This window comes from Neoarius graeffei, chromosome 20 (genome assembly GCF_027579695.1).
Source record: "Neoarius graeffei isolate fNeoGra1 chromosome 20, fNeoGra1.pri, whole genome shotgun sequence".
Taxonomy (NCBI): Eukaryota; Metazoa; Chordata; class Actinopteri; order Siluriformes; family Ariidae; genus Neoarius; species Neoarius graeffei.
In genome coordinates, this window is record NC_083588.1 from 8,103,131 (window position 1) to 8,361,863 (window position 258,733).

The window sequence follows — 258,733 nt, forward strand, 5'->3', positions numbered from 1 at the left end:
CCAAATATTGAAATATTGTGTGTCCATTAGGTTTAAAGGGCTGATGACACGAACATGACTCTATGCAATTTCTTAAATAAACTATACAACATGGCAAACATGTTAGATTTCTGTTATAATTACGTGAAAAGAAGCTGTTGTTATGCAAATATCCAACTTTTAATTGCACAGCACAAGAAAACTGGGTCCGTGGCTTGCGGCCATGTTGTGACGTCAGCAGAAGAACATGCTGCGGTTCACTGGCTGTTCTACTCTGGTTCTACTCAATGGAAATGGCGCATGAAAACACCGGTGAACTCTCTAGTGCTAGCTCTTCCTCTTCTGGGAGTCTAGAATTGTGTTGATCTCTTCCGAATAGAATCTATGATAGCCTACCCTCTTTACCCTTTGCCTCTCGTTGCTAGGCGGCAGTTACATGAAAGCCGCAACCTTTCATAAGCAAATACATGACTGATATCACGCAGACTTTATGATTACATTTATGATTATCATGTAGAATCTATAGCTGTACATACCTTTATCTTATGTCATTTCACAGCACATGTTCTGACAGGAGGACTGTCTTTGGATCCGGCATAGCTACTAGTAGACCCCCTCCGGAATACTGGCACTGTTGCCAGATTGGGAGGTTTCCTGCCCAGTTGGGCGGTTTCAAGTGCATTTTGGTGGGTTTTGAACATATTTTGGGCTGGAAAACTTCAGCAGTTTATGGCAACAGATACTGCTGATGTTTTCCAGCCCAAAATATGTTCAAAACCCACCAAAATGCACTTGAAACCGCCCAACTGGGAGGGAAACCTCCCAATCTGGCAACACTGTGTAGGCACTGCTGATGGTAGTAACACACGTTTGTGCTGAACTGCACACCCAAGAGATTCTTTTAAGCTGGGAAGGGTGTCAAAACAATCCAAATCGAAGTGTTCAGAGCACAGGACGGATGTTGGTGAGGGCTCCCACTTGTCACGAGTGCGCCTGACTTGCTTCACCCACTTCACATGCAGCTCGGGATCTCGGGAAACTTGAATAAACTTACCCCGTCCTTGTGGGTTTTGGAGCAAAAGCCGGCAACACAACGCAAAGGCATAATAACTATATATATAATAATGTATAATAATTAGTGCTGTCAAGCGATTAAAATATTTAATCGCGATTAATGTCGCGACTGTCATAGTTAACTCGCGATTAATCGCAATTTAATCGCACATTTTTGTCACATGAAAAACCATTGTAATTCTCTTATCAGCATAAAAAAGTGAATGGGCTTGCTCATCGTTCGAACTATGGGGGTACTAGGGGGATCCGAGATCCCCTGAAACAGACATGAGATCCCTTGAAAACATGACTTGGGAAATGTTGGGGGGTCTCTAAAATATTGTCAAAATGATGTTTATTGACATAGTAATCGTGTGTAATGGGAAGCATTTGCATATCCGAAGTGAGCGCGCGATGGAGAGCAGCGCTCTGAGACAAGCGCAAGCACACACATCCCCAGGGAATAAAGGGACCCCCCGAAAATATCAGCATAGTTCGAACACTGGTTGTACCAATGTTTTTTTTTTTTATTGCAAAGCATAACACGTCTTGTCACAGCTACTGCAAAGTGGGGCTGGAGCCGCCGATGGGAAAACGAAACTTAAGCCGAGCACCGTGGCTCTTCAGGGGAGGCCAGAGGACTCTGGCTGTGTGCGGCGTGGCATCATGTCACAGAGCGTTAATCTCACAATAAAAAAATTATCGCCGTTAAAATTGAGTCAAGTTAACGTGTTAATAACGCGACATTTTTGACAGCACTAATAATAATGTATAATAAAAATACTAATACTGATAAACTGAACACCTGTCGCATCAACAACAAACTGGTAAGTGAGGAGGAAGGTTCTTTCGCTGACATCATATAGCTCCTCCTCCTCCTTCGTCTCCTGGGTGCTGCAGCCCCATCAATTTGCCCAAATAGCCGCGTTTTTTATCATAACTTGTAAAATAGGCGCCTTCGTGAATTAATATATGGATCATTGGGAATTACTTTTAATGTTATAAAACATTGCCAAAGATGTCAAAAACGTGTCATCAGCACTTTAAAGCTGTGAGAGAGAGAGTTGAGCCGCATGAATCTGCGAGCTCCTCAAGATACCTCCGGTGAGGATGCTAATGCTAATGTTATGCTAACTTAGGGTGACCAGATTTCCCTAGTCTGAAACCGGGACACTTTTGCGCGTGATCATGCTCGTGCACGCACACCTTTTTTTTATGTAAACGTGACACTCAGAGAGGTGCTCTTATCATTTTGTTGAAGCTCACATTTATCAACATCTCACATGAAATAAAACAAACAGGCATTTTGTTATCTAGTAGCATAGTGGTATACAGATCAGTTAAATTATGGTCAGACAACAGATTTTGTAATGGCTGAGAATAGGCCAGGCTATGTCCATAGGCCAAATTTAAACTGATTTATTTCACCTGTTTGTGAGAACACCAAGAAGAATGCATATGCACATGTAGGCTATATCTCTAAAATTGTATGCACTATAGCATGAACTTAAAAAGTAGATATGTGACCTCAACATAGCCTAGGTCAGAATCAACCTTACTAACCATTCCCCACAACTGAATGAATAAAGCAAGAAGATGTGTACAAAAGTGAACACTTTAATGGAAGGTGCAACAAGCTGTTCAACACAGCAATATAGCCAAACTGTCAGAATGGTATGTTAAACAGAAACAAAAAAGAGACAAGTGATTTGAGAATATATACTACGGAAGCCGAGAGAGGCCCTTCATCTCATCTCATCTCATTATCTCTAGCCGCTTTATCCTTCTACAGGGTCGCAGGCAAGCTGGAGCCTATCCCAGCTGACTACGGGTGAAAGGCGGGGTACACCCTGGACAAGTCACCAGGTCATCACAGGGCTGACACATAGACACAGACAACCATTCACACTCACATTCACACCTACGGTCAATTTAGAGTCACCAGTTAACCTAACCTGCATGTCTTTGGACTGTGGGGGAAACCGGAACACCCGGAGGAAACCCACGCGGACACGGGGAGAACATGCAAACTCCGCACAGAAAGGCCCTCGCCGGCCCCGGGGCTCGAACCCAGGACCTTCTTGCTGTGAGGCGACAGCGCTAACCACTACACCACCGTGCCGCCCGAGGCCCTTCATATAATCCTTTTTTTTATTCACCTTGTTATCCCGAGATAACGACATAATTAATTCATGATCTCGAGAAAACAACACAACTAATTCAAGATCTCGAGAAAACAAAACCGTTATTCCGAGATCTCGAGAAAACAAAACAATTATTTCATGATCTCGAGTAAACAGCTGAGAAGTGGTTCATTCAGGTGCGCCAAGAGACTTGTGATATGCTGACTTTGGGGCTATTTCTCATTCTGTATAGACGCAACTTTGGTCATTAGAATGTCTGGAATAATCGATCACCTAATAAGGCAATATTTTGATCAGGGGTTGACACAGGGAGAGATTGCATTAAGTCTTTTAATAAGGGATAATTTCAAAATTAGTCCGCGGCACCTCCGCAGAAGACTGGCCCGGCTTCGTCTCTACCGACGGAGATACAGTGATCCAGCTGAGATCAAGAAATAATTGTTTTGTTTTCTCGAGATCACGGAATAACGGTTTTGTTTTCTCGAAATCTCGAAATAATGGTTTTGTTTTCTCGAGAGCTCGAATTAGTTGTGTTGTTTTCTCGAGATCCTGAATTAATTATGTCGTTATCTCGGGATAACAAGGTAAATAAAAAAAGATTATATGAAGGGCCTCTCGTGGCTTCCGTAAATATACACTCAAACAAAACAGCAATAAAGGAGGAGAGGGGGACAGCCCGAGGAAAGCCCCCACAGGAGCGCACATCATTTGCAACATAGGCTACCCAACTCAGTACAAGAACAAAACACTTATAGTGTGTGCAGTAGGCTTCATGCGCATTGTTCTGCACCTCTCAGAGGAAGGGGTAGGTGCCCTGTAAATCTCTGGAAAAGGTACATTTTCTTTTCGGCATAATTGCTGCGACATTACTGTTGCTAGCTGCTAGACAAAGAACATTCGCGCCAGTTAATGTTTATTTTATTGTTGCATGGCAACATGTTCTGTTGTCTGGAATAATGTGGCTAAATAAACACCCATGCCACAGGGCCAGGGGGCAGTAACCAGGAAAGTTTGCGATTCCTGTCAATTCCTCAAAATAGTAAATGCAGACATTTCTCCACTAATGATTCCCACGCTGCTCAGTCGCAAACGTCGTGAGTGGCAAAAACCGGGACATATCCATGTCCTGACAGACTTTTGTCAGGACTCGGGACACACAACCCCAAATCAGGACTGTCCCGGTAAAACCAGGATGTCTGGTCACCCTATGCTAACTGTCTAGCTCCATTTTGTCATGGAACACCATTCTTTTAAAACCAATCGGAGTTGTGACCCTGATTCTTGCTGTTTGATACCATGTAGAGACAGATTCCCCAGAGGAAAGGAAATTTTAAAATGAGATCTCTTCTCTTTCTCAATTTTTTCTCCTAGACAATAATGAGATCATAGTGATATTAAAATGAGATTACTGCTTTTGTCTCCTGCAGTGGCGCAAAAACGGGGTATGCTCTATATGCGGTGCATATGGGCGCTCTGTCGGGGGGGGGGGGCGCCAAAACAAGGGAGGGACAAAAAATTATCATGCTATGTTTTAAAACTACTCCTGTGTTTTAACTCTTGGCTATGCTCAAAATATTCTGCTTAAAATAGTAAAGAAACGTCCAACGTCCCTTTACTTTCCACAGCTTAGGCTACTCACAGTGGAAGGAGGGAGAGGGGAGGAGGAGAGAGGAGGAGGGATCAGCTCAACACAGTGAACACCTGGGAAAGAAAAATTATTTTAAATGTTGAAAAAGCAAAAAAGCTGCCAGTAAAAATAAAACTGTATTAAATATCAAACGTAAAAACACTGACGGTGTACGGCTGCCAGCAGCAAGAGGGATGTAGAGATCATGGTGTATGTTGAAGCAGAAGAAGTAAAAGCTCTTGGTCTTCACTGCTTAAATATATAACAGGGAAGGACATTTGTATAGAAGCACTCCTTATCGAAGGGGAAATTTCATTGATGTATCTACATGTGAAAACCTCCCATCTCTCAAACATCTCTAATCTGTGAGTTTCAAAAAATAATAATTTGGACCAAATTGTCTCGTCTTCTTCCGCTTATCTGGGGCCGGGTCGCGAAGGCAGCAGTCTGAGCATGGAAGCCCAAACTTCCCTTTCCCCAGACACCTCGGCCAGCTCCTCAGGAAGAACACCGAGGCGTTCCCAGGCCAGCCGAGAGACATAGTCCCTCCAGTGTGTCCTGGGTCTTCCCTGGGGCCTCCTCCCGGGGGGACATGCCCGGAACACCTCCCCAGGGAGGCGTCCAGGAGGCAAATATTGGACCAAATATTTGGACCAAATATTTGAACAATTAAACAGATGAAAACAGTTGTTCAGGGGTGAGCTTATGGATTATTACCTGTTTTCAGGTGAATTTATATGAAGCAATCACATGAGAATATCACCACATTTGGGAATGAATAAAACACAATAGAGTGTGCAGTGATAGAAAAATAATCAACGATGGGATGAATTGAAAAAAAAATTCAAAGAAATCCAGGATAAGATTCAGTTTTATTTAGAGATTTGCAAAAGTCTGCATTCCATTTTCTCTCAGAATTCATTCATTTCTTGATGTGAGAAATTATTCTGACACATTGTCCTACCAAAGTACAAATCACACAAAAGGACAAACATCAGAGCCATAAATTTAGTGTTTGTTTGTGAAACTTTGTTTATCATTGTAGGACTTTGAGCGGGTGGGTGGAGCACAGAAGTACGGCAGGCCAGAACTGAGTTTCAAAAAGCTCTTTATTTTCAGCTTTTCAGCTTTTTCAATCTCCCAGTCACGCATACATGCACACACATCAGTCGTCTGGTTGGGGAGAGAGCTCCCTTCCTCTGCTCTCTCTCTCGTTATATAGGGCGCGGTCACTGGGGAAGACACACAAACACAGGTTAACTGACATCAGGTGCAGTGATTCTGCCACTTACCTTCCCTGACTCCGCCTGCCTCTGGTCACAGACCGACGCTTGACCACGCCCCCGCTGCCACAATCATGTTTGGTATTTGGAGGAAACATGGCATGAACCCAGTAGAGGATTATAGACTTGAAACCCCCAAGAAAATTAGAAATGATAATTGCAGCTGTCTGTCTGTCTTTCAGTGTGTGTATTTGTTTTCCACACATCATTCTTATTCTGCCATCAGTGAGACCTCGTGATTTAATTCATTACTCAGCTTAAATATATTCAATGTCAAGTGACTGATAGATGTTGCCTTGTTTCTGTTCAAGTGGAGGACAAACCTAATATTAACACGAATAATTAAATGTCGTTCAATAAGATGAACTTTTTTTCATCAGTTAAAACTTTACTGAAAAGTGTTCATGTGATATTCATGATGTAGAAGGACTGAATGATGAAATCTTCAAAACTAATTAATATAAATATTGCTGCTCGGAAAGGTTTCACTGAAGTGGACGAGGTTTTTGGTGTCAGAAATGTTTTGGGTAAATGAATTGAATCATAAGAAGATAAAAAGTAAAAGTGTGACTGAGATGGTTTATTAGTTGCATTGAGAGGATGTCTCTAACGCGTCTCAAAGTTTTTGTCAGGGGAATCCACTATTCTGTGTCACTGTGTGTTTCTTGCGCAGTAATACACAGCTGTGTCTTCAGTCTGCAGATTCTGTCCTCGAATTGTTATTGTGTTAGTAGCAGTGTCTCTGGAGATGCTGAACTTATTTTTCAGTTTCTCACTGTAAACTGTACTCCCACCAGTATAGATGTATCCAATCCACTCCAGAGATTTTTCTGCAGGTTGTCGGATCCAAGCTGTACCATAGCTCGTAAGTGAGTATGAAACCTTGCAGTGGATGGAGAGACTCTGGCCTGGCTGGACTGTCATGGAAGCAGGCTGAGTCAGTTCCTCACCATGCACATCTGTGGAGGAAAACACATGGTGAGATCTCACACAATATACGCTGCACATTTATTGTTATTGTCGTAAATGAATGAATTTGATAAAGCACTCACAGGAAGCAGCTGCCAGCAGGAGCAGTAGAGATGGAGAGAACATGGTGTGTGTTGTTTGTACTGGGGTCTTCTCTGTTCTCCAAAGTTTAACAGAGACCATCACACCACATAAATAGAGTGACATCCAGCCCTGATGCTTGTATTTGCTTATCTGGTGATGATGGGAGGAGAACAGATTTCAAATTTATTTAAATCATGAGGAGGAGATTCATCTTATGGAGAATGTGGGGCTTTTTAAGAGAACAAATCTTTTCCATGACAGAAAGCTTTTTACCAACTTCCAATATTTATAAATCAATAATAGAGGGAATTATGCATATAGAGAAACTCACAACAAGGATTAAATACTAAATTTAGGGAGATGATTATTAACTGTGTTTGAGGACGTAAATTCCCCTCCTGCCCACTTCTGCATTTATTTTTATTTTATAATATTTTCTTACAAACTCTGTTGGTTCTTTTTGCCACAACATAAACACTTTAGTTTCTTAAACCATAGTGACATGAACAAGGACGAAGCAGAAAACGTGTCACGTAGCATCACATGAGCTCCCAATACACTGACATGTTCATGTTTCTGGTCTTTTGTGGCTCCCACAAGCTTCATATCTGACCACATGCTCCTCTGACTTTATTTGAGCTGATTCCCCTCCTGATGCACACCTCAAGATTGTACTTTTCTCACAACTATTTTTTTTTTCAAAATGAAACTAATTCCAGCCACATTGTTGGACATCAGTTCTCTCTCAGTCCTTTTAATCTCTCAGTCATTTTTTAACATCAACATGTTGGGCAGATGTTGTCGAAGTGGAGAAAGAGCGCCTCTCAGAGGACTTGAAGCAAAATGTTCATGCATTTCTCATGTCGCTGATCTTTCGAACCCCATTTCCAGAAAAGTTGGGATATTTTCCAAAATGCAATAAAAACAAAAACCTGACATTTCTTACATTGTTACATACTCACATTAGTGAGTTTTTATTTAATTGACAAAAGTACAAAGAAAAGATTTTTGATAGTTTTCCTGACCAACTTCATGATATTTTCTGAAGATGAACAAAGTTAGAATTTGATGCCTGCAACACACTCAAACTAGTTGGGACAGAAGCAAAATAAGACTAAAATGTTGATACGATATTCAAGTACTACTATTTTGGAAGATTCCACAATAAGCAGGTTAATTGGAGACATGTGACACGGACAGAGCTGCAGGAGGACCAAGTTCAGGCCCAACGCTCTGTGAAGCCTATAAGCAAACAAACTGCAATCCTTCTGAATTTTGTCTGTTTTCTTGCCACTCAGTTTTTTTGACCAGTTTCTGTGTCCTGTTTCACAGCAGAGTTTTCTTCCCTCATGTCCTTCATTCAATAAAAATACCAAAATTGTTTTCAAATCTTGTGCTTTCCATTTCATTCCAGTTGTGTTCTGTGCCATCAGATACACTGAATGAGTCGTTGATTCAAGTCTCTGATACCACAGTGCTGTTGAATTCTCAGTTCTGATTGGTCAGAAGGTGTTGATTAATTTTCTATAACAGCAGCTCTGGCAGTCGTCCTGGCTGCAAGGTTGATATCTGTATGGTGCTCCATATCAACGGATATAAAATGTGTGTGATTGACATGGTCAGGTTTTCTCTGATGAGATGTTTATTTAGCCTTCAGAAAGCAGCACGAGGCCCTGGTGCTGGCACAGCAAGGAGACCGACAGGCGTTCCGGCACCTCCTCACGTCGGCGGGGTCCACCACCTCCACTGCCGCAGGCCCTTCTCCCCTCACCCTCACTAAGATGGGCCCACATGACGACCCCAAGGCCTTCATCACGCTCTTCGAGCAGGCAGCAGAGGCCTCGGGCTGTCCGGTGGAACAGCGTGTGGCGCGCCTCCTCCCCCTGTTAACGGGCGAGGTGCAGATGGCCGTGCTACAGCTCCCCACCAACCGCCGGCTGGTCTACGTGGACCTTCGCTGGGCCGTCCTCCAGCGGGTGCGGCACACCCCTGAACAACAGCGTCAGTGCTTCCGCGCTCTGCATCTGGAGGAAGTCGGCCGGCCGTTCGCGTTTGGCCAGCAGCTCCAGGACGCCTGCTGGCGGTGGCTGAGGGCCGACAACCACGTCGCCGAGGGAATCCTCGACCTGGTGGTGCTGGAACAGTTCCTCTCCCGACTTCCAGAAAGAGCAGCAGAGTGGGTCCAGTGCCATCGCCCGGCGTCGCTGGATCAGGCCATCGAGCTGGCGGAGGACCATCTGGCGGCTGTTTCGATGGCAGGACAGCGTGTCTCCTCTTCTCCCCTCTCTTCTCTCTCTTTCCCCCCTTCTGTTTCTCGTCCTCACCCCATTCCCCCACCGCGGAGGCAGGGGCCAGCTCCACCCCAGCTGGCCCGCCGCACCCGCAGTGCCCTACCAATTCCTGCTTCCATGTCTGTGTCTCCCCCCCCTCAGGTGAATGAGCCCCAGAGCGCCGGTGCAGAGAGGAAGCCCGGGCCGGGTTGCTGGCGCTGCGGGGAGCCAGGCCACCTCCAACAGCAGTGCTCGGCAATGGAAGTGGGCATGGTGGTTCGGATCCCTGACGTGCCAGGAGCCGCCCTCGATCGGGCTGGAGCGTATCATATACCAGTGAGTATCCAAGGGGATACATATCAGGCTTTGGTGGACTCTGGCTGTAATCAGACCTCAATTCACCAAAGCCTGGTGCAAGATGAGGCATTGGGGGGAACACAATTGGTGAAGGTGTTGTGTGTGCACGGGGATGTTCACAGCTACCCTTTGGTGTCAGTCCACATTCTTTTTCGAGGGGAAAAATTTAGAGTAAAGGTGGCGGTTAATCCTCGCCTCACCCACTCGATAATTTTGGGGACTGATTGGCCGGGATTCGGGGAGTTAATGAGCCATCTAGTGAAGAGTGGGCCCTGCCATAGTTTAGCAGGGGGAGGTCCTGGTGTTGCTTTGGTGGGAGCAGCTGTCACAGAGCTGTCTACGTCATCTCCGCATCAGAGTGAGGAGCAGCAGGCTCCTCCTCCCTCTCTCGGGGAATCCCTGGCAGATTTCCCATTAGAGCAATTGCAAGACGACTCTCTGCGGCATGTGTTTGACCAAGTGAGAGTAATCGATGGTCAAACGCTCCAGCCAAACGCCACCCCGTCCTTCCCCTATTTTTCTATTATGAAGGATAGGTTATACAGAGTGACGCAGGACACTCAGACTAAAGAGCAAGTCACGCAGCTTTTGGTTCCAAAGAGCCACCGGGAATTGGTATTCCAGGTGGCTCACTTTAATCCCATGGCTGGACACTTAGGGCAGGATAAGACACTAGCCCAAATAATGGCCCAGTTCTATTGGCCAGGGATTCGCCATGATGTCCGTAGGTGGTGTACGGCGTGCCACGAATGCCAGTTAGTAAATCCAGCGGCCATTCCAAAAGCGCCTTTGCACCCTCTCCCATTAATCGAGACCCCGTTTGAAAGAATTGGGATGGATCTCGTCAGGCCATTAGATCGGTCAACACAAGGGTATCACTTTATTTTAGTTCTGGTGGACTATACAATGTGATACCCGGAAGCAGTGCCTCTGCGCAATATCTCAGCACGCAGTATTGCGGAAGCGCTCTTCCGCGTCATCTCCCAAGTTGGAATCCCGAAAGAGATTCTGACTGACCAAGGCACCTCGTTTATGTCACGCACACTGAACAAACTGTATGGGTTATTGGGTATTGAACCAATCCGCACCAGCGTTTATCACCCACAAATGGACGGTTTAGTTGAACAGTTCAATTGCACCCTCAAGAATATAATTTAAAAATTTGTAAGTAAGGATGCACGTAATTGGGATAAATGGCTCGAACCCTTGTTGTTTGCAATGCGAGAGGTCCCCCAAGCCTCCACAGGGTTCTCCCCATTTGAATTGTTATATGGGTGTAAGCCACGCAGCATTCTAGATGTGCTGTGAGAAAATTGGGAGGAGGGACCTTCACCCAGTAAAAATCAAATTCAATACATTATGGATCTGTGCGCAAAACTCCACACACTCACCCACCTAACCCAGGAGAATTTGCGGCAGGCCCAAGAACAGCAAACCCGGCTGTACGACAGGGGTATGCGCCTTAGGGAGTTCGCACCGGGAGATAAAGTTCTCGTACTGTTGCCCACATCAAGCTCCAAATTAATTGCCAAGTGGCAAGGACCCTTTGAGGTCACACGGCGAGTCAGGGATGTCGACTACGAGGTGAGGCGAACGGACAGGGGTGGGGCGCTACAGATTTACCACCTCAATCTGCTCAAACTCTAGAACGAGGAGATCCCCATGGCGTTGGTGTCGGTGGTTCCGGAGAAGGCGGAGCTGGGGCTGGAGGATCAAAAGGGAACATTGGCATCGCGTACCTCTCCGGTCCCCTGTGGAGACCACCTCTCCCTGACCCAACTCACAGAGGTCACCCAGTTGCAGACCGAGTTTTCGGACGTGTTCTCGCCCCTGCCCGGCCACACCGACCTCATAGAGCACCACATTGAGACACCCCCGGGGGTGGTAGTGCACAGCCGCCCTTACAGATTACCTGAACACAAGAAAAAAGTGGTTCGGGAAGAACTCGAGGCCATGCTCGAAATGGGCATCGTCGAGGAGTCGCACAGTGACTGGAGCAGCCCGGTGGTCTTGGTACCCAAGGCCAACAGGTCAGTCCGGTTCTGTGTAGACTATCGAAAAGTCAACGTGGTGTCTAAATTCGACGCATACCCAATGCCTCGTATTGATGAGTTGCTCGATCGACTAGGCACGGCTCGCTTTTACTCGACACTGGATTTGACAAAGGGTTATTGGCAGATCCCCTTGACTCCATTGTCCCGAGAAAAAACGGCCTTTTCTACACCGTTCGGCTTACACCAGTTTGTGCAGTTTGGGCTGTTTGGGGCGCCCGCTATGTTCCAGCGGCTTATGGATAGGGTCCTCCGCCCCCATGCCACCTACGCAGCTGCATACCTCGACGACATTATTATTTATAGCAATGACTGGCCGCGGCATTTACAACACCTGAGGGCCATCCTTAGGTCACTGAGGCGAGTGGGTCTCACAGCCAACCCGAAGAAGTGTGCGATTGGGTGGGTGGAAGTACGGTATCTGGGCTTCCACTTGGGCAATGGGCAGGTGCGTCCCCAAATCAATAAGACAGCAGTGATTGCAGCCTGCCTGAGGCCCAAGACCAAAAAGGGGGTGAGACAGTTCCTGGGGCTGGCTGGCTACTATCGTAGGTTTATACCTAATTATTCAGACGTCACCAGCCCGCTGACTGATCTCACTAAAAAGGGAGCACCAGATCCGGTCCAGTGGACGGAGCAATGCCAGCGGGCTTTCTCTGAGGTGAAGGCTGCACTGTGTGGGGGGCCACTGTTACACTCCCCTAACTTTTCTCTACCCTTTACGTTGCAGACGGACACGTCGGACAGAGGGCTGGGGGCCGTTCTGTCCCAGGAGGTGGAGTGGGAGGACCGCCCCATCCTGTACATAAGCAGGAAGCTGTCAGTGCGTGAGGGGCACTACAGCACCATCGAAAAGGAGTGCCTGGTGATTAAGTGGGCGGTCCTTGCCCTCCACTACTACCTCCTGGGGCGCTCTTTCACCCTCTGTTCGGACCACGCGCCCCTCCTGTGGCTCCACCGCATGAAGGATGCCAACGCGCGGATCACCCATTGGTATCTGGCACTCCAGCCCTTTAATTTCAAGGTGGTCCACAGGCCGGGGGCGCAGATGGTCGTGGCGGACTTCCTCTCCTGTCAAGGGGGGGGGAGTCGGCTGCAGGCCGGATGGCTGCCCGGCCTGAGTCGGGCAGTGGGGGTATGTGGCAGCGGGGGCGTGGTCAAGTGTCGGTCTGTGACCGGAGGGTGGAGTCAGGGAAGGTAAGTGGCAGAATCACTGCACCTGAAGTTAGTTAATCTGTGTTTGTGTGTCTTCCCCAGTGACCACGCCCTATATGAGGAGAGAGAGAGAGCAGAGGAGGGGGTCTCTCTCCCAGAACCAGACGATGTGTGTGTGTGTCTGGAAGAGAGAAAATATTGCGTCTGAAAAGAGCAATAAAAGAGTTTGTGGAACTTAATTCTGGCCTGCCGTCTTTCTGTGCTCCACCCACACGAACTGTTACACAGGGTTTATAGATACAGTCAGGAAGATGGTCGTCTCAGGAAGTGTTTGGGTGTGTTTTGTGCACTTTGGAAATCTTTTCAGTTGTGTTTAATATCTTTGTGTTAATTTATTTCTTTTTTTCATACCATGCCTGAAATCTATCTCGTCCCTTATTTCCTACACTTTCTTTCTGACTTTTTTAAATTTTGTTTCTTTTTTAATTCTTTATTTCAATCTTCCTTTTCTCTTCCAGTTTGCTCAGGTAAAGCCCTGACTTATGGGGCTTTTCCACTACCAACGCGGCTGAGTTGGGCTGAGTCGTGCGGTGCTGAGTTGGGCTGAGTCGAGCTGAGTGGGGCTGTTGCGGTTTCATTTCGACTACAACCGCACTGAACCATGCTGGCTGGAAGTGGGTGGACACATTGGGTGGAGTTAGCGAAAGTGGGTGGACGTCACGTGATGTCGTTAGGCGGCGCAAACAGTGACATCAGTGACCTTTTAAGCGGTAGTCTCATGACCCGGATAGTAAATAATAAACATGGAGGACATGGAGTCGTTAGTGTTGCTGGTCTTGGTGCTAGTTTTCTGATCTTCTTCTTCTTCTTCTTCTTTGTCATAATTCTTCTTCTTCCGGGTTTACGGTGTTTACAGATGGTGGTTAAAGATCCCAGCGTGCTCGCGGGGTGTGTGTGGGCATGTGAGGACACTCCTCCTCACCAGTCAGTGCACAGGGGAGTGTCTCCTCACGCCCCTAGCCCCACTCGGCTCGGTTGGGCTCACTTCAGCCTCACTCCAAAACCGTGCGAGTTTTGGGTGCTGAGTAAGGCTGAAGTGAGCTCAGTCATGCTGCTCTGAGGTAGTCGAAACGCGAGCCATGCTGGGCTGAAGTGAGCTGAAAAAGGGTAGTGGAAAAGGCCCAATACTGTCCCGGTCTCCCCTCTACAAATGTGAGATGAAAGGCTGCATCCAAAGTCGGCCTGAAGTAACCTTCCTGGCAGGTGCAGGCAGTTCAGGTTAATTCTGGGTAACTGAGTTCTCCTGCTTGGCTGCTCTCACTGTGCACCGCTGCTCCCTCTGCTGGCTGCTGGCAGTGTAGCATGACCTTTTCCAGTTCCAGGAACATCATCAACTTCAGAGAGGGAAGAGTAACTCAGCAACACTTCATAACTCCACCCTGTTGATGATTATTTTCAGCATGTTTACAAGTGTTTTATTCTTTCCTCAGACAGAATATTTAAGATTTGGGAGAAGAAAAAAAAATCATGTTCCTTATATCTTCTGAAGTAACCAGGACAGAAAAAAGACAAGCTTCCATACTCTGAAGGGGTTGATGTCCGGCTCTTAAACCTCATGTGTCCCTGTGCTTCTCTCGCGCCGTAATACACTGCAGTGTCTTCTGTCCTCATGCTGTTCATGTGCAGATTACACCTGCATCTGACTTGTCTCTGGAGATGATGAAATGGCCATTAACTGCACTGGAGTAATATTTGTTATTTCTACACTGTTTGATAGTTGCAACCCATTCCAGCCCTATTCCATTTCTAGGCACCTGTCTGATCCAAGCCATGTAACAGCTCCTAAAGTCAGTTTCTGAGACTGATCAGGTTTGATGATCACTGAATCAGACTTGATTGCTGTTTGAAAAACCAACTCAAGTTCAGTGACATTTAATTGTAGTTTATCTTGTATGTACTGTATATTCTTTGTATTATGTATTAGATGTACTGACTCCCAGTCACCATAACTTTCTGATTCTCAGACTTGGAATTGCAACATGGAGTGTTGAAGGTTAAAAAAAAAGTATATTTTTACTCATAATCCTCAGCATTTGTCTTCTTGTCACATTAACCATGACAGTAAATGTTATGATATCCTGCAGCCCCTTCATCCTGTCGACCAACAGAAAAACTGTCATTTTACACTTCCTTACATTATGCAAACTCAGTCCACACCTTTCCTTCAATAAAGCTGGACCATCAAAGAGCAGATCCGACCAGTACAGCTTCATCTGCAACCATGTGGCTACTTTATTCCCTGGTGCTGCTAGTCACTGTGTCCTGGAAGTCCACACATCTGTTGTAGTATCCATTGTTGTACTCTGTGTATTTGTTGTTGAGATATTTTTGAGAAATTAAATTACTGTTTATTTATTTATTTATTTATTGCAATTGCATTTGGTGTAATTGATTTTGCTCAATCAGGTCATGTGATTGTTCAGCCTGGACAAGCCTTGACCACTGGATGTAAAGTGTCTGGATATAGCTTGAATGTTAGCAGCTATTGTACAAACTGGATCCGACATGCTCCAGGGAAACAGATGCAGTGGACTGGATCCATTTGGAGCAGTGGAAGCACAGGGTGCACAAATTATTATCGATGCTTGAGGATATTGGAATTATGATCATGGAAAAATTCAACTTCTCTTCAAAGTCATGACAAAATGCTCTCACACTTTCTCACACATGATACACAAACTCTGATTTGTTGAGGTGATTATCGTTCCCTAATGAGACTACAGTATAACAAGTCCTTGTTCGTGATGTAATTATAATCATGTATATAATCTGCAGCGGGCGGCACGGTGGTGTAGTGGTTAGTGCTGTCGCCTCACAGCAAGAAGGTCCTGGGTTCGAGCCCCGGGTCCGGCGAGGGCCTTTCTGTGTGGAGTTTGCATGTTCTCCCCGTGTCCGCGTGGGTTTCCTCCGGGTGCTCCGGTTTCCCCCACAGTCCAAAGACATGCAGGTTAGGTTAACTGGTGACTCTAAATTGACCGTAGGTGTGAATGTGGGTGTGAATGGTTGTCTGTGTCTATGTGTCGGCCCTGTGATGACCTGGCGACTTGTCCAGGGTGTACCCCGCCTTTCGCCCGTAGTCAGCTGGGATAGGCTCCAGCTTGCCTGCGACCCTGTAGAAGGATAAAGCGGCTAGAGATAATGAGATGAGATGAGATCTTGTGGTCATTCTGTTATACTGTACACAGTATGAGGTGTTTTTGTACAGGGATGTTGTTGATTTGTCTCACTGTGGATAACGAGCGCAGTAATACACACCTGTGTCTTCAGTCTGCAAATTCTGTCCTCTCAGAGTCACCGTGCTGCTGGAGCCATCTTTAGAAATACTGAATTTGCTTTTAAGAGAATCTTTATGATAACTACTTCCACCTCCCCAAATGTGGTTTATCCATTCCAGGGTTTCCCCTGCAGGTTGTCGGATCCAAGCCGTGGCGTAGCTGTTGTCAGTAACAGAGTAGCCAGATATTTTACAGCTGAGGGTTAAAGAATCTCCTGGCTTTAACATCACTGAGGTGACCTGAGTGAGCTCTACTGCACAGTCCACATCTGAAAAAAAGAGACATCACAATTTCAGTCAGAAATGTCTGTACAGTATGTTATAACTGCAATAATTTACTGTGAGTTCATGATTGAAGTGAAACTCACAGGATGAAGCTGCCAGCAGCAGCAAAAATGGAAGGAACATCGTTGAACTAAAAGCAGTGCTAAATTATCCAGAGCCCACAGTGACCGAGGCTGATATTTCTCTATCTGTAGTTGGAAGGGGGGAAATTTTGCATCAACATTTGCATATTGTGATGCTGATCCATTCAAAACAGCCTGCTGGTTTCTGTCCTCGACAGGTTTTAATCATCAGAATGAAAAATGTTCTTTGGTGCTGAATTTGGTTTGTTTTTAAGAAATACTGAAAATAAGAATGATAATTATTTTCAATGCTTGAGGATATTGGGATCATGATCATGGAAAAATTCTACTTTTCTTCAAAGTCGTCACAAAATGCTCTCACACTTTCTCACACATGAAACACAATCTCTGATTTGTTGGGGTGATTATTGTTCTTTAATGATATAACAGTAGAACAAGTTCTTGTCAGTGATGTGATTATAATAGTGTGTATAAATGTGCAGCAGTGTGAGAGACGTAGCACTATTGTAACCCACATCAGATTACAGAGCTTGCTTTTGTGAGGCACTGCAATCCTCTGCCCCGCCAGCGGGTGACGCATGCGCTGTAAAGAAAATCTTCAGCCCGTATTCACTCTCTCTGGATCGAGACATTGCCCGGGAGCTCACAGTCATCCGACTGAGAACTACTGGTATGGAAATATCCTCTGAGGAATAGAAAATCATAAAATCTCGTACCAAATATTGAAATATTGTGTGTCCATTAGGTTTAAAGCCGTGAGAGAGAGAGAGTTGAGCCGCATGAATCTGCGAGCTCCTCAAGATACCTCCGGTAAGGATGCTAATGCTAATGTGATGCTAACTGTCTAGCTCCATTTTGTCATGGAACACCGTTCTTTTAAAACCAATCGGAATTGTGACCCTGATTCTTGCTGTTTGATACCATGTAGAGACAGATTCCCCAGAGCAAGGGCGTAACTTTGTATTCAAAGTTGGTGGGGACATTTCCAGGCACGATACTTCCCTTCAAGGGGGGTCAGGGGGCATGGTCCCCCTGGAGAAAATTTAGAAAGATCCCGTTTTAAGGCTTAATTTTGATGCATTTTGAGATGCGTACTATGGCCTCACTACTTTTATGAAAACCATTTCAGGGCAGGCTGTCAATGGGTATGCAGTGAAAGGCTGGAAACATGATGGACCAAACAAATGTAGAACTGGGGGGGGATCCTGCCCCAGAAAATTTTGTGAATCTTCACACATAAATAAAGCAATCTGATGCACTCTGATGGGTAAAAGGTGGTAAAATATACCTACCAAATACTCTCTTGCACACTGGTTGATTGAACATACTTTACATATGAACTATATACACATTACACATTATTACTAGATTCTGTGGAAGGACTTGCGTCCTGCAGTACAACTGCTATATGAAAAAATACACAATAAACAGTATCATCTTAAAACATTCATTGCCATCTTTTTATTGTTGATTCTAGTGTCACAAAAAAAAAACAATAGGGCCACCAACAATGCTCAGTCAAAACAGATACAAACTAAGGGGTAAGGGATAGCACATAAACAGGACTACTCAAAACTAAACCAGGACTATACACGAGCCAGGTCTAAACCAGAACTTCAATGTTTCAGCCAGGGCAAACACGGATCACATCAGGACTAAACCAAGGCTAAACCACAAACAAGAGCAAACTAAACTAGAGTTAATATAATAATAAACTAGATTATACCTGGACTAAACCAGGATTACACCTAGCAATAAGAAAGGAGAACTAAAGTCATTGAAATGCTATAATATTACGTTATAACGAGGCAATATGACATCATTACTTACATTTGATTGTTTTCGGAAAAATCTCCGGATATCAACTGGCATTTTTTCCGACATGACACCACCGCTAACCTGCCATCACCATTCAACACCACACGCGTTATGTAGAACTAGAATACCAATAGTTCTAGACGTTGCTACCAATGAGTCGTTGGTTGCTACACACATAGCAGAGAGCTGCCGCCAATCAGGTTACAGCTCTCAAAACAGCAGCTAAGCGGCGGCAACAGCGGGGCTTGTCATTCATGAGATAAAACAGGGGAAAACAGTCGCGCGTGTCTCTAAACGTTCGGAAAAGGCGTGAAATGTTGGTGGGGACTGTCCCCTGCCCTGTCAAAGTTGGTGGGGACATGTCCCCACCTGTCCTTATTAAAGTTACGCCTGTGCCCCAGAGGAAAGGAATTTTTAAAATGAGATCTCTTCTCTTTCTCAATTTTTTCTCCTAGGCAATAATGAGATCATAGTGATATTAAAATGAGATTATTGCTTTTGTCTCCTGCAGTGGCGCAAAAACGGGGTATGCTCTATATGCGGTGCATATGGGCGCTCCGCCAGGGGGGGCGCCAAAACAAGGGAGGGACAAAAAAATATCATGCCTGGCCCGTAGCCAGGGGGGAAGGGGTGATCGGAGGGTTCGTTCGATCCCCCCCCCCCCCGCGACACCTCCCCCCCGGACACACACGCCCCTCAAGATTACTCAAGATTTATTCATTTGTTCATGTCCGATGAATATACATTGATTCACATTTAAATTTACAATATCAAATCCAGACTAATCAAAAAAGAAAAGTAGACTAAGTGAGGACGAGTTAGAAAAACGGGTTCATTTCTCCTATGTTTATGTTTACACGTTTTGTTCAGACTGCTTTACACCCCAATCCAGTGGGTGGCGGTAATGCCCCCATTAGACCCCTTTCTCTGACGTCACCCGAAACCGGAAGTAAACAAACCCTGCGCCATATTGGAAGACCAACAAACTCGTGATTTGGGGGAAATAAAGGCAGCGCGCGGTATGTGAACCCACGAGGCACTTGGTTCATCAAAAACCTACAATGGTAAACTTTTGTGCTGTGTTTGGGTTCTAACAAAGCTGATGGGAAAGGTGAAAAGAAGTCTTTCTACAGAATACCAGCTGTGATTGAGACACAAGCAAACCAAGGAGCTTTCTGCCAGGAGACAGAGAGAGGATTTAGCTGCTTTATGCAGAGCGGATCTGAATACTTCAAGTCTATTTTGTTACTGGTAAGTCACTAGGCTAGAGTGTTGTAGAACATTTTTTTAAATGTTTACTGAATAAAAACATCTTTAATTTTATCAAATATACTCTACTCTATATTTCATTTCTTTCTTTTGTTTTAATTTTCCTCCCTCCATCCCTCTTTGGATTTTAAATATAGTTTTTCCCCATGTCCAAATAATTCAAATATATATATATATATATATATATATATATATATATATAAATAAATAAAAACAGATAAGTAGTAAATTAAAAATAAATTATGAAATTAAAAAAAATCCACTCTCCCTTGCCCCGAGTCTTATCATATGGGTCAAACCCATCAATCACAGCCAGTTTCTCCACATACCGTGCTCTTTCTGCAGCTGGTCATGTACTCACATAACCAGAATTATCAGCCATCGTATCACTTTACTCTCGCTCGTACTTTGTTTTATATTGTGAGTATGTATGTATGCATGTACTTGGTCTTCCAATATGGCGCCCTAGCACAATCTCGCGGTACGGTGACGTCACGCAGTGGCCCTCTATAAAAGAAGATAAAGACAGAAAACGCAAGAAATCTGCTGCTACTTTGTCCCAAAATATTGGCGCCATGTTCCAAAAAAGGGCCAAAATGGGTAAGGTGCTGAGTGCAGTACTTTGTTTTTCTTTTGTTTACAACAGTAGTGGTAGATAGATCTGTCAGAGTGATCAGTGGGGGTGGGGGGTAGCGTCAGCCCGTCCGTCAGTCTATGTGTGTCAGTGACACGCACACACAGAGATGAGTTAGGTGGCTCGATGGCTAGGTACTAGTAGCGTCGGACCTGGGGCTGCTTTTATTTTTTTTTCAGCTTGGGAAATCGGAGCTGTGGTGTGGTGTGAAGACAGTAAAATGCGAGACTTTAAGAGCACGTGTTTTTCAGTCGTCATGGTAACATGGCATCATGGTAACATGACGCCCTGTCATGGTAACATGACACCCTGTCAGTGGTTTGGCATTTGGATCAGAGTGAAAAGAAACGTGTGCACTAGCTGAAAAATGAAAATGTTCAGACCAGTGTGTGTGAAAACACCCACTGTTGCTGCATTTGGGCATTTTTAAATCAATTGTCCTTATAGGGCTGTGCGATATTATTTCAATCTCAGGATTACTTGAAACATTTATCTCAATTAGAAATTATTGTTGTTTTTTATGCTAAAGCATGGGCAGATCAGGAGTGTTCTGATGCCATAAACAACAACTGAAGTGAGCAACAGAGACAGACAACAACAGACAGACAATGAAGGAGAGCAACAACAGACAGACAGAGGAGGGGAGAGCAACAACAGACAGACAATGAAGGAGAGCAACAACAGAGACAGACAATGAAAGAGAGCAACAACAGACAACTGAGGTGAGCAACAGAGACAGACAATGAAGTCACAGCACAGTTGTAGGAAGATAACAATAATAAGTTAGACAACAGAGAACTTATAACGAATAAAAAAATGTCTAAATTAGAAGATTTGAAGTGTGCTCGTGTATTTGGTGGGTACGGGAGTAGGGGGCCAGATGAAGTCCACTTTTGGGGAAAAAAGATCCCCCCCCCCCCCCCCCCCCCCAATGCTGGCTACGGGCCTGCATGCTATGTTTGAAAACTACTCTTGTGCTTTTAACTCTTGGCTATGCTCAAAATAGTCTGCTTAAAATAGTAAAGAAACGTCCAACATCCCTTTACTTTCCACAGCTTAGGCTACTCACCGTGAGGGAGGAGAGGAGGGGGCGCTGCTGAGCGCTCCATACAGTAGCTGTCGCCCATAGACCGGGTGATTGTTTAAGGCAGGATGGAGAAAGCAAAAAAGTTATCAGGTGCCCAAGTTAGGAAGAGAAAGAAAGAAAAGGAGAAGGCATGTGAGGGGATGCGCCAAAAAATGTTGACATGGATGAAAGACAGTAGGCTAGGTGACAAGAACAGAGACAAGACAGAGTAGCGGAGGAAGAGAGAGAGGATACAGAGGAGACTGAGATGAACATGGAGATACCAACTGGTAGAGAGGAGGAGAGCCATGATGACATCAGGTGAACTGTATGGACTATGATGGAAACAGATCTTGTGTTCAGGGTCAGGGATTAGGCTATGAAGTTCACAGAAGACTAGATAGTGCTGCGCTGGCCTGGCTAGCTGAAATTGTATAGCGATTTAGCATATTTAAGCTGAGCCTGATGCACACAGGCTATGGGCAAGGATTTAGTACCCGTTTGTCAAATTGATTGAAATGTGGTGCCTGCGTGAATGCAATGATCGTTAATGTCGGTCGGACAAGCACCTGATTATGCAATCACCATTCATGGATAGCTAGCGAACTCTGGCTTGTGTAACAGAAAGTCAGATTAGTTCATTTCCATAATAAATTCAGATATGATAAATAGCATTTTTATCTTGGATTCACGAGTCCGACACCGTTGCAAGGTCATACTGTTTTCACACATTTGTGAATTCGGTGGACGTTTCTGTATCCACGCAAGGTCATAGCCTGGCTTCTGTAGAAGTCAGTGCTCCCTCTGCAGGGATATTGAGGACTGTTCTAAACACACATCTGAATCTCTGCAAGTTTTTATCTTAGAGACATATAACGGACACCATTAGAAACCTTGAAGCTTACATTGCAGACATGTTTTCAAATATAGCCTGTATTAAAAAAGATGGCTCTTTGTAAATAACAGATTTCTTATGATTAGGCTACTAATGGTAAGACTGCATCAGAAATGTGTAATTCATATGTCTGCAAGGAAACTAAGGCTGGTTGTCTGACATGGGCTAGGGGACAAGAACAGAGACGAGACAGAGTAGCGGAGGAAGAGAGAGAGGATACAGAGGAGACTGAGATGAACATGGAGATACCAACTGGTAGAGAGGAGGAGAGCCATGATGACATCAGGTGAACTGTAAAATGTGCATTTTTATATATATATATCGGTGTTTTCCCCAGAAAAAAATTTAAGCCCTAAATTGTGGCATGATAAAACACAGACAATTGAGCGCCAACAGCGCAAAGCGAAACTAGGGGGGTCCGGGGGCATGCCCCCCCAGAAAATTTTTTGAAAACAGATGCTCTCAGGTGCATTTTCAGGGTCTCTGAGAGGTTTTAGATCCATGATTATAGGATAGATTTTAAGTGCTTCAGTGATTTCTGACCTACATCGTATTAATGTATACACATTTGAAATTTCACCTGAAAGTTCAACATGCAGGTTAAACTGTTTAGTTATAGATTACTGAGGTATACGATAGATTTGAAAATCTACGGGGATCCCTTGCACTTAATTATCTATGATCAAGTAGTGTTGTAACAAAAATGTGCATGAAAATATGAACAGTGGTTTGCTCCATCTTATGCAATCCAATGAAGAGAATCGATCATCATAACCTCCTGTTGATCACAAAGGGATCTGAACCTCAGAACTGCCACCTTAAAATAAGTTGCTGTATTACTATAACTGTAATGTTTTAGAATGTTCCTGATGCAATTACCGTAATATATGTATAACTAAGATGCACTGAAAAGAAAAGTAAGGCAACTGCATATTATAAAGTTTAAATTTTGGCATTTTATTAAATGGACTAGATTAAGATTAAAACATATTTAAAGGAAAAGAAAACTTAATTCATACATTTAAGTTTGCAGAAAGATTATGTACTTATAAACACATTCCTGAAGAGATTGTGTTAATAAGTGTCAAATGTAGCATAATTTCGAATAATAACGATAAGCATATTTGGCAGTGTGATGTCAGTGTGAGCTTTTAACAAAAAAATAATCCGGAGCCTTCTTTTGTTAAATGGATCCCAGTGACATCACACTGCCAAAAATGCTTATGATGATTATTTGAAATTATGCTATATTTGACACATTTGGACAACTTCACTTCGTGAGAGTGTTTATAAGTACATGATCTTTCTGCAAACCCAAACTAATGAATTAAGTTTTCTGCTCCTTTAAAGCAGATTAATTCTCCTTGGCTTTTGCTTGGCCCAATGTTGGGCAGCCCTCTCATAGTCCATCTCGCTGTCATCCATGCTGATGTGGATCAAATTGTCCAGCGAGTCTTCTCCTAGCTTATTAAAATCAGTCGGCTTTGTCCGTCTCGTGGGGGACAACATCGGCAGCCAATGAGATCGCTTATAATGATTCGGAAACTTCTGGGATGTTTGACGTTTTCTTTCGATATTTCTATTGGACGGTTTGAACACGTGATCTTGACACAGCCAAGAGATTACAGTTTGTTTACATCATACCACGCGGACATATTACTGTGACAGAATCAACACAAACATTGGAAAAAAGAGCGCTTGTTTAACACAAATATCAATCAGTATGCAAATGGATATATTTGCTCTCCTATGTATCTAGTTACTTGTCGGTAGGAAATTTTAACGTATCGGTATAAATCTAAGCGTATCGGATTTTAACTAAAGCGACTAAGCGTATCGGCAGGCAGAGCAAGCGTATCGGGCCCGATACTAGCCTGGGCCCGCCCATCCTAAGCGTGACGCAACATGAGGGTCTGTTGCGAGCTTAGTCTGGCCAGGCAAGCTATCTACAGCTCTTCCAAGCTCCCAAAAAATCGGGAACCAATCAACTTTGAGCATCTCCAACGGCCCTGGGTAGAGGTGTGTTCAAGGCAGTGACGTAGTAGAACTGCGACCGGAAGCCATAGATTGTTTACAGAATCTATGCCGGAAGAAACATTACGAACATGGAGCAAGTTCTCATTGAAAACGGAGCAAAGAGCAGCCCTGGTGGTATTTATTGAAAGGAAGGACGTTTTCGCCTTGCTCCCGACCGGCTTCGGTAAGAGTTTAATCTACCAGTTAGCCCCGTCGCATCACATACGTCAGAGGAAAGAGTGATGTGATTGGTTTAAGCTTCGTCACAGCCTTTTCTGGCTTCGACCAGTAGCAAACTGAGGCATTTCAGGGAGGCGGGTCAACCATGGGCTCTGGGAAACGGTTGGGCTTAATATCTTGGCCAGACCAATAGCTCGTAGAGCTTTGCAGTCGCGTTAGCCAGACTAGCCCGATATGCTAAAACGCTTTGGGAAAACCCATGCAATCCAGTCTGCAGCGTTTCTACAAAAAAAAAAAATGCTCTGGTGAGTTAGTCCGTAGCACGTAGCAAAGTAACACAAAACAAAAAGCAAGTTGCTCTGTATCTGTTTTAGCCGGAGGTAATCCGTAGTTTGGACTCAAAGAGTCTCTACACAAAACGTGTGTCAGCTAAATAGCAACACAAAATCAAATTAGGCTACTCCTCTCTGGCATTCACTTAGCTTTAAACAGCCGCTGGAGTTGTGGAGCAGTCTCTATTGGCAGGGAACTGTCAGGAAACTCACGGCAGGATGAATCCAGGAACGACTAGCCAACTCGCAAAAGCTAGTCAGGCTCTCCCTCACTTGGCACTGTAACCTACAAAATGGCGCGTCTTTATATGCCACTATTAGAAGGGTCGATAGACACGAAACACTTCTTGTTACTAACTTAAACTTCACTGCAGGGTGCATGAACGTTGTTCACCCATCTAAATTCCCTCACTCTTTACGGAATCCAGAAGAAAATGCACATCCATCTCATCGTTCCCCGCACACTTCTCTCTCTTTCTACTTCCTGTTCACCTCTGACCCAACTCTTCTTCTGTGGTTGTCTTATCAATTGGCGATTGATGAAAAATAATTTTAAAAATAATAATCATTTGACATCCGTCATGTTGTCATTGTGGTCTCCTGAACACAAATCATCATGGAACATGAACTGAAACAGCTTGGTTTGTGAGATTATTGTAGCTCTGTGGATTGAGTGAAGTGAACAGATGTGATTGAGCAGTCAAATAACCACAGTTAGAGGGAGATTATATTCATCATTGACAAAAATGACAACAGTAAAGACTTGTCCAATAAAATGCTGTGTGAAAAATCTGTCTGGTTTTTGTACAGTTGCTTCCTCAGCTCCAGTCACTGTGGCTTGTCGGGCGCAGTAATAAACCGCAGTGTCCTCTGTCCTCAGACTCTTGGCCTCTAAGTACTGTGTGCTTGCTGGGACATCTTCTGTCATGGTGAACTGGTTCTTCACAGACTCTGCATATATTGCTTGATTATTGCCTGTGTTCATCCTCCCAATCCATTCCACAGCTTTCCCTGGTTTCTGTCATATACAGTGTATGTTGGAGCTCGTCATTGAATATCCACTTATTTTACTAGAGATCTTCACAGTTTCTCCAGGTCTCTTTACTCCAGCAGGAGACTGGTTCAATCTGATCTTAGCACTACAAAAACCTGCCAGATAAAACAATCAGAAATGATCATGAACGCATTCAATCATACACTCAGTGGGAAACATAGAAAGAAGTCTCAGAGACCTTGTGTTAACATAAGGATAGAAATGCACTGCTGAATGATGCTCAGCTCCATAATCAAACTCTGTGATGGCTGGAAGTTCTGGAATTCAGTTGGGTGATATGAGCTTTAGCTGAGCAACGAGCAGATTTTTATGCAGAGCAAATAAGAACAGGATGCATTTGCATCAGCATCCTTTGAACCAATAGAGTCAGGTCTATAATATGAAGCTCCACGGGCTGATTTTGCATGTGCCGAGGATGAGAGCGATGACACATTTTACAGTTTGTCAGTTCAGTTTAGTGTTTGTTTTTAATAATTGGTGAACATGTAAGTGACCTTCAAAGTTCTGTAAATTTAGTAATTTCCTTCACTTTAGAGATGGTTGTTAATTATTAACAAACATATTTTATCGAATTAATCAACATTTTTAGTGACTGTCGATATCAGTGTTTATAATATACATGTTGAAGGTGTAATTGCTGTTATTGAGATGATGTCTATGCTCCTAATTCTGAGAGATAATACTTGTGTATTTTCTCATTTCAAAAAAACAAACAAACAAACAAACAAAAAAACCTCGCAATTTCATGAGTTTAATCTCAGGAGAAGTGAGATACTGCCCTCTCTAGGTAGGTGCAGAAGCATTGACATTTATTTTCATTGTTCATGAAATATTCTGTAAAATGAAGAAATTAATAAAAAGGTTCAATATGACTAATCTTGAAAGAATATCATTTTAATGCGGTTCTTTGATCAAAATTATTTTTTGCATGTTTGAAATGGCACAAGTGATTAAAACTTCATTCCAGTGAAATTTATTGAAAGCATGGGGAGGAGCTTCATCTGATGGAGAATGTGTGGCTTTTAATGGAACACAAGCCTCTTTATCAAATACAATAATATTCAATCAAATATGAAAGGATCAGTGAAATAGGATTGATAAGGTTTGTATCTTCCCTTACAGAAAAAACATGTATTTCACATGTGATCACGTTACCACGTGTTACCATGTAGAGCACATTTGGAAAACATGTTACCACATGTGTAAAACATTCCCACATGTGATTCACATAAAATTGGGCCAAAACCACATGTTTCCCATGTGCAGATAACATGTTTCACATGTGAAGTTCATGTGGTTTTTCTGTAAGGGTTGTGGACATTCTGCTATACTGTACACTGTATGAGGTGTTTTTGTACAGGGATGTTGTTGATTTGTCTCACTGTGGTTGACGAGCGCAGTAATACACAGCTGTGTCTTCAGTCTGCATCTTCTGCCCTGTTAATGTTACTGTGCTGCTGGACGTGTCTCTGGAAACCTGAAACCTGCTTTTCAATTTCTCACTGTAGTAAGTGTTACCGTCACCACATACACATCCAATCCATTCCAGAGTTTTTCCTGCAGGTTGTCGTATCCAGTGTGTACAGTAGCTGCTATCAGTTAATGAATATCCAGACACTTTACAGGTCAGAGTCAGTGACTGACCAGGGGTTAATACTGTGGATCCGGTCTGGATCAGCTCAATACAGTGAACACCTGGGAAAGAAAAGTTATTTTAATATTGGAAAAAGAAAAAGCAATAAAAAATGTTTTAAATGTCAAATGTAAAAACACTTACAGTGTACGGCTGCCAGCAGCAGCAGCAGGAGGGATGTAGAGATCATGGTGTGTGTTGAAGCAGAAGAAGTAAAAGCTCTTGGTCTTCACTGCTTAAATATATAACAGGAAAGGACATTTGCATCGAGACACTCCTTATCTTAGATAGAGAGCTGAATAAAGAGATACCAATACATGCAGTATTCACAGTCTCATGATTACAGAGGAATTTCTTGAAGAATATACACCCCTCAGACAAAAGAGAAACATGGAGCTCGATGTGTATGATTCAGTGTCTGATGATGAAAAACAGTAGTTTCATGTTAAAAAAGAAAATGTTTGCTTTTACACTATCAAAGTTAAAGGTTTGCTGCCCCACCTGTTCCAATCTGAAAAATGTAAAATATGATTTTAATGACATACAGTGGAGTTCTCTTGTGTTTACACAGAACAGGGTCAATTCCTATACAGGCCTCATGTCAGTGTTTAATATCATCGCTTCAAATCAGTGCTGCAGATCGATATGGTGACTTTGGAAGACGTGCTAATATTTATTGCACCATTTCAGTCTGTTGAACCTGAACATGTTGGGTGGTTGTTGTGTAAATTGAGAAAGAGTGCCCCTCACAGGCCATAAAGCATCATGACATAACATTTTTAATTTCTGTTGAGGATAAATAAATCCAGGACAAGGAGAAAGATTGAGTAGATTTGACTGATTATGGAAAATATAAAAATAAGTTGCACTTCTGGCCAAATGTTGGTCCAAATGGACTTTTTTAAAATCCATCTATTTTTTATGCTTTCAACTTGTCTGTATTCATTGGATATTTCAGTATATACTGTGTGTATTACTGTCTATTCTGGATATTCAGAAAGGGTTTATGTCAAGTTTTAAATCAGAATGAACCTCACAAATATATGTGGAGTGGTCTGGCCAAGATCTGAGATGGGAACAACAGTCAGTGAGTGTAATTTCCTCACACAGTGAATGACACACATTTATCACATTGTTGGATCATTACATGCCACAGTGAAATGGACATGAGTTAAAACAATTCAGTTTCTAATCAGATTCTGGAGATGAAAATGTCTGCGATGTTCCTGCACCACAGTCAGAATGAAATCTTGAACTGCGAGAACTTTACTTGTAGTTGAGGTCCATGCAAAAGAGAAACAGTTCAGGAAAAGAAAGTCTGCAGTTATCAGAAATATCTATGTGAGACAATGTCCTAATCTGACCACGGGAAGTGTTTTCCCAGTCCAACAAACATTTATTCGAATATCACAAACTGGTTTAACTTAAATTTAGTTGAATGTCTTTGAGTTCAGATGCATGTTATTTAGCTCTCACTTGTGCAGGACTGGGACTGTACAGTATGTAGTAGTAGTAGTACTTTATTGTCACCATACAAGTACAGTGAGATGTTGTTTAGAAACAGCCCACAGATGCCCATAAAAGTAATACGTAAGTTAAGTAGTTCAGCAATATAGGTGCTGTACATCAATATTTAAAATATATATATAGAAAATATAAAAATCCACAATAAATATATACAATCAAATGTGCTGGTAAGGTTGGAAGTGATGATATAAAATTAAGATAAATAATAAATAGGTGCAGGGTTCAGGTATTCACTGACCAAGTTAGCAGCGCAGTAGAGGTAGATTAATGTTGGTATGGGACACATACCCATACACACACACAGTTGGTAAGATAAAAGTAGAGGTATAAATAGTAATAGTAATAAATAAGGTGCAAGTGAGTCATCATATTACATTACAAAACTGTGGCCACAGAATGCAATATAGCTACCCAGACCAATGCACAGGGTCCTATTCCATAGTCCCCACTGCACAGTCCAGGAAAGCAGGGGTCAGTATCAGTAATGTCCTAATACAGTGATCACACTATTGGACAGACAATGGTCACTATTGGACAGACACCCCCCCCTACCCCCACCCCCATCACACACACGCACACGCGCACACACAGCCTGCGGCTACAGGCACACACACGTCTTCCAGGTTTCCCAGCCTGGGGGGACCACTGGCATCTCACAGTTCAGCACGTCCTGAAGTAATGAGGGGGGGCAGGTGACGCATGGAGTTCAAAAGTCTGATGGCGGTGGGATAGAAACTGTTCTTCAGTCTTGTAGTGCGGCTGCGCAACGTCCTGAAGCGTCTGCCAGATGGCAGCATGGTGAAGAGCCTGTGACCGGGGTGTGTGTGATCCTTCAATATGTTTATTGCTCTGTTTGTGCAGCGTGTGTGATGAATCTCCTCAAGTATGGGGAGTTGGCTGCCAATGATCCTCTGTGCCGTTTTAATGATGCGCTGTAGCGTCTTCTTGTTGTCGGAGGTGCAGTTGGAGTACCATGATGTAATGCAGTATGTAATGACTGATTCAATGGTGCAGCGGTAGAAATTGATGAGCAGATTTTGTGGTAGTTGGGCCTTCTTCAGTGTCCGCAGGAAGTGCAGCCTTTGGGCCCCCTTTTTGGCTATTGCCGAGGTGTTGGTGGTCCATGACAGGTCCTGGCTGATGTGAACTCCCAGGAACCTAAAGCTCTGCACCACCTCCACTGACTCCCCTCCAATGCTGATGGATTGGTGGTGGTCACCCTGGCCACGCTGCCTGAAGTCCAAACTCACCTCCTTCATCTTGTTGGAGTTCAGGGCCATGTTGTTGTCTTGGCTCCAGTGTGCCAGGTGCTCCACCTCTTCCCTGTAGGCCGACTCGTTGTTGTTGGAGATCAGGCCAATCACGGTTGTGTCGTCAGCAAACTTCATGATTGTGTTCGTGCTGTGCTTAGGAACAGTCATGTGTGAAGAGGGAGTAGAGAAGGGGGCTGAGCACACATCCCTGCGGCACACCTGTGTTCAGGGTGATGGGTCTTGAGTGGAGTTTGCCCATGCACACAGACTGAGTTTTGTTACTGAGGAAGTCCAGTATCCATCTGCAGAGCTGGGGACTGAAGCCAAGGTTGTACAGCTTAATGGCCAGCTTGAGAGGGGGGATGGTGTTAAACGCTGAGCTGTAGTCAATGAATAGCATACGCACATAACTGTTTGGTTCCTCCAGGTGTGAGAGGGCAGTGTGAAGGAACAATGAAATGCTGTCCTCCGTTGATCTGTTGGTCCTGTATGCAAACTGATGTGGGTCGAGGAATGGGGGGGTGTTGGATTTGATGTAAGCTAGCACCAGTCGTTCAAAGCACTTCATCACAATGGGTGTGAGTGCTACTGGGCGATAGTCGTTCAGGGACTTGATGGCCGCCTGCTTGGGGACAGGAACAATGGTGCTGGTTTTGAAGCAGGTGGGGACTGCAGCTTGGTCCAGGGAGATGTTGAACAGGTTAGTGAGGACTGTGCTTAGTTGGCCTGCACAGTATTTTAGGACCTTTCCGGGAACTCTGTCTGGTCCTGGTGCTTTGCGAGGGTTAATGCTGCCGAGGGCCCGCCTAACCTCGTGTTCGCTTAGCACCAGTGCATGTGATGCAGTGTCCATAAGTTCAGTGGGGGGTTGGGGAATGGGTCCCTCATCAAACCGTGCAAAGAATTTGTTGAGGTCATCAGGGAGGGTTGGGTTGTGAGAGCTGGGCAGACAGGGGTTGGTGCTCTTGTAGTCAGTGTAGGATTTGATGCCCTGCCACATGCGTCTGGGGTCAGAGTCCACAAAGTGTTGCTCTATTTTTTCTTTATAGGAGCGCTTAGCTTCCCTGATGCCCCTCTTCAGGTTGGCCCTGGCTACTGTGTAGGCTGCCTGGTCACTGGAGTGAAAAGCCTTGTCTCTGATTGCCAGCAGGTTCTGGACTTGTCTGTTCATCCAGGGCTTGTGATTTAGAAAGGTGCGAATGGTCTTGTGGGTGGTGACATTGTCTACACAGAAGCTAATGTAGTCCAGAACAGAAGATGCATATGTATTTAGGTCTGATTGTCTATCCAAGGTAGAGATCGAATTAAAAAGTTCCCAGTCAGTGTCCTCAAAACAGTCTTGCAAGCATTCAGTAGCTCCTTCAGGCCAGACTCTGATGATCTGGCTAGTGGGCTTTGACCTGGCAATGAGAGGCTTATATGCAGGGGTCAAGAACAGAGGGATGTGGTCGCAGCGTCCGAGGTGGGGGGAGGGGGATGCTTTGTATGCGTTGGCAATGTTACAGTAAACAACGTCTAGTGTATTCTTTCCTCTGGTTGGAAAATCCACAAACTGATAGAAATTAGGCAAAACAGACTTCAATTTAGCATGGTTAAAGTCTCCAGCTATAATGAACACAGCGTCGGGGTGAGAGTTTTGCAAGTCGCTGATGCTGTCATAAAGTTTGCTCAGTGCCATCTTAGCGTTAGCTTGGGGAGGAATGTAAACAGTGAGGAGAAACACCGTGGTGAATTCTCTTGGGAGATGAAATGGTCTGCACTGCAGAGAAATAAACTCCAAGTCCAGAGAGCAATAATGTTCTATAATAATAACACAGGTGCAACAAGAGTTACTCACGTAAGTACACACACCTCCACCTTTGTCCTTGCCGGAGTTAGCAGTTTGGTCGGCCCGGTATACAGTCCAGCCGGCAATCTGAATAGCCGAGTCGGGGATGTTAGCGCTTAGCCATGTCTCCGTGAAGAGTAGGGCACAGCTGTTCCACTTCTGTGTCGAGATCCTGAGTCTCAACTCGTCCATCTTGCTGGTTAAGGACTGGGTGTTCGCGAGGACTAGGCTGGGGAGTGGAGGTTTGTGAGGGCAGTTCTTCAGCCTCATCTGGATGCCGCCTCTCTTACCCCGCTTCTTTCTCCTGTATCTCCTCCGACGATGGTGTGACTTGGCTCGGTTGTTTACCCACGCAGGCACAGTGGTTCTAAGTAGTTCTTCAGGGATATCCGTGGGTGGTGGAGGAATAAAGCCTTCCAGTCCAATATCGATGAGTTCTTCCGGACTGTAAACAGTGCATGCTCTCACTGATTGTAGACTGTTGCTAATCCTTACTAAAACAAGGTTAAAAACGATAAAATAAAATAAAAAGTTGCATCTGTTTTGAGAGCTCCGGGCCGCAGCAACTACAGTATCTGCACCACCATCTTGCATCTGCTATTCCACACTGCCCCCTAGTGGCCGAGAATGGAACTGGAACAGTCTGTGCCAGAATACAGTATTTCAGAGGTTTTATAGATTTATTTATTTTTTCTGTTCAATCAAGCGACCACATAAAGGTCGAAAAGATAATTTCTAAATGTTCACTCAGGTCTTTGTCCAATGTTCACGGAGTGATTTGACTAAACACACCCTGAAGTGAACTCAGCACAACCCTGGTTTTTGTCCAGCTGCACCAGTAATGTGAATGAGTGTGTCTCTCATGCGCAGTAATACACAGCTGTGTCCTGCGCCTGAAAATGTTGCCCCTTTAAAAACACTGCTGCTGGAGACGTCTGCAGAGAAACTGATGTTACTCTTGAGGGAGTCTTTTACAGAAGACTTGCTGCTACACACATATCCAATCCATTCCAGAGTCTTGGATGGTGTTTGTCAAATCCAGTGAGGACAGTAGCTGGAGATTGAAAACCCAGAGAATTTACAGGAGATGGTACTGTAAATGCCTCTCCAGGTCGTACAACTATATTATCAGACTGAGTAAATTCAACCGAATTCACACCTAGAAAGATTAATGGAATAAAATGTTTTATTTTGAACACAATCAATGATTTTTCAGATCCATAAGAGATGCACAATGAAACAGAAAGTAATTTCAGTGAGTGAGAACTGCACTTACAGGATGCAGCTGTCAGAAACAGCAGGAGAGAGATGGAGCTCATGGCATTTGGACTGGCAGCTGTACGGCGACTGCTCTTGAATCTCCACAGCTCACAGAGATTTTTTATTACCTCTCAGTTCCTGACTTGATGAGAAAAAGAGAGGAGACTGAGACTGACATGCATATTGTACAAATGAGGTTTTGTCTTGCACAGTTTGGAGTTTTCCCTCCTCCAAACACACCTGATCCAACTGATCGAGCATTTACAGATTCTCCAGCATCAGCACTTTGTAACGATCAGGATGTTTTTTAGCACCGTGATTTCTCAGTATTCAAGGGAGAGGCAACAGAGATTGGTGTGAGAATGACTGTTTATAGCTGTGATAACATAAGTGAGAACATTATTATTAAAAACAAACTGTGATTAAAAATGACACAAACTTTAAAAACTTGATTACAGTGGAAGAAAGGAAAAGTGTGACTGAGATGGTTTATTAGTTGCAATGAGAGGACATCTCTGATGTGTCCAAAAGTTTTTGGAGGGGGAATCTAATGTTCTGTGTCACTGCGAGTCTGAAGCAATTAAAAAAAAAAAGCCTCCTTGATAAACCTCACTGACAGTAACTTTTCATATAATATTGAAAACGCATTGGTGAATAAAAGACTTGAGGACGTGCTGTTACTGGAAATCAACTTTGAACAGTAACTCCTCTTCATGTCAGTTTACATCACATCAAAACAATGTAGATTATTTTCTGAAAACAGCACACCACTGTAATGTGTCTTAATGTGTGGCAGGACACAAACACATCAATTCACTGTTGCTTTATTTGAGCAAAACTGAAATCGTACTCAGAGTCCAGTTGGGGTTCTCCAACACGTCTGAGAAACAGAAAGGTTTCAGCATGAAACAATGTACTGGGAGAGTATTGTTTTTGCTGATACATTCTTTGTAAGTCCTGAGTGTTTTTGTACAGGGATGTTGTTGATTTGTCTCACTGTGTTTGACGAGCGCAGTAATACACAGCTGTGTCTTCAGTCTGCATGTTCTGCCGTGTTAATGTTACTGTGCTGCTAGACGTTGTGACATCCCGAGAGGCTGCGTCTTGGAGGGGCGCTATATTCCACGTAGATGGCTCCAACCATAAGCAGCTATAACGCCATCTGGTGGTGGAGTTGGGAACTTCACCCCTCAGCACACAACCCGGCAACACACCTGTGGCCAATGATGGCCTAATGAGCAAGAGGGCTTTGTGAGAGCTCAAAACTCTGTGAATGTGGAGCTGGAAGGAGAGAGGTTCATGGACTCTCATTGCTGAGTGGATCCTGCTGGGCGGAGTATTCATTGAAATGCTTATCTGGAATTCTTACCTGAGGGATTTTGTACTGAAATACTTACCTGTGTTATGAATGCCTGCTACTGGACTGCCACTGGGCTGAAGACCACAGGGATTGTTGACTGGACTCAAAGTAAGGTGGAAGATTTTGCTTGTTCTGGGAAAAGGATATTGGACTGAAGGGAAGCTACCTATAATTTTGTTATTCTAAAGCCAGAGACATTGTTTGAGTTTGACTTTTGGGAATCAATCCTCATTTGAGCATGGGAATTTGAGATACCTTTTCTGTTTAATCTCCTGGTATCACATTAAAAATCTTGATTTATTCTAACCTTTGTGTCCTGGCACTAACTGAAGGGTCCCACTGAGAGCCAGTCAACCTCTCGTGATATCACAACGTGTCTCTGGAAACCTGAAACTGGCTTTTCAATTTCTCACTGTAGTAAGTGTTACTGCGACCACATATCTGTCCGATCCACTCCAGAGTTTTTCCTGTAGGTTGTCGGATGCAGTTTGTATAGTAGCTGCTATCAGTTAATGAATATCTAGACACTTTACAGGTCAGTCAGTCGGTGCGTTTACATGCACATCCAAATCGAGCTACTGTCGGTAATCGAGCTAAGGGTCCCAGCAGGGGTGCCAGAGAAATCCAGTCCTACATGCACACAAGGAAATCGAGCTATTGTGTGAGGTACATTGTGCACGCGAGCCACAGGTGGCGCTACACGCCCCATCGTGTTGGTACACTTCCAGTTGTTGTCAGGAAGAAGAGCTATTCAAGAGTATAAACAAAGTTATCAGTTCTGTGTTCACAAGAAGAGTGTTTATGTATGAACAGAAGTGTTCCTAATAAAATGGCAACTCAGTTGAAGTTGATCTGTAATGGTGAACATATTAACTGTTAGCATGCTAATAACTTACCAACTAATTGGAAATGGGTGCGTACATGCCCAGACAAGTGTTCCTAATAAAGTGGCGGCTAAGGTGAAGTGTCATGCAGACCGAGGCTGTTGTGTTTCCCGCCTGTGGTCTCGTCACTCGTCACTTCCCGAAGGGGCAGTGCTGAAGTAAGTAGCTCGACTACGTAACTCAATAGGGTTTACATGCAGTAAGTAACTCGGCTACAATCGCATAATCTAGGTCACGTAGCTCGATTACGAGAAATCCAGTTCGGCTCGATTTCAGCCGAGCTAAGGTGTTTCCATGGCATTTAGAACTTTGATTTCAGTCGAGCTACGGCAGAAATTCTATTTTCTCTATGTGCATGTAAACGCACTGACTGACTGAAACAGCCTCAACACATGGACTGAAGTGAATTCTCAAAGAAGAAAACACAAACCAGCCTTAATCTTAACAAGAGCCCTGTAGATCATGAGTCATAAAAAGCCTCAGAGCCTTAATGATTCAACACCAGCTACAGTGCCTGCCAGAATTATTGGCACCCAGAAGAAAATGAGCAAAAATTATTTGCAGAAATTCCACAAGAGAAACTATCTATTTTTTCCAACAAAAACAATCCGCATTAAAGCCATTTTTAACTGAACTCATGTAGATATTTAACATTTTTAAATCAAAGTAATTCTTGAAAAACTTGTCTGATTTTCCAGGAAGTATGTTGTTGCCATTGTCTCCATGTCCTCAGGTAATGTATATAAAATTAGTTCATGGTGACAAAAAGGACTCATGCCATTAAAAATGCACAGTTAAACATGATTATGTCCAGATCAAAATGTATGAAATGACTGGAAATTTTGACCCATGAACACATGGTCGCCCACACATTGAACAGGATGGTGAGTGAGAAAATGTGACAAATGATGAAAACAGAGTTTGTTTCATGTTTTTGACATTAAGAATGAACAGGTGATCTGTGGTTGGTTTTAGATTTTTCATTTTTGGAGAAAGAAAGCACAGGTGGCAGTGTGGGTTGGAGAACAGATGCATCCTGTTCCTGTGACTGTAACCGTGATAGATGCTTTACTTATAATAATACACTGACCTACAGTTTAAATGACATATTACACTGTTAGTAAGTGTATAAATGCGATTTATATTTGATTTTTTTTTACATTTTGTATATTACATGTGTATGATCAAAATATATTCTGTTGCATTTTAGTTGCGTCTAATTTCTTTACTGCACAATACAATGGAATTCAACTCCATGGTCACCTTGTAGGAAACAAAGACTACTTTATCACTAATTTAAAACAATTGCAGGTCTACACAGATGAAGACTGAGTGAAGCAGAACGATGGACAAAATGTATCAGGAGAGTAAAAGTGTAATAAATTACGTGAATGGTCATTTACATGGAGGCCATTTGAAATGCAAATTTTCTTGCATAAAGTTTCGATTCACAGTTCCTAATCTCTTCTCTCTGCAGCTGTGACTATCAGAGCCTGAAGCAACACACAGGTGGAGCACGTGCATGTGATGTCACAGCCGATCCAGATTGTGACAGACGCCATCTTGTCGGTCAAACGCCATATTTCCCCCTTCTGGTTCTGCTTCTACTTCTACCTTTTCTTCTGGAAAACCCTACTATATACAATTCTACTACAACAGCTGCAGCTACAAGCTCTCCCTACCTGTGCACGTTTATGTTTTGTGTGTGTATTTTTGCGTGTTGTTCATCTGTATCAGACTTCAATATCCGTATAGACTTACTGGACATTGGTTTCCAGCAGAAAATGACGGTTTGTAGTGATTTCCATCACATGCACAACATTCCGGATGAGATAGCGAGACCAGCAGGGTCTCCGTGGATTGTTATCGGAAGCGAAGGAGGCGGCGTCGGGAGCGGAAGCAAAAGCGAGGCTGCAGGTAGAGCCGGCCTGTTGACTAAGCTCAGAAAACAGCCCCTCAAATCTCCACTACTAAGCCTTTACCTCTCCAACGCCAGATCCATGGTAAACAAGACGGACGATTTGGAATTACAGCTGGAATTACCTTATTCTATTCTATAATCGGCTGGTCAGTGCTATACTCAATACTTAAGTGACTTACCTGTCCAAGGAGGATTGTTATTTTCTTGTTTACAAGATGCCACATCTGAGTCGCTGACAAATCCTGAATTTCTGTAAAGATAACTGTCCAGAGATTTATAAGCACGCAGTGCTTCACCACTGAACAGCGAGGGAAAGTTAATGAGGTAATTATACACGTCTGGGTATTCCACCTCTGGCAGTTCAATATCCACTGACACGGTCATGAAAACTACGTCCGGTAAGCCATAAGGGTCACTAATCTGTAGATCGTTTATTTTAGACATATATCTAGTTATCTGTTCATTAGAAAAATGAGCCGTGAAGTCCGTTGGTTGAAATTGATCCATTCTGTACACGAGTGCAGCAGTATTCAGCTGTGTTTTTTACCGACAAGATGGCGGCTGTGTACTTTCCGGTCACGTGACTGCAAGATCTCTATACACACCAAAACGCACACGTGAAGAAGTGAGCTCAATCAAGCGTTCAAGTTTTCTGCTTTGTTAATCAAATTAGTTCAAGCTGTTCAGATTCAAGCCACAATGAGTTCATGATTAAATGTTACACAGGAATACACATGGGCAAGAATTCAACAAACAAGCTTTCACTAATAAAATATATGGACATAAAATATCAGGTGCTTGCTGATGGACTAAGGAAAGGTTAAATTGGGAATTGATCTAGACTCCATGGAAAGTCTTTCACTCTGTAAAGGCTGGAGAAACTCTGTTTTTGGTGATCCACATGTGGTTCTTTCAAACTGTACAGTGTGAAGTTTAGGCAACAAAGTGTAATATTTCACTCATCATGTGAGAGGCAGGTGATGTACAAAAGGCCAAGTGTACTTCACAATATGAAGTGTGTGTGTGTGCTGTCAGCTCTGGACTGGAGAGAATTGTCTACGTGTTAATGTCATTTTCATGTTGATATTTTGTCAGACTAGCAGTAGTAGAGTCATGGACTAATACTGATCATCTCAGGCGATTAATAACACACTGTCATGATTTTTTATTTTGAGTTTCAAAAGTCTGAACAAACTGAACGTTAAATATCTTCCTGGGACATGAGACACATGGAGTTGTTGGAAGTGAAAAAGAATTTTGCATGTCTTATTCTCAGGGATGTACATGTGGTCTGAATTTCATTTGATTCAATCATTTATTATATATATTTTGATTTGAAAGTTTGAGACATGTCTCCATCTTCTGGTGAAATAGTGAATAATTAATCTTGTGAACAAAAGATTTAACAAAAAATAAAAATAAAAAAAACACACGAGTACAAATGTAATTCAAATTAAGGAAAGGATTTGAATATATGTCCATCAAGACTCAGAGGGGAAAAAAGAAAAACAGCTGAAAAAAGCTCCAATTTCCATCATCAAGCAACAAGTTCATTTTTTTCCTTCTTTATTGTTTTATTCACTTGCATCTATCAACTTGGAGATTAAAAAGATTCAAACCAGTACAACAATACAGCAATAAAGCATGACATAATGTAAGGATTATGGCATCTAAAAGACGCCCGAAAGAGCTGATCATGTTGTCTTCACTTTGACCAGTCACTGAACATCCATAGATGAGAGAGATGACGAAGAGGATGATGAAGGCACAGGCCATGTTCCAGGTTTCCTCAGCCTGATCCAGTGTGCTAGTTTCAGACTTGTTCTCATCAAAGTATATCGTCTCTTCAATAAATTCTGGAAGAAGAAAGGATGTGGAGTTATTTTGTCACTGAAGGAGAACCGAGAAGTAAAGAGCTGCTTCATGTCTCAACTTCATGAAATTAAGGGCAAAGTTTGTGCTTTTGCTCTCAGATGAAGTAAATGCACTTATACTGATTCGGATTGGTCAGGAGGTGTTGAGTCATTTGAAATTTGACTCATAGATATCTGAGTAAACACCAAAGACAATAGAATTCTTCAACAGAACTGTTTATGAAACAGGATCGATCCCAGGACTACGCTAATAGATTCCAGAAATAAATAAATCACCTGTTTTGGAGATGCTGCGATTGATGGTGCCAGTGACATGCCTGACATGGCATGTGTACGTGGCTCCAGGTGCCCATTCAGCAGCCTGGACATTCAGGTGGCTTTTAATGCTGAATTTCCCATCAGGCCCTTTGGCAGAGCTGCTGGTGTTGTCCTCACGCTGTACGCTCACACTGTTCAGGAGCCAGGTGACGTGAATGGCTGACGGGCTGAAACCGTACACCAGACACACCAGCTCATCTCGACCCTGCAGCAGCTCCACAGAGGGAGGATGTTCGTTCACAGAGGCTGCAAGAAACATGCAAATAAATCAACAAAGAAAACAGCAAATCAACGAAACGAGCCGCTTCCACCAGAGACAGGACGTGACATGTTACTGGTCGTAGATGCTGTCTATCGTGCCGACGATTGGTTTTTCAGACGACTTGTGGCTGACCGCACAGGAAAAAACACCATCCTCCCTTTTGGATGCTGGTAATATCAGTGCGCTGTGCATGGAATAATCGCCCCACGCAGCGCGAACACCGACTGGACTGTTGGTGAAGCGAGACTCATCTTGCCGGATACCGTTCAGCTCACAGAGATATCAGCAGGGCGGAAGCCGTCGATCAAGCAGAGAAGAGTCGTGTTGTGAAATCCTGACAGGTTGTCGTCACTGGGAGTGACAATTCGGACCGTGGGACTTTTGAGGTCTGAGGCTACAAATGAAAAAGCAAACATCAACTCAGAATCGCAGAAGTTCTTTAACAGTGATTTGAAATACAGATTTATTGCGAGTTAATCAGAGTCGCATGATTGAATTCTCTGTTCTGATTGGTCAGATGTTCAAGTCCCAGGTTTATATTAATACAACCTTTCTATTCCATGATCATTACAAAAGTAACAGCTAATTCACAGGGACTTGGAGAGAATGCTTCACAAAACTGAAATAGTCAAGTTTCCTGTTCATGGAAGGAGACGCCAGTGTCAGTGCTTTGGAACAGCCAGAGGTAAAGCTGTTGCTTTAAGTTGAAGGATGGATGTTATACTGTTTTTCAGAGCTTTTCAGTCAAAAGCTGCAACTTCAAGAGAAAGTGAGAAGACGACCATTTATAGCTGTGGGTGAGAACTAACCTGTTATGCAACCATTCCACAATATTTAATTTCACTACAAATGGATAAAGTATCACGGTAGGTTTTTTTTTTTATGAATAAATTGTCATTGTTGGCAAATTGCTGTGATAAAAGAAGAATAAACATGACACTTTGAGACATGCTTTTATGATTTTCCTATCAGAGCACGCCTCCAAGTGTTATATTTTTGGAAAAAGCGGCACCGAAGCCCTCATCATGCTTTGGGAGTCTGATGTCAGGTGTGTGTGTGTGTGTGTGTGTGATAAATGAATGCAATGTGATATGGACTAAATCATATTTATGGCTGTTCACATTCATAAAAATAATGAATTTCAGAAACTGAGTCAATCACAGAAATGGTTTTCTTCTCTTTTCACAGAAAACTCAATAAAATGGTTCCTTAAAGGTCAGTGTTTGTGAGCACTTGCCTCTGGTTTTCGAGATGTTGTGTTGCTGTGCGTTCTTGGAACAGAGATGTTGCACCTCACAGGAAACAGTTGTGTCCTTTTTCCACTCTGCAGCCGGAACGCTGAGAACACTTTGGACGCTCTGTGTTCCATTGCTGTGCTCTTTAGGAGTTTGTGTGGTCGCATTCTGAGAGTAATTGTCCTTTCCTACTTTCCAAATAATGGAGAAGTCCTTGAGCCTGCGGCCCAACAGCAGACAGGTGACGGGGACCAAATCCTTGGCTCTCATATCACTGATGGAGGGACCCAACAGGTAAACCTGTGCCATCGGAGCAGAAGCTGGAGTCACTGGAGATAAAGACATGATATTAGTCTAGAGACGGACATCGACAAGATCTACATTTGGTATCAACATCATGAACTTTTTGGACACGTGGTCCTTTATTCGAATACCTGCACAGACACTGGTGCTCTTCTGAACAGGTTTGTGATCCTGATCGCTGACCTCACATGTAAATTCCCCTCCGTTATTCCACTCCTGCTGTGGAAGCGATATCTCGCTGGACACTTTCACACGCCCGTCTGCTTGCACCGTTACTTCACGGAGATCATTCAGCACAGATTTGGGGAGCCACTTGATCTTTGGATTAAGTCCAGTTCCAGAGCAAAGAAGTTTTTGTGTCTTCGATGCAGATTTATCCACAGTGGAAACAACTGAAAGTTCCACTGAAGGGTCACCTGGAGAGAGGATCAAACATTTGAGCACAAACTGGAAGGATTTCATTTCTGGCTCCACTGATTTGTTCCTGTAAATATTACCGATATTCAAACAGTAAAGACATTGAGGTTGAAATATTTCTCACCAAAAATGTTTCCTGTAGAATTGGACTCCCACTTATTGGTACTGCTTTGCTGAATCTGACAGGTGTAACGTTGGTCTTTGGATCGTGTTGTTTTGGAAACAGTGAAACGTGCAGTCAGAGTGTCCTGGCCTTTGGGCAGGTCCACATACTGAGCATCAGGGAGCTTGGCTTCGTTGGCCTGGAGGGTGACGGCGAGCTCACCAGAGGGCAGATCTCTTGCGGCACACACCAGCACCGCGCTGTCTCCCTTCTCTCCGTCTGTAAGAATCCTCCTGATCACCACTGTCGGAGTTTTCTGCACAGGTTCTGAGGAACATCAGGGAAAGGTTTGTCATTTCACATTTTCGATGAAATTAAAATATTTTAAGTGACTTTTCCAAAGTGGAACCAGTTGAGGATGATCCCCATGTATCTAAATTCATGTATCTACTCTTTTAATCACTAATGTACTGTATGTGAGGCAACCTGGACAATCCCGTCACACATCAAGTTGTAAAGTGTGGCCTTTTGTATCTTGCTTCTTGCAATATAAATGAACATAAAGATTAGAAATACAAGTTGAAATTATATCCATTATATCCTTACCTGTAGTATTGATTGTCTCCTCTACTTTGTTGAAACATGGATGTTTAGCGATGCATGTGATTTTCTGCACGGTTTTCCAGTCTGCTGTAGAGATGGTCAGATTGCTGACCGTCTTGCCCAGTCTCGTCTCTTCTGTGCTCGTCTTGTCCTTCTTTTCCTTTCTGTCTACAAGCCATGACACTTGGGTGTTGAACATAGTCTCAACAACACAGGAGACTGTTACTTCTGAATCTGTCAATACTGACACGAGATGAGGTTTCTCCAGACGTATCAGCGGTTTGGTTGTCGGATGAGCTGCAATATATCAGCGCAAGATTGTTCACTTCAACTTGAACATCATGGAAGGTTTTTATTTTGCATTTTCCTTCTGCGGAACTGACCTTTACACTTGCTCCATGTTTGTTTGAAGGTCTTGGAATTGTGTGTGTGGCCTGACAGGTGAACTCTGTCCCTTCGTTCCATTGCTCTGTATTAATGCTGAGTTCACGGAGTGCAGCAAACATCTTTTCTCCTTTGCTGGAAGCTTCGAATACTTTCAGATTTGATTTCTCTCGGAGCAGCTCCTTACCCTTGTACCACTCGACAGTCACATTTTTCGGACGAAAACCATCCAACCAACAAAGCAGACGAATGATGTCATCTGCTGTCGTGATGCTGATGGTGATGTTGGGCTCAGTCACAGGCTGACCTATAAACAGCGAGATACAAGCAATTCAAGTGCATGACGTTTATATTATTGATAGATTTAGTGATGAGTCAAACTTCCTCAAAGTTTCTTCTTCTTTTGTTGTGTTAAAACACTGGCACAACAACACTTCATCAGGAACTCAAACTGTGATATTGGACAATAAGCTTCATGATGATGATGATGTCATTAGAAATATGACTGCATCCCATACACCACAAGGAACTCTGTTTAAAAGCACCTGGCACAAATCAGAGAAGATGGCACTTCTGTTTGTTCTATGGATAAATAATTGAAAGTTATATTTTATTTTTCAGCACTTTTTAAAACTCCTGGCCCATCAGATCCTGGGTTTGGTGAGAGACAAGCGAGAAAAACATATTGAGCACAACGTGCCAGAGCCTCATTAGCGAATGAATATCAGCAGATTTACTGTCTGTTTCTGTTAAATCAAAAATATTTCATTTTCACTTCAATAATCTGACATTGCAAAAGAACAAAATCAAAACTTGGTAATTTTTTTTTGTTCTTGGAAATTTGCAACATCCTTTCTTTTAGTTTTCTGCCCCCAAAGTTACAGCAAAGCCAAACAACCTCATCACCAGAGTTAAAAGTTCGACCAGTGTTTATTTCATCTGCATGACTGATCATAATAAATCTCATCGACAGAGCAAGCGAGACGAGTTTGTGAGATTGGAAGTGAGGATTAGTTCATAAGGGTTTTTTTTCCCTTTTTCTTTTGACTCATTCTGTGTTTATTTGGTTGTTTGTGGGAGTTTTTTAAAAGCAGAACTCAATGGAACAACTAATGACAAATAATTCTTTGTTTACTATGAAGTGTCGGATTTATCACAGTAATCACTCTGTGTGTGTTTGATCTTGCTCTCCTCTTAGTTTTTTGCATGATTAATTTAAAGAACAACATCAGTATAATTCTTTGTGTGTTTGACAGTGTGTGGTGTTTTGTGGTGTGGTTAGAGGAGAGGAGAGCAGGACAGGCTTCAGCGAGCACAGCAACCAGTGGATGGAAGCAGCAGTGAGGCAACAAGCAGGCCAAAGATAAACGGCACAATCTTCCAAATGAAGAAGTGAAAATCATCTGTATCTCTGAGATGGGGGCGGCACGGTGGTGTAGTGGTTAGCGCTGTCGCCTCACAGCAAGAAGGTCCTGGGTTTGAGCCCCGTGGCCGGCGAGGGCCTTTCTGTGTGGAGTTTGCATGTTCTCCCCGTGTCCGTGTGGGTTTCCTCCGGGTGCTCCGGTTTCCCCCACAGTCCAAAGACATGCAGGTTAGGTTAACTGGTGACTCTAAATTGACCGTAGGTGTGAATGTGAGTGTGAATGGTTGTCTGTGTCTATGTGTCAGCCCTGTGATGACCTGGCGACTTGTCCAGGGTGTACCCCGCCTTTCGCCCGTCGTCAGCTGGGATAGGCTCCAGCTTGCCTGCGACCCTGTAGAAGGATAAAGCGGCTAGAGATAATGAGATGAGATGAGATCTCTGAGATGGAGTGAAACACACCTGCACAGGAAGAAGTGCAATGTTTGCATCCATTATTAGATCATTGACTTGCCGTGTTTTGCCTCTTATGTAAAGTGTTTTTTATTCTCTTCGTTTGCTCAGTGACATGAAAAAGCCTTTGTAAAAATGCACAAGACACTTTCGCTTCATAAAAGAATAAATCAGAGAACAAAACACTTTTACTCCATTTACAGAACAGAAACTGAATGAAATACGATTGCCAATGAAACAGTTTAGAAAAATGAAGCCGATTAAAATAAACACTCGACTGCAAGGCCAACAATGATTCAAATAAAGATGGAAAAAACAATGAGACTTTTAACTGCATATTTTTCAAAGACCTTTATTTGAGATTTGAGTAAAAGCATGAAAAAAGTCCAACATTTAAATGTCCAAAAGGTATTTACAGATATAAAATACGTGGAAAGTACTTGAGTAGGCAACAGCAGAAAGTATAACTCAGAACAGTATCATGAAGAAACAGAGAGAAAACCAAACTCGTTTCCGTTCGCAGTTTCTGTCTTCATTTCACCTGAAATCACAATTTTAATCTGATTAGATCACAAAAGTGCCATTTGTCATGTGGGACAGAAATATATTGTTTTTGTTCATTATGTAATGAAATCAAAGTATCCTGGATATTCATCTCTCTCTCTCTCTCTCTCTCTCTCTCTCTCATTAGAGTGAATTCAAATACTAGTATATTGGGACAGTTTCCACACCATTAATTTAAACAAAATCCCCAACACACGACACATTTCTGATATTTTCATAATGAGATGAGATGAGTTAATGTGTGTTTATAATATTCTAAAGAAGCTTCAGACATTTTTCCTTCATTCCCATTTTCATTCGACACTTTTATCCCCAGCAGACTGACTAAAAACATCAAGCCAACCATCCCATATTACAGGGACATGAACACAGCACAGTCTGGAAAATTATATAAATACAGGATATGAAGTAAAAAGATCTGCAGACTGTTTTTATTGATTTATTTGTCCCAGTCAACCTGAATTCACCCCGTTTGTTTCTTGGATCAGGTCTCACCTTGATAACAGTCACTCTGATGCTGTAGAAGAGGGTGATGAGGAAGAGGAACACAAACATCAAGGCAGTGTTTGCCATGCTGTCATCCTCCATATCTGTCTCATGGTAGAACATCTCGGTCAACATCAGGCCATCTATTAGTGTACACATACACACACATTTGTACATGATGAGAATAAGAACAGAAAGCACACAGATATCAGTTTACAGATGATGTACACCACAATTTACACACTCTATACAGTGTAAAGGATTAAAAGTGGACTCGACATACTGAAAATGAAGCATGGAATTTTCCAATGCCAGTCTCATGCAACATGTTTTCCAACATTACATCAGCTTCGGCTTTCATTAAATGGAAACGTTTACATTTAAAATGGCCGAAGTGGGTATATTTAATGTAATATCCTGACACTTATTTCATTTCATCCCACAGTGCTGTTGAATTCTCCACTCTGTTTGGTCAGATAATGTCGAATTGTTTCTATAACATCAGTTCTGGCTACAAGGTGCTTGTTCTAATATGTTATTTTTCTGTAGTAACATGCACATGAATGGATTTTTAAAAAAGGGTTTGGACATGTCGATATGGTCATATTTTCTGTCAGGAGACACTGACTGAATATTTATGGAAGGAGTCTTTGGCGTTCGTTTTCTTACATTCAGAAGTCAAGCTGTAATGTTCAGTTTTCTGACATGGGAATGTCTTTCGAACGGACGGCTTTGCACTTTGCAGTTTCTTGCTTTTGTGATAAGTCGCACTTTGAAGTCAGTTTTGTTGTTTTGGGATGTGCTTTACACATGATAACAAATACCCCACTGTCCACTTTATTAGGAACACCTGTACATTCCTGTAGTTATCTCAATCAGCCAATCATGTGGCAGCAGTGCAATGTATAAAATCCTGCAGATACAGGTCAAGAGCTTCAGTTAATGTTTGCATCAAACATCATAAAGGGGGAAAAGTGTGACGTCTGAGACTTTAATCGTGGCTTGGATGTTGGTACCAGAAGTTTGAGTTTTTCATAAACTCCTGATCTCCTGGGATTTTCACAGAAACAGCCTGTAGAGTTTACACAGAATGGTGCAAAAAACTAAAAACACTGAACGAGCGACAGATCTGTGGGTGGAAACGCCTCGCTGATGAGAGAGATCAGAGGAAAATGGACAGATTGGTTCAAGCTGCCAGGAAGAACATAGTAACTCAAATAGTCACTCTACAACCGTGGTGAGCAGAAAAGCATCTCAGAACACACAACCCATCAAACCTTGAGGTGAATGAGCGACAAGAGCAGAAGGCCACATCAGCTTCCACTCCTCTCAGCCAAGGAAAGGAATCTGAGGCCATCATGGACACAGACTAACCCTCTGTATGCATTGTGCTGCCTGCCACATGATTGGCTGATTAGATAACTGCATGAATGTGCAGGTGTACAGCTGTTCCTAATAAAGTGGACAGTGAAAGTATAACAGCAAATAACTGCATTTTATTTCTTGACTAGGTTACCGAGGTGTGTTTTAAAAAAAAAAAATCTTTCAATGGATTTCACATCTTTTGTAATTTATCTCATGATTGGGGAGAAAACTCGTGTTTCAGTGGTTCCTGATCAAAGTGGTGTCACTGTTCAAAATCAGCAAAAGGTTCTCGATCCAAAGTGCCTCCACAGGTTCTTGTTTGTGTTTCTCTCAAATTAAGATTGCGTATCTTGATTCGTCGATGTTTGAATGCATGGTATTATGAAAGCTACGCATGAAGGTTTGTTAATTGAAACTGGTGACCACCAACCTGTCAAGGAAAAGGGGAGAAAAAATTCTCCACATTATATGAAAGTCTGAGTGTCTTGGCTTGTTGCAGATAAAACAGCATTAAATTCAATTGTTGCAGCATTTTGATTTACGGCCTAATCGAGGATATATTTACGAATAGTCATCAACACAGAGCAACAGAAAAGCTTGACAAATATTACAGAAAGACACACACACACAAATTGTCACAGAAAACTGCAACATTCTCTCTGATATTTAACAGAATGAATAGTTTATGAATGGATTTGTCTTTCTTAAATTTTATGAAACTACTTGAAATGATATTTGATGGACGTTTAAAGTCCATATTAATTATTTGCTTCTTTTTAATTGGAAACTTGAGCATTTTGGAAGATCCTGTCCAATTTTAGGGAAAATGCAGTCCAACATGTCCCTTAACTAAAGACTGATGTGTTGAGAATATGATGAAGGAGGACTTTAAACCAGCTGTAACTAAAATGTCTTCAAACAAAGCCAGTCCAGGTGCAGCCATGGCATTATTTTACACAATCCACATTTAGGATATGGTCGGATCATGATGTCTTAAGTTAGTGTAATATAATAACATCATATTTCCGTACTGCACAGGGTACATGCTGAAGGATTTTTTTTATTGTCATTGTTTCAGTGTAATATTGCATCAGACATATTCCAAAGACCAAGGACACACAAGCATCAGACAGACTTCAGGACAATGACATTGTATTAATTAAAAAAATAGGACATGGAAGATGGGGCAAAAATAAACATAAAACAAGCATTAATAGCAGACAACACAGTTTCTAATACGTCTGGCAGGTCGGGGGAACATTCAGGTTGAGATTCACTAAGGTGGGTGGAGTCGCTTTGTTATTGATGGATCTGGATATGAGGCGCACAGAGTCCTCGATGGACTCGTGATAAACCCTGCAGCTGAACACAGCGCCACTCTCCCATTCTGTACTGCTGACAATCAGCTGGCTGTACACTGAAAACAGGTGGTCTCTCTCGAGAACCTGAGTGGTGTTGTGCTTATAGCCTTTCGCATCGTCCGCTTGATTATCATCAACAAGCCAAGACACATACACCTCCTTAGGGTAGAAGTCTTTTACATAGCAAGTCAGGGTCACCGATTTGCCTGGTCTCTCTGGTGGAGGGAGCAAGTAAACCTTGGGGCAGTGTTTTTCGCCTACAAACATGAAATCACAGTTAAGGTCAGTTTCAGTGTTCAGGAACATTGGTCATGCGTGAACTCAAATCAGAATTTGGACTCAATTTCAATATTATTAGAGATCACCTCTGAGAATGCGTTTCTGCTTCCTGAAAGAAATTCCTCAGAGATTTATCAGACAAATTAAGAGCAAGAGTAAATATAAGTAATAAAAGCATTTCCTACCACTCGTTCTTTGGTAGACGACTGATTTATACTGCTGGATGAACGCTGAATTTTCCACCTCGCAGGTGAAATTGGTGCCTTTGCTCCAGTCATCGAAACTGATCGAGGTGATGAGTCTGACCTTAGAATCCGTCGAGACTTTTTTGACAGAAGAGAGCTCCTCATCCTCATCATTAATCCATTTAATGCTCCTGAAACCCGAATCCAAGTCGGTCCTGCACTCGAGCTCGCCGGCGCGATCGAACAGTATGTCCCATGGAAGGTGGGATGATGCTCACCTCGGGCTGCTTTGGAACTGGAACTGACACTGTAAAGAAGATGTAGAATTTTTTTTTTCATGAAACAAGCAAGTATTTGAATAAAAAAACAAACAGTGAAGAGATTAATATATGGTACATTTTCAGATTCTACAAAGTTTTAATGCAGATTAAACAAAATAATCATAACTGATAAATAACTCAGTTTCCAATGACAGCATTTCACAAGTGCTTTGTAGTCTTTCCTTAAAAACAGTCTCTCATATTATGGTGTGAGAGTACCATCAAGCTCAAACCCCGTCACAGGAAGTTTTCATTTAGTTCAGTAAAACTGACTGCTTCTTTAGAAGAAATGAGTCATTCAGCTGTTTGGACAGGTTTCAAATTGGTAGGTAAAGGTCAAAGTAGGAGTAGAAGAATCGTATAACACGTACCATAATACAAGTTTAAATTATATCCATTATATCCTTACCTGTAGTATCGATCGTCTCCTCTACTTTGTTGAAACATGGATGTTTAGCGATGCATGTGATTTTCTGCACGGTTTTCCAGTCTGCTGTAGAGATGGTCAGATTGCTGACCGTCTTGCCCAGTCTCGTCTCTTCTGTGCTCGTCTTGTCCTTCTTTTCCTTTCCGTCTACAAGCCATGACACTTGGGTGTTGAACGTAGTCTCAACAACACAGGAGACTGTTACTTCTGAATCAGTCAATACTGACATGAGACGAGGTTTCTCCAGACGTATCAGCGGTTTGGATGTCGGATGAGCTGCAATACAGTATATCAGCGCAAGATTGTTCACTTCAACTTGAACATCATGGATGGTTTTTATTTTGCATTTTCCTTCTGCGGATCTGACCTTTACACTTGCTCCATGTTTGTTTGAAGGTCTTGGAATTGTGTGTGGCCTGACAGGTGAACTCTGTCCCTTCGTTCCATTGCTCTGTATTAATGCTGAGTTCACAGAGTGCAGCAAACATCTTTTCTCCTTTGCTGGAAGCTTCGAATACTTTCAGGGTCGATTTCTCTTGGAGCAGCTCCTTACCCTTGTACCACTCGCCATTCACTTTTTTCGGACGAAAACCATCCAACCAACAAAGCAGACGAACGATGTCGTCTGCTGTCGTGATGCTGATGGTGATGTTGGGCTCAGTCACAGGCTGAGCTATAAACAGCGAGATACAAGCAATTCAAGTGCATGACGTTTATATTATTGATATATTTAGTGATGAGTCAAACTTCCTCAAAGTTTCTTCTTCTTTTGTTGTGTATTAAAACACTGGCACAACAACACTTCATCAGGAACTCAAACTGTGATACTGGACAATAAACTTCATGATGATGATGTCATAAGAAATATGACTGCATCCCATACACCACAAGGAACTCTGTTTGAAAAGCACCTGGCACAAATCAGAGAAGATGGCACTTCTGTTTGTTCTATGGATAAATAATTGAAAGCTATATTATATTTTTAAGCACTTTTTAAAACTCCTGGCCCATCAGATCCTGGGTTTGGTGAGAGACGAGTGAGAAAAACATATTGAGCACAACGTGCCAGAGCCTCATTAGCGAATGAATATCAGCAGATTTACTGTCCGTTTCTGTTAAATCAAAAATATTTCATTTTCACTTCAATAATCTGACATTGCAAAAGAACAAAATCAAAACTTGTTTTTTTTTTTTGCTCTTGGAAATTCGCAACATCCTTTCTTTTAATTTTCTGCCCCCAAAGTTGCAGCAAAGCCAAACAACCTCATCACCAGAGTTAAAAGTTCGACCAGTGTTTATTTCATCTGCATGACTGCTCATAATAAATCTCATCGACAGAGCAAGCGAGACGAGTTTGTGAGATTGGAAGTGAGGATTAGTTCATCAGTGTTTTTTTTCCCTTTTTCTTTTGACTCATTCTGTGTTTATTTGGTTGTGTGTGGGAGTTTTTAAAAACACAACTCAATGGAACAACTCATGACAAATAACTGTGTTTAGTATGAAGTGTCGGATTTATCACAGTAATCACTCTGTGTGTGTTTGATCTCGCTCTCCTCTTAGTTTTTTGCATGATTAATTTAAAGAACAACATCAGTATAATTCTTTGTGTGTGTGTTTGACAGTGTGTGGTGTTTTGTGGTGTGGTTAGAGGAAGGAGAGCAGTACAGGCTTCAGCGAGCACAGCAACCAGTGGATGGAAGTACACTCTAAAAAATAAAGGTGCTTCAGTGGTTCTTCAAATCTCTGGATGGTTCCATGGAGAGTCAAAACTCTGTGATGAACCATTACATTATGCGAAAGGTTCTTCACATTGGAAATGGTTCTTCAGAGCCTGGCATTCTCTTACCATTTGCTGGTCAATGCACATAGGCTATGTTTACACAAATCTGTCTTCACTGCTCAAACACATGGTTTAAATGGTTCTTTAAAGAACTGTTGCATGAAGGGTTCTTTGAAGCTCTGAAAAAGGTTCTTCTATGGCATCGCCCTGAAGAACCGGTACTGGCCCCATTATTTTTTAGAGTGTAGCAGTGAGACAACAAGCAGGCCAAAGATAAATGGCACAATCTTCCAAATGAAGAAGTGAAAATCATCTGTATCTCTGAGATGGAGTGAAACACACCTGCACAGGAAGAAGTGCAATGTTTGCATCCATTAGTTAGATCATTGACTTGCCGTGTTTTGCCTCTTATGTAAAGAGTGTTTTTTATTCTCTTCGTTTGCTCAGTGACATGAAAAAGCCTTTGTAAAAATGCACAAGACAGTTTCGCTTCATAAAAGAATAAATCAGAGAACAAAACACTTTTACTCCATTTACAGAAAAGAAACTGAAGGAAATACGATTGCCAATGAAACAGTTTAGAAAAAGGTGGGAGTTGTTAGAAGCAGAGATGTAGGGGGGTGCTTGATCACACCTGCAAAAAACACACACAGGTCCATATGCAGCAGCAATGGGCACAGCAGGTTTTGCAGTTGAGGAATAGATTGTGTTGCCACAGTATATCAAGTCCACAAAAAGTGCATTTTTTTGACCAAATAATCTCTGAATGGATATCAGTGCTGTCAAATTCTTAATGTTAATACATATTCTATACGTGGAAACTTGGAATATTGAAATTTCCGGTTTCTCAGTAAAAGAAGCTGTGGATATATTTTTCTTATTAACTTCGAGAGGGATCAAACATTGTCAATCACCAAATTGCTGATTATTTTCCTATCACAGCACCCCTCATGTTTTCTTTCTGGCTAAACAAATGACATGGATGGATTCGAGCAGGGTTCAGGAGAAAACTCTGAACTGTACAGAGCACTGGATCTCTGGGACTGAGGCCGAGAACCCCTTCAATTAGAGTTTCCCAGTCTGTAAAATCGAATCGATCTCATAACTGTTGATGCCACAGCAAAGTTTTGCAAGGATTTTTGAGAGCATACTGTAGCAACAAGCATGCGAGAAGTCATAAGCTACAGGTGAAAAAAAGGGAACAGGCTTTGTTGAGCATTGGCAGAGAAAGAGCACACAGTGTACGTCAGCTTTGGAATTTAAAGTGTTTGACTGTGGATATGAAATATTCCGGTGCTGATTGAAAAAAATGGACAGACATTTTAGGAATAATAAACTTTTCGTCAGACACTTTAAATGGCCAAAGCAGACTGTCTCGGTGTGATTAGACATGCAACATCCTCTTTGAAAAGGACTCGAAGGAATTGAAACTGTTGTACCGTAGACATTTATTCTTGTCTAATTTACAGTCTAATTTCAAATCCTGTGCAGAGTTTTCTGAAAGAATAATGCTCACACTGAGACTGGAGTTAGATTACACATGGAGCTGAGAGAAATATTCACTAATTATTCTCAAGTCATCGCCATCTCTCTGGCCTTTGAGGCTGCTGGGAAAACAGTCAAAGTGTCGGATCTGAATTTTTGATCACTCGGATTGACTAACCACAAACTCTGATTGGTGCCAGGAGAGAAAAGAAACTTCAGTCTATCACGATTAAATGGTTGGTTTCAATTCTTCTTTTTAAATGATGGAGTTTTACAGGAACTTCACTTCAGTGCTCGCTAAAACCGTGTTGAAGATCATGCCTCGGAAGCAAGCAAACAGTAATAAATATATTTATTACTGTTTGCTTGCTTCCGAGGCATTATATATAATGTGTGTGTTTACTGACCATTTCATCAAATCCACTTCCCAGTATCAGTAATCCTGTAATCTAGACACAAACTGTTTTCTCTCGTCACTGGGGTGATACCATCAAGGGCTCGTCTTTTCTACCTTGAATATGTCCATTTTACCAAGGAAGATGCATGTCGAGTCCCTTTCATTAGTTTTCAGAGTAAAGCTTTAAATGTGCTGCACATCCAGGGGCTTTAAGGTCCAATTATGGACGTTACATTCTTTTAAAATGTGCACTATATTCACGTTTCCACGGAAAAGATACAGACTAAAGGGCTAAAAACTGCCCCCCGGTTCCACCCCAGTGACAAGGAAGGTTTAGTCCCAGTTTGTTTCTGGGAGTGTGTGTATGGGGCAGGTGTAGGTTTCTTAATCAAGTGGCCACCGATTGCAGATTTGGAAAAAAAAAAAAAAGGGTGTTTTCAGGTGTTTCTGTCTTACCTGTACCCAGAGGCGCATCTTGTCACCAGTCAAGGCAGACAGCTGCTTGGGGCCCCTGATCCACTAGGTGGCGAAAGAGAGTCGAGATTTGACACTTGCGTTTTGAAAAGTCATTGCGCGTATTAACCTGCAAATAGAAAATTGTGCCTGTCGTACACAAACCAGCTATTCTTCTAATTACGACGTCAAGAAGAAAATGAAGAGGAGCTATCCACCCAGGAATGGAAAAAGAAAAAAGAGGAAGAGGAGAGAAGAAAGCAAGACAGTGGTAAGTCAGTCGAAATAATAATGAATGATGTAGTGCTATAGAATGGTGCTAGTCTAGTTTCACTCGCGTTAGCATGGCCATACTTTTCTTTTGTTGATTTTAATGACTGTACTACAGTCACTGCCTGGTTTAATTTGACAGCAAAGTTAGTTAACTTCAGTTGGCTCTCCAACAGACCGCACGGTGTGCCATGCATGCCCATACACAAAGGCTAAAAGCCTTTAAAGTTTTTTGTTTTGTTTGTTTGTTTGTTTTAATATAATTGGCAATTACCTTGCACTGTCTGTTAAAATGAACAGAAACTTACAGTAACTTAAGAAATATAGAAAACGCTGCTCACAAATTGTTGTTTTTATGAAACATTTATGAAAATGCTGACATCTATTTGTAACTTTTTGTAACTTCACTTTTTGTAGCTTGTGAAATAAAAAAACATTACTGTTCACAATTTGTTGTTGATTTATTGAACTGCATGTGTTCGTAACTTCACAATTTGTAACTTGTGAAATAAAAAAACTATATTGCTTAGAATTTGTTGATGTTTTATTAAAATAAAGAGTTTGTCCGAGTGAATTTCTGTTGTGTGGTGTGGGGTGGGGTGGGATGGGGGGGATTTCTGCTTGGGGCCCCACCAGACCCTAGAATCGCCTCTGCCTGTACCTTTCTTTTGTAAGGTCTCTTTTTTGGAACCGACGCTATTTTCCACTTGGCACGTGAACTTCTTGCTCTGGTCCCAGTCGGCAGCCTTGACGCGCGCGTTGCTCACCGAGGTGAAGCCTCCGTTCGCGCGCACCGCCGGGTATTGCACGAAGTCAGTCAGCGCGCTCCCGCTCGCATCCGTCCATTTGAAGCTCAGTCCGTCGGCGGTGGCCAAATCGCGCGTGATGCAGCCCAGAGTGACGTAACCGTCCGGGGACGAGCCGCACTGCCACACGGGAAACAGGGACTTCGGCGCACTTGGCACTGCTGTAGATAGACAGATCAGATCGGGAGATAAACGGAGCCGCAACACGATATTTATTCTGCACCTGGAAGCTTCAAATGCAACCGATTTTATTCCCAAATCAACATTTATTTTCTCTCCTTCCCTTTTCAAAGTGGACTTTATTCTCCTTTCCAGTCAGAGAACACACAGACATTTTTATTGGCCTCCATTTTAAATTATTCATCATCTACAATTCATTCAGACTAATGATTAATAATTATTATACATTCGAATGTATAACAGCAATAATTATACTTATTTTACACACACACACACACACGGTAACGTGAAAAACTCGGTCTCACCGCTCGCGCAAACTCCGGCCGCAGTTTTCCACCTGAATGAGATTTTATTCGTTCATTTCAGATCGACGCTGTGCGCCGGAAAAAAGGTTCCGATCACTAAACCCGCCCTTTTCTTACGATTTAATTCGTTCTCGGAATAAACGAATTGTGCCGAATTTTCAAAACATGAGACAATTCAACAAAACTAATTCAATTAATTTCCTTCCATGAAAAAAAAAATTGTAAAACTCCGATATAATAATACAATTTAGTCTCTTAAAACAAATAGAAAGCATTTACTAAGAGTTCGACCGATTTATTTATTTATTTATTTATTTATAGAGAATTCTACACCATGAAGGTCGGCGACTTGAACCAACTGACTCATATAAGCAACAAAACACAAAGCAAAGGCTAAATACATTAGTAGTAGTAGTAGTAGTATCAGTAAACCCACTCGGATTATTTGTCAGGATTTTCTTCCACAGAATCTCTCTTTATGTTTTATTCTAATTCTACATTTCCGCTCCTTTGAAACAACGGACTCTTCTAAAGCAGAAAAGCGCAAAACAAAATAAATCCATCATTTCAAATCGTTCAGATTTTTCACACCAAATTATTTTATAAACGATGAGAAGAAGCGAAAACAAACACACAACGTGAAAGGGATTTTCTGTCTCTTCTTTCCCCACTTTTCCCTCCATTATTCCTCTCCACAAATCCGTCTAAAGCAGGAACTCATCACATTCATGCACACTTTATTAGACGGAGTAATAATCATTCACTGACTTTAAATACAATCGTCTCGCAAACTTATAACGAGAAAAAAAGCCCTAAAATATGATGCAAATAACCGACTTTTTAACGTCCCTTAACTTTCCCGCAGCTTTACATTTTAGACCATTAAATCTCGCTTTATGACACAGAAATAAAGCTGAAGGTCAAATCTCTGAATTACTGACCGCTTGTTCCGGTGCAGCTGAGTCTCTTCCCCAGTAATCAGAAGCCCAGTTCCACAGTGTTCAAGCTCACAGCCCACCTCAATCCACTCAACTCAACCAAACCAAACCAAACCAAACCAGGGACATTATCGCGCTCACTGACGCTTCAGACGCGCGTCATTAAAAATCAACCAAATAGAGAACTTTATTCAATGAAACGCTGAAAATATCCGACAGCTTATTTAAAAAAAATAAAAAAGTTTTTGTTTTAACCAGAAAAACCGCGATCTTGTAGGATATTAACAGCATTATCATGTTTACTAAAACTGACCTTGAAAACTCAAAACCTTGAAGTGAACATTTTTAAAGTTTGAAGAGAACTGAAGCGTTATTTTCTGCGTTTTCTCCAGAAGAGTAGTCCAGGCTCATGAGAAAACCTCACAGCGCACAGTCATTACCACCAGTCTACAGTCTGATCTTTTTTAAAGAAAAGAAAATAAGGGAAAAAAGTTTCATGTTGGTTTCACGGCACGAATAGATTAAGATGTGGCTCTTATAAGCACCTCTAAAAAATAAATGACCTTATTTACGCAAAAAAATTGTGGCAACAATTTCCACGTAATTTTCTTATGTAAATCTTACGTTTGTTTTCCAAATATCCTTTACTATAATATTTTATGTAAAGCTTACGAATGTTTTTTACATACATTTTTCTAGCTTTCTGAATGTAAATTGCATGACACCATGCAATTTACATAACAGCTGGTTTAATTAAGAAATTGTTGTGTGCATCACATTTTATCAAACATCACCTTTTATCAAAACATCACGCCCACAACTGGGCAAGTTACAAAGATTTATCTCTAGGATACCAGAAGTAACGGTGACCGTCGTTCCCTTTCCCCAGTAGTCAAAAGCGTTGTCACAGTGACACAAATCCACTCTGACATCGTTCAAAAACACCTGCTGTCCGATCTAACGATATATTACTGATCATGTCTCAAAGTCACTCACAAAAATCAGATCCGGAAAGTTGTAAAGTTTCTCAGCGTTAAAGATCCATCAGGTGTCATTTTATATTCAGAATTAAAACTTTACAGCACATTGCTGATCGATGCCGGGTTTATACGAGAAAAAAAAATAAACGCACATTAAAAAACATCCACGGACGTGCCATTTTCTTTATTTTCCCCAACAATCAGATAAATATTTCTCTTTTAAATGAAGTGCGACTTTTTCACAGGAACCCCATTTTCTCAGCAGTTTAATGAAACAATATACAACCCCGATTCCAAAAAAGTTGGGACAAAGTACAAATTGTAAATAAAAACGGAATGCAATAATTTACAAATCTCAAAAACTGATATTGTATTCACAATAGAACATAGACAACATATCAAATGTCGAAAGTGAAACATTTTGAAATTTCATGCCAAATATTGGCTCATTTGAAATTTCATGACAGCAACACATCTCAAAAAAGTTGGGACGGGGCAATAAGAGGCTGGAAAAGTTAAAGGTACAAAAAAGGAACAGCTGGAGGACCAAATTGCAACTCATTAGGTCAATTGGCAATAGGTCATTAACATGACTGGGTATAAAAAGAGCATCTTGGAGTGGCAGCAGCTCTCAGAAGTAAAGATGGGAAGAGGATCACCAATCCCCCTAATTCTGCGCCGACAAATAGTGGAGCAATATCAGAAAGGAGTTTGACAGTGTAAAATTGCAAAGAGTTTGAACATATCATCATCTACAGTGCATAATATCATTAAAAGATTCAGAGAATCTGGAAAAATCTCTGTGCATAAGGGTCAAGGCCGGAAAACCATACTGGGTGCCCGTGATCTTCGGGCCCTTAGACAGCACTGCATCACATACAGGCATGCTTCTGTATTGGAAATCACAAAATGGGCTCAGGAATATTTCCAGAGAACATTATCTGTGAACACAATTCACCGTGCCATCCGCTGTTGCCAGCTAAAACCAGTTCAAAGAAGAAGCCATATCTAAACATGATCCAGAAGGGCAGACGTCTTCTCTGGGCCAAGGCTCATTTAAAATGGACTGTGGCAAAGTGGAAAACAGTTCTGTGGTCAGACGAATCAAAATTTGAAGTTCTTTATGGAAATCAGGGACGCCGTGTCATTCGGACTAAAGAGGAGAAGGACGACCCAAGTTGTTATCAGCGCTCAGTTCAGAAGCCTGCATCTCTGATGATATGGGGTTGCATTAGTGAGTGTGGCATGGGCAGCTTACACATCTGGAAAGACACCATCAATGCTGAAAGGTATATCCAGGTTCTAGAGCAACATATGCTCTCATCCAGGCGGCGTCTCTTTCAGGAAAGACCTTGCATTTTCCAACATGACAATGCCAAACCACATACTGCATCAATCTGTAATTGATCATGGCTGCGTAGAAGAAGGGTCCGGGTACTGAACTGGCCAGCCTGCAGTCCAGATCTTTCACCCATAGAAAACATTTGGCGCGTCATAAAACAGAAGATATGACAAAAAAGACCTAAGACAGTTGAACAAGTAGAATCCTACATTAGACAAGAATGGGTTAACATTCCTATCCCTAAATTTGAGCAACTTGTCTCCTCAGTCCCCAGACGTTTACAGACTGTTGTAAAGAGAAAAGGGGATGTCTCACAGTGGTAAACATGGCCTTGTCCCAACTTTTTTGAGATGTGTTGTTGTCATGAAATTTAAAATCACCTAATTTTTCTCTTTAAATGATACATTTTCTCAGTTTAAACATTTGATATGTCATCTATGTTCTATTCTGAATAAAATATGGAATTTTGAAACTTCCTCATCATTGCATTCCATTTTTATTTACAATTTGTGCTTTGTCCCAACTTTTTTGGAATCGGGGTTGTAATTGTTCCAGTTTTTCTTGTAATATTGTTGGTGTTCGAGGAGGCGAATCGAAAGAGGTTTGGTTTGAATTTCTTACCTGAAGTCACAGTCACCGTCGTTCCCTTTCCCCAGTAATCAAAAGCAGCGGCACAGTGAGAAAGTTTAAGGCGCTACTCGGACAATATGGGGACCAAAAGTGGAGACTAATCTATTTTATAAAATGATGTAAATTTAAGGTGATATTAAACGTGTCTAACAAATGTAATCCTACCTGAAGTCACGGTCACTTGAGTTCCTTTTCCCGGTAGCTGTCACAGTGAGTAAAGAGGCTGCGTCTCTGTACAAAATTGCCCCGAGGCTCTGTTTTTGCAGAGCGGTCACTATTTTCTCCCTCTTTTTAAATTTTTTTTTATTTTTTTTTACGGACGACTCAGACAGCCTTTACCTTTTATGTTTGTATTCTTCTTTAAATCGATATTTGTTTCGAAATAAAAACAAGAACATTAAAACACTTACCTGAGGTCACAGTCACTTGAGTTCCTTTTCCCCAGTAGTCAAAGTAGTCATCACGTTGGTTAAAACCTCGGAGCAATCGAGCAAAAAACAATATCCGTGCCTGCAAGCCTCAAATGGATTTTTCTTTTCCACCAAGGAGTTTTTTCCCCTCTTTATCAGATAATACACATGTATTTGACTGTACTCTATTCGAGGAAATGGTATTGTTTATTTATTTAATTAATACGAACTAATGAACTTCCTTGAATCCTCTAATTCATATAAATTATTCATTCAGAATTATAATTGCAAAAATAAGTAAATCAAAATACTATTAATAAAATTAATGATTTTAATTAAATGTGTTTTGTTTTACAGCCACTAATTGTGATCCCTAGGCTTCTTATTCTTCTTCTATTTTAATAATGCAAGTGCCATTTCAGGAGAAACTTCATTCAAAATGTTTTGTAGGTCTTTTTGATATTCCACCGGCATCCATCTTTTTTTATCCCTCTATCCGTCTGTATTTTCCCCACAGACTTTGAATGGGAACATTTTCAAACTTGCTCGACATGTTCTGGGAAATGTTACAAAGCCCTTTTCTTCCCTCTATAACTCCTGCTTTCTATTTTTTATTCTTCACTTTTCCTCCCATTGGCTTCGGTTCATTTTTCAAAGCCAATTGTTCCTTGAGATTAAAAGCTAGGACCATCGAAGTTGATATATATCGTTAAGTTGTCATGACTTAAGTCAATACTGCATTACTTTTTCTCTGCTCCTCTTTGGTCCTTTCTTTTTCATCCCAATATCTTCCCATTAGAGACCAATGATTTTACTACTCCAGCATCTTTTCAGGGAGAGTGATGAAACTTGGTCTGTGGACTCAACTGCAAAAGTACAGTACTGAATCGCTTTTCGGTGACACCTGTCTCACCCTTCTATTATTTCTTTCATCCCTCCAGAGCAATCCAGTTGTAAGTCCTCCTTTACATTTTAAGGTAAACTTGCCAACTGGATGTAGATTCAACTGCTGAAATAAAGCACACTGTTACTCTGTGTATCTCTCTCCATAGCTTCATCAACGTTCCCATCTCGTGCTTAATTTCTTTGGGTCTAATGTCCACTCTCGTTTTCATTCAGTGCTAAGACTTATAAAACTCTGGGTCAGGGCCGGCTCTAGGTCTTCGGCTGCCCTAGGCGAGATTGAGTTTTGGCGCCCCCCCCAAGAAAAAAAAACCCTCTAATAACATCTAAATAACACTTTAATCTAATCACTCTATTCCATTACTATTAAAAAATGTACGGTGCATGGACAATAAACAAGAAGTCATTTTTATCTTTTTCATTATTGTTATTATTGTTATCATTATTCACATAAAGTGTCACAAAGTAAAATGACCACACAAATTCAATACATATCTCCATATAATGGGCAAAAACTCTTCCGCACCCTGTTCAAAGTGTAGTGCATGGAGAATAAACAAGAAATTATTTTTAGTTTCTTTTTTGCTATTAAAAGTTAAGTCATCTCTGAAGAATTAACAAATTAAATGAATAAAAAATTCTACAATTCTAAATTGTGCAAACTTAAGCACCCTGTTAGGACATCAATGGGCTGTATTTTCAAACAAAAGTGCTATTATGGGTACTTTGTTATTGAAGTAACATTACAATGGGACTCGTCTGGTCTTCCTAATGGCAAATTCCTTGATAATATCATCAAATGATATTTCTCTTGAGCAGGGGTGGTCCTGGGGGCAGGCCGACCGGGCAGCCGCCCGGGGCGGCATCACGGGGGAGGCGGCACGAGTGCGGGCGCGAAAAAAAAAGGGCGTGTGTGTGTGTGTGTGTGAACATTTTGGATGGGGTAGCCCAATAGACCCTTTTCACTGACGTCACCGGAAACAGGAAGTAAACAAACCCTGCGCCATATTGGAAGACCAACAAACTCGTGATTAGGGGGAAATAACGGCAGCGCGCGGAATTTAAACCCATGAGGCACTTGATTCATCATAAACCTACAATGGTAAACTTTTGTGCTGTGTTAGGGTGTTCCAACAAAGCTGATGGGAAAGGTGAAAAGAAGTCTTTCTACAGAATACCAGCTGTGATTGAGATACAAGCAAACCAAGGAGCTTTCTGCCAGGAGACAGCGAATAAGTGCATTACTGAGTGTCTCTGAGCAAAGGAGAGCCTGAACGTTGCAACCTCCCTATTGGCTGTTTATTGGTAAAAATGTATCAATTGTTGCCCTTCATCGCGGACTCGAGAGACGAGATCTGACGAGTTAGTTCGTTGGTAGCAGAACAAAATGTCTGGACACAAATCGGGTTTTCAGAAAAAGAAAGAAAATAAACGGAGGGTCGAAAATACAAAAAAGGAGGCAGAAAATGCAAAACGAGTTTTAAGGTAGGACAAATGGTTACTTTTCTGAGGCAGCCCGCCATGGTCAGGCTTATTAATTCTGTCAGGCTTATTTATTATAGCCCATTTAGTTAAAATAGTTGATATAAAATGTTTATAGTTATAGTTATGTGATGGTTGTCCTGATTTAGACTGGTGTTTGTTTGTTTTTTTTGGGGGGGGGGGGTTGCGCGATGTTGCACCCGGGTCCAGATTAGGGCAGAACTGGCCCTGGCTACATTTCAGGTGTAGTTTGTTTTATGAATGTATGTACTTGCATAGATGTGTACTTGGTCTTCCAATATGGCGCTTAACAAAATCTCGCGGCGCGGTGACGTCATGCGGTAGCCCTCGATACCAAAGTTGCGCAGGTGACGTCATCAGTGTGTGTGTGTGTGTGTGTGTGCCTAACTTGTCGTAGCCCCATAATATGCACAATCCCGCCAGCGGAACGTTGTACTAGTCATCAAAAAGACTTTACTACCATAGTACTACACTACTATGACTTTACACAGAGTCTTAAGTAATACATTACGACTTGATCATTGACATTCTGGTAACAGCAAATTTATAACGGGTCGTGTCCGCGACGTACAACACATGACGAGAAATGTTTAAACGACCATGTAAAGCTGTTAACATTCTGTTGGCTAATACAGAGCTCAACGCGGGGGGCGGCACGAACGCAAAAAAAAAAAAACGGTCCCCAAAAAAAAAGGTCCCCCAAAAAAACCCCCCGAAAAAAAAAAAAGACGGGCGGGGCGGGGCGGGGGGCGGGGGGTCCCCAGCAGGGGGTTTCGCCCGGGGAGTAAATCACTCTAGGATCGCCACTGCTCTTGAGATCTCTTGGTTGATGCTCATCAGAGCAAGCCCATTCAGACGTTCTTGATTCATTGTCGACCTTAAGTATCTTCAGCAGTTTTAATTTTGAAAAGCTTCTTTCAGCAGAAGCTACTGTCACAGGTAGTGTAACAGCAGAGGTAAGGAGCGCGTATTTCTACATCCCCAGCCGCATCAGAGGTGTTATAAAAAAGGTTTTCAACCTTTCATGAGCCAGGGCGCACTTTTTTCAATGAAAAAATCTCAAGGCACATCACCAATAGAAAATGTTGACTGAAACTAAAACGCTGTTGCCAATATTTACAATATACAGTCATTCTATAATTTTCCACAGTACACTTGGTGATCTCTCACGGCACACTAGTGTTCCGCAGTACTAGAGTTCGGCAGCACAGTGGTTGAAAACACTGTACACCACTGATGCACTTGGTAACATCTCCATTCAATAACTCCATCCCTCCTTTTTGGTGGGGTTTTGGTCGCTCTTGGCGCCCCTGGGCACACTTTGCGCTCTAGGGAATTGCCTAGGTCGCCTATTGAGGTATTTCACTCACGTGACCAAGTCATGTGATGCTGCCATTTTGGACGGCATGGCTCGAATCAGTTTGAATGTGAGGAAGGCGACAAACGAAAAACATAAAAGAAAAAGGAGCGAGATGCAGAAAACACCTTCACTATCCAGTGATGTAGGGCATTTACAGGGCGAGCAGAGGGAGAGGTATTTGCAAAAATTGAGGTTAGCAGGCTTAGAGAACGACGTTTACCTGCTTCCACCAGGATTGTTCACTGACGTACGGAAGTACACGAAGCCCTCGTCTTTACCTGACTTCGGCCCACATGATCTGTATACCTATGTCGTTAAAAACCCATCGCCATACACAGGTATTGATCTGAAAGCATATACGAGTTTGGATGCCGACAAATATTTTGTGTCAGGCTGGGTAACATGCGTACATCAGCGGGTCGTCCCTGGAGCCGGTGGTCACCATCTGATTACAGCTAAGGTTTGTTCACATTTTCATTTACTTTCGGTCCTCAGGATAAACAAAATGTTATTAAATGTCATTGAAATAACTTCTTAGTCTGAGACATGGCCTGTTATAAATTTGCTGTTACCAGGCAATGACCAAGAACTGTATTATTAGGGTCGGTGTAGTTGTAGCAGTGTATTAGCAACTAGCTGTTAGCACTAGCTAATTTCAACAACATCGTAGCTGGTATGTTACTGTAGCAATATTTACGTTCAGTCATTTGGATGACTGTTAAAACCTTTCAGTCTCAAGTTTTTCCTTTACTGGATTTACTAGTTTACTGAGCTAGCGCGCTCGGCCAAGCCGGGAGCCATCGCGCGCTCGCCGGCCAAGCCGGGAGCCATCGCGCGCTCGCCGGCCAAGCCGGGAGCCATCGCGCGCTAGCCGGACAAGCCGGGAGCCAGCGCGCGCTAGCTCAGTAAACTAGTAAATCCAGTAAAGGAAAAACTTGAGATTGAAAGGTTTTAACAGTCATCCAAATGACTGAACGTAAATATTGCTACAGTAACATACTAGCTACTGTTGTTGACATTAGCTAGCTTGCCGTCCAAAATGGTGGACACCAGGGCGTCACGTGACCCTGTGACGTCAGGTGAAATACCTCAATAGCAATCGCCGGCGCTGCTCTGGGTGATTGGGCCTTTGCTGCAGCCTCTCCGTTTCTCTTCAACGCACTTCCTCGCCATATTAGAGAAGAGAACAATTACAACAGATTTAAGACTTTAGTAAAGACATTTTTATTTAGAGTTGCTTATGAACATTGAATATTTATATTTTATGTATATAATTGCCATATTAGAGAACAATTACAACAGATTTAAGATTTTAGCAAAGACATTTTATTCAGAATTGCTTATGACCACTAAGTAATTATATTTTTTATAATCCATTATCAATCTTTGAATTATTTTCATTTACATATTCATATATAGCTGTATTATTGATTTTAAATATTTGTAATATCTTAAAGTTAGCAATTTATTGTAATTTGTAAGGCGCATTTGATCATATATACATATGCGCGGTATAAATAATAAAGATTATTATTATTATTATTCATTTCATTGGTCTTCAGTAACCACTTTATTCTTTTCAATTTATTCCGGCAACACGACAGGATGGGAGAATTCACCCTGGAAGGGAAAACACCCTGGATGGGACAACATCAGGTCACCATTCCTCACACAAATTATCACCAATGTTCATGTTCACCAGTGAAGCAGCAATGCCACATATTGCACCGCTGTGCCACCCAATTGTCGATGTCATTATGAAGCATATTACAGGCAGGAGGACACGCATGCTGGGGGAAAAAAAGAAAAACAAATTCCCCAGTAATTAACATACAGTGGTGCTTGACAGTTTGTGAACCCTTTAGAATTTTCTAAATTTCTGCATAAATATGACCAAAAACATCATCAGATTTTCACAGAAGTCCTACAAGTAGATAAAGAAAACCCAGTTAAACAAATGAGACAAAAATATTCATCTCATCTCATTATCTCTAGCCGCTTTATCCTTCTACAGGGTCGCAGGCAAGCTGGAGCCTATCCCAGCTGACTACGGGCGAAAGGCGGGGTACACCCTGGACAAGTCGCCAGGTCATCACAGGGCTGACACATAGACACAGACAACCATTCACACTCACATTCACACCTACGGTCAATTTAGAGTCACCAGTTAACCTAACCTGCATGTTTTTGGACTGTGGGGGAAACCGGAGCACCCGGAGGAAACCCACGCGGACACGGGGAGAACATGCAAACTCCACACAGAAAGGCCCTCGCCGGCCCCGGGGCTCGAACCCAGGACCTTCTTGCTGTGAGGCGACAGCGCTAACCACTACACCACCGTGCCGCCCGACAAAAATATTATACTTGGTCATTTATTAATTGAGGAAAATTATCCAATATTACATATCTGTGAGCGGCAAAAGTATGTGAACCTTTGCTTTCAGTATCTGGTGTGACCCCCTTGTGCAGCAATAACTGCAATTAAATGTTTCCGGTAACTGTTGATCAGTCCTGCACACCGGCTTGGAGGAATTTTAGCCCATTCCTCTGTACAGAACAGCTTCAACTCTGGGATGTTGGTGGGTTTCCTCACATGAACTGCTTGCTTCAGGTCCTTCCACAGCATTTCGACTGGATTAAGGTCAGGACTTTGACTTGGCCATTCCAAAACATTAACTTGATTCTTCTTTAACCATTCTTTGGTAGAACGACTTGTGTGCTTAGGGTCGTTGTCTTGCTGCATGACCCACCTTCTCTTGAGATTCAGTTCATGGACAGATGTCCTGACATTTTCCTTTCAAATTCGTTGGTATATTTCAGAATTCATTGTTCCATCAATGATGGCAAGCCGTCCTGGCCCAGATGCAACAAAACAGGCCCAAACCATGATACTACCACCACCATGTTTCACAGATGGGATAAGGTTCTTATGCTGGAATGCAGTGTTTTCCTTTCTGCAAACATAACACTTCTCATTTAAACCAAAAAGTTCTATTTTGGTCTCATCCGTCCACAAAACATTTTTTTCAATAGCCTTCTGCCTTGTCAAACACGTCCATAACATTCATGAGATCTATCAGTCAAGATTAAGGCCTCATGACAGTACTGAGACAGCACTTTTAAAGTGGTAAATGACCTACTACTGGCCTCTGATCACCAGTGCGTCATTTTACTCCCTTCGATCAACGAGAAAATGTTGTTGGAGTGAATGAAACAGCCCTCTCCTGGCTCAGGTCTTATTTCACTGATGATTATCAGGTTGTTGATTTAAATGGTGGCTTCTCCGTGCAGACTAAAGGAAAGTTTGGTGGACCAAGAGGTCCTGCATTAGGCCTACTGCTTGTTTCCTCAATACCGTATATGCTGCTTCTGGGTACAATTACTCAAACATTATATTAGCTTCCACTGTTATGCTGATGACACACAGCTATACATTTCAGCCAGGTGAGAGACGCCATATTAATAAAGTTAAGGAACGTACAACGGACATGACACATTACACACGACTCAGTCTTTCAGTCTTGGTTGAAAACCTTTTTGTTTATTCAGGCTTTTTGTTCAGAGCTTTTCTCTTGGGTAAAGGCACAGATCTGGAGAGTTCATGGGCTTTGTGTTTTGGGAGAATGGTTTGGTCCCCCTTGCTTTGTGGCAAGGTCCATTGTTCAAAGCACGATACAAAACAATTGAATAGAAAGCTATCATTAACCAATCTTAAGTAATTAAACCACAAAATAACAAACCACTGACAAACATTATTAATTTTTGCAAACCTGTGTGGGGGAAAAAAATGTCTCCCAGTGGCCTCATGTCCCCCTAAATGCAAGATTCTGCACGAAGCCCCTGTTGTATTCAGATCAGGATCTTTTGGCATTTTTTTTCCTCCAAAAATGTATTATTCTTGTCATTGTGACCATAAAGTGAGGGGGCAGGGCAGCAGGACACAGTTGCTATAATTTATAGTACTTTTCAGTTAGTGCATCGTGCAAATTTAAAGGCCACATCAGGAAACACCTGCATCATGGAGAGCAGAATGATGAATTTCCAGCAGTCTGCGTCATATTACACAAGTAACTCAGATACTTAACTGACCATTTTATCAGCGGGGTTTTGCCATTTATTCTGTAAAAGATTTCTGAAAAAGCCCCCCTCAAAACAATGTGAATGTTGTAAGCAGAAATACACAGCAAGAGTAATTTTTAATTAATTTACTGTATAAACCATTTTTTAAAACGATTAAATACTTTTAATAACTCGATAAGACACACAGTGTTGAACTATAGTTCGGCGTTCCAGTAATGCAGTCTGCAGTGGACTGACATCCCATCCAGGATGAATTTTCCTGCCACGAGGGCGATGGCTCCATGGTGTTGCTTGAATAAAAATATGACATAAGTATTAAATCAATTGTCGATAATTCATTTTACAGTTTATAATACACAGTAATTCTTACCACCTGATACAACATGAAAAGAACAACTGTAGATCCACTTTAGATCACAATATTTAGTCTTGGGGAACGCGCCTACTCAAAATTTTATGTCAGAAAGAAAGAATTATAATATTTTTAAGGCAGACTGTTTCAATAATCTTGTAAACTGACTGTTGGTAACAATATTCAAATCTTCTGGAATGCTATTTTCTTATAAAAATATTAGTTATTTGTATTTTAAACACGAAAAGAGACTGAAAACATGATCTGCACAGGCCGATGGGTTTTTGTAATGGCATGAAACACTGTGGCCCCCAGTATATCACCGTGATGCACTCCATTACAAAAAACACTCCCAGATGTTAACTAAGCAGTACAGAGAGTCAATGCCAGAATGTGAACTCAAAGAATTGAAATAATAAAGAAATGATTCTCATGTTTGTCCTTTTTTTTAAATAAATTAATTCATATGACATTTTTTGAAAATATTTTTCATCAAAATTCTCCAAGTTTAGCTAAATTCTTGGCATCCTAAATAATATTTTAATAAAAGGCAAATCAGACCTGAAGCAAATGTCTTTTTTAATCTCTTGTTGATCTTATTTACATTTTTTCATTCTTTGCTCCAAATGTTGCTCTCAGTGTCTTGAAAAAATGCAATCTTATTTAAAAATTCAAATTAAAGTCTATCGCGCAATATCTGTGTCTAACTATATGTATGTTTATATCTGTCTGTCTGGACGTATATTTATTGATCCTAATACTCTCATTACAGACTCGTATTATAATCGGCCTGTCAACTTTTATATGCATTTCACTTCGATGCAAATTTGCACTTCTGATTGGATCCCAAATGCATTTCTTGTTTTAATACTTGTACTTGTTCAATGCCAAAGTTGAATCTCAACTAATAATCAATATGATGTTGCAGCTCTGTAAAATCCATCCAACACGATGTGAAAAATCAAAGAGGTTTTCAGTCCAAAGACATATTGTCATCGCAACACACCAAACTCAGTGCATGTAATTCACTCAACATCACTGGAAATACAACAGGAATCATGTGTCAGATGGAGAACTTTTCGTCCACACACACTTGTGCGATGTCGGTGAATAAAAGGGGACTGCATCGATAAAAAAGCACCTGATAACTGCTAGAAAATATGAAAGCGTCGTGGGCCGTTTTGCAACGAGTGCAGGGGTGCTTGTGAAATTGATGGAGCGAATTCTGCTGAGTATGAGTGTATTCATGCTCCAAACCTGGTTGCCTCTGCCAGAAGGTTAAGACTTGAAGGATCAGTCTATGGTCAACAAGACTGCAGACAAAGAAGACATCAAGATGCAAACACATTGAAACAGAAATAGTTTCAGGAACACAGTGTTTCAGTCCACAGACAAGACTTGTAAATAATATTGTGCTTGAAACATTCTTTCTTTCATGGGCGGCACGGTGGTGTAGTGGTTAGCGCTGTCGCCTCACAGCAAGAAGGTCTGGGTTCGAGCCCCGTGGCTGGCGAGGGCCTTTATGTGTGGAGTTTGCATGTTCTCCCCGTGTCCGCATGGGTTTCCTCCGGGTGCCCCCACAGTCCAAAGACATGCAGGATAGGTTAACTGGTGACTCTAAATTGACCGTAGGTGTGAATGTGAGTGTGAATGGTTGTCTGTGTCGGCCCTGTGATGACCTGGCGACTTGTCCAGGGTGTACCCCGCCTTTCGCCCGTAGTCAGCTGGGATAGGCTCCAGCTTGCCTGCGACCCTGTAGAACAGGATAAAGCGGCTAGAGATAATGAGATGAGACATTCTTTCATTTAGCAAATTTCAAGCAATACTTGATGAGACACACTATCAAAGTATATAGATCGAGTTCGTTTCATTTATTCATTCATCTTCACGAACCACTTTTATGATAAAGTTACTTATAAAACTCCACAAAGTACACAGTTACTCATATTATAGGTGATCACTATTAATCACTTCTCTCAACACATTTTATGAGTCCACAGAAGTTCAGTCTCCGCAGCAGGTTTTTATAATGGCATAAAACACTGTGCTGCCACCCCATCACAGTGATACACCCTGGTACAAAAACATCTGTCTGTGTGAATACATTAACTGTGGCTTTCAATTCTAATTCATTCTTCTCATGCCAGAGTGATACAAATAAAAACTGCTACCTCCATTAATAAACCGCTTTAAAACATTATTAAAGCATTTTACCTTCATATAATTTGTTGCCTTTTTCACATTTTGCAATAAATAAAAAAAAAATAAATTTGTGCATCATTATGAAATTATTTAATGATGTTTAATATGTAGAGCCTCAACATTTTCAGTCTGTCTGGACTTTTAAATGACTGCATTTCTGTCGCCGTGTGTCAAAGTTCCTGCTGTACTGGACGTGTAAAAACCTTTAAACCTGACAGATACAGGAGAAATACATTTACTGACTTATTTAATGACTTTTTATGCGTTGGGAAATATTTTTGAGCTCTTCACATCCATGAAAGAAGAAAAACCCACAAAATTTACATGTAAATTATCACATTGGTGATTTTTAGAAATTACACATGATGCATTCCACAGTTTTTAATCACACGGAAGGGGTGTGTTTATTTATTTGCATGTGATTAACACCATTCACTTATTTTCACAGGTTTAATTTTGGACATGTGGGGTTTTATTTTTCATTTTCTCATGATCTCGTATTATTCACAGGAATTATCAGGTTTATTTAAGTTTACAGTAGAACATGTTGAAATGAGCTTTATGGGAGCACATGTTACTCGCACGTGAAAAGCACAAGATCACGTGTGAAATGCGATTTTTCCTGAAAGACTGATGCTCCTGATATTGGTGCAGGATCAGAGATGAAAATGCTTACGAAAATCTACCATGGTTTACTATGGTTTTACCATGGCTTTTATGTAGTAACCATGGTTATACTATGGTTTTTATGTAGTAACCATAATTCTACCATGGTATCTCATGGTTATTCTAAGTACTATGAACCAGCCATAGTATTACTATGGTTCATCCATGGTAGTAACCATGGTTCTACTATGGTATTTCATGGTGATTCTAAGTACTATGAACCAACCATAGTATTACTATGGTTTATCCATGGTAGTAACCATGGTTCTACTATGGTATTTCATGGTGATTTTAAGTACTATGAACCAACCATAGCATTACTGTGGTTTATCCATAGGACTGCAGTAGCTGTGGTAGCATCATAGTTGTATGTGTAATAGGTCATAATAACTATGAAATTAGTTTAAAAAGGGATAGTATGTTTTTTAAAAGGATGCACTAACTGTAGTATTACCATGCTTTTGTCCAACAGTCAATGCTGTAGAGAAGGATCTCGATTAACAGCCCAGATACATTAACATTTACTTAGAACCTAAAAATTTAAGTGAACATTGAGGTAAAATGCATATCGTACATCCTAAACAACAACAATAATAATACACTCTAAAAATACTGGGTCAAAAATAACTCAACTTTAACCCAACCACTGGGCTAATATTGCACGAACTCAACACTAGGTTATCTTAGCCCAAACAATTGGGTTGAAACGATAGGGTGCAATCAACCTAAGAGTTGGGTTGACGATTTAACATAAAGACTGGGTTATTTTAACTATACTGTTAGGCTAATGTTACATAATTGTTGGGTCAGTGTTTTTTCAACTCAACATTTAAATGAATAGTATTTTTTAGTGTACTTTAATATATTCCCATATTACTAAATTATAGTGACACTACATTGATGCAAAGTAGTATGTTTTAAAGCAATTTCCTGCATGTAATTTTAAACTAAAATGTAGGAAAAATTGTAAATGTAAGACCATAATAGTAATAATAATAAATTAGCCTACAACAAGAAGAATGTGTTTTTTTTACATGGCGCCTTTCAGGTCACCAAGATTTAAGATTAAAAAAAAATAAATATAGTTAAAGAAGTTGTATTGAGTGACAGACGAAACAGACCTGTTTTTTTTTTTTTTTAAGAGTTTTACTGCTGATTACATGAGAAAAGACATGGACCAATCCAGGAATGGAAATTCAGGGAACAATAGTCCACCCTGCCACAAGAAATACAAATACAAACAATACAAGTACAATACAATAAATACAATACAAAACAAAACTTTGTAGATAAAAGAAAACTTTAATCAGTTTCAATAATGTTCACTAAAGGGACGACATACTGTCTTCTGTTGATTTCTAAGAAAACACATTTTTTATATAGTGATGAAGCCGTAACAGCAATGGTTTCTTTTTTCTCACAGACCTCTACAATGAAATCAATACAGATTCTCAACTGTCTGTCTCTGCACAACACTTTTTGTTTCACTTCAAGAGGATAACCGAAAATCACGGGTATCTAATTACAAGTACATTTAGCTAGAGCACAACTACAGTGAATTTTCAGAAGGGCAAAATCCTGAATTTGAATGAAGCTTCCATTGCATAGCATCACTACTGAGTTAGTACGTTTCTTCATACGTGTGTATCCTGCTGTTGTATAAAGTGTTCCTAAAAACCTTTTAAAGAATCGTACAGGCTCTTTCTCAAGTAAAACATTAAAACTTCTTTCAACAGCTGCACATTGTCTTGGCAAGAGGGTTGTAAATGTAGGTGCACCAAATATATTAAAATCGCCTACAGTCAAATGCCTCTGGACTACTCTTTTCCCAAGCAGTTTACTACAGTAGTCAAACACAGTAGAATTTTTATCCTTGATGTAACTGGGAATGTTTCTAATGTCACGCCACAAAAGAAAAGTTCGGCATATCTGTCTAGGTACGCACTGGGTTCCATGGAAATATTGCATCAAATTATGATTATTGCCCTCAATTGTAAACGCAGATATGCACCATAGTGGGCCCCATAACTTCACACTCTCACATAAGTGAGTAAGCTGATGAACATTAAAGCTATGTTCCTTTCCATACAATAATTCCACCTGTAGAACAAATTTGTTTAACGCAATATCAGCCTTTTCCATGACCTGCCGATGGATGTCGTTCATTAAGAGTGTATACAGTGCATAAACCAGAAGTGCCCAGTGATTAAGATACTGTGTCGGCAATATACCATTCAGGGTAATCATAGAATAATAAAGAAGCCAACTTTTGAACTCGGAAGCTTTCCAAAATTTCATTTTGTCAAGTGACGAAGGTGTACGTGTAAGCTCTTTAGGGGGTTTCACAGTTAGCAATCGTCTGTTCAAGACATTTACTTTAGTGCCAACGTACCAGGGTTGAGTATGGTATGAGCTGTCAATCCATAAAGTAAGAAATTGCCGGACGATACCCAAAAGGACAGCATGCATATAATCTGGTATGAAACTAGTGATTAACAGTGGTAAGAAAAGAAGAGGGGACACACCTTTCACGCCATGAACAGGGCGGCCCTCCCGTGAGGCCTGAATTGCGTCATCTTCCCACATATTTAGTTGTCTCATATCTGCAGGTGGATCTAGATAGGGGTACGCATTTACATAGCCGTGACCTTTAGCTACTCTTTCACCAGGATGAAGACACCAGTCACAGCCATGCTTTCCATTAAATTGTGTACTGTGTTTCAGTAATGGCCTGGCTACAGAATCACAAGCACTAACAACAGCAAACACTCTGCTTTTACTAGTTACCTCACCATCAGTCCACTCAAAGCCACAATCCTTCAAACTTTCCATTTCATCTATGAACGGCTTAAGGAATGTGTTCATGACTGGCTTTGATTTGCCAAACCAAAGTGTAGACAATAGGACATGTTCTTTCCTAATAGTAGGTGGTAATTCATTTATTGTGAATTGGATTGGCCACAAGGAGCATTGGGAAGATTCAAAGATGGGCACACCATCACAATTCCATAGAAGTGATAGATCAAATTTCCCCATCATGCCATTTTGAATATAACTTTTCATGATGTCCCCATCAAATATATCACATATTTTGTCATCCCAAGTCCACGAAGTCTTGTCTATAAACGTCTGCACATTTTTTAATTGGTTCTCTAGTACATCTCTCAGTTGCCCTGCTAATGGTAGATAAATGAAGAATGACCCATTCCTAAGGTTCTGGGTTTTGTTGAAAGGATTTTGGCATTCTTGACACACATCAACTATGTTGTTCTCCTTACAAATGTACTCTTGACAAGATTCACAGTAGAAGTGGATCTCAAAACGATTGTTGATGGACACAAAACATTTGTCAAAAAGGAATTTTGTGGCAGAAAGAGTACCAGGTAACATAATATCGAGTAACATTAGGAAATCACTTAGACCTTCTCCACTTAATCTGGTGACGTAGAATGAAGACCAAGATCATCAGGATGGTTTGACCTTTGGTGACAGCACTCCCTGGATAAATTGGCTCATCACTTCCATGAAGATGGAAAGGTTCCTAAAATACAAAAAGCCATTTAACTCAATGGGAGTGCATCCCTAATGCCCATTAGGCCTAACACCAAGAACAAGGGAGTGAAATACCTACATACCTCTGTGCTTCTTTGGTACTGTATGTGAATGTCATTCTCGTCCGCATCATCATCTGAGAAGTCATTGATGTAATCCTAGGAAACATGAATCAAAACATGAATATTCATCTCATTATCTCTAGCCGCTTTATCCTGTTCTACAGGGTCGCAGGCAAGCTGGAGCTTATCCCAGCTGACTACGGGCGAAAGGCAGGGTACACCCTGGACAAGTCGCCAGGTCATCACAGGGCTGACACATAGACACAGACAACCATTCACACTCACATTCACACCTACGGTTAATTTAGAGTCACCAGTAAACCTAACCTGCATGTCTTTGGACTGTGGGGGAAACCGGAGCACCTGGAGGAAACCCACGCGGACACGGGAAGAACATGCAAACTCCGCACAGAAAGGCCCTTGCCGGCCACGGGGCTCGAACCCGGACCTTCTTGCTGTGAGGCGACAGCGCTAACCACTACACCACCGTGCCGCCCAACATGAATATTAAAAGTGCAATTTAAAAGTGCAACGCTACAAAGAATAGTAAGGGCTACATAAGAATGGTGACAGATGATTACAGGAAAAGTAATGTCATAAACTCAATTTGAAACAATACAGAAAAGAGAGAGAAGTGCTTTGTCCAGGGTGTCTGCAGGCTTGAACAAGTTCAATTTAAGACTTTTTAAGACCTTTTAAAGACCATAGCAGGTTAAATTTAAGACTTATGCCGCACAAAAAAATAAAGAAAATTGGGAGAGCCTGAATTACTTTCGAAATAACAAAATTTATTATCATTCACCAATGAACTCATTACATCCCTAGGGTGCGCTCTTGCATTAATGAGGAACTAAGTTGCAGTGGAGCCAAAGACATCCCGCAAATCACTTGATGAGGCATTTGATTCTGTACGGTTTGCGTGTTGTAGCGTTACAGTTCGCACGGAGTTAGCTGATACACCGTCTCGAGATGTGCTTGGACCTGACAACGGTGAACAAAATTGAGTGATGGCATGCGATTGTTGCAGACTTTTATGGGCAGCCTGGTGCTTCTCCGCTTTCGCATGCGATTCCGGTGCCTTTACACCCAGGGTGCTGAGTTTGAGTGTTCTTTTGCACAATGTGCAGTACGCCTCAAACGGATTGTTTGGTACACGTTTTAACCAGTCTACGAAATCATTGCGTTCAAGCCAGCAGTCGTTAAACTTGCATTTGCCCATTTTGCTACAAAACGTGACAATAGGGCTGTGCGATATGGGAAAAAATGAATATCCCGATACATTTTCTCCATTTCACGATATACGATATATATCTCGATATATTTAAATCTCCTCTAAAGGACCCCATGAAATCTAACTTTTACTCTTTACTGTTTTCACTACAATCCCTGCAGATTAAATAACATTCTTGGTTAACTTTACAGGTGGTTTTCAACAACACATTTTAAATTTTCATGTTGGTGATTAATCATAATTGAATTGAAATAAGACTATTTTTATTCAACAAAGATGTGGCACAAACTGCAAAAACAATCTTGAAAATTGCAACAAAGGGGCAACACAATACAGAGCTGCTCAGAGCTCAAACCAATAAAGTGCACGCTCAACACTGAGAAAGACATTTAGCCTAAATAAGAAAAGTGCTCTTTCATTAAATTATTTTTAAAAAATAGATCTCCAAGCTATTAACCTGACTACTGAGAACCACTGGAACATTCACAATAGAGAGAGAGATTGAGGGAGAGAAGAGAGAGATCTGCAAAACATCATTTTCCTCTTTGCACACTTTTGAACTGAATGTTTTCTGGCTCTGCCTCTCAGATGTGTATAATTCCGGTATTCCCTTCTCTGTAAAATGTCTGCGACCAGGCAACTCATATTTGTGATCGAATGTGTTTGGTAATTTTTGGAAGCCTGGTTTTTCCACTATACTAACTGGGATCATGTCTTCGGCAATGACGTTAGTGATTGCATCCGTTATAGCTCTCCATCTCTGACTCGTTTTCTCATATGGGGTGGCTTTGGAGAACGAGGCCGCTATGGTCATTTGTTTAGCTCGTGGGGGGTTTTAGCTTGTGGGCAAGTAGTTTGGAGTTTAAGAGACTCTTCATACTGTACCGGGTGAGTTTCAGGTGATGGAACATATTTGTAGTGCTGCTGCCTTTCGTGATGACAGTTTTTTTTGCACACTTTACAAACTGCCATTTGCTGTTCCACGTCCTCCTCGCGATATCCAAAAAATGCCAGATGACTGACCCCTTACTAGTTCTTTTAGGAACCAATTCGTCCACTTCCATTTTTAATTTGTCGCTGAAATTGACAGAGCTTACACGGTAGCCTACGCAACACCAGCAGAACCAGGAAATCTTCGCAGTGTTGCCAGATACTGCTGATGTTTTCCAGCTCAAAATATGTTCAAAACCCACTAAAATGCACTTAACACCGCCCAATCTGGCAACACAACCGAAACTAGAAAATCTTCCCGGAAGTTTCTTTCAGCACCGAGATGCCAACCAATCCCGGGTGACATCTAGGTGCTGAAAGGAACTTCCGGGAAGATTTTCTACGTGCAGAATAATTCTGCACGTAACCTAGGTCTTAAATTACCCAAATGAGATTTTAGACCAACAGTGCAAAATATCTCTGTATTTTAGACTTTTTTAGGCCTAAAATTGAAAATGTGTAATTTTAGACTTTTTTAGACTCCGTGGACACCCAGTTTGTCTACATACCTCACTAGGGTCTCCCTCAGGGTCACAAACCTTGTCGTCTTCAAGTTCAGAGGGGTAGTTGATGTCTCCCTGATACAACACATACAAATGGTGACAGATGATTAAAAGTAATGTCATAAACTTGTGTTTTTCTCCTTTATAATTAAGGTGACTGTCTACAATGCCTACATATTTAGTAAACATTAGCCATACCTCACTGATGGCGACTGTGATCAATATGAAACAATGCAGAATAGAGAGAGAAGTGCTTTGTCTACATACGGTACCTCACTAGGGTCTGTCTTGGAGTCTCGAGCTTCATCGTCTTCAAGTTCAGAGGGGTAGGGGATGTCTCCCTGATACAACACATAAAAATGTGACAGATGATAACAAGAAAAGTAATGTCATAAACTTGTGTTTTTCCCCTTTATAATTAATGCCTACATATTTAGTAAACATTAGCCATACCTCCCTGTTGGCAACTGTTATCAATTTGAAACAATGCAGAGTAGAGAAAAAAATATGATGGGAAGGCACTAGCCAACAAGCTAACAGTTAAAGTTACAACATTAGCCAAGCTTGCTTGCCAATTACCTAAAGCCTTACGTAAAACAGACAAAACATCAATACTTAGAGGTATATGCAATCTTCTTCGCGTGGTTTCTCTTGGACTCTTGACAACACACAACGTCAAACAAACAGCGTTTATGTGGACCCAATCGTAACATTTGACATTAAGGCACTAGCCCATTAGCTAACTAAAGTTATCATGGTGGAGACGGCTGTAGCCACGTTACCCAAAGTCTCAGAAGTGAAACAGACAAAAACACTAATACTTACAATTACATTCAATCTTCTTCGAGACGTTTCTCTTGGGATGTCGACATCAACATCACTCAAATATCTTTTGTATGGACCCAATCGCAGAGATGCCTACCCCAAATTTTGAATTTCAGTATTCTTGAAAACATTTTTCAGTATTTTGGAATGACTTTCAGTAACATTAATTTATGCGCATTTCCATTATAAGAGGTGCATATACCAATATGTTTAACATTTAAATTCTTAAAAAGTACTGTTTTGTGTGAATTGAATAAACAAAACACGAGCAGCCATCTCAATTGAATTTCCACTCAACAAATTTCTAGAGCATACAATATATCACATTTTTCTAAATACAATAGTGTTCCCTGTTTGCAGACATTACAGTTGACTACCAATCATTGGTATTGAACGTAACTCCTCAAAAGTATTATATGATATTGCCTGGCAAAATGTTCTACCTGTTAACGGATTCTAATAATTTTTTTTTTTAATTTCTTATTTCATGCCAAAGAGAGTCTGACATTAAGACAACAATGTCCCAATATATAAATACTTCAGCATAATGCTTCAGAAGAGACACTGAATAAAATGACATTTATAATTGTATTTAAAACAGTGGAATGATCAATTTTTTGCCACAATCCCAACAACACTAATCATAAAATTCTGTTTTTGATCATACTACATGTACATTTGTACTTGCAACACTGAAAAGACTTTGAATTAAAGAAGTACAGCCGGTGTTTGATATTTCAGTGAATAAAAATCAGACATGTAAAAAGAAACTGAATAAGTTTAACTCACATTTCATGGCACTAATCGGCAAGTTCAACTCCAAGCACAGGTCAGCCATCACCACTTCAGCATGTGTCACGTTCCGTGTCTTTTCATCCACAGATTTCGTAAAAAACTGCTGGATACCCCCAGATTTACTTTCCGCCTGACTCGCCATTTCAGCATACTCCATATGTTTTTTGTAGTTGACATGCCGCCTGCAGTCATTGCGACCACCATGAGTGATGTTAATGTCAGTTCTCCACAGTTTGCAGTGCGCGTATCCATTGCCCTTTTGACTGGGTGTAATGCATGGCCATTCTACCGTATATCGTGGGAGGAACACCTGAGACCTGTGAAAATAGCGCGAACAAATGTGCGGTATCTGCGCATGTCACACACAGCATGTGCGGTATCTGCACACATAGACATATAAACATAGACGCCGCATTGAGCTGGTGGCCCGTTGCTGGGATACGTCAGAGTGTCCGCCATATTGGATGTGGCAAAACTTCCCCGTAAACCAATGCAAGTAAATGGACTGAACTTCATAAAGCCCCTTTCTACAATAATATTTAATTCGATGCCTTTTATTCACCCATTAAGACACACACGTATATATTTGGGAAACAAACAGGCATCAAAACAACATATATAACTTTTAATGTGATGGTTATAAATAGTGTGCGAAATACCCTGTACACTGAAAACTAGCGACAGATACGTGATAGATAGCTCAGGTAAGCTAATCAGTCAGCATACCGTAGCAAGCTACCAAAACCTGAGGCCACAATAACCAACCTACAAGACTGAATATGATAAATGATGGAAATGGTGGAAAAACTGGAAATAGTGAATGAAAATAAAAATGTACTGTTTTATTTATTGATTCACCACACAGACCTACTCTCGTTGAATAAAGTGAGCTGAATGACCGCCAAACTGAGTTCGGCCCGGTTCTAACGTCATACCAAAACAAAATACGTCACTGATTCCTTCACATTCAGAAAGGTTAAAAACATTCATCATACGTTCAAAAACGTTCATCATAGTGTGGCACTGTATTATCTAATTCTCACTGCTTATAACTATACACCTACCCGGTGGAGATGAGCTGGGAAACTGAAGACTGAAGGAACAGTATTGAAAAGTATTTTTCCAGTCTCACCTGTGAAAAGGTAATCCCATGTGATCTCGTTTGAACGGTAAACCTGTTGGTACAATTAAATGCAGCACATCATGAATGAGGCATCTTTATTCTTGGCTACTGTCTAGATGCTATACCAGAGACGGTTGAAGACTCTCCACTTTGCCACATCCAATATGGCGGCGAGGATGACGTATGATTCTACGCAGAATGCGGCATCTATGTTTATATGTCTATGTCTGCGCATGTCACACACAGCATGTGCGGTATCTGCGCATGTCACACACAGCATGTGTGGTATCTGCGCATGTCACACACAGCATGTGTGGTTGTCGTAAAAATAAATAGCCGTGAATCGCGCATGGATTGAAAAAGTCGCTTGGACATTTAAAAACAACTGAACTGGAATTTTTTCAGACTTTATAATAATTCCATACAGAATAACACTGTTTGCCGTAACATTGTATTTACGTAACTTTTCCGTACAAAATACGGCCAATCCATACTAGTAGGCATCTCTGCAGTGGCAAACATGTACAGTTTATTTAGTTTTTTCGAGGAAAATACTTTAGGCATTGGGCCATTTGGTCAATTTGGCTGGCACGGGTTTAAGACCAAATGCTCTTAATCCAAAGGACTGGCCAAATAACCAAGAAGTCATGGTCAGATGGGGGAAGGACCTGTATCCAGCAAAAATCCTGGACATGTCAGGTAAGAAAAACATATATAGACAACTGGCAATTTCACCTATGATAAATAATCCAAAAACACACCAAAATGGTATCCAAAATGTGTAATTCAAAATGTTAGCCAACATCCAGTACAGCTACTGAGATGTACAAGGCCTTAGGACTGTATTATGATAACCTTATGCCCCTAGGCAGGCCACAGGTTGGTGTTGCTCATTTAAATATTTGTTTATTACTGATTTATAGCTGATTTAATAGTGTCTGTGTTGCTCAACCACATAAAATATTTGGTGTTGTGCCATATTGTATCTTGTAGCCTATCTTGTATATTGACAAACCAGTTTTGTTTTTATTCTCAAGAAAATGAGCAAACACTTGTAGCCAAACAAGAAGAACTCATAAATGCCTCAGGTGCCGAGGAGTGTGGCAGAGGGAGGCGGAGGAAAAAGCCAACTCAATATTCCTCGGAAGATGAAAAAGAACAGCCGAGGAGAAAAAAGGTACCTTACATTTGTCCTAACTCATCTCATCTCATTATCTCTAGCCGCTTTATCCTTCTACAGGGTCGCAGGCAAGCTGGAGCCTATCCCAGCTGACTACGGGCGAAAGGCGGGGTACACCCTGGACAAATCGCCAGGTCATCACAGGGCTGACACATAGACACAGACAACCAATCACACTCACATTCACACCTACGGTCAATTTAGAGTCACCAGTTAACCTAACCTGCATGTCTTTGGACTGTGGGGGAAACCGGAGCACCCGGAGGAAACCCACGCGGACACGGGGAGAACATGCAAACTCCACACAGAAAGGCCCTCGCCGGCCCCGGGGCTCGAACCCAGGACCTTCTTGCTGTGAGGCGACAGCGCTAACCACTACACCACCGTGCCGCCCTTTGTCCTAACTATAGACAATTTTTTTTTGCCCAGACTAATTCACTGGCCTAATGTTTTAAATAAATTCTCTAATCTATTAATTATCCATGTCTAAGACTGAAAAGAAAGGCCACGCTTCATCATGCCACTTGGAAAAATTACTCCACAAAAGGCAGCAGAGATTTAGTGTAAGTTCTTTCATTTGTCATCAAATTGATTGAAATGATCTGGACCATTGGTTTATTTAAACCACAACAAGGCTACAAGTTGCATAACTATGTAGGCCTATTCTCTAAAAGACTGTTATGACAAAAAAATCATGCAATTACATCATGTCTTTCCTTTTCAATCTATTTCAGGGTGAAGAACCCAGGAGAGAACAAGTTGCTGTAAGTAGCCTAATTCATCAAGCATGACATGAAAAGAAAGAAAGAAATCAGTGGGTCTTTGAATAGTAACAAATGGTATTACCTGAATAGGATGTCACAATGTTATTACATGGTTCCCCAGAGGGGGTTTGGCCAGGTATTGCAATGACCCCTATTGTTACTGTATGTGACACTTTGGGCCATGTTGCCATCTGTGATTGCGCCTGTTCTTTATTATTTTTAAGGGAAAGGACTGTTCAAAATGTAAACGCCTCGAACAGCGTGTCAGAGAACTGGAGGAAGATCGGCAGCGGTTAAGCCGGCAGCTGGATACATTTAATGGTAAGTTTGGACTTGATAAATTTATTGGCCAGATTTTGAAGCTTTTACTCTCTCTTTCTTCAAATAGTGTAGTAACTTAGTTTAGACACATCCGAAATCTAAGGCGGACTAAAATATTTGAAAATGTAGATGGTAATAGTGATTTCTTAGATCTGAGAAATATGCTGGCTGAGGTCTTGGCCAGCCATCGCCAGCCTTTGCCAGCCATCACCAGCCCCCAACCAGTCATCACCAGCCCCCAACCAGCCATCACCAGCTCCCAACCAGCCATCACCAGCTCCCAACCAGCCATCACCAGCTCCCAACCAGCCATCACCAGCCAACCAGTCAACCAAGAACAGGCAAATGATGATGTAAGTGAATTTTGTAAGAGTATCCATTTACCTCCCAAGCAATAGCCTTGAGCCAGCCATCCCTCAAATCAAATAGCCTGCTGTCAAGTCAAACAAGCCTGTTGTTAAAATGTCCAAATGTTGTGATCAGTAAATTTATAGTAGATCATGAAGTTAAGTTCAGAATTGTCAGCCAATGTTAACTGATGGGGGTGAGGAGGCTTCATATAGCCTATATAACAAGTTTGTGATTTTTCTTCTGAATTTCAAGGTTGTCATTGGAGGAACCCTCAGGGTCAACAAAATTAAATTGCAAAGATGCAACCACCAACTCCTGACCAAGCTGGTGTGCGACCTGCTAGGAGTTGTATTTTCAAAAAGAGAGATGGCCACCTCATCCCTGACTGGACAAAAGGGCAGTGCAAAGACGAAATAAAACTACCACTGGAGGCCACCGCGGTCAAAGCTATTTTTGGTAAGTTTAGCCATTTTGTGTGTCTAAGATATACAGTATATGCCATTTTTGCAAATTAACACCACTACTACTGCCATTATGTTTATGTTGTACCGCACCATTATCACAAAAGAAACTGACCTTTAGAATGTTGCCATGTCTTTTACTGTTTAATCACATATGGGATTATGTTTTTCACATTACTTTGCAGAATACACTCTGCAGAAATTTCCCAATGTGGAACTATCCGTCCTGAGGGGAGCCGTCAGGAATAAGTTAAACAACGTCAGCAAGCTGTTCAAGAAAACACAGTAAGTGTACTCAACAGTGAACACACACACACACACATCAGGAAGGTCACCACAGTCTTAGACTACGTCCACACGTAGCCGGGTATCTGCTAAATTGAAGATATTTTTCTACATTTTGGCCTGTCATCCACATGAAAACACATCAAAAACGAATATTTAAAAAAACTCCGGGCAAAGTGAAGATTTTTGAAAACTCCGTGTATGCCTTTTCATGTAGACAGAGATAACCGGAGTTTTGCGTTTTAGAACGTCACAATCTGCGCCAAAAAAATGACAACAAATCTGCCCTGACGTCAAACGTGCGACCTTTGTTTACTGCAGAAGCCAGATTGAGCATGGACAAAGAGTAATGGATCGGAGTAGTGCCTTGAAAGCGTTAATTATTGTGCAGGTGCTATTTACATGTTTAATTTTAGAAGCCCAACTACTGACAAGATTCCCAATCAACGTTTTCTTGCGTCTTTTGAAGTTTATACTCCAAAATTGTATTTAGAAGCAATTCTGTCTCCGAGTCTGTCCAGACGAACGAGCTTGGCGCCGTGTTTTATGTTTAGGCGGAAGTGACGCCAACAGAGGGCTATTCTGATGTGATTAGGGGGTAGGATTTGGGGAAATAATGCCATCTACAGGTTTGGAATGCTTATGAATGTGATTGAAAACGCAGATGTTCGGTTATGTGTGGAAGGGATTTTTTTCGAAGACGAGGTGGTGTGGATAAAACATTTTTATAAACGGAGGTGGGGAAAACATAGACGTCGCCAGACCCATTTTAGGGTAGCTCCAGCCACCCTATCTTATGGCAAAGCCACCCTATATTTTTTGCCCTTTTTTAAATTATTTATATTTTTATTTTTTTTTCCCAAAAAAAACAAAGGCAGTAAAGCACTGAACATGAGCCATCAACAACGCAAGTTAATCCGAACAATAGTTTCTGCTTGCTTATTTATTGTTTAATGCAATATTATTAATATCGTTATGATTCCTCCTCATTGGCTCTGTGGCAAGCGTCACGTCGAGTGGTAGGCTAGTAGGACTTAAAAAACTACGCGGGCATTCTGCAGCAGGCGCGGTGCGGGCTTCCATTGAGTTGGGTTTGCAGAGAGTCAGAATTCTATGCTTTCATTTGCAGACACACACGGTGAGATTGTAATTTGATGTCAGTGGTTTGCATTTGCTTAACTTTACCTAGGCTATATTGAGTCTTCTGTAGAATGTTTACATGATGATTTGTGAAGCACTTGCCCTCTTCAGTTTGCGCAGGAATGCATGACACCTACCATTGTTTTTTTTTCACATTTTTGTAGTTTAGCTGGTGAAGTTGCTTCAGCAAGCAATTAAATGATGAAAGCAATTTTAAAATAGAATAGAAATGGTGGGAAGTGTGTCCCCAAGGTGTGATGCTCTTGAAATAATGAATTGATTGACAGCCTTACTAGGTGCTCTGAAAAATGTTCGGCGCGCGCTGCGCGCGCACAATACCTTTTCTCCTCTGGGTGCTAAGCTACCCCTGTCTCTCAAACCTAGTGACGTCCCTGGGGGAAAATGTTCGGTTTTAAAAATACCCGGCTACGTGTGTACATGGCTACATAGCCTGTGTAGCTCATTGTATAATTAAAGGAGAATTCTGGCAAATTTTTAAATGTAAACAATCCATGCCCCATGAGAATGGCCAGGATAGGGCTTAACAAAAAAAAAAAAAAAAATCCTGCAATACAACTGCATGTTGAAATTGGCTGGAATTCTCCTTTTAGGCTAGCATTTCTTTTGACCCACTGACACTGCCGTAAAATAGAAATCCATATACATTAGTAGCCTATGGCAAACATTGTGTTATATCTTTTGCTAGCTAAATAAATAAATAAATAAATACGTATACATACATACATAAATCATTAATCTGTATGTGGCAGCGGGGGCGTGGTCAAGCACCGGTCTGTGACAGGAGGGCGGAGTTGGGGAAGGTAAGTGGCAGAATCGCTTCACCTGAGTGTCATTAACCTGTGTTTTGTGTGTTCTCCCCAGTAAACCGCCCTATTTAAGGAGGGAGAGCGAGAGCAGAGGGAGACCCGGACGAGACGCTGTGTGTGTGTCTCTCGCGCTATTTTGAAACAGTATTGTAACTCTGAAAAGTGTGGCAATAAAGCCGTTAGACAAACCTGATCTCTGTCCTGCCGTCCTCTGTGCTCCACCCACACGCGATTCTCGCTACAGTGGTGCCGAAACCCGGGACCGTGGAGCACCTGTCCTGCAGCCCCATGGAATCCTCCCCGTTCGCGGACTTGGTCCACGGCCCAGCAGAGCCAGCACCAGGCGCTCGTCACACTCCGGAAGGAGCAGGAGCGCCGCTTCGAAGCCCTGGTGCTGGCTCAACAGGAAGACCGTGAGGCGTTCCGGCGCCTCCTCGCGTTGGCGGGGTCCACCAGCGCCCCGGCCGCGGGCCCATCTCCCATCACCTTGACTAAGATGGGCCCGCAGGATGACCCCGAGGCGTTCATCGCATTATTCGAACAGGTCGCCGAAGCCTCGGGGTGGCCGATGGAACAGCGCGCGGCGCGCCTCCTCCCCCTCCTGACGGGAGAGGCACAGTTAGCCGCACTACAGCTCCCCGCCGACCACCGGCTGGCCTACGCCGACCTTCGCCGGGCTGTCCTCCAGCGCGTGGGGCGCACGCCGGAGCAGCAGCGCCAGCGCTTCTGCGCACTGCGAATGGAGGAAGTCGGCAGCCCGTTCGCGTTCGGCCAGCAGCTCCGGGACGCCTGCTGGCGGTGGCTGAGGGCCGAAGATCGCGACGCCGAGGGGATCATCGACCAGGTGGCGCTGGAGCAGTTCATCGCCCGCCTACCCGCCGGAACCGCGGAGTGGGTCCAGTGCCACCGCCCGGCGTCGCTGGATCAGGCCGTAGGACTGGCGGAGGATCATCTGGCGGCTGTCCCGGCGGCAGGACAACGGATGTCTTCTTCTCTCTCCTCTTCTCTCTCTCTCTCCCCCCTCCTCCCGTGTCCCGCCATGCCCCATTCCCCCACCACGGAGGCGGGGGCCGGCCCCACCCCAGCCGGCCCGCCGCACCCGTGGTGCCCTCCCGTTTCTCCCTTCTGTGTCTGTCTCTCCCCCCCCTCAGGTGAGTGACCCTCAATCCACAGCTGCAGAGGGGAGGCCCGGGCCGGTTTGCTGGCGCTGCGGGGAACCGGGCCACCTGCAGCAACAGTGTGCCGCGATGGAGGTGGGGGCGGTGGTGCGGATCCCTGACGCGCCAGAGGCTGCCCTCGATCAGGCCGGAGCATATCGCATACCGGTAAGTGTACAAGGGGCGACCTATCAGGCGTTGGTGGATTCGGGTTGCAACCAGACCTCGATCCGCCAAAGCCTGGTGCAAGACGAGGCATTGGGGGGAGCACAAGGGGTGAAGGTGTTGTGTGTGCACGGGGATGTTCACTGCTACCCGTTGGTGTCGGTCCACATACATTTCAGAGGGGACAAATCTATAGTGAAGGCGGCGGTTAATCCTCGCCTTACCCACTCTTTAATCTTGGGGACTGATTGGCCGGGATTCCGGGGGTTGATGGCACACCTAGTAAAGAGTGGGTCCTGCCGGTTAGCCGGGGGGGGTCCCGGTGTCGTTTTGGCTGGAGCTGCGGTCGCAGGGCCGTCTACGTCATCTTCGCGACAGAGTGAGGGGCCCCCGGCTCCTCCTCTTTCTATTGGGGAATCCCTCGCGGATTTCCCACTGGAACAATCGCGAGACGAAACTCTGCGACACGCGTTTGACCAAGTGAGAGTAATCGATGGTCAAACGCTCCAGCCGAATGCCACCCCGGCCTTCCCCTATTTTTCCATTTTAAAAGATAGGTTATACCGAGTGACGCAGGACACTCAGACGAAGGAGCGTGTCACCCAGTTGTTAATTCCAAAGAGCCGTCGGGAATTGGTATTCCAGGCGGCTCACTTTAATCCCATGGCGGGACACCTCGGGCAGGATAAAACACTCGCCCGGATAATGGCCCGATTCTATTGGCCGGGGATTCGCGGCGACGTCCGTAAATGGTGTACGGCGTGCCGCGAATGCCAGTTAGTAAATCCAGCGGCCATTCCAAAAGCGCCCTTGCGCCCCCTACCATTAATCGAGACCCCGTTTGAACGAATTGGGATGGATCTCGTCGGGCCTTTAGAGCGGTCAACACGAGGGTACTGCTTTATATTGGTTCTGGTGGACTATGCAACGCGATACCCGGAAGCGGTGCCTCTTCGCAATATCTCCGCACGTAGTATTGCAGAGGCCCTCTTCCACGTCATCTCCCGGGTCGGAATCCCGAAAGAGATTCTGACTGATCAAGGCACCTCGTTTATGTCACGAACACTGGCCGAACTGTATGGGCTACTGGGTATTAAGCCGATCCGCACCAGCGTGTATCACCCACAAAACACAGGTTAATGACACTCAGGTGAAGCGATTCTGCCACTTACCTTCCCCAACTCCGCCCTCCTGTCACAGACCGGTGCTTGACCACGCCCCCGCTGCCACACTGTATTATATCTCTTTCTCTGTGCCTCTCTCACACACCTAGGGCTGAAGCTGGATCCGATGGACCCTGATCCCTCAGACATTGATTTATTAGTGGAAAATAAAAACTTTAATTATATACAGATTGATTCTTCTGTTTTTATGCATTTTAGGCAGATGGAAGCATGAAGTCATTTAAGTGGGTTTTTTACGTTTGTGGATACAATTAGGCTATTTATTATTGTTTGCTGTGTGATTATTGTAGCCTACTTTTGAAACTTGAATAAGAAAACCATGGTTTAAAAAGCATGGTTTGGTTGAAAAAAAAAAAAAAACATGGTTTATAGCAAAGATTATACCATAGTGAAACCATGGTTAAATCATGGTTAAACCATAGTCATGAACCATGGTTTTCATGGTTACCCCCCAAAAAAACCATGAATAACTATAAACCATGGTAAAATCATGGTTAGTTTTCAAAGTAAAACCATGGTTAATTTTCGTACTCCGTCCTGAGCCACATGTACAGTTAGGGGACTCGGGGATGAGCCTCTTTAGTCTTTATCAGGCTTCCAGGAGGGTTTTTTTCTCCTCCCCCGATGTGAAACTGCTCGTGACTGGAGGTTTTTGTGCTTGTGTACATCACCGTGGTGGTAGTTACCACAACGATAAACTGCTGGACAAAAACCTCTGTCACAGCTGGACTTCGGGCTGCAGGGAATTCAGGAGAGTCAGGTTTAAATCCGGATGCACTTTTGGAAGACGAGCCTCAGATTATTTTTCATGATTATTATTATTATTTTCCGTTTCATGCAGTTATTTGGAACGAATTCTGAACATTTTTGGTTCATTTTCCTGAATCCGTCTGGGCAAAGCTTCGACTGAATGGAGGATTCATTCATTTATTCATTTGGGTTAGAGGATTTATCACAAGCTATTTGTAAGTACACGAGAATTTATTAATAAATATGAATTTATATTATATGACTGCCTCATCACGCAGGTTATGTTTTCACTTCCGTTTGTTTGTTTGCAACGTAACTCAAAAAGTAGTGAACGGTTTTTCATGAAATTTGGTGTCCAGTTATTACTACCACCGTTTTTAGTCCCACAATGAAAAGTATTAACCAGTTACAGAGGCAAACTATTTATAGGTTTATAATAATGTGTTGTTACAAATATATTTTAAAAAAAGTTACAATTGAAACAGATTCCGAAATAATAATAATAATAATAATAATAATAATAATAGGAAGAAAGCGGTTCTGGGAGTGGGATAAGACAGAAGAGATGGACTGTCGGTTCTGGACTGTGAGTTGCAGTGGGTTTGAAATGGATCTGGGTGATGAAGCAGCTTCTCTTCCAGCCATTTAAAAGGAAATCGGTGCAACATTTGCATGACAATAAACCCGTCAAGGAACAGAAGTCCTTTCATTCATTCCGCAGTGTGACTCCTGAACAGCAATGGACTGTGAAGTTGATCTCTGCAAAAGGTCTTTTTCCCCCTGAAACTAGAAATGCGCCTCGAACTTTAATCTACAAGGGAATTACGGTTCAATTCTGGATCTCCAGTGTGTGCTCGCCTGAATAATGTCCGACAACCCCAGTCATTACACAGGCTTTTTTCTTCCTTTCTCTCTAAAATGGAGCCTGTAATCTGGATAACGGAGCAGTTTGAGCATGCTGGGCTGATTTTATTTTATTTTTTCGATGTGGTGACACGAGCAGCTTTTTATCAGCACAAAGGAAGCTTCAGGCAGCGATTTTTCTCCACAAAAACCCGCCGTGTGAAAGCGGTCTTATCAACATCATATCAGCGGACATTATTAAAACCACAAGTGACGAATAACAAACGGAGGATTAGCAATAATTCAACTCCACAAAGAAACTCGCTCGAAGTAACAATAATGATTAGAGAGTAGCCATAAATCAGTGACTCAAAATGTGAGCTGTGAATATAATTATGAATAACCTGAGCTCGTGTACGTGTTTGTCAGCAGGCTAACGATTATCACACACAGGATTAGCATCAACTCGACTCCAGTGCTAGTGAGCTAATGTTGGACAGAAAACGCGAGATCATTTTTAACGAGCTGGAAGATAAACAATAACCCTAAATTAATGTTAAATGTCAGTTAACACTAATTTACCTAATTTAAGGCTGCTGTATAACAACATTTCCCCTCAGCTCACGGTAACTGCTGTACATTTTGTCAGCAGGCTAATATAGAGTGCTTCGAGGTCAGCGCGAACCCAGCGGCGGCCATATTGGAAGTCAAAGGTCGCTGTGTCAGTGCATTGTTGTTGTTCAGCGAAGCAAAAAGGGGTGACAATGCCGAATACGTGTGTCATTGTTGGCTGTAGTAACCGGGGGGAAAAGGGTGGCAAAAGCTTCCACAGACTCCCTAAAGTCGTGACTAACCAGGGAATTGCAGCACAGGAGAAAAGCGAGCGGAGGAGACGACAGTGGCTGGCTGCCATTAACCGATCAAATTTAGGACAACTTGACTGTATCCGGATTTGTTCGGATCACTTTGTGACAGGTAGGTTAAATTGTCTTGAATTTCATAGTTACTAAAATAAATGTGATACAAACTATTATCTTTTCTATGTACTTTCAGCAATGATTAATGGATATATTTGTCACATTAGGTAGCTTATGTCTACTGCAGTGCATTGTTGCATCAAATGGCATTTTAAGATCTAGGCCTGACATGTATGCATTGTGCGCATGCGCCTATATAGAACGTTGATGTTATGAATCAAATGCATGCACGTGCCTGTAAGCACGGGCGGAGGTGAAATGAGTTACAAGTTACACTCAGCTGTGTATATTGTCTTGTCCTTAAAATAAACCCGAATCGACGAAGCACCGGAGTCGTCCTCGTTTTATATACAAGCTGAGTCTTGCACATGGTGTCAGAAGTAACGCGAATCTACAATGGCAAAGTTTCATCCACCTGAAAGTTTGGATTTTACTCGACCGGAGCAGTGGCCAGAGTGGCGACAACAGTTTCAGAGGTACCGGCTAGCAACAAAGCTAAACGACGAAAGCGGTGCCGTGCAGGTGAGCACTTTGTTGTACACACTCGGCAGAGAGGCAGAACAAGTTTTTAACACCTTCGTCTTTGGTGAAGAGGAGGATGAGGATGATTATGACATGGTTTTGGACAAGTTAAACACGTATTTCATCCTGAAAGTCAATGTGATTCATGAGCGAGCCCGTTTCTACCTTAGAGGGCAGAGACAAGGGGAATCCGCAGAGGAATACATTCAGACACTGTATGAATTAGCAGAAACATGCCAGTTTGGGCCAGTTAAGATAGAAAACATTCGTGACAAGCTGGTAATAGGGATCCTCGACAAGGAGTTATCCGAGAAACTCCAACTGACAGTCGACCTAACGCTGGATATGGCGGTTGAAATGGTGCGGCAGTCCGAGCAAATCAAGGGGCAAGTTAGCCAGCAGGCTAAAATTAGCTCTTCAGAGGCTAGCTACCTGAGCGAAGTGGCGAGAAGGCAGGCTCGAGCTCCGAATCTCCGCTCCGGCGTGAGGGGAAGACAGCAGCCTGGAGCCAACCGAAATTTCCAACCGTCTGGGCAAAGAAAGAAGTGCTTCAGATGCGGTAAGGACCATCCTGCACAGTCTCAGTGTACAGCCAAAAATGCCAAATGTAGAAATTGCCACAAAATCGGGCATTTCGCTGCCGTATGTCGGTCAGCCAAGCTAAACGAGCTAGTAAACATCGGGGCAGAGTGCGAGGCAAGTGGGGGCAATGAACATTTTCTGGGTGAAATTAAAGCCTGTACCGTTGCCGATTCCACCACCCCATGGACTGTAAAGCTGCGAATTAATCACACACCAGTCACGTTCAAAATCGACACAGGGGCCGACGCCAGCGTAATATCCGAAGACACTTATCGCAGGTTGAAACACCCACCAGCATTAGCCAGCGACAACACGTCCCTCCAGAGCCTGGGAGGTAGACTGGATTGCCTTGGAGTGTTCAACACCACAGTGAAGTACTCAGGTCAGCTCTACAAATTCAGCATTCACGTAGTAAAAACACATGGCAGTGACTTGCTAGGGCGCAATGTGGCAGTGGCAATGGGGCTGGTCAAGAGGCTTAATGAGGTGCAGACCACGTATGACACAGAGCTGGGCTTATTGAATATAAAACCAGTGAAAATCCATCTGAAAGAAAATGCTGTTCCCTACAGTGTGAGCACTGCTAGGTGAGTGTCTGCTCCTCTGTTCCCCAAGGTCAAGGCTGAGCTGGAGAGAATGGTGCAGTGTGGCGTCATCGAGGAGGTCAAGGAGCCGACGGAGTGGTGTGCTCCCATGGTCCCGGTTCCGAAGAAGAACGGCGAGGTGAGAATCTGCGTCGACCTCAAACGCCTCAACACCGCGATAAAGAGGGAGAGGTATGTCCTGCCCACCATAGACGACATCCTGCCGAGGCTGGCAGACTCGCGTGTGTTCTCCCTGCTAGACGCCGCCAGTGGGTTTTGGCAGATCCCACTGGACCGAGACACGGCAATGCTCACTACATTCATCACACCTATGGGAAGATATTTCTTCAAGCGGCTCCCTTTCGGAATCTCCAGCGCCTCCGAGATATTCCAGAGGGAGATGTCGGTGCTGTTCCGCGACATGGAGGGCGTTGAGGTGTTCATGGACGACATCCTTGTCCATGGTGCTGACGAGGGCCAACACGAGGAGCGACTGCAGGCAGCCCTATGCATCCTGAGAGACGCAGGCCTGAAGCTCAACGAGGACAAGTGTTGCTTGCGCCAGAGACGGCTGACCTACCTGGGGCACTGCATCGATCAGGAGGGCATTCGACCTGATCCATCGAAGGTCAGTGCCATCACAGAGATGCCAGCACCAAGCGACGTGCCCGAGCTGCGGAGGTTCCTGGGTATGGTGCACTACCTGGGGAGGTACCTGCCGAGCCTGTCAGCGACAGTCAAGCCCCTCAACGACCTGCTGAAGAGCGACGCCACGTGGTCCTGGGACACACCCCAAGCCGAGGCCTTCAGCAAGGTAAAACAACTTGTTTCCACAGCACCCACACTGTCATTCTACGACATTAGCAAGCCAACAGTAGTCAGCGCAGATGCCAGCAGCTATGGGCTAGGCGCCGTACTGCTGCAGAGACATGATGATGGACTAAGACCAGTAGCATTCTGTTCTCGAACACTGACTGACTCTGAGACACGCTATGCGCAAATAGAGAAAGAGTGCCTGGCAGCCGTTTGGGCATGCGAGAGGTTCTCACAGTACCTGTATGGCTTAGAGAGTTTCACAGTGCACACAGATCACAAGCCATTAGTTCCACTGATTAACAACAAAGATCTCGACACAGTTCCTCTGTGATGCCAACGTTTACTCATGCGTCTGATGAAGTACAACCCCACAGCAGAATATGTACCTGGTAAAACACTGACTGTAGCAGACACACTTTCCAGACAACCGTTACCAGCAGTACAAAGTGAAGTGTCAGAACTAACCTGTGATGTGACAGCTTTTGAAGATGCAGCACACACCGCCTGGCCAGTATCCCCATCGAAACTGGAGCGGATCAAGCAGGAGACGAGCACAGACTACGAACTTCAGGTGGTCAGCAGCCTGGTGGCTCGAGGCTGGCCAGCCCATGTGAGTAGCGTTCCAGTCCAAGCCAAGGCCTACCACCAGTGGGGAAACAGCCTGTCTGTCTCAAAAGGACTGGTGCTGTATGGTGAGCACATAGTCATCCCGCACAGCCTGAGACATGACATTCTCAACCGTCTGCACGATGGGGACCAGGGCATCACCAAGTGCAAAGAGCGAGCACGCATGAGTGTGTGGTGGCCTGGTCTGGAGAGAGAGCTCCAGGACCTCGTGACGAAATGCCCAGAATGCCTGCAGACCAAACCGACCCAGAGGAAGGAGCCTCTGATCACGACTCAGCTGCCGTCCAGGCCATGGCAGAAGATCGCTGCAGATATCTGTGAGTACGACAAACAGAGCTATTTAATTGTCATTGACTATTTTTCTCGTTACCTGGAGATCGCCCACCTGCCAGACCTGAGCAGCCAGACCACCTGTGCCCGTCTGAAGAACATCTTCGCGCGGTGGGGGTGTCCAGATGAGCTCTACACAGACAACGGAGGACAGTTTGTGAGTAGAGAATTTAAGTCTTTTTCTGAAACATACGACTTTACACACCACACTTCCAGTCCTCACCACCCACAGTCCAACGGTGAGGCTGAGAGAGCCGTACAGACAGCCAAGAGGATTCTGCGGCAGCCTGACCTGTTCCTCGCTCTCATGAGCTACAGAGCAACACCCCTGCAAGCCACTGGCGCCAGCCCCGCACAGCTGATGCTGGGCCGCCAGATCAAAACAACTGTGCCCACTCTCGACACAGTCCTTTCACCCAAGTGGCCTGACTTCGAAGCGGTCAGGCAAGCCGACACTAGAGCCAAGGAGGGCTACAGGCGTGCGTTCAACAGGCGTCACGGCGCCCATGCACTTCCACCTCTCACCCCAGGGGCGAGCGTGGCAGTGAAACTGGACAATGAGTCTGGTTGGACAACAACCGGCACGGTCCACAGCATCCACCCTGCGCCTAGGTCCTACCTTGTGCAGACCGACAGGGGAGTCCTACGCCGCAACAGACGTCATCTACGCCAGACGTTCGACACCGCTCAGCAGCATAGTGGAGAGACTGTGCAGCTGAGCAATCAGCCAGGTGAGGCAGAGGGCACGCAGGCGTACCACACAGAGACTGTTCCTGAACAGCCTGTTCCTGCAGAAAACATCCCAACCCAAGTGACTTCCAAGGGCAGAGTCATTCGTCCACCTGCAAGACTGAAAGACTTTGTTTTAGGTTGACCATAGCTCGCCACGTGGAACAAAATAACCTCCAGCAGCTATGCAGGTTACTGGGTAGTCCACCCCATGACCTTAGGTTACCCGTGTGATGTGAAGAAAAAAAAAAAACAACTCACACACACACAAAAACATGCACACACAAACACACACAAACTTGTTGATCGTATGATATGTGATATCAAAAAAAAATGAAAGAAGAAAGAGATTGATGTCTATTGTATGTCGTAATGTCAAAAAAAAGGGGATTCTGTGTGTACCTACAGTAATGTTATATGTAAAGTTTAAGTGTATAGTATGTCCAGTGTGCCTTATGATAGGGTAACAAAGATTCAAAAACAATGAAATGCATAGCTTATATTTAAAGTGTTGAACTACTTAAGTTGTTTAAGATATACATGTTGCTTAAGGTGTGAAGTACATATGCTTGAAAGAGACCTGACAGCGTGCCTGGGTATAATAATTAATGGTCACTGTGTAGTCATTTTGTTCTATTTTTGTGTTGACCCAGCCATTGCAGTATTAACATATGGGATTGTGCCTTCGTCTCAAAAAGGGGAAGATGTCATATACATGTATGCATTGTGCGCATGCGCCTATATAGAACGTTGATGTTATGAATCAAATGCATGCGCGTGCCTGTAAGCACGGGGGGAGGTGAAATGAGTTACAAGTTACACTCAGCTGTGTATATTGTCTTGTCCTAAAAATAAACCCGAATCGACGAAGCACCGGAGTCGTCCTCGTTTTATATACAAGCCGAGTCTTGCACAAGGCCTAGTAATGTTTATGTACACATGCTTTAGTTCACAAAATGGACTTGGGTGAAACACTAGATAGTTCACAAGATCGATGTATGTCACATGCAGCAACAAGCTGGGGTCAGCTTTCCATTCCTTCTCACTAACAGTGTATGGATCTACATTCCCAATGAAACGTACCTTCTCAGCATAACGCTCCCGTGCCTGCTTATCCAAACTTTCACAGTAGTGCTCCATCACTTCAGATGTCTAAATTCTTAAAAAATCCAAGCTTCTAAGCCCTCTAACGCGGAAATGAATCGGTGAATGTGTACTCTATGATGTGCACTCTATGAGCGCTCTGGAGCGAGTGACTTCCAAGATGGCCGCGCAAACCGCAGTGTTACTATTTTTAGCATCATCTCGGAGCACTCTATTGCCTATTAAACAAACCTACACGGTAAAATTACCGACATCATGCCTTAATGCAAAATATAATAATTTCCAAAGATTAAACCAAATTAAAAATTAAGTTATGTGAAACATTCTTACAGTTGCACCGGATTCGTTTTACTTCAGACTTTTTCTGGTTGCTGTTCTGTCTCTACAAACACAGTGGAAAATTCCAGAAAATGAATCTTTCCGGTCCGCATCCCCAACCCAGCATGCTGGAGGTTTCCCCAGAGTTCACCCAAATTTGGGTCACAGTGACCCAGAGACCTGATCCAACAAGCTCAACCCAGCAAGTACAACAGGAAAAAAGTATGTTGGATGTTGGAATTGAAATTAAAACTGAATACAATTAATTATAAATAATCTTCGACCTTGATTGTACTCAAAAAATATAAACATCACATTAAATAATGTTTTACCTCATGAATTTGTATTTATTTATTTATTTACATTCATTCATTCATTCATTCATTCAAAGAAAGCCATTTCAAAAAAAGTTGAGAGTGTAAAACACTGACCACTTGATTATGTTGTCATTCATTCTTGCAGCACTTAAGAGATGTTTAGGGACTGAAGAGACCTAATGATGAAGCCTTGGAGGTCTTATTTTGTTTCATTCTAACAGTAAAGTGGTCTTAAAATATGCAACAGTCCAGGGATCATGTACTGTTGCATACTTCGTCATCATCATTCTGAAAGTCGCAACACTTTCTCTATTGGGGACAGGCACCCTCTCTGTCCACAGCCATGCCTTTGTCCTGTGTGCAGAATGTGGTTTTGCTTTGTCTTGTTGAAATCTCATCTCATCTCATTATCTCTAGCCGCTGTATCCTGTTCTACAGGGTCACAGGCAAGCTGGAGCCTATCCCAGCTGACTACGGGCGAAAGGCGGGGTACACCCTGGACAAGTCGCCAGGCCATCACAGGGCTGACACATAGACACAGACAACCATTCACACTCACATTCACACCTACGGTCAATTTAGAGTCACCAGTTAACCTAACCTGCATGTCTTTGGACTGTGGGGGAAACCGGAGCACCCGGAGGAAACCCACGCAGACACGGGGAGAACATGCAAACTCCGCACAGAAAGGCCCTCACCGGCCACGGGGCTCGAACCCGGACCTTCTTGCTGTGAGGCGACAGCGCTAACCACTACACCACCGTGCCACCCCTTGTTGAAATCTCCCTGGAAAATATGCCATCTTGAAGGCAGCATATGTTGCTCCAGAATCTCAATTTGTTTTTTCTGCATTAATGTTGTTACCTTTCCGAAGGGCACTGACACACCCTGGCTTTTGGACTTGTTGCTGCTAACAGTCTGGACAGTCCTTTTCATCTTTGGTCCAGAGCACACGACGTCCGTTTCTTCCGTAAAAGACCTGGAATACTGATCCATCTGACCACAGCACACATTTCCACTGTGTTATCGTCTATCCCAGATGCCTCTGAGCCCAGAGGAGTCAATGTTGGTTCTGGACACAGTTAACAAAAGACTTCCTTTTTGCACAGGAAGGTTTTAACTGGCATTTGTCGATGTAACTGTATTGTAGTGCTTGACAAAGTCATCCCAAGCCCATGTGGTGACAGATATCTGCGATAGATGAATGATGGTTGTTGGTGCAGTGCCGTCTGGGGGATCAAAGATCATGGTTGTTCAGATTAGGCATGTGCCCGAGATTCACCAGTGTGATGTCTTCGTAAAACACATTGTTGCTCATGTCTGTGGAGATGCTGAAGTGGGTTTTACAGGAAGCAACAATGTTTATCTTTCCACCACCTCATATGATCCCGATCCGCTACAAGCCTTTTTCCTGGAGACTGTCTTATCCAGCCTGTGCCATTGTGAGTCAGGTCATCTGACAGGACAACTTCACTGAGGCTCTCAGAAATTTAACCTCAGCAGATCAGACGAACGCAATGCACATCTGAAAAGAGAAGAGTGGCAAAGAAGTTATTCAACACACTTCAACTTAATCTGAAATATGGAGCATATAAAATGGTGAATAAAGTGTGGAGAGAACTGTGCACTCACAGGGCTCAGATTACATCAGAAGAAGAGGCTCGCTCTTGCTGCTCAGAAGAGAGCAGGTTTGTTGTATGTGCTGTGCTTTCAGGCTGTTTATACCTGTACGAGGTGTAGAGATTTGCATGCAGTCTTTGTAATGCCTTGCCAGTTATTAAAGCAGTGCATTATGGAATTTTCCTGCAGGAAGGAAAAACATTTTGCATTCTTGAAACCAACAAACAAAACTGATAGCTCACCATCTCTTCTGCAGAATATACAGGCACACTAACATGGCAAAATACATGTTTTGACAGATTTGGGGTTCAGTTTCTTGCTGATGGAATATTTATAGCTCATGAGGATGTGCTTGTGTCAGTTTTTGTACAGCTCTGGAGTCTGTTGTGTCAGTGTGACACTCATGCACAGTAATAAACAGCCATGTCTTCAGCTTTCAGACTCTTCATTTCTAGGTACAGCATGTTTTTATTGGTGTCTTTAGTGATGGAGAACTGGCCCTGCAGAGACTGAGCAAATATTGTGCCAGTGCCACCATCAATGCGCCCAATCCACTCCAGTCCTCATCTTGGTTTCTAACGGATCCAGTGCAACCAGCTCAGCGAGAGTCCAGATACAGTGCAGGACAGGGTGACCGACTCTCCAGGTTTCTTCATGACAGAAGCAGAGGAGGTCAAGGACTGTCCATAAGAATCTGAAAAGAAGTGAATTATGAATTAAAATGTGATACTGCTGAAAGAAACATGAGAGAAAATATTTAATTTTCCTTGCATCATGTGAAAATCTCTGAAGCATACATGAAATTAGCACAAATAAAAGGAAGTATGCTAAAATCATTTTCAGAGTTTGTCCCCACACAATTTTAAAGCATCGGAGTGTTATCAGAGAGCACACTGATAACCAGACAGACCACGAACATGGTATTTATACATGACTCAATTTGAAGAGGGAGTGTCCATGACCACTCTGGATGCAATAAATCAGTTACAAGATAAGGATGAATAAACTGATGTTAACACATTGGCTTCATGAAAGGTGTGAAGTGGTGTGTGTTTCTTTTTATTTCATGAAAAAAAAAAATTACGAATTCATTTTTGGGGCAGCACGGTGGTGTAGTGATTAGCGCTGTCGCCTCACAGCAAGAAGGTCCGGGTTCGAGCCCCTTGGCAGGCGAGGGCCTTTCTCTGTGAAGTTTGCATGTTCTCCCCGTGTCCGCGTGGGTTTCCTCCGGGTGCTCCGGTTTCCCCCACAGTCCAAAGACATGCAGGTTAGGTTAACTGGTGACTCTAAATTGACCGTAGGTGTGAATGTGAGTGTGAATGGTTGTCTGTGTCTATGTGTCAGCCCTGTGATGACCTGGCGACTTGTCCAGGGTGTACCCCACCTTTTGCCCATAGTCGGCTGGGATAGGCTCCAGCTTGCCTGCGACCCTGTAGAACAGGATAAAGCGGCTAGAGATAATGAGATGAGATTTTTGGATTGGATAAAAAGCGACACGTGCATGTGACTTGAAACTGGATAAAATTGTGTTGCTTCAGCAGAACTTCAAAACCATCTGAAACAATGAGATACTTATCCTTTTTAGAAAATGAAGTTGAGTATAAATTGTTAGCATAACTGAGGCCTGTTTTTCAGGAGACACAAAGGATAAATTACATCTTCACAAAACTCAGAGGAAAAACGTTCAGTGTGGATAATATTTCAGTGTTGCCCTCTAGAGCAGGCATCACCAAATGGCGGACCTCGGTCCGGATCCGGACCCAGTGATGGTTCTGTCCGGACCTGTGACCAATGGTAAATTCACGAGATTAAGTAATTTTCATGGAGCATTATTTTGGATGGTCGTGGCTATTGACAGCGGGCGCTGCTACTCCAGTTAATACGACAACAGCTTCACTCAGTTGAGCCAATAAAATCATTAGTTTACCCAGCACGCCACAGCAGAGCAACAAGCAGAGAGGAAGAGAGTTAAGTTCAGAGACAACCGACTGAGACAACATGGCTTGCTCCAAAAGGCGGCGGAAAGTAGACAAGGAAAATTGTTGTTTTAAAGATGAATGGACGGAGAAATATATGTTCATTCTTCCGGCGAGCAGTTCAAAACCAGTGTGCCTCATATGCTCCGAAAACGTGGCATTAATTAAAAGCGGCAATGTGAAGCGCCACTACGAAACAAAGCACAGCTCTTTTGAGCAAAGTCATCCCCTGAAGTCCGAGCTGAGGGCACGCAAAATAACCCAACTGCAAGCACAGTATGACAGGTCTACCCGACTCATCACACATACATTTACAGCCCAGCAACGTGCAAACGAATGTTCCTTAAAAGTAGCGTGGATTTTGGGGCAACATAAAAAAACATTTAGTGATGGGACAGTTGTGAAGGAGTGCTTAAACGCCGTTCCTGAGACATTGATCTGCTCACTGATCTGCAAGGAAATGCTGCATTAAGAGAGCATTTTGAGACAACTGACCCTGCTACTTTCTGGTTACAGACTGTTTCTGAGAGTGTGTTCCCTGGTCTAACCAAAGGAGCACTGCACACCTTGACTATGTTTGGATCGCCTTACAGCTGTGAGTCAGCTTTTTCCACTATGAACATTGTCAAAACCAAGTACCGTTCTAGGCTCAACAATGAACACCTGCATATCTGCATGAGAATGGCACTAACTCCATTCCAACCAAGATTTAAATTACCGGCAGGTCAGCCACATGCCCATTTTTCTCATTAAGAAAAGTAAAAGAAGAAGAATTAAAAGAGAAAAGTTCAAAGAAAAATGTTCTGTTTGCATTTCCCCCCCAAAAAGCCACTTGTTTTCTGAAAATGTGGACTTTTTTTTCTTGAAAAGTAGGCCCTCATTTTTTTAGGCTGGGACCTCCTTATTTTAAGAACAAAGAAGAGAAAATGTGAAGTCAATGCTCTGTTTGCACTTTTTAATGTTTTCTGAGTTGACTTTTTTACTTGAAGTGTAGGCCATCAAGTCTTCAGGTTGGGACCTCATTAATTTAAGAGAAAAAGGAGTTATTCCACTCTGTTTGCACTTTTTTATTTATTTTATTCTGAGGTTTCTGTTTTCTTTAATCTGAAATAAAGGCCTTGAATTTATTTTCCTGGGACTACTTTTATTTATGGTAAAAGAGATAGTTGTGCACTCAGTTCATTTCCTGCATTGGAAATTAACAATAAATATTGTTGAACCCATATGAAAATGTGGACATAGGGGAAGGCTATAAGACACAAGCTGGACTTCGGTTCGGACCTTCTACTTGGACAAAATTTAATAACTGGACATCAGTGACTTTTAATTGAATACCCCTGCTCTAGAGGCTTTGCATGTGTTTGACTGTTTTGATCAAGAAGAGTTCATTTTTTTTTTTTTTAACTGTCCCCATCCCCTCAGTTTTTGGACAGCCCACCCACTGAGGTGTACAGCTGTGTGTCTTTGCACAATAATAAACAGCCGTGTCTTCTGGCACCAGGCTGCTGATATCCAAGTAAAACACATTGCTGCTCGTGTCTCTGGAGATGCTGAAGCGAGTTTTAAAGGAAGCTCCAGAGTCTATGCTTCCACCACCCCATATGATCCCGATCCACTCCAAGCCTTTTCCTGGAGGCTGTCTGATCCAGCCTGTGTCGTAGCTAGTGAGGGCATAGCCAGAAACCTGACAGGACAATTTCACCGAGGCTCCGGGAGGTTTAACCTCAGCAGGAGACGAGGTCAGACTGATGCCATGCACATCTGAGAAGAGGAGAACAGTAACACAAACAGAAACGATTAAATACACTTCACTTCTTCAACTCAGACTGAAATATGGAGTGTATGAAAAAGGTGAGCAAGTTGTGGAGAGACATGTTTACTCACAGGACACAGAGGATATCAGAAGAAGAAGAGACCAGCTCATGATTCCTCTGCTGTACTCGAACAAACACAGAGGCTGCTGTGGATTTGCAGTGGATTTATATCTGTCTGATGTTTGTGGGGGATTTGCATGCGGCATGGGTTTTATATTTATTGGTTATTATGGCAAGCTTTTGACAGAACAGCTTTTCTTCAAACATTTTCATTCATAAAACTGTGTCGACCAAAAGATCCCAACTTCTTAAAAGGAACAAATGAACAAAAATGATCAAACAGATTGAATCTGAATATATTTTCAGTCTTGTGTTTGAAGAAAAGAATCATTTCGCAAAAATATTTGTGTTTCAGTTATATTTAGGAACTAATAAATTAAATAATTCTTGAAATTAATTTTTTTTCTGAATTAAACTCCTTTTATTACTTCATGTGTTTGTTTTTAATTTATTTTTTGAGGAAATATTTCCAGCTCATGAGGACGTGCATGGATAAGTGTCTGGAGTCTGTTGTCAGTGTGGCGATGAATCAGTTATCTGTTTGGTACTCCATATGAACAGAAGAAAAGATGTGTGCAATTGTTGACATGGTAAAGTTTTATTTGAGAAAATTTATTTCACATTCTTGGAAGGGGGGCGGCACGGTGGTGTAGTGGTTAGCGCTGTCGCCTCACAGCAAGAAGGTCCGGGTTCGAGCCCCGTGGCCGGCGAGGGCCTTTCTGTGCGGAGTTTGCATGTTCTCCCCGTGTCTGCGTGGGTTTCCTCCGGGTGCTCCGGTTTCCCCCACAGTCCAAAGACATGCAGGTTAGGTTAACTGGTGACTCTAAATTGACCGTAGGTGTGAATGTGAGTGTGAATGGTTGTCTGTGTCTATGTGTCAGCCCTGTGATGACCTGGCGACTTGTCTAGGGTGTACCCCGCCCTTTGCCCGTAGTCAGCTGGGATGGGCTCCAGCTTACCTGCGACCCTGTAGAACAGGATAAAGTGGCTAGAGATAATGAGATAAAATGAGATTCTTGGAAGGGGTCCCCATTGTCAGTATTTTGGAACAATCGGGGTAAATATGTCAAGTCTACAGAACGGAACGGTTTGTGTTTTCAGTCACATAAACTGCATCTTTGAAAGAGAGAGGGGAAGGGGAGGGAGCTGGGAAGGAACCAACTGTTGATATTTTGGATCACTATCTTGTGAGAAGATGAACCACCTGCCCACCAGCTGTCTCGCAGAAAGGCACAGGTTTTCGTCAAGAATTTGCTTGTACTTGACAGCTTCCATTTTCCCTTCAGTCCTTATCAATTGCCCAGTCCCCAGTGAATAGAAAACATCCCCGCAATGTTGCCACCACCCTACTTCACAGGAGACTTTTTTTTTTCCTAAAAGTGGGTTGTGGTTTGTTTTTGCCAAATATCGCACTTGGATTTTAGTCCAAAAAAGCCAGTTTTGGTCTCATTTAACCAGAGCACCTTTTGCTACATAGTATCAGAATCTTTGAGATGTATCTCTGCATCATGCAAACAAAAGTAAGGCACATTTTTAGAAAAAAAAAACAGCTTCTTTCTTAACACCCTGCCAAACAGGCCAACTTTGTGTAAAGCTTGTGAGATTGTTGGAACACGTACAGATGACCAGTCCCAGCCATAAAATCTTGTAACTCCTTCAAAGTTGCAGCTGACCTCTTGGTAGGTTCTTTGATCAATATCCTCCTGGCTCAGTCATCCAGTTTGGATGTACAGCCTGATCTCGACAAGATCATGGTGGTGTCATACACTTTCTACTTCTTAATGATGCTCTGAACCCGACTCAGAGGCATAGTGAAAGCCTTCAGTACCTTTTCTCGCTTTCTCTTATCTTGTACCTTCCTACAACTTTATCCCAGAGATCTTTTGAAAGTACTTTCCCCAACCATGGTGAATTCTTTACAGGACCATACACTACTAGCAGTTGAATATTCAAGAAGGATCTGGTTTTATACTGAAATCGTTAAAACCAATTGATGTCAATTGGGGCAATTAGCTTGGCTTTTGATCTCCAAGTTGGTGGTGTGCACTGGAGCAAGTTCAAAATTAAAACATTCCAAAGGGCTGATCACTGAACCACACCAGGAATTTCACTACTTAATTTTTAATAAGTGTCTAGAGTTTTTTAAAATTCTATTTTAACTTTGATGATGAGGGTTATAATGTGTACATACAGCTCAAAAAGTTAAACTGAACTGAGCTTAATTTCCAGGCTGTAATGTGACAAAAAGTAAAGATTTCTCCAGCGTAGGATGACTTATTATAGGCACTGGATATAGTTGGATGAAGGTCTCAGGAAGAGCTCAAGTGTATTTTGTGCACTTTGGAAAATGTTTCAGCTGCTTTCTTTTCATGGTATCTTATCTTTGTCTTTTTCTGGCCATGTTAAAGTCAATCTCGTACCTTCTTTCTACCACTTCCTATCTGTTCTTTTGTTTCTTTCCACGTCTTTATTCCGAGCCTCATTTTGTTTTGAGCAATTCCAGCGTTATGGACGTGACACTTGAACTCAAAATGGCAACAAATGACCCAGTGCATGTTTTATTGTCTCCCAGTATTTAAACAGGTGTTGCATATTTTAAGGCTGTACCATACTGGAGAAGTGATAGAACAAGAACAATTCCCATAGTACATCTAGGGCATGCCAGAAAATGCCAATAAAAGATGTGTTATGGATGTGACAGAAAAAGTATCACTTTTCTTGGGTGACTGTACATTTTTATCAAACTCTGTGAAATTGTAAACCTAATGTCGAAATGGAGATATCCATTTGATAGAGGGGTCCAAGGTGAATATTAAAAAAATCTTTGTTTAAAATATTTTGTATTTCATGCAGAGTTTCGGAAGGAAAAGTCAGCGTTATGGATGTGACGAAATTCCGTTATGGATGTGACGCGTCTGAAATAGACATGGCATATGTTTAGAAAATCAGCAATTTAACCACCATAACCCTTTGAAAAACTCTCTAAATATCAGCTAAAACTATCAAAGTTCTTAAATAATATTTAGGATGGCTATTGTTTTGCTGTTTTGTGGATTTTAGCATACATTTCTGTGGCTTGTGGCAATAATATAGAATTGTACATGATCAAAGTTGATTTTAGCTTGGGTTTTAGGCCCCGGTCACACCGCCCGAACTTTGCTAGAGCGTTCCTTGAACGGTAGGGAGGGGGGGCCGAATTTCGACAACGCTCGTCACCGCGCACAAAATGGGAAAAAAATCGAAAACACGGGCGTTGGCTTAGCGGTGCACCGCTGAAGCCGGCGTTGCTTTAGCGTTGGTTTAGCGGTGACGCGAGCGTTGGTATAGCGGCGTTCTGCGCATGCGGGCTTTGGCTCGGCGGGGGTATAAAGTTGGTTTAGCGGCATACCGCTAGTGACTACGGAGCGGAACGGATCGTTTTGATACAAGTTCTGATAGATTTTTGATAGAAGCTCCACCATCAGCTTGTCATACAGTCCATGTTCAGGCTTTCTCAGTATCCACTGTCTGACCCACACAACTCTGTCTCTCCTTCTTCTCTCTCTTCTCCTTTTTTTTCTATAGTTAAAATTCTTATTACTGTTCTGTTGTCTGTATAGCTTTTCCCCTTTTTTCACTGTTGTTTAGTTGATCTTATTATCATATTTTTATCTATAAAAGTGTTTGTTATTAATATTATTATTTATATTACTTTATACTTTTTTATTATCATTCATATTACTTTATTTTTTGTTTATTGTTTGCTGTCAGTCAGATTATTTCTATTTTCATTATGTTTTTGCTGTCTTTTCCTTAATGTTATTATTATTTGCTATTATATTATCTTTATCATTATTTAAAAATCATTTAATATTTACTATTAATATATACAACATTTTACTTTATAATTGTTAGCCATAGGTACTAGTCATACTTTTTGAAATCAAATTTTATAATCAAATTCCAGTCTAGTCTATACAATGCATTTTCATTGTCTACTAGTCTAGTCAATTTAAGTCAATTTATTATTATTATTATTATTATTATTATTATTATTTTATTATTGTGGTTGTTATTATTATTATTATTTTCACCATTTACATAGTACAGTGAGTCAATATTAAGTCAAATCATAACGTTGCCATTGCTGTTTTACGTGTTTTAATGGGACCACAATGGAAATAAGTGCTTGCGCTTTCTTGTGTAATCCTGATTTTAATGTATTTTGTACTTCATTTTATATTATGATCGAATAAAATCAAATCAAATCAAAAAATCTGTCAACAGCTTGTTGCAATCTGAGGAGGTTCTGATTGTGCTGCTGGACTAGTGCACCAATCATAGCAAGTCTCTCAGCATCCTTGGTGATACAGTTTTACTGTAACTTTGAGCAAATTCGATATAGATGAGGTCTGAACTCAACGGCAGCTCGATTCCAAATGAGCTCCTGGTCCATTTCTCCCCGTATTTATAGCTAAAGTCTGGTCCCGCTCCGACACCTCTATACCAACGCCAAACCAAAGTTCATCGCCGCCATGGATAGCTGCTTCAACGCCCGACACCGTTCCAGCAACCCCGTGTCCGCTCGTAAAATGCTTACAACCGCTCCACCGAAGTTTGTGCAACGTTTAATCGCCGCCCGGGCAACGCTGGCAAAGCAGCGGTGGTCCAGCGTTCAAGATTTCTGCGTTGGCCTAGCGGACCCAAGCGTCCACGAACTTGCGTCTAGCGGTGCCAAACTTTGACTGGGCGTTGGTGGAGCGGGGCTGAACTTTGCCGGGGCGGAAAATTGCTCCCTCCTCACCGCTCGCAATATTTTGTGCAGCTCAAAACTTTCGGAGCGGTAGCAGAGCCCCTCGAGAAACATCAGCGGTGGCCGAGCGTATACGGCGTTGCTTTAACGGGGGCCAACTTTTGTTAACGGTGGTGAACGGTTACGAGCGGTGATGAATTTTTTTCACCGCTCCAGGAACGCTCCAGCAAAGTTCGGGCGGTGTGACCGGGGTCTTACATTATAAGAAAGAAAGACTGACAGTGACATATTAGATTGGTTACAAATTGGTTCAACTTATTCACATCTGTAAAATACAGGCCTAGGTGATATCTCTGGGAGTGGTTTTGATGTATTACATGTTGCTTTATTTTTGCATGGTGAGGTTGACATTTACATGGAATTGCCCTTTTCCAGTTTGCTCTTCACTCATGGCAAATCCCTGACATGCCATACCAGTCTCATGTCCACAAATGCCCCTTTTCCACCAAAGCAGTTCCAGGGCTGGTTCGGGGCCAGTGCTTAGTTTGGAACCGGGTTTTCTGTTTCCACTGACAAAGAACTGGCTCTGGGGCCAGAAAAACCGGTTCCAGGCTAGCACCAACTCTCTGCTGGGCCAGAGGAAAGAACCGCTTACGTCAGCGGGGGGGCAGAGTTGTTAAGACCAACAACAATAACAAGACCGCGAAAGATCACCATTTTTAAGCAATGAGAAGCAGCAGCTGTACAAACGCGAAGTCAGCCATTATTATTATTATTATTGTTGCTGCTGCTGCTTCTTCCGTGTTGTTTTTGCTTCGATATTCGCGCCAAGGTTTATGCAAACGTACCGACGTAACTGACGTATACAGCGATGTAATGACGTGGCTTCCCTTAGGACCGCGAGCTATGGAAAAGCAAGCTGGTTCTCAGCTGGCTCGCAAGTTGAACGAGTTGTGAACCAGCACCAGCACTGGAACTGATTTGGTGGACAAGGGGTAAAAGAGGTGACAAAGCACTGCCTCCAGTGTTGGCCTTAAGTAACCTTCCTGGCAAGTGCAGGAAGTCCAGGTTAATCAGACTGGAGAGTTCTGGGTAACTGAGTTCTCCAGCTTGGCTGCTCTCACTGTGCACCGCTGCCCCCTCTGCTGGCTGCCGGCAGTGTAGCGCGACCTCTTCCAGTTACAGGACCTTCATCAACTTCAGAGATAAAACATATGATGTCATTATTCATTCAACAAAACATTGCGATTTGTGGCACATTCCTGTTGTACTGTTGTTCTGTTGTCGCCTGTCAGGGATGGAGTGGTGTTCAAGTGGTACTTCTCTAGACTTTATTTTCGGCTGTAATTTGCGAGACTGTTTGTTTTCCCCCTACTCATAAAGTCATTATAATTTTTGCTTGTATCTGTCTATGATCTTTGACTTAGTTCTGTTTTACAAAATATCAGCAAATCTTATTGAAACCACTGCAACCCTGATCAGGCAGGTACTGAAGATGACTGAATGTCCACTCATGCCTGTGGAAAAGAAAGATACCTCCTACTTGGGAAACTTGTTTGATGGGATCAGTCTGGATGCCACATGCCCTGTGAACATTACTGGAAAGATAATTAATTAATTAATTAATTAATTTTACTCCCATGTCTGTATTTGTATCTGTTTTGAATCAAGTAAATGTTTTGTTCCAAAGAATGTATTCTTTTTCGGACAGGAAAGTTTTTTTTCCTTGATATTTTCCCTGTAATTGAAGCCTCGGGGCAGTTGTTGATTTCTGATGGTAAGTTTTAACCAGTGTAGATATTTGGATGATACAGACATGAGAAAATGTTGACCACTGCTCTGATGGTTTTGTTCAAGTTTCTAAAATTTCAGTTCCGGTTCTTTCCCCAAAAGGTTTTGTGGTGTCCATGCACAGACAATTAGAAAGTAATGGATCATGACACATTCCTCATTCTGAAAAGAATGAACTCCACCCAGAATCATGACATCAGGCATTTTGCATCTTGAAAAGTTTTTTTTTTTTTTGAGTTGTGGACCTCCAGGTTTCAAAGACAAAGGCCCTACAACAGCAACTATTCTATATGGGAGTTGGTGGCTTTCTTGAGCTCACCCTTGACTCCAGTGGTTGTGGACTCAAATTTGTGAGAAAGGGTGATTGAAAATAAACAGTTCTTTTCAAGTCTGGCTTTTGACCCAAAGGGAAAAAAAAAGCTATGAAAATGATAACTAAAAGACAAAAGCCCAATAAGCAACTGTGTGTCCTGCCCTTCCATGGTGGAGTGGTTTACATCATGGTCTGCTGGGCTTGAAGGCTTTGGTTTTATATTTGCCTCAATTTAGCACAGGATTTAAGTACCGGTATACACAACTGAAAAGGGAACTTAAAAACATGATGTGGCTCAGTTAGATGAACTTTACCTCTGGGTTGAGAGGTTGCTGGTTCAAACCCCAGCCAGTTCTCCAAGATATGTGTGGAAAAGGTTGAGAAGAGAGTGGAAGAAGGTGCAAGTTGGTTAAAGGGTGTTGGCTGGGGGTAATATCTGAGCAGCTGCTCCCCCAGGGTCAGAAGAGAAAAACAGATGGGGTTATGGTGCTCAAAGAGAGGGGTTCGACTTAGGTTTTTCACAGCATGCCCTATATTTTGCAAAAACCTCACCTCACTTTTTTTCTTGATTTTTAAGCCTTTTCATTTTCAGCCATAGAGCTCTTGTACTCCTCCCATCAACCCCTACCACTCAGTCCATTCATTTATTTGGTCAACCCCCTGTGAGAACAATCCAGGTTCCAACCAGCAACCTCTAGTCTCACAAACATCACTTTTACCACAACACCACGAGGCACCTGCTGTTATAGACCCCTTCGCAGTAAATGTCATTCATATGTAAGCGGAAATTGCGTGCGCAGCCTGGACCCAAAAAAGACTCAGAAATGCCTAGTTGTTGTGTTGTCGGGTGTCAGAATCGTAGCAGTGATGGGGTTAAAATGTTCAGAATTCCAGGAGGATCTCACCCATTCCAAAAAAATCGCCAACGTCTATGACTACTGTACAAGCCATCAAATGTGTAGACTGGGATGAAAACACTATCAAAAATGCATGGGTTTGCAGCGCCCACTTCATCACAGGCAAGATCAGGCTATTTATTAAATCTCTCTTTTTTATTCTTTCTAGTCTTCGTTTATTGATGTAGCAAAATACTTTGGTAACGTTTGTCTGATTAGCTGGGTCATAGTTACACAATGTAATGATTATTGTTAGCATGTTAACGTAGCTTTGCATGCAATTTTGTTTGTAGGAGAGGTTTCGCTTGACTCAAGCAGTCCAGATTTTGTGCCATCATTATTTGTGTATGCCGAAAATCACAATTTTAAAGCAAGGATGGAAAGGTAAAATTGTGTGCCCTCACTCTAAATGCCAACTTATGTTGCTCTTACCTAGCTCCCGCCCCGTTCAGTTTCATTTCTGGTCCCTGCCTCTCGCTTTTTACGCAGCTCTGATTTCTCTTAGCTGCACTCTTTACACTATCATTCCTTTCATGCCATTACCTCCTGCAAATTGCTGTTTAGTGTTGGTATTTGCTGTTGTCGCTAAAGCCACATTGCCATCACATCACTGGCATAATTTGATTAAAACAAAATGAATATGAATGTCCCATTGTTAATTAAGTTGTACATGCCCGCACATAACATAATCATATGCGTCTAAAGACTTGCAGGCACGAAGTTTTTCGTGGGTGTACACTGAAGTCTTGTCAATAAGGTACGAGTATATATCTGGACATTGTATACCAGGGAACTTACTAACATCGTCCGTCCACTCTTTAATTAAATACAGATCCGGTAGGCGATGTCCACTTGTTAGAGTTAACTTATTTATGTAGCATTCTCGATCTTGTAACGACAATTGTTTGGCATAATCTGACAGCTCATAATGCCGGTCTATGGGCAGCGCCATTGTTTCTGAGTCCAGGCTGCGCGCGCATCCTGGCAATGGTCAGTTTGTTTACAAACATGCGAAGGGGTCTATAGTCTTTTAAAATTAGAACCGCAAAAATACTGCTCTATATTCCCATCTAGTGGACAAACAGAGACGAGTTTCCCCCCGCAAATATTTTAATTCAATTTGGGTCCAAATTCATCTGTTAATTCTCTGTTAATTTGTTGGTCTGGAGGCAGACTGTTTGGCATCTCTGATTCAAACAAAATTTGCTATTTGGGACAGATGAGGTTCAGCCTCCACCAAGTCTGTCCTTTTTCCTGTTGATCATTTATTACGAGTCTGGAGAAAGACACAAAAGAGACACACACAAACAGTTGTCAGGTTCTGAAATCTGAAGGTTCCTGTTAAAGCATGAGTCCATGTGGAACTCTTCTCAAGCAAAGTGTTGATAAATGTATATTGAAAGTCAAGAGGAGGTGAGGGTTGTGACGTTTCATGCATGAGCACAAATCCCCAAACTGATTCTGACTCTTGGCACAACACAGACTGAGTTTGTGTTCCAGGACAATTGATGACTCAGAGCAGCTCAGGAACATCAGATTGGGAAGGATTTCTTTCCTCCCTGATGCAGTCATCATTTTTCAACTTTCAATTTTAAAACAAGAAGACACAATTTGCTGCATTTTTCGCTGTTTTTCATTTTCAAATTCATTTTTAAGGTAAATGGCAATGTGAAGCTTTTGAGTGAAGATTGTTGATTCGAAAAACAAATGTTTCCAAAATGAAAAATACAAACCAGAATCTTTTTGGTGCCTTTGTGTTTTCAAATTAAAATGGTTGAAAGTTGAATGAAGTGAGAATCAAGGACTTTTTTTGTGACAAAAACTGTGTTTTACAGTCTGTAATGATTTTAGTTATTCATTTAGAAATTAAAATTAACACCCGAATACCTGTTACAATCATTTGCCATGATTAAAAAAAACATACAGCTCCAATTATTGTGATAATTACAGTCCTGTGATTCTGACTGGAAGAAAAATTCCAGTATTTTATAGTAACTGCAATGACATTCACAGGAAGCAGTAAACATCCTGTGAAACGTACTACAGTCATTGACTCGCTACTTCCTGCCAGCCAATGACTGAACATTTCACAGCGTCCTTTTTAGTGTTGAGCTCATGACTTTAATGTAAATCCCAGGAGAACATGTTTTCATATTTATTCCACTCTCTCAGTCCTTTGAAGCTCAGCATGGTGGGTAGATGTTGTGTGAATAGAGAAAGAGCGCCCCTCACAGGCCTTAAAGCTGAAAGAAAAACATCATCATGTTCAGACATTTCTAATGTGGCTGCAGGATAAATATACAGGAGACACTACAAGACTAAAGGTGGAGGAAACTTTCGAAATTTGAATGTTTGTCAAAAAAGGAAAATAATGTGCACCTCTACTTGTTAGAAACGGCTGCGTTATTTTTGTCTGGCTGTTCAATAGCTTATTGATGTCAGAGAATAGATCTATGGATGATTTACTTGACCTTCCTTTTTCCCCAGAATGCCTTTGGAGGAGAAACTAAAAGTCGGTGGACTAATGACATAGTTTTTGATCAAATACAAATTACACAAAAGGACAGACAACAGAACTGCACTTTTAGTGTTTTGTTGTAATAATTTACTCCACATTATTCTGATAATGCCATGGATGAGACCTCATGATACACTGCATTACTCACCATTAACAGTTTAACTGGCAAGCATTTGATAGATATTAGATATGAGCCTGTCGACTATTAATCGACTGTTTGTGTGATTTGTGGCTTCCACAAGCTTCATATCTGACCACATGCTCCTGTGACTTTATTAGAGCTGATTCTCCTCCTGATGCACACCTCAAGATTGTCCTTTTCTCAGCAATTCTGAGAGTAGTTCCAGCTGCATTGTTTCTACAGTATATGATTGACACAGAGACTTATGTCATAGATGCTCCACATGAATGGATTTTTTTAAAAAAAAAAGTGTTTTATTGTTGATATGGTGAAGTTTTGTGTGAGGAGTCATGATGGAGAGATCTGAATACATTATTTGGAATGAAGAGGTAGAAATACAGAAGGGAGGTTTCTTAAAGATAATCATCAGCAGAGTGAAGATCTTCTCAGTGAGACATATAAAGAAGTCTCAGGTACCTTGTGTTAACATGAGAACAAAGATGCAGTACCGAGTGACCCTCAGCCCCACCATCAAGCTCTTTGATTCAGTTTTGTGATGTGAGCTTTGGGTGAGCAAGAGGCTGATTTTTATCACAGTATAAATTTGCATCAACACCCTTCAACGAATAGATTTTATCCTTTCATGAATCCTTCTTCTGAACAAGCGAGTTGCTGCTTTCTACAGATTATTTTAATTCCAGCAGTTTGGAGTCGTGATGCTGGACAAAACCGGTCCATTTCCTTTTCTCTCTCGTCAGATTCTGTGCTGCTGAACAGACTCAGTGTTTATAAATTCAGGAAATTAACCATGGACCTGTAGTGTTCCTGCAGCTTCCATCTCAAACAGCAGCAGCCACTTTACAACAACTTCACTTGGAAATCATGTTGAAGAGGGAGCATCCATGACCACTGTGGAGGATTAAACCCAAAACCACAGGCTGCTGAATGAGTCACATGAGAAGGCAGTGTGTAGATTCACTTTATTTATTGAGCTCTGCTGCCTCCTTCAGCAGTTTCAGAAATTTCCCTGAAAACTCCGAGTACAGACTGTGTGTTAAACACAACACACTGCTGGAAACATGCTGGATTATTCCACAGACTCAACAGTTATTCCAAGTCTTTATTCAATATTCTGGACTAAATTCTCCATTAAATTGTTTATATGATGACTGTGTGTTTAAAATGATGTGGATGAAATGGATTTTAAATCCGTGTGTGTTTGTAGACACAGGAACATTTTCTGTCAAGCATTGTTTATGGATCATTTATGAAAGGAGTCTCCAGTGTCGACATTTTTGTAACATTCAGAGGAAAAAAGTGTGAATAAGTTTTCTGCACCTGGAAAGTGTTCACCATAGAGAAGTTTGCATTTACAGAATGGCTGTTTATATCAGGCAGTAAGGAACTAATCACAGAAACTTATCTTTTGAAAGCTTCACAACAATTAAATGTAATTATAAATGGATAAAGTGTATGATGTGTCATTCTTTAATCAATAAAGCATTGTAACTGTGAGCACACGGCTGTGGTGTAAGACACAACAGGATGAGCTTTTATAGAACAATAAGCAAATTGAATTTGGTAACATTACCCCATAAATCATAAAATCAAATTGGTCAAGATCCTTTGATTGTGTCTGAAGAAAGTTCAGCAATGTTTGAGATGATGGTTTTGTTGTAAAACTGCTTAAAATCGACGCTGCAAACTCATCATAAAAATAACTGAACTGAACCTATTAGGTGTCATTTGTGTGATTTATGTTTCTTAAGTTGAGTGGAAAAGTGTTGTCCTTGAGATCAGATTGTGATAATGGACACTTTTTTTCATTCAGAAGTTCTAGTAGGACTTTGTACAGGATGTTTTTGTACAGGGTTTTCATTTATCCATCTCACTGTGGTTCACGAGCGCAGTAATACACAGCTGTGTCTTCAGTCTGCATGTTCTGCCCTGTTAATGTTACTGTGCTGCTGGACGAGTCAATGGAAACCTGAAACCTGCTTTTCAGTTTCTCACTGTAGTAAGTGCTACCGCTCCCACAAATCTGTCCGATCCACTCCAGAGTTTTTCCTGCAGGTTGTCGGATCCAGTGTGTCCAGTAGCTGCAACCAGTTAATGAATATCCAGACACTTTACAGGTCAGAGTCAGTGACTGACCAGGGGTTAATACTGTGGATCCAGTCTGGATCAGCTCAACACAGTGAACACCTGGGAAAGAAAAGTTATTTTCATGGTGGAAAAGCAATAAAACAAACTGTATTAACTGTCAAATGTAAAAACACTTACAGTGGACGGCTGCCAGCAGCAGCAGCAGGAGGTATGTAGAGATCATGGTGTGTGTTGAAGCAGAAGTAAAAGCTCTTGGTCTTCACTGCTTAAATATATAACAGGGAAGGACATTTGCATGGAGACACTCCTTATCTTAGACAGAGAGCTAAATAAAGAGATATCAGTAGATGCAATATTCACAGTCTCATGATTACAGAGGAATTTCGAGAAGAATACAGTATACACTCCTCAGACAAAAGAGAAACATGGAGCTCGATGTGGATGATTCAGTGTCTGATGATGAAAAACAGTTGTTTCCTGTGAAAGAAGAAAATGTTTGCTTTTACACTATCAAATTTAAAGGTTCACTGCTCCACCTGTTCCATCTCATCTCATTATCTCTATCCGCTTTATCCTGTTCTACAGGGTCGCAGGCAAGCTGGAGCCTATCCCAGCTGACTACGGGCGAAAGGCGGGGTACACCCTGGACAAGTCGCCAGGTCATCACAGGGCTGACACATAGACACAGACAAATATTCACACCTACGGTCAATTTAGAGTCACCAGTTAACCTAACCTACATGTCTTTGGACTGTGAGGGAAACCGGAGCACCCGGAGGAAACCTATGCGGACACGGGGAGAACATGCAAACTCCACACAAAAAGGCCCTTGCCGGACACGGGGCTCGAACCTGGACCTTCTTGCTGTGAGGCGACAGTGCTAACCACTACACCACCATGCCGCCCCCAATCTCATCTCATCTCGTTATCTCTAGCCGCTTTATCCTATTCTACAGAGTCGCAGGCAAGCTGGAGCCTATCCCAGCTGACTACGGGCGAAAGGCAGGGTACACCCTGGACAAGTCGCCAGGTAATCACAGGCCTGACACAGACACAGACAACCATTCACACTCACATTCACACCTACGGTCAATTTAGAGTCACCAGTTAACCTAACCTGCATGTCTTTGGACTGTGAGGGAAAACGGAGCACCCGGAGGAAACCCATGCGGACACAGGGAGAACATGAAAACTCCGCCCAGAAAGGCCCTTGCCGGCCACAGGGCTCGAACCCGGACCTTCTTGCTGTGAGGCGACAGTACTAACCACTACACCACCATGCCGCCCCCAATCTGTAAAATGTAAAATATAATTTTAATGACATACAGTGGATATCTCTTGTGTTTGCACAGAACAGGGATAATTCCTATCCAGGCCTCTTGTCAGGCCTCTTGTCAGCTTCTGATTAACATTGCAGATCGAGATGGTGACTTTGGAAGACATGTGCTGATATTTATTGCACCGTTTCAGTCTGTTGAACCTGAAATGGTGCAATAAATATTGGGTGGGTGGATATTGTGTAAATAGAGAAAGAGCGCCCCTCACAGGCCATAAAGCATCATGAAATAATATTTTAAATTTCTGTTGAGGATGAAGAAATCCAGGACAAGGAGAAAGATTTTTTTCCCTCTCGATTACGTTCATTATGTCTTATATTAAATATAGTTAGTTTTTTTTTTCTTTTTTATCAGACATCTAATTTTTGGGTTTGTTTACCTGACATGTTTCGACGTACAACTTCCGTCTTCCTCAGAGTGTCACCGGATGTTAATTGGTGACGCATCTTTTATCAGCTGCTGTTTCTGAAGGCGTGGCCTTCCTGTCTGGTTTGACAGGTCGGTCACGCCTTATACTGTCTGTTCGTCCCCTGCAAGATGTGACTCCGGGTATGGGAGAGCATGTATGCTCCCTCATCCCGGTTGATGGTCCTCGGGCTTCGCTTACGGATCTCTATGGCCTCCCTGATCCAGCGCTGATGTTTATTATCTTCTGTGCGGATGACTCTGGCATTCCCCCAGTCCATAATGTGGTTTTCCCTTTTACAGTGATCTGTTATAGCTGACTTATAATTTTCCTGTTGTGCCTTTTCTTTTATTGTTCGGGTTTGTCTTGTAGCTGTCTCCTTTTCGCACTCTTTCTTATGTTCATGTTTTCTTGTGTTGAAACTCCTTCCTGTCTCCCCAATATAAGTTTTATTGCATAATTTACATGGAATCTCATATATGGTGTTGCATCTGTTGTCCGGATGTATTCTGTCTTTGGGATGCACCAGGATCTGACGGAGTGTTGTGTGTGGTTTGACAGGTGTGTTAACATTGTGTTTCCTCATTACTCTTTGAATGCGTTCAGTTATTCCCCTGATGTATGGTAATGTAACTACTCCCCTGTGTTCTTGTTTGTTAGTTTGTTTTTTCTCTTTCTTCTGTGTTTTGTTGTTCTTAACCTGTTCCGCCCCTTTGGATATTGCCCATTGTGGATATTGACATGCCTTCAGTGCGTGTTGTATATGTTGTTCCTCCTGTTCTTTGTCCTGTGGATCTGTAATTATTGCTGTGCGTTCATGTAATGTTCTAACTACGGATATTTTGTGCATTATGGGGTGTTCGGAAGTCCAGTTTAAATATTGGTCGGTATGTGTGGGTTTTCTGTGTACTTTTATTTTGATGTCCCCATCTTCTGTGTGTTGTATTTGTGCTGTCAAACCAGACAGGAAGGCCACGCCTTCAGAAACAGCAGCTGATAAAAGATGCGTCACCAATTAACATCCGGTGACACTCTGAGGAAGACGGAAGTTGTACGTCGAAACATGTCAGGTAAACAAACCCAAAAATTAGATGTCTGATAAAAAAGAAAAAAAAAACTAACTATATTTAATATAAGACATAATGAACGTAATCGAAAGATTAAGAATTAGTTACGGAGACGAAAGCATCAAGGAGTTTCGCCGCCTAGAGCGATTGACACGGAAACGGGCACGCTACAGGAATCACCTGAGATTCAATCTGCGCTGCCGGGATGAGGAAGTCGTACCGGCCAGCCTGAACATCAAGAACCCGATTCCAACCAGAAACGCGGAAAAGATGATCAGGAAAGTGCGGATGACTCTGGTAAAAGAACGGATACGGTGCACAACGGATAAACTAAATAATATCAACAGCGAACTACACAGAGAGACGGAAACTTTCAAACGCCGGTTTCCCCAAAACAAGGAAATGGAAATGGCAATACACGGACACTTGGCAGACATACACGAACAGGAATTCACAGAGACAAAAACCCGACAAATACGAAAACTGGACAAACTCATCGCACAGAAAAAGAAGGCAGAACCGGAGCACGCACACATCAACGACAAATGGATTCATAACATATCAAGGTACAAACTCTCACAAGCAGAACGCAGTATACTAGCAAAAGGACTCAACTACGCTGTCACACCGAACCATATACCACACGACGAATTCATTCTGGCAACTGAATTAGCATGTGAGAAAATACAGGATCACGGACAAAAAGCAGCACTAAGAAACGCAATAGCTGGTATTTTGAAAACGGCCAAACCACCACCCAGTAACATCACAAAACAGGAAGCCAAAGCCATGAGAACATTAGCTAAAAATAAAGATATCACAATCCTCCCAGTAGATAAAGGCAGAACAACAGTGATTATGGACACTGATGAATATGAACGAAAAATGAATGAATTACTCAGCGACAACGCATTTGAAATATTAAAAAAAGACCCAACAGAAGACAAGAAAAAGAAACTTAAAGCACTACTAAAACCACTACTCGATGAAAATAAAATAGATAAGCAGGATTACAATCATTTAGTACCCACAGCCAATGTCATCCCCAGGATTTACGGTACACCAAAAATACACAAACCAGGAACACCATTACGCCCCATAGTAGATAGCATTGGTTCAGTCACATACAACTTATTAAAAGCACTCACCGAAATAATTAAACCATTACTAGGACTCACAGACCAACACTGCAAAAACTCAAAACATCTGGCAGAAGAACTAAAAAACATCAAAATGCAGCAAGATGAAGTTTTCATTTCACATGATGTCATATCTCTTTTCACCAGAACACCCACGGAAGCCACCATACAGATAGTACAAGACAAATTAAAAACAGACAGGACGCTCAGGAAACGCACAAACCTCACCGTACAAGACATCACTCAGCTCCTTCAATTCATCGCCACATCCACATACTTTCAGTTCAGGAATACAATCTACAGACAGAAGGAAGGTTTTGCCATGGGAGACCCACTATCAGCCATCATGTGCGGCTTTTTCATGGAGGATCTGGAGCAGAAAGCACTCACTACAATACCAGCGGAATACAGACCAACACTCTGGAAACGGTATGTGGACGACATATTGGAAAAAGTAAAGAGGGGACACACTCAACAACTCACCGACCATCTCAACACCATAGACAATACCGGCAATATAAAATTCACACATGAAGAAGAAACGGAGCAGTCAATAGCATTTTTGGATTTAAAAATACAACACACAGAAGATGGGGACATCAAAATAAAAGTACACAGAAAACCCACACATACTGACCAATATTTAAACTGGACTTCCGAACACCCCATAATGCACAAAATATCCGTAGTTAGAACATTACATGAACGCACAGCAATAATTACAGATCCACAGGACAAAGAACAGGAGGAACAACATATACAACACGCACTGAAGGCATGTCAATATCCACAATGGGCAATATCCAAAGGGGCGGAACAGGTTAAGAACAACAAAACACAGAAGAAAGAGAAAAAACAAACTAACAAACAAGAACACAGGGGAGTAGTTACATTACCATACATCAGGGGAATAACTGAACGCATTCAAAGAGTAATGAGGAAACACAATGTTAACACACCTGTCAAACCACACACAACACTCCGTCAGATCCTGGTGCATCCCAAAGACAGAATACATCCGGACAACAGATGCAACACCATATATGAGATTCCATGTAAATTATGCAATAAAACTTATATTGGGGAGACAGGAAGGAGTTTCAACACAAGAAAACATGAACATAAGAAAGAGTGCGAAAAGGAGACAGCTACAAGACAAACCCGAACAATAAAAGAAAAGGCACAACAGGAAAATTATAAGTCAGCTATAACAGATCACTGTAAAAGGGAAAACCACATTATGGACTGGGGGAATGCCAGAGTCATCCGCACAGAAGATAATAAACATCAGCGCTGGATCAGGGAGGCCATAGAGATCCGTAAGCGAAGCCCGAGGACCATCAACCGGGATGAGGGAGCATACATGCTCTCCCATACCTGGAGTCACATCTTGCAGGGGACGAACAGACAGTATAAGGCGTGACCGACCTGTCAAACCAGACAGGAAGGCCACGCCTTCAGAAACAGCAGCTGATAAAAGATGCGTCACCAATTAACATCCGGTGACACTCTGAGGAAGACGGAAGTTGTACGTCGAAACATGTCAGGTAAACAAACCCAAAAATTAGATGTCTGATAAAAAAGAAAAAAAAAAAACTAACTAAGGAGAAAGATTGTGTAGATTTGATTGATTATGGAAAACATAAAAATAATTTGCACTTCTGGCCAAATGTTGGTCCAAATCGACCTTTTTTTTTAAAGCCATCATTTTTTTATGCTTTCAACTTGTCTGTAATCATTGGATATTTCAGTATATACTGTATGTAGGTTGTGACAAATTTCCAGAAAAGGTTTATGTCCAGTTTTCAATCAGAATGAACCTCACAAATATGTGGAGTGGTCTGGCCAAGATCTGAGATGGGAACAACAGTCAGTGAGTGTAATTTCCTCACCAGAGGTGATTCTGGAGTCTGTTGTGGCCCCAAGCAAAAATTTCCAGGGGGCCCTTCTGACCAGTGTTCATCACCAATATGTTATAAATAATCTGACACCAATGAAAAATATATGAAACCAAAGTTTTTTAAATTCCAAATGTGAAAATACAATGGCAAAGAACAATAAAAACAATAAAAAACAAAATAAATAAGCCCTCGAGCCCAGACTCTCAGGAGGGGCCCTGGGCCAGGGGGCCCCAAGCAGTTGCCTGCCTTGCCTGTTCACAAGCTGCGCGTCTGTTCCTCACACAGTGAATGTCACACATTCATCACAATGTTGGATCATTACATGCCACAGTGAAATGGACATGAGTCAAAACAGTTCAGTTTGTAATCAGATATCAAAATGTCTGTGATGTTCCTGCACCACAGTCAGAATGAAATCTTGAACTGTGAGAACTTTACTTGTGGTTGAGGTCCATGCAAAAGAGAAACAGTTCAGGAAAAGAAAGTCAGGAGTTATCAGAAATATCTACTGTATGTGAGACAATGTCCAAATCTGCTCATGGGAAGTGTTTTCCCAGTCCAACACACACTTATTCAATTATCACAAATTGCTTTAACTTAAATTTGGTTGAATGTCTTTGAGTTCAGTCGCATGTTATTTAGCTCTCACTTGTGCAGGACTGGGACTGTATGTGCTCAAATATACAGTATTTCAGAGGTTTTATAGATGTATTTATTTTTCTGTTCAGTCAAGCGACCACATAAAGGTCGAAAAGATGATTTCTAAATGTTCACTCAGGTCTTTGTCCAATGTTCATGGAGTGATTTGACTAAACACACCCTGAAGTAAACTCAGCACAGCACAACCCTGGTTTTTGTCCAGCTGTACCAGTAACATGAATGAGTGTGTCTCTCGTGTGCAGTAATACACAGCTGTGTCCTGCGTCTCAAAATGTTGCCCCTTTAAAAACACTGTGCTGCTGGAGACGTCTGCAGAGAAACTGATTTTGCTCTTGAGGGACTCTTTTACAAAAGAGCTGCTGCTACACACATATCCAGTCCATTCCAGAGTCTTGGATGGTGTTTGTCGAATCCAGTGAGGACAGTAGCTGGAGATTGAAAACCCAGAGAATTGATAGGAGATGGTAAACGCCTCTCCAGGTCATACAACTATATTATCAGACTGAGTAAATTCAACCGAATTCATACCTGTAAAGATCAACAGAAGAAAAGGCTTTATTTTGAACACAATCAATGCTTTTTCAGATCCATAAGAGATGCACAATGAAACAGAAAGTCATTTCAGTGAGTGAGAACTGCACTTACAGGACGCAGCTGCCAGAAACAGCAGAAGAGAGATGGAGCTCATGGTGTTTGGACTGGCAGCTGTACGGTGACTGCTCTTGAATCTCCACAGCTCACAGAGATTTTTATTACGCCTCAGTTCCTGACTTGATGAAAAAAAAGGAGGAGACTGAGACTGACATGCAGATTTTACAAATGAGGTTTTGTCTTGCACAGTTTGGAGTTTTCCCTCCTCCAAACACACCTGATCCAACTGATAGAACATTTACAGATTCTCCAGTGTCAGCACTCTGTAACGATCAGGATGTTTTCTAGCACCGTGATTTCTCAGTATTCAAGGGAGAGGCAACAGAGATTAGTGTGAGAATGACTGTTTATAGCTGCGATAACATAAGTGAGAACATTATTGTTATCAAAAATAAACTGTTATTAAAAATGACACAAACTTTCAAAACTTGATTACAGTGGAAGAAAGGAAAAAAGTGTGACTGAGATGGTTTATTAGTTGCATTGAAAGGACGTCTCTGATGTGTCCAAAAGCTTTTGGAGGGGGAATCCAATGTTCTGTGTCACTGTGAGTCTGAAGCAATAATAATAAAAAAAAGCCTCCTTGATAAACCTCACTGAGAGTAACTTTTCACATAATATTGAAAACGCATTGGTGAATAAAAGACTTGAGGACGTGCTGTTACTGGAAATCAACTTTGAACAGTTTGAAAAGTAACTCCTCTTCATGTCAGTTTGCATCACATCAAAACAATGTTGATTATTTTCTGAAAACAGCACACCACTGTAATGTGTCTTAATGTGTGGCAGGACACAAACACATCAATTCACTGTTGCTTTATTTGAGCAAAACTGAAATCATACTCAGAGTCCAGTCGGGGTTCTCCAACACGTCTGAGAAACAGAAAGGTTTCAACATGAAACACTGTACTGGGAGAGTATTGTTTTTGCTGATACATTCTTTTTAAGTTCTGGGTGTTTTTGTACAGGGATGTTGTTGATTTGTCTCACTGTGGTTCACGAGCGCAGTAATACACAGCTGTGTCTTCAGTCTGCAGATTCTGTCCTCGAATTGTTATTGTATTAGTAGCAGTGTCTCTGGAGATGCTGAACTTGTTTTTCAGTTTCTCAAGCTGTACCACCACCATAATAGATGATTCCAATCCACTCCAGAGTTTTTCCTGCAGGTTGTCGGATCCAAGCTGAACTATAGCTCGTAACTGAGTATGAAACCTTGCAGTGGATGGAGAGACTCTGGCCTGGCTGGACTGTCATGGAAGCAGGCTGAGTCAGTTCCTCACCATGCACATCTGTGGAGGAAAACACATAGTGAGATCTCACACAATATACGCTGCACATTTACTTTTATTGCAGTAAATGAATGAATTTGATAAAGCACTCACAGGAAGCAGCTGCCAGCAGGAGCAGTAGAGATGGAGAGAACATGGTGTGTGTTGTTTGTACTGTGGTCTTCTCCGTTCTCCAAAGTTTAACAGAGATCATCACAGCACATAAATAGAGTGATATCCAGCCCTGATGCTTGTATTTGCTTATCTGCTGATGATGGAAGGAGAACGGATTTAAAATTTATTTAAATCAGGAACAGGAGATTTATCTTATGGAGAATGTGTGGCGTTTTAATGGAACTAATCTTTTCCAGGACAGAAAGCTCTTTACAAACTTCCATTATTTATAAATCAATAACAGAGGGAATTATACATATAGAGAAACTCACAATATGTTTTAGGTACTACATTTTGGGCGATAATTATTATCTGTGTTTGAGGACATAAACTCCTATCCTGCCCACTTCTGCATTTATTTTTCTTTGCAATATTTTCTCGCAAACTCTGTTGGTTCTTTTCCCCACAATATAAACACATTCGTTCTTGAAACCACAGTGACGTGAACAAGGATGAAGCAGAAAACGTGTCACGCAGCATCACATGAGCTCCCACTACAGTGCCATGTTCATGTTTCTGGTCTTTTGTGGCTCCCACAAGCTTCATATCTGACCACATGCTCCTGTGACTTTATTAGAGCTGATACCCCTCCTGATGCACACCTCAAGTTTCAACTTTTCTTACAACTATTTCTTTTTTTCAAAATGAAACATTATTCCAGCCACATTGTTGGACATCAGTCCTCTCTCAGTCATTTTAATCTCTCAGTCATTTTAACCTCAACATGTTGGGCAGATGTTGTCAAAGCAGAGAAAGAGCGCCTCTCAGAGGACTTGAAGCAAAATGAAAAGCAGAATGTTCATGATGTTTATAATAAATGGCTCTGGGGTTCAATTTCCTGCTGAGGGAATATTTACAGCTCATGAGGATGTGCTTGTGTCAGTTTTTGTACAGCTCTTGAGTCTGTTGTGTCAGTGTGAGTCTCGTGCACAGTAATAAACAGCCGTGTCTTCTGGCACCAGACTGCTGATATCCAAGTAAAGCACATTGTTGCTTGTGTCTCTGGAGATGCTGAAGCGAGTTTTAAAGGAAGCTCCAGAGTCTATGCTTCCACCACTCCATATGATCCCAGTCCACTCCAAGCCTTTTCCTGGAGGCTGTCTGATCCAGCCTGTGCCATAGCTCGTGAGGGCATAGCCAGAAACCTGACAGGACAACTTCACTGAGGCTCCGGGAGGTTTAACCTCAGCAGGAGATGAGGTCAGACTGATGCCATGCACATCTGAGAAGAGGAGAACAGTAACACATACAGAAACAATTAAATACACTTAATTTCTTCAATTCAGACTGAAATATGGAGCGTATAAAAAAGGTGAGTAAGTTGTGGAGAGATGCGTTTACTTACAGGATACAGAGGATATCAGAAGAAGAAGAGACCAGCTCATGATTCGTCTGCTGTACTTGAACAAACACAGAGGCTGCTGTGGACTTGCAGTGGATTTATATCTGTCGGGGGGGTGGATTTGCATGCAGTTTGTGTTTGGCATTTCATGTTTATTATTGGCAGGCTTTTAACAGAACAGCTTTTCTTCAAACATTTTCATTCATAAAACTGTGTCAACCCAAAGATCCCAGCTTCTGAAAAGGAACAAATGAACAAATATGAATAAACAGATTTGATCTGAATATATTTTCAGTCTTGTGTTTGGATAAAGGAAGGAACCAACTGTTCATAGTTTGGATCATTGTCTTGTGAGATAATGAACGGACCTGCCCACTCGCTGTCTTGCAGAGGGGCACAGCTTTTCCTCAAGAACTTGCTTGTACTTGACAGCATCCATTTTCTCTTCAATCCTCATCAATTGCTCTGTCCCCACTAAAGAGAATGCACCCCCACAACATAACTTTGCCCCCACCATGCATCACAGTAGTCCCCCCCCCCACACACATGGTGGGCTGTGTTTTTTTTTTTGCCAAATAAAGCACTTGGATTTTCATCCAAGAAGGTCAATTTTGGCCTCATCTAACCATAGCACCTTTTGCTACATCACATCAGAATCTTTGAGGTGCATCTCTGCGTCACGCAAACAAAAGTGTGGCACTTTTTTCAGAAAAAAAAGCTTCTTTCTTGACACCCTGCCAAACAGGCCAGCTTTTTGCCAAGCTTGTGAGATTGTTGGAACATGTACAGTCTGAGCAGTCCCAGACATAAAGTCTTGTACCTTTTTCAAAGTTGCAGTTGGCCTCTTGATATCTTCTTTGATCAATAGCCTCCTGACTCAGTCAGCCAGTTTCAATAGACAACCTGATCTAGACAAGGTGTTGGTGGTGTCACACTTTCTACTTCTTAATGATGCTCTGAACCCAACACAGAGGGATAGTTAAAGCCTTCAGTACATTTTCCTCGCTTTCTCTTATCTTGTACCTTCCTACAACTTTATCCCAGAGGTCTTTTGAAAGTACTTTCCCAACTATTTTTTCATTTATTTCTTGATTTAGATGGGGCAATGCATATTAAATGAACACTGCATACATGAGATATGAACTGTCAATACACCAGAATTAGCAAAAATGCTAAATTCCATCTGTAGTCCCCAAACAAGAAACATAAAATGCTTAACAATACAAGTTCATAAAAAAACATCACAAAATCACAATAGACCAATAAATAAAAAAGCCAAAACCATATAAATGTGTACAATGTACAATCATGTACACACACGTGTATACATGACTGCACAGATATCGGTTATATAAACAGATGAATAAACTCCCGTGTGTGCAACATCCAGTTACATGCACAAGGGAGATCCCAGACTGAACATAATTCCAGATGCTCACAGGTTTGTTTGTCTAAGATGCAATCTGTAAGTTGTACTTTAAAAGCCCCAAAAGATGGACACTCTCTGATATTGATGGGTAGCTTATTCCATTCCAAACATCCCTGAACTGATAACACGTTTTGGGCAAATGTTGTGAGTCTAAATTGCTACTCACAGGTGAATTCTTTGCAGGACCATACACTACTTGCAGTTGAGTCTTCAAGAAAGAGCTGGTTTTAGACCGAAATCCTCAAAACCAATTGATGTCAGTTGGGGTAATTAGCCTAGGCTTTGATCTCCAAGTTGATGGGTTGCACTGGAGCAAGTTTATCATGAAACACTCCAAAGGGCTGATCACTGGACTACACCAGGAATTTCACTACTGAATTTTGAATACGTGTCCAGAATATTTTAAAACTCTATTTTAACTTTGATGATGAGGGTTATGTGTACATACAGCTCAAAAATTTAAACTGAATTTAGGTTCATTTTCAGGCTGTAAGGTGACAAAAAGTAAAGATTTCTCCAGCGAATGATGAATTTTTATAGGCACTGGATATAGTAGGATGAAGGTCTCAGGAAGAGCTTGAGTGTATTTTGTGCACTTTGGAAAATGCTTCAGTTGCTTTCTAGTCATGCTTTAAGTCAATCTAGTATCTTCTTTCTAACACTTTCTATCTGTTTTCTTTTGTTTCTTTTACATTTCTTTACTCCTAGTCTCATTTTTACAGTATTTCCAGTTTGCTCTTAGCAAAGCCCTGACACACCATACCAGTCTCCCCTCCACAAAGAGGTGATAAAGCAGTGCCTCCAGTGTTGGCCTGAAGTAACCTTCCTGGCAGGTGCAAGCAGTTCAGGTTAATCGGAGAATTCTGGGTAACTGAGTTCTCCAGCTTGGCTACTCTCACTGAGCACCGCTGCCCCCTCTGCTGGCTGCTGGCAGTGTAGCGCAGCGCAACCTCTTCCAGTTACAGGAACATCATCAACTTCAGAGAGGGAAGAGTAACTCAGTAACACTTCATAACTCCACCCTGTTGATGGTTATTTTCAGCATGTTTACAAGTGTTTCATTCTTTCCTCAGACAGAATATTTAATATTTGGGGGAAAATCATTTTCCTTATATCTTCTGAAGTGACCAGGACAGAAAAAGACCAACTCCCAAATAATGAAGAGGTTGATGTCCAGCTCTCAAACCTCATGTGTCCCTGTGCTTCTCTAGTGCCGTAATATACTGCAGTGTCTTCTGTCCTCACGCTGTTCATGTGCAGATACACCTGCATCTTACTGTTGTCTCTGGAGATGATGAAGTGGCCATTAACTGCACTGGAGTAATATTTTTTACTTTTACCTTGTGAGATAGTTGCAGCCCATTCCAGCCCTTTTCCATTTCCAGGTGCCTGTCTGATACAAGCCATGTAATCACTCCTAAAGTCAGTTTCTGAGACTGATCAGGTTTGATGATCACTGAATGAGACTTGACTGGTGTCTGAAAAAACAACTCAAGTTCAGTGATATTTAATTGCAATTTATCTTGTATGTACTGTGTATTCTTTGTGTTATGTATTAGATATACTGACTCCCAGTGACCATAGATTTCTGATTCTAAGATTTGTAATTGCAACATAATGTACACTGGAGTGTTGAAAGTAAAAAAAAAAAAAAAAAAGGAGATTAATACTCATGATCCTCAGAAAACGTGTCACGCAGCATCAGATGAGCTCCCAACACACTGCCATGTTCATGTTTCTGGTCTTTTGTGGCTCACACAAGCTTCATATCTGACCACATGCTCCTGTGACATATTAGAGCTGATTCCCCTCCTGGTGCACACCTCAAGATTGGACTTTTCAGACAACCTTTTTTTTTTTTTTCAAAATCAAACATGATTCCAGTCACATTGTTGGACATCACTCCTCTCTCAGTCCTTTTAATCTCTCAGTCATTTTAATCTCAACATGTTGGACAGATGTTATCGAAAGAGAGAAAGAGCGCCTCTCAGAGGACTTGAAGCAAAATGAAAAACAGAATGGGCATGATGATGTTTCTAAGCTGAGGGAATATTTACAGCTCATGAGGATGTGCTTGTGTAAGTTTTTGTACAGCTCTGGAGTCTGTGGTGTCAGTGTGAGTCTCGTGCACAGTAATAAACAGCCGTGTCTTCAGTTTTCAGACTCTTCACTTCAAGGTACAGGATGTTTTGATTGGTGTCTTAAGTGATGGAGAACTGGCCCTGCAGAGGCTGAGTGAATCCAGTGCCAGTGCCACCAACAATGTAGCCGATCCACTCCAGTCCTTGTCCTGGTTTCTGACGGATCCAGTGCATCCAGTGGCTGCCCATTGAGAATCCGGAGACAGTACAGGACAGAGTGACTGACTCTCCAGGTCTCTTCACCACAGAAGCAGAGGAGGTCAGGGACTGTCCATAAGAATCTGGAAGAGAAGAGTATAACTCGGTAATGTTATAATGTTTATCGGGACAAAATGGCTCTTTTTCCTTCCAATAAAAAATCTGAAAGTTACATGAAATGAGTCCAAATAAAATACAATATCCTAAAATCATCCTTCTCTGAGTTCTGCTTCAGCCAGATTTAAAGTGTATGGGAGTGTTATTTATCACACAGCTCACTGGAAACTAGAAGAGCCAAGAACATGCTGTTTATACCCAACTCTATTTGAATAGGGAGTGTCCATGAGCACTGTGGATGGATGAAACCCACAACCACAGGGAGCTCAGTGTAGAGATGAGTGGATGATTAAAAGGTTCTATGTGGAACCTGACAACAGAATTTTTCACTGTTGGAAAGAGTTCCGAGGAGAACCATTTTTAGAAGCTGAGAACCCTTAATTATCCACAGAACCGTGAAACCATTCGAATGTCTCTATTCAATGTCTCTATCGAATGTCTCCATTCGAATGTCTCCATTCGAATGTCTCTAATGAAAAAAAAAGGATCTGATTTTATCCAGTGTAACATCATACAGATTCACATTTCATATGAAAAGTTGAAACAGGGATTTATTTGTATAAAATTAGACAATTGATCAACTTCCTTCTTTCAATCCTTATGAATTTACCATGAAATCAGGTTCTCCAGAACAAGGAGCCTTATCTACTGATCAACACAATACAGGTTGCTGATATGCTGTATGTAATTCTGTTTAATCTGAGGGTCATGATTCACAGCAGAATGTGAGAAGAAAAATGGCCTGAAACTAAAAGTCGGTGGACTAATGGCACATTTTCTGATCAAATACAAATTACACAAAAGGACAGACAACAGAAATGCACTTTTAGTGTTTTGTTGTAATAATTTATTCCACATTATTCTGATAATGCCATGGATGAGACCTCATGAGACAATGCATTACTCACCATTAACAGTTTAACTGGCAAGCATTTGATAGATATTAGATATGAGCCTGTCGACTAGTAATCGACCGTTTGTGTGATTAGAAATGACACAAAATATAAAAATTTAATTCCAGTAGAAGAAAGTAAAAGTGCGACTGAGATGTTTATTAGTTGCATTGAGAGGATGCCTCTAATGTGTCTCAAAGTTTTTGTAAGGGGAATCCACTATTCTGTGTCACTGTGTGTGTCTTGCACAGTAATACACAGCTGTGTCTTCAGTCTGTAGATTCTGTCCTCGAATTGTTATTGTGTTAGTAGCAGTGTCTCTGGAGATGCTGATCTTATTTTTCAGTTTCTCACTGTAAGCTGTACCACCACTACTACTGATGTATCCAATCCACTCCAGAGATTTTCCTGCAGGTTGTCGGATCCAAGCTGTATAATAGCTCGTAACCGAATATGAAACCTTGCAGTGGATGGAGAGACTCTGGCCTGGCTGGACTGTCATGGAAGCAGGCTGAGTCAGTTCCTCACCATGCACATCTGTGGAGGAAAACACATGGTGATATCTCACACAATATACGCTGCACATTTATTGTTATAGTAGTAAATGAATGAATTTGATAAAGCACTCACAGGAAGCAGCTGCCAGCAAGAGTAGTAGAGATGGAGAGAACATGGTGTGTGTTGTTTGTACTGGGGTCTTCTCTGTTCTCCAAAGTTTAACAGAGACCATCACACCACATAAATAGAGCAATATCCAGCCCTGACGCTTGTATTTGCTTATCTGCTGATGATGGGAGGAGAACATATTTCAAATTTATTTAAATCAGGAGCAGGAGATTCATCCCATGGAGAATGTGGGGCGTTTTAATGGAACAAATCTTTTCAGTGACAGAAAGCTCTTTACAAACTTCCATTATTTATAAATCAATAACAGAGGGAATTATACATATAGAGAAACTCACAATACGTTTTAGGTACTACATTTTGGGCGATAATTATTATCTGTGTTTGAGGACATAAACTCCTATCCTGCCCACTTCTGCATTCATTTTTCTTTGTAATATTTTCTCGCAAACTCTGTTGGTTCTTTTCCCCACAATATAAACACATTCGTTCTTGAAACCACAGTGACGTGAACAAGGATGAAGCAGAAAACGTGTCACGCAGCATCACATGAGCTCCCACTACAGTGCCATGTTCATGTTTCTGGTCTTTTGTGGCGCCCACAAGCTTCATATCTGACCACATGCTCCTGTGACTTTATTAGAGCTGATACCTCTCCTGATGCACACCTCAAGTTTCAACTTTTCTTACAACTATTTCTTTTTTTCAAAATGAAACATTATTCCAGCCACATTGTTGGACATCAGTCCTCTCTCAGTCATTTTAATCTCTCAGTCATTTTAACCTCAACATGTTGGGCAGATGTTGTCAAAGCAGAGAAAGAGCGCCTCTCAGAGGACTTGAAGCAAAATGAAAAGCAGAATGTTCATGATGTTTATAATAAATGGCTCTGGGGTTCAATTTCCTGCTGAGGGAATATTTACAGCTCATGAGGATGTGCTTGTGTCAGTTTTTGTACAGCTCTTGAGTCTGTTGTGTCAGTGTGAGTCTCGTGCACAGTAATAAACAGCCGTGTCTTCTGGCACCAGACTGCTGATATCCAAGTAAAGCACATTGTTGCTTGTGTCTCTGGAGATGCTGAAGCGAGTTTTAAAGGAAGCTCCAGAGGCTATGCTTCCACCACTCCATATGATCCCAATCCACTCCAAGCCTTTTCCTGGAGGCTGTCTGATCCAGCCTGTGCTGTAGCTAGTGAGGGCATAGCCAGAAACCTGACAGGACAACTTCACTGAGGCTCCTGGAGGTTTAACCTCAGCAGGAGATGAGGTCAGACTGATGCCATGCACATCTGAGAAGAGGAGAACAGTAACACATACAGAAACAATTAAATACACTTCATTTCTTCAATTCAGACTGAAATATGGAGCGTATAAAAAAGGTGAGTAAGTTGTGGAGAGATGCGTTTACTTACAGGATACAGAGGATATCAGAAGAAGAAGAGACCAGCTCATGATTCGTCTGCTGTACTTGAACAAACACAGAGGCTGCTGTGGACTTGCAGTGGATTTATATCTGTCGGGGGGGTGGATTTGCATGCAGTTTGTGTTCGGCATTTCATGTTTATTATTGGCAGGCTTTTGACAGAACAGCTTTTCTTCAAACATTTTCATTCATAAAACTGTGTCGACCCAAAGATCCCAGCTTCTGAAAAGGAACAAATGAACAAATATGAATAAACAGATTTGATCTGAATATATTTTCAGTCTTGTGTTTGGATAAAGGAAGGAACCAACTGTTCATAGTTTGGATCATTGTCTTGTGAGATAATGAACGGACCTGCCCACTCGCTGTCTTGCAGAGGGGCACAGCTTTTCCTCAAGAACTTGCTTGTACTTGACAGCATCCATTTTCTCTTCAATCCTCATCAATTGCTCTGTCCCCACTAAAGAGAATGCACCCCCACAACATAACTTTGCCCCCACCATGCATCACAGTAGTCCCCCCCCCACCACATGGTGGGCTGTGTTTTTTTTTTTTTGCCAAATAAAGCACTTGGATTTTCATCCAAGAAGGTCAATTTTGGCCTCATCTAACCATAGCACCTTTTGCTACATCACATCAGAATCTTTGAGGTGCATCTCTGCGTCACGCAAACAAAAGTGTGGCACTTTTTCAGAAAAAAAGCTTCTTTCTTGACACCCTGCCAAACAGGCCAGCTTTTTGCCAAGCTTATGAGATTGTTGGAACATGTACAGTCTGAGCAGTCCCAGCCATAAAGTCTTGTAACTTTTTCAAAGTTGCAGTTGGCCTCTTGATAGCTTCTTTGATCAATAGCCTCCTGACTCAGTCAGCCAGTTTCAATAGACAACCTGATCTAGACAAGGTGTTGGTGGTGTCACACACTTTCTACTTCTTAATGATGCTCTGAACCCTACACAGAGGGATAGTTAAAGCCTTCAGTACGTTTTCCTCGCTTTCTCTTATCTTGTACCTTCCTACAACTTTATCCCAGAGGTCTTTTGAAAGTACTTTCCCAACTATTTTTTCATTTATTTCTTGATTTAGATGGGGCAATGCATATTAAATGAACACTGCATACATGAGATATGAACTGTCAATACACCAGAATTAGCAAAAATGCTAAATTCCATCTGTAGTCCCCAAACAAGAAACATAAAATGCTTAACAATACAAGTTCATAAAAAAACATCACAAAATCACAATAGACCAATAAATAAAAAAGCCAAAACCATATAAATGTGTACAATGTACAATCATGTACACACACGTGTATACATGACTGCACAGATATCGGTTACAGTATATAAACACATGAATAAACTCCCCTGTGTGTGCAACATCCAGTTACATGCACAAGGGAGATCCCAGACTGAACATAATTCCAGATGCTCACAGGTTTGTTTGTCTAAGATGCAATCTGTAAGTTGTACTTTAAAAGCCCCAAAAGATGGACACTCTCTGATATTGATGGGTAGCTTATTCCATTCCAAACATCCCTGAACTGATAACACGTTTTGGGCAAATGTTGTGAGTCTAAATTGCTACTCACAGGTGAATTCTTTGCAGGACCATACACTACTTGCAGTTGAGTCTTCAAGAAAGAGCTGGTTTTAGACCGAAATCCTCAAAACCAATTGATGTCAGTTGGGGTAATTAGCCTAGGCTTTGATCTCCAAGTTGATGGGTTGCACTGGAGCAAGTTTATCATGAAACACTCCAAAGGGCTGATCACTGGACTACACCAGGAATTTCACTACTGAATTTTGAATACGTGTCCAGAATATTTTAAAACTCTATTTTAACTTTGATGATGAGGGTTATGTGTACATACAGCTCAAAAATTTAAACTGAATTTAGGTTCATTTTCAGGCTGTAAGGTGACAAAAAGTAAAGATTTCTCCAGCGAATGATGAATTTTTATAGGCACTGGATATAGTAGGATGAAGGTCTCAGGAAGAGCTTGAGTGTATTTTGTGCACTTTGGAAAATGCTTCAGTTGCTTTCTAGTCATGCTTTAAGTCAATCTAGTATCTTCTTTCTAACACTTTCTATCTGTTTTCTTTTGTTTCTTTTACATTTCTTTACTCCTAGTCTCATTTTTACAGTATTTCCAGTTTGCTCTTAGCAAAGCCCTGACACACCATACCAGTCTCCCCTCCACAAAGAGGTGATAAAGCAGTGCCTCCAGTGTTGGCCTGAAGTAACCTTCCTGGCAGGTGCAAGCAGTTCAGGTTAATCGGAGAATTCTGGGTAACTGAGTTCTCCAGCTTGGCTACTCTCACTGAGCACCGCTGCCCCCTCTGCTGGCTGCTGGCAGTGTAGCGCAGCGCAACCTCTTCCAGTTACAGGAACATCATCAACTTCAGAGAGGGAAGAGTAACTCAGTAACACTTCATAACTCCACCCTGTTGATGGTTATTTTCAGCATGTTTACAAGTGTTTCATTCTTTCCTCAGACAGAATATTTAATATTTGGGGGAAAATCATTTTCCTTATATCTTCTGAAGTGACCAGGACAGAAAAAGACCAACTCCCAAATAATGAAGAGGTTGATGTCCAGCTCTCAAACCTCATGTGTCCCTGTGCTTCTCTAGTGCCGTAATATACTGCAGTGTCTTCTGTCCTCACGCTGTTCATGTGCAGATACACCTGCATCTTACTGTTGTCTCTGGAGTTGATGAAGTGGCCATTAACTGCACTGGAGTAATATTTTTTACTTTTACCTTGTGAGATAGTTGCAGCCCATTCCAGCCCTTTTCCATTTCCAGGTGCCTGTCTGATACAAGCCATGTAATCACTCCTAAAGTCAGTTTCTGAGACTGATCAGGTTTGATGATCACTGAATGAGACTTGACTGGTGTCTGAAAAAACAACTCAAGTTCAGTGATATTTAATTGCAATTTATCTTGTATGTACTGTGTATTCTTTGTGTTATGTATTAGATATACTGACTCCCAGTGACCATAGATTTCTGATTCTAAGATTTGTAATTGCAACATAATGTACACTGGAGTGTTGAAAGTAAAAAAAAAAAAAAAAAAGGATATTAATACTCATGATCCTCAGAAAACGTGTCACGCAGCATCAGATGAGCTCCCAACACACTGCCATGTTCATGTTTCTGGTCTTTTGTGGCTCACACAAGCTTCATATCTGACCACATGCTCCTGTGACATATTAGAGCTGATTCCCCTCCTGGTGCACACCTCAAGATTGGACTTTTCAGACAACCTTTTTTTTTTTTTTCAAAATCAAACATGATTCCAGTCACATTGTTGGACATCACTCCTCTCTCAGTCCTTTTAATCTCTCAGTCATTTTAATCTCAACATGTTGGACAGATGTTATCGAAAGAGAGAAAGAGCGCCTCTCAGAGGACTTGAAGCAAAATGAAAAACAGAATGGGCATGATGATGTTTCTAAGCTGAGGGAATATTTACAGCTCATGAGGATGTGCTTGTGTAAGTTTTTGTACAGCTCTGGAGTCTGTGGTGTCAGTGTGAGTCTCGTGCACAGTAATAAACAGCCGTGTCTTCAGTTTTCAGACTCTTCACTTCAAGGTACAGGATGTTTTGATTGGTGTCTTAAGTGATGGAGAACTGGCCCTGCAGAGGCTGAGTGAATCCAGTGCCAGTGCCACCAACAATGTAGCCGATCCACTCCAGTCCTTGTCCTGGTTTCTGACGGATCCAGTGCATCCAGTGGCTGCTCATTGAGAATCCGGAGACAGTACAGGACAGAGTGACTGACTCTCCAGGTCTCTTCACCACAGAAGCAGAGGAGGTCAGGGACTGTCCATAAGAATCTGGAAGAGAAGAGTATAACTCGGTAATGTTATAATGTTTATCGGGACAGAATGGCTCTTTTTCCTTCCAATAAAAAATCTGAAAGTTACATGAAATGAGTCCAAATAAAATACAATATCCTAAAATCATCCTTCTCTGAGTTCTGCTTCAGCCAGATTTAAAGTGTATGGGAGTGTTATCTATCACACAGCTCACTGGAAACTAGAAGAGCCAAGAACATGCTGTTTATACCCAACTCTATTTGAATAGGGAGTGTCCATGAGCACTGTGGATGGATGAAACCCACAACCACAGGGAGCTCAGTGTAGAGATGAGTGGATGATTAAAAGGTTCTATGTGGAACCTGACAACAGAATTTTTCACTGTTGGAAAGAGTTCCGAGGATAACCATTTTTAGAAGCTGAGAACCCTTAATTATCCACAGAACCGTGAAACCATTCGAATGTCTCTATTCAATGTCTCTATCGAATGTCTCTATCGAATGTCTCCATTCGAATGTCTCTAATGAAAAAAAAGGATCTGATTTTATCCAGTGTAACATCATACAGATTCACATTTCATATGAAAAGTTGAAACAGGGATTTATTTGTATAAAATTAGACAATCGATCAACTTCCTTCTGTCAATCCTTATGAATTTACCATGAAATCAGGTTCTCCAGAACAAGGAGCCTTATCTACTGATCAACACAACACAGGTTGCTGATATGCTGTATGTAATTCTGTTTAATCTGAGGGTCATGATTCACAGCAGAATGTGAGAAAAAAAATGGCCTGAAACTAAAAGTCGGTGGACTAATGGCACATTTTCTGATCAAATACAAATTACACAAAAGGACAGACAACAGAAATGCACTTTTAGTGTTTTTTTGTAATAATTTACTCCACATTATTCTGATGATGCCATGGATGAGACCTCATGAGACAATGCATTACTCACCATTAACAGTTTAACTGGCAAGCATTTGATAGATATTAGATATGAGCCTCTCGACTAGTAATCGACCGTTTGTGTGATTAAAAATGACACAAACTATAAAAATTTAATTCCAGTAGAAGAAAGTAAAAGTGCGACTGAGATGTTTTTAGTTGCATTGAGAGGATGTCTCTAATGTGTCTCAAAGTTTTTGTAAGGGGAATCCACTATTCTGTGTTACTGTGTGTATCTTGCGCAGTAATACACAGCTGTGTCTTCAGTCTGTAGATTCTGTCCTCGAATTGTTATTGTGTTAGTAGCAGTGTCTCTGGAGATGCTGAACTTATTTTTCAGTTTCTCACTGTAAGCTGTACTCCCATCATAATCGATGTATCCAATCCACTCCAGAGTTTTTCCTGCAGGTTGTCGGATCCAAGCTGTATAATAGCTCGTAACCGAATATGAAACCTTGCAGTGGATGGAGAGACTCTGGCCTGGCTGAACTGTCATGGAAGCAGGCTGAGTCAGTTCCTCACCATGCACATCTGTGGAGGAAAACACATGGTGATATCTCACACAATATATGCTGTACATTTATTGTTATAGTAGTAAATGAATGAATTTGATAAAGCACTCACAGGAAGCAGCTGCCAGCAGGAGCAGTAGAGATGGAGAGAACATGGTGTGTGTTGTTTGTACTGGGGTCTTCTCTGTTCTGCAAAGTTTAACAGAGACCATCACAGTACATAAATAGAGCAATATCCAGCCCTGATGCTTGTATTTGCTTATCTGCTGATGATGGGAGGAGAACGGATTTCAAATTTATTTAATTCAGGAGCAGGAGATTCATCCCATGGAGAATGTGGGGCGTTTTAATGGAACAAATCTTTTCAGTGACAGAAAGCTCTTTACAAACTTCCATTATTTATAAATCAATAACAGAGGGAATTATACATATAGAGAAACTCACAATACGTTTTAGGTACTACATTTTGGGCGATAATTATTATCTGTGTTTGAGGACATAAACTCCTATCCTGCCCACTTCTGCATTCATTTTTCTTTGCAATATTTTCTCGCAAACTCTGTTGGTTCTTTTCCCCACAATATAAACACATTCGTTCTTGAAACCACAGTGACGTGAACAAGGATGAAGCAGAAAACGTGTCACGCAGCATCACATGAGCTCCCAATACACTGCCATGTTCATGTTTCTGGTCTTTTGTGGCTCCCACAAGCTTCATATCTGACCACATGCTCCTGTGACTTTATTAGAGCTGATACCCCTCCTGATGCACACCTCAAGTTTCAACTTTTCTTACAACTATTTCTTTTTTTCAAAATGAAACATTATTCCAGCCACATTGTTGGACATCAGTCCTCTCTCAGTCATTTTAATCTCTCAGTCATTTTAACCTCAACATGTTGGGCAGATGTTGTCGAAGCAGAGAAAGAGTGCCTCTCAGAGGACTTGAAGCAAAATGAAAAGCAGAATGTTCATGATGTTTATAATAAATGGCTCTGGGGTTCAATTTCCTGCTGAGGGAATATTTACAGCTCATGAGGATGTGCTTGTGTCAGTTTTTGTACAGCTCTTGAGTCTGTTGTGTCAGTGTGAGTCTCGTGCACAGTAATAAACAGCCGTGTCTTCTGGCACCAGACTGCTGATATCCAAGTAAAGCACATTGTTGCTTGTGTCTCTGGAGATGCTGAAGCGAGTTTTAAAGGAAGCTCCAGAGGCTATGCTTCCACCACTCCATATGATCCCAATCCACTCCAAGCCTTTTCCTGGAGGCTGTCTGATCCAGCCTGTGGCATAGCTAGTGAGGGCATAGCCAGAAACCTGACAGGACAACTTCACTGAGGCTCCAGGAGGTTTAACCTCAGCAGGAGATGAGGTCAGACTGATGCCATGCACATCTGAGAAGAGGAGAACAGTAACACATACAGAAACAATTAAATACACTTCTTTTCTTCAATTCAGACTGAAATATGGAGCATATAAAAAAGGTGAGTAAGTTGTGGAGAGATGCGTTTACTTACAGGATACAGAGGATATCAGAAGAAGAAGAGACCAGCTCATGATTCGTCTGCTGTACTTGAACAAACACAGAGGCTGCTGTGGACTTGCAGTGGATTTATATCTGTCGGGGGGGTGGATTTGCATGCAGTTTGTGTTCGGCATTTCATGTTTATTATTGGCAGGCTTTTGACAGAACAGCTTTTCTTCAAACATTTTCATTCATAAAACTGTGTCAACCCAAAGATCCCAGCTTCTGAAAAGGAACAAATGAACAAATATGAATAAACAGATTTGATCTGAATATATTTTCAGTCTTGTGTTTGGATAAAGGAAGGAACCAACTGTTCATAGTTTGGATCATTGTCTTGTGAGATAATGAACGAACCTGCCCACTCGCTGTCTTGCAGAGGGGCACAGCTTTTCCTCAAGAAGTTGCTTGTACTTGACAGCATCCATTTTCTCTTCAATCCTCATCAATTGCTCTGTCCCCACTAAAGAGAATGCACCCCCACAACATAACTTTGCCCCCACCATGCATCACAGTAGTCCCCCCCCCCACCACATGGTGGGCTGTGTTTTTTTTTTTTTTTTGCCAAATAAAGCACTTGGATTTTCATCCAAGAAGGTCAATTTTGGCCTCATCTAACCATAGCACCTTTTGCTACATCACATCAGAATCTTTGAGGTGCGTCTCTGCGTCACGCAAACAAAAGTGTGGCACTTTTTCAGAAAAAAAAAGCTTCTTTCTTGACACCCTGCCAAACAGGCCAGCTTTTTGCCAAGCTTGTGAGATTGTTGGAACATGTACAGTCTGAGCAGTCCCAGCCATAAAGTCTTGTAACTTTTTCAAAGTTGCAGTTGGCCTCTTGATAGCTTCTTTGATCAATAGCCTCCTGACTCAGTCAGCCAGTTTCAATAGACAACCTGATCTAGACAAGGTGTTTGTGGTGTCACACACTTCCTACTTCTTAATGATGCTCTGAACCCTACACAGAGGGATAGTTAAAGCCTTCAGTACGTTTTCCTCGCTTTCTCTTATCTTGTACCTTCCTACAACTTTATCCCAGAGGTCTTTTGAAAGTACTTTCCCAACTATTTTTTCATTTATTTCTTGATTTAGATGGGGCAATGCATATTAAATGAACACTGCATACATGAGATATGAACTGTCAATACACCAGAATTAGCAAAAATGCTAAATTCCATCTGTAGTCCCCAAACAAGAAACATAAAATGCTTAACAATACAAGTTCATAAAAAAACATCACAAAATCACAATAGACCAATAAATAAAAAAGCCAAAACCATATAAATGTGTACAATGTACAATCATGTACACACACGTGTATACATGACTGCACAGATATCGGTTACAGTATATAAACAGATGAATAAACTCCCCTGTGTGTGCAACATCCAGTTACAAGGGAGATCCCAGATGCTCACAGGTTTGTTTGTCGAAGATCCAATCTGTAAGTTGTACTTTAAAAGCCCCAAAAGATGGACACTCTCTGATATTGATGGGTAGCTTATTCCATTCCAAACATCCCTGAACTGATAACACATTTTGGGCAAATGTTGTGAGTCTAAATTGCTACTCACAGGTGAATTCTTTGCAGGACCATACACTACTTGCAGTTGAGTCTTCAAGAAAGAGCTGGTTTTAGACCGAAATCCTCAAAACCAATTGATGTCAGTTGGGGTAATTAGCCTAGGCTTTGATCTCCAAGTTGATGGGTTGCACTGGAGCAAGTTTATCATGAAACACTCCAAAGGGCTGATCACTGGACTACACCAGGAATTTCACTACTGAATTTTGAATACATGTCCAGAATATTTTAAAACTCTATTTTAACTTTGATGATGAGGGTTATGTGTACATACAGCTCAAAAATTTAAACTGAATTTAGGTTCATTTTCAGGCTGTAAGGTGACAAAAAGTAAAGATTTCTCCAGCGAATGATGAATTTTTATAGGCACTGGATATAGTAGGATGAAGGTCTCAGGAAGAGCTTGAGTGTATTTTGTGCACTTTGGAAAATGCTTCAGTTGCTTTCTAGTCATGCTTTAAGTCAATCTAGTATCTTCTTTCTAACACTTTCTATCTGTTTTCTTTTGTTTCTTTTACATTTCTTTACTCCTAGTCTCATTTTTACAGTATTTCCAGTTTGCTCTTAGCAAAGCCCTGACACACCATACCAGTCTCCCCTCCACAAAGAGGTGATAAAGCAGTGCCTCCAGTGTTGGCCTGAAGTAACCTTCCTGGCAGGTGCAAGCAGTTCAGGTTAATCAGCCTGGAGAATTCTGGGTAACTGAGTTCTCCAGCTTGGCTACTCTCACTGAGCACCGCTGCCCCCTCTGCTGGCTGCTGGCAGTGTAGCACAGCGCAACCTCTTCCAGTTACAGGAACATCATCAACTTCAGAGAGGGAAGAGTAACTCAGTAACACTTCATAACTCCACCCTGTTGATGGTTATTTTCAGCATGTTTACAAGTGTTTCATTCTTTCCTCAGACAGAATATTTAATATTTGGGGGAAAATCATTTTCCTTATATCTTCTGAAGTGACCAGGACAGAAAAAGACCAACTCCCAAATAATGAAGAGGTTGATGTCCAGCTCTCAAACCTCATGTGTCCCTGTGCTTCTCTAGTGCCGTAATATACTGCAGTGTCTTCTGTCCTCACGCTGTTCATGTGCAGATACACCTGCATCTTACTGTTGTCTCTGGAGATGATGAAGTGGCCATTAACTGCAATGGAGTAATATTTTTTACTTCTACCTTGTGAGATAGTTGCAGCCCATTCCAGCCCTTTTCCATTTCCAGGTGCCTGTCTGATACAAGCCATGTAATCACTCCTAAAGTCAGTTTCTGAGACTGATCAGGTTTGAAGTTTAGAAACTTCCATTATTTATAAATAAATAATAGAGGGAATTATACATGTAGAGAAACTCACAACAAGGATTAGAGACTAAATTTGCACTTGGAAGATGCTCTAGACACTTACAGTAATACATTTATGGCTCAGGACTACAGTCAACTTGCTAACCTTACGACTGCAGTTGTCATGAATAGCTTTGCACTGAAGTTTCCATCAATGAACAGTTTTAACTCAACAAAACAGACTTCATGTTACAACTATAATGATTTTCCAGGTTTCACAGTTATACTTTGTGACTCAGTAGGACACAGTTATAGAAGTGAGTTATTAAAATCACTCTATCTGTCATCACCTAAATTAGGATGGGTTCCCTTTTGATTCTGGTTCCTCTAGAGGTTTCTTCCTCGTGTCGCCTGAGGGAGTTTTTCCTTGCCACCGTCGCCACAGGTTTGCTCATTGGGGATTGATTAGGGATAAAATTAGCTCATATTTAAAGTCTTTAATTCTTTGTAAAGCTACTTTGAGACAATGTCTATTGTTCAAAGCACTATACAAATACAACCCCAATTCCAAAAAAGTTGGGACAAAGTACAAATTGTAAATAAAAATGGAATGCAATAATTTACAAATCTCAATAACTGATATTGTATTCACAATAGAACATAGACAACATATCAAATGTCGAAAGTGAGACATTTTGAAATTTCATGCCAAATATTGGCTCATTTGAAATTTCATGACAGCAACACATCTCAAAAAAGTTGGGACAGGGGCAATAAGAGGCTGGAAAAGTTAAAGGTACAAAAAAGGAACAGCTGGAGGACCAAATTGCAACTCATGAGGTCAATTGGCAATAGGTGATTAACATGACTGGGTATAAAAAGAGTATCTTGGAGTGGCAGCGGCTCTCAGAAGTAAAGATGGGAAGAGGATCACCAATCCCCCTAATTCTGCACTGACAAATAGCGGAGCAATATCAGAAAGGAGTTCAACAGTGTAAAATTGTAAAGAGTTTGAACATATCATCATCTACAGTGCATAATAGCATCAAAAGATTCAGAGAATCTGGAAGAATCTCTGTGCGTAAGGGTCAAGGCCAGAAAACCATACTGGGTGCCCGTGATCTTCGGGCCCTTAGACAGCACTGCATCACATACAGGCATGCTTCTGTATTGGAAATCACAAAATGAGCTCAGGAATATTTCCAGAGAACATTATCTGTGAACACAATTCACCGTGCCATCCGCCGTTGCCAGCTAAAACTCTATAGGTCAAAGAAGCCGTATCTAAACATGATCCAGAAGCGCAGACGTCTTCTCTGGGCCAAGGCTCATTTAAAATGGACTGTGGCAAAGTGGAAAACTGTTCTGTGGTCAGACGAATCAAAAATTTGAAGTTCTTTATGGAAATCAGGGACGCTGTGTCATTCGGACTAAAGAGAAGAAGGACGACCCAAGTTGTTATCAGCGCTCAGTTCAGAAGCCTGCATCTCTAATGGTATGGGGTTGCATTAGTGTGTGTGGCATGGGCAGCTTACACATCTGGAAAGACACCATCAATGCTGAAAGGTATATCCAGGTTCTAGAGCAACATATGCTCCCATCCAGATGACGTCTCTTTCAGGGAATACCTTGCATTTTCCAACTTGACAATGCCAAACCACATACTGCATCAATTACAGCATCATGGCTGCGTAGAAGAAGGGTCCAGGTACTGAACTGGCCAGCCTGCAGTCCAGATCTTTCACCCATAGAAAACATTTGGCGCATCATAAAACGGAAGCTACGACAAAAAAGACCTAAGGCAGTTGAGCAACTAGAATCCTACATTAGACAAGAATGGGTTAACATTCCTATCCCTAAACTTGAGCAGCTTGTCTCCTCAGTCCCCAGACGTTTACAGACTGTTTTAAAGATTAAAGGGGATGTCTCACAGTGGTAAACATGGCCTTGTCCCAACTTTTTTGAGATGTGTTTTTGTCATGAAATTTAAAATCACCTAATTTTTCTCTTTAAATGATACATTTTCTCAGTTTAAACATTTGATATGTCATCTATGTTCTATTCTGAATAAAATATGGAATTTTGAAACTTCCACATCATTGCATTCCATTTTTATTTACAATTTGTACTTTGTCCCAACTTTTTTGGAATCGGGGTTGTAAACTTGACTTGACTTAAATATCACGCCTGTGAATAAACACTCTTCCTGCACTTAGATCTGTCTACCACCATCTATCTTGTACTGTCCTGATCCCCAGATCTTTCACCCAGCCACATATAAAAAGTTGTAGTCCTCCATGCTCTTCCAGGTTTTCATCTGTTTGTCCGTGTCGAATGATGTCTGGAGCACCAGATAGTTTGAGATGTCAGGGAACTCAATGGATGGATAATTTTCCAACTCGTCGGAAAAATCTTTCTTTATGAGCATGTAAGGATCTAATCCCATTGAGTGGTTTCTATCGCCACTTCTTTTGAGTGTACTTCTTGTTTTAATAACTTGCTTGTTTTCTGTACATAAACATAGTCATAAGTTCTTGTGTTAATGGACCAGACTCTGCTTTTGGATCATTAATCCCTTTTGACTGAGAATGATCCGCATGCATGGTTTTATGTTGGCTTCTGGCACATCCACACAGTTTTAAATATAACACCTACAATTAAAAACAATTGGTTTTTATTGCACTTATTTAATTCCTGGGCTCCCATTGGTAACAGGGGGTGATGTCACATCCCATTCATACACTTTACAATAGATTACTAGATTTTAATAGAATAGGTGAGCCAAAATAATTGGGGATCTTTTATAATGGGCCCCGAATCGTGACAAGTATGAAAAGGTGGGCCTCAAAGCAGAAAAGGTTGAGAACCCCTGATTTAGACGATGTCTCTGCCCCTAATTCTGAGAGATAATACTTGTGTCTTTTCTCATCTCAGAAAAAAAAAAAGCAAGTTTCATGAGTTTAACCTCAGGAGAAGTATACTGCCCTCTATAGGTGCAGAAAATTTGACATATTTTTATTTGAAATGAAAAAAGTTCAAAATGACTTATGTTGAAAAAATATCATTTTTATGCAATTCTTTGATCAAAACTCCTGTTTGTGTTTTTGAAATGACACAAACTATTAAAACTTTATTCCAGTGAAATTTATTGAAAATATAGGGAGGAGATTTATCTGATGGAGAATGTGTGGCCTTTAATGGAACAGAAGCCTTTTTATCAAATCCTATAATTTTCAATCAGATATTAAAGGATCAGTGAAACAGGATGGATAAGTTTTGTTTCTTGTGGACATTCTATTATACTGTACACTGTATGAGGTGTTTTTGTACAGGGATGTTGTTGATTTGTCTCACTGTGGTTGACGAGCGCAGTAATACACAGATGTGTCTTCAGTCTGCATGTTCTGCCCTGTTAATGTTACTGTGCTGCTGGACGTGTCTCTGGAAACCTGAAACCTGCTTTTCAGTTTCGCACTGTATAAAGTGCTCCCATCATAACATATCCGTCCGATCCACTCCAGAGTTTTTCCTGCAGGTTGCCGGATCCAGTTTGTACAATAGGTACTCGTTAATGAATATCCAGACACTTTACAGGTCAGAGTCAGTGACTGACCAGGGGTTAATACTGTGGATCCGGTCTGGATCAGCTCAACACAGTGAACACCTGGGAAAGAAAAGTTATTTTAATGTTGGAAAAAAAACAGCTCTCAGGAAGAAAAACTGTATTAAATGTCAAATGTAAAAACACTTACAGTGTACGGCTGCCAGCAGCAGCAGCAGGAGGGATGTAGGGATCATGGTGTGTGTTGAAGCAGAAGAAGTAAAAGCTCTTGGTCTTCACTGCTTAAATATATAACAGGGAAGGACATTTGCATCGAGACACTCCTTATCTTAGACAGAGAGCTGAAAAAGTCGATCCCAGAATCTGCAATATTACCAGTCTCATGTCCTCATCTCAAGATTACAGAGAAATTTCTCGAAGAATAGACACTCAGATAAAAGACAAACATGGAGCTCAATGTGTATGATTCAGTGTCTGATGATCAAAGTTAAAGGTTTGCTGTCCCCTCTGGAGAGAAGTTTGTACATGGGACAATGTTGAAATCTGACCACGTGAAGTGTTTTCCCAGTCCAACACACATTTATTCAAAGAGAGCAAAGAAACTGCTTGAACTTAAATTTGGTTGAATGTCTTTAAGTTCAGTTGCATGTTATGGCGCAGGTATGTGCTTGAATATACAGTATTTCAGATATTTTATGTCTTTATTTCTTTTTCTGTGAAATAAAGCAACCACACAAAGGGTTAAAAGATAATTCCTAATGTTCAATCAGGTCTTTGTCCAGTGTTCATGGAGCGATATGATTAAACACACACTACAGTCAACTCAACACAGCACAACCCTGGGAATGGGAGATGATTATTGTGACCTAATGACACTACAGTATCACAAGTTCTTTTGAATAAAACTCAGCCATTCTTTAAAAAAATAACTTACATGAAACTCTGTTGTCATTCGTATTCATTTTTTTGTTATAATTGGCCTGATAAGTTTTGTATCTTGTGGACATTCTGTTATACTGTACACTGTATGAGGTGTTTTTGTATTGGGATGTTGTTGATTTGTCTCACTGTGGTCTTCGAGCGCAGTAATACACAGCTGTGTCTTCAGTCTGCAGATTCTGTCCTTGAATTGTTCTTGTGTTAGTAGCAGTGTCTCTGGAGACGCTAAACTTATTTTTCAGTTTCTCACTGTAATATAGACTCCCACCACGACTGATGTATTCAATCCACTCCAGAGACTTTCCTGCAGGTTGTCGGATCCAAACTGTATCATAGCTCGTAACTAAGGGATGAATAATGGTTTTGGAAATGAAGTTTATGGAAGGAAAAAACAGCTGAAAAAGACAGTGGTCAAAATTCTTCTCTTCCTCCTCCATGCCCATTGTCTATAAATTTTATTTGAAAAATCTCATCTCATCTCATTATCTCTAGCCGCTTTATCCTTCTACAGGGTCGCAGGCAAGCTGGAGCCTATCCCAGCTGACTACGGGTGAAAGGCGGGGTACACCCTGGACAAGTCGCCAGGTCATCACAGGGCTGACACATAGACACAGACAACTATTCACACTCACACCTACGGTCAATTTAGAGTCACCAGTTAACCTAACCTGCATGTCTTTGGACTGTGGGGGAAAACGGAGCACCCGGAGGAAACCCATACGGACACGGGGAGAACAGGCAAACTCCACACAGAAAGGCTCTCGCTGGCCACGGGGCTCGAACCCGGACCTTCTTGCTGTGAGGCCACAGCGCTAACCACTACACCACCGTGCCGCCCTATTTGAAAAATCTCCAGTATAATGGTATTTCTAGGTCCTGAAATTTCATGACTTTCAATTTTTACCACAAATCAAGCTAGCTAATTAATTAATTAATTAATTAATTAATTCTTTCATAAAGGCACAGCAGGCTTAAAGACACGAGGCATTACCTGCAAATGGAAAAACACGTACACATTCACAAAATAGAAGAGTTCCTGACTATTTACTGACTAATTCACCAAACAGTGTGGATTCTGCAGCCTGGTTTAATGAGACACTGATATCATCGATCTGTAAGGTCTTAACTTCATAATGTTGTAGTTAGAGTTTAGGACTTAAAAGCAAATCCAAGGAGAACATGTCTCATCTCATTATCTCTAGCCGCTTTATCCTTCTACAGGGTCGCAGGCAAGCTGGAGCCTATCCCAGCTGACTACGGGCGAAAAGCAGGACAAGTCGCCAGGTCATCACAGGGCTGACACATAGACAACCATTCACACCCACAGTCAATTTAGAGTCACCAGTTAACCTAACCTGCAAGTCTTTGGACTGTGGGGGAAACCGGAGCACCCGGAGGAAACCCACGCGGACACAGGGAGAACATGCAAACTCCACACAGAAAGGCCCTCGCCGGCCCCGGGGCTCGAACCCAGGACCTTCTTGCTGTGAGGCGACAGCGCTAACCACTACACCACCGTGCCGCCCAGGAGAACATGTTCTCATATTTATTCCACTCTCTCAGTCCTTTGAAGCTCAGCATGTTGGGTAGATGTTGTGTGAATAGAGAAAGAGCGCCCCTCACAGGCCTTAAAGCTGAAAGAAAAACATCATGTTCAGACATTTCTCATGTGGCTGCAGGATAAATATACAGGAGACACGACAAGACCAAAGGTGGAGGAAACTTTCTAAATTTGACTGTTAATCAACAATGGAAAATAATTTGCACTTCTACTGGTTAGAAATGGCTGCATTATTTTTCTCTGCCTGTTCAATAACTTATTGATGTCAGAGAATAGATTTATGGATGATTTACTCGACCTTCCTTTTTCCCCCAGAATGCCTTTGGAGGAGAAACTAAAAGTCAGTGGACTAATGACACATTTTCTGATCACATACAAATTACACAAAATGACAGACAACAGAACTGCACTTTTAGTGTTTTGTTGTCATTATTATTCAGATGACGCCATGGATGAGACCTCATGAGACACTGCATAACTCAACATTAACCATTTAACTGGCAAGCATTTGATAGATATTAGATTTGAGCCTGTCGACTATTAATCAACTGTTTGTGTGATTTAAAATGACACAAACTATTAAACCTTCATTCCAGTGGAAGAAAGTAAAAGTGTGACCGAGATGGTTTATTAGTTGCATTGAGTCCTTACACACGTGCTCGGTTCGCAGGTAAACACAGAATTGCTCCCAGTCTGTTTGCCTTGAATGACGTCACGACGACTGTCCCCTGGAGGTAAAAGTGCACAAAAGTGAGATGTAAACAAACCTTCGGAACTTGTGCAAACCAGTATATTTTAACCGTTTTATTCAATTTTAGTGTGCAAATTCGACACCAGGAAGATTGAAATCGTTTTTTGGGTTGTTCTTCTGGAAAATAAAGTTGATATTCTCAGTTCCACCTCCGACCCGTGCCTATGACCTTTAACCTCAGGAGAAGTGAGATACTGCCTTCTATAGGTGCAGAAACATTTACACATTTATTTTTATTCAAAAGGGCGGCTGGGTGGTGTAGTGGTTAGCGCTGTCACCTCACAGCAAGAAGGTCCAGGTTCGAGCCCCGTGGTCGGCGAGGGCCTTTCTGTGCGGAGTTTGCATGTTCTCCCAGTGTCTGTGTGGGTTTCCACCGGGTGCTCCGGTTTTCCCCTCAGTCCAAAGACATCCAGGTTAGGTTAACTGGTGACTCTATTTGACTGTGAGTGTGAATGGTTGTCTGTGTCTATGTGTCAGCCCTGTGATGACCTGGCGACTTGTCCAAGGTGTACCCTGCCTTTCGCCCGTAGTCAGCTGGGATAGGCTCCAGTTTGCCTGGACCCTGTAGAACAGGATAAAGCGGCAAGAGATGATGAGATGATGAGAAAAAAAGGTTCAATCTGACTAATCTTGGAAGAATGTCATTTTAATGCAATTCTTTGATCAAAACTATTTTTTATATGTTTCACTCACTCATCCTCACTGGCTCGTGAGAGCGTGGCACCTCGGCAGATGACCCTCCAGTTCGTTCTGTTCTCAGCAGCGAGCCAGGCTGTGCGGCGGTTGAGTCCGGCCTCTCTCAGGTCTGCCTTAAGCTGGTCAAGCCACCTGGTCCGGGGTCTCCCTCTGGGGCGGGACCAGTGGGGTGGGGCGGGTTCCCTGATCAGGTTGGCTAGCTCGAGAGGTGGTGTTGTTCTGGCTATGTGGCCGAAGAGACGGAGGCGGGCTCATCGGATTAGTCTGGAGACTGGTGGCTGGTTGGTCAGCTGGGGTACTGTGGCATTCGAGGTGAAGTTGTACCACTGGAGCCTCAGTATCCTACGCAGACAATTGCTGTCAAAGGCGTCCAGGAGCCATTCTTGAGTGGCTGTCAGGGTCCAGGCTTCTGCGCCGTACAACTGGATCAACAGTACCAAGCTGTTGTACAGTCTGATCTTAGTGTGGAGAGAGAGACGACTGTTGGTCCAGATGGTGGAAAGGGCTGCCATGGCTGCAGTAGCCCGGCCAATGCAGGTCCTGATGTCTGCTGTGCTTTTGCAATCGGAGGTCAGGATGCTGCCAAGGTAGCTGAACATTTGTTATATGTTTGAAATGACACAAACTATTAAAACTTCATTCCAGTGAAATTTATTTTAAAACATGGGGAGGAGATTCATCTGATGGAGAATGTGTGGCTTTTAATGGAACAGAAGCCTCTTTATCAAATACTATAATTTTCAATCAAATATTTAAGGATCAGTGAAATAGGATTGATAAGTTTTGTATCTTGTGGACATTCTCTTATACTGTCCACTGTATGAGGTGTTTTTTTTTTTTTTACAGGGATGTTGTTGATTTGTCTCACTGTGGATAACGAGCACAGTAATACACAGCTGTGTCTTCAGTCTGAAAGTTTTGCCCGTGTAAAATCACAGTGTTGCTGGAGGCTTCGGCTGAGAAACGGATCTTGCTCTTGAGTAAATCTTTGCTGCCGGTATCACTGGAGCTGCAATACCAGCTGATCCATTCCAATGCGTGTCCTGATGCCTGTCGTATCCAGTTTGGACAGGAACTTGTGGCTGAGTATCCAGTGATCTGACAGGGGATTGAAAATGATTCTCCAGGCTTAAAGGTCATAGGCAATGGTCGAAGGTGAAACATAGAATATCAACTTTATTGTCTACAACCCCGATTCCAAAAAAGTTGGGACAAAGAACAAACTGTAAATAAAAACGGAATTCAATGATATGGAAGTTTAAAAATTCCATATTTTATTCAGAATAGAACATAGATGACATATCAAATGTTTAAACTGAGAAAATGTATCATTTAAAGAGAAAAATTAGGTGATTTTAAATTTCATGACAACAACACATCTCAAAAAAGTTGGGACAAGGCCAGGTTTACCACTGTGAGACTTCCCCTTTTCTCTTTACAACAGTCTGTAAACGTCTGGGGCACAGGCGTAACTTTAATAAGGACAGGTGGGGACATGTCCCCACCAACTTTGACAGGGCAGGGGACAGTCCCCACCAACATTTCACGCCTTTTCCGAACGTTTAGAGACACGCGCGACTGTTTTCCCCTGTTTTATCCCATGAACGATAAGCCCCGCTGTTGCCGCCGCTTAGCTGCTGTTTTGAGTGCTGTAACCTGATTGGCGGCAGCTCTCTGCTATGTGTGTAGCAACCAACGACTCATTGGACCAAACTGGACAATGTGAACATTAAAGACATTTGTCAGCAGTTTGTGGAAGTGACAGGAGAAGGAAGGTGTTTGGTATTTTTAAATGAATACTGTGGTGCATAGTCTTACATGCAGGGCAAGGGAAGTTTCATTTTTTTGTTTCTTTTTAATTATTATTATTTTTTAAATAACTGTAAACTGGAGGCTTTTTTCACATTATTGTGATGTTCGTCCCTAATGTTGAGATGTTCGTTTCTTTTTGAAATGTTTTAAATTTTGTAATAATTTGAATTGAATTGTTTGACTTGCAAATACATTTTGTGGTTTGCACAAATTACACAGATTATAAAATCACCTAGATTTCCTTTATATGTAAGATTATATTATTAATTTGTGCCTTGTTGAAACTGCTACACCTGTTTCTTCCCAGACCTGGTGTAATCCTGGTTTAGTCCAGGTATAATCTAGTTTATTATTATATTAATTCTAGTTTAGTTTGCTCTTGTTTGTGGTTTAGCCTTGGTTTAGTCCTGATGTGATCCGTGTTTGCCCTGGCTGAAACATTGAAGTTCTGGTTTAGACCTGGCTCGTGTATAGTCCTGGTTTAGTTTTGAGTAGTCCTGTTTATGTGCTATCCCTTACCCCTTAGTTTGTATCTGTTTTGACTGAGCATTGTTGGTGGCCCTATTGTTTTTTTTGTGACACTAGAATCAACAATAAAAAGATGGCAATGAATGTTTTAAGATGATACTGTTTATTGTGTATTTTTTCATATAGCGGTTGTACTGCAGGACACAAGTCCTTCCACAGAATCTAGTAATAATGTGTAATGTGTATATAGTTCATATGTAAAGTATGTTCAATCAACCAGTGTGCAAGAGAGTATTTGGTAGGTGTATTTTACCACCTTTTACCCATCAGAGTGCATCAGATTGCTTTATTGATGTGTGAAGATTCACAAAATTTTCTGGGGCAGGATCCCCCCCAGTTCTACATTTGTTTGGTCCATCATGTTTCCAGCCTTTCACTGCATACCCATTGACAGCCTGCCCTGAAATGGTTTTCATAAAAGTAGTGAGGCCATAGTATGCATCTCAAAATGCATCAAAATTAAGCCTTAAAACGGGATCTTTCTAAATTTTCTCCAGGGGGACCATGCCCCCTGACCCCCCCTTGAAGGGAAGTATCATGCCTGGAAATGTCCCTACCAACTTTGAACACAAAGTTACGCCCTTGGTCTGGGGACTGAGGAGACAAGTTGCTCAAGTTTAGGGATAGGAATGTTAACCCATTCTTGTCTAATGTAGGATTCTAGTTGCTCAACTGTCTTAGGTCTTTTTTGTCGTATCTTCCATTTTATGATGCGCCAAATGTTTTCTCTGGGTGAAAGATCTGGACTGCAGGCTGGCCAGTTCAGTACCCGGACCCTTCTTCTACGCAGCCATGATGCTGTAATTGATGCAAAATGTGGTTTGGCATTGTCATGTTGGAAAATGCAAGGTCTTCCCTGAAAGAGACGTCATCTGGATGGGTGCATATGTTGCTCTAGAACCTGGATATACCTTTCAGCATTGATGCTTTCTTTCCAGTTGTGTAAGCTGCCCATGCCACACGCACTAATGCAACCCCATACCATCAGAGATGCAGGCTTCTGAACTGAGTGCTGATAACAACTTGGGTCGTCCTTCTCCTCTTTAGTCCAAATTACACGGTGTCCCTGATTTCCATAAAGAACTTCACATTTTGATTCGTCTGACCACTTTGCCACAGTCCATTTTAAATGAGCCTTGGCCCAGAGAAGACGTCTGCGCTTCTGGATCATGTTTTGATACGGCTTCGTCTTTGAACTATAGAGTTTTAGCTGGCAACGGCAGATGGCACGGTGAATTGTGTTCACAGATAATGTTCTCTGGAAATATTCCTGAGCCCTTTTTGTGATTTCCAATACAGAAGCATGCCTGCATGTGATGCAGTGGCGTCTAAGGGCCCGAAGATCACGGGCACCCAGTATGGTTTTCCGGCTTTGACCCTTCTTCTTATTCCAGATTCTCTGAATCTTTTGATGATATTATGCACTGTAGATGATGATATGTTCAAACTCTTTGCAATTTTACACTGTCGAACTCCTTTCTGATATTGCTCCACTATTTGTCGGCGCAGAATTAGGGGGATTGGTGATCCTCTTCCTATCTTTAATTCTGAGAGCCACTGCTACTCCAAGATGCTCTTTTTATACCCAGTCATGTTAATGACCTATTGCCAAATGACCTAATGAGTTGCAATTTGGTCCTCCAGCTGTTCCTTTTTTGTACCTTTAACTTTCCCAGCCTCTTACTGCCCCTGTCCCAACTTTTTTGAGATGTGTTGCTGTCATGAAATTTCAAATGAGCCAATATTTGGCATGAAATTCGAAAATGTCTCACTTTCGACATTTGATATGTTGTCTATGTTCTATTGTGAATACAATATCAGTTTCTGAGATTTGTAAATTATTGCATTCTGTTTTTATTTACAATTTGTACTTTGTCCCAACTTTTTTGGAATCAGGGTTGTATATAGGAATCATTGTATATAAAATCACTTGGTTTGATAGGAACCTGAACACAGACCCTCACTTCTCTTGAGATCACCTCGAATATTTTATAAGGGGTTTTATTTGCATGACAGTCTTGAGGCTTTCATCAAGGCACAACAGGCTTAAAGACATGACACATTTACTGCAAATGGAAAAAACACGTACACATTCACAAAATATAAGAGTTACTGACTAATTCACCAAACAGTGTGGATTCTGCAGCCTGGTTTAATGAGACTGATATACGGTAATTTATCTGTAAGGTCTTAGCTTCATAACAATGTTATAGTTAGAGTTTATGACTTTAATGTAAATCCCAGGAGAACATGTTCTCATATTTATTCCATTCTCTCAGTCCTTTGAAGCTCAGCATGTTGGGTAGATGTTGTGTGAATAGAGAAAGAGCGCCCCTCACAGGCCTTAAAGCTGAAAGAAAAACATCATGTTCAGACATTTCTAATGTTGCTGCAGGATAAATATACAGGAGACACTACAAGACCAAAGGTGGAGGAAACTTTCTAAATTTGTCTGTTTGTTTTAAAATTAATTAATTAATTAATTAATTAATTAATTAAGTAAGTAATTAATTAAAAAAACAGGACTTCTCCAGGGTGTACTCCACCTTTTGCCCATAGTCAGCTGGGATAGGCTCCAGCTTGCCTGCGACCCTGTAGAACAGGATAAAGCGGCTAGAGATAATGAGATGAGAGATGAGAATAAAAAAAACAGAAAATAATTTGCACTTCTACTGGTTCGAAACGGCTGCATGATTTTCTCTGGCTGTTCAATAACTTATTGATGTCAGAGAATAGATTTATGGATGATTTACTCAACCTTCCTTTTTCCCCAGAATGCCTTTGGAGGAGAAACTAAAAGTTGGTGGACTGACACATTTTCTGATCAAATACAAATTACACAAAAGGTTAGACAACAGAACTGCACTTTTGGTGTTTTGTTGTAATAATTTACTCCACATTATTCTGATGATGCCATGGATGAGACCTCATGAGACAATGCATTACTCACCATTAACAGTTTAACTGGCAAGCATTTTATAGATATTAGATTTGAGTCTGTCAACTATTAATTGAATGTTTGTGTGATTAAAAATGACACAAGCTATTAAAACTTCATTCCAGTGGAAGAAAGTAAAAGTGTGACTGAGATGTTCATGAATTGCATTGAGAGGATGTCTCTAACGCATCTCAAAGTTTTTGTAAGGGGAATCCACTATTCTGTGACACTGTGTGTCTCGCACAGTAATACACAGCTGTGTCTTCAGTTTGCAGATTCTGTCCTCGAATTGTTATTGTGTTAGTAGCAGTGTCTCTGGAGATGCTGAACTTATTTTTCAGTTTCTCACTGTAATATAGACTCCCACCACTCTGGATTTCTCCAATCCATTCCAGAGTTTTTCCTGCAGGTTGTCGGATCCAATCTGTATAATAGCTTGTGACTGAGTATGAAACCTTGCAGTGGATGGAGAGACTCTGGCCTGGCTGGACTGTCATGGAAGCAGGCTGAGTCAGTTCCTCACCATGCACATCTGTGGAGGAAAACACATGGTGATATCTCACACAATATATGCTGCACATTTATTGTTATTGTAGGAAATGAATGAATTTGATAAAGCACTCACAGGAAGCAGCTGCCAGCAGGAACAGTAGAGATGGAGAGAACATGGTGTGTGTTGTTTGTACTGAGATCTTCTCTGTTCTCCAAAGTTTAACAGAGACCATCACACCACATAAATAGAGCGATATCCTGCCCTGAGGCTTGTATTTGCTTATCTGCTGATGATGGGAGGAGAACGGATTTCAAATTTATTTAAATCATGAGGAGGAGATTCATCTTCTGGAGATGTGGGGCTTTTTAATGTAATAAATCTTTTCAAAGACAGAAGGCTCTTCGCCAGCTTCCATTATTTATAAATAAATAATAGAGGGAATTATACATAGAGACAAACTCACAACAAGGATTAGATACTAAATTTATTATCTGTCTTTGAGTGCATAAATTCCTGTCCTGCACACTTCTGCATTTATTTTTCTTTGCAATATTTTCTCACAAACTCTGTTGGTTCTTTTCCCCACTATATAAACACATTAGTCCTTGAAACCACAGTGATGTGAATAAGGATGAAGCAGAAAACATGTCACGCAGCATCACATGAGCTCCCAATACACTGCCATGTTCATGTTTCTGGTCTTTTGTGGCTCTCACAAGCTTCATATCTGACCACATGCTCCTGTGCTTTTCTGAGAGCTGATTCCCATCCTGATGCTCACCTCAGGATTGGACTTTTCTCATAGCTTTTCTTTCACAATAAAACTAATTCCAGCCACATTGTTGGACATCAGTCCTCTCTCAGTCCTTTTAGATGCCTCTTAGAGGACTTGAAGCAAAAGGAAAAGCAGAATGTCCATGATGATGTTTATAATAAATGACTCTGGGGTTCAGTTTCCTCCTGAGGGAATATTTACAGCTCATGAGGATGGGCTTGTGTAAGTTTTTGTACAGCTCTGGAGTCTTGTGTCAGTGTGAGTCTCGTGCACAGTAATAAACAACCGTGTCTTCAGCTATCAGACTCTTCACTTTGAGGTACAGCATGTCTTGGTGTCTTTAGTGATGGAGAACTGGCCCTGCAGAGACTGAGCAAATGCAGTGCCAGTATCAATCCCCCCGATCCACTCCAGTCCTTGTCCTGGTTTCTGATGGAACCAGTGCATCCAGTCGCTGCCCATTGAGAATCCGGAGACAGTACAGGACAGAGTGACATACATGTCAACCTTTGGTCAATCAAACCTGTATAACCAACCTCCAAAATCCTTATTTCCCTTATAAAATCCTTATAAGATGCAAATTAAAATAATTTACCTAAAATTTGAATGATAATTAACAATGATATATTCCAGTTACTTTTTATTCAATATTAATAACAATAAACCTTCAGAATGAATACAAAGCTCCAATGTTTGACAAAAACACAAAGTGTCACTCTAATGTTCTGAATTGTACTCCATGACAGCTTTTTTAGCACTCTGCATCAATACCTCATTAGGCTGCATGTCACAGCAAGTGTCTAGCTGTGTTGATCTTACACTGCAGTAGGCCAGGTGAGTGTGTCTGCATTCAGGTTCTTTCTGCTCTCTGTGTGTATCTTCCTGACTTGAGAGAAAACTCTCTCACAGTCAGCATTACTGTGGGGTAAACAGAGCACTGCCTAACTTGAACTAAAATGCCCACTACCTTGTGTTTTCTGTCTTTTCCAGTTGTTGGCATATCAGTTTTTGAGCACGCAAATACTGTCATCAGTGGCTGATTTTGCCTTTGGCTTGCATTCCACTGATGTAGTTTCGATTTGAAATGTTCTTTCACATCATACACTCCCGATGCTGCAACTTTGATGTCACGCACACACAGTGTGCAGTGTGCGTATTCATCGTTTTTGGAGGCTGCTGGTTGGATTATGCCATTGAAAAGGTCCTTCCATTCAGGGAGAAACCTACCGTTGTATTGTGTTTTGAATTTCTTTGCCGGAGTGCCCATTCAGAATCTTTTCAGTCGCTATTGATAGTTGCTCAGGTGGAAATACGCTTTTCAAGCAAAATGTTACTTCACGGTTGACGGGATTCTCGCAATGCGGTGTGCGCATGATTAGAAGTGGAACGAAGTCTCACTACCACAAGATAACGTGCGATTTCATAAGACTCTTTACTGGCTGTGTTGCAAGGATGGACGGCGGTGGAGCAGACAGAGAGCCGGAAAACTTCTCATTCTCATCTCATCTCATTATCTCTAGCCGCTTTATCCTTCTACAGGGTCGCAGGCAAGCTGGAGCCTATCCCAGCTGACTACGGGCGAAAGGCGGGGTACACCCTGGACAAGTCGCCAGGTCATCACAGGGCTGACACATAGACACAGACAACCATTCACATTCACACCTACGGTCAATTTAGAGTCACCAGTTAACCTAACCTGCATGTCTTTGGACTGTGGGGGAAACTGGAGCACCCGGAGGAAACCCACGCAGACACGGGGAGAACATGCAAACTCCACACAGAAAGGCCCTCGCCGGCCCCGGGGCTCGAACCCAGGACCTTCTTGCTGTGAGGCGACAGCGCTAACCACTACACCACCGTGCCGCCCCGGAAAACTTCTTCCTCCAAAAATATATTTTTTATTTTTTCTATTTTCAAAACTTTTCTTAAAATAGTGCAAATATTTACAGTGCACCAACCAAAGGTTCAAATTGCCAAAAAGAAAACTATACAAACAAAATAAGAAAACACAAAAATAAAGAGGCTTCAAGTTGCCAGACTAAATTAAAAAGACCCTGAACAAAACTATTAGTCAGCCAAACCACAGTACCTTCAAACAAGCCGTTCCAACCACAACTGAGGCTCTGGAGCTGCTGCAGAGCTTACATACCTGCAATCCCTCCCACAGCTGAGCCCAAATTGCAAAATTAATCAAGTCAACTAAATAATGACATCCTAAATACAAAATAACAATTTAAAGAAACAAACACAAAATATACAAACATCCAAAATAATTTTCTTTAACCAAAAACCCTTCAGTGCATAGTAAAATACATGTTTCCCCAACACCAGTAAAACACCCCCGTTAAAATAGTCCGTTCTACCAAACACCCGCGAAACCTCTCCATAACAAGCCAATGCAGAGCCGGCCCGTGGCATAGGCAATATAGGCAAATGCTAAGGGCGCTGCATCCATCCAGGGGCGCAGAAACGGGGGGAGAAAAATTATGACTTCCACTATTCTGAAAACGAGTCAGCATTATAATGTCTTAGCCTAATTTAATTGTACAGCAAAGCATGTAGTCAGGGTGCGATTTGTCAAAAAGAGCGGGGTGTGGTGGTGGTTGTTAATCATGAAACAATAAGCGCTCAACAGTGGTTCGCCCTGTCTATAGTGTGTCTTCGGGCGCGCAAGTGCGCATCCGCGGCTATTCTCTGTTTTGGCCATGTAATAGCCTAAGTGTTGTTGGCTAAAGAGTGTTTTTGCATAACGTAGATAACTGACATAGATCTGTTGCTTGTTTTGAATATGGCTGCACTTGGAGCAGTCTGTCGGTGTCGTTGAACAGTCTGGGCTGAAGTAAAGGTCTTTTATGCACCGAACACGTTTCGCAGCGAGATATTCCAATGGTGCCTGACACGTTTTTTTTTTTTTTAATAAAACAAAGTTGCTTTGTTGATCTGTGTTCTCATTAAAATGACAGTTTAGCAGCTCATTCAAGCAACCATGTTGCGAAGAGCTTCCTGGAGGAAAATATAATAAACGCGTTGAAAACAAGAAACAATCTCAGGGACTGCAGGGAAACGAAACAAGCACTCAGATGTGTTCTCTTTACAAATAGCATAAATGGCTGTGGTGTACAGTGTTTTCAACCACTGTGCTGCCGAACTCTAGTACCGCGGAACACTAGTGTGCCGTGAGAGATCACCAAGTGTACCGTGGAAAATTATAGAATGACTGTATATTGTAAATATTGGCAACAGTGTTTTAGTTTCAGTCAACATTTTCTATTGGTGATGTGCCTTGAGATTTTTTCATTGAAAAAAGTGCGCCCTGGCTCATGAAAGGTTGAAAACCTTTTTTACAACACCTCTGATGCGGCTGGGGATGTAGAAATACGCGCTCTTTACCTCTGCTGTTACACTACCTGTTACAGTAGCTTCTGCTGAAAGAAGCTTTTCAAAATTAAAACTGCTGAAGACATACTTAAGGTCAACAATGAGTCAAGAACGTCTGAATGGGCTTGCTCTGATGAGCATCAACCAAGAGATCTCAAGAGAAATATCATTTGATGATATTATCAAGGAATTTGCCATTAGGAAGACCAGACGAGTCCCATTGTAATGTTACTTCAATAACAAAGTACCCATAATAGCACTTTTGTTTGAAAATACAGCCCATTGATGTCCTAACAGGGTGCTTAAGTTTGCACAATTTAGAATTGTAGAATTTTTTATTCATTTAATTTGTTAATTCTTCAGAGATGACTTAACTTTTAATAGCAAAAAAGAAACTAAAAATAATTTCTTGTTTATTCTCCATGCACTACACTTTGAACAGGGTGCGGAAGAGTTTTTGCCCATTATATGGCGATATGTATTGAATTTGTGTGGTCATTTTACTTTGTGACACTTTATGTGAATAATGATAACAATAATAACAATAATGAAAAAGATAAAAATGACTTCTTGTTTATTGTCCATGCACCATACATTGTTTCATAGTAATAGAATAGAGTGATTAGATTAAAGTGTTATTTAGATGTTATTAGAGGGTTTTTTTTCTTGGTGGGGGCGCCAAAACTCAATCTCGCCTAGGGCAGCCAAAGACCTAGAGCCGGCCCTGAGCCAATGGTACAGTCCCTCGGTTTCTCGCAACAAACAGGAAGTATGTGGAGTTCGCGTGATGAGTTACTAAAAACTATTTTGTGTTATAAAAATGCTAAAGCTAAATAAACTTGATGTTAGAAATAACCAGTTTGTACGTGTGTTTCCTAGACCATAGACAATACTTAACAGATGGGAGATGAAAATGCTTAGAAATGTGTGATGCATTTTACATATGAGTGAAGCCAAACAAATGTTACTAGAATGCCGGTAGGCCTTTCCCTGCACTCGGAACAAATGCTGCTCTCGTTAGAAACTATGGCAAACGGTGGAGTATGAAGTGTTTGAAAACCAGTAATACCCATACAGAAAACAGTAATGGAAATGAAGTGCAACTCACAGCGACAGGTCAGCCAAGATGTTTGAACGTTGCCGGCAGATTGCTGCCTATGTGCTGTGCGCTTGCATGAGAGAGGTGTGTGTGTGTGAAGGTGCGCTTGCGTGAGAGAGGTGTGTGTGTGTGAAGGTGTGTGTGCGAAGGTGTGTGTGTGTTTGCGTGAGAGAGGTGTGTGTGTGTGTGAAGCTGTGTGTGCGCTTGCGTGAGAGAGGTGTGTGTGTGTGTGACGGTGTGTGTGCGCGAGCGTCACGGCTCACTCCGTGACAGGCTGTCTGTGCTTTCTGTGGTATACAGTACATTTGTAAATGTTATGCGCTCTTTTATCATCGTGGAAATTGATTATAGCTCTAAATAAATATTGAAGTTTTTTTAAAGAATCCGTATAACTTTATTTGTATGCCCGTATACTATGTTTATTGAATCAAATCCGTATAAAATACGGACATTCCATATAGGTTGACATGTATGGAGTGACTGACTCTCCAGGTCTCTTCACCACAGAAGCAAAGCAGGTCAGGGACTGTCCATAAGAATCTGGAAGAGAAGAGTATAATGAGGTCATGTTATCATGTTTATCAGGACAGAATGGCTCTTTTTCCTTCCAGTAATCTCATGAAAAATCTGAAACTTACATGAAATGAGTCCAAAAATTTACAATGTCCGAAAATCATCCTTCTCTGAGTTCTGCTTCAGCCAGATTTAAAGTGTATGGGAGTGTTATCTATCACACAGCTCACTGGAAACTAGAAGAGCCAAGAACATGCTGTTTATACCCGACTCTATTTGAATAGGGAGTGTCCATGAGCACTATGGATGGATTAAACCCACCACCACAAGCTGCTCACTGTAGAGATGAGTGGATGATTAGAAGGTTCTATGTGGAACCCGACAACAGAATGTTTCACTGTTCGAAAGAGTTCCAAGTTGAACCACTTTTAGAAGCTGAGAACCCTTAATTATCCACAGAACCGTTCAACCATTTGAATGTCTCTGAATGGAAAAATATATGTTTTTATCCAATGTAACATCATACAGATTCACATTTCATATGAAAAGTTTAAACGGGTTTATTTGTATAAAATTCGACAATCGAACAACTTCCTCATTTCAATCCTTATGAATTTACCATGAAATCAGGATCTCCAGAACAAAGAGCCTTATCTACTGATCAACACAGGACAGGTGGCTGATATGCTGTATGTAATTCTGTTTAATCTGAAGGTCATGATTCATAGCAGAATGTGAGAAGAAAAATGGCCTGAATGTGCAGAGAGCAACAGGTTGAGATGATTCCGTTTGCACAGACTGCCCTCTCGAGGAACAAAAGTCTCATCTCATTATCTCTAGCCACTTTATCCTGTTCTACAGGGTCGCAGGCAAGCTCGAGCCTATCCCAGCTGACGACAGGTGAAAGACAGGGTACACCCTGGACAAGTCACCAGGTCATCACAGGGCTGACACATAGACACAGACAACCATTCACACCGACGGTCAATTTAGGGTCACCAGTTAACCTAACCTACATGTCTTTGGACTGGGGGGGAAACCGGAGCACCCGGAGGAAACCCACACGGACATGGGGAGAACATGCAAACTCTGCACAGAAAGGCCCTCACCGGCCACGGGGCTCAAACCCGGGTCTTCTTGCTGAGAGTCGACAGCGCAAACCACTACACCACTGTGCCACCCTGGCACCAAACTCCTGTTTTCAAAATATCCAGAACTGGAAGGAGAGAGTTTAAAGAAAAAGGTTCAAATGTTCTTGCAGTCAATAAAAAGGTCTCCCATGGAGCAGCGATCCAAATGAAGGAAGTCTGAATTCCAGATTGGAGCATTTGTATCAGGACGGATTAAAAGAGAGAAAGTGCTCAGATACAGTATCAGTGGGAAATTAAGTCATTTATAACCATGTCTTTATGATGGAGTTTGTTCTTCACTCTTTGTGATGAAGCTTCTTTAAATGTCATTTAAAGAGCAAAATAAAGAAACTTTGTGAAAGATGAATGAAATAGATGAAATGCACTGATATCTTTGTTCTGCTGAATTCTTGAATCTGATTAAGGTGTTGATGAATTTTCTAAAACAGCAGGTCTGTTAATTATAGAAAGGCAACACACAGGTTAATATTAACTATTAATTGTAATCGTTTATCATTCCATAGGAACAACTGACACATGATTTGTATGGTGGATGTTTCACACAGATTTAAAAAATAAGAAAGAAAATAGTGAGATTTCATGTAATGTTGCTTTTTCCAGATGTTCTTCTCAGCATTGAGGAAAGTCATACAGTTCAGTTTTAGTCTCAATGTTTCCTTTGTTCTTAAACACTGATGATGAAAATGTGAGCTCACTTTTTGACGACAGCATGCATGTGTTTTTGTATTGACACAGTAGAAGTATCAGTGTGTGTTGCGAGCGCAGTAATACACAGCTGTGTCTTCAGTCTGCAGATTCTGTCCTCTCAGAGTCACCGTGCTGCTGGAGCCGTCTTTAGAAATACTGAACTTGTTTTTTAGAGAATCTTTAGAACGGATTGTTCCACCTCCCCAAATGTGGTTTATCCATTCCAGAGTTTTCCCTGCAGGTTGTCGGATCCAAGCCGTGGATTAGCTGTTATCAGTAACAGAGTAGCCGGATACTTTACAGCTGAGGGTTAAAGAATCTCCTGGCTTTAACATCACTGAGGTGACCTGAGTGAGTTGGACTGCACAGTCCACATCTGAAAAAAAATAAGACGTCACAATTTCAGTCAGAAATGTCTGTACAGTATGTCATAACTACAATAATTTTCTCTGAGTTCATGATTGAAGTGAAACTCACAGGATGAAGCTGCCAGCAGCAGCAAAAATGGAAGGAACATCATTGAACTAAAAGCAGTGCTAAATTCTCCACAGCCCACAGTGACCGAGGCTGATATTTCTCTATACTGTATGTAGTTGGAAGGGGGAAAATTTTGCATCAGCATTTGCATATTGGGATGCTGGTCCATTCAAAACAGCCTGCTGGTTTCTGTCCTCGACAGGCTTTAATCGTCAGAATGAAAAAAAAAGTTCTTTGGTGCTGAATTTGGTTTGTTTGTATTCAAGACTTCATATGGAAGTGAAATTTAGTCCTGGAAATGATTTTAAATCTCCTGACTCATGGAAACTGGACGTCCAGATCATCACACGCTTGTCTCATGGGACATTATTTTGTTAAAATCTTGAATAAATTTGCTGATCTGAGCAGAAATGTCCATCAATGTCAATCATTTCTCACTAAAAGACACAGCAATGTTTCGGGAGGCACATCACATTAGAATGAAAAACTCCTTCATTCATTTACAGGAAACACTTTATCCTGCTCAGGGTTGCAGTGGATCTGGAGAATATTCCAAGTAATACTGGGTGTGGTGAGGGGGTACAGGTATGTACAGGATGAGACACCATTCTATCACAGGCCACCACACAAATATTCCTATGTTCTTTCCCAAATATATGGGATGTTTACTGTCAATAAACACACACACAGACACACACACACACACAACATGCAGTAAAACTCACTCAGTTATAACATGTCAGTCATCCAGGAAACAATCTAAAAGTTTTGGTTCTTTGACCTCCAGGAATACACTGCTGATGAAAGTGTAAGATTGTCATGTGACTACAGCAAACATGTTTTTGTACTGATGTCTCGGGAGAAGTATCACTGTGTGTGTCGTGCGCAGTAATACACAACAGTGTCTTCTGTCCTCACACTGTTCATGTGCAGATATACCTGCTTCTGACTGTTGTCTCTGGAGATGGTGAAGCGGCCATTAACTGCACTGGAGAAATACTTGTTAGCACTATCATACATAGTTGCAACAAATTCCAGCCCTTTTCCAGGAGCCTGTCTGATCCAAGCCATCCAGGAGCTCCCAAAGTTAAATCCAGAAGCTGTGTAGGTCAGTTTATGAGACTGATCAGGTTTGATGATCACTGAATCAGACTCAATCAGTGTCTGACTGCAGGAATCTGAAATCCAAGAACACACAAAGACAGGTGGTACAGTTAAAATGAAAGAAATAAAGAAGTGAAAAGATGTTATATTTTAATTGTGAAATTGATAAGACAAACATTGAATGAACATTGTGAGAGCAAAGTAACTCAAAACTCTCCCTCGTCCCATCTCAAAGAATTCAAATGATTCCTGTTGCTGTAAATGAACACAAACTGCTGGTGTGTTGTTGAGCTGAATTTATTGTAGACCATAAGGTGAACCCCGTTTTCGTTTTAGGTCGCTCCGATGTCTCTGAACCACATGCTCTTTAGCTGATAAAAAGGACCAAGTTATGTTACACTTATAGCAAAATTTCCGCGTCACAGAATCACACTCGTTTTTTAAATCGAGACATTTTCTGAAGAACTATTTTCCTCAGAGCGGAATGCGATTTTGACGTCACGAGACACCACGTGACCGCGCTAAACCACTTGCGTAGCCGATTTACGACAACCAACTGGAAAAATGACAGCCTGCTTGTTGTTGTCAAATGTAACCAACATAAAGGAATCTCCCAAAATATCCTTCTAAAGTGGGCCAAATTGATTCTTAACAGTGCTTTATTTATAGCACGAAGAACATTGATGCAAGTGGATGATAAAGGCAGACATTTCATGTTGTCATTTTGATCAATAAATGGAAATAATTCTAATTATCAATGATAATGATCATTCATGTATTTCTAAAGTGGGCCAAATGGATTCTAAATAGTGCTTTATTTATAACACGAAGAACAATGATGCAAGTGACCTTTCATGTTGTCATTTTGATCAATAAATGGAAACAATTTAATTATCAGTGATAACCATTCATGTATTTCTAAAGTGGGCTAAATGGATTCCAAACAGTGCTTTATTTATAGCACAAAGAACAATGATGCAAGTGGGTGATAAGGTAGACCTTTTCATGTTGTCATTTTTATCAATAAATGGAAATAATTCTAATTAACAATGATAAGGAACATTCAGGTATTCATTTGTTCATTTATTCACTCACAACTATATACAACACATAAAAACAATCATAAGTATACATTGACTGGCATAAACTTATATACATATATAAGTAAACATCATAAAATGAATGATAATGATATCAATGGAATAGAATAGAGGTAAAAACCACATGACATGCTATTCCTCACTGTCAGTGTCAGGGCAGTTATCATCTTCTTTCTCTTCTGTTTCCTTTGTGTTCGAACAGCTGGAACACCTGCACAAGTCTGTACAACAGAGTCCTGCAGAGAGACAGGAACATCTGTTTGTCTCACAGGCACTCCCTCTGCAACCACAGTGTATCACATGCAGAACAGTGTCAGGGGCTGGATTTCTTGTCATCCATGTCACTTGTAGATTTCCATCTTCCAGATGCCAACCATATCCAGCGGGAGATGGAGCGCCAATGTTTTGTTTCACACATGACCTCATGATTGCAGCCTGATAATTTGCCCTTTTGCAGTGCTGGTGGAGGGCATCACTCCAGAGCCACACAGTCTTTGTCCTTGATGTGAACGAGAATGCTATGGTTGTCCTTTACTTCAGTAGCTTCCTGCAACTTGCCTTGTACAAAAGAAAAGAAAAAAGGATGGATAGATAGGCAGACAAACAGTCAGACTTCATTTTTCCTGGTGGACTGGTATTCAGTGGCATATTAACATCAAAGCACACAGACATACTACGACATCCATACAAACATACGCACTACCCTATTAAAGTCAAAGTGTACTTTATTGTCAAAAATCTTTGCAACAGGCATTAAGACGGGGGTGGGGGGGGGGGGGCAGTCCTTAACTCAAACACTGCATTTTGGTCATTTATGGTATTGGAATATTATAGGCATGGGGAAGTTATGTATTGGAATGTTATTTTACTCACACCCACACACATACACAACACATTATAGTTCACACACACACACACACACACACACACACACACACACACACACACACACCAGCAAAAGTACAACCAATAGACATCTTTCCATATTCATACAGCCATCCATACATCTGTACGTCAATGTACTATAAATCCACACATACATTCAAATTAGACAAATGCAAGGAGATTGTGTGCAGTCAGTAGCAGTGTAGATAGTCTCTGTGTGTGTGTGTGTGTGTGTGTGTGTGTGTGTGTGTGTGCTGGGGGATGGGATGCATTTGCATAGACTACCTACTGTGTAGTGGGGGATGAGGGTGAGATGCCTTTTAGCTTACCTGCGGTTAAAGTCTGTGTCTTTGACAAAGCTTCTTTTTGTCGTCTGCCAGCCTTGACGACATATTTGCAGGTTTTCTTGCATATTATACAGATGGCAGGAAGGACGGGGCCAGAGCTCGAGATGGGCATTTCGGTAAGTATTCCACCGTATGCTGGTGAAATTCTGTGTTTTTTCATGCTTCACAGAAGATATGTGCATATAACAAGTCTTACGTGTCGAAGATTTAGTTTTTTCAACAGTTTTGGCCGAGTTTTCTTCTTCTTCGGTACTGCTGGATGATAGCACTGCTACTCCAGTGGCTGCCATGCTGCTTCTGTTTACCTAGCACAGCTGGTAGCTACCAGCTGCCCGATTCGTCCAGTCTGATGACGTTTCAACCGTGGCACCTCTCGCGAGCCAAAGTGTTATTATGCCTGCCGAATATGTACATACGCCTTGGAGATACTAGTTCTTCATTAAATGTTGCGATTTAAGAAATCAGCGTGATTCTGTGATGCGAACTGTTTGTTGTAATCTTACCACAACTCATTCTTTTTTATGAACTGAAGCGTGTGCGGTTCGGAGAGGTCGGAGCAGGATCCCTTTTCGGAAGGACTTTTCGAGGATTACCTTACGGCCTATTGGTATAAATGGTTCAGATGCAGGATTTCATTTGCATGTCACGCCCACTCGAGACATAAAAAGATTCACAGAGGAACAGCCATGAAGAGAAAAAGCTTACTGTAAAACTCTAGCTGTGTTTCCTGCTGTCAAGTCCATAACTGCTCTTTACTCATTCGATCTCAAATGAAATGATAAAATTCGTGCACTCGAATGACAATGACAGTGATTTCTGTCTGTTTTCACCAGTTAAAGCCTGCAGAGAACAGCGTGCACTCGAATGACAATGATTTAACTGAGTCACTTTCTATTCCACAGTTTGATTATAATGTGAAATGTTGAGCCCAGGTTTAATGGCACCAATAAAAAGTTTTATCGACATGCTGTTCTGAAAACACTGCAATATTTCACCGTGTGAGACTGGCAAAGATGGAAGCAGTTTCTCACAGCAGTTATTTTAACACCATCACATCTCCAACCCCAAACCAGAAAAACTCATGTCCTTTTAGTGCATCACTGTGTATCACTGTAACACCCAAAATAACATGAAGTTTTCTGATCACTGATCATCACTGAACAACACAAACTTTACAGATTTCATTTTTATGCCTCCGCCACCTTAAGGTGCAGGAGGCATTATGTTTTCGGGTTGTCCGTCTGTCCGTGCGTGCGTGCATAAGTGCGTGCGTCCGTCCCGAAACCTTGTGAACACGATATCTCAAAGGCTAATGAAAGGAATTTCACCAAACTTTCACTATTTGTGCGCTTTGGGACAAACATGAACTGACTAGATTTTGAGGTTAAAAGGTCACAGGTCAGGATTACTGTGAGGTCAAATGTCCATCCCCAAACTTTGTGAACACCATATCTCAAAGACTAATGAAAGGAATTTCACCAAACTTTCACCATTTGTGCACTTTGGGACAAAGATAAAATGATTAGATTTTGAGATCAAAAGGTTGAAGGTCAAGGTCACTGTGAGGTCAAATGTCTGTCCGAAAACATTTTGAACACAATATCTCCAAGGCAAATGAAAGGAATTTCACCAAACTTTCACCATTTGTGCATTTGGGGACAAACATGAACTGATTAGATTTTGAGGTTAAAAGGTCACAGGTCAAGATTACTGTGAGGTCAAATGTCCATCCCCAAATCACAACTTAATAAGGCGTGTAGTCTACCAGGCGGAGGCATCCCCATCATTGCCGCTGGCGTCGAGTTCTGTCTAGTTCAGCTCTGTCTCTCATCCAGATTTTCCTATAGAAACTGATATCCGTTGTTTCAACTGATTTCATAAACATGTTAAGAATTTTCTCATGAATTTGTTGACAAACTGGATCCTTGGCCCATCTTTCCTTACTCTTTGAAATCTTGGATTCTGATTTTTTTCACCAAATCCTGATTACAATCACTTGCTGACATCACCTGTTTCAAATCACATCACTATTTCATTGTATTCCTCATCACAAACCCTAAATTGCTCCGGGAATGGATAGAAATGAACAAATGAAATGAATTTGACTAAAAAAAAAACATGACATATCTCGGGGTCATTCTTTATGCAATGAGAAAGTAAATTTAGAAATCAATGCTTCCTTTTTTATTTATTGACATTTTCCATACCGTCCCAAGTTTTTCTGATTTGGGGTTGGAGATGTGATGGTGTTAAAATAACTGCTGTGAGAAACTGCTTCCATCTTTGCCAGTCTCACATGGTGAAATATTGCAGTGTTTTCAGAACAGCATGTCGATAAAACTTTTTGTTGGTGCCATTAAACCTGGGCTCAACATTTCACATTATAATCAAACTGTGGAATAGAAAATGACTCAGTTAAAATATTGTCATTCGAGTGCGCGCTGTTCTCTGCAGGCTTTAACTGGTGAAAACAGACAGAAATCACTGAGTGATAACATTTGACATCATCTCATCTCATTATCTCTAGCCGCTTTATCCTTCTACAGGGTCGCAGGCAAGCTGGAGCCTATCCCAGCTGACTACGGGCGAAAGGCGGGGTACACCCTGGACAAGTTGCCAGGTCATCACAGGGCTGACACATAGACACAGACAACCATTCACACTCACATTCACACCTACGGTCAATTTAGAGTCACCAGTTAACCTAACCTGCATGTCTTTGGACTGTGGGGGAAACTGGAGCACCCGGAGGAAACCCACGCGGACACAGGGAGAACATGCAAACTCCACACAGAAAGGCCCTCGCCGGCCCCGGGGCTCGAACCCAGGACCTTCTTGCTGTGAGGCGACAGCGCTAACCACTACACCACCGTGCCACCCCCCATTTGACATCAAGTGATTTTAAATTTTAAAAAATAACTGTGTTCTCCAGTGACCAGATGACACGGCAAAAATCTAATGCCGCTTTTCCACTACCAACGCAGCTGAGTTGGGCTGAGCCGTGCCGTGCTGAGTTGGGCTGAGTCGAGCTGAGCGGGGCTGTTGGAGTTGCATTTCAACTACAACCGCGCTGAACTGTGCTGGCTGGAAGTGGGTGGATACATTGGGTGGAGTTAGCGAAAGTGGGTGGACGTCACATGATGTCGTTAGGCGGCGCAAACAGTGACATCAGTGATCTTTTAAGCGGTAGTCTCACGCCCTGGATAGTAAACAATAAACATGGAGGACATGGAGTCGTTAGTGTTGCTGGTCTTGGTGCTGTGGCTTGTTGTCACCGACAACGCCAACAGATACTGGCAAGAGCATATAGATGAGGCGAGGCGCATAAGGCTTCAGAAATTCTCGTAATTCGTAATTCTTCTTCTTCCGGGTTTACGGTGTTTACAGATCCCAGCGTGCTCGCGGGGCGTGTGTGGGCATGTGAGGACACTCCTCCTCACCAATCAGTGCACAGGGGAGTGTCTGCTCATGCCCCTAGCCCCACTCGGCTCGGTTTGGCTCGCTTCAGCCCCACTCCAAAACCGTGCGAGTTTTGGGGGCTAAGCAGGGCTGAAGCGAGCTGAGTCGTGCTGCTCTAAGGTAGTCGAAACGCGAGCCGTGTCGGGCTGAAGTGAGCTGAAGTGAGCTGAAAAAGGGTAGTGGAAAAGGGCCATAATATCCATCACCAGCATGAGACTGACACTATTCTCTCTTCTGGTTCTTGTTTTCATTTTCTCTCAAAGGTCTAAAATAACCTTCTTTCAAAAATTCAATCAGGAGTGAGGCAGGCTTCTCTAACCTGCCTCGAAGTGTGAATGAGTGTGTGAGTGTGGCATTATGTTCTGTATTTGCACTCAGTGTTTCTGGGATGGACTCTGGATCCACCTCTCTGACCAGGATAAAGTGTTTACTGAAGATGGACGAGTGACTGAATGAATTATTCGATGTTTTGTGATTTTGAATTTTTGTATTTTTGTTAAAGTCTGAAAGCACAGACATTTGTTCTCTTGTCAAATCCTGAAGACAAATTTTTTGCCTCAATTTCCATCAGGATTAATAAAGTATGGCTCTGTCCATCCATCCATCCATCCTGCAGTTGGGGAGATTAAACTTAAATTGATGAGAGTAATTTAGAGAACTGGAAGATGAACCTCATTCAAGCCAAATGTACAGTGTACAGATACTGACATTGTCGGTCAACAGACAACATGTAAGGGATTGGATAGCCTACTTACATGATTTGGTTTTTGAAAAAATGCTGGAATAGCTTTTTGTTTTTTCGTTGGCTTCATAGTTCACACACAGTTGTTAGGCTACTACTGAGAACAGGCATAATCATTAAAGTCAGTCAGTCAGTCAGTCAGATAGATTAGTGGTCACTATGGTTACCGCTATTAGAGTAGAGTGGGGGAAAAGCCCCCATGGGGTAATACGCCCCCGGCCTGTTTTACCCAAAATAACCACCAGATGGCGCAAAGTTACATTTCTATTGTTGCTATGGACTGGCTTGACAATGGGGATATACAAATATCCACTGTGGATCGCATATCAGCAACGCAGCGGAGAGAAATCAAATTTCATGGTAAGTGATATAATTTTCAGATATCAGTAAAACTGTATTTAGATAGCTGCTATTTCATCAGATATCACAGCTGTGTATGTGGTATGAGTAGACAAGTCAGTACATTAAAAAAAATAAATTAGGTATAAAAAGTTGAATCACATTTTGAAAGTAAGACCCTTTTTTGTAAAAGTGTAGTCTGTGGGGTAAAACGCCCCCTTAATGGCGGGGTCAATGGCCCCCAGGGGGCATCGTTTCCTTTTATCATAATTACTGCATTTCATACATTTCTGAAGAGCAGATACATAGTTTTTAACAACATCTCGCTTACCTGGTTGAGTAAAGCAAGTAATTTGAACTTAATATTAAAAATAATTGAAATAAAAAAAAAGAAATCAAAATGCGAAATATAATAAAATAATGCATCTATTCATTAATTCAGGGATATTTTCTTGTTTCTTTCACATTATAGGCTTAAGTAAACACTTTTGCTATCCAAACAGCTTTTTTTGAGTGAGGGGGCCTCTAGAGATCTTGCAGTCACGTGACCGGAAAGTACACAGACGCCATCTTGTCGGTAAAAAACACAGCTGAATACTGCTGCACTCGTGTACAGAATGGATCAATTTCAACCGACGGACTACACGGCTCATTTTTCTCATGAACAGATAACTAAATATATGTCTAAAATAAACGATCTACAGATTAGTGACCCTTATGGCTTACCGGACATAGTTTTCACGACCGCGTCAGTGGATATGGAACTGCCAGCGGAATACCCAGACGTGTATAATTACCTCATCAACTTTCCCTCGCTGTTCAGTGGTGAAGCACTGCATGCTTATAAATCTCTGGGCAGTTATCTTTACAGAAATTCAGGATTTGTCAGCGACTCAGATGTGGCATCTTGTAAACAAGAAAATAACAATCCTCATTGGATGGGTAAGTCACTTAAGTATTGAGTATAGCACTGACCAGCCGATTATAGAATAGAAAGGTAATTCCAGCTGTAATTCCAAACCATCCGTCTTGTTTATCATGGATCTGGCGTTGGAGAGGTAGAGGCTTGGCAGTGGAGGTTTGAGTGGCTGTTTTCTGAGCTTCGTCAACAGGCCGGCTCTGCAGCCTCGCTTTTACTTCCGCTCCCGGCGCCGCCTCCTTCGCTTTGCTTCTGATAACAATCCACGGAGACCCCGCTGGTCTCGCTATCTCGTCTGGAATGTTGTGCATGCAATGGAAATCGCTACAAACCATCATTTTCTGCTGGAAACCAATGTCCATAAGTCCATACGGTTGTAGTGGATATTGAAGTCCGGTACAGACGAACAACACGCAAAAATACACACAAAAAACATAAAAAGCGTGCACAGGTAGGGAGAGCTTGTAGCCGCAGCCGTTGTAGTAGAATTGTATATAGTAGGGTTTTCCAGAAGAAAAGGTAGAAGTAGAACCAGAAGTAGAAGGTGGAAATATAGTGTTTGACCGACAAGATGGCGTCTGTCACAATCTGTATCGGCTGTGACGTCACATGCAAGTGCTCCATTGCCCCACCTCAGGGGGCCTTTTACCCCACTGGGGGGGTAAAAGGCCCCCTTGGCACAATGTTTGTTTTTGTTAAAAAAAAAATTAAGTATTAACTTTAGGCAAACTTTAGGTGGCATTATTGTTCATGTCACTGTTGTCAAAAACTATGATTAAAATAAACACATGGTTCATTTCAACTTGGAGAAAAACTGAATTTTCTTTAAGGGGGGCTTTTTCCCCCACTCTACTATACTGTCACAGGTGCCAATGAGGCAGCTCCTTCAGGACCCCTGAACCAGAGACGGTTGATGCCTAACTAATTTGACATACAATGTCAGAGTGAGAGCTCGACTCTGGTCTGCATATAAGGGGATCCCCTTTCAAAAATACAACACGCAACGTAACAAACATTTGCACCTCTTGCTCCGCTTTTACCCTCTCTGCCCTGAACAACAGCACAAGATGTGGTTTAAGGATTTTTGCCCTGTAAAAGTGGGGGGGATGGATTGACGTCCCCATGACTCTGGGGGGGGACACATCCCCCCCCCAAGGGTCCCAACTGCGCCCCTGCAAATCGACACCACAAACGAATAAAAAAAATTAACCTGAAACCCTGGTGTAATTTGTGGGATCATTTATTTTTTAGTTCGACGTCGATGGATAAGTTTTGTATCTTGTGGTCATTCTGTTATACTGTACACTGTATGAGGTGTTTTTGTACAGGGATGTTGTTGATTTGTCTCACTGTGGATAACGAGCACAGTCAGGGGCGGTCCTGGGGGCGGTCTGACCGGGGTGGCATCGCGCGGGGGGGGGGGGGGGGGGTGGCATGAGCGCGGGCGCGAAAAAAAAACCGGTCCCCAAAAAAAACCCCCCGAAAAAAAAAAACAAGACAGGGTGTGTGTGTGTGTGTGTGTGTGTGTGTGTGTGTGTGAACATTTTGGATGGGGAAGCCCAATACCAAAGTTGCGCAGGTGACGTCATCATAACAAGAGGCGTCAATACCTGAAGTTGGTCAGTTCTTGTAGCTCAATTGTAATTAAGGGTTTGCAGCAGTGTTACACACACACACAAGTGTAACATGCAGCAAAAGCCATCATGCGTCACGTTTGCTGTGGGCACAAAACCCTGTATAATTTAAATAACAAACCAAATATGGTGCCGCAATGCATCGGACACAAACTCAAGATGCTTCTCAATTGTGCAGACCACATTACATTTACATTGAGCAAATGCTTTTGTGTGTGCGTGTGCGGGCGAGAAAGAGGAGAGAACAGAAAAGCAGAACAATCCAAACAACTTCAAAACGGCTGTACGTTTGATTGTGTGTATGAACCAAATGAATTCCCAAGATTATTGTGGTCATGGTGGTCAATTGGTCAAGTTGAAATGGTTCAGTCTCACCTCTCGCGTTAGGTGATCACCACTACACACTGACAGTGAGTTTGTGTTGGGGGAAGGGGGAATCATTCAGGAGGAGGTCGAATGACAAATAAACGGAGTTGTACTTGGAGATAGATCTAATGGATAGGAAAAGGTCAAAGCCATCAGGTGCCCAATTCCGGAAGAAAAGGAAAGAAGAGGAGGAGAAACGAGCAAAAGAAAAAGGTATGCTTTATGAATCAATTTCAGTGAGTGACATGAATTAGTGCCCTAATTAGCCTTATATTATTGATGCTTGCTAAGTCGGACGACCTGGCCTGGCCTGCCCCCCAGCACGAAATTAATTTCAGCATAACGATTAGGCTTTGCAACAAAACGTTTAAAGTTATTGCTGTCATTGCCTTGGGTTAACGTTGGGCTCTGTATTAGCCAACAGAATGTTAACAGCTTTACATGGTCGTTTAAACATTTCTCGTCGTGTGTTGTACGTCGCGGAGCTATCAGAGATCTACCCCAATTTCTGGACTGGACTCAGAATTGCTGCCACTCTGCCTGTCACTGTGGCTCAGGCAGAGAGGAGCTTCTCGAAGCTAAAACTGATCAAGACTTACCTAAGGTCAACAATGTCACAGGAACGGTTCAGTGGCCTTGCTGTGATCAGCATAAACCACGCCTTAGGGGAACAAATCTCATATGAAGACATTGTGGAAGAATTTGCATCCAGGAAGGCCAGAAAAGCCAACTTTTAGGTTGTGCTTTCACTTTTGCATCCTGAATATAATTGCCACTTAAATGTATATAGACTGTTCCTCTTACTTCTTTTGCACGTCTTGTTATTTATGACAAATTATAGTGGTTTGCCATTTTTGCCACTTGAAAGAATGTTAACTTCATTTGTTACTTCTTGTTATTTATGATACACAATAGTGTTTATTTCTTCTTATGTGTACAGTAATATGTATAGGATTTACCTCTTCTCTGTCATTAGTTCATTTATTTATGATGCATGATTGCGTTTTACCATTTTTGCCACTTTAATGTATAGTATTTTTAGATCTTTTGTCACTTCATGTTATTCTGTAATTGCGATTGTTTAACTGTTTAGCTTCTTTTGTTATTTATATGGTGCGACTTTAATGGAGGTTTAAGTCTTCTTGTTAATAATAATGGTGAATGGTCTCGTCTCGTCTCGTCTCGTCTTCTTCCGCTTATCCGGGACCGGGTCGCAGAGGCAGCAGTCTAAGCATGGAAGCCCAAACTTCCCTTTCCCCAGACACCTTGGCCAGCTCCTCGGGAAGAACACCGAGGCGTTCCCAGGCCAGCCGAGAGACATAGTCCCTCCAGCGTGTCCTGGGTCTTCCCCGGGGCCTCCTCCCGGGGGGACATGCCTGGAACACCTCCCCAGGGAGGCGTCCAGGAGGCATCTGAAAAAGATGCCCGAGCCACCTCAGCTGATTCCTCTCGATGTGGAGGAGCAGCGGCTCTACTCCGAGCTCCTCCCGAGTGACTGTGCTTCTCACCCTATCTCTAAGGGAGCACCCAGCCACCCTGTGAAGGAAACTAATTTCGGCCGCTTGTATCCGCGATCTTGTTCTTTCTGTCACTACTCAAAGCTCATGACCATAGGTGAGAGTCGGAACGTAGATCGACCGGTAAATTGAGAGCTTCGCCTTTTGGCTCAGCTCCTTCTTCACCACGATGGACCGGTAAAGCGACCGCATCACTGTGGAGGCTGCACCGGTCCGCCTGTCAATCTCATGCTCCATCCTTCCCTCACTCGTGAACAAGATCCCGAGATACTTAAACTCCTCCACTTGAGGCAGGACTTCTCCACCAACCTGGAGAGGGCAAGCCACCGTTTTCCGGTCGAGAACCATGGCCTCGGACTTGGAGGTGCTGATTCTCATCCCAGCCGCTTCACACTCGACTGCAAACCACCCCAGTGCATGCTGAAGGTCCTGGTTTGAAGAAGCCAACAGGACAACATCATCCGCAAAAAGCAGAGATGAAATCCTGTGGTTCCCAAACAGGATTCCTTCCGGCCCCTGGCTGTGCCTAGAAATTCTGTCCATAAAAATTATGAACAGAACCGGTGACAAAGGGCAGCCCTGCCGGAGTCCAACATGCACTGGGAACAGGTCTGACTTACTGCCGGCAATGCAAACCAGACTCCTGCTCCGTTCGTACAGGGACCGGACAGCCCTTAGCAAAGAGCCCCGAACCCCATACTCCCGAAGCACCCCCCACAGAATACCATGGGGGACACGGTCGAATGCCTTCTCCAGATCCACAAAGCACATGTGGACTGGTTGGGCAAACTCCCATGAACCCTCGAGCACCCTATGAAGGGTATAGAGCTGGTCCAATGTTCCGCGACCAGGACGAAAACCGCATTGTTCCTCCTGGATCCGAGGTTCGACTATTGGTCAAATTCTCCTCTCCAGTACCCTGGAGTAAACTTTCCCTGGGAGGCTGAGAAGTGTGATTCCCCTATAATTGGAGCACACTCTCCGGTCCCCTTTCTTAAAAAGAGGAACCACCACCCCAGTCTGCCACTCCAGAGGCACTGTCCCCGACCGCCACGTGATGTTGCAGAGGCGTGTCAACCAAGACAGCCCCACAACATCCAGAGACTTGAGATACTCAGGGCGGATCTCATCCGTACTCATGTGGGGTGGATGGTGAATGGTACTCTATGATAATTCATTGTGCACTCTATTGGTAAAACTGACTGACTTGTGCAATATTTTGACCATCGGGTGGTGCTGTAGTGCAGTTGTGCTTTCTTAAATAGCTGTGGATAGCTGTAATGCGAAGTCATTAAGTCTTTTTGTTTATTGTTTATCTTTTATTGTTTATCTTTGTATTTTTTATTGCACTAGTTATTAAAACTGGAAATTTGTTCTTGAAAATAGCTGTTGTGAGTTTGTGTATGGGGTCGTGTGTGTTCTGGACGAAGTTAGTGTTTTCTTAGGTGGTGGGTGGGAGGTGGTTGTCGGGTTGGGCCGGGGGGGGGGGGGGGGGGGGGGGGCAGCAGAGGGTTTCGCCCAGGGAGTAAATCACTCTAGGATCGCCACTGAGCGCAGTAATACACAGCTGTGTCTTCACTCTGCATGTTCTGTCCCTGTAACGTCACAGTGTAACTGAAAGTGTCTTGAGAAACGACAAACTTGTCTTTCAGTGAATCTTTCTTGTCAGTGTTCCCATCATAATAAATGATATTGATCCATTCCAAAGGCTTTCCTGCAGGGTTTCGAATCCAAGCTGTTCCAAAGTGGCTGCTGCTATCAGTGATCGAAGCTCCAGACACCCTACAGGTGAGGGTTAAAGTCTCTCCTCGCTTTATCACCACTGAGTCTGGCTGGATGAGCTCAGTAGCGCAGAACACATCTGTGAAAAGAGAAAAAGAAAAGGTTGACATGTTGAATTGAAAGGATCAGATGAACTCATAAAGCTTTGATCCAAACACTCATGGGGTCGAGAGCCATCAGCAGCAGTGGAGCTGAAGCAAACATGTTTGTGTTGAAGGAGGACTAATGAGAACCGCTTCCTCTCGAGATAAGCACGGTGCAAATATTACAAGAGGAGATGGAGATTTGCATAAACATTACAGAGGAGCTGTGTTGAGTGCAGCTCTGCAGATGTTCATAACAGTCAAATCACATGTCTCGATTTAACATCAATTTAATGTGGGAAATAATTAATTTATGATTATTACAAGTAAGATTTTTTTTTTTGTTGAAAATAATGGTTCAAAAATAAATAAATGATGCAATTCTCCCTTCTTATATTGATTGTCGTGAAAAATAAACTGAATTTTTGCCATAATACATCAAAATAAGAAGAAGAAGAAGAAAAACAAGCTTTTTTATCATTATAAGCCCTGTTCAGAATTGCATGAAGACAGAGATCAATTTCATGTGTATGAAGATCCTAGTTTATGATTTTTAATGTTTATGATGACAATGTCAAATCTTGAAGTTTCATTTATCGATCCAGAAGAGCAGTGCATCACTGAACCCCTCATTCTAATGGTGCTGGTTCTCAACTAATGAGCACCATTATTTGTTGTCTTGTGGACTCCTGAACACAAATCATTCTGGTGTTGCTCGGAGCATGAATTTAAACAGCTAAATTTGTGAGATTATTTTGTCATTGTGCACTGAGTGAAGTAAACATACTTTCCAGGCAACAAGAGGCACAAATTCTGAGCTCCGTCACATCTGTAGACGAGGAGATTTACCTCCAACTGATCAGAGCAGTTTAGAGAACTGGAATATGATCATCAATCAAGCTGTTAAAGCCAAACTTTCAATGTCCAAAGACAGATATTATGTTCAAATCATAAACTGTGATGTTCATATCACCTGGCCTTTGGAGAGTCTGAATGCTGCAGTAACACTTCACCTCCTTCACATTAACTATGGATTGGAATGGAATGGATTGACAGATTATTCATGATGGATTAACTGTATATCCAGCTCAGGACAACAAATAATTTCATGTTGAGGCCAAAGATGAAAAATGATGTTGATTTCCCTTTGTCTTTGAAATACAGAGGGGTCTGAACCCTGTGAGCTCATGTATACCAGGTGTCCCTGGGGACAAGTGGACTGCAGGGAGATGAAAATGAACAGGGATGTTTTTGTACAGGGCTGCAGGGAGTCTGTAGTACTGTGTGTCTGGCGCAGTAATACACAGCCGTGTCCTCGGTCTGAGAGTTTTGTCCTCTTAAATAAACTGTTCTGCTGGATGTGTCCTGGCTGAAACTGATCTTGCTCTTCACTGTATCTTTGAGATTAGTGCCACCACCACTACACAGACATCCAAGCGATTCCAGAACTTTTCCAGCAGGTTGTCGTATCCAGTGAATACAATAGCTCGAATCTGAGGTCTTACAAGAGATGAAGAACGACTCTCCAGGTTTCACGAGCACAGAGGCTGACTGAGTGAGCTCCACAGCACCAACACCACCTGAGAACAACAACAATAAAACATCATCAAATCATTTGCCCAACCAGGTATGAAATCTAAACTCATTCAGCCAAAATGGAGACTTACAGAATGCAGCTGTGAGCAGCAGCAGCACTGATGAGAGCATCATTATTTGGTATAAAACTGAAGTGAATTAAACTGTTCAGCTGCTCTCCTCCTCACCACACACACACTCACACTCACCAACCTCATATAGGTAAGAGACATCAGTGAAGGATTTGCATCAAATGCATCACATGACCTTGAAGACTCGGGTTTTAAAACTAAACACTTGCGTATCTCTGTGACCAACTGATTCAAGTTTCAAAGTGTTTATTGTCATATGCACAGTAAGGAACATGTCCTCTTGCACAATGTCCCCCTTATTTACCTCAGAGCTAGTCACCGAGGGTGGGGTGCAAACCAAGGGTGGATGGTTTATGGGTGAGTTTGTGGGGGATGACCCTGTTGAAGGCAGAGCTTTAGTCAACAAAGAGTCTTCTGATGTAGGAGTCTTTGTTTTCCAGGTGGAAGAGAGTATAATGGAGGGCAGCAGTGATGGCATCTGAGCTGGAGCTATTGGGCCTGTAGGCATACTGCAGGGGGTTTGAATGTGGGCCAGTACCACTCTCTCAAAGCACTTTGAGATGAATGGAGTGAGTGATATCGGCCTGAAATCATTCAGGCAGGTGGGTGGGCTCTTCTTGGGAAGAGGGACAATGGTTGTGGTCTTGAAGCAGGAGGGAACAGTGCTCTGGCTGAGGGAAAGGTTGAAGATCGCAGTGAAAACATCTGCCAGCTCATTGGCACATACTCTGAGGGACCGCCCAGGGACGTTGTCTGGTCCTGCTGCCTTCCTGGGGTTGATCTTCCTCAGAGCTTTGTGTACCTGGCCTGATGAAACTGTTGATGGGAGACTGTTGATGGTGGTGGTGGTGGGGCGTTGGTTGGTGCAGGTGTGTGTACCTCCTCTCTGTGCTGTAGCTGGAGGTCTCAAAGCAGGTGTAGAAAGTGTTGAGGTCATCCAGCAGGCTGTCTGTGGAGCTGATGGTGCTGGTCCTGAAGTCTGTGAAGTGCTGCAGGCCTTCCCACATCCGCCCAGGGTCGGCAGTAGAGTCCAGCTTCTCTCTGTACTTCCTCTTGGCTGCTGTAATGGCTTTCCTCAGTCCATACTTTGTCGCTTTGTACTCCATTTCATTGACTGATCTAAATGCAAGAGAGTGAGCATGCAACATGCGTCATACCTGATTGTTTATCCAGGGCTTTTGATTGGGGAACTTCCTGATCTGTATGGTGGGCACGATGTTGCAGACCCTCACATTTCTAGAACAGCGGCTCTGACAGTAGTTTCAGCTTCAAGGTTGACAGAACAGTGCTTGTTCTAATATGTTTTCATTTCTAAATAATTTACACAGACACTTATATCATGGATGCTCCACATAAATTTATTGAAAACATGAGGAGGAGATTCATCTGATGGGGAATGTGTGGCTTTTAATAGAACAGAAGCCTCTTTATCATGTACTATAATTTTCAATCAAATATTCAAGGATCAGTGAAATAGGCAATCAGGATTAAATGCTGAATTTAGAATGATAATGATTATCAATGCTTGAGGATATTGGGATCATGATCGTGGAAAAATTCTACTTCTCTTCAAAGTCATGACAAAATGCTCTCATACTTTCTCACACATGATACACAAACTCTGACTGGTTGAGGTGATTACTGTTCCCGAATGATATGACAGTATAACAAGTTCTTGTTCGTGATGTGATTATAATAGGGTGCAGAATGTGAAGCAATAATGGAGATGTCACACAGAGGTTTAAAATCTACGCGACAAACTACTGAATAATAATTAACATGGAACTCTGTTGTAATTTGTGGGATTATTAATTTTTTAATTTGACTTGGATCTACAAGACATTTTCAACAGAAGAAGAAGAATAAACCTTTATGTGGTCACATGCACAATCAAGCAGAGTGAAATTCATCCTCTGCATTGAACCCATCTGAAGCAGTGAACACATGCACACACACCCAGAGCAGTGGGCAGCCATACTACAGCGCGAGGGGAGCAATTAGGGGTCAGGTACCTTGCTCAAGGGGAATTCAGCCCAAGGCAACCCCATGAAGATATTCTGTTACACTGGACACTGTGTGAGGTGTTTTTGTACAGGGATGTTGTTAATTTGTCTCACTGTGGAGAGCGGGCACAATAATACGTAGCTGTGTCTTCAGTCTGCAGATCCTGTCCTCGAATTGTTATTGTGTTAGTAGCAGTGTCTCTGGAGATGCTGAACTTAGTTTTTAGTTTCTCATTGGAATATAGACTCCCACCACTATAGATGTGTCCAATCCACTCTAGAGTTTTTCCTGCAGGTTGTCACATCCAAGACGTACCTTCGCTCGTGACTGAATATGAAACCTTGCAGTGGATGGAGAGACTCTGGCCTGGCTGGACTGTCATGGAAGCAGGCTGAGTCAGTTCCTCACCATGCACATCTGTGGAGGAAAACACATGGTGAGATCTCATGCAATATATGCTGCACATTTATTGTTACTGTTGTAAATGAATGAATTTGATAAAGCACTCACAGGAAGCAGCTGCCAGCAGGAGCAGTAGAGATGGCGAGAACATGGTGTGTGTTGTTTGTACTGGGATCTTCTCTGTTCTCCAAAGTTTAACAGAGACCATCACATAAATAGATCGATATCCAGCCCTGATGCTTGTATTTGCTTATCTGCTGATGATGGGAGGACAATGGATTTAAAATTTATTTAATTCTTGAGGAGGAGATTCATCTTATGGAGAATGTGTGGCTTTTTAATGGAACAAATCTTTGCCATGACAGAAAGTTCTTTACCAACTTCAATAGCAGGTCAATAATAGAGGGAATTATACATACAGAGAAACTTGCAACAAGGATTAGATACTAAATTTAGAACGATAATTATTATCTGTGCTTGAGGAAATAAATTCCATGCCTGCCCACTTCTGCATTTATTTTTCATTGCAATATTTTCTCACAAACTCTGTTGGTTCTTTTTCTCACAATATAAACACATTAGTCCTTGAAACCACAGTGATGTGAACAAGGATGAAGCAGAAAACGTGTCACGCAGCATCACATGGTCTTCCAATACACTGCCATGTTCATGTTTCTGGTCTTTTGTGGCTCCCACAAGCTTCATATCTGACCACATGCTCCTGTGAGTTTATTAGAGCTGATTCCCATCCTGATGCACACCTCAAGTTTGGACTTTTCTGACAATTGTTTCTTCTTCTTTTTTTTTCAAAATGAAACATATTTCTAGACACATTGTTGGACATAAGTCCTCTCTCAGTCCTTTTAATCTCTCAGTCATTCTATCCTCAATATGTGGGGCAGATGTTGTCAAAGTAGAGAAAGAGCGCCTCTCAGAGGACTTGAAGCAAAATAAAAAGGAGAATGTTCATGAAGATGTTCATAATAAATGACTTTGGGGTTCAGTTTCCTGCTGAGGGAATATTTACAGCTCATGAAGATGTGCTTGTGTAAGTTTTTGTACAGCTCTGGAGTCTGTTGTGTCAGTGTGAGTCTCGTGCACAGTAATAAACAGCCGTGTCTTCAGCTTTCAGACTCTTCACTTCGAGGTACAGAATGTTTTTATTGGTGTCTTTAGTGATGGAGAACTGGCCCTGCAGAGACTGAGCAAATGTCGTGCCAGTGCCACCATCAATGTAGCCGATCCACTCCAGTCCTCGTCCTGGTTTCTGACGGATCCAGTGCATCCAGTAGCTGCCCATTGAGAATCCGGAGACAGTACAGGACAGAGTGACTGACTCTCCAGGTCTCTTCACCACAGAAGCAGAGGAGGTCAGGGACTGTCCATAAGAATCTGAAAGAGAAGAGTATAACTCAGTAATTTTATAATGTTTATCAGGACAGAATGGCTCTTTTTCCTCCCAATCATCTCATGAAAAATCTGAAACTTACATGATATGAGTCCAAATAAAATACAATGTCCTAAAATCATCCTTCTCTGAGTTCTGTTTCAGATGGATTTAAAGTGTACGGGAGTGTTCTCTATCACACAGCTCACTGGAAACTAGAAGAGCCAAGAACATGCTGTTTATACCTGACTCCATTTGAATAGGGAGTGTCCATGAGCACTATGGATGGATTAAACCCACAACCACAGGCCGCTCAGTGTAGAGATGAGTGGATGATTAGAAGGTTCTATGTGGAACCTGACAACAGAATGCTTCACGGTTAGAGAAAGTTGAGAGTAAAACCATTTTTAGAAGCTGAGAACCCTTAATCATCAAGGCCGGATTAACTATATGGGCCTGCGGCACAGTGCCCAGGGGCACTAACCACTCACAGCCAGTGGGGGGGGGCACCACATGACAGAAACTTTAAAAATATTTTTCGTGAATGTTTGTACACTTAAAATGGTTATACACTTGACATTGTTAAATAGTCATATATAATTCATTATAAACACAAATTTCATAAGAACAACAACAATAATCATAATTCTGAGCAAGAGTGGCCTATGTGACCATTAACCCCCCTTTCCTCAACCTGTCAGTTGAGCCAGTCCACTGACGGTGAAATGTATCAATTTTTTAAAAACCGCGGTAGAAATGAAAAATGGACAGACATCAATTGAGTGGTTGTGCCAAGAGAAAATTAAAAAAAGAGAAAGACTCCAGGTGTGCAGCTGCAATTAAAAATGTTCCAGTGTTAGATCGTTTTTTTATAAAAACATCGACAATTGCTGTCACTACCAGCGCTGAAGCCGAAGCTAGTGAAATCAGCTATGCTAGTGAGGGAGATGGCCCTGCTAGCACTAGCCGGGGAGATGCTACAACCACAGCCAGTGTTAGCCGAGGGAGATGGGAGCAAGGGAGACCCCGGGGAGGGGCCCGTACTGGCTGTTATTTGAATTTATATTTCGAATTGAGACATTTGAATATGTTGCCTAGATCGATGCTATTTTAATTGATACACATTTTGAATTGACACATTTGAATATGCTGTATTGTATATAGATGGATGCTGTTTAAATTGCTGATGCTGTTTGAATTGATACACATTTTGAATTGAGACATTTTAATATGGATAGAGTATGGATGCTTTGAAGGTTTTTATTGAAACATACAAATATATGCTGCTCATTTTTGAATAAGACATTTCAATATGCCTACATGCATATCGGTTGTTTTCAGTGAATTTGATGGGCTGATGTAGCCTACTTAATAAATTTTCAATGAGGAAGAATGACCTTGTTTATGTATACTATTGTTTATGTATATGCTACTATTTTTGACAGCAAAGGGCAAGGTTTGTGTGTGCAGGAGGTTACTGAACGCGTGCATGCAGGGTGGTGGTGGGCACTAGAGGTATAGTGCCCAGGGGCACCGCATTGGCTTAATACGGCACTGTTAATCATCCACAGAACCTTTAAACCATTTGAATGTCTCTGAATGGGGAAAAAAAGGATATGATTTTATACACTGCAACATCATACAGATTCACATTTCAGATGAAAAGTTTAAACGGGTTATTTGTATAAAATTAGACAATTGATCAACTGCCTTATTTCAATCCTTATGAATTTACCATGAAATCAGGTTCTCCAAAATAAAGAGCCTTATCTACTGATCAACACAACACAGGTTGCTGATATGCTGTATGTAATTCTGTTTAATGTGAAGGTCATGATTCAGAGCAGGCTGTGAGAAGGAAAATGGCCTGAATGTGCAGAGAGCAACAGGTTGAGATGGTTGAGTTTGCACAGACTGCCCTCTAGAGGCACAAAAGTCCTGTTGTCAAAATATCCAGAAATGGAAGGAGAGATTAAAAACAAAAAAGGTTCAAAATGTTCTTGCTGTCAGTAAAAAGGTCTCCCATGGAGCAGCGATACAAATGAAGGAAGTCTGAATTCCAGATTGGAGCATTTGTATCAGCACGGTTTAAAATAGAGAAAGCGCTCAGATCCAGTATCAGTGGGAAATTAAGTAATTTATAACTGTGTTTTTATGATGGAGTTTGTTCTTCACTCTCTGTGATGAAGATTCTTTAATGCCATTTAAAGAGCAAAATAAAGAAACTTCCTGAAAGATGAAATGCACTGACACCACAGTTCTGCTGAATTCTTGAATCTGCTTAAAGTGTTGATTTATGTTTTGTGGGATTTTTTTTTTAAGGTCAACTTCCTGAATAAGTTTTGTATCTTGTGGACATGTGAATCTTCCACTAAACCTGGTTGAGACTAGAGGTGTGGATTGGGACTGGGATGACTCTTAGTTTGTTGGGTGAAGAACCATCAGAGCCACAATTCACACACCATGCTGACACTGATGCCCTTTCTACCTCTGGGAGTTTTTCCAATGTTTCCAGGGGCAAAGGTCATAGATATATGGCTATATTTTGAAGAAAAAAAAATCTAGTTCTGGCCCCTCCTACATTTGTTTTAAATCCAGAAACACGTGGATATTTGGAGCAGTAAACAGATACAGAGAATGTTTTCCTATCAATTCCAGCTGAAGCAGCTTCAGTTAGTTCAGATACAGTCTGTGTCTGGTTTTTGTACAGCTGCTTCCTCAGCTCCAGTCACTGTGGGTCTTCGGGCGCAGTAATAAACCGCAGTGTCCTCTGTCCTCAGACTCTTGGCCTCTAAGTACTGTGTGCTTGCTGGGACGTTTTCTGTCATGGTGAACTGGTTCTTCACAGACTCTGCATATGTTGCTTGATTATTGCCTGCATTCATCTCACCAATCCATTCCAGAGCTTTCCCTGGTTTCTGCCGTATCCAGTCTATGTAGCTGCTCGTCATTGAATATCCACTTATTTTACAAGAAATCTTCACAGTTTCTCCAGGTCTCTTTACCACAGCAGGAGACTGGTCCAGTCTGATCTCAGCACTGCAAAAACCTGCCAGATAAAGCAATCAGAAATAATCATGAACACATTCAATCATACACTCAGTGGGAAGCATATAAAGAAGTCTCAGAGACCTTGTGTTAACATGAGGATAAAAATGCACTGCTGAATGACGCTCAGCCCCATAATCAAACTCTGTGATGGCTGGAAGTTCTGGAATTCAGATGGGTGATATGAGCTTTAGCTGAGCAACGCGCTGATTTTTATGCAGAGCAAATAAGAACAGGATGGATTTGCATCGACATCCTTTTAACCAATAGAGTCAGGTCTATAATATGAAGATCCACGGGCTGATTTTGCATGTGCCGAGGATGAGAGCGATGACACATTTTACAGTTTGTCAGTTCAGTTTAGTGGTTGTTTTTAATAATTGGTGAACATGCAAGTGACTTTCAGAGTTCTTGTAATTTAGTAATTTCCTTCACTTTAGAGATGGTTGTTAATTATGAATGAACATATTTTATTGAATGACTAAATGTTTTTAGTCACTATCAATATCAGTGTTTATCATATACATGTTGAAGGTGTCTGAATTGATATGTTGAGTGTGTAGCTGTTGTTATTTAGACGATGTCTCTGCTCCTAATTCTGAGAGATAATACTTGTGTCTTTTCTCATTTCAGAAAAAAAGCAAGTTTCATGAGTTTAAAGGGATAATTCGGGATTTTTGACATGAATCTGTATGGCATCCCCATCAATAGTGTCGTGCAAACACGCTGACTTACCCCTGACAGCATCCTGTGAGTCCAGTTCTTGTCCAGTTTTGGTCCAGACGAAAGTAGTCCGGCAAGTTTGTTGGGGTCACGAAAGTAAAACGTTTTTCGTCTCAAAACAGTATGTGTTCAAAAGAGTGATATATTTGCATCACAAAACCGTTGCCAAATAAAAAGTCAGACCTCGAAATCGCTTGGCACTATTTTCTCTCCCTTCTTATCACTGCGCGCTGCCGCCAGGTGACAGCGAAACGCAGACCCACTAAGCTGGTGGGAGGCTGCACTCTATCCACGGCTTACACACGTGATGGCACGGAGGATGTGTATAGTGGCAGCATCTGTCCCCCCAGAGAGGATCTTTTCAAAAGCAGGACAGATTATAACTGAGAGGAGAAATAGAATCAGAATTAACTAGTTAATTGCAGCAATTAAAGGAATAGGTAGGAAAAGGAAGGCGCAAAGACACTGCGCAGCGCCTGAAAACAGGTTTTCAGGCACTGCGCACCCGTTTTCAGGCGCTGCGCGGTGTCTTTGCGCCTGCAGCGGTGCTTTGCCTGTGCTGTGGCTGAAAATAGTTCCAGATATAAATTGGTCTAGTAAATCCCTTCGTGTTAATTTGCATTGATATGTGTACTCGATGTGACTGTACAAGTCATGAGAAATAATTATAAAAAATCTTGAGTTATTTAATTCACTTTTGCAATGACAATGCTAGCTGGACATGCCGGATTACAGCGACTACACTAAGCTAAGCTAACCGGGGCGTTTATAGATCAGGACAATGGCTGGGTCGGCTACAAAACGCTTTGGCTCACTCATCCAACTCTAGGGACTGCAGGGACTGACTCAATTTCATCTGGGGGTGGCGTATTCCTTTAAATCAAAAATAAAATCTCAGGAGCCATTTGGGAGCCGAAAGAGCCGTCTCCTTATAGTAAGAAGAGCCAAAAGAGCCGGCTCCTGAAAAAGAGCCGAAATTCCCATCACTAGTAAACAATGAATGAAACAGCCGTGGCTGTCACCTGGCGGCAGCGCGCAGTGATACCGAGGGAGAGAAAATAGTGCCAAGCGATTTCGAGATCTGACTTTTTATTTGGCAACGGTTTTGTGATGCAAATATATCACTCTTTTGAACACATATTGTTTTGAGATGAAAAACGTTTTACTTTCGTGACCCCAACAAACTTGCCAGACTACTTTCGTCTGGACCAAAACTGGACAAGAACTGGACTCACAGGATGCTGTCAGGGGTAAGTCAGTGTGTTTGCACGACACTATTGATGGGGATGCCATACAGATTCATGTCAAAAATCCTGAACTATCCTTTTAACCTCAGGAGAAGTGAGATACTGCCCTCTATAGGTGCAGAAACATTTACACATTTATTTTAACTGTTCATAAAATATTCTGTGAAATGAAGAAATGAAAAAAGGTTCAATATGACTAATCTTGAAAGAATATAATTTTAATGCAATTCTTTGATTAAAACTATTGTTTGTGTGTTTGAAATGACAAACTATGAAAACTTCATTGCAGTGAAATTTATTGAAAACATGGGGAGGAGATTTACCTGATGGAGAATGTGTGGCTTTTAACAGAACAGAAGCCTCTTTATCAAATACTATAATTTTCAATCAAATATTTAAGGATCAGTGAAACAGGATTGATAGGTTTTGTATCTTGTGGACATTCGGTTATACTGTACACTGGATGAGGTGTTTTTGTACAGGGATGTTGTTGATTTGTCTCACTGTGGTTCACGAGCGCAGTAATACACAGATGTGTCTTCAGTCTGCAAGTTCTGCCCTGTTAATGTTACTGTGCTGCTGGACGTGTCTCTGGAAACCTGAAACCGGCTTTTCAGTTTCTCACTGTAGTAAGTGCTCCCATCATAACATATCCGTCCGATCCACTCCAGAGTTTTTCCTGCAGGTTGTCGGATCCAGTTTGTACAGTAGCTGCTACCAGTTAATGAATATCCAGACACTTTACAGGTCAGAGTCAGTGACTGACCAGGGGTTAATACTGTGGATCCAGTCTGGATCAGCTCAACACAGTGAACACCTGGGGGGAATAAAGTTATTGTAATGAAAAGCAAAAAAGCGATCACAAAAAAAAAATGTATTAAATATCAAATGTAAAAACACTTACAGTGTACGGCTGCCAGCAGCAGCAGCAGGAGGGATGTAGAGATCATGGTGTATGTTGAAGCAGAAGTCGTAAAAGCTCTTGGTCTTCACTGCTTAAATATATAACAGAGAAGGACATTTGCATGGAGACACTCCTTATCTTCAGGGAAATTTAATGGATTCTTCTTCATGAGAAAACCTCCCCATCTCTCAAACATCTCTAATCTGTGAGTTTAAATATATCATAATTTAAAACATTTTGTCATGTCTGTTTGTAGATCAATCCATCAGTCCTGTTTGTGTTTGTTTTAACAAATCAGAAGCTGAAGGCAGTTCTAAATGAGTGAGTTTATCAGGTGTTTTCATGTGAGTTCCTTCAAAGAAGAGGAAATTATCTTTTTATTCATTTATAGTTATTTTTAATTTGAACCCTTACTTGATAACAGCATGATAAAATGCATCCTGTCATGTTTCTGAGAAATCTCACACCGCAGAAGGATGTCGTCCCATAATACACAACTGTGTCTTCAGTTTCTGTTCTTTTTGAGTTTTAATTTATCCAACCTGTGCTGTGGATTTTCCTCCCACTGATATCAGATGAAGTGATGAGGCCACATTGTTACAACCCGAAGGTCCTAGGTGCAGATTTGGATCCAATGAGCAACTCCATAAATCACAGATGAAAGACAGGTGGACCTGTTGAGCAGAGCAGTGAGGCACACAGACTGGAAGCAGTCACAGCAACACAGTCAGTCCTTTCCTGGCAAAGATCCGAAAAAGGCAGGGCAGACACAGAATACATGTCACATAAATACCAGGAAGAAATCCAAAAACAGCCGGCAAATGGTAAACTGGAAAAAACAGAATCCAGATTCAGTCACAGTCAAATAATTAGAAAACCAGGGAAAAGTAGCAGAGAAAAACCAAAAGCGTGAATTAGACAAAACCTGATGGCGAGTCTTTTTCTGTGTCATGTCATTCTCCATGCCGTATTTATACAGAGTAACTGAAAGCAAATTCAGAGCAGGTGTGCTAACACAGCATGTGGAGAACGGGGAAACACGGTGTGGAACACAAATGCACGTGTCAGGACTTGGAAGTTCTGGGCTGGATCATGACAGTACCCCCCCCTTACGGATGCTTCCAGGTGCCCCAGACAGAGTTTCCGCATTCTTATGGTGGAAGTCCCTGAGGATCGAAGGGTCGAGGGTGAAGTGCGCTGGCACACAATGCCTCTCCTTCGGGCTGTAATCCTTCCAGTTAACCAAATACTGTAACCGCCGACCACATCAACAGACCTCAAGTTGTTTACCAATCATGTAGGCCTTGCCTCCATCTATGATCTGAGGGGGAGGGGCCTCAGTCACACAGAGACACAAAAGGACAGGCAGATGCGCTGCATGGACTTGGGCAATGACAATCGAACTACTGTGGTGTTAATGACCTTAGAAATAGGAAAGGGACCAACAAACCCAGGGGCCAGCTTATGGGAGAAGACCTTAAGGAGGAGATTAGCTGTGGATAACATGATCCTCTGTCCCAGATGGTAAGCAAGAACTGGCCTGCAATCCTCTTGTACGCATGACTGGAGCGTAACAGGTGACGTCTGGCTTAAGCCCCCCTAAAATGTTCCCAAGCCCCCCTATAATTTTCAGTGTTTTTATATATGTATATTGAAAATAATGCAGACTTGCACATAACACAAACCAGCAAGAAAACGAGTCAATATGTCTACAAGTTCTAGCTACGACATGAATAAAATTATCGTTATGTTTCCCAGCATAGCCATGTAGGCGGGCATGCGTGGTTCAGGCAGGAGCTGTATGTTATTAGGCCTACTTGCTGTAACGTTACGTTCCTGAGGCCGGCAGAGCTGTTAAGAGAAGAAGAGGACTTAATTCGCAGTGAATGATACAGTGAACAAGAGATTGTAAGTTGATGTCAGTCATTGTTAATTGCTTAACATTACCTACGTTTATCTAAGGGGAAGAAAATGTGATGTAGGCTACTTGTCCCTTTTAACATTATGGCAGCTAAATTGAACTTTATGGAAAATGTTAGCCAATATTAGCGTGAACAGTTAAACTTGACAGCTTTCTATATTCTGTCCCATCTGTGTATTGGTATGTTCTTCAACTATTGTGAATGAAAACTAAATGCCATTAGTAGCAATAGTTATAGCGAGAGAAGATTTAATGTGTCTTTTCAATTCATTGGCTAGATGGATATACGACGATTTTTTAAGAGAGTGAGTGAGGAACAGGAGAGTGACAAGGGAGCTGATGCTGAAGAGGTCTGCGTGATCGAGGTCAGTAAATGTCAACAGAGAAAACAGGGCCGAGTTCAACCAATGCACCATTTTGAGACGGTTTAGCTCCAGTTTGATCTAGCCACTAATTGAAAGCGGTAGCCTATTTGGCCGCAACATAGTAGCCCACAATGCTTTTCTCAAGTTAAAGATGACAACACATTGCATAAGAATGGAAAGTGTAGGAAAACATTTCAAAACATTGTGACCGCATTGGCCTTTGCAATAGGCTTCTGAATTTGTTTTCTTTCGTTTGGTGGGTGTGTCAGAAGTCACCATATCAGCACTGATATGCAGGCTATCAAAAACCCACCGAATTAAAAAGAAAAAAAGACAACATGCACGGTAGGCTATCCACCTCCAGTTGAATGATATAAGAGTGAAAATAAAGTAATCCCCATATTTATATGCCTTAATTAAGCTTGGATAAAAGCAAATGGCAAGCGATGGCCCACTCAGCTGCTCCTGTCTGATCAACACCTTTAGTGCACCTCTGTTTCTGTTGAATTAACCATCTTGCATGGCATAAACTAGTCCCTTATTTCATATTCAGTTCACAACAGTGATAAGAATGGATAGTTGACTTTCTGTATTATAAGTTCTTCTACTTAGTTATATACTGTAATTTTGTCTTTAATTGTTGATTTAAAGATATTTCCTCCTCTGTTCTCTAACATATCACTGTTACCTACATTAAAACTCTGTTATGTAAGACTCAGTCAGACATACACATTGAGTTTATAAGAATGTAGCTGCGTACTGTGAAATAGTCTCAAGGATGTTCATCTTTCCTGTGATGTTGTTGTACAACTTGACAACTTATGACAACTTATATTTTGGGCTAAACCAAGTAAGACCTTAGTTTTTTTCTTTGTGTTTTAGCCCATCTCGTAAAGTAGCTCTAGCTAGCACTTAAATAATGAAAGCTGTTTTTGAGATAGGAAAGAAATGGTGAGCAAATTTTCTTTCTAAACTTCACTATCAGTTTAAGCTTATTTATTTGTTTGATATCTGCTCTAAAAACTAAGTGTCCCCCAAAGGGTTAAGGTATACTGTATTCTCATTTGGCAGAATAAATGTTTGAGTAACATTCATATTTGTCTGTATTGTCAGATTTCACTAGGATTTTGAACTAAGCTAGTTGTAACTAAACTAATTAAATAAAGCACCACACCATTATGTTGTCTACTGTTCAGTGCATCAGACTGAAATAAATAGCTTTAGTTGGAATATAACCTAATTAATTTTTACCAAATGCATTGATGATGTTTGCAAATATCTTTCTTCATAAACATAGCCCCAGCCTCTAATGAACTGATTTAGACTTATTTTGTTAATATAAAGAAGATATCTTGAAGACTTAGGAGAGAAATAGCAGGGGAGAAAAAGAAAGCGATCCAGATAACAGATTCTGATAAATGTTCTTCAAATAATGAATAATTGACAAAGCCTATGTAGGAGCAATAAAAAAAAATTTTGGCGCGTGCATTACTGAACACACTCCTAGGGATAAGGCCCCCCCATCTCTCAATCCTAGTGGCGTCCATGGTGTGACATGAGCTTTGGGTGAGCAAGAGGCTGATTTTTATAACAGTACAAATTTGCATAAACACCTTTCAACTAATAGATTTCATCCTTTCATGAATCCTTCTTCAAAACAAGTGAGCTGCTGCCCCCTACAGATGAGTTTAATTCCAGGAGTTTGGAGTCGTGATGCTGCACAAAACGGGCCCATTTTATTTTCTCTCTCGTCAGATTCTGTGCTGCTGAACAGACTCTGTTTATAAATTCAGGAAATTAACCATCGACCTGGAGTGTTCCTGCAGCTTCCATCTCAAACACTACCCGATGGAAATTCATGCACTTTGCAAGTAAGTTCACAGTGTGCAGTGTCCTGCATGGAAGTGTTCTAATGGAAGTATGCAAATTGAGACACAGCGAAAGTCTATACAAGTTTGGCAGGAAATGTTGAACAACAATAGAAGTGTTTCAGAATTTGGTATAGGGTGCCCTCTGGTGGTCTGGAAGGAGGCATGTCAAGATCAGATCAGTGCTCACAAACCTGTAAAAAACATTCCAGACATCCAGTGTTGATATTGCTTCTTATTCAGAATGAAAATCACTCAAGGTGCAGATCCCTTTTGTTTTCAAGGATAAAAATCTTCAAAGCACTGATAATATTGTTGTGAAAGAAGGAGACAGTCAAACAGTGTGAGGTTTTTATAGTATGTCCGAACCAAAGGAGGTCGAATTGACAAAGTACAATCAAGGAATATCAACCTCTGCCACCTAAGAGATTCTGCTTCATGGATCGATCCAGGAGCAAACAGTCACTGACACAGACACAGTTGTTCAGAGATGTTTCTCAGTTTATTAGAGGACAAACATGAGTTTATATTCACATTCAAGAGTGTGTTCTATCAAAATGACTGGATGATGATTTAAGAAGCTGAGTTGTATGTGTGTGACAGAGTATGACGAAGCATTACATCACTGGTTTTGACTCCGATACTTTCTGAAAGAAGAGAGACATGATGTACCATTACATCACTCATCAGGATCACAATCTTATGAAAAGAAGAAAGACATTACTGGTCTGTGGCAGTGGGGGCATGGTCAAGCATCAGTCTGTGACTGGAGGGCGGAGTCAGGGAAGGTAAGTGGCAGAATCACTACACCTGATGTGAATTAACCTGTGTTTGTGTGTCTTCCCAGCAACCACGCGGTATATAAGGAGAGAGAGGGCAGAGGAAGGGCTCTCTCCTGAACCAGATGTCTTATGTGTGTGTGTATGCGTGTGGCTGGGAGAGTGTACGGTACATGTGTGTCACTGAAAAGTGCAAAAATAAAAAGTTTTTGGAACTTAGCTCTGGCCTGCCGCCCTTCTATGCTCCACCCACCCGCTCTGAAGTCTACAGTGGTGCCGAAACCCGGGATCCGAGCACAGAAGAGAACAGCCCCATGGAGTCCTCCCCCTTCGTAGACCTGATCCACGCCCTCACCACGGCCCAACAGAGCCAGCACCAGGCGCTGCTTGCCCTCCGAAAGGAGCAAGAACAACGGTTCGAGGCCCTGGTGCTGGCGCAACAGGAAGATCGTCAGGCGTTCCGGCACCTCCTCGCGTCGGCGGGGTGCACCATCTCCACCGCGGCGGACCCACTCCACCTCACCCCAACGAAGATGGGCCCGGATGACGACCCCGAGGCCTTCCTCACGCTATTTGAACAAGCAGCAGAAGCCTCAGGGTGACCGGTGGAACAGCGCACGGCACGCCTCCTCCCCCTGCTAATGGGCGAGGTGCAGCTGGCCACGCTACAGCTCCCCGCCGACAGCCGGCTGGTCTATGCGGACCTGCGCCGGGCCGTCCTCCAGCGTGTGGGGTGCACCCCTGAACAACATCGTCAGCACTTCTGCGCTCTGCACCTAGAGGAGGTCGGCCGCCCATTCGCGTTTGGCCAGCAACTCCGGGACGCCTGCAGGCGGTGGCTGAGGGCTGACAACCACGACGCCAAGGAAGTCGATGACCTGGTGGCAGTGGAGCAGTTCATCACGCAACTTCCCAAAGGAACTGCGGAGTGGGTCCAGTGCCATCGCCTGGCGTCACTGGATCAGGCCATCGAGTTGACAGAGGATCATTTGGCGGCTGTTCCCGCGGCAGGATCACAGATCCCCTCATTGCTTCTCTCCTCTCTCTCTCTCTCTCTCCCCCTCCCCTTCTGTGTCTCGTCCTCGCCCCGCGGTGTCCTCCCGTTTCCCACTTCCGTGTCTGTCTCTCCTCCCCCTCAAGTGAGTGAGCCCCAGAGTACCGGTGCAGAGAGAAAGCCCGGGCCGGTTTGCTGGCACTGCGGGGAGCCGGGCCACCTCCAACAGCAGTGCTCGGTGATGGAAGTGGGCACAGTGGTTCGGATCCCTGATGCGCCAGGAGCTGCCCTCGATCGGGCTGGAGCGTATCGCATACCAGTGAGTATCCAAGGGGATACATATCAGGCTTTGGTGGACTCTGGCTGTAATCAGACCTCAATCCACCAAAGCCTGGTGCAAGACGAGGCATTGGGGGGAGCACAATTGGTGAAGGTGTTGTGTGTGCACGGGGATGTTCACCACTACCCTTTAGTGTCAGTCCACATTTTGTTCAGAGGGGAAAAATTTAGAGTAAAGGCGGCGGTTAATCCTCACCTCACCCACTCGATAATTTTGGGGACTGATTGGCCGGTTCTATTGACCAGGGATTCACGGTGATATCCGTAGGTGGTGTACGGCGTGCCGCGAATGCCAGTTAGTAAATCCAGCAGCCATTCTAAAAGCGCCTTTGCACCCTCTACCATTAATCGAGACCCCGTTCGAAAGAATTGGGATGGATCTCGTCGGGCCATTAGATTGGTCAACACGAGGGTACCGCTTTATATTAGTTCTGGTGGACTATGCAACGCGATACCCGGAAGCAGTGCCTCTGCGCAATATCTCAGCACGCAGTATTGCGGAAGCGCTCTTCCGCGTTATCTCCCGAGTTGGAATCCCGAAAGAGACTCTGACTGATCAAGGCACCGCGTTTATGTCACGAACACTGAACGAACTTTATGGGTTATTAGGTATTAAGCCGATCTGCACCAGCGTTTATCACCCACAAATGGACGGTTTAGTCGAACGATTCAATTGCACCCTCAAAAATATAATTAAGAAATTCATGAGTGAGGACGCACGTAATTGGGATAAATGGCTCGAACCCTTGTTGTTTGCAGTGCGAGAGGTCCCACAAGCCTCCACGGGGTTCTCCCCATTCTAATTGTTATATGGGCGTGTGGCAGCGGGGGCGTGGTCAAGCGCCAGTCTGTGACAGGAGGGCGGAGTTGGGGAAGGTAAGTGGCAGAATCGCTTCACCTGAATGTAATTAACCTGTGTTTGTGTGTGTTCTCCCCAGTAAACCGCGCCCTATTTAAGGAGGGAGAGTGAGAGCGGAGGGGAGCTCGCCGAGAGGAGATTCACGAGTGTGCGTGTGTGTGAATCTCAGAGTGTTGCTTGGTGTGTGCCCGACTGAAAAGTGCGGCAATAAAAGCACGATATTTAATCCTGATCTCTGTCCTGCCGTCTTCTGTGCTCCACCCACACGTTAAACCCGCTACAGTGGTGCCGAAACCCGGGACGGTGGAGCACCTGTCCTGCAGCCCCATGGAATCCTCCCCATTCGTGGACTTGGTCCACGCCCTCGCCACGGCTCAGCAGAGCCAGCACCAGGCACTCGTCACGCTCCGGAAGGAGCAGGAGCGCCGCTTTGAAGCCCTGGTGCTGGCTCAACAGGAAGACCGAGAGGTGTTCCGGCGCCTCCTCGCGTCGGCGGGGTCCACCAGCGCCCCGGCCGCGGGCCCATCTCCCCTCACCTTGACCAAGATGGGCCCGCAGGACGACCCGAGGCTTTCATCGCGTTGTTTGAGCAGGTCGCCGAAGCCTCGGGGTGGCCGATGGAGCAGCGCGCGGCGCGCCTCCTCCCCCTCCTGATGGGAGAGGCGCAGTTAGCCGCACTACAGCTCCCCGCCGACCGCCGGCTGGCCTACACCGACCTTCGCCGGGCTGTCCTCCAGCGCGTGGGGCGAACGCCGGAGCAGCAGCACCAGCGCTTCCGCGCGCTGCGAATGGAGGAAGTCAGCAGCCCGTTCGCGTTCGGCCAGCAGCTCCGGGACGCCTGCTGGTGGTGGCTGAGGGCCGAAGATCGCGACGCCGAGGGAATCATCGACCAGGTGGCGCTGGAACAGTTCATCGCACGCCTACCCGCCGGAACCGCGGAGTGGGTCCAGTGCCACCACCCGGCGTCACTGGATCAGGCCATGGGACTGGCGGAGGATCATCTGGCGGCTGTCCCGGCGGCAGGACAATGGATGACGTCATCTTCTCTCCCCTCTTCTCTATCTCTCTCTCTCTCTTCCCCCTCCTCCCGTGTCCCGTCCTCGCCCCATTCCCCCACCACGGAGGCGGGGGCCGGCTCCACCCCAGCTGGCCCGCCGCACCCGTGGTGCCCTCCTGTTTCTCCCTTCTGTGTCTGTCTCTCCCTCCCCCTCAGGTGAGTGACCCTCAAACCACAGCTGCAGAGGGGAGGCCCGGGCTGTTTTGCTGGCGCTGCGGGGAACCGGGCCACCTGCAGCATCAGTGTGCAGCGATGGAGGTGGGGGCGGTGGTGCGGATCCCCGACGCGCCAGAGGCTGCCCTCGATCAGGCCGGAGCGTATCGCATACCGGTAAGTGTACAAGGGGCGACATATCAGGCGTTGGTGGATTCGGGTTGCAATCAGACCTCGATCCGCCAAAGCCTGGTGCAAGACAAGGCATTGGGGGGAGCACAAGGGGTGAAGGTGTTGTGTGTGCACGGGGATATTCACAGCTACCCATTGGTGTCGGTCCACATACATTTCAGAGGGGAAAAATCGAAAGTGAAGGCGGCGGTTAATCCTCGCCTTACCCACTCTTTGATCTTGGGGACCGATTGGCCAGGATTTCGGGGGTTGATGGCACGCCTAGTAAAGAGTGGGTCCTGCCGGTTGTCAGGGGAGGGTCCCGGTGTCGCTTTGGCTGGAGCTGCGGTCGCAGAGCCATCTACGTCATCTCCGCGACAGAGTGAGGAGCCCCCGGCCCCTCCTCTTTCTATTGGGGAATCCCTCGCGGATTTCCCACTGGAACAATCGCGAGACGAGACTCTGCGACACGCGTTTGATCAAGTGAGAGTAATCGATGGTCAAACGCTCCAGCCGAACGCCACCCCGTCCTTCCCCTATTTTTCCATTTTGAAGGATAGGTTATACCGAGTGACGCAGGACACTCAGACGAAGGAGCGAGTCACCCAGTTGTTAATTCCAAAGAGCCGCCGGGAATTGGTATTCCAGGCGGCTCACTTTAATCCCATGGCGGGACACCTCGGACAGGATAAGACACTCGCCCGGATAATGGCCCGATTCTATTGGCCGGGGATATGCGGCGATGTCCGTAGGTGGTGTACGGCATGCCGCGAATGCCAATTAGTAAATCCAGCAGCCATTCCAAAAGCGCCCTTGCGCCCCCTACCATTAATCGAGACCCCGTTTGAAAGAATTGGGATGGATCTCGTCGGGCCATTAGATCGGTCAACACGAGGGTACCGCTTTATATTGGTTCTGGTGGACTATGCAACGCGATACCCGGAAGCGGTGCCTCTCCGCAATATCTCCGCACGTAGTATTGCAGAGGCCCTCTTCCACGTCATCTCCCGGGTTGGAATCCCGAAAGAGATTCTGACTGACCAAGGCACCTCGTTTATGTCACGAACACTGAGCGAACTGTATGGGCTATTGGGTATTAAGCCGATCCGCACCAGCGTGTATCACCCACAGACGGACGGTTTAGTTGAACGGTTCAATCGCACCCTCAAGAATATTATAAAAAAATTCGTAAGTGAGGACGCACGTAACTGGGATAAATGGCTCGAACTCTTGTTGTTTGCAGTGCGAGAGGTCCCCCAAGCCTCCACGGGGTTCTCCCCGTTTGAATTATTGTATTGGCGTAAGCCGCGCGGCATCTTAGATGTACTGCGGGAAAATTGGGAGGAGGGACCTTCACAGAGCAAAAATGAAATTCAGTATGTTATGGATCTGCGCGCAAAACTCCACAAGCTCACCCACCTAACTCAGGAGAATTTGCGGCAGGCCCAGAAACGGCAAACCCGCCTGTACAACAAGGCCACGCGCCTTAGAGAGTTCACTCTGGGAGATAAGGTACTTGTCCTGTTGCCCACGTCGAGCTCCAAATTAGTCGCCAAGTGGCAAGGGCCCTTTGAGGTCACACGGCGAGTCGGGGACGTCGACTATGAGGTGAGGCGAACGGACAGGGAGGGGGCGCTACAGATCTACCACCTCAATCTGCTGAAACTCTGGAACGAGGAGGTCCCCGTGGCATTGGTGTTGGTAGTTCCGGAGAAGGCGGAGCTGGGGCCGGAGGTCCAAAAAGGGTCATTGGCATCTCACACCTCTCCGGTCCCCTGTGGAGACCACCTCTCCCCGACCCAACTCACGGAGGTCGCTCAGTTGCAGACCGAGTTTTCGGATGTGTTCTCGCCCCTGCCCGGTCGCACCAACCTCATAGAACACCACATAGAGACGCCCCCGGGGCTGGTAGTGCGTAGCCGTCCTTATAGATTACCCGAACACACAAAAAAAAGGTGGTTCGGGAAGAACTTCAGGCCATGCTCGAAATGGGCATCGTCGAGGAGTCCCACAGTGACTGGAGCAGCCCGGTGGTCTTGGTTCCCAAGGCTGACGGCTCGGTCCGGTTCTGTGTGGACTATAGAAAAGTCAACGCGGTGTCTAAATTCAATGCGTACCCAATGCCTCGTATTGATGAGCTGCTCGATCGACTAGGCACGGCTCGCTTTTACTCGACACTGGATTTAACGAAGGGATATTGGCAGATCCCCTTGACTCCATTATCCCGGGAAAAAACGGCCTTCTCCACACCGTTCGGCTTACACCAGTTCGTCACACTTCCGTTTGGGCTGTTTGGGGCGCCCGCTATGTTTCAGCGGCTGATGGACCAGGTCCTCCGGCCCCACGCCACCTATGCGGCCGCTTACTTAGAAGACATCATCATTTATAGTAATGACTGGTAGTGGCACCTGCAACACCTGAGGGCCGTCCTTAGGTCGCTGAGGCGGGCGGGGCTCACTGCCAACCCAAAGAAGTGTGCGATTGGGCGGGTGGAAGTACGGTATCTGGGCTTCCACTTGGGTAACAGGCAGGTGCGTCCCCAAATTAATAAGACAGCAGCGATTGCGGCCTGCCCGAGGCCCAAGACCAAAAAGGGGGTGAGACAGTTCCTGGGGCTGGCTGGCTATTATCGTAGGTTTATACCTAATTATTCGGACGTCACCAGCCTGCTGACTGAACTCACTAAAAAGGGGGCGCCAGATCCGGTCCAGTGGACGGAGCAGTGCCAGCAGGCTTTCTCTGAGGTAAAGGCTGCACTGTGTGGGGGGTCACTTTTGCACTCCCCTGACTTCTCTGTCCCTTTTTTGTTACAGACGGATGCGTCGGACAGAGGGCTGGGGGCCGTTTTGTCCCAGCAGGTGGGGGGAGAGGACCGCCCAGTGTTATACATCAGTCGAAAGCTGTCAGTGCGTGAGGGGCTCTACAGCACCATCGAGAAAGAGTGCCTGGCGATCAAGTGGGCGGTCCTCACCCTCTGGTACTACCTGCTGGGGTGCTCTTTCACCCTCTGTTCAGACCACGCGCCCCTCCAGTGGCTCCACCACATGAAGGATGCCAACGCGCGGATCACCCGTTGGTATCTGGCGCTCCAACCTTTCAACTTCAAGGTGGTCCACAGGCCGGGGGCGCAGATGGTCGTGGCGGACTTCCTCTCCCGTCAAGGGGGGGGGGGGGGGGGGGAGTCGGCTGCGGGCCGGACGGGTGCCCGGCCTGAGTCGGGTGGTGGGGGTATGTGGCAGCGGGGGCGTGGTCAAGCGCTGGTCTGTGACAGGAGGGCGGAGTTGGGGAAGGTAAGTGGCAGAGTCGCTTCACCTGAGTGTAATTAACCTGTGTTTGTGTGTGTTCTCCCCAGTAAACCGCGCCCTATTTAAGGAGGGAGAGTGAGAGAGGAGGGGAGCTCGCCGAGAGGAGATTCACGAGTGTGCGTGTGTGTGAATCTCAGAGTGTTGCTTGGTGTGTGCCCGACTGAAAAGTGCGGCAATAAAAGCACGATATTTAATCCTGATCTCTGTCCTGCCGTCTTCTGTGCTCCATCCACACGTTAAACCCGCTACAGGCCGTAAGCCGCGTGGCATTTTAGACGTGCTGCAAGAAAATTGGGAGGAGGGACCTTCACCAAGTACAAATGAAATTCAATACGTTATTGACCTGCGCACAAAACTCCACACACTCACGCACCTAACCCAGGAGAATTTGCGGCAGGCCCAAGAACGGCAAACCCGCCTGTACGACAAGGGTACGTGCCTTAGGGAGTTCACACCAGGAGATAAAGTACTCGTACTGTTGCCCACATCAAGCTCCAAATTAATCGCCAAGTGGCAAGGACCCTTTGAGGTCACACGGCGAGTCGGGGATGTTGACTACGAGGTGAGGCAAACGGACAGGGGTGGGGCGCTACAGATTTACCACCTCAATCTACTCAAACTCTGGAACGAGAAGGTCCCCGTGGCATTGGTGTTGGTGGTTCCGGAGAAGGTGGAGCTGGGGCCAGAGGTTCAAAAGGGAGCATTGGCATCGTGTACCTCTCCGGTCCCCTGTGGAGAGCACCTCTCCCCGACACAACTCGCGGAGGTTGCCTAGTTGCAGACCGAATTTTCAGACGTGTTCTCGCCCCTGCCTGGCCGCACTGACCTCATAGAGCACCACATTGAGATGCCCCCAGGGGTGGTAGTGTGTAGCCGCCCTTACAGGCTACCCGAATCCAAGAAAAAAGTGGTTTGGGAAGAACTCGAGGCCATGCTCGAAATGGGCATCGTCGAGGAGTCCCACAGCGACTGGAGCAGCCTGGTGGTCTTGGTACCCAAGGCCAACGGGTCGGTCCAGTTCTGTGTAGACTATAGAAAAGTCAATGCGGTGTCTAAATTCGACGTGTACCCAATGCTTTGTATTGATGAGTTGCTCGATCGACTAGGCACGGCTCGCTTTTACTCGACACTGGATTTGACAAAGGGTTATTGGCAGATCCCCTTGACTCCATTATCCCGAGAAAAAATGGCCTTTTCCACACCGTTCGGCTTACACCAGTTTGTCACACTTCCTTTTGGGCTGTTTGGGGCACCTGCTACGTTTCAGCGGCTGATGGATAGGGTCCTCCACCCCCACACCACCTATGCTGCCACATACCTTGACAACATCATTATTTATAGTAATGACTGGCCGCGGCACCTACAACACCTGAGGGCCGTCCTTAGGTCGCTGAGGCAGGTGGGTCTCACAGCCAACCCAAAGAAGTGTGCAATTGGGCGAGTGGAAGTACGGTATCTGGGCTTCCACTTGGGCAATGGGCAGGTGCGTCCCCAAATTAACAAGACTGCAGCAATTGCGGCCTGCCCAAGGCCCAAGACCAAAAAGGGGGTGAGACAGTTCCTGGGACTGGCTGGCTATTATCGTAGGTTTATACCTAATTATTCGGACGTCACCAGCCCGCTGACTGATCTCACTAAAAAGGGGGCACCAGATCCGGTCCAGTGGACGGAGCAATGCCAGCGGGCTTTTTCTGAGGTAAAGGCTGCACTGTGTGGGGGGCCACTGTTACACTCCCCTGACTTTTCTCTCCCTTTTATATTGCAGACGGACGCGTCGGACAGAGGGCTGGGGACTGTTTTGTCCCAGGAGGTGGAGGGGGAGGATCGCCCGGTGCTGTATACAAGTCGAAAGCTGTCAGTGCGTGAGGGGCACTACAGCACCATAGAGAAGGAGTGCCTGGCCATCAAGTGGGCAGTCCTTGCCCTCCATTACTACCTGCTGGGACACCCTTTCACCCTCTGTTCAGACCACGCGCCCCTCCAGTGGCTCCACCGCATGAAGGATGCCAATGCACGGATCACCCATTGGTATCTAGCACTCCAACCCTTTAACTTCAAGGTGGTCCACAGGCCGGGGGCGCAGATGGTCATGGCGGACTTCCTCTCCTGTCAAGGAGGGGGGGAGTCGGCTGCGGGCCGGACGGCTGCCCGGCCTGAGTCGGGCGGTGGGGGTATGTGGCAGTGGGGGCATGGTCAAGCATCAGCCTGTGACCGGAGGGTGGAGTCAGGGAAGGTAAGTGGCAGAATCATTACACCTGATGTGAATTAACCTGTGTTTGTGTGTCTTCCCAGCAATCACACGGTATATAAGGAGAGAGAGGGCAGAGGAAGGGCTCTCTCCCGAACCAGATGTCTTATGTGTATGTGTATGCATGTGGCTGGGAGAATGTACGTGTGTGTCACTGAAAAGTGCAAAAATAAAGAGTTTTTGGAACTTAGTTCTGGCCTGCCGCCCTTCTGTGCTCCACCCACCCGCTCTGAAGTCTACATGGTCAAAAGAACCTTTATTAAGCAGTGATCAGAATGTGCGAGTGAAGATAAATCTCAAGGATTTATCTAACCAAAACCATTGATCCATCCGTTATCCGTAACTACTTATCCTGTGTGGGGTCACAGGCAAGCTGGAGCCTATCCCAGCTGACTATGGGCGAGAGGCGGGGTACACCCTGGACAAGTCACCAGGTCATTGCAGGGCTGACACATAGAGACAAACAACCATTCACACCTATGGTCAATTTAGAACCACCAATTAACCTAACCTGCATGCCTTTGGGGTAAACCGGAGCACACCCATGCAGACACAGGGAGAACATGCAAACTCCACACAGAAAGGCTTCCGTTGGCCAGTGGGCTCAAACCCAGAACCTTCTTGCTGTGAGGCAACAGTGCTAACCACTACACCACTGTGCTGCCCTTAACCAAAACCAGTAGCAATCACAACAGTCTATTCCAGTTTCAAGCATGCTCAACATATATTTCTATCAATTCCCTCTTTGATCCTGAAAGGATCTGATGCATGCTTGCTCGTCCTGGACTTTCTTCGTCCATGGAGAAACAAAGACCCCAGACACACCATCTAATTCCATGTACAATTAACTCATTTATCCCTGATGAGCAAGCCTGCGGTGATGGTGGCAAGGAAAAACTCCCTCTGGTGACATGAGGAAGAAACCTTGAGAGGAACCAAACTCAAAAGGAAACCCATTGTCATTTGGGTGACAACAGAGAGCATGATTATAAATAACTTGACTCAATAACAGTGTCCTATACAGTCACAAAGTACAATTTTTGCAACCAGGAAATTTGCTATAGTTTGAACACAAAGACAATTTTGTTGAAGTATACTTGGTGATAAGTGGCATTCACAAGTCATGCCAGCATATGGGCCATAAGTGAGTGTTATGAGAAAGCTGATTCAACGTTTCCTACATGTGTATGCGAAAAGGTGGGGTGAGAAGAGGTCCCCTAAGGACTTCTTGATTGCTAAATGACTCCTGTCAGAGGTGAGATGTCAACAGGAAGGGATGACACTTTTTTAGACAACTTGCATGTATCCACTGTGGCTGAGAGTCAGTGAGGACAGCTGTTCTTGTCAGCTCTTCTCGTTCAGGCTGTGCACTAATCCTCAGTCATCTGGAAGAAATGTGTGAGTGGGCTTTTCTGTGGGCAGAGGGAGAGACACAGTGACATCACCAAGTATACTGTTCAAGTTCTCAATCAAAGCTTCAGTAATCACCGACAATCATGTCCAGATCACCGATCAATGAAACACCAAGGTTACTTTTGGTCCAAGGGGTTGGGAATGGTCGGCTCATGATTACCTCAAAAGGAGACAATCTGGATCTCAAATTGGGAGTTATTCTACTTTTGCAAGGGATGGACGGTAGAAAGTCAAGTCGGCCTCAGACGAGTCTGGAAAAGAGCTACCGTATGTCTCGTCTGTCACAAGGTAAAGAAAAATGAGAAAACATGAAATCAATGGGTGATTCAGAAACATATGGGCAAGGTTTGCCCTCTTTGACTGCCTGCTGAGCGACTTGGTCTGCTAAGTGGTTCCCACGAGCCTCAATCAAGCCACTGGAGTCATGACCTTTGGTTTTGATGATGGACCATTGTTTTGGGCAGGGAACATGCTTTTAAAAGATCTGTGACAAGAGAAGTGTGTGATATAGGCTTACCATCAGTGGCCTTAAAGCCATGTGAGTGCCAAATTTTCTACCCCAAAGATGTAACAGGCACCTGTATAAATAGAGAATATCCATACAGAAAAACTAAATCATTCAGTTTTGAACAAGAGCTGTCAACAATCAAATGCATACCATGCTCACTGACAAGGTGGAGGTAATTTCATCAATACAGTCATGTTCCAACCATGCTGGATCTGGGCTGGACCAGCAGGATGACAACATGTGATGGACCAAAAGAGCTGCATTATTAGCTGACATGACAGGCTTGATAAGTTCTGGATGGCACACAGAATAGACTCATAAAAAGATCACCGCTCAATATTGTTTAAAATTGAGCTTGCCTGATGTGATGCATGTAAAATCACAGGGTAAGACAGTACCAGTTTTTCAGCATCAGTCACCATGAGAGCAGAGGCTGCAGCAACATGTAAACATGTGGGCATGCCCTGGGTCTTTGATACCTAAACTACAGGATGATAACCTGCACCATACTCTTGGGCCAGGACCCCCGCTGCAGTCACTCCATCCTCCAAGACATCCAGGTCAAATGGCAGATTGTAGTCAGGCAGACCCAGTGATGGAGTTGATGTGATAGCTGATGATAAGTCACATAACAGGAGAAGTGCATCATTTCAGAGGACCAATGTCACTGAGCTGCTCTTTGAGGCAAGACTTTCTCAGGATCTTGTCATGATGAGAATAGTCTGGAATGTCCTGATGACAGTCGTTAATGAGTCCAAGAAAAGACAACATGGCAGTCTTATTCAAGGGAGGAGCCAGCTTGAGTATCAGACAGTCAATCAGATGAGAGACGACACTCACCTTGAGAGATGTCAAAGCTGAGGCATTGCAAGCGCTGACAGAACTGCAGCTTTGACCATGAGGCTTTAAATCCACACCTCGCCAGGTGCACAAGAAGAGCCAGAGAGCCTTGTTCACACATGGACTCATCTTCAGCTGAGAACAGAATGTCATCTGCATATTGGAGCAATGTGCAGCCATCATGGAGAGTCAGAGAGTTCAGTGAGTCTCAAACAACAACAGAGAAGATGCAGCAGAGTCGATCGACCCTTGAGGTAGGCGGTTCCATGTATATTATTGCCACTTTAAAGTAAAGGCAAGGGTTGAGTTTCAGCATTCACGAGGACACTGAAAAATGCACTGCAAAGATCAATGACAGTAAAGTGGGTCTGTTGACAAAGAATAAATTTAAAAAAATGGAAACTATGTCTGGTACAGGAGGGCTGACAAAGATAACCAAGTGACCAATGCATACACAGGAACAGATGTTTTCAGACTGGCAGTGTACAGGGGTACCTTTACATGTCTGACCTTCTTGGGGTGTGACACCCAGAGAGTTTGAGGCACCTGATTCAAAATCTGAGGAACAGAGACTTCAGTGCCAGTGTCTTCCTCAGATCATACCCAGAGAAAACAGGAGAAGCAAAAGATAGGTTACCTGGTGTGCACAGAACAGTATGACCTTGTTCAAAAAAGATGGAACAGTTGAGCCAAGTCAAAATATCATGACCAAACAAATGAAAGGGGAGGTAGACATAATAAGAAAGCAATGAGAACTTAATATAAGTTTACTGAAGTGATGTTGAATTTATAATGAATATGCTTTTGTAGAGTTCATTGTTGTTGTTGTTGTTTTGTTTGTTTTTTTAAATAGGGTGGTGGAGTGGTTAGTGCTGTTGCCTCAGAGCAAGAAAGTTCTGGGTTCGAGCCCAGTGGCCGGAGGGGCCTTTCTGTGTGGAGTTTGCACACAGAATTGGTGGCTCTAAATTGAACATGAGTGTGAATGGTTGTTTGTCTCGATGTGTCAGCCCTGCAATGACCTGGCGACTTGTCCAGGGTGTACCCAGCCTCTTGCCCATAGTCAGTTGGGATAGGCTTCAGCTTGCCTGCGACCCTACACAGGATAAGCGGTTATGGATGGGTGATTTCTTTTTTTAATTTCTTCTCTTTCTGAATATGAAGTCCAATAACTGTTAATGAAGTGTTCTTGAGAGAAATCTAGTAGTTACTAGAATTTTTAAGCTTCACATTATAGGTCTTCAAAAAAAATCATATTTTAATTTTCGGAGAAAAACTGCTCAATCTGACATTTGGAGCGCATAACATTCAGTGAGAAAAGAAAAGATTTCAACTTCAAATTCAATACTGAGTCTTGAGTCTTGCAGCTCATGTCATTGAGGGCACATGCAGTGGAAATTCTCAAAACACAAGCATTTTCAGGAAGCAGGTTATTGAAAAAGGTTGTTCTGAAAAGCAGAGTGAAATGCCTACCATCCAAAGCATGCTCATGCCATGCAGCTTTGAGGTTGTTTAACACCTGTTACTTGAGCAAGGTCAGAAGCAGATTGGGGCGGCACGGTGGTGTAGTGGTTAGCGCTGTCGCCTCACAGCAAGAAGGTCCTGGGTTCGAGCCCCGGGGCCGGCGAGGGCCTTTCTGTGTGGAGTTTGCATGTTCTCCCCGTGTCCGCGTGGGTTTCCTCCGGGTGCTCCGGTTTCCCCCACAGTCCAAAGACATGCAGGTTAGGTTAACTGGTGACTCTAAATTGACCGTAGGTGTGAATGTGAGTGTGAATGGTTGTCTGTGTCTATGTGTCAGCCCTGTGATGACCTGGCGACTTGTCCAGGGTGTACCCCGCCTTTCGCCCGTAGTCAGCTGGGATAGGCTCCAGCTTGCCTGCGACCCTGTAGAAGGATAAAGCGGCTAGAGATGATGAGATGAGATGAGAAGCAGATTGAAATGTATTCTTAACCATTCATCAAAATGTGCCCAGGTTGAGTTGACCGTCTGTCCATCTGACCAAATTATCAACAAAAGGTTCCACAAAATAACCTTGACATCCATGGATTAATTTAGAGTCTGATAATCATTCTGAGACTGACCGCTTCCACTGATTTTGACACACACAACACACAAAAGGCAAAACACGAAGGAGGAGAATTTCCCTGGTGGAGTGAGTTAAAATTTCAATTAATTATAATATTGGGAAATAATTCTCAGCTTAGAGAGAATTAATCTCTCATGGCGCAGTGGTTAGCACTGTTGCCTCATAGCAAGAAGGTTCTGGGTTCGAGCCCAGTCGCCAACAGTGGCCATTCTGTCTGGAGTTTGAATGTTCTCCCCCTATCTATGTGGGTTTCCTCTGGGTGCTCCGGTTTCCCCCACAGCTCAAAGACATGCGGTTAGGTTAACATACGGCAGCCATGGCCTGAAGGTTGGGCTGAGTGCCCTTGAGCAAAGCACCGAACCCCAACTGCTCCCCAGGTACTGTAACATAGCTGCCCCCTACTCTGGGTATGTGTGTGTGCTCATTACTGACTTGTATGTGCTCATTACTTACTTGTGTGTGTGCGTGCGCACGTGTGTTCACTGCTTCAGATGGGTTAAATGCAGAGGAGGAATTTCGCTGTCTGCTTCAGTCTGTGCTTGAGTGTATGTGTGATAAATAAAGGCTTCTTGATCTTCTTGTTCAACCTGTCTCTGGGAACACCATTGAGACCATAACCATACAGACATATGGCATGCCAAGCTGCCATATCCATGAGACATATGGCAGCTTTAGAATATATGTCTGGTTGAGGAAGACTCAATGACCACCTTATTCCCAGAAACACTTGGAGATAAGAATAACTTGGATAAATCAGACAAATCCAAAATCATAAGAATCAAGATCAGACAGATCAAATCACAGTCCTTTGCAATCAACCCGAGGAAACACCACTGGACTATTTATACAATGCATGTATGTATGTACCGTATGCATGTATGCGACTGAGATAACCGAAAACTACCACTAGATCAGCCCTACAACTGGGATAACCAAAAACTACCATCCAATTGGCCCAAGGAAACACCATGGGACTATTTATACAATCAGCATGTGTTCACAACCGGGATAACCAAAAACCACCATCCAGTTGGCCTGGCGACTGGGAAAAAAAAAAAAAAAAAAACCTAACATCCAATCTGCCCAAGGAAACACTTTTGGACTATTTATGTGTCAGACCCGCACGCAACAGACTTTCACTCGTGCATGCTCTGAACAGTGCATGCAACTAACTGACACTTATGTGCGCTCTGAACAACTTGTGCCTCTAATTACTGACATGTGCCACGGATAAAGGCACAATCAGCATAAGGACGGTAAGGACTCACCCAATTCGCAAAGTACTGTGTTGCGAGTCACACATTACCGAGCCTTCTTAGTGAGTTGTCCTCCTGGTTTCCTGATTCCTGTTTTGTGTTTTTGATTCTGATATTGTCTTGAGGGGCAGCACGGTGCTGTAGTGGTTAGCGCTGTCGCCTCACAGCAAGAAGGTCCGGGTTCGAGCCCCGTGGCTGGCGAGGGCCTTTCTGTGCGGAGTTTGCATGTTCTCCCCGTGTCCGCGTGGGTTTCCTCCGGGTGCTCTGGTTTCCCCCACAGTCCAAAGACATGCAAGTTAGGTTAACTGTTGACTCTAAATTGACCGTAGGTGTGAATGTGAGTGTGAATGGTTGTCTGTGTCTATGTGTCAGCCCTGTGATGACCTGGCGACTTGTCCAGGGTGTACCCCGCCTTTCGCCCGTAGTCAGCTGGGATAGGCTCCAGCTTGCCTGCGACCCTGTAGAACAGGATAAAGCGGCTAGAGATAATGAGATGAGATGAGATATTGTCTTGCCTCATTGAGCCTATTTGTGCCTCACCTAACCCTTTGCCTATTCCTCGTGACGAGTGCAGCCTCCCATTTTGGATTGTATTCCTGTTTCCTGTTTCTTTATCATAAAGACTCTCGACTGCACATACATCCATCTCCACTCCAGTCTACCTGCATCCCATTGCCAGAATACTTCACCTTGCTGACAATACGATGCACGTGTGTGTGACTGGGAGAACCTGATTTCAGCTTTCCACATGGAAGAAGAGAACGCAATGTACTTCATGAAAACAAAATTCTCTGACCCTCCACTTGGATATCCCGGACAAGCCCCCATAAAACTGTTCAGTTTTGATCTGTCTGTGCGGAAGGAGCTCAAAATGACATAGGGACATCAGTAGAACATGGGAAACTCCACATAGACAGTAGCTTAAGCTCAGGCTTGAACCCAGGTTCCTGAGAAATGCATGGCTGGACCCTTTCAAATGAGTGCACAAACTCCACTCTGTGATATCTTTAAATTCTTGTTTTGGAGCAAGCCATTTCAAAATCCACAATGGTCCCCTCAGGTCACCCGTACCTTTGGGGATATGTATGGTGACAATTTCAGAACCTCCAATATTCATTCCATTTCCTTGCTTCCTCATTTTTTGTCTATCCACAGTTACACTCTACGGTCAGTGCATATGGTGTCCCATGAGCCCACCCACCAACAGTGCACTCAATGTTAGAGTGGGCATAACCATCTGAAAGTTAATGATGCAGTGTCTCTTTCATTCACAATGCTTTCTTCCATAATTCTATAGCTTCCATAAAGCTATGGGATCAGGAAAGTTCCTCATTTAATCATGACATGGATTGGGACACAATTTGGTTCAATTTATCTCAAACTTCCAAAAACATACGTAGCTCATCAGCTGATCCACTTCAAAACAATCCACAGAGAATGTGTAACTCTTTCTAAAAAAAACTGTGAACGAATCGGACTTGAAGCAACAGTATAATTGCAAGATCTGTAATGCCTTCCTGGTACATTTATACACGTTTTGGGAATGCCCCAAGAGAGCAGATCTCTGGACTTTTGAAGCGGATGAACTATTTAAATTGCTTCACATTAGTGTCCCAAGAATACCAGACCTTTCTCTGTTAAATGATGACTGATCTTGGGTATACTCTGATTCAGGGGAAAACGTTGATAGCAGGTTTCATGGCCTCCAAAAAAGTTATTTTACAACGATGCATTTGTCCTCAGCTATCACCTTAAAGGCTCCGGTTAAGTTATTTGGAAAACATTGTGAATATGGAATATAATACAGCCAAATGAAACAAGTCCACTTTATAAATGGGAGAAACATTCCTTTACAGAAGTCAAAGCCTCTGCTATGCCCCTGCATGATGAGTTATTGCATTCTGCTGGCTCGATATGGAATGTCCTGTATGTACGGTATATCATTTTTTTTGAGTTGAGTGTTTCTCTTTCATCCGTCAACAGGCATCTATTCATTCAGGTGTGCGTATATTTATATATTTACAGTGTCTTGCAAAAGTATTCATCTCCCTTGGTGTTTGTCCCATGTTGTTGCATTCCAAGCTGGAATTAAAATGGATTTTTGGGGGGCTAGCATCACTGGATTTACACAACATGCCTACCACTTTAAAAGGTACAAACTGTTGTTTTGTTGTTTTGTTTGTGACACAAACAAAAATTCAGATGAAAAAAAAAATCTGGAATGTGCATAGGTATTCACCCCCCAAAGTCAATATTTTGTCGAGCCACCTTTTGCTGTAATTACAGCTGCAAGATTCTTGGGGTATGTCTCTATTAGCTTAGCACATCTAGCTCCTGGGATTTTTGCCAATTCCTCAAAGAAAAACTGCTCCAACTCCTTCAAGTTAGAGAAGTTGCATTGGGGTACAGCAATCTTCAAGTTATGCCACAGATTCTCAATTGGATTAAGGTCGGGGCTTTGATTAGGCCATTCCAAGATATTTAAAGGTTTCCCTTTAAATCACTCCAGTGTAGCTTTAGCAGTATGTTGAGGGTAATTGTCCTGCTGGAAAGTTAACCTTCACTCCAGTCTCAAACCCTCTTGCTGACTCAAACAGGTTTTCCTCCAGAATTGCCCTGTACTTAGTGCCATCCATCTTTCCTTCAGTCCTGACCAGCTTTCCAGTCCCTGCAGATGAAAAACATCCCCACAGCATGGTGGTACCACAACCATGCTTCACTGTAGGAATGGTGTTCTCAGGTTGATGGGAAATGTTGGGCTTCCACCACACATGGAGTTTCCCATGATGGCCAAAAAGTTCAATTTTAGTCTCATCTGACGAGAGAATCTTCTTCCATGTGTTTGGGGAGTCTGCCACATACTGTTGGGCAAACTCCAAAAGTGTTTTCTTATTTTTTTTCTTTCAGCAGTGGCTTTTTTTGTGTGTGTGGTTACTCTTCCACAGAGCCCTGCTCTGTGGAGTGTACGGCTTAAAGTGGTCTTCTGGACAGATACTCCCATCTCCACTGTGGATCTTTGCAGCTCCTTCAGTGTCATCTTTGGTGTCTTTGTTTCATCTCTAATGAATGCCCTCCTTGCCCGGTCTGTGAGTTTTGGTGGGCGGCCTTCTCTTGTCAGGTTTGCAGTGGTGCCATGTTCTTTCCATTTTGCTATCATGGATTTAATGGTGCTCTGTGGGATAGTCAGAGTATGGGATATTATTTTATAACCCAACCCTGGTCAATATTTCTCCACAACTTGTCTCTGGCCTGTTTGGAGTGGTCCTTGGTTCTCATGTTGCTTACTTTGTAGTGTTGCAGAGGCAGGGTCCTTCCAGAACAGGCTGATTTATTCAGACATCATGTGACAGATCATGTGACACTTTGATTGCACACAGGTGGATCTTAATCAACTAATTACGTGACTTATGAAGTGAATTGGTTGGACCAGCTCTTATTTAGGGGCTTCATATGAAAGGGGGTGAATACCTATGCACACTCCAGATTTCTGTTTTTTTTTTCATCTTAATTACTGTTAGTGTCACAATAAAAAAAAAATTGCACCTTTAAAGTCATAGGCATGTTGTGTAAATCAAATGGTGCTCACCCCCCAAAAAAATCCATTTTAATTACAGCTTGGAATGTGACAAAACAGGACAAACACCAGGGCAGATTAAAACTTTTGCAAGACACTGTATATGTATGTAATCTTTCACTGCTCCCTTCTACCCTAAAATGGACTGGACAATTTTTTCATCATTTCCTCATTAGACACACAAAAGCTATATCTGAAAATATCTTCCCTCAACATCCCTCCTACCCCCAAACCCCATACTTTTGGAAATTGATAAAATAATTTGATCACAAAAAAAGGCCTCCGGCCTGGCTTCGTGCTCTACCTGATTTACATATAGCTGATGACCTGACTGATGTTCAACAAAATACAAATCACACACACAAAAAAAATTCAAAGCAGACTATATGCATGCTATTGGAATAAGCTCTCGCATTAACCATCACGAAAATATGTAGCATTAACATTGATCATGCCATGGCCCCTCTTTTCTGATATTAATTGCCTCTGTTTGTCTTCAGTTATTGATAAAAGAGCGACAAATCTGTCAGCAAACACAATGGTTCCTTTCAAAAGTCTGATTTTATCAAGGTAAAAAAAAAAGAATGCTAGAAATGACATTAAATCAAATAAACAGAGAAACAAGGAATATAAATATACTGATTAATTTCCATAATTCTTTCAGAAGTCATTTCAGGCTAGTATCACTGTAAGAACCCACAGGCAGCAGTGCAGCAAAAAGAACAGGTGCATCCTGTTTGTGTGACAGTCATATATTCATAAATGTGTATTGTAAATGTACAAAGTTGCATGAAAGTTTATGAACCTTCTGGAATTATTGTCTGGTAGAATGATCGCATGAAGTATAAAATGGCTGTTCGTCATTCAATCACACACAAAAAAAATCAACAGTCAAGCACTTCTTCAACAGTCAATAGACTTCTGAAGCAGCCACAGTATAAGTTTTTACAAGTATACGAAACTTTGTGGGCGAACAGCCTCTCCAAAAGCTCAACAGGTGTTCCAGTTCATGGATGGCATGGGAGATGTGGGGTGTAGAGGTGCTCTGCCTTATCAATAATAAATAAATAAATAAATAAATACACAAAGTCTGGTTACTGACAGAGTGTCTTCACTTCTGTTCACTGAAACCATGACTCGATCAAACCTAATTTCAGAGGGCATTTGCTGAAAAACTGTACATATTGTACAAACAACTAAAAAGGAGGCGAAAAAGTATTTCAGAAGATCTGCTTGTTCAATCCCCATGAAGAAAAATATGTTTTAAATAAATACAGCACTGTTGCTATTGATGACTTGCAACCACGTGATCAAAATGTGCTATGTCATGAGCATCCACCATGATGGTGGATATACAAAGGAACTCGGATGGCAGCCGCTGAAAACATGTCTGTAAACAATGCTGAATTTTCTCAGTATTACCACGATTTGAATGGTCGAGCACAGATTCGATACAAAGAGAAGATAGATATGTTTGGTTTTGACGCATATTATTGAAAAAAGTCAGACTTTTCTGAAGATAAGACGCTTCTCCCGACCATCGAGTACCCAAATATCGCATTCTATCCGGTTTGGCTGCTGAAGAATCAAGTCAGACCTTGGACGAAACAAAGCCCATTTTCTGAGTGGGTGCCCAGTCTGGATTGTTTCTATCATATAATTTTGCTGGCGCTCCGAGAAGCGAAATGGTAATACACATGTTAAAATTATAACAACGACCAAGTGAACCACGGCAAGCGAATGCTCATTTTATAGCAAAATTCAAGCAACACAAAATAAAATTCTTCCAAGATATTATTGAGAGTTTTTGAATCTCACCTGAGATAAAATCATTCCTGCAAACACGAGCTGTTTTGGTTTTAGCCTCCGTTAGATCAGCCCTGCCAATGTTGTTCAGCCGCGCTCGTCTCCTCTCCATACTAAGCCTCAGAGTTTCCTCGCCCTCTTTCAGAATCACAGACGGAATTCTAAAAAATTGGAACGTGCCACGGTCACGAGTACTGTTGTGATCACCACCATATCCAGCACAAAGATATGGCATAGCTAAAAGAATTCTTAAAGCAGTGGAAAAACAAAGAGATTTGCGCACGCGTGACAATGTTTTATATGGAATGTCACTTGACCCCGCATTTGTATATCCACCAATATGGCTGACATCTGGGTTTCTATTTTGCCTTGACGTCACTTGCAAGTCAAGGATTCGATTCAGGACTGAACCGATCCAGTGTCGATATCAGGTGCCGATACTGACATAAATTCACTCATCGGATATCAGACTGATGTTACCGATCTACGTACTGGTCCAGATTCTATTGTCAAAAGTATGCAGTACATCTCAAGCATGCAATTCTGTGCTTCAAAACGTCTGGGTCAGTGTTCTATGGACAGATAAGATTAAGTATTCGGCAGAAACCCATAAAGGACAAAAAGCCACTGCACATCAACCTCAAAACCTCATTTTAAGTGTGAAGCATGGTGGTGGTAGCATCAAGGTTTCGGGCTGTTTTGCTGCTTTTCGGTTTGGAGACCAGTGACAAGAGAATAGCACTGTGTTGGCCAGTTACCTGCTTAATCAGATATTAACCTAATTTAGATGATTAGTCAAAATTATTGCTGAGAACCGGCTGTTTTGTCAGGCAGGATGGTCAAGAATTCCTCTTTACCATTCCATAAATCTCAACAGGAAACTTTTTGTCGAGGTGTTTCCTGCAAAAGGAGGTTCTACATACTTGTTTCAGCCTGGACAGCTTCATTTGAAATGGGACGGTTTGGGTTTATAGCATTGCCTGAACGAACCATTACTATATCCAAAAATGTAGAGAATCAGGATGAAATTATTGAGTTAATGCTAAGTTACAGGTTTTATACCTTATTTGAAATGCAAATTTTCCTGTGGAAAGCCCCTATTTGTAGTTTCTAATCTCTTCTTACCCCAGCTGTAATTATCAGAGCCTGAAGCCACACACACACACACGAAAACCAAGAACTGAACTTTTCTGCTTTGTTAAACAAATGTCCACTGTGCAAACAATGAGCTGAAGACATAAAACACGAATATGACATTTGTGTTCAAATCTTTATTTGTTTCATGTTGATGTATATTTCTTCAATCTCCAAAAGGAGGGAAGATTGCAAGAGAATGTAATTTTCTCTTTGTACAATACTTTTGAGCTGTTTTTTCTGAAGAAAAAAAATTAGAACACAAACTCGTGATATTAATTTGAAATGAAATTGCAGTCGAACACAATTTTGTCACAAACCTGGTTATGAGTGTTTTTAAAGCCAGCAGTCCAAAATCCATAATTATGATTATGAATCACTGCTACCACAACTGTTTATATTTCCAAATTATATAAATATAACTGTCTTAATAGAATGTTGGTGTTACAACAGCAATTTGTCATCGATTTTTTTATTTATTTATTCAAGTGTTGTGGAATGAACACAAAACAAGTTCGTCCCTCTTGTCAAATACATTATTGTCGGCATAAACAGCTTCCTTACCACTTTTTTTTTCTTTTGAAGTTAATAAGACAAAAGCTACAGCTTGTTATAACCTCTTATGAGAGAGAGAGAGAGAGAGAGAGAGAGAGAGAGAGACTGTTGGCACCCTCTGCTAGCTGTGTGTTTAATTGCCATTTGTATTTAATTTTCCTCTCACCAGCCACATGTTAAAGCAGTCAGACCAGATGGTATCCCGATTGAGGCTTGGAGATGTTTGGGTGAGACGGCTGTGGAGTTCCTCACGAGATTTTTTAATAAGATCCTAGAGAATGAGAAAATGCCAAATGAATGGAGAAAGAGTGTGCTAGTCCCAATATACAAGAATAAGGGAGATGTACAGAGCTGCAGTAATTACAGAGGAATAAAATTGATGAGCCACACCATGAAGCTATGGGAAAGGGTTTTAAAGGCGAGATTGAGAGGAGAGGTAGCAATCTGTGAACAGCAGTACGGGTTTATGCCAAGGAAGAGCACATCAGATGCAATTTTTGCTTTAAGAATGTGAATGGAAAAGTACAGGGAAGGCCAGAGAAAGCTACATTGTTTGTAGACCTGGAGAAGGCATACGATAGACTGCCAAGAGATGAGTTATGGTATTGTACGAGAAAGAGTGGAGTGAATGAGAAGTATATAAGAGTGGTGCAAGACATGTACAACCCTGATTCCAAAAAAGTTGGGACAAAGTACAAATTGTAAATAAAAACGGAATGCAATGATGTGGAAGTTTCAAAATTCCATATTTTATTCAGAATAGAACATAGATGACATATCAAATGTTTAAACTGAGAAAATCTCATCTCATTATCTCTAGCCGCTTTATTCCGTTCTACAGGGTCGCACGCAAGCTGGAACCTATCCCAGCTGACTACAGGCAAAAGGTGGGGTACACCCTGGACAAGTCACCAGGTCATCACAGGGCTGACACAGACACAGACAACTATTCACATTCACACCTACGGTCAATTTAGAGTCACCAGTTAACCTAACCTGCATGTCTTTGGACTGTGGGGGAAACCAGAGCACCCGGAGGAAACCCACGCGGACACGGGGAAAACATGCAAACTCCGCACAGAAAGGCCCTCGCCAGCCATGGGGCTCGAACCCAGACCTTTTTGCTGTGAGGCGACAGCGCTAACCACTACAGCACTGTGCCGCCCTAAACTGAGAAAATGTATCATTTAAAGAGAAAAATTAGGTGATTTTAAATTTCATGACAACAACACATCTCAAAAAAGTTGGGACAAGGCCATGTTTACCACTGTGAGACATCCCCTTTTCTCTTTACAACAGTCTGTAAATGTCTGGGGACTGAGGAGACAAGTTGGTCAAGTTTAGGGATAGGAATGTTAACCCATTCTTGTCTAATGTAGGATTCTAGTTGTTCAACTGTCTTAGGTCTTTTTTGTCGTTTCTTCCGTTTTATGATGCGCCAAATGTTTTCTATGGGTGAAAGATCTGGACTGCAGCCTGGCCAGTTCAGTACCCGGACCCTTCTTCTACGCAGCCATGATGCTGTAATTGGTGCAGTATGTGGTTTGGCATTGTCATGTTGGAAAATGCAAGGTCTTCCCTGAAAGAGACGTCATCTGGATGGGAGCGTATGTTACTCTAGAACCTGAATATACCTTTCAGCATTGATGGTGTCTTTCCAGATGTATAAGCTGCCCATGCCACACGCACTAATGCAACCCCATACCATCAGAGATGCAGGATTCTGAACTGAGCGCTGATAACAACTTGGGTCGTCCTTCTTCTCTTTAGTCTGAATGACACGGCGTCCCTGATTTCCATAAAGAACTTCACATTTCGATTCTCCTGACCACTTTGCCACAGTCCATTTTAAATGAGCCTTGGCCCAGAGAGACATCTGTGCTTCTGGATCATGTTTAGATACGGCTTCTCCTTGAACTATAGAGTTTTAGCTGGCAATGGCAGATGGCACAGTGAATTGTGTTCACAGGTAATGTTCTCTGGAAATATTCCTGAGCCCATTTTGTGATTTCCAATACAGAAGCATGCCTGCATGTGATGCAGTGCCATCTAAGGGCCCGAAGATCACGGGCACCCAGTATGGTTTTCCGGCCTTGACCCTTATGCACAGAGATTCTTCCAGATTCTCTGAATCTTTTGATGATATTATGCACTGTAGATGATGATATGTTCAAACCCTTTGCAATTTTACACTGTCGAACTCCTTTCTGATATTGCTCCACTATTTGTCAGTGCAGAATTAGGGGGATTGGTGATCCTCTTCCCATCTTTACTTCTGAGAGCCGCTGCCACTCCAAGATGCTCTTTTTATACCCAGTCATGTTAATGACCTATTGCCAATTGACTTAATGAGTTGCAATTTGGTCCTACAGCTGTTCCTTTTTTGTACCTTTAACTTTTCCAGCCTCTTATTGCCCCTGTCCCAACTTTTTTGAGATGTGTTGCTGTCATGAAATTTCAAATGAGCCAATATTTGGCATGAAATTTCAAAATGTCTCACTTTCAACATTTGATATGTTGTCTATGTTCTATTGTGAATACAATATCAGTTTTTGAGATTTGTAAATTATTGCATTCCGATTTTATTTACAATATGTACTTTGTCCCAACTTTTTTGGAATTGGGGTTGTATGAGAACAGTGAAACAGCAGTGAGCAGTTGGAACAACTGAATGGTTCAAGGTGAAGGTGGGACTCCATCAAGGATCTGCTTTGAGTCCTTTTTTGTTTGCCATCGTGATGGATAGCTTGACGGACAAAGTGAGGCAAGAGTCACCATGGAACATGATGCTTGCGGATGATATTGTGATATGTGGTGAAAGTAGAAAGGAGGTTGACTTGGGTTTGGAGAGATGGAGGTATGCATTGGAACGAAGAGGAATGAAGGTGAGCAGTAGCAAAACAGAATACATGTGCATCAATGAGAATGGGGATGAGTGGAGTGAAGATGCAAGGAGTAGACGTAAAGAAAGTTGGTGAATTCAAGTACCTGGGGTCGACTGTGCAGGAAAATGGGGGCTGCGATAGTGAGGTGAGAAAGAGAGTGCAGACAGGGTGGAGCAGTTGGAGAAGGATTTCGGGAGTCATTTCTGATAGGAAAGTCCCAGCAAAAGTGAAAGGTAAGATGTATAAGACAGTAGTGAGATCAGCTGTAATGTATGGATTGGAGACAGTACCCTTAACGAAGAGACAGGAGGCAAAGTTGGAGGTGGTGGAGTTGAGGATGTTAAGGTTTGCGATGGGAGTGACAAGATTGGACAGGATAAGGACCGAACACATCAGAGGGACAGCACATGTGGAGAGCTTGGGAATTAAGCTCAGAGAAATGAGACTGAGATGGTAAGGGCACATTCTGAGAAGAGATGTAGAGCATGTGGGAAGGAGAATGTTCAGGATGGAGCTGCCAGGCAAACGAAAACAAGGAAGGCCAAAGAGGAGAAACATGGATGTGGTGAGAGAGGACATGAAAGTGGCAGATGTGGTAGAGAAGGATGCAGAAGACAGGGAGCAATGGAGACTAAAGATCCACTGTGGCGACCCCTAATCAGGAGCAGCCAAAAGAAGAAGAAGACCTCCATGAATACACTGCTGATGAAAGTGCGAGATTGTCATGTGACTACAGCAAAAACGTTTGTTTGTTTTTTTACTGCTGTCTCAGGAGAAGTATCACTGTGTGTGTTGAGCACAGTAATACTTGACAGTGTCTTCTGTCCTCATGCTGTTTATGTGCAGATAAACCTGCTTCTTACTGTTGTCTCTGGAGATGGTGAAGCGGCCATTAACTGCACTGGAGAAAAACTTCCTGTCACTATTATCCTCGATAGTTGCAACAAATTCCAGCCCTTTTCCAGGAGCCTGTCTGATCCAAGCCATCCAGGAGCTCCCAAAGTTAAATCCAGAAGCTGTGCAGGTCAGTTTATGAGACTGATCAGGTTTGATGATCACTGAATCAGACTCAATCAGTGTCTGACTGCAGGAATCTGAAATACAAGAACACACAAAAACAGGTGTTACAGTTAAAATGAAAGAAATGAAAAAGGGAAAAGATGTTATATTTTAATTGTGAAATCGATGAGACTAACATTGAATGAACATTGCGAGAGCAAAGTAACTCAAAACTCTGCCTCGTCCCATCTCAAAGAATTCAAATGATTCCTGTTGCTGTAAATAAACACAAACTGCTGGTATGTTATTGAGCTGAATGTATCGGCATAAATGGTTCAAACGCAGGATTTCATTTGCATGTCACGCCCACTGGAGACGTAAAAAGAGTCACAGAGGAACAGCCATGAAGAGAAAAAATTGACAGTAAAACTCCAGCTGTGTTTCCTGCTGTCAAGTCCATAACTGCTCTTTACTCATTAGATCTCATGTCCTTTTAGTGCATCACTGTGTATCAATGTAACACCCAGAAGAACATGACGTTTTCTGATCACTGATCATCACTGAACAACACAAACTTTACAGATTTCATTTTTCAGCTGTGTCTCATCCAGATTCATCTCATCTCATCTCATTATCTCTAGCTGCTTTATCCTTCTACAGGGTCGCAGGCAAGCTGGAGCCTATCCCAGCTGACTACGGGCGAAAGGCGGGGTACACCCTGGACAAGTCGCCAGGTCATCACAGGGCTGACACATAGACACAGACAACCATTCACACTCACACCTACGGTCAATTCAGAGTCACCAGTTAACCTAACCTGCATGTCTTTGGACTGTGGGGGAAACCGGAGCACCCGGAGGAAACCCACGCGGACACAGGGAGAACATGCAAACTCCACACAGAAAGGCCCTCGCCGGCCCCGGGGCTCGAACCCAGGACCTTCTTGCTGTGAGATGACAGCGCTAACCACTACACCACCGTGCCGCCTCTGTGAAATGAATGAAACGTTCAATCTGACGAATCTTGAAAGAATATCATTTGAATACAGTTCTTTGATTAAAACTTCATTCCAGTGAAATTTATTTAAAACATGGGGAGGAGATTCATCTGATGGAGAATGTGTGGGTTTTTATGGAACAGAAACCTCTTTATTAAATACTATAATTTTCAATGGGTGGCATGGTGGTGTAGTGGTTAGCGCTGTCACCTCACAGCAAGAAGGTCCGGGTTCAAGCCCCGTGGCCGGCGAAGGCCTTTCTGTGCGGAGTTTGCATGTTCTCCCCGTGTCCGCGTGGGTTTCCTCTGGGTGCTCCGGTTTCCCCCACAGTCCAAAGACATGCAGGTAGGTTAACTGGTGACTCTAAATTGACCGTAGGTGTGAATGTGAGTGTGAATGGTTGTCTGTGTCTATGTGTCAGCCCTGTGATGACCTGTTAGCTTGTCCAGGATGTACCCCGCCTTTCGCCCGTAGTCAGCTGGGATAGGCTCCAGCTTGCCTGCGACCCTGTAGAACAGGATAAAGCGGCTAGAGATAATGAGATGAGATGAGATGAGATAATTTTCAATCAAATATGAAAGTATCAGTGAAACAGGATTGATAAGTCTTGTATCTTGTGGACATTCTGTTATACTGTAAACTGTATGAGGTGTTTTTGTACAGGGATGTTGTTGATTTGTCTCACTGTGGATCACGAGCGCAGTAATACACAGCTGTGTCTTCAGTCTGAAAGTTTTGCCCATGTAAAATCACAGTGTTGCTGGAGGCCTCGGCTGAGAAACTGATCTTGCTCTTAAGTGAATCTTTGCTGCCAGTATTACTGGAGCTGCAGTACCAGCCGATCCATTCCAGCGCGTGTCCTGATGCCTGTCGTATCCAGTTAGTACAGGAACTTGTGGCTGAGTATCCAGTGATCTTACAGGGGACTGAAAATGATTCTCCAGGTTTAACCACCATGACTGCAGGCTGAACCAGTTCAATACATTTAATTCCTGTGAACAACAAACAATTATTCAGGTGCCTTCTTTCGAAAGCAAATATGTCCACAATTATCTGTTTCTCTTCAAAATTCTCCACATACTTACCAGATGCAGCTGTTAACAGCAGGAGTAGAAATGTTGAGACCATGGTTTGAGTGGAACCTGAACCTGGAACCTCACTTCTCTTGAGTGCACCTCAAATATTTTATAGGGGGTTTGATTTGCATGACAGTGTTGAGGCTTTCATAAAAGCACAGCAGGCTTAGAGACATGAGGCATTTCCTGCAAATGGAAAAATACGTACACATTCACAAAATATAAGAGTTCCTGACAATTTACTGACTAATTCACCAAACAGTGTGGATTCTGCAGCCTGGTTTAATGAGACACTGATATAATCGATCTGTAAGTTCTTAGCTTCAAAACAATGTTCTAGTTAGAGTTTATGACTTTAAGTAAATCCCAGGAGAACATGTTCTCATATTTATTCCACTCTCTCAGTCCTTTGAAGCTCAGCATGTTGGGTAGATGTTGTGTGAATAGAGAAAGAGCGCCCCTCAGAGGCCATAAAGCTGAAAGAAAAACATCATGTTCAGACATTTCTAATGTGGCTGCAGGATAAATATACAGGAGACACGACAAGACCAAAGGTGGAGGAAACTTTCTAAATTTGACTGTTTGTCAAAAAGGGAAAATAATTTTCACTTCTACTGGTGAGAAACAGCTGCATTATTTTTCTCTGGCTGTTCAATAGCTTCTTGATGGCAGAGAATAGTTGATTTACTCAACCTTCCTTTTTCTCCAGAATCATAGTTCGAATTACGGGGGGTACTGGGGGGTACTATACCCCCCAATGAAGACCCAGTACCCTCCAAAGAGACAAAAATATAAGTTTTGGGGGGGTCCGATATTTTTTCCTGATATTGTGAAAAGGAATATATAATTCAAACCAACTCCCATTCGGCATTCTTATTGTAGGAACATTTTAATGTAAATTGATTTCAGACAGACACCCCTATTGTGGACCGTACCATTTTTAGTCACCGCAGCGCTAGAACGCGCTCGAGCTTTTCAAAGTGTGGGAGAGTCAGCCCCCCCGGCAGAGAGCAAATAAACAACAGCGCCCCCCCCCTTACAATTTTTGTTGTTGCTATTGAGGTTTTTCACCCACGTGACCAAGTCATGTGAGGCTGCCATTTTGGACGTCACGGCTCGAATCAGTTTGAATGCGAGGAAGGCGACAAACGGAAAACATAAAAGAAAAAGGAGCGAGATGCAGAAAACACCTTCACTATCCATCGACGTAGGGCATTTACAGGGCGAGCAGAGGGAGAGGTATTTGCAAAAATTGAGGTTAGCGGGCTTAGAGAACGACGTTTACCTGCTTCCACCAGGATTGTTCACTGACAGCTAAGGTTTGTTCACATTTTCATTTACTTTCGGTCCTCAGGATAAACAAAATGTTATTAAATGTCATTGAAATAACTTCTTAGTCTGTTGAGACATGGCCCGTTATAAGTTTTTCCTTGACTGTATTTACTAGTTTACTGAGGTAGTGTGCTCCGGGGCAGGCTGGCTGGCTAGCGCGCTCCGGGGCAGGCTGGCTAGTGCGCTCCAGGGCAGGCAGCCAGCCAGCCTGCCCCGGAGCGCGCTAGCTAGCCAGCCAGCCTGCCCCGGAGCACTCTAGCTAGCCAGCCAGCCTGCCTCGGAGTGCGCTAACTAGCTAGCCAGCCTGCCCCGGAGCGTGCTAGCTAGCCAGCCAGCCTGCCCCGGAGCGCGCTAGCTAGCCAGCCAGCCAGCCAGCCCCGGAGCGTGCTAGCTAGCCAGCCAGCCAGCCTGCCCCGGAGCGCGCTAGCCAGCCAGCCAGCCTGCCCCGGAGCGCGCTAGCCAGCCAGCCAGCCTGCCCCGGAGCGCGCTAGCCAGCCAGCCAGCCTGCCCCGGAGCGCGCTAGCCAGCCAGCCAGCCTGCCCCAGAGCGTGCTAGCCAGCCAGCCAGCCTGCCCCGGAGCGCGCTAGCCAGCCAGCCTGCCCCGGAGCGCGCTAGCCAGCCAGGCTGCCCCGGAGCGCGCTAGCCAGCCAGCCTGCCCCGGAGCGCGCTAGCCAGCCAGCCAGCCTGCCCCGGAGCGCGCTAGCCAGCCAGCCAGCCTGCCCCGGAGAGCGCTAGCCAGCCAGCCTGCCCCGGAGCGTGCTAGCCAGCCAGCCTGCCCCGGAGCGCGCTAGCCAGCCAGCCTGCCCCGGAGCGCGCTAGCTCAGTAAACTAGTAAAAACAGTAAAGGAAAAACTTGAGACTGAAAAGTTTTAACAGTCATCCAAATGACTGAATGTAAATGTTGCTACAGTAACATACTAGGTACTATGTTGACATTAGCTAGCTTGACGTTCAAAATGGCAGACACCGGGGCGTCACGTGACCCTGTGACGTCAGGTGAAAAACCTCAATACTTAATGTTCCATTCGTATTTAAAAAAATGGGTGTTGTACACATTTTTATTTTTTCTTTTACACATTTTAAACATCTGTGCTTTTTGAAAGCATCTTTTTTTACACATTTAAAACATATGAGCTTTATTAAAACATCTTTTTTTTTTACACATTTTAAACATCTGTGCTTTTTGGAAACCTCTTTTTTTTTTTTACATATTTTAAACATCTGTGCTTTTTTTAAACATCTTGTTTTACACATTTTAAACATCTCATAGCATCATTAGCTAGCACCTCTTGGCAGACAACACACTGTGGCAGTGGAGCATCTTCAGATCCAGTCCATGAAAATCCAAACTTTAAATAATCGTGGTCATACTTCCTTCTTTTTTTGCTTGGCCCAGACTCTGTCTCCTCACTAACTGTAGCTTTAGATACTAAAAATCAATCCATTTTGTCTCTGGCAAAGGCTAGCTGAAGTTCGCTAAATGTCCGCAATAATAACTTATTCTGGTTTATTTTTCCTCACGTTGCGCCCCCCGAAGAACTCTGGCGCCCCCTAGGGGAGACGCGCCCCACACTTTGAAAAGCCCTGCGCTAGAAGCAATAGCTTCTAGTCCACACCATATTCAGTTGATTCATCAGATACAGTCCATGGGTTTGCAGCAATTTATACAGTCTGTGGTTTGCAGCAGAAGACGTGCATTGGTAATGTTGCTAACCAACTTTTAGCCTGTTGAAAATGTGTTATTTTACAACTTTCATTTATTAAAGTGATTTGTTCTTTCAGCTCATGTCACATCTTTATACGTTGAATTACTTACCCACTGAGGCCAGAAGGCTACAGTGGACGGACATTAACGTTAGTTACCAGCGTTAGTTAGCAAGATAAGCTAAGTCTCTATTTAAATCAAGCTTATTACAGTGTGGTATAGAAAAGATTCTCATTTCTCTCCCCCCCCCCCCCCCATCTGTCCCTCTGAGTTACATGTTGATCCTGGGATTGAGATGCTGGCCTCTTCTGCCCCTCGGACCTGCTTGATCCATCCTGGTGCCCTGTGTCTGGTCGGAGTTGTATCGCCCCACTCCTGTGAAGGACGGCCCCATGAGGACAGTTGATGGTTATACCTGTTAAAACTGTTAATATTATAGTCAGGCTGTCTGTTGTTGCCCAAATGAGGATGGGTTCCCTTTTGAGTCTGGTTCCTCTCGAGGTTTCTTCCTCATGTCGTCTGAGGGAGTTTTTCCTTGCCACCGTCGCCACAGGCTTGCTCATTGGGGATAGATTAGGGATAAAATTAGCTCATGTTTTAAGTCGTTCAAATTCTGTAAAGCTGCTTTGCGACAATGTTTATTGTTAAAAGCGCTGTACAAATAAACTTGATTTGATTTGAAAGGAGAAGAACTCCATATGTTTCCATTCTCATTTTATCATGAATAAATTGTGCCCTTCTGAAATTCATTTGGCACATAGGCCCATCCTGTGTGTGTGTGATTAGGCACAAGAAGGTCTGATGTAGGCCTAGCTAAGCCTATGTAAAATTACAATCAGAACCTCTGGAGGCAACATAAAAAGAGCCAGGTAGTAGGCTAGCCTAGGCAAAATAGCCTAGTACATGGATGTTTTCTATTGTTTTTACTTACATTCCTTTTGTATTATTTTTAAGATAGTCATAGTTTCATCTGAGTACCCTGTTTGAGTTTATTCACAGAGACAGTAGGCCAAACATGAGGAAAAGAAAAGGGCCAGACATCAGGCATTTTTTTGGTGCTAAAAGAGTAAGTAGTAAATATTAGCACTAAGATCTACAGACAATTACAGTACAAGTGTAGGTGCAGTTAGGTTTCATACACTGTTCATGTGAAGAAAGAAAATGGGTTCCCAGCAGACAGGAGAGGCACAGCAGGACGAAAGAGAGCAAGACATTCAGCAGGACTGTTCTGCATGTGTGTATATACTGTATGTGACTCATTTGTAGTGTTGATACCCAGTTTGTTCTGACAAAGAAGGTTATCAGGTTGTACTGGTGTTTTTCTTCTGTGGTAGTACTGTATGGTTTGTCATGCTTCTTAATGACATTAAAAATTATTGTTCAGAGTTATTGTGTTGAGTTACTGACACCGACTTCCATAGACGAGACGGGACAGGACCGGGGGGGGGGGCGATTGATATGATAGTGGACCATGATGGTACCCCAATTATGGTGGGGTAATTTGCACTCTGGTCTGAATTGATGTGTTGAGTGTGTAACTGTTGTTATTTAGACGGTGTCTCTGCTCCTAATTCTGAGAGATACTAATACTTGTGTCTTTTCTCATTTCAGATAAAAAGGCAAGTTTGATGAGTTTAACTTCAGGAGAAGTGAGATACTGCCCTCTATAGGTGCAGAAACATTTACACATTTATTTTAACTGTTCATGAAATATTCTGTGAAATGAAGAAAAGGTTCAATATGACTGATCTTGAAAGAATATCATTTTAATGCAGTTCTTTGATTAAAACAATGATTTTTCTGTTTGAAATAACACAAAAGATTCAAACTTCATTCCAGTGAATTTTTTTTTAAAACATGGGAAGGAGATTCATCTGATGGAGAATGTGTGGCTTTTAACGGAAGAGAAGCCTCTTTATTAAATACTGTAAGTTTCCATCAAATATGAAAGTATCAGTGAAAGAGGATTGATAAATTTTGTATCTTGTGGACATTCTGTGATACTGTACACTGTATGAGGTGTTTTTGTACAGGGATGTTGTTGATTTGTCTCACTGTGGTCTTCGAGCGCAGTCATACACAGCTGTGTCTTCAGTCTGCATGTTCTGTCCCCGTAAGGTCACAGTGTTACTGGAAGTGTCGCGAGAGACAGCAAACTTGTCTTTCAGTGAATCTTTCTTATTACTACTCCCATCATAATAAATGGTGTTGATCAATTCCAAAGATTTTCCTGCAGGTTGTCGAATCCAAGCTATTCCATAGTGGCTGCTGCTATCAGTGATCGAAGCTCCAGATACTATACAGGTGATGGTTAAAGTCTCTCCTGGCTTTCTCACCACTAAGTCTGGCTGGATGAGCTTACGGTAGTAGCACAGAACACATCTGTGAAAAGAGAAAAAGAAAAAGGTTGACATGTTGAACTGAAAGGATCAGATGAACTCATAAAACTTCGATCCAAACACTCACAGGGGGCGAGAGCCAGCAGCAGCAGTGGAGCTGAAGCAAACGTGTTTGTGTTGAAGGAGGACTGATGAGAACTGCTTCCTCTCGAGATAAGCATGGTGCTAATATTACAAGAGGAGACAGAGATTTGTATAAACATTACAGAGGAACTGTGTTGAGTGCAGCTCTGCAGATGTTCATCACAGTCACGTTACATGCCTTGATTTAACATCAATTTAATGTGTGAAATAATTTCATTATTTACGATGTAAAATCTTGTGAATGTATGAATTCCAGTGGTGTTGGTTCTTAACGAATGAGCCAAATTATTTGTTGTCTTGTGGAGTCCTGAACACAAATCACCATGGCGTTGATCAGTGAAAGATTTGCATCAAATGCATCACATGACCTTGAAGACTCAGGTTTAAAACTAAACACTTGCGTATCTCTGTGACCAACTGATTCGACCCTCACATTTCTAGAACAGCGGCTCTGACAGCAGTTCCATCTGCAAGGTTTACAGAGAGGCACTTGTTCTCATATGTTATTGTTTCTATATAATTTACACAGAGGCGTATATGATAGATGCTCCACATAAATGGATTAAAAAAAATGTGTGTCAGTGTTGATATGGTGAAGTTTTGTGTGAGGAGTATGGTTGGAGAAATCTGAATACATTATTTGGAATGAACAGAAGGTAATGTGGACTGAACAGTTACAAATATAAATTGGAGGTTTGTTTTTTAGGAATCTTCCAGTAAATTTGGTTGAGATGAGAGGTATGTATTGGGACTGGGATGACTGAGTTTGTTGGGTGAAGAACCATCAGAGCCACAATTCACACACCATGCTGACACTGATGCCATTTCTACCTCTGGGAGTTTTCCAGTGTTTTCAGGGACAAAGTGATCAGGTTCATAGACATATGTATCTATTTTGAAGAAAAAAAAATCTAGTTCAGGCCACTCCAACGTTTGTGTTAAATCCAGAAACCCACATAGATATTTGGAGCAGTAAACAGATACAGAGAATGTTTTCCTATCTATCAGTTACAGCTGAAGCAGCTTCAGTTAGTTCAGATACAATGTGTGTCTGGTTTTTGTACAGCTGCTTCCTCAGCTCCAGTCACTGTGTCTGTTCAGGAGCAGTAATAAACCGCAGTGTCCTCTGTCCTCAGACTCTTTGCCTCTAAGTACTGTGTGCTTGCTAGGACGTCTTCTGTCATGGTGAACTGGTTCTTCACAGACTCTGTGTATGTTGCTTGATTTCTGCCTGTATTCATCCCCCCAATCCATTCCAGAGCTTTCCCTGGTTTCTGTCGTATCCAGTGTATGTAGTTGCTCGTCACTGAATATCCACTTTTTTTTTCAAGAGATCTTCACAGTTTCTCCAGGTCTCTTTACCACAGCAGGAGACTGGTCCAGTCTGATCTCAGCACTGCAAAAACCTGCCAGATAAAACAATCAGAAATAATCATGAACACATTCAATCATACACTCAGTGGGAAACATATAAAGAAGTCTCAGAGACCTTGTGTTAACATGAGGATAAAAATGCACTGCTGAATGACGCTCAGCCCCATAATCAAACTCTGTGATGGCTGGAAGTTCTGGAATTCAGTTGGGTGATATGAGCTTTAGCTGAGCAACGAGCTGATTTTTATGCAGAGCAAAGAAGAACAGGATGGATTTGCATCGACATCCTTTTAACCAATAGAGTCAGGTCTATAATATGAAGATCCACGGGCTGATTTTGCATGTGCCGAGGACGAGAGCGATGACACATTTTACAGTTTGTCAGTTCAGTTTAGTGGTTGTTTTTAATAATTGGTGAACATGCAAGTGACCTTCAAAGTTCTTGTTATTTAGTAATTTCCTTCACTTTAGAGATGTTTGTTCAGTATTAATGAACATATTTTATCGAATGAATCAATGTTTTTAGTCACTGTTTTATAATATGCATGTTGAAGGTGTCTGAATTGATTTGTTGAATGTGTCACTGTTGTTATTTAGATGATGTCTCTGCTCCTAATGCTGAGAGATAATACTTGTGTCTTGTCATTTCAGGAAAAAAAAAGCAAGTTTCATGAGTTTAACCTCAGGAGAAGTGAGATACTGCCCTCTATAGGTGCAGAAACATTTACGCATTTATTTTAAGTGTTCATATTGTACATGTCAACCCGTACGGATTTCCCGTATTCCCTACGGATTTTGGCATTTTAAAAATGTTACGGGCGTCGTGGTATTCAACTACGGATTTTTCTACATTTTCACCTTAAAATTATTTTTGATTTATTCCCATCAAAAAAATCGTCAATAAATACGAAAATCCATGGGAGCCGCCATTTTCTACATTTAGAATTACTCAACCGGTACTTCCGCTAGTCCCAACAAGCCATTCCGAATGTCTGAGCATGCGCAATTGTGATTTTCCTGCACACCGAGCGGGAAATAACAGCACATGTAGCGTAACAATAGACAAGTCAAGAGGTCAAGATGTCGGCACCACCGAAGAAAAAAACTCAAAACATCTAAAACTGGAGGTTGCTTTCTTCCCGAATGCACAGAAACATTCATTGGAATAATTATCACTTCCAAAATGGGTGCTGAGTATGTCAACTGCACAATTTGTTGTAGAGACGTGAAAGTGTTTGCCTCTGGAATTTACGACGTGAGGAAACACATGAAATCTCAAATGCATGTGAAGAATGCAAACCAGAAAAAGAGACAGCCGTCAATTAATTTCTTCACGCAAAAGCCAACAAAGGTTGTATCTGACACTATCTTAAAGTGGTGAGGAAGATCCACACTGACTGCAGAAAGAACATGAATGCAGATACTCTAACTGCACTCCTGCAGACCAAGATGAACAGTGACTTATGCTGCAAATTAGAGATAACCCATGAACATGTAAAGTTGGGTAGAAGTGCAACATTTTCATACAATCAGGAACATTGCTGAACAATGTGCCAAGTGAACCCCAAATTATTGGATTATGTGAGAAGAGACACTAAATTTTGTTGAACTGATATAGGGTTAAGAAATCACTGACTGTTGTTTAATTGAGTGTTAACAGTACATATGGATGTACAGAAATAAACCAGTGCATATATTAGGTAAGATCTGATACATTTTTATTATGCATGAAATATTACTATGGATTTGGTATGGAAATTATGGATTTCTTTACCAGGGAGTACAGGTGAGAGCCGTGAGGGGTTGACATGTATGAGTGTTCATGAAATATTCTATAAAATGACAAAATGAAGAAAAGGTTCAATATGACTAATCTTGAAAGAATATCATTTTAATGCAGTTCTTTGATTAAAATTCCTGGTTGTGTGTTTGAAATGACACAAACTATTAAAACTTCCTTCCAGTGAAATTTATTTAAAACATGGGGAGGAGATTTATCTGATGGAGAATGTGTGGCTTTTAATGGAACAGAAGCCTCTTTATCAAATACTATAATTTTCAATCAAATATTAAATGATCAATGAAACAGGATCAATAAGTTTGGTATCTTGTGGACATTCTGTTCTACTGTACACTGTATGAGGTGTTTTTGTACAGGGATGTTGTTGATTTGTCTCACTGTGGTTGATGAGCGCAGTAATACACAGCTGTGTCTTCAGTTTGCATGTTCTGCCCTGTTAATGTTACTGTGCTGCTGGACGTGTCTCTGGAAACCTGAAACCTGCTTTTCAGTTTCTCACTGGAGCCAGTGCTCCCATCATAACCTACCCATCCGATCCACTCCAGAGTTTTTCCTGCAGGTTGTCAGATCCAGTATGTAGCGTAGTTACTATCAGTTAATGAATATCCAGACACTTTACAGGTCAGAGTCAGTGACTTACCAGGGGTTAATACTGTGGATCCGGTCTGGATCAGCTCAACACAGTGAACACCTGGGAAAGAAAATATATTTTAATGTTGGAAATGCAAAAAGCTGCCAGTAAAAATACAACTGTATTAAATATCAAATGTAAAAGCACTTCCAGTGTACGGCTGCCAGCAGCAGCAGCAGGAGGGATGTAGAGATCATGGTGTGTGTTGAAGCAGAAGAAGTAAAAGCTCTTGGTCTTCACTGCTTAAATATATAACAGGGAAGGACATTTGCATGGAGACACTCCTTATCTTCAGGGAAATTTGATGGTTTGTTTGATATGAGAAAACCTTCCATCTCTCAAACATCTCTAATCTGTGAGTTTTCAAAATAATAATTTGGACCAAATATTTGAACAATTAAAAAGATGAAAACAGTTGTTCAGGGGTGAGCTTATGGACTATTACCTGTTTTCAGGTGAATTTATTTGAAGCAATCACATGAGAATATCACCACATTCGCGAATGAATAAAACACAACAGTTACTGTATAGAGTGTGCAGTTATAGAAAAATAATCAACGTTGGGGTGAATTGAAAAAAAAAATGCTCAAAGAAATCCACGAGAAGATTCACTTTGTATTTAGAAATTTCAAATGACTGTATTCCATTTTCTCTCAGCATTCATTCATTTCTTGATGTGAGTAATTATTCTGACACATTGTCCTCCCAAAGTACAAATCACACAAAAGGACAAACATCAGCCATAAATTTAGTGTTTGTTTGTGAAACTTTGTTTGTCATGTTTGGTATGAGGAGGAAACATGGCATGAACCCAGGAGAGGATTATAGACTTGAAACACTGAGATCATTAGAAATGATAATTGCAGGTGTCTGTCTGTCTTTAAGTGTATTTGTTTTCCACACATCATTCTTATTCTGCCATCAGTGAGACCTCGTGATATAATTCATTACTCAGCCTTAATATATTTAATGTCAAGCGACTGATAGATGTTGCCTTGTTTCTGTTCAAGTGGAGGACAAACCTAATATGAACACGAATAATTAAATGTCGTTCAATAAGCTGAACTTTTTTTAACAAGTTCAAACTTTTCAATAAAGCGTTCATGCGATATTCATGATGTAGAAGGACTGAATGAGGAAATCTTCAACACTAATTAATATAAATATTGCTGCTTGGAAATGTTTCACTGAAGTGGACAAAGTTTTTGGTTTCAGAAATGTTTTGGGTAAATTAATTGAATCATAAGAAGATAAAAAGTAAAAGTGTAAGTAAGTAAGTAAATTTTATTTATAAAGCACATTTAAAAACAGTGCAAACTGACCAAAGTGCTGTACAGTGTCTGGCTAAAACAATAAAAAGAAAATAAAAGCAATATGCACATGAGTAGCATATGGTAAGAAAACATTTTAGCAGCATTCCAATAGACAAAGACAACTGGGCACAGTGTACAGTGGCAAAACACTGACAGCATTGACCAACACATAGTAAAAGAAGATGAAGCATAAAATAATTAAGATACATAAAAAGTATTAAAAAGCAATTTAGATACATAAAAGGTGTTAAAAGGCAGTGGCTTAAGGGAGAGAAGAAAGCTAAGAACTAAGAAGCAAAGGCTAAGGTGTAAAAGTGTGTTTTCAGTCTAAATTTGAAAGTAGTGATAGTGGGAGCGAGTCTGATGTCTGGAGGCAGACCATTCCAAAGACGTGGGGCTGCCACTGCAAAGGCTCGGTCACCTTTATGTATAAGATGGGACCGGGGAACATGGAGGAGGCCTTGGTTAGTGGATCTGAGAGACCTGGGTGTAGAGTGGTGTCGCAGCATGTCTGAAATGTAGGAAGGGGCCTGACCATGTAAAAACTTAAAAACTAAAAGAAGTATTTTGAATTGGATTCTAAAACATATGGGGAGCCAGGGCAGAGAGGAGAGGACAGGAGTGATGTGATCATGCTTCCTAGTACCAGTTAAAAGTCTAGCAGCAGCATTCTGCACCAGCTGTACGCGTGCTATCTGGGACTGGGGGAGGCTGTGTGACTGAGATGGTTTATGAGTTGCATTGAGAGGATGTCTCTAACATGGCTCAAAGTTTTTGTAAGGGGAATCCACTAATCTGTGTCACTGTGTGTATCTTGCGCAGTAATAGACAGCTGTGTCTTCAGTCTGCAGATTCTGTCCTCGAATTGTTATTGTGTTAGTAGCAGTGTCTCTGGAGATGCTGAACTTATTTTTCAGTTTCTCACTGTAATATGTACTCCCACCGCTATTGATGAGTCCAGTCCACTCCAGACTTTTTCCTGCAGGTTGTCGGATCCAAGCTGTACTATAGCTCGTAACTGAGTATGAAACCTTGCAGTGGATGGAGAGACTCTGGCCTGGCTGGACTGTCATGGAAGCAGGCTGAGTCAGTTCCTCACCATGCACATCTGTGGAGGAAAACTCATGGTGAGATCTCACACAATATATGCTGCACATTTATTGTTATTGTAGTAAATGAATGAATTTGATAAAGCACTCACGCGAAGCAGCTGCCAGCAGGAGCAGTAGAGATGGAGAGAACATGGTGTGTGTTGTTTGTACTGGGGTCTTCACTGCTCTCCAAAGTTTAACAGAGACCATCACACCACATAAATAGAGTGATATCCAGCCCTTATGCTTGTATTTGCTTATCTGCTGATGATGGGAGGAGAACGGATTTAAAATTTATTTAAATCATGAGGAGGAGATTCATCTTATGGAGAATGTGTGGCTTTTTTAATAGAACAAATCTTTTCCATGATAGAAAGCTCTTTACCAAGTTCCATTATTTATCAATCAATAATAGAGGGAATTATACATATAGAGAAACTCACAACAAGGATAAGATACTAAACTTAGGGAGATTATTATTATTTGTGTTTGAGGACATAAATTCCCCTCCTGTCCACTTCTGCATTTATTTTTGTTTTGTAATATTTTCTCACAAACTCTGTTGGTTCTATTCGCCACAATATAAACACATGAGTTTTTTTAACCATAGTGAGAGAGTATGGGACAATGAAAAACTCACTGCCCATACAAAAGTGCAGGTGTACAGAGCCTGTGTCATCAGCACACTCCTGTATGGTAGTGAAACCTGGACACCATACTCATACCAAGAGCGGCGGCTAAACAGCTTCCACCTTCGCTGCCTGAGGCGTATAACTAGGTATCATCTGGAGGGATAGGATCACCAACACAGCAGTCCTGGAGAGAGCGCAGCTTCCCAGCATGTACTTTCTTCTGAGGCAGCGACGTCTCCGCTGGCTGGGCCATGTCCGGCGGATGGACGATGGACGAATCCCGAAGGACATCCTCTATGCGGAACTGTCATCTGGCAAGAGACAAACTGGTCACCCCCAGCTTCGCTACAAGGACGTCTGTAAGCAAGACCTCAAGTGCTTCAACATCAGCCCTGTAACTTGGGAAAATGCAGCTCAGGACCGCCTTCAGTGGCAGCAGGCACTCCGCAGGGGGCTGCTAGAATAGGAAACCACCCTGGCTCGTCACCAGGAAGCAAAGAGGAAAAGGAGGAAGCAACAACAGGACACCACCACACCACCAACATCAACGGAACCGATCTATGCATGTGACATCTGTGGTCGAGTCTGCCTCTCACGGATTGGTCTTCTCAGCCAAAGCAGACGCTGCGCGAAAACCTCATTCCAATTTCAAAATCAAACTAATTCCAGTCACATTGTTGGACATCAGTTCTCTCTCAGTCATTTTAATATCTCAGTCCTTTTAACCTCAACATGTTGGGCAGATGTTGTTGAAGTAGGGAAAGAGCACCTCTCAGAGGACTTGAAGCAAAATGAAAAGCAGAATGTTCATGCATTTCTAATGTTGCTGGGATATTTTCCAAAATGCAATAAAAACAAAACAAAAATCTGTGATTTGTTAATGAACGTGAGCCTTTATTTAATTGACAAAAGTACAAAGAAAAGACTTTCAATAGTTTTACTGACCAACTTCATGATATTTTGTGAAGATGAACAGGTCTCAGGAAGGATTCGGGTGTGTTTTATGCACTTTGGAAATCTTTTCAGTTGTGTTGAATATCTATGTGTTAATTGATTTCTTTTTTTCATACCATGCCTGAAATCTCTCTCATCCCTTCTTTCCTCCACTCCCTTTCTGATGTTTTGTTTCTTTTCTAATTATTTATTTCTATCTTCCTTTTCTTTTCTAGTTTGCTCAGGTAAAGCCATGACATACCGTTCCAGTCTCCCCTCTACAAAGGTGAAACAAAGGGCTGCGTCCAAAGTTGGTCTGAAGTAACCTTCCTGGCAGGTGCAGGCAGTTCAGGTTAATCAGACTGGAGAATTCTGGGTAACTGAGTTCTCCTGCTTGGCTGCTCTCACTGTGCACTGCTGCCCCCTCTGCTGGCTGCTGGCAGTGTAGCGTGACCTCTTCTAGTTCCAGGAACATCAACTTCAGCAACACTTCATAACTCCACCCTGTTGATGATGTTCAGCATGTTTCCAAGTGTTTTTTTGTTTCCTCGGGAAGAATATTTAATATTTGGGAGAAAAAAAAATTCCCTGATATGTTCTGAAGTGATCAGGACAAAAAAAAAGACAAACTTCCATATTATGAAGAGGTTGATGTCCAGCTCTTAAACCTCATGTGTCCCTGTGCTTCTCTAGCACTGTAATACACTGCAGTGTCTTCTGTCCTCACACTGTTCATGTGCAGATACACCTGCATCTTACTGTTGTCTCTGGAGATGATGAAGTGGCCATTAACTGCACTGGAGTAATATTTGTTACTGGGTCATTCCATGCCAAATCAACAAGAGGTTATGCTCAACCATCTCAGATTTCAATGAAACTTGGTGGGCTCAGAGATACTATTAAACGAAGTGAATCCCCAAAACTTGAACTTCCTATCACCAATAGTTTCAGAGATACAGGCATTTGAATGTTTTTTTTTTATTTTTTTGTTTTTTGCTGAAAACATACATATTTCAAAGTGCAATATAATCTTTATTATGCAAGATAGAAACCTAAAATTTTGCACAGAGAGACTCAATGTCTTGTACTACAAGCTTCAACTTAGAATTTCAATGGTCATTGTATATTAGATGGTGATTTTAACAAGGAAATTAAAAAGACAAATTTGCATTTTTTTTGCATTTTTAACTCATTCTGGAAGCTTGCCTGTGGCAGTAATGCTTAAACTAAGAATGTTATTCAAATCTACACAGAAATATCTACCAATTTCAGTTTTACCAAGTCTCCACTATTCCTAGTTTGTCTGTAATAGGGTTTTGAAATTCGCCGATTTCTAAAACATGCCATTTTCAGTAGCAAGAAATCCAATGTGGGATAGCAGTTAGGAACTTGTACATTTTTTTCAGTAATCCCCAAGACCCATATTTTATATTTCCAAATTTTTGTTCTGTGTCTCTCAAGTATTTTTAAACTACAGGGGTTTAAAAAATCCATTTTCACGAAATTCGAATTTTTTATATATTTTCATATAACTGGTATTTGAGGGTTAATAAATGCTTCAATAAGGCTCAAGTAGGTTAGGAGACGTTTCTTCCTCAATTTTAAATAAAATTTCAATTAATGCTCAGTATTAATTATTTGTAAATTGATTTTAATCTAAGACTGTGTAACATTAACAATCAATGACCAGCTATTGTGTACCAGTCAACAGCCAGCCTTACCAATATCAACACAGCACAATAGGTGACCTTTGATACCAGAACAGGTGGCTCATATCTTATAGTTTTAGAGTCTGTAAACTGCATACCTGTTCAGATAACATTATATTGCTTGGATTATATTCAATACATTGTAATCCAGAGCACTGAGAAAATTTACCAATGTTATTAATTGAATGTGTTTCTTTGCAAGGATTGGATATTTTGAATAGTTGACTAGGGAATTTAATTGTAGTTGCTTTCAATTTGAGATCAGTATAAATGAGTTTGTTCTTAGACTTCTAGAAATGGCTGAACTTCCTCGCTGTTCTATAGGAATTGGACTAAAGAAAGATTCTGACTGCCATAAACTAACATACAACAGAAATTGTAAGTTAAGTGATTTATATGAAAAATGACTGACTTCTTTAGTTTATATATATATATATATATATATATATATATATATATATATATATATATATATATATATATATATATATATATATATTTACTGAAAAATGTGAAATGTTCATATATTATTTAGCTTATTTCAAAATGATAATATTTTTAAAACCATATTTCTGTGACATGAACACAAGTAAAATGTTTCCTTATCTATGCAAATCATTTAGTTGTATTTATCAGTCCTTAATCAATAAAATGGAAATATCATCAAAAATTCGATTTTGGAAAAAATGGATTTTTTAAACACCTGTAGCTCAGAAATACTTGAGAGACACAGAACAAAAACTTGGAAATATAAAAAATGGGTCTAGGAGATTACTGAAAAAAATTTACAAGTTCCTAACTGCTATACTACATTGGAATCCATGCTACTGAAAATGGCATGTTTTAGAAATCGGCGAAATTCAAAACCCTATTACAGACAAACTAGGAATATTGGAGACTTGGTAAAACAGAAATTGGTAGATATTTCTGTGTAGATTTCAATAACATTCTTAGTTTAAGCATTACTGCCACAGGCAAGCTTCCAGAATGAATTAAAAATGCAAAAAATGCAAATTTGTCTTTTTAATTTCCTTGTTAAAATCACCATCTAATATACAATAACCATTGAAATTCTAAGTTGAATCTTGTAGTACAAAACATTGAGTCTCTCTGTGCAAAATTTTAGGTTTCTATCTTGCATAATAAAGATTATATTACACTTTGAAATATGTATGTTTTGAGCAAAATGCAAAAAAATCGAAAAATTCAAATGCCTGTATCTCTGAAACCATTGGAGATAGGAAGCTCAAGTTTTGGGGATTAACTTCTTTTAATAGTATCTCTGAGCCCTCCAAATTTCATTGAAATCTGAGATGGTCGAGCATAAATTTGTCAGATATTTGTTGATTTGGCATGGAATGACCCTACTTCTAACCTGTGAGACAGTTGCAACCCATTCCAGCCCTTTTCCAATCCAGGCGCCTGTCTGATCCAAGCCATGTAACAGCTCCTATAGTCAGTTTCTGAGACTGATCAGGTTTGATGATCACTGAATCAGACTCGATTGGTTTCTGAAAAACCAACTTGAGTTCAGTGACATTTAGTTGTAGTTTATCTTGTATGTATTGTACATTCTTTGTATTATGTATTAGATGTACTGACTCCCAGTCACCATAACTTTCTCAGACTTGTAATTGCAACATGGAGAGTTGAAGGTTAAATAAAAGTACATTTTTACTCATGATCCTCAGCAGTTTTCCTGTCACATTAACCACAACAGTAAATGTTATGATATCCTGCAGCCCCTTCATCCTGTCGACCAACAGAAAAACTGTCATTTTACACTTCCTTACATTCTGCAAACTCAGTCCCCACCTTTCCTTCAATAAAGCTGGACCATCAAAGAGCAGATCCGACCAGTACAGCCTCATCTGCAACCATGTGGCTCCTTTATTCCCTGGTGCTGCTCGTCACTGCGTCCTGGAAGTTCACACATCTGTTGAAATATCTATTGTTGTACTTTGTCTATTTGTTGTTGAGATATTTTCGAGAAATTAAATGACTGTTTTTTTTTTTTTATTGCAGTTGTATTTGGTGCAATTGATTTTGCTCAGTCAGGTCATGTGATTGTCCAGCCTGGACAGGCTTTGACCATTGGATGTAAAGTGTCTGGATATAGCTTGAATGATAGCAGCTATTGTACAAACTGGATCCGACAAGCTCCAGGGAAAAAGATGCAGTGGATTGGATACATTTGTAGCAGTGGAAGCACAGGGTGCACAAATTATTTTCAGTGCTTGAGGATATTAGAATCATGATCGTGGAAAAATTCTAATTCTCTTCAAAGTCATGACAAAATGCTCTCACACTTTCTCACACATGATACATAAACTCTGATTTGTTGAGGTGATTACTGTTCCCTAATGAAACTACAGTATCAAAAGTTCTTGTTTGTGATGGGATTATAATAGTGTGTATAATGTACAGCAGTGTTAGAGATGTAGCACTGTAGTTTCAAATCTACACTACAAACTGAAAAAAAAACCTCACATGAAACTCATAATTTGTCAGTTTATTTTTTTTAGTGAGACTTGGATATTTAAGTTTTGTATCTTGTGGTCATTCTGTTATACTGTACACTGTATGAGGTGTTTTTGTACAGGGATGTTGTTGATTTGGCTCACTGTGGATAACGAGCACAGTAATACACAGCTGTCTCTTTAGCCTGCAGATTCTGTCCTCTCAGAGTCACTGTGCTGCTGGAGCCGTCTTTAGAAAAACTGAACTTGCTTTTGAGAGAATCTTTATGATAATTACTTCCCCCTCCCCAAATGTGGTTTATCCATTCCAGAGTTTTCCCTGCAGGTTGTTGGATCCAAGCCGTGGCGTAACTATCATCAGTAACAGAGTAGCCGGATACTTTACAGCTGAGGGTTAAAGAATCTCCTGGCTTTCACATCACTGAGGTGGCCTGAGTGAGTTTGACTGCACAGTCCACATCTGAAAAAAATAAGAGACATCACAATTTCAGTCAGAAATGTCTGGACAGTATGTTATAACTGCAATAATTTGCTGTGAGCTCTGAGTTTCACTTCAATCATGAACTCACAGGATGAAGCTGCCAGCAGCAGCAAAAATGGAAGGAACATCGTTGAACTAAAAGCAGTGAAAAATTCTCTAGAGCCCACAGTGACTGAGGCTGATATTTCTCTATTTGTAGTTGGAAGGGGGGGAATTTTGCATCAACATTTGCAAATTGTGATGCTCTTCCATTCAAAACAGCCTGCTGGTTTCTGTCCTCGACAGGCTTTAATCATCAGAATGAAAAATGTTCTTTGGTGCTGAATTTGGTTTGTTTTTATGCAAGACTGAATGTCAGAATGATAATTATTCTCAATGCTTGAGGATATTGGGATCATGAGAATTGAAAAATTCTACTTTTCTTCAAAGTCATGACAAAACGCTCTCACACTTTCTCACAGATGATACACAAACTCTGATTTGTTGGGGTGATTATTGTTATTTAATGATATAACAGGAGTACAAGTTCTTGTCAGTGATGTGATTATAATCAGTGGTTAAATTGGCTTTTGTGAGGAGGGGGAGCCCTTCTTCACTCACAGTGGTCAATATCTCTCAAAACATTTTTATTTATTGCACCATCGGTTTAATACATGTATATCTGCATGTATGTAATACATGCATGATTGTATGTCAGCCTTAGTTTGGAGGTTTCAGTTTTGAAAACTGTAAGAGAATGATGCTCTGACGTCACTTCCTCTGGCGGGAAATTTCGGAAAGGCGGTGAGGTGAGGAAAGGACTCTCCAAACATTTTATTGAATTGGATGGCTTTATTGGTGAATTATGCCACCAAAAAAGAACTTTACAGCCGAGGAAGGCGAGGACATTAAAAAGTCACTCGACTTTCTGGCAGAAGAGGTTTCTGTTATTAAACAGCAACAGAAAACCATCATGGAGCTGGTGACGGAAGTGAAGTCGCTCAGGCTGCAGAACGCCGAGAAGGACCGGCGTCTCGCCCACCTGGAGAGCAGAGTTGCTGATAGAACAGTACACCAGGATGAACGACGTCATCGTCACTGGGATTCAGATTAAACCCCGGTCATATGCAAAAGCAGTGCCAAGGGAGGGGGAATCTGATGAACTGGGCAGCAATTCTGTGGAGCAACAAGCAGGGCCGTTGACAGCTTTGGCTGGGCCCGGGACAAAATAATCTGAGTGGGCCCCCCCCCCCAAATAATCTGAATGCCCCCCCACACACACACACACATACGCACGCACGCACATCGCCACACAGCAACCACCCACACCCAACCCCTCTTTTCACAGTCTCCATTCACTCCAACCCTTAAATAACAGGTATTCCAAGCCCATTATAACAGTCAACCATTTTATTTCAACATTTCAACATATTTACAGTTTGAACATTTCCTTAGTCTGCAACTATTCAAGTGCGAAATGCAATGCGCCGGACTTTTGCTGTGGCAAAGTCGTCAATAAGGTCATTGAAGTCCAGCTTCTTTGCAAGTTCGCGCTCTATAGAGAGCATAGCCAGCCCATTGAGCCTTTCCTGTGACATGTTTGAGCGCAGGTAGTTGATAAACCAAAATGATTGTTTACGGGATGAAACTGGGCCTCAATGAGAACGGAGTTATGGCTTTCCCAAAATCTGAACATAGAAGCATCACCACTAGTGATGTGTACAGTGAGTTTTTCAGTGTATTTTTTTGTCTTGTTTTTCATAAACATCCTTTCCGTACTCGATTTAGAATGTTACAAAAAAAATTGACACCCTCCCAACCACGTAACATTAGCCTATCTGACCTGGGGGCTGACACGTTTATTACGGATAAACCAAAAGGATTACAACGTTCCCTGGATATAGAACTGGACCGAGAAGATTTCAAAATCTTAATGTGTAAGCAACAACAATAAAACAGAGGTTGTTTTATTCATTTAGGGCTTATTAGGCTACTTTCATTAATTGCACTTTTCATACAGGCCTATCACATAACAATGTGAATGTTATCTATTATCAGCATGAAAACAGCAACATTCTGAGTTATCAAGATTAGCGAGAGGTATGAACTTACCTGCTGAGGATGCCATGATATCTGTACGACTTCATTTTTGGCGCAAATTGATTGATGACACTATGGAAGGATTCGAGAGATGATGTCTGGTGACCTGATGACATTTTCTTGATGTCCTTCACCAAGGTTGTATTATTGATGATGTCATCAAACTTTTCGGCCACTTTTGTGCCTGGACAGAACAAGAGTACACAAGATGTCATGAGAATACAGGACAATACAAGTCTACTTTTTATTAACATGGCTTATCAAACATGGTTTGGAGCATGGCTGGTGATTGAGGAGGATGTGTCATTTTCATATTACAGCTATAACATAACTTATTACTAGATAGCTATGTCTAGACAACTATATCTAACTTTTGTAATCAATTTCAATGCACAGGGCTTCACTATTTTGAAGGACATTATAGGCTCCCTGGTCTCCTGGCCAGCTCAGAGGATGTTATGATATATTATTTCATAGTATATTCCTGTTTAGGATAGGTCAAGACAGATGAAGCTGAACTACTACATTTACCTGGCTTGAGCCAATTCTTGGCTCTTTCTTCCTGTAGGTCTCCATGAAGACAGGTTGGGAAGATGGCTGAATGTCCAGAGTGGATCCCCTGTATGTGGTTTCCCAAGGAATTCCATTTTGCACCACAAAGCTCCTCTTCTTGGTCCTGAGTTAAAGATGCAACCCAATACACATGGTTGTTGATGCTCTTCTCCCAACCAAGAAGATCGTCACAGTTCTGTTTAGCGAGGGCATGGACTTTCTTTTGGACAGCTGTTGATAAACCAGAGAACAGAATATATAATCGCCAGGTGAAATAAGAGAACATGTCTAGAAGTCATAGGGGATAGTTATATGTAACAAAGGTGTAAGTAAAGAATATCAAATGACACTTTCTACTGTGTGTAAACATGACATATGAAAGAATCTAAAAGTACTAGATCAGATTTTTCCATGTGGTGTTTTCATGCAAACATTTGTGACTCCAAAAACACACATTGTTTACCTTTTGCTATATGCCAGACATCATACGTATGCAAGACGTGTGGTAGGTTTTCCCTGACATGCTTGGCCAGTTGACGATGGCGATCGGTGATCAGTTTACCAATCTGCAGTCCATGGTGAGACAGGAAACCCTGGAGTCTTATGAATCCTTTGAGCTCCATATGGTATGAGGACATAACCTCATTGCTCTGGGAAATGGAAAGATATCAAAACAAACTTCCTAATGTAAAAGACAGAACTCCTTACAATGTGTAATATGTGCATATTTAGTAAAATCAATAATGAATGAAAAGACGTAATACCTGCACCAGCTCCAGATTGACAATCTTGTTGAGGGTGGCCTCCAGTCCAGTGTACACCCCAAATTTGGCAGAGTGGCCTGGGCTGTCAGCCTGTCCATCGCTGGCGATAACAAGAGGGGTACCGGTTGACTGCAGCTGTCCAACGACTCTCTGTTGTTCCTCTGACCATCGGCACTCAATGGCTGGTTGCAGGATGTCTCTTTGGATGGTATAGAAGGTCTGGTCAGCAATACAAACGAGTCTTAGATGGGAAAGGATGTGCCGCATCATCGTCCAGCTTCCTCCAGCAAATAGAGTTGCAGCAGATAGCAGCAAATTTCCTGCTGGACGACTTTGATAGAAAGGCTGGCTTTCCCAGTTGTTTGTGCTGGTGCATGAGTAACACTCCACAGTTATAATCAGTAGTGTGCCCATGAGTCTTTTGCTGATGCAGACATTGCCTGACCTGCAATCCCAGCAGAGCTTGAAGAGGTCCAGGAGCTTTGTCTCAAACACAATGTACTTCGTGTCCTCATGGGGAGGAATAAGCCTGTTGTGCCTCACTTCGACTGAAGGAGCTCTTCCACCTTGTCTGCAACGACAGGATATACAGTATGATAAACATGACAAATCATTGTCACTCAGTAGTAGTTTTCTATATGTCGTCCAGATTGTGTAACAGAATCCTAAAACATCACACATCGGTGACTTAGTGTATCAGTGTATTAGGGGTGAATTCATGACGATGGTTCGGTTTTCTGGGTTTTGTTTTACTATGCTATGGACTAAGTATTATATGAAATGCTTGATGCGTACAATTTCCGAAGCCTTTGTGTGGGTCTCTCAGGCGTGCTTTGGCTATCAGAAGACTCAGGGTCGGAATCACCGTCAGGTGTGAAGTCGGAAGATATTGCGCCTTTCTCCTCCTCCCTCGCCTCTTCAATGTCCATCTGGTCTTCCTCCTCCTCTGACAGGTCGCAAAGGCTCCCTCTGCTCCTTCCAGTCACCTCCAGTGCAATGTATTGTGTCCAAGCATCACGTGTCTGTACTGACACCTGGATACCTGTATAAAGACAAATGAAATGAGACAAATACATGACAATAATGAGCCATGGCTTTCACATTTTTCACATCATGACATAATGAATGTCTGCACTAAAGATATGTGGTCATCTTTTGGAAGACTGATGTCAGACTGACTTCCACATTGTCAATGCTACATGTGCATTTTCTTGTTTATTCAAACTGTAACGTGACTGTGGTGTACTTTTTAGGTACATGCTTAGAAAATTTCATTCAGACTTACGCTTTGCATATGATGTGGCAGACCTGCATGTTTGGGTTCCCGTAGAACTGGTAGGGACCCATGTCTGGGTACCGGCAGACTGGCTAGATTGCCCGCTAGTGACAGGTTGCTGTTGCAGAAAAGGACATAGCAATAACATTCATAATAATGACATTCACAATCATAGTAGCCTTGTGAAAAACACTGCGTTGCAAGTGCAGTATTTTTTGCAATATGCTGGGTTATTGTGTCGAAATCACTGCAGTAGTGTTTTTATAATGTAGGACAACATTTTCTTTTTGATGAAGGGAAGCAGAATAAGACCAGCAATGATATTCAAGGTTTATTATACAGATTCCCTGTAACATTAGGTGATGTTTACCTCAATCCAACTGCTGCATCCCGGTTCATGTTCTGACTCGGATTGATGTGGAGGAGCCTGGAAGGTTTGCACACCTGAAAGTGCTTCTTCCAACACCTGAATATGAATAGGACGAGAGGGAATAATATAGACAGATTCATAACAGTAAGCAGCTAGTCTTCCATCTGTATGTTATGAGAGTTGTAAACTATTACGGCCATAGAAAGAAGTCTGCACTGCTGAAAAGTTTATGAATCTTGATACACGTGTGCATGTAATTTTAGTAACAACAGTATTTGGAGCAAAGGCTTACACCCATTCAACAGGACAAATATTTGATGATGGTATTACTATCTTATATAATGATGCTAATAAGGAGGAGGACTGAATTATAGTCTCACCGAGAACGTCCACTTCAGTTTAGCGGGACACAGTGGGTCAAGAGCATGAATTAGCCAACTGGCCTAATAAATGAGTTGGGATTATAATAAACGTAAACATAAATCCACCGCCAACAACTGAACTAGCCTAGTGGTCTACTGCCACTCGTCTGTTAGATAGGCTACGTGTCCAACATGTCCCACACGCACAATATTTTTCATCGAAGCCCACATGAGAAGATAAATGTATGGAACATCAACTTACCCTCTTCCTCTCTCTCTTCATCCAAGTAGATCTTGTTGGCTGAGATTTTGGTGAGCGCTTTACTCCCAGCGTTACGTTGGATATGGCTGTGGACTTCAGGAGTTTTTTTTTCCTCATGCCGAATTGCGTGTAATGGCTCCCCGAGTCCTGAAAGTCTGAGTCAGCAAAGTGTTCACTGCACACTAAGCTGGAGGCCGATGGTCCCTTCCATTTCGCTCGCGTCAGCCTCACCTTCTTGACCCATGCCTTTTTGATGGTCTCATCTTTGGGGAAGCGATGAAAGCTTACCCCGTCTTTATATCTATTGCCACAACCTGCGATTATACACCAAGTAGGCATGGCTGGGGACTGTAGACGAAAACTCTGGACTCAGTCTTTGTAAGTAACTAAATCAACTCAAATTACTTTCAGCACTTCAGTCCAGGTGCAACGACTATGCCACCGTGTTATTCTGAAACATACGTCACGAGGTCGCGTGACCTATCTCGTGCTCGTAAGTTTATTTTTTGAAGAGTGGAGCTTTGGGTCCTGAAAAACAGATGAAATACCGCTTTCCAGCAATTAGTGCACATTCACAAAATCACGCTCAGAAATGTAAGGTATCTCTCTGGATACATGAAAACACATTTGGATCACCGTGGAATTTTGTTTTTTTTTTTAACTTAGTTGACCTTTAAGTCAGTTTACTCATCCATTCAACATAATTGCTATATCGGAGACCTGGATTGACCTGGAGAAAGGAGTGGATTTTGAACTGGCTGGATATGAATTTAATTATATAAACAGGAAAAATAAAGGTGGAGGAGGAGTGGCAGTGTATGTGGACTGTAATTTGAATTATAAGTTAAAAGATGGCATGACAACTGTGATTGATAACTTATTAGAATGTTTAACAATCGAAATTATTATTGAAAAAAGTAGAAATGTATTAATTAGCAGTATATGGAGCACCAGAAACGAGTATAGAGGCGTTTAAGGACTGGGTAGAAAAGACATTTACAGTAGATAATAAAAAAGTTATCTTCATTTGTGGGGATACTAATATTGATCTGTTGAACCCTAATAAGCACAGTATGACTGAGGAATTTATTAATACCATGTACAGTATGAGTCTCCACCCAAAAATGACCAGACCCACCAGAATTACTGACCATAGTGCTACTTTAATAGATAATATATTTACCAATGATATAGATAATAACATTATAAGTGGAATATTAATCAATGATATTAGTGATCATCTACCAGTTTTTAAAATTTATGACTGTAATCATAAGAGAAATGTGACAGACCATAAACTTAAGTACAGAACAGTTAGGACTGAGGAAGCCATGTTTGCATTAAATAATGATGTATTAATACAAGTCTAGGAATCAGTTTATATAGAGAATAGCATTAATAGAGCATATGATAACTTTAAGTATATTCAAATTATTATATGATAAAAATTGCCCAATGAAGCAATATAGTACAAAACAAAACTATAATAACCAACCTTGGATTACTAAGGGATTACAAAATGCCTGTAAGAAGAAAAATACTCTACATAGAGAATTTATTAAATTAGAACCAAAGAGGCAGAAAATAAATATATAAAATATAAAAGGTTAACGAGTATCATAAGGAGATGTAGGAGGGATTATTATGGTAAATTAATATATAATAACAAAAATAATATTAAAGGAATATGGAATATATTAAATAGTATTATTAAAGATGGTTCTGGACAAATACATTACCCTAAATACTTTAATGACAAAGGTATCGAAAATTATAACATGGATGTAGTTGCTCATAGTTTTAATAATTTTTTTGTTAATGTTGGTCCAAGATTAAATATCTCTGATCCAGTAACAAATGATGATTGTATAATATTATAAAGAGGAATTCTTGTTCTATGTTTCTTACACCAGTCGATGAGAAGGAAATTACTGATATAGTTAATAAATGTAGTTATAAAATATCCACAGATTGTAATGATATTGATATGAAACTAGTGAAAACTATTATTGGGGGGATTTCTAAACCATTAACATACATCTGTAACTTGTCATTTCAAACCGGTACATTTCCAAGCAATATGAAAATAGCAAAAGTAATTCCATTATATAAATCTGGGGACAAACACAACTTCGCAAATTACAGACCTGTTTTTTTACTTCCTCAATTCTCCAAAATTCTTGAAAAACTATTCAATAACAGATTAGATAAATTCATTGAAAAATACAAACTACTCAGTGATAGTCAATATGGATTTAGAGCAAATAGATCAACAGAGATGTCACTAATGGAATCAATTGAAGAAATCAGTAACTCTATAGATGATGATGATAAATATGTCACTGGGATATTTATTGATATTCAAAAAGCTTTTGATACTATTAATCATGATATATTAATTAATAAGATGGAACAATATGGGATAAGGGGAGTTGTATTAAATTGGATAAAAAGTTATTTGAGCAACAGGACACAATTTGTGAAGTTGGGTGACTTTGTCTCAACTCGTTTGAATATTGATTGTGATGTCCCTCAGGGGTCAGTATTGGGTCCTAAACTGTTTATTCTTCATATAAATGATATGTGCAATGTATCAAGGATATTTAAGATGGTATTATTTGCAGATGACACAAGTATGTTTTGTTCTGGAACAAATTTACATGAGTTAGAAAACAATCTCTTCAGAATTGTGCAGGTTAAAAAGTTGGTTTGATCGAAATAAATTATCATTAAATCTGTCGAAAACAAAAATCATGTTATTTAATAATTATAAAATAAATAGGGCAATAAACATACAGGTAGATGGTGTTGATATTAGGGGTGTTCACAGGGCACATATTTGCATCGATGCTGCACCCATGTATTTTGTTGTGATATATCTTACACCGGTGTAAATTTTGTGGAGCGTTCACACGTCACAAACCTGCTTACTACAGAGAAGCGTGTTAGCACCGGTGCAGCCCCACTTGCGATCACACGGCAGATTTTGCGACCGTGCTATACGATAGTAATAATGCAGAAATGAAATATGCGCATGCGTGAAAATGTACTTCCTTTTCCCAGTTGTAATGGCATCACCAAGCGCCGGGAAAACAACATGGATGAAGACACCAGTGTTGCCAGATACTGCTGACATTTTCCAGCCCAAAATATGTTCAAATCCGCTAAAATGCATTTAAAACTGCCCAATCTGGCAACACTGGAAGACACGCAGTTCTGTTGTTGTTGATATTCGCCATTTTGGAAGTGCAAAATACCAGGATGCAAATTATGCAATGCCCGTATGTAATCAACTCTCCTCACACGTAGCGAGTCTACCCCTGTAGCGTTCAGACGTCCCATTTTATATCGGTGCTGCCCCGCAAACAAGCATTTACTCCGGAGTAAATTTCTGAAACCACCTCCCGAGCAGGGTTAGATTTGCACCGGTTTAAGCAGCTTTCAGGGGCTACACCGGTATAACTTTGTACCGTGTGAACGCTCTACCGGGGCAGCCCCGGTGCTACACCGGAGTAAAAGTTGCCGTGTGAACACCCCTATAGAAAGAGTTTCTAATAATAAATTTCTTGGGGTAATAATAGATGATAGAATTAATTGGAAATCACATATAAAATACATACTAATGAAACTATCGAGAAACATATCTGTGTTGAGTAAAGCTAAGCACGTCCTGGACTATAATTCACTCCGCATTCTTTACTGTTCCCTGGTTTTACCGTACTTAAATTACTGCTCAGTGGTGTGGGGAAATACGTACAAATGTTCACTTCATGCAATAACTATACTTCAAAAAAGAGCTTTCAGAATAATTCATAGTGCTGGTTACCGAGATCATACTAATTCACTATTCTTAAATTCAAAATGTTTAAAATTCAGGGATATTATAGAATATAAAACTGCCTTAGTAATGTACAAAGTAAGGAATGATAAAGTACCAAGGAATATCCAAATAATGTTCTCAGATAGAAAAGGGGGCTATAATTTTAGGGGGAAATTGAAATTTAAAATTCGCAGTGCTAGGACAACGTTAAAATTGTTCAGTATCTCTATTTGTGGAGTAAAGCTATGGAACAGTTTGAATGTGGAGCTCATGAAATGTACAACTATAAACCAGTTCAAAAAAAGGTATAAAGAACAGATCTTTGAGGTACAGTATAGGGAGGAGGAATTACAATAACATGCTATTGATAATACAAGTGTATATATGTGGGTATCCCTGGTGCAAATCCTACACAGGATCCTGTAGGATCCTATAGGATCTTATTGAGGAATGGGATCCTGAATAGGATCCTACATAGGAACAGGATCCTATTTAAGATCCTGAATAGGATCCTATGTAGAAATAGGATCCTGCACAGGATTACATTCCTATTTAAGATCCTAAGTAGAAATAGGATCCTATATAAGATCCTGTGCAGAATCCTAAATAGGATCCTAGAAGGAGCCAAAATCTTGGAAGTGATAGGATCTTGAACATGATCCTGTATAAGATCTTGAAAAAGTATCAGGATCCTGTAAAAGATCCTAAGTAGGATCCTGAATAAGATCCTAGCTCATATGCTTCAGGATCCTAAGTAGGATCTTGTAGGATCTTAAACAAGATTTTGAGTGGGATCCTGAATAAGATCCTAACTCAAATGCTTCAGGATCCTGAGTATGATCTTGTAGGATCTTAAACAAGATCTTGAGTAGGATCCCAAATGAGATCCTAACTCGAATGCTTCAGGATCCTAAGTAGGATCTTGTAGGATCTTAAACAAGATCTTGAGTGGGATCCTGAATAAGATCCTAACTCAAATGCTTCAGGATCCTGAGTATGATCTTGTAGGATCTTAAACAAGATCTTGAGTAGGATCCCGAATGAGATCCTCACTCGAATGCTTCAGGATCCTGAGTAGGATCTTGTAGGATCTTAAACAAGACCTTGAACAGAATCCTGAATAAGATCCTAACTCAATTGCAGCAGGATCCTGTGTAGGATCTTGTAGGATCTTAAACAAGATCTTGAACAGGATCCTAAATGGATACCAACAGGATCCTGGGTATGTTCTTGTAGGATCTTAACAAGATCCTAAGTAGGATCCTGAATAAGATCCTAACTGGATACCAACAGGATCCTGGGTAGGTTCTTGTAGGATCTTAACAAGATCCTAAGTAGGATCCTGAATAAGATCCTAACTGGATACCAACAGGATCCTGAGTAGGTTCTTGCCGAATGAATTCCCAATACTCTGATTCAGCAAATTCAGGGTAGCATGGAAACAAGGCTTGCTAGCCCTAAATTCTTGAATAGATAGTGCATTTAAAGTTTTTTTGCGAGGTTTAATTAAACTTAAATAAATATCCTTCTGTACAAGAGCAGAAGAGGGCTCACACATACTATATGTGATTTAGGGTTTAAATATCCCTAATATGATGACCTTTATTTCAACAAACCATAATAATGTGAATATGGAAGACAATTTTAACTATTCCATGATAATATTTCAGAGTTACAGTTTTCATGAGTTTGCTTGAATAAAGTTATAAAGAGCAGTGTTCCATATTTATTCAACTATGAAACCTAGTACAATCAACAGCATGTTTGGTTGAAAAATAACCTTCATAATAATGTGATTCATCTAAAAGCCCTGGTGCAAATCCTAGCCAGGATCCTACCAAGATCCTAGCAGGATCTTACCAGGATCCTAACCAGGATCTTGTACAGGATCTGAAATATAATCCTAAAGGATCTTGTCCAAGATCCTACAGGATCCTGTAGGATCCTGTAGGATATTGTAGGATCCTGTTCAAGATCCTGTAGGATGTTGTAGGATCCTGTACAGGATCCTGTAAGATATTGTAGGATCCTGTACAAGATCCTGTAGGATATTGTAGGATCCTTCACAAAATCCTGTAGGATCTTACCAGGATCCTATAGGATATTTTAGGATCCTTCACAAAATCCTGTAGGATCTTACCAGGATCCTATAGGATCCTGTACAAGATCCTGGTTAGGATTCTACAGGATCTTGTACAAGATCCTACAGGATCCTGTTCAATATCCTGTAGGATCCTATAGGATCCTACAGGATCCTACAGGATCTTGTACAGGATCCTGTAGGATCTTGGACAAGATCCTTTAGGATTATATTTCAGATCCTGTACAAGATCCTGCTAGGATCCTGGCCAGGATTTGCACCAGGGTATGGGTACATACAGATATATTATATAGGAAGTGAGTATTTGTATAATATATATGCATATGCATAATTGTATATAATATATAAGCATAATATGCATAATTATGATATGGGTGTCTGTGTACATATGGATGTGTATAATTATAGGTAGGTGTATATGTATGTACTGTATATATGTATTGTATGTGTGTATATATGCATAAGTATTTGTATATATATGATTTGGGCGATATTATACCATGTTGGTATGTCTTGGTATGTTTTTTTTTGTTGTTGTTGATTTTGCTTTCTTTTGTATACAGTGGTGCTTGAAAGTTTGTGAACCCTTTAGAATTTTCTATATTTCTGCATAAATATGACCTAAAACATCATCAGATTTTCACACAAGTCCTAAAAGTAGATAAAGAGAAGCCAGTTAAACAAATGAGACAAAAATATTGTACTTGGTCATTTATTTATTGAGGAAAATGATCCAAAATTGCATATCTGTGAGTGGCAAAAGTATGTGAACCTCTAGGATTAGCAGTTAATTTGAAGGTGAAATTAGAGTCAGGTGTTTTCAATCAATGGGATGACAATCAGGTGTGAGTGGGCACCCTGTTGTATTTAAAGAACAGGGATCTATCAAAGTCTGATCTTCACAACATGTGTTTGTGGAAGTGTATCATGGCATGAACAAAGGAGATTTCTGAGGACCTCAGAAAAAGCATTGTTGATGCTCATCAGGCTGGAAAAGGTTACAAAACCATCTGTAAAAAGTGTGGACTCCACCAATCCACAGTCAGACAGATTGTGTACAAGTGGAGGAAATTCAAGACCATTGTTACCCTCCCCAGGAGTGGTTGACCAACAAAGATCACTCCAAGAGCAAGGCGTGTAATAGTCAGCGAGGTCACAAAGGACCCTGGGGTAACTTCTAAGTAACTGAAGGTCTCTCTCACATTGGCTAATGTTAATGTTCATGAGTCCACCATCAGGAGAACACTGAACAACAATGGTGTGCATGGCAGGGTTGCAAGGAGAAAGCCACTGCTCTCCAAAAAGAACATTTCTGCTCATCTGCAGTTTGCTAAAGATCATGTGGACAAGCCAGAAGGCTATTGGAAAAATGTTTTGTGGACGGATGAGACCAAAATAGAACTTTTTGGTTTAAAGGATATGGGACATGAAACATAAATGCACGCTATATCAGTTTTTTTCCATTAAAAATATGAATTAATTGCATCAACAAATACAAAATCATCTATTAAATTCAGCAAAATCGTTATATTCGTGATGATTATATGGCATTTCTGCTCGACTTCCGATATGCATTTTCTACAACCGGAAGAGCCGCTGTCACGTGATCATACGTCACAAAAACTTTCGGGCGCAGCACAAGCGGGTAGATGAATGGAGAAGTGGATGACAAGAAAATTGTTTTTATAGTCTTTAAAGTACATTGGACATCATACATTGGACATCATGGTGTATTGTGCTGCTTATGGTTGCAATAATTCCAATGAGAAATGCCCTGGAGTAAGTTTTTTTGCATTCCCCAAGGACCCGAAGCTGAGGAAAGTGTGGGCTCACCTGCGCATGCGCAGTAGTGATGTGTCGGTCGCGAACGATCCGGTTCAAAGAGCCGGCTCTTTGAAGTGAACGACGGGAGCCGGCTCTTCGGTGGGAGCCGAGTTGGGGAGCCAAATTAGTTTTTTGTCCTTAGGTGCCTCAGAGAGAGAGACTTTCACAAAAAAAGTTGCTGTCCGATTGCGTCTTTGTGTTGTCTATTACCATTCAAAGGAAAAAAGTAGCATGATGTATGCCTACTTTTTTTGGTTGGGGGGGTTGATGTCATTCACAGCTGCGAAAATACGAAAATTGGTATAATGCTTAAAGCTGTGGAGCGCAGGGGAGAGGAGTCTAATATTTTATTTAATATTTTTTTTAATAAAATATTTTGTTGCACATTGTTCTGTGTTTGTTAAAATAATTTCCAACTTTGCTTCATAGTTTCTTAGGCCTGATTTATACTTCAAAATTTATTTTGTGGCATTTTGTTCAAGGTCGAGTGTGAAATAAAGCCATAAAGGATAAACAGTTGATGTCTTCTGTGTATTTTATATTGGTAATATAACACAGTTTTGCATTATGTTTGTGAGAAAATAATTTATTAATTGGTAAGTAAGTTTTATTTCTATAGCTAGAACATTGTTACACTGCTGTACTTTACAAAGCTTTACAATGGCTACAAAAACTAAAAAATAAAATGGAAAACATCCTACTGATAAAATATAAATAATAATGTAATTAATTAACTAGTTAACTGCAGCAATTAAATCAAAAATAAAATCTCAGGAGCCGTTTGGGAGCCGAAAGAGCCGGCTCCTTATAGTAAGAAGAGCCAAAAGAGCCGGCTCCCGAAAAAGAGCCGAAATTCCCATCACTAATGCGCAGTAGGATTCGTGCATGCGCAGTAGGCTTGGTAGGACAAATCCAAGAGGTAGGATAACTTTACAGAACACCTGTTGAAAAAACTTAGCACCTACTGTTTCCCACAAACTGTGTTCGGACCATTTCACTGAGGATTCTTTCAACATTAATACTCAGGTACTGAGCGATATTAATTGCCAAGCCAAATTTAAGAGGCTACTTAAAGATGGAACCGTTCCCAACGTCCCAATTCAGGAACAAGACGGCGGAGTGAAACCCGAAGTGCTACGGCCACCACGAGGTGCATTCGCTAAGCGACTGAAAGCCGAGGTAAGGATTAGTATTATAATTTTGGGTGTATCAATTATTGATTATCATAATTCTGACTCGTTTTGCCATTTTGAATGTTTTCATCTCGGACTCTGGAAGCATTGTATCTCAATCAATCTCGAAAAATATCAGCAAAAAAAAACTAGCTTGCAACGGACTTTAGCTAGATCTATGATGAACTTTCAATGTATGATACAAAAATAATACTTCTTTCAACAGATCATTAGCCTTTGAGCAGAATTGTTTTTAACTTACCAGGAAGTGTTATCGAGCCGACCGCTTTCAGTTTCGTGGGGATTGAATGAACTCTCACTCTCAGAATCATTTGACCCGTCAGAGTAAAGACAAGATCCATGTTCATGTGAAATTCAAGCTATCGGTTCGAATTGATAGGGTCTAACTTCACATCTCTGTGAAACATCGGGAATGTCACTGTTGATGGTGTCCATTTCGGTAACCTGTTTACATTAGATTCCCAAGCGCTGGCTCCTTGGAAAGTTTTTGTGACATCACAGGTCACGTGACCACCTAGCTAATTAACGAATCATTGTTTTACACTGATGTATAAAAAAAGTTGAATAATGTGATGATTTTCACATTTTTGATGCCCTGCAGTGATTTAGATGGCATTTATGTCCTTTATACATAATTATACCCAGAAAAAAATCCATGTCCCATATCCTTTAAATGAGAAGCGTTATGTTTGGAGAAAGGAAAACACTGGATTCCAGCATAAGGACCTTATCCCATCTGTGAAACATGGTGGTGATAGTATCATGGTTTGGGCCTGTTTTGCTGCATCTGGGCCAGGACGGCTTGCTATCATTGATAGAACAATGAATTCTGAATTATACCAGCAAATTCTAAAAGAAAATGTCAGGATATCTGTCCATGAACTGAATCTCAAGAGAAGGTGGGTCATGCAGCAAGACAACGACCCTAAGCACACAAGTCGTTCTACCAAAGAACGGTTAAAGAAGAATAAAGTTAATGTTTTGGAATGGCCAAGTCAAAGTCCTGACCTTAATCCAATCGAAATATTGTGGAAGGACCTGAAGCGAGCAGTTCATGTGAGGAAACCCACCAACATCCCAGAGTTGAAGCTGTTCTGTATGGAGGAATGGGCTAAAATTCCTCCAAGCCGGTGTGCAGGACTGATCAACAGTTAGCAGAAATGTTTAGTTGCAGTTATTGCTGCACAAGGGGGTCACACCAGATACTGAAAGCAAAGGTTCACATACTTTTGCCACTCACAGATATGTAATATTGGATCATTTTCCTCAATAAATAAATGAGCAAGTATAATATTTTTGTCTTATTTGTTTAACTGGGTTCTCTTTATCTACTTTTAGGACTTGTGTGAAAATCTGATGATGTTTTTGGTCATATTTATGCAGAAATATAGAAAATTCTAAAGGGTTCACAAACTTTTAAGCACCACTGTATATAGTTTATAATGGTGGAAAGTGACGTTTGATTAACGGTGGTATAGAGGGCTAGGATTTGATGTTATTTACTTCTTCCTAATCCTTTCCGAACATTATTATGTTATTGCCTTGTGGCTACGCTATTCTGTTTATGACGATGTTTTGATGATTGCATTTTTTTTAAATATCTTCTTTACTGTTCGGAATAAAGCAATCAATCAATACATATTTTATCAACTTATGGCCTACTTATTTATATTTCACATCAATGCACATATTGGTAACTTATTAAGCCTATGTTTCACCATCAATCTACACTAATTTGTAAAACTTATTCACAATATACACCACCAATTCACATACAGTGGGGCAAAAAAGTATTTAGTCAGCCACCAATTGTGCAAGTTCTCCCACTTAAAAAGATGAGAGAGGCCTGTAATTTTCATCATAGGTACACTTCAACTATGAGAGACAGAATGGGGGGAAAGAATCCAGGAAATCACATTGTAGGATTTTTAATGAATTAATTGGTAAATTCCTCGGTAAAATAAGTATTTGGTCACCTACAAACAAGCAAGATTTCTGGCTCTCACAGACCTGTAACTTCTTCTTTAAGAGGCTCCTCTGTCCTCCACTCGTTACCTGTATTAATGGCACCTGTTTGAACTCGTTATCAGTATAAAAGACACCTGTCCACAACCTCAAACAGTCACACTCCAAACTCCACTATGGCCAAGACCAAAGAGCTGTCAAAGGACACCAGAAACAAAATTGTAGACCTGCACCAGGCTGGGAAGACTGAATCTGCAATAGGTAAGCAGCTTGGTGTGAAGAAATCAACTGTGGGAGCAATTATTAGAAAATGGAAGACATACAAGACCACTGATAATCTCCCTCGATCTGGGGCTCCATGCAAGATCTCACCCCGTGGAGTCAAAATTATCACAAGAACGGTGAGCAAAAATCCCAGAACCACACGGGGGGACCTAGTGAATGACCTGCAGAGAGCTGGGACCAAAGTAACAAAGGCTACCATTAGTAACACACTATGCTGCCTGGGACTCAAATCCTGCAGTGCCAGACGTGTCCCCCTGCTTAAGCCAGTACGTGTCCAGGCCCGTCTGAAGTTTGCTAGAGAGCATTTGGATGATCCAGAAGAGGATTGGGAGAATGTCATATGGTCAGATGAAACCAAAATAGAACTTTTTGGTAAAGACTCAACTTGTCGTGTTTGGAGGAGAAAGAATGCTGAGTTGCATCCAAAGAACACCATACCTACTGTGAAGCATGGGGGTGGAAACATCATGCTTTGCAGCTGTTTTTCTGCAAAGGGACCAGGATGACTGATCCGTGTAAAGGAAAGAATGAATGGGGCCATGTATCGTGAGATTTTGAGTGAAAACCTCCTTCCATCAGCAAGGGCATTGAAGATGAAACATGGCTGGGTCTTTCAGCATGACAATGATCCCAAACACACCGCCCAGGTAATGAAGGAGTGGCTTCGTAAGAAGCATTTCAAGGTCCTGGAGTGGCCTAGCCATTCTCCAGATCTCAACCCCATAGAAAATCTTTGGAGGGAGTTGAAAGTCCGTGTTGCCCAGCGACAGCCCCAAAACATCACCGCTCTAGAGGAGATCTGCATGGAGGAATGGGCCAAAATACCAGCAACAATGTGTGAAAACCTTGTGAAGACTTACAGAAAACGTTTGACCTCTGTCATTGCCAACAAAGGGTATATAACAAAGTATTGAGATGAACTTTTGTTTTTGACCAAATACTTATTTTCCACCATAATTTGCAAATAAATTCTTTAAAAATCAGACAATGTGATTTTTTTTTCTGGATTTTTTTTTCTCATTTTGTCTCTCATAGTTGAGGTATACCTATGATGAAAATTACAGGCCTCTCTCATCTTTTTAAGTGGGAGAACTTGCATAATTGGGGACTGACTAAATACTTTTTTGCCCCACTGTATTAGCAATAGTTATTTACATCTCATCAATCTACACTATTATTTGCATTACTTGTTTACATCTCACACCATCAATTCACATATTAACAATAGTTCTTTACATCTCACACCATAAATCTACATCAATCAAATCAATTGTTTGCTAAACTTACTTCCATGTCACAACATCAAACCACATATCAGCAATAGCCAGTCATTACAATTTAATTTACAACTTTCCAAATAGGACTTAGATCAAGTTTCTCCTGCCTTTCCTGTCTCTGTCTACATGCTATATGGTCTGTCGACCTCCGGGTCATAACCCACTTCTTAACATGTTTGGTTGGATTCCACATGTCTGGACTGATGCTCACACTCCCCGTCACTCCCTCGCACTGCCTCTGTCACTGGTTCTAGCAGCTCCTCCCACTCACAAGTGAAATGTGCGAGTGATCAGTCCTGTGTAGTATTTTTGCAGACGACCTCTATCTCTCTCATCAAATCATTCTGTCTTTAAAATGATAGCTTCTTTAGCACGAAGGCGAGCGCGCGAGGGCCACTGTCTAAATCCGGGAGACTCCCAGAGCGTCCGGGAGACAAGGGATGTCTGAATTGTTTAATTTTGTTATTTAGTCGAGTCTTTATGTTCCACAGCAGCCTCATCACTCTGGCCGACCAAAGCAGCATTGGACTGGGAGTGGAGCGCGCGCGCCAATGGAAAAGTCCAGGCTGCCAGTTCTCACTATCACGAGGGAGGTTTGCTAACGTTCCATGCGCACAGACAGGTTAGCGGGCATCCATTAAATTAGCTAACTCAATTTTCTGATATTTACCTAAAAGCTAAAAACACAGAAAACAGCTACAACTTAGTAAATGAAGATAAAATATGACAGAACTAGAAACAAAAAGATCTGAACTTCAGCAAATGGAGGCGTTAATTTTTCGACTAGCATCCTGTCTGTCAGTGTTAGCTAACGCTACTGCTGCCATCTGCTGCACTAGTATATTTTGCCTGAGAAAGTTTCTCAACTAAAGACAAAAGAACCATGACTTCTTTGCTAAGGCATCGTGTTTAGCAGATAGTTACAACTTCGTATGACATAAATCTTCATAAAATATAAAGTATGACAGACTGATAGAAAACAGTGGCGCCAATTTCTTGAGCTGAAGTCCACTAACGTTAACATGAAACGTATGATGATGCTGTGTGATGTCACGCATTCTCACAGCGCATGCGCATTCAATGATAATTCCAATGAATTTTTTTTTTTTTTAATTTATGGGTGTGATTCACTTTAGCTTATTTTTTGTTGTCTAAATCATTATTGACGAACTCTCATATTGGTGTTTTTAGAATAGATGAAAATGAATAAAACTATGATATTACAATAAACACTGAACAGACCCTCCAGGATGTTGCGATTTGCAACTTCCACGCAAATTCAACCAATCCCCGCGAATTCAGGGTGGTGTTGCAGTTATATCCAATCACCGCAACTGTCCCGCAAATTTGACCAATCGTTGGCGTCGTCTTGAGGTGACGTCAACAAACTAGCGAGCAGTGTTGCCAGATCGGGCGGTTTTAAGTGCATTTTGGTGGGTTTTAAACATATTTTAGGCTGGAAAACGTCAGCAGTATCTGGCAACACTGTGTGCGAGTCAGTGTTTATGTAGGCTTAAATTCTGTTACTGAAAGTGTGTTATGTTTACAGTGAAGGACTGTGTGCACTTTACATTATTTTTTACTTAATAAGAAATTAATGGACGCCAACATTTTTTGCCAAAATGGTATTTTATTTTCCATTGTTTAGGCAGCTTCAGCATCATACTGTGAGATTCTGTTCAAATTGTTTT

General features: G+C 42.2%; 1 protein-coding gene, 2 pseudogenes and 8 gene segments (V, D, J or C); all 11 read right to left on the minus strand.

Annotated features, from left to right (window-relative positions):
• Positions 1–16,276: 16,276 nt before the first annotated feature.
• LOC132868344 (immunoglobulin heavy variable 3-53-like) lies at positions 16,277–16,714 on the minus strand (the record flags this gene model as incomplete). The annotated part of the segment is given in 2 exon segments: positions 16,277–16,575; positions 16,675–16,714. Coding segments are annotated over 2 exon segments (339 nt in total), but the record flags the coding sequence as incomplete, so codon positions are not given.
• Positions 16,715–30,505: 13,791 nt separating this feature from the next.
• LOC132869408 (uncharacterized) lies at positions 30,506–136,517 on the minus strand. The gene is given in 16 exon segments (XM_060902728.1): positions 30,506–32,151; positions 32,203–32,673; positions 39,314–39,460; positions 39,755–40,043; positions 40,137–40,330; positions 40,333–40,446; positions 41,296–41,622; positions 41,728–42,012; positions 42,138–42,443; positions 49,886–50,179; positions 50,271–50,576; positions 54,950–55,255; positions 59,880–59,927; positions 117,329–117,345; positions 136,078–136,381; positions 136,475–136,517. Coding segments are annotated over 16 exon segments (5,097 nt in total).
• LOC132868340 (Ig heavy chain V region 5A-like) lies at positions 122,455–122,893 on the minus strand (annotated as a pseudogene).
• LOC132868337 (Ig heavy chain V region 914-like) lies at positions 123,822–124,310 on the minus strand. The segment is given in 2 exon segments: positions 123,822–124,132; positions 124,256–124,310. Coding segments are annotated over 2 exon segments (351 nt in total).
• LOC132868339 (immunoglobulin heavy variable 1-46-like) lies at positions 129,260–129,703 on the minus strand. The segment is given in 2 exon segments: positions 129,260–129,567; positions 129,661–129,703. Coding segments are annotated over 2 exon segments (351 nt in total).
• LOC132868335 (Ig heavy chain V region 914-like) lies at positions 130,632–131,120 on the minus strand. The segment is given in 2 exon segments: positions 130,632–130,942; positions 131,066–131,120. Coding segments are annotated over 2 exon segments (351 nt in total).
• A 928-nt stretch (positions 136,518–137,445) lies between the features above and the next one.
• Positions 137,446–137,934, minus strand: LOC132868333 (Ig heavy chain V region 914-like). The segment is given in 2 exon segments: positions 137,446–137,756; positions 137,880–137,934. Coding segments are annotated over 2 exon segments (351 nt in total).
• Positions 137,935–144,107: 6,173 nt separating this feature from the next.
• On the minus strand, positions 144,108–144,540 carry LOC132868342 (Ig heavy chain V region 3-6-like; the record flags this gene model as incomplete). The annotated part of the segment is given in 2 exon segments: positions 144,108–144,406; positions 144,495–144,540. Coding segments are annotated over 2 exon segments (345 nt in total), but the record flags the coding sequence as incomplete, so codon positions are not given.
• A 36,993-nt stretch (positions 144,541–181,533) lies between these two features.
• LOC132869409 (immunoglobulin heavy variable 3-74-like) lies at positions 181,534–182,035 on the minus strand. The segment is given in 2 exon segments: positions 181,534–181,844; positions 181,943–182,035. Coding segments are annotated over 2 exon segments (351 nt in total).
• Positions 182,036–218,655: 36,620 nt separating this feature from the next.
• LOC132869410 (Ig heavy chain V region 6.96-like) lies at positions 218,656–219,123 on the minus strand. The segment is given in 2 exon segments: positions 218,656–218,969; positions 219,072–219,123. Coding segments are annotated over 2 exon segments (366 nt in total).
• Positions 219,124–227,564: 8,441 nt separating this feature from the next.
• LOC132869152 (immunoglobulin heavy variable 1-46-like) lies at positions 227,565–228,008 on the minus strand (annotated as a pseudogene).
• Positions 228,009–258,733: the final 30,725 nt, after the last annotated feature.